The following is a 288358-nucleotide window of genomic DNA, read 5'->3' on the forward strand; positions in this document are numbered from 1 at the left end:
TTTTAAGCACGGGGCGTCAAGAATTCAACTTTGCTCAATGCCTTATAAACAGCATTTTTTCCCCCCTGGATTTCCAAAGGATGGACTCCTCCCAAATTCTGCCACTTCTGGTTATTTAGAAGACAGCTTTGAAAAAGGAACATCATCTGCAAAGTGAGCAGGGGCTGCACAAACAGCAGGTAGAGTTTAAAGACACATTTGGCCCTAGCTATGATGACCACTACACAACAATTACTCAAAACACAGTCCACACAGTGCAGTCAAATTGAAGGTTAATTTAGAAAAAAATATGGAAAGGGATGTGCAGAAATTCACGTTCTTTTCCCCCTGTTTTTCCAGGACAAACAGTCTGACAGTGTCAAAGTAGTGTTGCTACAGTTTGATGAAGAAGTGTTTTCCAATTTTGAAATTTTGTTGTTTGAACAAACTGACACAGATGAATTTTGTATTTCTGAGGCTGAAAGTGAACTGTGATGAAATCAGAAAAATATGCAGATTTTTTAAAATCCATGAGCAAGTCTTCCTCTTTGATGTACTACTTATGATATCAGTAAACCGTAAAATTACCCATGTGCACCACTCAAGAAAAATATTAGTAAGTATAGCGTGTTTCATCACATGGCAGTAAGATGCTCTAGCAATGATAGCAAAATTAATTGTAACAAAATAAGACTTCCTGTTGTTTATTAGATATTGTAAGAATGAAATGTACAGTATACAAAATTAATATCAAAAATGTTTACATGATTGATTTTAACAATGCATTTTTCTTTGGATTTACTGCAGACAAGCAGCTTCCAAAGAGGGGTGCTGAGATCTGTTTACTCTTATAGACCTCAAGTGTATCACTGCATGCTATCTACAATTTTAATCTACAAAGCACAAGCTACTGAATTTTTGCTTAATCTCAGTGGCATTTGTTAAAGAAGAACAGAATAGTAAGATCAGCTTAGAGAAGAAAAAAAAATCAGTTCATTATAAAAAATTTAATTTTTCAAGTTCATAAAAAAATTGTTTTTGAAATTTCAAACCTTACAATTGTACATTTTGAATTTCAAGCACTTACCTTAAGAAGTTGCATCTACTATACAGGTGACAAAGATTTTCAGTTTTGTTTTTCTTTGAGGCAGATACATATAATCCTCATTTTATTTTTCCTAATGAACTTTCACATCTTTAAAATTAGTGTTAAACAATGTTCATTCTCCTAAAGAGACAATTTAAGTATGGTTCATTTCATAAGATGAAAATTTTCATTTAAGTTATATCTATAAAAAGGAATATAAAATGGTTTTCCTTTTTAAAATCTGTGTATTTTCAGTTTATGCCATATTGTTTAGCAGAAAGATAATGTGACTAAAGGTTAATCTAGATAGCCTAAAGACAGCAGATCTGTTCCATAAACACATGCTTGCCATAATGCTTTTCACTACAATACAAAACACACTAGAAAAACTGAAATGATTCACAGGGAACGTTACATACAATTATCAGTATGAATAATGTTTCCCTGACTAAAAAAAAAAAAAAAGAATCCTACATTGAATCCTACATTTCTTATACATGCTCTACTTAGCAACAGGAATATGATTTAAACTGAAAATTGTTCTCATGTTGTCCAAAGACTTTTTCTTAATAGACACTAAACATACTTGCACAATTACAATGCTTTCAAAACAGTGACCTACTGCCAGGTAAGTCAGGCAATGATGTAAAACTGGAATGAGGGCTTGACAAAGAGGGGATCAGCCTTCCAGAACAAAACAGATGGTGCTCTTTCTCTTTAGATGTCACTAATGTAAATCACCTTTTATGTTGGCACATATCACAAGAACCCTTAAAACAATCCCTGTGAGTGAAAATGAAGACATATCACAATACAAATGATGCAAAGCCGCTTTTTCAGAAACTTAGGAAAGTCCAAATGTATTTGTGGTCTTTTGCAGTATACTGGTGAAATTCAATTATATTTTAATAGATAAACTACTATAAAATTACGTTGTGAACAGCTGGGCTTGTTGCTTTCTCTTTTTTTAAGACCATTGGCAAGAGCAATCTGTGGGCTCTTGGATGGAGTAGCTGACCCAGGTTGAGTTGCTGGTGCAGTACAACTGCACGGTCCTCCTCTGCAGCCCCAGCTCCCTGCAGCACTTGCAGAACCTGGCGTAGGTGTTGATGTTGTAGTTGTAAATGCTGGCAGAGGGGCACTTCCCATCACACGAAACGATGTTCACCTGGCAACACACCGGGCAGGCATTAACAAATGGGAGCAGGGAGGAGAGTCAGGGGTTCTCAAGGGATTATGAAGACATCAAGCACCCAAACCCAATAGCAAAGCAGTGAGAAATGTGGATGTATTTCCTCTACTCCCTTATGAAATCCCACTACATTTGGAAATAACCTCTGAAGTGCGCTGCCCAGACAGGTCTCAATGTCAATATTACTGATGTTAATGATGACTTTTCTGTCAATTTCAGTAACAGATTTGCACTATTTTAACAAAGAAGCAATTTCAGTTTTGAATTTTAAAGTGTTCATAACAACCTTGGCTTGAACATGGCACCAAATGTTCTTTCCACAACTCCCTACAGTATTCATTTCAGTGATACACTGAAAAGTATCTATACCGGGTATATATGCAATGTTGCTATACTGGGTATCAGCAAGAAGGAATAAAAGAACCAATCCTTTAGAAAGCCAAGGGGAATTACTTCTAACAATACCAAATGTGTAATACAGACTGTAAGACAAATAGGATTAAGAATCTGATAATTTTTTTTTTTTTAAACTTTATAGTCAGGATTTGTGTTTCTTTTCAGTGAAACACTGAGAATAAATTTCCTGGCTGCTCAACAGCTTACTCTACACTAAATGTACTCTTGGAGTCATTTTAGAGGCTACAGCTGTTTCCCTACTCTCTTTTATTACAGCTTTTCCAGGCGCTCTTACACATCTCACACGAGACATTTGTCTGCACCCTTGCTGCCGCTCTCAGCCTCACTGCTCAGCAGGACATGGTTGGTGTCCTCCAACACTAAATCCTTTGATAGACACACAGATAGTGCCTCATTCTTCCTTCACATTTCACAGTGTGCTCATGCTGCTGCCTAAAAAAAGCTTTCAGGACCCAGGATTCCTTTCTTCATGAAGCTGGCATTTAAACACCGTCCCTGGGCAGATGAAAAATTACACACATCTGCAGTTGTTTTAGCTGTAGAATATCAGGGCAAAGTTCAGTTTTAATAGTTAATTTGCACAGAATAATTGCAGTACAGGGTGAAATAAAATTAAATCAGCATGCACCTAAATGAACACAAAAAAAAAGTAACAGTCTCCTTTTTTATTATTGAGAAGATGACTGCTGAGAATGTAGGGAAGCATTAAAACAGCCCTGTGAAACACAGAAACCTCTGCCTCTGCAACAGAGATGGAGACAATGGCCTTGTGGAACCTGAGTTCCGTTTCTTTCTTCTTTTTAATAGCTCAAAATTTTTCTCCTCTGCTGAGAGAAGTCACAATGGCTATCTACTTACTGGTGTGTTACTCCTGCAGTCATTCTTGCGGATGGTCATCCTAACAGTCACCTTCTTACAGAATTTACCATCTTCCTTACCTGCAAAATGGGCACAGATTTAAAAATATCAGCTCAAATTTCTAACATCTCAGAGACAAGAACACTCGACCTTTTACTGGGTTCAAGAGACACAAAGAAGAAAATACCCAGTACATCACTGCACATACATAACTTTGGTTAAGTAACATTAGCTACACATTGAATCAATTTTAAGATTATTGCATTCATTAAAGTATCTCTTTTTATCTTTAGTAACAACTATAAAAGGTGTGTTCTTCACTCAGAAGCTTTTATGACTAAGTCTACTGTTTTCAAAAATTTTTGTAAAATTGATCAAACTCTGTGAGAAAACTTGTTAATTATTCTAACTTGTTAATGATACCAAATGGTATCATTATCAAATGGTACATTTGTTAATAAATTAAAGTATATTTTCTATGAAATAAATACAACAAAATTTAATAGCAGCACTTGTGTTCCAGTGGTATAAACAAAATTTAAAATAAATACGTAACAGAATACATAACAGAACATGATAAAGAACAGGGCTTCGGGGGGCTTTACATTTCTGTATATTTTTATTAAATAAAAGAACACCAGTGAAAAAATGAAACTTTTATTTTCATTAACATTATTTCCACAATTTTTCTTGTACAAGGCACATGCATCAAATAAAAGAGATCACAAGAGATCATGAAATTAAATGAGGAGTTAAATTAAATTAAACAAGGGAATGCTGAACATTGGAAGCAAAATAAAGATGTTCAGTGTGAAGTTCAGTTGCAAGAGAACAGGAAGAGCAGGCTCTTCTGAGAATGATTCTCTGTGCTGACAAACCCCATCACATTGCAGATCTGTAAGAGAATGAACAGCCCATTCCATCAGAGGAGTTTCCACTGTTTCACACCAGATTTTACACACCATGATGCAGCCCTCAATGACTCTCCCCTTACAGAGCTGCATTTTCTTTAAGCCAGGAAATCCAGAGATGTTGACAAAAGGGAAATACTATTAGCTCCAGAAAAGCATGGGCAATAAAGGATTTGTTGCTTTGAACAATATCCAGTATTGAATTGTGACACAATTTAATTACATCTTGATGCACAATGTCCAGTTCCTTGCTCTAATCACTGTCAAACTAGTAATATCACTTCTTAGAGAAACAAATTTTAAATGTCTGTCTGGAGATTTGACGTTTTTTGTTTGGGGCTTTTCTTGCCTTTTTTTTTTAATGATATAAGCCTGGTACCCTTTCTAGACATAGCAGAGTTTCCTACAACATGAGAGAAAGGAGAGCAATAAATCTTCTTGGAAACAAATAGAAACCTACAGACAAATGTCTGGCTACTGCTTGACTGTCACTGAATTATGTTTGCTTAGGGAAAAAGTAAATTGAGAAACAAAGTAAAAAATAAATTGTTTTTAAAAAACCCCAACTCACCATTATTTCATGTTTTTCACAGTTCCTTTCATGGTTCTTTCTTCTTTTACATTATACATGGTGTGTAGGGTGGAGAATTCAGTGCAGCTGTGACTATGACTTCATCCAGGCTATGGTGAAAGTACATCGTATCTCATACAAAATAAATATATAATGTATTTCCATGCATGTATTCTCATATCCAATGCTTTTTTAATGAGCTTTACAACATTTACATGAAGAACCTTACAAAACATGGAAGCATTTTATGTATGTCATAATATAATGAGATTCTTTTGCACCAAACTGTATGGTTGAAAATCCTTGCTTGGTTTTTGGGTTGACTCATAACACTGTGGTCACTTAAAATGACAGCAATATGAAAGAGAAATACCGATTTTGATTTAGTAGAGCTGGTGTAGTATAATGTAGGATGTATCACTCAGTGGTGTACAAAATTACAGTCAACATAATTTCTCTTACAGAAATTTGGAGGGTTGCTTTCATGAAACAATTGCCAAAACAAGCATGTTACAATTCAAAGAATTAACATGCTTTATGAAAAAGAACAAAGATAATCTCCAATTTTCATGGACTAAGCACAGGCTTGCTGTTTTCAGTACATTGTCCTAACTATGGGTGGGAAAACAATTACTTGCTTCTACGGTACATGGCACTGGAAGCAAAACTGTATGACACATCATCTGCAAAAATGTGGCTGACATAACAAGCTTTAACAAGCAAAGCAATTAGTCTCTATGTTCTAAGTGCACTGTAAACATGATGGAATTAGTTTACCCTTTTAAACACAGCAATTTTACACATGCAGCAAGCTAAAGACTATGCGAGTGCTTACTACCAACAGTACATTGTTGGCTGACAACAATGCACCGCCCACACAGTGCAAAGTACAAAACAAACCAGAATGGGAGCCACTCTGAACAACCATGAGCAGTTGTGCTACACTGCAGCTTTGGCAATAATTGGGTAACGACAGGTCTGGCGCTCCTATCAGGGAGTACATTGTTGGAAATCAACAATGATGCTGTTTGGGTTGGTCCTACTTATTTCAGGAAAAGGTACCTGTGTGACAGCCAACATAGGCTGTAGGAGTGACTGGGCTAACAGGGAATGGGAGGAGCACTGACACTGAAGAACCTGGTGAGAATATTACACATGGAACAGAGCACGTGTTACAGAGGATTTCTGTAGGTAGTATGAAAACATTTGGGAGTTACTAGATTTTGGAAAACAGAATTCAACTATAAATGTTTGTATACTACAGGATCACAGAATGGCTGAGGCTGGAAGAGACCTCTGGAGGACCCCTGGTCCTGCTTCTCTGCCCAGGCAGGGAAGTTCCAGCAGCTGAGTACCACATCCAGGCATTACTTGCATTGTTAACCCCATGTGCAAACCAGGAAGGATCTGGTCTACCTTGGTATAACCAAGCCAATCTGGTATCCTGAGTTCAGTATGTCCTTTGGGGCTACAACAGAGAAATAGTGTAATTTCCTCCCTAGGTTTTGATGGAGATCCTGGCTCTTCATTTTCAAGACCAATTAAAACTGAAATTGAAAATCACAATTGTTTCTAATGACAAAGTACTTCAAAAGAAAACAAAACACTGATAATCCTTCTCATAAAACATCTCCTACAATTACAACTGGCTGACAGCTCTCATGGCAGCTTGCTTGGAGTCAGAATGAACTACATGATTTACAGGGGTTCTGTGTTGTGCACAAACCAGTGTGAAATCAAAACTCTAGGAATGTACTTGTAAATGCATCTCAGAAGTCACTGGGTTCTTCAAGGGTTTAATTTTACCTTGTGAGGCATGCCCCAGGTTAATTTACTTTTGTCTTTAACAGTTAAGGAGCATTGTTATAATCTTTCTCTAAGCATAGCAGCAAGATGTTCTGCCCTGTTGAAAAGTAGCTCAATGCATGTTTAACTGTCTTACTAATTTGTTCAGAAGCTGGTTTATTTGGCTGCTAGGGCATTGAAGGGCAATGTCTGATACTCAAAAACTGATCTCAGTGTGCCTATGGAGAATTTGCCACAGAACTAGGTAGGACAAGTGTTTGAAACACAGGTCCACCACAGGGAAAAATTTTGGATATTATCATACCCTTATGGTGGGAGTGGAGAAAAAACCCAAGTCTTGCACAGTTTCAATAAATTTTTTACTACAAAATGTAACCCAAGCCAGTAACACCAAAAGGTACCTCCCAGCTGTCAGCACATAACCCACTGCAGTGACTGTGCACATGGTACCATGTCAGGTATCACAGCTGTGCAAGCTCCATCCCTCCCAGCAGGAAATATCTGCACTTTTCTCCAGCTCTCTCCCACACTTTCAGGTCACTCTTCCAGCCACTTACGCAAATTAAGTCAGATTTTTTTCAATTTTAAATAATATTATACTGCCCAGTGTAAAAATCTCCTTTTCAGTTGCTTCTAATAATATCAAACTTCAGCCTAAAGCCTTCATGAGATCAACCAAAATGTTTCAGCTGTGTACCAATGTGTTAAGAAAGAAAATAGTTTCTATTTTCTTGATTTGTATTAAGACATAAGATTTTTCAAACTTATTCTCTAGACAATTTTTATTCCAGTTTTTTTCCCCTCAGACAATCTTTATTAGCTCTCACAAATAATCAAGAAAAGGGGAAATTTAAAATTGTAGACTCTTTTAAAAGATACTGCCTTGAAGGTTTCTTAACTGTCTATTAATTACTATATTCATTAGTTACAAAATTAACTTACAAATGACATAAATCAATCTTCACTTCTACAAAATATGAAGATATTAATGTAGATGAAGCACTGTTTTAAGGTGCCTTCTAAAATACAGTACCTTTTATTTTACTTAATGCTGTACCTAAAATTTTGAGGAGTTTTACACAAGAACTACAAAAGAGTCGAGGTAGGAATTTCATGGAACTGACCAGCTACAATCACTATCAGTGGAGTAAATGTTTCCATATTGAAGTGTTTTCTTTTGATTTAACTCCACTATTTTCTGTGTTATTTACATGAGTAGACCTAGGAAAAGCACAGGCTTTCTGATGTGAATCAAGTTTTTATATGGGAAATAATCCACTTTATTCATAAGGTAACAGATCAGAGACTGGTGAGGCAGGAATTGTCAATAATCACTTACATGTTTTGCAGCAGCCTTCTAAGAATGGCACAACATAGCCTCCAACCTGACCAAGAGAGAAAATAAAGAGGAAAAATTTGATTTTTTTCAGGCATTCATTCCCAGGTATTTGCACTGTTAGAAACAGAAATATCTTTCAGATAAAGCTCTGCATCATTGTTCAGGCAAATGCAGCACTAGTGAATGGATGAAGGTTTGGCTACACAACTGAGACAGTTCTGAGGAACCAGCCCACTGCTATTTGTGAGGAAGAACTACAGCCCCTCAGTTCTTGCAGGACTGCTCCCTGCTTGTGTAACATCACCCACCCAGGAGAGGATCTTTCTATCAACACGTAAATGTGGAACTGCAGAGAGCAGCAAAGGAATTCTCCTTGCCTCCATTCCCTGGCACTTAGTATAATCTCATTTTGCATATTCAAATAGAACTTTTGTTCTTGCTCCAAAATTAGTTAATAAAACTTTATGTGCCACTGTAGAAAAGATGGTCCTGATTGTCAGATAATCTTGCCTTTTTTTCCATGTTTTTGATCATTATGCTGAATCACATTGTTATACATTGAAAATGTTAGAAAGGGGAGGTCCAGACCAGAAAAGCATCCAAGCTCAGACAGTTGTATGAAGACTAGTTTGATATCACATATCCCAATTTAAAAAAAAAATATTCTAAGAATCAGAAGAGGTGTGTCCAGCCCCATAACTCAGCACCTGGTGGCACAGAAGTCTGGTGAGTGGTTATACCTTTTACCTTTAAATATCTGGGAAAAAGATACAGGCACTACAAAAATTAATAATTTCTCCCTTCTTGAGGAAAAAGCATCTTTTGTCAGAGTTAAATCTTTTTATGCAAACATAAATCACAGATAGAATGCAAACAGTGTCTTGCACACTGACCTTCACACATTCAGTTTCATTAAAGGGTGGGCATCCAACTGCGGAGGACACCAGAACTGCTCCTATTGCTGTGTTGGTGCATTCATATCTGATGCAGTTGGAAATCCAAACAGCACCGGGCTGTCAAAAATTTTAAAACAGAAACTTTACTCAGCAAAAACAGTATTTTAAGTATTAATTTTTAAATTTCATTGAATTTTTTTTCATTGATCTTTCTGGAATCAACAGTAATACAGCAAAATATAATTTAGATGCATATTCTGTTTAAGTACTGCATTTGAAAGCCCAGTTAAAAATTACATAATGTTAGCAGGTTCTAAAATAGTCAAGTTGATGGTAATTCTCTCACATACATCATAATCCTTCAATTTTTGTAGACAGTTATATGGTTGACTTTCCAAGAAATTAATACTGTTTACATGCAAAACTATTCCTAGTATTTGGCCAAATAAAGCTCTTTTCTGCACAGTTTTTATGGCAAGATATGTACAATATTTTGTGATTTTTGCTTGCTTTTAAATATTATGAGATAATAAAATATGGAAACTCACCTTAAAACTGGTAACTGTGCCATTGCTGAAAGTGTGGAGACAAGACAAGTTCTTGCAGCTACCACAGCAAGCTGTTAAATCTTTTGGAGGCTGATAGACTTGGTTCTGCCAAAATCAAATAGATTACTCCTTGTGTGAAATCATCTTGCAGCTCAGTGTTTTACTAATGTAACAGGCAGATTTTTTTTCAGGTATTTGATTTTAGGGATATTTTTAAAATAACTTTCAAAACCACATAGCTTACATTGGCATTGCACACCCATGAGGCTTTTATAAAATACATTTAATCTTAATTGAAGTAAAAGGGAAGGGGTTCCAAATCTGAGAGAATTAGCTGGTCTTCCTACCATTTTCAAATACAACAGCTTACTTCAAGAACCACTGAAATCTTTTTACACATTAGCCATTAAGTAACTATAAAATCAGAAAAAAATTCTGTATAATATTGCCATGGTAATGCATTATATTTTATAAAAAGACAACATAACATTTGCTTATTTTATAAAGCTGTTTTCACTGCATTTAGAATTCTTCTTCTATTCATAATTATTCTCTTTCTGATTCTTATTCAGCTAATGTTTGCCAGGAATTTGTAGCAGTTTGCACATAATGCAGCTGCAGCTCTGCAGGGATACAAGGAGGCAGCATGCCATTAACCCAAGGATGCATTCACTATGTACTTGAATTTGTGTATGATTTATGCAGCAGAGAAAACAGTGGAGGGAAGGAGACTTTTCAAACTTCCATCAGAATTGTTGTAGCACATCATTAGAGGGAAATATCCTAATTACTCTTTCCCATTTGCTCTACGAGTCTCATCTGCTCAACAAAACCCATCACAAAGTAATTCAGGTCAGACACAATAGACAGGTCTAACTTTCTGAATTCCTTACAGCTTTGCACTTGACAGCGCAGTCTATGGAAGATGTGTTTATTCTGTAGTATTTAGTGGAGGGATCAACCACATTTGTACAATAGGAAATATGGCAAATGCCATCTGCACTGTGCTCCACGATCCTCTGCCCAGGAAGCAGCACACCTCTCTCATTACTCAGGCAAACTTTGTCTCTCACTGCAAGAAAACACAAACAGCATTCTCAGGACAATCAGCTTGGCATCAAAACTCCACTAAAAACATTTCAAACAGTAAAACAGGAATGGAAAAAGCTACTCTACCTCTTTTAGAATTAGGGGCCACATTTTCAAACAAACCATTAATAGTAATTTAGTCTTTTGCTGTAGACACCCAATCTTCTCAGATATAGCCATGCACGAAAACTAAATATATAATATTCTATTAGCTGCACCCAAGTGACAGTGCAGGCTTCTTCAACTGTTTTATTTTGTAAAACTACTTCAGGATAAGAAATGTACCTGAGAAATGTCTATTTATCCCCACTAATTACAAAGGACACAGAGGAAAATTAACACTATTTATGAATTAAGTAAATTAATCCTGTCCTCTTCAGTGCCATGTTCAAAGTAAATTCCTGATTTTTAATTCCTAATTTCCCTTAGCACTTGAAAGACTAATTCTTTGAATTAAATTATTTTCTGACTTACCACATTTGTACTTCACACAGTTACAGACATTTTCTGTACTGTTCTGAAACAGTTCATCTATCTGAAGTTTCTGCCCCTATGGGTATAAAAGCAGGAAAAAAAAATTATACATGAAGCAACAGTGGGTTTTCTTATTTATGTGATATTTTTCTTTTAAACAACTTTCTTGCAGAATTTGGGTAGCAGTATCTCTCTGTTTAGTCAGCACCCTGAGTTTATGATGTATGTTAACATATTCACCATAACAAGTAATATTAACTGTGATGCTTGAAAGCATTTAGTTCAACACTTTAAACCCAAAATTTTATCCTGACTTATCTGTTCTGTGTGCATGAAAGCAGTCCTACTCTACCAATATACTGGGGCAGAACATGGTAATAGAAAGCTTTGGAAATATCATGGCTGATAGTCATTTCAGAGCTTTATTCATATGGTAACAGATCAAATGAATAAAGTTCTGGAAATATCAGGTCTGTAGAGTCATTTTATTTTGCAAGGTATTTAGACTTAGGTGGCTTCTTAAAACTGTTACTGTTTAAAAATTACTCTAAAGTAATTATTTAAAAAATAGGTGATGCTATGCCATTTCATATTTCACAGATAAAACTATTATTCAGATACTGATAAAGAGATTTATTAAGAAATTATTAAAAGAATAGTGACAAGATACATTTCATACCAGTTTGCACTGTGGTTTGGGGATTGTTTCACACGCGCATTCTGAAACAAAATACAACATCAGAAACAGTAGGGTAGCAATTTATACGCCATTTGCTTACAACAGAGCAACAGAGAGAATAAAAATTCCAGGTATAAAAGTCAGCAAACCCAATACAGTAACTCTTACAACACTTTCAAGATAGTAAATAACCCAGTTTGGACAGAAAAATTCTACAGGATGCAAGAAAAGCAAAACAGGCAGATTAGGAAGTTCTGCAGCATGAAATGACTTTTCTGTATCATCTGCTCATGAGCAGCTCAGAATGGTGTAGCTGGCTGAAACCAAGGGGCCAAAGCTGCTGTCACCTCTCATTGTCTAAGGCAGGTTTAGTGAAAATCAGTGATTTTACCACATGTGCGGAAGGGGCAGCACTTCTCCGGGCTCCAAACCTCCACCAGAGACATGCCCAGCATGCATCTGAATTCAGGACAACGATGTGTTTCACAGACTGAAATCAAAGGAAAGAAAGAACAATCAATACAATGTTGTCATTTTTAGATGAGTGGAAATATTAATCAAGATACAGTAAATGACTTACAATAAACACATTTGGATAACATCTTAATTGACAAGGCTAATAGTAAAAATTTGACTGTTAGATATTGATAGATAACAGTATGGAGTACAAAATAGAATAGACAGTATTTAAATAATTTTAAATATCTACAGTTTAAGATCTGGAACTACTCACTTGTAGTTTCAGGCCTCCAATTTTGGAAATTTAAAATTATTAAAATCTGGATATTTCATGATACAGATATTAGAAAACGCTTTACACACATGAAGTTTTAAAAGTAAAGATTATTTGTTCAGGACTACAGATGATAACTTGCTTATACAGCAAGTGAAGCTGCATCTCTAATCCACCACTTTGACACTGAGCATCCACACCACAACATTTCCCATGTTCTGTTATTTAAAATATTAAAATCAGGTCAAACTTACTGCACTGGTATGTAGGACAACACCTGTCAGTAGTGTTGCCATCCACAATGAGAACTTCTCCTTCTTGACATTTGGGAATTTGATCCGAGCAAGTCCCACATGCTGGAGAAAACAATCATTTCAATCTAAAACATTGGAAGAAATTTTACTACCACCTAGAAAATTTCCTCTAAGTTTGTCCCAGAGTCATATCAAAGAGAGCAGAGGTGCTCTGCATTCACTGCTTATAGACCCTCTACAAAAGGCTAATTTTCAGTGCAGCTTGCCCCTCTCTCCTTTGTTCCCTGCTATAAAAAATTAATACATTTTTGTGAGCAAACATGATTTTCCCTGCTTCTCATGTTATGAAAAATTTTTCTGGGTCTTCTCTCCTGCTGTTGTTTTTTTTCAGGAATCTTCAACCTTCAATAAAACGCACCTCCCATGATCCCAGTGCTATCCTCCTACCTGAACACATATGACAACCACAACAGGAACTGTTCAATATGTACACTGCAAACACTCATTTTATCAAAAAAGAGTCAAAAGGGGACTCTGTGCACAGTGACAAGAGCCAAATGCTGCCCATTGCTAGCATGATCAAAGCATCTGATTACTCTAAATAACAGAATTGTAATTCACATTTCCAATTAACACTCATTTTTTTTGCATGTGGATATCTGTTCAAAAATAAAATAAACTCAACAGCACCTCATTATCAGATTATTATCAAGCAGAAAACAACTGCATGGTAAGACTAGAGCTTGCACACTAATGTCAAAAGTGCAATTTTATTATTGAATTAATTCATTAAAGGCTAAACCCCAAAAGTATAAATAAATAATAATAAATATGCATAATACTATAATATGGGATATTTGTCATCAATTAAGATGGGCCATAGCTGAGACAGTAAGGTACAGGGAATAAAAGCCTACACAACTTCAGTCTTCTTTCAGATAAAATATTTGTGTATCTAGTTCACACTGCATATGGACAATCTGAAAAGCTCTGAATTCCTTCATCCACCACAACTCCTTTACTTGACCAAGGAATACCACTCAGTTGCACAAAGCTGTTCTGTGACTCTTGATGGTTGTTGGCACTTTTAGAAAATTAATTTAATTAATTTTATGTTGTTGGCATATTTTAGAAAATTAATGCCATTTTTTTAACTGCATCAAGCCTTACTAAGTTGGGAGACCTAAACTACAAGGAATCTTAATTGGCAAGATAATAACAGACATAATTGCATATGCAAAACCACACTCAATCTCAACCAGTCAGGCTGCTGTACCACATATATAGGAAATGCAGCAGGTATTCTCCACCCGAGCAGCAATTAGTGTTTGATCATCTTGACAGCTTGGCATCTGCTCCAATGGCTCACATTTTTCTGGGTCACATTCTGAAAAAAAGGGCAACAGATATATTCCTTCAGATGAAGCTCAGCATTCCTCCTGTGTTATGCTATATCCCGAGGAAAGGCAGTGTGGAGTACAGAGGTACTACAAGCTGCTTTAGAAAAGCTTTTACCTTGTATCCCAAGACCTTGCCTGATCATTTAACACAAGACTGCTCAAACTGAGGCACAGACCAACCCCAAGCTATAGACAAAAGTGAATTTTGTAAATGGCCATACAAGCAATGGTATCTACACTACCCTTATCCTTCTGGGTCGATCTATTTAGTTCACTGAATGTCTTTTACAGAGTGCACTTCTTCACCTTTCAAAAGAAACCTACCACAAACGTAGCTGGGACAACAGGATTCTTCGCTGTAGTAGGTGACCAACTTCTCCAAGCTGCTACACTCAGGGATTAGGAGTTCACAGAGACTCTGATTACAAACTGTCACATAAAGGAAAAAAAAAGAGAACAAGCATCTTCTAAACTATGCATTTATAAATTGAGTGGAGCAGTGGCAAGCAGTATTTGAAGTTAAATACCCCAAAACTCCAAATTACAGGCATATGAAAAACACAGTGGAGCAACAAAAATTCCCATGAGACAGGATTCAGAAGTGCTCATCATTTGCAACACTCTCCATGGAGGCAATGTTAAACTAGAGCTAAGTCCTTGCAAGAATTAAAAAACCAAACCTCCTCTGGAAAACTCACTGCATCACTACCACAGATGGTCAAAACATGAAAATTGCTTGAAGTTTCTTTTTGAAACTTTCTAAGCCAAGCAAGAATTAAGTGAAAAAAAATACCATCAATTTTTACTGCTCACTTTATAAATTAGATAAACAATCATTGATTTCTTGTTCCTCAGAACTATCCAGATAATTTGTTTGTATTTGGATATTAAAAATAAAACAGTAATCTCTAAATTTGATGGAAACAGAATTCATATTCAAATAAACACAGCACTATTTCAGTCCTCCTATCCTCTACCTCTGCTCCAAAACCAACTGGATATTGAGCCAAATAGCTTCTACAGTTTTCTACATAATCTGTAAATTCAAACCAAAGTAGTTTCCATTTTCTTTGAAAGTGCAACAGGAAAGCAAACCTCAGAGAAAGGACATCTGCATATTCCAGTATATGCAGTATTCACAACCACGAAGAAATACTTACTACAGATCTTCTGAGGACAGCATGTCTGATCATCAGGAACAAGCAAGGCCACTTCTGCAAATCGCTGACACTCCAAATTGTGGATCTCTGAACAGCTGTGCTCCACTGGAATTATGGTCCCACTGTCAACACATGTTTGCATACAGCATCCGCTCAAAGAAGTTCTCCAGATCTCACCCATGGCATGAGGTGCTCCTGAGCTGTCTGTACAAGCTAGATCAGGACAACAGAAAACAGAGGAAATTCCTTTTAAATTCCAATTCTGATCACCATTTTTTCCATCGTGGATGTGGATCTATGAACCACAAAAATCCCACCGTTTTAAAGGCTTGATTTTGTCCATCACCCCACAAAAAAATGAATGAGGAGACAGTCTGTGTCTGAGTTTATATAGGAAAGCAAGACACTCAACACCTTCCAGAAGATCCAGGCCTCCAATTTGTTTTGTGTCTCCACTGCAAGTCACCTAAAATCCCAATCCCATCCTTCATTTTTAAAGTAACGATCCGAAAAGAAGTTACTTTTTTATTTCCCAAATGTCAAAACTATTATTAATTTACAGTGCTTTAGTAGCATGATTTATCATAAACTGAATCTTTAAGGTTCATGCTGTTAGGGGGAAAAATTGGTCCATTATTTGGTGTGGTGAGGCAGAATTGCAATGAAAATAAACATGAATGCTGGCAGGACACACATGTATTATTCAGAATGTGCAATTAACTGCTGCTGCATGTCATTTGAATGGGTATCAAAAGGTTGGACCCTTGGCAAAGGCCTTGGGTGAAAAGGAGGCCAAGACTAACATGATTACAATAACTGAATACATAAACTTAAGCAAAGACTTTGAAGAGCATCCTCCAGCTGAGAGAAAGTGAACAAAATTGTGCATCACAAGGACATCCCCGGCTTGCTCACTGCACAGTTAATGTTCACTGGATATCTAGAATTCTCAAATGAATGACATATTCAGAGCTCACACAACACCAAACCAGAACTCAACTTATGAATAAGGAAGTGTCTGACCACCAAGTTGCAGATAATAAAGAAGAAAATCACATCCAAATATACCACATTTTTCTTCAGGAATACAGACAGCGGTATGGGTCCGGTGAAGGAGGGTCCCTCCAGCACAGACGCAGCCTTCTGTCAGCACTGAGCAGGAGTCTGAGTCCCGAGGAGCCACCTCTTTATTCTCACAACTCTCTGGAACCTCACAGGCGGCTATGCAAGGCTGGTAGGAGAAGTTTTCAGAGCAGGGGAAGGCTAGGAAGGAAATAAATAAATCAGACATTGTTCAAGTTGTAATCCCATGAGGCAACACCTAAGAGAACACATTATTGTCTTCTTGTCAATTTCCTGTGCTCACTAATTGAGTTGGATCTCCCATCCTGAAGCACCAACACAGACCAGTTACCTACATAACAAATTAAAACATAAGGAATCTGCAAGCACTTCTACTTTTCTTCTTGTAATAACATTTTCATCAAGCTTCAGTTTGCATTCTGGCAGCAGACTTACAAACCATGCAACAGTGTTGACACAAAATAATTTAAACTTCAAAAACATTTACAAATACTACACAGATCAGTCATAGAGTGCTCTGAATGAGTAATCTGAATAACTTGCAGTGGCCAAAGAAAATGCATCACTGTGGTATAAAAACAAGTGTGAATGTGTCCCTTCACAATGGATCGAATACATATTAACAGCTATATTTTGTAAGAGCTCCTTTTAACAGTTATTGCTAATAAAATCCATACAAACTGAAGAATTAAAAAGAAGTTGGCTCAAAAACCACAGACCTTCTTATGTTATCACTGAAGGGGGCTTTTCCTAGGTGATCATGGACAGCATAAGGAGATGCTGTGATCCAGCTACAGATCCCATCTGGCCTTACATTTTAGTGTTGCTGTGGGAGAATTCTGCTGCCAGAATGCCCTAAGATCTCAGGTTTTACCCCTTACACTCCATCTAATCTCACAGGTGTTTCATTTCCCTAATCCCATCTCCAAAGGCACACTTTCTGCAGCAGCACCAAAGTACAGGAAGACTCAAGAAGCATTGGTATCTTCAATTTATAACAATTCCTAAATTAGTCAAATTTTGTGTAAAAACAGAGGTGTGCATACATGCAGAATACTTACGGCAATAATCAGAGCTCCTCCACTCTATGCAAATATTGAATTTGTTGCACATTGCCACATAGGCAGCTAGTGAAACACATGGATTTTGAATGTACTCAGTGTCTCGAGCCCATAAATCACAGAATTGCTCAGGTGGAATCTAACAAAGGAAAAAACAGAGATGGCACCTTCATAGAGGCTATGCTAGGTAGGAAAGCCTGACCTTAAAAAATATTCACTACAAAGAAGGCAAAAGTTCTTGGTTCATGGTAAATTTTCATTAGTGTACAAGCATAATCTAATAATATTTTAAAGTAAGACTTCCTGAACATTGACATGATTATACTCCTTAGTTTCATCTCTTATAAGTGCCAAGGTAAGAGGTAATACAGTTTTTCTAGTAGAAGGCACAATTACTTTGTTCCTTCTTACCTCTACATTTTTACCTACTTTTGGTCTCCTCTTCATCAAAATCAGCTATATACAAAAGGTCAAATGGTAAATGGACTCACATGACCACAAATAATTTATCTGCACACCAGGAGTTTGCTATTTGCTTTAGGCTTGCTTTCAAGGGTCTGTTCTGCCCTCTCACATCTCCAAGCTGGAACTCTGTCTCTCGAGCCTTTGAGAATGCAGGTTCTCAGATTACCTACTGCAATTCTGGACTTGTTAAATTACTTAAGGCTTAAGGATTAATTAAATCCTAAAACTATTTTCTCTTACATTTTTCTACATCTTATTGATACAGCTGAATTACCTGTGACTGGTTTATGAATTATGCTGTATTTCAAAACTAACAGAGGTGAAATTTTTAAAGTTGTTTATTGCAACTCTCCTACCAAGCTGCCATACTCTTCAATTACTTTTACCTTGCAACACTAAGCACACACAAAAATATACATCTCATTCAACAGATATGGTTACACGTAGCCTCACATTAGTGAAATTACCAAGTATACAAAATTATATCTGAACTGCAGCTCTCTCAAAATGTAAGCTTTGAAATAGTTAACATACATAAGGGTGACAGCTGCTGAAGGTCTGGTTCAACACCATTCTTAAGCACTCTGAGCAGTCCATGACTGAGCAATTAGTTTCCTGATGCCTGTCTTCTCCGACATACTTTAACGTGTCTGGCACTTGCCAGCTGTCTATAAAAGTCGAGGGTGAACTGCTTTGGCTTAAAACTGTCCTGTTGGGAAGCATCAAGTCATTTTCCAAGCTTCTATCACAAAACCCTATGAATTACCAGAAGGGGAAAAAAAAAAAAAAGGCAGGTTAACACATATGAAATATGTTTGCAGTGGTATATTCAAAAAAGTAAACATCTTTTCAAAATCTTATACAACATGACAGTATCACAACCTACAACAGATGTAAAAAATCTTCATTAGGATCAAAATACACAAAATTCAGAAAAATGAAGGAAAGCAAAAGTAAAGATGCATCTCTGAATGGAAATCTACTGCATATCAAAGAGCTGCTCAGAGAGCCCAGCTAAGAAACTGGAAGTTTGCTCCTAAGCTGCACAAACACTAAACAAAAATGCATTTTAAAAAAGGTTGCAAAGCACCTCCACGTATAGCAACAAGTTAAAATTGTAAATGTTATCAGAAAAGGGAACAACCATAAAACGTCAGGATGCTTATGTGATACCAGAAGGCAGCATCACATTTTTCTTTCTGTTTTAACTAAAATAGTAAGAAATTTTGAAACAAAAGGAGCAATGTCAGGATGTTTATGTGATCCCAGAAGGCAGCATCACATTTTTTTTCTGTTTTAACTAAAATAGTAAGAAATTTTGAAACAAAAGGAGCAATTTAACATGGACGGTGACTGTGGTCAGCAAAGAACATTCAAGTATTGCAGTAGTCTCCTCAGAATATCCTTTAAAAACCAGCAGATAGAAAAAAGAATGATGGATCAGACCCCCATTCTTTCTTCCCAATCAGTTTCTGAGACTTTTGTATCAGGCTTCTAGAGAGTTTTCTTCTGTTGTCTCCACAAAATTCTTTATCTGCTCAAAAAAGTATTTGTGGATTCTACCCCTTTCTAAAGAACTGGTCTGTTTTACCATTTTTAGCAGTTCCTGATGACAATCAGTGATACAGCAACGGACATTCAGAGAGTAAAACAGCTTTCCAAACTGTCTGATTGAACCTTTTGAGTCTGAATTTGCAACACAGACAGGAAGTACATGATGGCTCTGAAAGACTTCAAAGGATTGCTGTCATGTCAGGGACATCTTTTCTCACTTCTCTTACACATTGAAAAGGAGATTTAAAACAGTTTTAAAACTAAAACTCCACATTTTTCTTGGCAGGTTCCATTGCGACTAGAACTGACATGCTTTAAATTTTTTGCGCCAGTTTTGCTATAGAAATGTTCATGTTCCCCTCCCACGTCCCTCATCTCCCACCCCAGCTCTTCAACAACTGCCACACTTGCCCAATCCTTGCACTGTAAAAGACACCGCTGTTTCTGGATCCTTCCAAAGGATGCTTGTGCTACAAACCTGTAATGGTCTTTTCCGTTTTAGCATTTCCATGAAGGTGGGAAATTAAGACCTACCAATACTGCAGTTCAGCTAAAAGACGAAAGTACGCTGCTTCTATCTGCACTAACACAGAAAGCACAGAAAGGAGTTTAGGCTGGACTAATTCACCCTGAAAAGATGCAGTACAACGAGGTCACAGGCAGACATGCAGAGAACCTTCCAGTCAGAGGTGACACCAGAAATACACAGCACATTCCCTGAAGAAGTTGTACTTGCAACACCATCCACAGAAGTGTGTTGTCATCTAATCAAAATGCCTGGTAAACCAGGAACGTAATGTTCCCAATCCTCCCTACCACAGTAAACAAACAGGTAAAGGCAAAAGAGATTCTCTGGATAACTTGAATCAGGCTTATTATAAATATCCACTGTCTTTACTGTCTTTTTTTCTTTTTATCTAAATACAATACCAATTAGCCAAAAAGAGTAAGAACAATACTGAAAACAAAAGTTAGGGCAAATAAGAGCTAGCAATCAAATTTCAAAATGGCGTGAATTCAAAATCTCTTTGTGAGAAGCACATTTCTGTCAGCAGGACTGGAAACTGGACTGAGCTATTCCTGGTATTTGATACTGAGCTACAGGCATTTGCCCTTTCTGAAACTGGAAAGATATCCACTGTAATTATATGATCTCCTTAATCCTGATTTCCAGCTTCAATTTACAGCATAAATTTACAGATGCAGCTACCGAAGTGGGGATTTATATCAGCAAATACATGCTTGCAAAAGCTGTAACACCACCAGCTTATTCAAGGCTGTACTTTTTAGAAAAAAATAAAGCAGGAGAACCTAACTGTGCAGACCTAACAGAGCAGTGCACATAACAGACCTAACACAGTGCAACAGTATTAAGAAATTCCCTCTAAAGTATTTTCTCCTACAGGTTAAACTAATATTAGTTCTCTGAAGTTTACATTTAATGGGAATTCTGACCTTTAGAAACTGAAAATAGCACGTACCACTTCCTACCAGATGGCTATCAAACCCTAAATCTGTAAATGACCATATTTGAAATTGTGGACTTAGACCTGTCTTAATTATTTGGGTTTGGTAACTGCAATCATGCCTGTGGTTCAAACAGCTTACAGACAGAAGCAACACTGTGGGCAAAGAGTGATGAGAGGAATAAGCACAAATATAATTTCAACAATAAACAAAATTAGTCACAGATTAATTCTAACAGTATCTTAAAATTTGCAGTGATCTGCAATACATTTTTGGGACAGACCCTGCAATAAACAATTTATATAATTAGGAAAATGTGTCTCCCTAGCAAAGCATCTGAAAGCCTTTATTTCTTGCATTGCTCTATACTTACCACATAGTCCCAAAGCTCTTGGTTCTCTGGTACTGTTCAACTCAATAATCATCACACCTGTGTTGTGAAACCACTGAATTCTGATTTTTGTTGGGGTCTCAACTGCATACTTGAAGCCTGAATCTTCAACTTTGTATCCATATTTTCTAACAGTAGGCCAAGCAGATCTTGAATTTACTGTTATCTAAACAACACACAGAAGAGAGGTTAATGGTCTGGAAGAAGAACTAAGGCCAGATTTTTCACAGCTTAGGAATCTAAATCCTAAGTAGTTTCAGAAGCAGTCAGGCTTTCTTCCATAAAGATAATACAGGTACCAAAGGTACTAATGAGTCTTACCTCATTAACTGCCCTTGGATCACAGTCTGACTCTTTGAATTTACCAGGAGAAATTTATTTAATTACAAAACGGGAACATTGAATCATACGAACACCTGAGGTGATCTACTCTACTCCTCAGTATCCACGTGAGGAGGCAGCTGACTGCAGAAATAGGTGTTACCTAAAGGAACATAAAACCCCTCAAAATACTTACTTTTCTGCTTAAACGATTGATAATAATTTGATTTGATACGTAAGTTAGGTTCAACATTGCCAGGCACAAAGAAGTTGAATTTGAATTATTCTGTGGAGAAAACAAAAATACATCACCCATAGCCATGATGTGCAAAATCTAAATACATTGGTTGCTTACTGGTTTTAGGTACTAGGACATTAAGGATTTTGGGAGATTATACTATTGAGAGGAAAACCATTTGTGGTTGCAGTTTCAAGTCAAGACTACAGAGTTTCTCTGGATAAACAAACAAAATACTATGACATTGTTTCCAGCAACTGAGCTATATCATACAATCTTGGAACTAAAACAGAAACACACGTTTTCAGGGGAAAAAAAAATATGGTTGACTACATGTTTGGACAAAAAAATACAAACTACATATCTGAAGGTCTGCAAGGATGAGACTGGGAATGATGAATCTGTATGATATGTACACCACAGAGGTAGTGGATCAGGAATAAATGCATACTTCCTGAGCTACATTAGGGTGAATAAAACAGAAGATATTGAATAAAAGAGGAAAACAAATCTGAAAGTCACAAACACATTGTCTTCGCATCAGTCATATTGAGCTTCTGAAATTAACTTCCATTACATGAAACCTGAAACCAAACTTTGCAATGGACATTCATATAGACATCAAATACAGACATCGCCTTCACAGGAGAGATTGGAGTTAAGAGGAGTTTTGAAAAGTCTCACAAGAAATGAACTTTCCATGACAAAAGCCAACCCACACTACCCCATCAGAGAGGATCCCCATTAGGTCTCTCTCACTCCTGTGTCAGAAACTTGGAAAGCACAGGGTGGCATTCCTACAGTCTTTCATGGCTCTGAAGATGGGTGTTTCCAGCCCATGTTTGTCCATATGAACACAGATAAAAATCCTCCATTGAAAGAAACTGGTGGTGTACTGGTACAACTGTGGTGGTATTGGTAATAAGACAGCACTCACAGAAGTGACTAATTATGTAAATCCACTTAATCTCTCATCACCATATTACACATACCACAGGATAACATGGACCCACCTCTCATCTTCCAGCTGTTTCACTATGCATTTACAGCCAGGTGTTAGAGTGTTACAAAAGTCCTAAGTATTGTGAAATGCAAGCACAATTCATAGATATTGCACAGAAGTGAATAATAGCCACAATATAAAGTATTATTATGCTCTTGCCTTTCAGATACATCTTATTAGCAGTACCAAACACCTTTTGTTAGCTGATAAATGTTAGTTACCATTCTACAGTCAAGGACATGGATGGTTATAGTTTCATCTGGAGTTTGACTAACAATGTAGGATGCTTCTTTGAATAAAGCCAAATGATTTCCATCATAGGTTACAATGCTCAGATCAGAGAAAATGGTGCAACGACCTAAGGAAAAAAAAAGGGTTTTTTTTGACTTACTTTAGAATTCCAGTAAATCTTACAAAATATGAAGATAAGCCAATAAATTTTATAATATGAACTAGCCTACTAAGAGATTCCTATATGCAGCACATATTTTCACATATTTGATACTGGTGCATCTTTCTAAATGGACAGCAGAATCAAATCATGCATATTTTCAGAAAGGCAACCTGCAGACCTCTGCAATCAGCTATTTCCTTACCGTTCTTGCCAACAAAGGCTTGCAATTCTTAGAAACTCCAAACAAAGAATAATCATGTGTGACAGCAGATCATGCCAGATCCATAGTTCACCTGCAGTCTTATTCCTAAGGTGAAAAGTTTCATTCTTCCTCAGTCCTATTGCTAAAGCTTTTGTGTTTCAGTGGGCTTGGACCTCTACTCCAAGTAATTTCAAACTCCAAAGCCTAAGCAGAAGTGCTAATTGCTAATAGAGTCCCCAGACTGTTAACAGAAGTAGTCAACAGTCCAGGAAATCTTGTCATCCTGAAGTAGTTAAGCATAGAACCAAAAAAACCTGTATTGATTAGGTGTCCCCTGATAAGAGAGATAACAAGAGTTGTCTAAATCAGAGCTAAACATATCCACTGCAGATACCTAATGCTGAGTATGTTAAAGGAGCATTTTTATTTTATTTCCCTGAATATAGAACTACAATTATAAATTTCCTTCAACAATGAATTACCCAAAAAATGTGCATCTTCTACTTCTATACTATGTATAGAAGTGTCAGTTCTTACCCTCCTTACATATGCATTAAACTGTTACCCGAATGTACTTCAAAAGTACTGCAGAATTAAAACTTACATGCACATTCCCACTTTGGGCAGCATTTGTCACCATTTGTTTGAGTAGCAAATCCTAAAACTCCACAGCTGGGTTGAGTAGCATTGTATGGGCAGTTCTGTGACTTATTAACCTGGATCAGCTGTCCATCCAAACAAATGTGTTTTATGCACTCATTCTCTGTGATTGGCTAAGGCAGATTCAATAAAAGACAGAGGTTACTATTCATACCAACTTAGTATCACAATATTGAATCGTTTTTGTTGAAAAAGGGATTTACATTCTTCAGGCACAGAATACTTATTGATCCCCATGATACTGATGGAAGCTACAAGAAAAGAGCATCTTTGAAAACCTGACCATTCTGAGGATAGATTAACTGTTGTCCTATAGTAAAGTTGAGAACAGCACTACTGAGTTTTTAACTTTACAATGAAAAAAGTTGAGAAGGGAAAACATGGAAGGAAACAAGCAGGAATGGTAACAGGGATGTCTGGATGCCTTATGTGCTTTAAAGAGGAGAACGAGACAAAACACTGACACTGGACAGTATGAAACACCTTTTTTTTGTCAAAAACCCCATTCTTGTAACAGTCACACTCAGAAAAGTGAGGCCTGAAACCCAGTCTAGTACAACATTTTGAAAAAAATGTTATGCATAATGAAGTTACCCAAGGTCTGAGATATAATGGAGAACATAATCAGGCTCCTTTGCTTGATACAGATATTTTAAATCCTAAAGATCAAGGCATGGCTCACAATTTTATTTTTTAATCAGTGTGGAGAAATAAATAAGACATGTTCCAAAGCAGGCAGGTAATTATTTATATCTACTCACTGTACAAGTTTGAAGAGTTGCTGTTTCTTGAGGCAACATAAAAGGTGATGCTGCAGCTCCTGCCACAGCTTCAGCTATTGTCAGCCCATCAGAAAATGTTGTAGTCAAGCCATGAAGTGGTTTGGTAGATGAAGTAAATGAGGAAGCTGATGGAGCTGCTGTGTCATTTGGATGATCAGATATCATTAGCAGTGAACTCACAGAAGGTGTTTGCATCTCAGATGTTACTTCAAATTTTGAAGTTTGAGGAGTACTGACTGATGATGGAGCTATAGAAGAAAACACTTTTGATTCAGCAGGTGAATGTGCAATGGACAGAACTGAAGTTGTGTTTGTGAAATATGGAGGGTAAAATGTCTGAGGTGTAACAGTAACACCCTGAGTATGGACAGACTGGAATTCTGTCATTAATTCTGACTCTTCAGACTTCACTGTGTCGAGGGGCATGGCTCCTTTTTCTTCTGAAGTAACAGAAGGAGAGCTGGAGATGGGCTCTGTGACTGCTGCTGCTTTGTCTGAAGCTGCTGATGCAGTACTGAGGTTTTGCCCAGCACTGCTTATTGCTGGAGAGGCTGAAGCTGCGGGTGGTGAGCGGGGCTCAGTGGGCAAGGCTGTCCTTGGTAGGATCACGGAGCTGTGCATGGTGGCTGAAGGTGTGACCTGCTCAGGCAACACCATAGCTTTCTCCGTGCCACTTCCCCCTGATGTGGAGCCCAACATGACAGGAACTTCTGCTGTTCCTGGTGGCAAAACCATTGAAGAGGTTGACTCAGAATCCGATGAAGGTGATGCTTCAAGTGTTTGTCTTGAATCAAGGGATTTAGTAAATGAGGCCTGATGTGTAAATTTTAGATCTGTAGCTGTCTTCTGCGTGGAAAATGAAGGAAACAGTTCTTTTTCAATTGTTGCTGAAGAAGACGAAGTGGCAAGCACTTCTGGTGAGAAAGGGGGAAATTTGGTGCCAAAAATCAAGTCAGCTGTTGCTCTAGCTGGGACTGTAGGCTGCAAAACAGAAGTTCTTGATACAAGTGGCTGTGTGACTGCATCAGTTAAATGCAAATATTTTTGAGTTGGTAAAATAACTTTGGTAGGACCTGCTGAGGGAGGTAACACACTGGAATGAGTGCCTTCAGGTAGTGAGGTCTTCAAGGAAGTCAGTTCTGCTGCAGCTTCAGTTGTGCTAAAGACAGGCTGTGGCTGACCAGGGGATTGTGTTAGAGATTCTGCAGGATACTGGTGAACTTGGCTCGTCAGTGAAGGTTCAGAGGTCTGATGATCAAGTTCTGTAGTCTTCTGAGCCGAATAAGGCGGTGTAACAGTGGTCCTGGTGGTTGGTACCAAAGGTTTAGCTCCTGAAGATGTCTGCAAGGAGAAGGGGCCTGCTGAAGATGGAGGAAGGGATGGCAGAGCTGCAGCTGCTTGAATTTTCTCTGCTTCTGTTATACTCTGGACTGCAGGTTTTAAAGCTGTAGAAACCATTTTAGTTTCTACTGAATGTTTTGGTGTGGTTGTTACTTCTGGTAGCAGCTGTGTTAAAGGTGAATAAACTAATTTATCTCCTAGATACTGAGAGGTGGAGAAAGTGTAAGAAGGCTTTGTCACTGGAAGAGCAACAGAAGGGGACAGAGAGGATTTTTCTTTGCCTATTATTTTTTTGGTTGTTGTGAGCTGACTGCTGAATTCAGAGGCTGGGGAGAATGTGGCATCAGTGATATTCACTAGTGATTTTTCATCTGGTACTGTTGTTATTGAACTTGATTGTTCTAATATAGAAGATAAAATAGAGAAAATTGGGACTGGAGAGGTCTTTTCTGTTGTTAACATAGTTTTTTGTACAGTTGTTCTAGGATACAAAGAGGTTATTTCAGAGAATGTACTCATGGGACTGAGAGTTGTCAGCGATGTTTCTTTTCCATCTGAGAGTAGTGAAGGAAGAGAAATGTTTAAAGAAATCAGAGAACCTGATGGTGAAAAAGACAAAGCAGATGGCTTTCCAGCAGAGATGGTAGTAATACTTTCTACTTGTGATTTATCAGGCTGTGTTGTCAACAATGTGGTTTCAGTCCCACTAAGGAGAGCAAGTGGAGATCCAGTGATGGATGTTCTTTGAGGTGATTCTCTTTCTGTAGCTACAAAAGGAGCTGTAGTGGTTTCTTTGGTTTTCATTGCTGATGTTGTAACACTATCTGGATATGCTGGACTGCTTGTCTTCATTGTACTTGAAACCAGAGCCGACTCATATTCAGTAGATATTTTTCCAGAAAACAAAGTTGACTTTGTTGCTATTTCAAGAGGGGATGTTCTTTTGGATGTTACCTTAAGAGACAAAGGTGTCGCACTGCTCGTCTCAGCCATGACCGGATATTTGGTGTATAACGTAGTCAGGAACTCAGTTGTGTTTAGAACCATGTGTAAGGGATATCCTGTAGTTGAAACAGTTTTAAATGTTTTTTTTAATTCACCTGAAGCTGGAGAAGCAGGAGTAGGAGCAGACACTGCAGGTTTCTTTGTAGAAAGAATGAAAGATTTTTCAGTACTAGAACTAGGATGTGGTGAATAGGGAGGGAAATAGGAACTTGACGTACGCTCCACGTGAGATGTTATTTTTGGGATTTCCTTTTTATGAGTTGTAAATGATAACAAAGTTGTTTCTGATGATCTCTCTTGGGTTTGTAGAGTTGCCATCTTTGGACCTGAAGTTGTAGTGAAAAGAACCTCTGGAGTACCAGTCAGGTGTTGAACCATTCCAAGAGGAGGTTCTGTAGTTCTCTTTCCTGCTAAAAGAGGTGGTGTGGATGTTGGTGAAAATGTAGTCTTCGCACTCTGTTTGGTTAAAACAGCTGCTGTTCCTGTTGTTGCTGAAGACACTGGCTTTAATAAAGATAAAGTACTGAGTATAGGAGAAAATGATGTCACTGTAACATTAGCTACTGTGGTAAACGACTGTTCTACGCTTATTTTTGTCCCTTCAGAAGCTCCTGTTAAGTTTACTGGTGGTGTATATGAAGGCACTTCCAGAGATGATGTAGAAAGCTGTGGCACATAGGCAGTAGTTTTTTCTGTTATTGATTCAAATGAGCTGGGTGTAAATGTTGTAAGTCCTTCTGGTCTTAGTTGTGCTTCTTTCGTGGGAAGTGTTCTTGTGGCCACTTCTGATAACTCCATTATTGTAGTTTTGACTGGCACTTCTGTTGTTCTAAGTATAAGTGGTGCCCCAGTAAAAACAGAAGTAGCAATTGGTTTGCTCTCTGGCTCTGTTCTTGTGGTCACTGCATGTGTAGCAGTTGCTGCCTGAGGTTCTGTAGCCCTCAGCTGTTTAGTGGAGCCACTACTGATCAGCTGTATCCTTGTGGAAGTTTCTGAACTGACAGCAGAGGGAAACAAAGGAGAAATGTCAACAGAAGCAGACAAGCTTACATAAGATTTTGTTGTCCCAGTTATTGCTGTAGTGCTTTTCCCAGAAGTAATTTCTGTTAACTGTGAAGAAATAGTTGGAGGTAAAGTTTTGGCTGGAAGTGTTTTATTGGATGTAGTAGCCAAAAATTGCAGTTTCCCTGTAGTTGCTGTGAGTTGCAATTTTGTAGCAAGTGTTGTTTCCCTGTCCTTTGCTTCAGGTACAGGAAATGAAGTTGCCTCTCCACTGATCACTGCCAAACTTGCACTTGGTGTTATATGTGGAACTGCTGGGGTTTGAGTGCTGAGAAGCAAAGGTGGGCTGTCATCTGCAGGTTCAATGCCTGAAAACAGACACAAGAAAACAGCCTGAAATTCATTAATCATTATAGCAATGGAGCCACCAGAGTTCTAGGTTAACTCGTAAAACTGATCTTTTCAATAGCCTTTAAACTTCTAACACTCATAGACAAATTTAAAAATAAATTCAATAAATCATTTGCTTGACATCTAATATTACTGAAATCTTTTATGAAGAAAGACCATCTTTCTTAGTTTAAAATTTGTCTCATATTTTTGAGGAATTAAATTATTTTAACTAAAATCTATGTTTAGTGAGCTCAAGGTTCACATAACTAAGGTCACAGTTACACAAATGCAGGCACTGATATTTGAAATTTTGACTAAAGAACTAATTAATTATTAAGCTAAGTCTAATATATGATACAAGTAAGTTTTCAAACATACAGTCTTCAAAATACACGCATCTTTGAGTGATTTCATCCAGCAACATGTTGAGAGGACAGGCAGGGATGCATCCTTCCACTCTAAAAGAAAAACAATCAGTATTAACTGTTGAATAGTATCTTCTGGATCAAGCATTCATTTTCAGGAAAAGAATCTATATATAAAGTATGTTTAAGCAGACAACCTGGTACACCTCAGTGTACTCCTTCAAAATGTCATTGCCATGCTTCTACTCCCACTCAGATCTAAGGGAAAGCATGAACTCTGTGACACTCAGCTTTTGAAATGAGCAGTCACAGATTCAAGAGTGAATAAGAAACACACAATATTTTTACATGTCAAAATCTGAGTGTCACTTTTACCTGATTTAGTACAAATTTCACTTCACAGGAAAGAGCAAGGCCAGACATAGCTGTTGCAATGACATAATGGAAAAGCAAGGGCACAACTGTTTGAAACAAAGTTGTGATAACCTCTCTTCATTAATACCCTGTAATACTCCCAAAATGAAAGTTACAAATATAGCAGTCATTCCAGAACCTGACAGTACACTAAAGGCTGAAATGTCAAGTTTATGTGGCTACAGGAGCAGGTTTTATTCCATTGCTTTCATCTTTCGCTTACCTCCTTACCCAAGAATACAGTCTGGATATCTTAACTGTACATTTGGTCCCTCATACTCCTATTATCCTGCTTAAGTGTCTTGCCTAAATTACACACTTTTCTATAAAAATACACTTACTTTGGTACTGTCTGACAGTTTTTTCCCAAAGGGTCTCTGCATGTCTTGAAGCAAGGGCTTGTGCAGGCATCATAACGCCATTCACACGTAGAACGGGACAGAAGCTTAAATTTGACATCTGAAAAACAACAAAGATCTGTTACTCTTGTATTCCTTTAAGCACTCACAGATACATATCACTAAGAGGCATGCCTTACATTTGCGGTAGCATCTACACACAGTGTTTATTGAAAGACTTTCAAGCCACATAATAGAAACACAAATTTAAATGCACTCCATCCTTCTCCCACCTCCATGCAGAGCAGATCCCCAGCACAATGTTGGATTAGCCCAGTGGCTCTTCCAACACCTGCAAGATTTACATGACATATCTGGATATCAGTCCCTGCACTATGACAGCCCACCCCAGCTCTTCTAGCAGCAGCCAGGGCAGGGCAGTGACATTTACTGTACAATCATGCTTGCAGAAGACAACCACCATCATATAAGAATCCCCTCTAAACTCCTAAACCTGAGCTCAGAGCAATGTTGTTCACAGCCTACAAAGAGAAACTGCTCTTAAACAATGTTTACATTAAACACCAGAAAGAAAATGCTAACTACTTAGAAAGAATTTCCATTTTTGTGGTTTTGAAGTATTTTTTAAGTTTTCCTGATCTTTGCTTGACTGAGATACAAGGAGTAGCTCTTTTACATCTTCTTGAAGACAGTAAAATTTTCCATGAAGATACTGAGAAATTTTTAATCCTGTAATTTAGGGCATCTGCATTTATAATTAATTACCTCTGTCATTATTAACCATTAATGTCTTCTCTTAAAATACAAATAATTCTCTTAAAAATAGAAATCAAACTCAGACAAAAGGGTGTGCATGTTGCCATCTAGTGTTACCCCTTTTACATCTCATTTTATCCCGGAACGTAATTTGTCAGTGCTTTCAAAAATGCAATTCTTATGACAGTAGAATATGCATTTATTATGTTCTCATAAGAAGTTAAGTACATGTGACTGAATTCTTCTGTGACCCCTTCCAATGACACCAATATAAGTTACATAAATCCAATGGAGGAAGTGTATTTTTGCCATACATTTTGGTGACTGATGTATGAGGTCTTGTATGCATGGACTTGTTGAGTGGTAAGGTTTAAGGACAAAAGAAAACACATAGCAGAAATACAAGGTTTAAGGAAAAAAAGAAGATATATGGCAGAAAGACAAAACATATCAGAGACCTGCTGGCATGGGCAATCACCAAAAGCAGCGATAACAGTAAATAAATCCAAGGTAAACGCAGAAAATCTCATTTATTAGTCTACCCTAGATTAAGTAAGGAGACAAATCCATAACTTTTAACTCTGGCCACGGAACTCACCCTTAACCACAGAGTAAGTTTCAAACACAATAAAAGTACAAGCTTGCAGAAGACAGACTGTAACCTGATGAAGAATGACAGTTTCTCAATTTAGAAGAAGGGTGGCCATGAATTAACACTTCCAAGTGCTGGGATTAACATACCATCTCCCATTCTCCAAATGAACCTTGACTTTTATGAAATGATGGCCACATTTTCCTCAAGATTTCCTACAGCTTAAGTTCTCAGAGTTTGGTGGTGTTGCATACTTTGGTAGGACTTCGGGTGAATTTCTACATAAATGCATAGAATTTCTCGAGTGTTTCATAAATGCTGCTTTCAAGTCAAGAATGAAGTCGTGCTTGTTCACAAATTTTGTCTCTACTTCTACAAAAACAGCTATGTACAACAGAAGAATTTGTGAACCTGGTCATAAAAAATTACTTTCAGCAAGCTGTAGAACCAATGGACATGTAATTTTCCAGTCAAGAGATTTAGAGAATGGAGTATGCGAGGCCAAGCTATACTGGTGTTTTTTAGTATGCAAACTACATTAAAGAACACACCAAATAACCACAGCAAGAGTTGAGTATTGAGTATTTGTATGAATTGTTTTCCTTTTTCTCAGAAAGTTTTCAGGATGTCTCTGTAAACCCATAAGGTATGATGAAAAATCAAGTATTTGGATATCTGTACTTTTTTATGACTTGTGGGAAAATTCTTTAGAGTATTAAGAAAACATCAGTTCAATAATTCATCATATTTAGAGTTTTCACTATTGTCAACCTAACTTCTGGAATGCCTGAGCATCCCAAGGATCAGGCCACTGTAAAACAAAACAAAACAAAAAACAACACAAAAACACCTGCTCTGGTGCAGCCTCGCCTCAAGCCCTGTGTGCAGTTTTGGTCACCACAATATAAAAAAAGGGCATTCAGCTGCTAGAGAGTGCCCAAAGGAGCAATGAAGATGGTGAAGGGCCTTGAGCGGAAGCCCCATGAGGAGTGGCTGAGGTCACTTGGGTTGTTCAGCCACCTCCACCACATGCAAACTACATTAAAGAACACACCAAATAACCACAGCAAGAGTTGAGTATTGAGTATTTGTATGAATTGTTTTCCTTTTTCTCAGAAAGTTTTCAGGATGTCTCTGTAAACCCATAAGGTATGATGAAAAATCAAGTATTTGGATATCTGTACTTTTTTATGACTTGTGGGAAAATTCTTTAGAGTATTAAGAAAACATCAGTTCAATAATTCATCATATTTAGAGTTTTCACTATTGTCAACCTAACTTCTGGAATGCCTGAGCATCCCAAGGATCAGGCCACTGTAAAACAAAACAAAACAAAAAACAACACAAAAACACCTGCTCTGGTGCAGCCTCGCCTCAAGCCCTGTGTGCAGTTTTGGTCACCACAATATAAAAAAAGGGCATTCAGCTGCTAGAGAGTGCCCAAAGGAGCAATGAAGATGGTGAAGGGCCTTGAGCGGAAGCCCCATGAGGAGTGGCTGAGGTCACTTGGGTTGTTCAGCCACCTCCACCACATGCTTCCCATTTTTTTAATACTTAAATTCCCCTTCCAGCAAGCAGTAACACGAGCTTACAGCAGCCTGAGCAGCAGCAGAGCTCCCTCACCACAGAACAATGATTCGCAGTTTACAGACAATGAATCAAGCTTCTCGTTCCAGGCATGTGTTCCTCAAAAGGATTCGTCATGGCATCTGGAGATAGCCATGTGTCTCCTTGTCAAGTCTACCAGCATTTGTCTCCTGTTGGGTGACACAGCAAATCCTTCCCAAAATGGTGACTGATGTCCTGGGTGACAGTGGCTTTTAATAGATTAAAAGACATTTCCCAACTCCTCTGCTTTCACACCTTCTTCAACACCGGAGAAGCGTTTTCTTCCCGGTAATTTATGATTTTCTTCTTCACGGCTTTCAAAAATAAAACTGGGATGACAACAGAAGTAGCTACCATTTAATGAAGATTTTTGCTATTTTATCACTGACAGACTGAGGTTCTGCTGAGCCACAACCACCTTTCTTAGTGACTTGGCCACTTCTTTTTGTCAGCTGGCAATTCTTACTGTTCACAAGTTCCTGACCTTAGTTTTCTATGCTGACTTTTATGTCACAGGGTCAAAATCTTCCATTGTTAGAATCTCAGCAATATGAATAATTCCAAGTTATGCTCAAAAAATGGCTATTTACTTAAAAATAAACCCTAAAATTTGAAACATTCCAGTGTTAATAAAAGGTTGTATTTAAAATAAACATCTAAAAATAATTTTAAAAAATCAAATATTTGGGTTTTCATTCTTACCTGACACTTTTTCCTTTTTTGCTACTTTAGCCCAAAATTTTTTTTAAAATCCAGTAGGCACAAAAACTGCTTTAGAATTAGTTCTATTTATAATGGAGGCAAAACTCTGCTTGGTAACTTAGATTGCCTGTCTCCTCAGTTACAAGTTTAGAAACATGAAATCCTATCTACTCACTTAACACACACAAACGAGTAACAAACCCTGCTCATGACTTCTAAGTTTCTGCAATGAGAAATGTAAGCAAATATCACTGGAAAAACTAAACTTTGTGCCCAGCCAAAACATCACTGGAAGCAAAGTGCAATTACCTACCTCTCATCTACGTACGGCTCAGTTTACTATTACAATGTTAACACAACCCTTTAATCTCCTCCTATTTATTCAGCCAAAAATGGTAGGGCAAATGTTTGTGGAAAAACAGGGAAAAGAAAAGATGGAAAGATGGAAAAAAGGAAAGATGTTATTGTACAGAAACCTCAGTCCGACTGCAGGAGCTACCAGGCAGATGTGTTCAGTGGCACACATGGGATTTGCAGGTACAGCAGCAGTTGCTCAGCATTTTCCAGCCCCAAGTCAAGATATTTTGGGCCAACAAAGCACACGAGCTCAAATCAAACTCAACAGCAACTCATTATGAGTGAAGCAAGACACTCCAGAAAATTAGTTCTGCTAATGGAAGTGGATAAGAGTAAACTGATGTTAAAACAGCCGGTGTAAAACTGACTTAAGGTAAAAAGATAGTTTTGTAAAAAACTTTTTCATTGAAGTGAATTTAATTTTCAGTTTTGCACCATATTTCTGAATGTGACTGAGTTAATTAAAATATCAAGATTAGAAGTGCTCTGTATCAAACTTAAACATTGAAAAATGCCTCTGTGCAGTGTGCCTATACTCAGTGCATCTTGATATTTTAATTTTAGCTGAAAATTCTCTCTAAAACAGGCTTTGTATTTACAGCAAGTTAGCTATTGCAGCATGTAACCAGCATTGTTAAATACTTTGTTGCAGAATTTATACAGGGCAAGTCACATTTTCGTAACAGACAAAAATAACTCATAGTGATCCTAAATGGGGGACAATTATATGAATGATGAAAGGTGACTAGTTTGAGCATATTATTTTTAAAAGGTATAAGAAAATAGCAGCTATATCCATAAAAAGGTCATAAATTTCCTACATGAAGTTATTTCCCAGCAATCTCAAATGGGAATGGATGGCTCTTACATTACACCTTTGTGTTTGTCCATCTGGTAAGTGTAAGGGTATTCTTTCTTTTGACTGAATGTATACCAATTTGTTTGCCAGCAAAGCAATTCCTGAATAGAATGCAAAAATACATTTCCTTGCGATACACATCAAAATTCAGTTTTCTACTCAATTTCCTTAAATGTTTGTGGGAACAGGAACAGCAAAAAAGCAAAGTATAATGAAAATAACCTAATTTTAAAGCTGAAGTGACTTCTCGTGGCAAACACCTCCCAGCCTTGGTGTATCCCAACGTGACAATATTTATTGCGATAAAACTGGAAAAAGTGACTCGTCAGCTGACTCGAAACAGACATGTGTCTACTGCTGTGGTGAGCAGGTCACTTAAAATTCTTCCTTTTGAATGTGCGTCACAGAGCACCCAGAAGTCTCATGAGGAACTTTCTGGCCAAGGGGATTTACTGGGCCTATTATTCTGCTCCTGATATTTATCCTCTGATTCCGCAGGAATAGCTGCTCCCAGTTCAAGAGTTTCTGATCTAATATGCAAAGCATTTACAATAGTCAGCAGGAAACCCAATATGCCTTTGCCTGCGCACTCTGGAGCTGGTGTAACTTTTCCATTAACTTAAACAAATGCTGCTGTATTTTTAGACCATGTAATTACCCTACATCAGCAGGCTGGCCCTTGTGAAAGTACACTGGAGAAAGATTGGAGCCCTATGCTCCTCTGCTTATAAAACTCTGAAACCCAAGCCCTCGGATGTGGTGATTAATGAAATACCTCTTGATCATTTGATCTGATCCCACTTGCTGAGGTAAATTGTTTTAGTTTTCCATTGGCATAAATAGGATTTTTCGGTATAATGACTGGAGGGTAAAGACTTCACACTTGAAAAGACATACCATTCTGTGTTAATGGATGACCACTGAGAATTGGAACATGCTTTAACCTTCTTCATTCCTCCCTCAAAGATAAAAGACTAAGGAGATATTTTTGTTATGTCCCAAAAAAGTGCCTTGCTTGAAATGCTGTATGAACATCCCGGTAATAGCATTAGCCCTCTAATTCTGCCGCTCAAAAACCTCAACAGCTCTGTGATTACAAGCATTTGTCAAGAGGCAACAGGCATTTGGCAATGACAAAATCTGTCGTTTTTCTGGAGTTGGAGTGTGCCAGTCAACAGCTGCATTAGGCTGTCAGCGTAATGTACTGCAAAACATCGGCAGATTCACAATGACACCATTAACACTTTAATTCAGTGTTTTGATAACAAGAAGCTCCACGAGGCATACAGTTGGCCTCTTCTGTCACAGAAATCAAAGGTTGCTTCAGGTTTGTCTGTGCCACCATTCAAGACGGTCACTGTAAAACATGGCCAGGCCATGCTCTACTTGATACAATATTTCTTTTTTTTAATCTTTGCTTGTAAAACACATTTCAGTTTCAGAGAATGAACAACTGATTTTAAAACATGGTATAGCCAGGAACACTTATTAAAATACTTCTGCCAAAAAATAAATAAATAAATAGTTAATGCATTTAAAACTTCAGTACAATAAAAAAGTTTTAGAACATAATCACTTGAAGTGATTTTGGAATTATATATACTATACTTGATTTCAGCAAGTAATTGTTGTCACTGAACTTCATAAATGAATAGGTTTGATGTATCTAATGTGTTAAGGCAAGTAAAAGCCAAAGCAAAGAGTAGTTACATGAATGATCTGCTTTTCTTTATTTTATATGCCAATATAACTTCTTTCATGTTTTTCCTGACCTCCAAGGCTACTTTCATTTCAGTGCATGGTTCCACTTGTAATATGTAAAAACTGTAATACTTATTATTTCTTTTCCCTACTGATATTAAAAAAAAAAAATAAAAACAACAACAACAACAAAAAAAAAAACCCAAACAAAAATGGTTTTGCACAGAAATATAAATATCTTGAATGACTTTTTGTGTGTGTGTGTGTGTGGTTTTGTCATCAGCTCTTGTGGGAGCAACATCTGCAGCCAGCTCCTATGAAAGGACCCTCAGACTAATATCTTCATTTCTGATCCTAGCGTCTCAGTGGAACGTAACTATTATGGGAATGGGAGTCTCACAGGTAGGTAGAAACACCCTCACAGCAGCCTGTTTTGTACTCAAAAGCTGTATCTGTTCAAGAAACATTAGGGAAATTAACATCTGTATCCCCAGGAAGGGGTGAATACCCCCAACTAGATGATGAGTGACAGTGGTTAACATCCCAACAGACACAGCATCTCTGAGTGGGTAGTGGATAAAAGCCAAGGTATTTTTCAGGAGAAAATGAGCTTTGAAAGGTGTAGCCTACACGCCGTGTCCTTAGCACTGGATGGCATTACTCCTGAGGAGGCCACAAGGTTAAAAATGAGAATCCACTGTACAGAAATCTTTCTCTTGGCAGCAGGCAAAGGAGAGAAAATGTTGTCCACACACTTTAAATTTTAGAGATCTGTTTTTTTCTATTCCCTTTGTGAATACATAATTTGTGAGTATGAATGTTCCTCTCCTAAAGAATTTTCTTACCACCTCCACAGCAAGTATTGCCCAGAAAATATCCATTAGGATATGTATTTCCAAATCCATTTGGCAAATTAAAAAGAAAAAAACAAATTGTGTATTAAGCTATTTTATGGCTTTTCACAAGAAAACAGAATCTCATCTTCCCTACAATGCTCAGGGAAAAATATTTTGAGCCTGGATATCCCAGAGTTCCCACAGCTCCTGGTAATGTAGGGGAGAGGTAAGCAATCTCATCACCTCTGAAAATAACAACACCATTTCGCCTGGATTTGCACAGGGAGAAAACTGCTGCTCATAACACTCAAGTATAATTACCTACCTACTAGTTTAAAAAGGGTTGACAGTCTAAACTCCTCTGAATGGTGGTATTTCAAAAGCTCAACTGAAGAGGCTGAAATATGGATGAAGAATCCTGGTTTTGCAAATGACTCAAAGGAACTGTATCCCGACAGCCACGTATTCTTGTGGATGACAAACGTAGACCTATTGTGAAAATCTTCCGATTTTTTCCATTTAGAAACAACAAGAGTATTATTGGAGACAAGCTGAAGAAAATAATTCGGTCTCTCAGCTGTTTCAAATGAAATCAAGCTGGAATCTGAAAAAACAAAACAGGAGAGCACACAGAACTTACTTGTTGATACCTGCATAATAAACCAAGTTCATTCTGATGTACCACTACTGATACTAGTAGCATGAGGAACGAAGATTGACTTTGGCCTTACCAGTGAAAACAGCCTGAATCTTGTAAGAAAATACACTATGTATGGATCGCAGAGTGCTAGATTGTGATGATTGAGTTTTCTAAATACTCTACAGATTCCAACAGGAATACAAAGAGACTGAGACATTTGCCCACAACAGGATAAAGGAATACAGCCCTGCAGTCAAGCAAAACTTAATTCACAGTCTTTACTAAGCCAGTTGTTTAATAAAAACTTCAACTCCATCTAACTAGGTTTTAAATTAACATTTGCCATCAGAAATTGATAGCTTAAAAGCTTAGCCTTTCATTAAAAATAAATTTAAAAACTGTATTTTGCATTCAGCTCTCCCTCCAAGAATGTTACAGCAAAGTCTTCTTTCTGGCTAATGTTCCCTCATGATACCTTACCCTGAAGTACTTCTGATTTCAAGCAGCCTCTGCACAGCCAATTGCAGGGCATCAGATCTTGAGCCTGTTACAGGCATCTGTTGCTCACAGAATTATTTCATTCTATTTTGTTGTAAACTCTGCTAGTCTCTTGAAAACAGCCATTAATCTACTGTAAAATCAACTAACCCTCCAGGACTGGGTAGCATTTCTTAAAAAAATGCTTAGAAAACAAATGATCTCTATTAAAAGGATATATTATCGCATTCTGGCATAACACTTCTGGAAGACCACCTTGTTTTCTGAGCATAAAAGCTTCAGATAATCTGAAAAATCTAGCAGTACTAGTGAATGCCTTTTTATGAATTGTCTGTAGCAAGCAGCTCTTTGATAAGTAACAAAGGACAGTCAGTGTGATTTTTAACACCTGCTGTATAGCCAATCAGTGCATTAATGGCCCAAACTCTCCATTATCCAGGAATGTCTGAAACTGGGAAGACATGCATTTTGATGAGGTACCAAAGAGTCATGAATGGCCTGTAATGATACATCATATTGATTGTACAGATTCCTCATGACCAAATGATGAAATGCCATTTGCACAAACTGGGCCACAAGGCATAAATTCTATTTGCCAGGTTAAATTCTGAGCAAGAGATTTTTATAGAGGAACAGAACAGTAGGAATGACCTCCCCTTTCCAAACATAAATTGAACACAATGTTCAAGTGCTTCAAAACTATGACTAATAAAAGAAATCTATCCCCAGCTATTCTGTTACATGAGCTCTTGTGTCAGTTCTACAGACAGCAGTATCAGTAATCAAAGACTTATAATTTTTTAAGTGACACAAAGCCACCTTCTGGCTATCCAAGGTCAGTAAAACCATAGACACCCAAGTCTCTGTGGGCATTGAAGCTGTGTATGCAGACAACTTCAGCATTTAATTAATGTCACAAATGCTGGATACACTCTTGTAGGCTTTCTGCACATGTCTGAAGGTGTGCAACACATCTTTCTTCTAAAGAAGAAGGAAGTTTCCTTCAGGGAAAACTTAAATTGGGAACCAAAGGAGACAGATTTGCAGCATTCACCCTCAGCCAGTGCCAAAGGGCATCTCTGTGTGTGTGGGCAGACAATGAGTGATGATGGCAGAGCAAGGCAAGTGGGGAGCACTTTCCTTGCAACATTTCTCTCCCATTCTTTCCCAGTTCCACCAGAAGAGAGGCAAAAGGGAGCAACACACAGGTTACTGGGCTGCAATACCAGTTTGGTGCTTCTGAAGGCTGGGGTGTGGGGAGGCAGCTGCTTTTCAACTGCTTACAAAGATACAATCTAAAACCCACCAAAGAAAATTTTGGCAGGCATTAAAGTACACATTCAACCGACTGATAATGCAAGGATTTTTTTTCACCCAGGTTTATTCTTAAAAACAAGGGCAGAGTTTGCTCTGTCTTATTTAAGATGCTAGATTATTACGACTTTACCATGTGCTTTGGGTTTATAAAGTCCTGAAGTCAGCATAAAGCTCACTACGTGCCCAGGAACAACATCATCTTCTTTCATGGGGAAAACAATGCCATCCACCAATTTTGCTGCTATTACAAATTTTCCATCCAAATAGCTGACCAGTTTGTATGGGCCTTTTCCCAGAGCTGTGGGGGAAAAAAACCAATTATTTTTCATGTCAAGTGTCACAAATGCTTGAGCTCTAAGCATTACGGAAGAGCACATGAAGAAAAACACATCTCACCACTCTGCAAATAGATCTAGGTGTCATGTGCCATGCACTAAACTTGAAAGAAAACTAAAACAAACCTTTTTTAGAAAATACATATTCTGAAAACTATCAAGAGTATCTACTTCCAATTTTCAAGATTCATTATCAGCTTCTGCTTTTTGCCCCTCTCATCTGCTGTGGTTTCATAATCATTTTATTGAAGTTAGCTGGCCCCTTGGTTACTTGATTTAGGATCCTTCTAAACTATTTATTTGTATGGTTGAACTGATTATACACTTCTTACTACTTTTTAACATCTATTTTATTAATGTCCAAAGCATGAGGCATATTGCAGAGAATAAAATTTTGTTGTCAACAAGCATCAAGAAACTCCTTGAACAGTGAGGATACAAACATAACCACTGAGAAGTAAGACAGGAAGAAATCAGCATCATAAGCAAAGAATGGTCATAATTTTACCTATAAGTAAAAAAAGCCAATAATATACAGATTCATTTTATAAACCTTAAAATGCCACATCTTCTCATTTAGATCAAACTTTACTGCAGAAAAAATAATTTAGAGATTATTTTTAAATGTTTGAAACTATTTTTGTTAATTTCCCTGTTAAAATTAGGCCTTTTATGCCTCACCTGAGCAGTTCAGCTCATTACCATTTACCCACAAGCCAGGACATGGCAAGCATACACCTGAGATAACTGCAGCTATCAGCTGGCAACTTAATAGCATTGATTCTTACAATCTGTTCCAACAGGTTACAATTTTGGACTACGATTTGCAACTTGCCTTCATACTCTGGTTCTCCAAAACCTTAACACTTATTAAGAGTTTTGAAATCCTAAGGATGCTACATTATAAGTAGAGCTTTAGATTCTAATGGCATGAAAAAGTAGCCAGTTAGGACACAAGTCCACGCTCACCTAAACACGTACAAAATACCTCCTTACCTTCAGTACAGGAAGTTGAAAAAAAACCTGTTTTAAATTACTACTTAAAACATCTACTGCTCTGGAAATATCCTTATATGTTTAAGTATCCCATCTCAGGCCCATCCAAAATTTGAGAGACCACAGCCACCAGCTGAGGATTTCCCTTGATCAAAGACAAAAGGCCTCTGCTTCTTCTAAGACTAGAACTATTTCACTCTAGATTCATAAAAGAATACATAGAGAAAACTTCTTTCTGGTCTAAGACAATTTCTTAACATTCCCATCTCTGAAACAAAGTAATTCTGGGTCATCCTACTCTAAGTTATGTAGACTAGAAAATCTTCAGCATGGAGATGATTTTTTTTTTTTTTTGCCCACTGACAGCTCTGAAACATTATATGTTGAATACTGATGAGCTGGATTAGAGTACAAAAGAGTACAAAGAGTACAAAAATACAAAGAAAGAAGTATAAAATAACCATGTTTATTTCAAGGCTGCTCACATGCACAAATCTCCACTATTTCCACTAATTTCTGTCAGTGAGAATTCTCTAATAAATAAAAGTAATAACACACCTTAAAAGTATGTGTGATCATTTAGCTTCACTATTACCACAAATGTTAGAGGCACTGCACTTGCAGTCTACCTGCACTAACATTGTCTGTTATCAGACTGTATTTCTTTCACAAAACAAAAAAACCGAAAACTAAAAACCTTCAATCACCTCTTATATTCAACTATCCTTTATTTAAATTTATTGAAAGTCTTAAATGGTGATTTAGATAAAATTTCCATGCATTAGTGATTTGACTCCACTCAAAATCTTTTCAGGAGTCAGTGTATGAAAAAAAAGCACATTTCTTGGCCATATTTTCTGGGCCTGGCACAGTGCATAAGTCTGTCCTAATTTAACTTTGTCCCTTTCTGAGACCTTTCCAGGAGTGAGCTGCTGCAATATTGATCAGAAGACCAAAATACTCCATGTCATGTGGGTAGACAGGCTTCTATATGAGCTTGATAAAGAGTTGCAGCACAAATAGCAGGAGCCCTGACCCTTCCTCACACCAGGCTGCCTTGTGTGCCACACCTGACTGTGCAGACACAGGCAGGGTGATTTGGAAATAGTCTGAATATGGGTTCCCGGGCTAACACAGCCCTAATGCACCCTGTGCAGGTTCAAGGTATGGTCCAGCACCTTGCCCAAGCTTTGCACCCCTCACTGACAGCCCCTCCAATGCAGCAGCAATGCTGGCTGCTCAGGAACTCCAGCCTAGGTCAGACAGAACTAAAAGGAGTGTTATTCCCCTCTGGGGACAAAAAGTTGTCATAGCTTAACAGCTACCTCCCTCTGGAGGCTGCTCAGGAGCCTGTCAGTGATTTAACAACCCGCTGGGCTCTGCTCAGCTTTGAACTGCACTGCACCTTAGCAAGTAGTGCCACTAGCACTTTTCAGTTGATATTCCATTAATTAATTAATTAATTAAATGTTTAAAAATCACCCATCACTGCAAAGAAAATTAGTTAGACATATGTTCGCAGAAGAGGTCCATGAATTATGAAATTAAAAGCCTTTAAAAAAGCAAAATAAAGCAGCAAAACAATCTTGACTATGTTAAACATAACACTCACAAATGTTTTCAGTAATACAATTGTTTTTATACTAAGATGCTAAAACTTAAATGAAAAAAAAAACAAGATTCCATTGATATTTTTTCACTTCCTCTAGAACTTACCTTTGTTGAAATATTCACAATCATAAGCTAAAAAAAAAAAAAAAAGAAAAAAATGCAGTTACAGGCATTCTATAGATAAACAGGTTTTCTATTCCCCTTAACGATTAAGATGTGAGCCAAATGCTTGGCCACATTACATTTTACACAAACATGTATTAAAAAGTTATTGCCAAATATTTACTGTACTTGAGATAAAACACTAATTTAAACTACGCAGATGTAAATGAAGCATTGCTTCCCAGCAGGAAATACTAAGCTTACATACCTACAGCTGTCTTTTTGTGACCTCTAGCGGCTATGACTGAGCTTCACATTACAACACACCTTTTCCATCAAAAGTTAAGAGTAACCCCCTCACTCTGAGGCCAGGTTGCTGTGAGACCCTGAGCAAGCTGCACACTCTCTCTGTACAACTGCAAAGTTAGAAAAATGCTTTCTTTCCATCTCCACTTCTTTTATGGCATCTTTGGGGAAAGGACAGCCTTCTGTTAGGCATTTCCACGAGGCGTTAGAGAAAAGGGTCTCAGATTTTTATTTTTTTTTTTTAAATTCTAAGGATTGTTGGAGAGGAATCCTAAGGTAATGACTCTGCCCAGCTTAAAAACTGATTTGTTTTTCTTCAGAAGACATTTATATTTCACACTTGCTCTGGGGGCTCTAATAAGGCAGGTATGTTTACTAGATCTTATTAGTAAGTGAAGGTCTCCTGAAGATGGAAATCCCTTGAGCTGTTAACTTTGCACCTTTGCTTTGAAGGATGCATGCTGTACCCTAATACAGACTTCCCATGACTTCTCCTTTCACATCACAGGACAAAGGGTTTAAAAGTACAAAAGTATCACTCACAACGCAGAAAAAGCTCATAAACCAGCTAAATCGGAATGAAATTGGAGTGAGAGGCACCAGTGAGGCTTAGATTCAATTCATGGCCCCAGGTCAGCTGGTGTGACTGATTTTTCAGGTCTGGCTGCCAGGAATGCAGGGCAGGGGCAGCCCTTGGCAGAGCTGGTTAAACAAACTTACGGCACACTCTGGGAGACCTCCAGTCCACAGCAACCCCGTGCTGGCAGCACTGATGGGCATAAGCTGAGACACTTGTACAGAAACACTCACAGTCACCACCTTGGGTACAGCCACAAGTGTCTGTCAAGCAGTTGGAGTAAAACCAGGTGACGTCGATCTGGAAATGAAAATATCACTTATCAGAAACATCCCTACAGGAACTGCCAGCCAGCACCTTGACACAAAGCTATAGCTCTTCCAAAAGGCAATATATCCAGCTTGGAAGAATGAAAGATTTCACTCTCAATGCTTCCTGAAACATGAGAAAAAAATTTTCATTGGGACACACCATAAAATCGTGTCCAGCACTTCGCAACACAATTAAATCAATGACCCATCAAGAACAGGCACATTAAGATATTGATGTGGACTTGTGTTTTATATTGTTTCATAATATTTAAGCCCTAAAAATCTGTGAAAAATTGTGAAATGAAAGACTAAACTGATCAGTAAAACTAAATCAGTTTTACGGATTTTCCTAAATCAGTAAAACTCAGAAATTTTAAGGAAGTCAGATACACATAAAATGTAAGAAATCAAAGTAGACAGAAAGCTCTTCTTTACATGTAAGTAGTTAATATTCTCTTCATATTATCAGACAATTTCACACAAGAATCTGTCATTTTTCCTTACAGTATCTTCGAGTCTTGTCTTAAGTGACAAAATTTCAAAGAAAACTGTCAATGTTAATTTTCTTATTGAAATGTTACACATTCTACATGGATTTACATTTGAGTAAGTTTTCTAGGAATCAGTTCTCTCCATCTGACACTGCCCATTCAATACATTTATTTATATCTTCATGAAAAATGGGCACGCCATGTAACACATTTCATTAAAAGCAAGTGGTTATGCTTACACAAACAATACTTGTGATTAAAAATAAAATATCCCAAATTAGGTGTATTTTTGTCTTCATTAATAACAAAAAGGTTCACGTTGAAGGATAACCTTTCTCTCTGGTGCTGTGTTCGCTGTCACTTGTTTATATACAGGACTACAACTCACCACTGGGTGGCAAGCTTCAAATGCTTCACTTAGCAGTATCCCACATTCCTTCTTGGCAAATGGCTCTCTAAGGGGGTTCAAACTGCATGGATTTCGAATGTCAGGGCTGTCAACACACTAAACAGGGAAGCAAAATGAAGGTGAGAAATCTTTTTCATAACCACGTTGTGTTTTGAACTTGCAAAGCATATTTTTGTGATTTTCATTTTTTTAGGGAGATGCAAAACATGAAACAAATGCATAATTTATGAAACTAAAGCAGGATTAAGATACATAATTAAAATCCAATGCTAATGAAGAAGAAATGGAAAATTACACTATCTGAAGAAACGTTCCACTGGTCTGAAATCAGCAGAAAAACGCACATACTTATGGGTCTAATCAGAGGCACCAGAGAGACACATAGAATTTTTTTTCTTTCCATTGCTATGGTTCTACAGTTAAATGTTTCCCAGCTATGACAAATCAGTTAAACTGTCAACACACTCTAAAGTGAACTCAACATTCTTCCCTTATACAGAAATCCCACTAGTTTACTGTTCAAATGTAATCAAAAATATTCAATATACTGTTACAGCATTTTTCTTTACTCTCTAAACACTCTGCAGCAAAAAAGGTGATTCTTTTCTTTAACAGATTATGGAATCTTTAAGAAGCACTGATATTGCCATTTGTATTGCTGCCTGACTGGTTCTTTCAGGAATGAACTTCTGATTTCATTCAAGATGAATTTTATGGTCTAACAGCAAAAAAAATCTACGAGTAAAATATACTAGTAAGCACATTGTCTTTTTGCCATGTACCTCTACAGCTGTCCAACTGTTTCCAAACTCTTGTGAGTTCGTTAATTCAAAATTATCTGGAGTCCTCAGTTCATTTACTGTCTTCAAATCAAAATTTCCACACAATCCAGTCAATTCTCCCTGAAAAAAAATTATATACACACACACACATATATATACATATATATATAAAGGTATTTTCTCAAGACAAAATGCTGTCAGTCATGGCCATTTTCAAAACTTGCCTCTTCAGCTGTTTAATTATAAATTTGTCACATTTTGATCATTTTTCAGCTAAATTTTAATCAAAAGAATTCAGCTTTTCAGTCAGAAGAATTCAGTAACAAAGCTACGGAGGATATTTTATTTTGGCAATGTCATTATTATGCCCTTTCAGTTATGTATCCCCAAGTCTTTGACAAATGAGATCACTTTGTTCAGAAAAGGGTGCTGTTAGCCAGTAATGTGTTTTTTCAAGCCTCAGCAAAATAACACCTGCTTCAGTCATGTAAGGAATGAGTACTGAAGGAAAACTTTGCCCCAAAGATATTTATTACAGAAGTTATACAGAAAACAGTAACTAAAAAAGATCAATGAGAATGAATATTTTCATTGACAATGTAGCTGAATGCTTCTTTAATTTATTTGTGACAGTCTATTCTCTGAATAATTATGTCTCATTTAACAAGACTTACATAAACACCTCAAATAAATGGGAATAAGAGTGCTGAGTTCCACCTACCTGCCACTGATGTCCCATCTGCACATGAACTGTTGTTCTCTGATCCCAAAGAATGGTGATATGTTCATCAGGAAAATGAACAACAGTGAAAAATCCAGCTTTCCATAACTGCACTTTTTGTAGGCCATCTATGTAACTAGATAAGCTCTGTTCAAAATAAAACAAGGGAGCTTATAATGGAAATAGTGTCTTCATAACATGTTCACTTGAGAAGAAATGAAACAACTAAATAAAATTAACAACATGGTTCTCAGACATGTCCAAAAACAGACAGAAGGCCACAGAGGAGAAAAATGCTTAAGCAAAAGGGGCCTGGATTTTGAATGTGAACTGTATTGTATTTTTATGATTTTCCAATTTTAAAAGTTGATTTTATATCAGATTTATAGAATGGGTAATGGACTGAAGACTAGAATGCTAATGATTCATCTGGGAGGTAGGTGAATAGTCTTAAGGCTCCTGATTATGATTTTCACTTACAGGCACATGCTTTTTTTGAATATGAATAGGTAAAAACTACGCATGAAGCAGTCTCTGGAAATAAGGAATTGTCCAAATATCTCCCTAGATCACAATCTTATTTACAGAAAGCATTTTCCTCTCAATCCACTAACAATCAGGCTGCAACTTATTTGTTGCATGGACTAAGATGCCTGGTTTAATTATACAAACTTCCTTTCTATAGTCAGTCTATAAACTGTAAATAGTACTATTTATACCACAGTTACTAATATACTAAAATACTAAACACTTACAGAATAGAGTTTGCAGTTTGGCCAAAACAAAAAATGAAATTCCAGCTGTGGAGGATATACTCCACAGGGCCTGTAATTTGTTGGGATGTTTTAACTGTATAGAAATATTTCTCCTATACATTCCAGACCTGACTAAGCTCTTAGGGGAATTAACAGCAAAACTCCCACTGACTTCAAAACACTTTTTTTTCTCCTAAGATACTAAACAGGAATTAAGTCTAAACAAAAGAGCTACAATTATCTCCTCTAACACTTTTGTCAAATACAGACAATATTTTGTTTAAGGTTTCCACAGAACAATCCAGATATAATCAGCTTTCACTGTAAAGATATTTACACCTCTGCTACTGAAGTGGCACAGTAAGTTTTTGGTTATGAAAGGAAGAAACACCCAGAGAAGCACACATGCTGCTTTTTGACCAGCAGTAAGAAACGAAACTTACTGGATTCCCAGTTTCATCGTCAAACACTAAAAGAGATTTTCCAACATTAATGAAAACATTTTTTCTGCAAATGATTCCAGTACTAAAGCAGTCAACATTCTCAATAATGACAGAAAGACTGGTTGAAGAAATACCCTGAAGAAAAAAAAAAAGTCAATTTTTAAATATACTAATATAAATATATGTATTGTTACATAGTTCAATTAGCAGAAACCTCAGACTGTGTTTGTGTTATGTATGATTCAAAGCCTCAACAATGCCAAAAATGAAAAAACAGAATGTAGGACTCAATAAAATGCACAGACAGGAAGTAAGTACAATGGTAGATTTTAACAAGCAGTTTTAAACCCAGTTTTAGGGAGGTTTTATATTGTATTTGCAGAGACCCTTGTGGCAGGAAGGAATGATGAATCTGAATCCATGTTCTCAGAGGGCTAATTTATTACTTTACGATAATATATTATATTAAAGAACACTATACTATACTAAACCAAAGAATACGTTAAACTATATTATACTAAAGAATACAGAAAGGATACTTACAGAATGCTAAAAAGATACTAATGAAAACTCGTGACTCTTTCCAGAGTCCTGACACAGCTTGGCACTGATTGGCCAAAGTGTGAAAAGAACTCACACCAGAATCCAATCAAACAGTCTCTAAACACATTCCACCCTTGAGCAGAACACAGGAGAAGCAAATGAGATAAGAATTGTTTTCCTTTTTCTCTGAGGCTTCTCAGCTTCCCAGGAGAAAAATCCTGGAAAAGGGTTTTTTTCAGAAAACGTGAATGCCACAGTTTTACACCAAAGTCTCACCTTAACCAGGTAAACCTTACAAGTTCCAACAAAGTCAAAGGTGAGTCCATCGAAGGTCCGGTAGTGCCGGTCCCCGTACGCCGTGCACATCGACGGGCAAGGCTGGAAGGTGCACTGGAACGATCCATGCTGGCAAATGCTGAAAAATGCACGACCAATTATGGGAATATCAGCTGCAAACCCAGACAAATTATTACAGCTATGGCACTGAGAAGCAAAGAAACAAAAGCTGAGCAAGTGTGAGGAGCGTGGACAGAAGCATTTTGAAATGTTGGCTAGAAGCAGGACTCATCAATTAATTCTCTCGGGGGAAAAAAAAAAAAAGTGCATATTGAACTCATACAGTCTAAGTTGCTTCTTCCATGAGAATTTAAAGGCTCCAGAATATATAGGCACCACAACAAGTCTCAAAAACCCCAAAAAATACAACCAACAAAAAACAAAACAAAAAACCCCACGCAACGTGATACAATTTATTCTCTAGTGCACACCAATGACATGCCACAAGGAGAAAGTCTTCTTTTTCAGCTTCTCACCAAGTATTTTTTTCTGTACAAGCTGAATCTTACAGTCAAAAAGTAGCATGTCCTGTTACTATAATCTCCATGCATTCTGTCCTTGAATAAGAATTTCACAGAATTACCAAGGAAATGTTACAGTAGCATTATTTTGGTGCTTAGGTTCCTTAAAAGAACCACATTGTTGGATTTACTCTTTTTCCAGATGCCATCACCCCCAAACACCAGCCTAAGAGTTCAGGAGCTTCTAGAACAGTTCATGTTATGTCTATGGCCACCTTAAACACCAAAGGGTTTTCACCACAACATCTACAGAACGACAGCTCAGACCCTGCTGAATTGCCTTTGCAGCATAGGAGAAGAAGTGGATTCCTTTTGCATAATAGGAGGCTTTGAAGCATTGGATATTACGCCTCTTTCTGAATCACCCTCTTACAATCTGAATAAAATTTTCAGAAATTATAGAAGTTTTACAAATAATGGATAGAATTTCATTTGCTGCATCCATAAGCAATCATTAAAATCTCATTTCTAGGTTCCCAAATGATCCAGACACTTAAATTTTCCTTGATAAACACAGCAAAGCTGGTGCCTTGGCATAGCTTTAGTATAGGTATCTTTATAAATGTAGGTTAAACTAAATACAGCATGTGATATAACTTTGGTACATGCCTAAGTTTACTTTTAAAAAAAACCCAATTTTTAATTTCCTTGTTAAATGAATGCTGAATATTTTACAGCTAAAGTCTTAATGTGACTTACAGAAATACTGGATAAATCTCTAACATTTGACATCTCTTATACTGAAGCAGCAGGAAGTATGAAGCTTTCTCTCAGTATAAATGTTTGTCAGTATAACTTCTGCTTCATATTTCTATTACAGTGCCAGTACACCACTTTTTTCAGAAGGGCAGCAAATATCTAGAAAATCTAGGCAGCTCCAGCTACTGGTAGCATCAGGTTTCCTCCAGTTCCCTTAGCAATTAAGTTGAACCTACATGGAACCACTGTCCAGGTTTTCCAAGACTCTGCTTATCCCACCACTGATTTGGTCCACTGCTTGCATTTTGCATCTCTGCATGTATCAACACACTAAGCAGATGGCTAAAATAAGTTAAAAATACATGTGAGAAGTGTTTGCTGCACCAAAACACAAGGAAATAGCAGCAGGACTTGCTAACTGCAGTCACCCCAGAGCAGCAAAGGAAGGAGCCTCATCAAGATGATGGAGAGAGAGGCAAAAAGAAGAAATTTGTTTGGACTGGAAGACTAAGTGCTGCTTCTCATGTTCTCCTGAGACATGAGGTTTTAGTTTCACTCATGGCCTATTCAAATCTCCATATGCTGATGCCTTAAGGGCCTGTGCAGAAACATGGCTTAGCATGTAAAGCCTAGAGAGATCCTTTTCTTTTTTTTCAGGAACACATTTATGGTCAGAAGGAAGGGATTAAGAGGTACACAATGTCTTTGAAGTTCTCCATACCATGCATGTTTCTTACTAAGTGTACTAACATTTAGTTATCAGAATCTAGAGAGCCCTAGTTGAAAAGCTGAGCTATCAGAACCTTCTAAACTTCAAGTAGTTTTTTATGCAGCATATTTCCAATAAGTATTTGTTAAATAATACAGGAGGCCCAATTCAGCAGCCCACAGAGAGTGACCAGGAGTTGCTCAATGGTCTCAGCATGATGACAGCAGACCAGCACATCTACTTGCACAAGCCCACCTTACCTGGCACAGCATCCCATCAAAATGTTGCTCTGGTAGCCTCAGCATTAGAATATTTTGTGTTTAATGTTGCCACTACATGCTAAATATTTCAGGTCCTTGCACTGAAAATGAAACTTGGGAAACCTAGAGCCACAGGTCACTCAGACCCCAGAGCTTGGGTTGAAAGTTCCTGTCAGTTCACAGGGAGTTTTGCCAACTTAAGAAGTTTTTTTTGTCACATCACTGTTCAATAGATAAATCATATCATCATTTATGCTGCTAACACTACACCAAGTATGACTAAGATGATATTTAATATTAGTACAAACAATTCAATGCACCCCATGATAGGATGACTTCTATAAGTGCCTCAGTGTGTGTGTTTGCACAGAAGCACTCTCATGCTTTGCACCTTTCCCTTATCACATCAGATACACCCCTGCATACCCACTCAGCAGACTCAGATTTCCTACACTTTGCATCATACAGAGCAGGCTCTCCTCTATTCGTGAACAACTGCCAAAAAGCCATTATCACTTAATCTGTCTCTGCTTCTGGACATGGAAGACTACAAAAGCCATGACAACATTATGGGTTTGTGCATGAAATAATGAGCCTGGCCTCAGGGGGAAAAAAATATATAAAATAGAAGGCTAAATATCCAGTGTCTTTCTGCCTCCATTGCTGCTGCCTTTGGTGAAGTCTCATACAGATTATATGGGATAAAGTGTCTCTGATGCAAGCAATCCCACACCAGGTCCAAATGGAGAGCCCTTTGGAAACAAGGGGGTGAACAACCCGGGTCGCTTTACCTGCCTGCCCAGTGGAGATGCCTTGTAAGTCGCTTCACCAGTCGACCAAAGGGCTACAAATCTCTTCTAGAGCAGCTACTGAGGACCTGACGAGAGGCAGAGGAAGGCAGTCAGCACAAGGCTGGAGGGGGCACGACATCCAGACAAGGCAGAGCCTGGTGCTGATGGGATGAGCCTTCCCTGGGCTGGGCTACTCTGAGCTGTGCTGGCCAGGAGCAGCAGCTCACCAGGGGACACCGGTTAAACACTCCTGGGAAGCTACAAGGAGGGCACAAAAAGGGAACTGCTCTGCTGGGAGCCTGGAGGCTACACCTCTGCCACAGCATCATGGTGCTCGGCAGTACAGCTGGTTTTCCTGAGGCTCTGGTAAAACAAACAGCCCTGCTTGGTGCCAGCCTGCAACATTCAGCCTTGGCCAGAGAGCAAAACAGGCAGAGATTGCCATGAAACGAGCTTGTTTCAGGATCAGGTAGGTGGGGGGCATTTTCACACTCCTGTGCAGCTTATTAAAGTGGCAGTAAAACACATCCTACTGAGAGTGCTCGAGGAAACCTGGCAGGGTACGTGCTGCATTTACAACACTGGATAGCAAAAGGGAAAAAGGGAAGAGGTGTCTGCATGTGTTTAAAGGAGCCTATCAACCCTTTCCTATTGGAATTCTCCCTTTGAACGCTGATTGATTCATCACTTATCCACACACACAAAATCAGTGACCAATCTGTCAGTTTCTTTGCTCAGTACATGATGTTGCTCAGTACTCCCCTTAATTTAACACAGTAGTGGATGCAGATTTAAGGACACAGGTCTAAGTTCTGGTCTCTAGACTGCTCAGATTCAGTGCTTAATGTGAAAATGAATAAGTAAAAAGCTTTCCAAAATGTCACTCAGGTGTAATATTTAAGGGACTTTACCTGTACTTTAGGAATACTAGCCATGACCTCAAAAATAATAATATATGAAAAAATCTAAATCAAGATTTTTTAAAACTAAAAAGATCCCAAATCACCATTATTTTGTTATGTAAAGTGCTTTGAAACAACAAAACCTGAAGCAATTTTAACAGCTCTCTGAAGAAATGTGAATACAAAGTCAAAGTAGATGATTTAGATAATCTGCTGTGAAATTTATGATTAAAACACATGAAGGAAAAATAATCAACCTACAAATACACAACTAAAATGAACTCATCACTTAAGTAGATCTCCACTTACCATGTATGACAGGAAGAAATTACTTTGTCACCTGGAAAATATTCCTTTCCTTTCCATGAGCATGGACATTCATCTGCATCCAAACACATATCCCCATGTTTCACAAGACTAGCAAATAAAAAGAACAAAAAACACTTATCTAGCAGCAGTATAGCTGGTATCCAGGCACAAAAATATTTTCCTAAACATTCAAGTTACTACCAGTTTTGTTAACTGAACATTTAAAGTCTTCTGAAACTGAAAAGGCACCATTTTGTTAAGAATTGTGTATGAGCAATTTGGTATCTTCCTTTCACAGGTGCCTGAACATTTTATCTTTATTAAGTGCCAGCACTTCGGGTACTAACCTTTTAATCACTAACCCTCTAAGACTGACTCATTAATATATAAATTTTAAGGTCAGGGAAACTAAGAATTTCTAGAAATTCTCTAAATTTCACCAAATTTCTTTTAACTCAGCCAATTAAATTGCATTTGACTCAAGCCAAGAGATAACCCATGAGATGTGGGAGCCATCACAGCCCTTTGTTCTAGCGGTATGTAAACTTACCCTCCAAAATTAGAGGTATATTCAGTCTAAGGATTTTTAAATGAGGATTTCTTCTTGTCCTGTTCTTTCCTTTCACTAATTGAGTTTTATTTTACTGTAGTTTTTCCATAGCTGTAGTTTCACCTCTAGCTCCATGAATAATTTAATCAATATCAAAAGAGCTATCCTGACTACATGAAATTATTGTATTAATTAATTAATTTTTATTTCTGCACCTTTATGCAATCAATTACAAATATAATCAATTTTAGTGGCAGAAGTATCCTCACAGTCTTCAGGGGATATTTGCATTATACCATACATAACCGTATGCATGGCTGTTTAGAGTTCAAGACTAACGCTGTGAATTTGTGTTTATACAGAACTTCTAGACAAGCAGATAAAAATGGAAAACTATTAAAGAAAAAAGTGAAAAAGATTGCTGCCATAGAGAAAGAACAGAGGAATTCTTGCCCAGAAAGACTAAATAGAGCAACCAGTCCTAATTTTAAAGTAAAATGTTCGTGTCTTTTTGATAATATTCAGAAAAACTGAAATTAGGTAAAGAGACAGAGATAAAGAGAACTCTCAAGCAGATTCTACAAATAAAGGTCATGAAATACACCAGAAGCCTTGATTTATTTTATTAATTAAGCTGTCATTTCACTGAGCCCAGGAAAGTTGCATTTCTTCCAAAAACCAATCCTTTCTATTACAAAAATCATAATGCTATTGGATAAGCAAAGCAATACCAATATGGGACCTAAGGGTCCCATAACAGAGAGAACAGCTGTGATGACAAATCCATCTCTTAAATGAAAGCTGTGAAACTTGAACTCTTGACAAGCTGCAGCAGTGTCCTTCACTCCCACTGCTGCAGCTCCCAGTTGTTTTGATCCCACCCCATTCCCTACAACACAAGAATCCAAAGCAGCTAATACACCAGTTCCATAGTGAAAAGAATCCTTACAGGCACCATACAGCCTAGGATTATCCTTGTTTCTAATGTTTGAAATGTATTTCTATTGAGAAATAAAACAGTCTCTTGAAATGGTACTTTTATGCAGAAAATTTATTTTTTTCTTTAGGGTAAGTTTGCTTAGAATCCCAGTACCTCTCTGTAGTAATACAAATTTTGTACAGGTTTTTCTGTACAAAAATCTGTTCCTAACAGATTCATTGCTCCTGGTGTTTAGCACTGTCATTTGGGCAAGATATGGCACTAGAGATAAGATGCGATAGGTGTGAGGCACATCCATGACAAACAGAGTAACAATAATGTTTTGTTTCCCTGCTATCCAAAAAGAAATATTTCATCCCTGAATTTATCACAGGGCATTTTATTAGCTCATATTAATGAGCTGGTAATTTGTATTTTACAAATTACATTGTAGAAATTTGTAATTTGTATTTGACTTAAACTCTTCTTCAGTGTGTTATGTATTAGACAGAAATTTACATCTCTGTAAAGGTTATGAATGGGAACATGCAGAACACCATAAACCCTCCTCCCCCATTAAACTGAAAAACTGCAATTTTCCTCCAGGGTAGGTGAAGTGTTCTTTGTAGTCCATACTTATTTCAAGCATTGTGTCACTTGGAGACAATCAACTGTGAGACTGAAATTCCCACTGGTTTAAAGCTGCTCCGAACTGAACAGGGCACATTCAGACACAAAGAGATCACACTGACAAGGTAACACTAAATGCAGTTTTTTCCTCATGTTATTACACTGGATTAAAAAAAAAAAAAAAAAAAAAAAAAAAAAAAAAAAAGTGATAACAGCTTTCTCTCTTGCAAAGCCAAGTAAATGGTCAGATTTCAATGATCTAAGAATTCACCACAAATACCCCACAGAGAGGCCTTGCACAGCTCCGCTTTGAAGTATCAGACATTTTTCTTGATGCTTATACTCGCTGTCCAGCCTACAATGAACTGCAAAGACACAAGGATGACTATCCCACTTCACCCTGCTGAACATTCATGTTCTTTATTATCTCATTATCTAGAGCTGTCTGCATTCACACACACAGAAATATGTAAATAATCTTGATAAAGGCACCATTAGAACTAACATCACATGAGACTCATCAAACACTACGTCTGCAAAGATCCCAAATCTGGACCAAAACAATTAAAAAAAAAAAAATCCCTCTCCCAGGGTCCAGCAGAGCCGTTTTCAACAGCCTGTGTCTTGCACAAGCTCCTTCCCCTCTCTCCTGCAACTGCCCATCCTCAACTGATCCATGCAGCCACAAGTACTTTTGCTGCAACATTAAATTTGCTCTCTGAAGGTCTCACAAATTGTCCTACAGAGGTCTGTAATAGAGTTTAAGGGAAGCAAAAAATATACAAAAGAAGCAGCAGGGAGCATTTGACTTGTCTAACCAGAAAACAAGGTAAATTTTGAGAGAAAATCCAACATTAGTAACATTACTACAGCACCTCATGCCTTTATTAGGGTCCACTCACCATCTAGACAAGGAGAGTTAATATATTCTGGCTGTTTTCTTTTTCATTTGGGGAGCTTCTTAAAGTCTCCTCTTCCTCTTTCCCCTGGTTTGTTATACCAAAAAATTAAGTAATTTTGTAGAATGCTTAGAAGGTTTTGATTATTCTCACTGTACCCTTCCATCTTTCTGTGTTAACACATGATTTTGATGCTTTAACTGAGATAGTAATTTTCTTTGGCAGCTTCACCCTGGACTGGAAACCTTCCTGCAGTCAGCTCTACCACCAGCACCAGAATTTCAGTAAGTAACTCTGAAGTCTTCCTTTGAACTAAGTGACAGAGTTGAATATTTCTCTTAAAAACAAGTCAGAAAGCAGAAGGTCTTATGAACAGGTGCCCCAGAGCCTAGAAGATACTGATGAAGTTTTACTCTCAATTAATACAAGTACAGAAAAAAAATATTTAGACATTTATTTGCAGCTGGCGTAAACTAGAAAGTAGGAGACCAACAGGGTTTATAAGTATTGCAAGAGGAAATAAGGAACTCAAGAATACATCAAGGAAATTTGCAAGTCTGCGAAGCAGAAAAGGATAGAAAAGAACTGGATTGTCTTGCAAGGGCACTGCAATATATGTTTTCTTTGGGAATGAGCTCCTGCACATTTAACAAGCTGTGTTTATTGCCAGCAGAAGTAGAAACCAGCAGAAAATCTGATGTGGATAAATACTGGTTCCTGGAATACTGATGCAGTCTTTGTAAGAGACTTGTATTTTCCTGAGGAAATAGTCAAGCACATAGCCATGATGGTACCCCCAATGGGATTAATCCTTATTTGCCTGGAAAACATTAAATCTCAACAGACCTCCCCAAAGCCCTGGCTAAACAAAAAGATTTATAATACTTAGCCTGATAGCAGCAGCAGGGCCATCCAGAAGAGTGAGGTTTGGACAGAAAACAGGTTTTATTTTCACACTGATAATAGTAAATTCTGAGTCTAAACTGAGGAGCAGTAGGTCTTCCGAAAAATTATGCTAAACACACACCAAAAGAACAGGATTTTTATTTAATCTAAGGAGACTTATTTTAAGACACAACATGGTCAATGTAATTACATTAATAAAGAGTAGTTTTCTAAAAATATTTGAAACTCATCTGTATTCTTCCCATCTTAATTCTTCATGAATAGAGTTGTTTGTCCATAGGCACACTTACAAGATGATAACATTAATTGTTTTCTTTATGAAAATTAGAAAGTGATGAGTTTACTTTTTTTTTAATAAAACCTCCCAAGAATGTGTTTCAGCTTGTTACGTGTCACTTGATACATTCCACAGAAAATACAGTGATAATTGCGAAAGTTTTAGAAGGAAAATCTGATATTATATTCCTTAGTTACAAACCTTCATTACAATTACAGTATATTACAGCTTTGAGATTACTAACTCTTCATCTATTTTATTGGAGCAATAAGTGATTAAAAAAAGAGAAAGCCATAAAAATTCTAATTATGTTAAATTCCCTCAAATTCAGTAAAGTTTTTAGCACAAAATATGCTCTTCTGTGTCATAAATAATTAGTTGTCTCCAGAGTGTAGGGGTGGGAGGATGATGGGTTTTGTTTTTCCTAAACATACACAAGAAAAGATTTGTCAGGCATTTTGCTTAAAAAGGTGGCCCACATAGTTTTAAACAATTAAACATATAGTGCAAGGAAAAAAGACAACTTGAACACAGTTGCCTTGTGTTCTTGAGATTTAAATACTCACAGGCCACAGAAATAAATACACAAACTTGAATTATGGAGCACACTGTGTTCTTACTTATTCTAATGTGGTGTTGCTTTCTTTAAGATCAGTCTGTTGACACTCAATAAAACATCAAGCTGGGTATTGGATGTTGCTGAACAGTGAGAAATTAAGTGACCTGGATGTACAGATAACCCCTGCTAGCAGCCAGCTGAGAATTAACTTTTTGCAGCTCTAACATTGAGGAAAACAAAAGTCACTGAAACAAGGAGAAAATTACAGCCAGTTCTAGAAGCATGATGAGGAAGAGAAGTTTGGCTATGATTCAGAGTTAAAAGAAAAAAAAAAGTCATGAAAATTTTGAAAATGAAGTTTCGAAATACTGCAAAGTTAGCAGAGACTGCTTGATAATTGTATAGTGGTTGGTTTAACATAGCTTTATAGAGGGAACAAAAACATGAGAGGGAAAAAATGATGAAGATCTAATAGAAGCAAAAACAGAAGCAAAAAAACATTACCAATTGCATTTGGGACAATATGTATTTCAAGCTATTGACATAACTCTCAGAATTTGTATTTATTATACATCTTTAGAGGCTGGTGGGCCTTGGTTTTTCCAGCAAGATGGAAATATTATGAAATAGGCATAGAACTTGCTAAATCATATTTAGAGGCTGGTGGGCCTTGGTTTTTAGCAAGATGGAAATATTATGAAATAGGCATAGAACTTGCTAAATATTTCAGCTAATGGAAAAAGGAATGGATAACATGATGTAAAATAAATACTGATGTATGTCATTAAACAATCAGTCAGTCCAAATGAAAGCAACTGTATTCAAAAATGTGACAGGGCTCTTGCTAGAATCACCATCATCAAGGCTGGAAAACACCTCTAAACTAATTAACCCCAACCATAATACCCCCAAAATGTTATATATATATATATTGCAAATATAGCACAAATTTTATGCCATTCACTCTATAAAGTACAGATCAGTTAAATCCAACCTATGCTGCAGTCAAAAGGTAAAATCCTGTCAATGAGGCAAGTGGGAAAACAAAAGTCATTCCTTCAGGAAAGTGACTGCTTTTCTTGACAGCAACACTAAGAGCAGGCTGTAAGCAACAATGAACAGAAACTGTTTTGGAGATCATTACTGGTCTGACTGGAAACCATGGAAAACCAATGGAATAGGACAGGCACAAAGCAACAGATGTCCATTTGGAGCAAACATGTCACACAGCATCCAGAAATTTAGGAAGATACTACTGTTTATTCCCCTCCTTTTCCTTTGCTCCGTCTTTTCTCCCTGTTTCTTCTGTAGTCTGATTAAGGATCCTGTCTCCATGTCAAATCATGCACATTTGGTGTCGTTGAGGAGGAAAAAATAATTTGATTCATTGAAATCCAGAAGCAGAAAATGTAATTCAAATATTGTACTTGAAAAAATATGCACTGAAAGTGTATCACTTATCTTTTTGAAATGCAACATGGAAATATAGAACATTTCCCTTTAAATGGTGACACATGAAAACCAGTAAGAAAAAAATATAAATAAAGTCTTAAAAATTACTCAATATGTCAGGCAAAGTAGGGTGAATCAATATTAGGAAGTGAGTTCCAGGAGAATTAATGTGTGATTTCAACAGCTTCTAAAAAGGTTGCAAAGTACATAATCAATTTTTGTACCATAAAAACTGTAACCCATAGAATGATCTCCTGTAAATTCAGATATTTACTTAAGCATGGTTACTTGCATCTGATTTACTCACTGCAGAGGCAAAATAATGAAGCACAGATGCACTATAAGCACAAAAAAAAGAAGGAGTGCTAGAAGCAGAGAAGCATTTGAAAGAACATTTCAGTTTTCAGATACTACAAAAATAGACTGCAAAACAAAAGTATTTCCCCCTTGAAATCTTAACATCACTTCTATGAAAAGAGGTTATTTCCTTTCCTTCTATGAAAAGAGGTTCCTTTTGTTAAGTACCTTTCAGGATATCACTGAGGAATAATCACCCCACAAAGCAGATCAGAAAGGTCCTTCTGCCTCAAAAAACTGTAGCTTCCTACATTCCCACCAACAGGTTTCTTAGGCACAATAGTCACTTTACAGCACTCACTTTTAAAATTATTTTACCTAAATCAACCAATCAAACCCATTTAAGTAGCAATGAAATGAGTTTAATCAGCTTAGCTCACATGTAATGAATCAAGATGAACTGCTGCAAGACCTCAAGCAGGAACAAAAGCATGAACAAAGGAATGAAACATATTATTTCAGGTAAAGGACTAATGTTAAGATCAAAGAAATTCCATGGCTGTTTTACCCTTTTAAAGTGCACAATGTCACCTCAGTTTTCTATTTCACCACTAAGAACTGATAGCCTAGAAAAGGGATTTCCAAGTTGCATAAATTCACAGTGCATTTGAATCCTGCACTGCGTGAAAGGACACGAACACAGGATGAGGTAGTGTATAAAGGTGATGGTATTTTACCCATTTTTCTCTTCCAAAAAATGAATTTAAAATTTTTCATTATTGTGCTATACTGGCTCTGACTCCAAGTTGTTCAATCTGCAGCATGAATCATTGTAGTGTGAATTCAGCTACTGACTTAAAGCATTAGGGCTCTTCATATCCAACTTCTATCAAATGCATCTCTTACTAAAATTCCTAAACAATTATGAGTCATTACCTAAATAAAAAACCTGCATAGTTAATAGACAGCATAAGTCTCTTGCTTTTCCAAAAGCACACCAGAAAACCACAAACCTTTAGGATCGTCTTAGTTTTTCCTAAAGCAACCTCAAATAAAAACAAATATATAATCAAGATAGGACTACTAGAGCTGAATATTTAAAAGACACCAGTTTTGACAAGTTCGTAAATGACTTAAGTTTCTACTTCATCAGTACAGACTGACATTCCTAATTCAAATCTTAGGCTTGCAACACTATTTCCTAGTTCTGCCTTAAGCAGCACCCAGGGTAAAGTCCTGAAAACACAAAAAAACCTCTCTTTGCACGTCCTCAAAAAAAAAAAAAAAAAAAAAAAAAAAAAAAAACACCCTCAAAACACCCCCAAACAAACGCAACAAAACAAACACAAATAATTTTGTATTAGTATCTCTACAGGAATATACTGTAGAAAAGAATACAGTTTTCTAAAGTTACAATTAAGACAAGTTATCTTAATTTTGTGGTTTTGTCCCTAGGAAATTATAACATTTTGCCTCTTACAACCACAAAACCGTATTATCAGAGTTTTGGGATCAGCAACACTTGACACTGAGTCTTCCAATACTAAAAAAAAAAAAAAAAAATAAAAAAAAGCCAAACTAATTGCTTACATTCTTGACCTAAATTCCATCAGGAAGCAGTAGAGATCACAAGCTCAGAGGTTATGCACAGCAAAATAGCAGAGAATAAAAAGTTTATATGATCTGAGTTGCCAGCCACATAGTGCTGCTGAAGGTAGCCTTGAAAGATGCCAGCCCGGTCCAAGAGGGTGAATTTTTGCAATTCTGACAATATCTGCCTCCAGTTAATTTCCAAGTCTACCTTAGCACTTTTCAATATGCTATCACAGTATGAGTGCCACTAATTACAGGTTCAATTTCATAAAAACCATTTCACATTTCATGTTTCTGAGTATTAAAGTAAAATCCCAAAATCCTGAGAAGGAATATTTTATCATGAGGTAGAAATATCCACATATCACTCAGTATGACTGCACCGACTTCAGCTGAGATATTTCAACAACTCAAATTATTTCAGAATTATAACACCAAGAAACTTCAGGCTATGTGCTTAAGAAATTAGATAATATCAAGACTAGCATAATTTAAACAGATTATTATTTTTGTAATCCAAATTATCTCAACAATACAGTGCTTGATTCCATGTACATTACCAGCATAAATCCCCAAGACTTAAGAGATCCTTTTGAGGGAAAAAGTACTGAAAATTCTGCCTATTAATACATAAACTTATCTCCCTCAGCCAAATATTGAAATAAGAGGTTAGATTTATGAAAAAAATGTAGATAAGCACGATTCTACTGTAACAACACAAATTGAATCAACTTATTTCAATGCCATTCTATATTCTTGGTTTTTGATCATATTATTATGAAGTATTTAACTCCACTTGTCTCTTGGTTTAGCATTTATTATGATTTTAACAGCCAGTATTGCAGGGTAAGCCTTCACAAGTTTGATGCTCAGCAATTGAGATCTCAAATTGTCCAAATTTTATTAACTACTCAGTCATGTTTGTGTACCAGAAAACGCAAATCTGTCTGTACTCACCCTGGTGGGCAGACACAGCCTGACACACAAGGGAGGTGTGCTGAGAAAGTGAGGTTTAGCAGCTGGTTCTCACAAGTCCTCTCTCTGCTGAGCTCGGGATCCACGTGTGGGTTACTGCAGTTAATATAAATCTGTCCAGCTGGGCAGCTGTGTGCTGGGGGACAATGGACAAATGCTTTAGTCTTCACACCTGAAATTTTGCATTCTGTAAATGTGCGCAATAAGGATTTGTAACAGAGATTATAACATCCAGCAGTACTAGTAACACTCAGTTGCCTCTCCTCACTATCTGGGGCAAAGCTAACCTTTGTTTGCCTTACTGGAGGTTTGCTGTTTATCATACAGCTAAGCTCATCTGCATCAGCAAGCAGAAAAAGTTTTTATTTTAAAATACTGGGGGAAAAAAAGTTGCTCAGATCTAACAGTATTTTGAACAGTAAGTTGGAACAAAGCAGGAGCATTACTTTCAAACACAGATAATTATGCATCCCCTCCCAGAAGTTAATTCTGGGTTAACACTGCACTATCTTTTAATTCAGACAAGGGGTTCCACCAAGACTGGAGGAAATTTATTCGTTGGCCTTGAAGTATCTTTTCTCTCTCCCTTCACTCACCTATTATGTTGTTATCACAGCTCATTACTCCATCCCTGCAATGGCTGCAATAGAAATAGACAAAGATGTACTGAGAGGCAGGAAGAACTAAAATATATTAATATCTTCTATTTAGTAATTCAGAATAAGTCAATAGAAAATAATTTTATAAATGTCTGCACTGAACATTGTAACTGTGAATAAGCTTTGCCTTAACTCATTAAGAGCGTTAGTTAAACTCCAAACTTTTGCTTTATGCAAAAAAGTTTGCATAAAGATGCATGAGCTGAAAAAAATATTTAAAGGAATATGCCCCCATATTACTCCCCAAAACACATTTCTCCTGCATGAAACAGTTCCAAGCTGCATAAAACTCAACCTACCAGGATACTGGATGCAGGGAAACACTGAGAAAACTAACACTGTCTGCTCCTTTCTAGTTTGAGCCAAAATAGTCCAGTACTTTTCTAAAATGGTAGCAGCTCCTATTGCAGCTCATTGTCAGGGAAAACTGTAACAGTGCTGGCTGAGATCCAGATCCTGGTCATCACTAAAGAACCTGAGGCCATGAAATCCAGCACTACTTTCCCATTCTTTTAGCTAAAGCATCACCAGGACTCCCTATGGCTGGTCAGCAGATTCAGAATCAAATTCTGTATGTGCTACAGCCTCCCTGTGAGCACATTTGGAGCTGTGTATGGACCCCAAAGCGCTGCAGGAAAAGCACTCATGGACTGCACAGAATCACTCAGGCAAGAGGACAAGGAGTACCAAAAGGAACAGAGAGGGAGGCAACTCAAAGGTTGATATAACATCAATGAAAATATTTTAAAGAACTTGTTGAAAGCAACAGAGCAGAAAAGCCATTCCATAGAGAAGAAATTCCAGTTTGAAAGTGGGAAGTTCCCAATAGGAAGCAATTGAGAGGAATAAAGGATGGGGAGAACATAATAAAGATCTTAATTGTTTCTAATAGAAAGTGACAGATAAAAAAAGACTTCATCACACAGCATTTTTTTCCAGTTCATCCACACATGTATTCCTACATGATTCCTAATGCATTACTTAGCACAAGGCAATTCACAGGAGCTGACAGTCTATACCTCTGCATTTGAAAGCCTTTCCCCCCAATAGATCTGTATATAGCCTTATTAAAAAACACCTCAAGCAAAAATTGTGACTAGATGCGAGACACTGATCTCTAATACCAGCTAACATCCTTATAGTTCTAAATTAGTAGATTTTAATTTTATTAACAAACAAGCTGCCAGATCCCAAGCAATTCCACTGAAATCAACACAAAGAGGATTTTTGTCTACAGCAATTTTTTACAAAAAACTACATTTGTGGATCATCACATGATGTGCATTCAACCATATATCCATCACATGGGTCAGCAAAAGCAGCTGAACTAGACCTCCAAGAAGGAGGAATAAAAAGATTTACCAGGAGAAGCCCCTTCTCTTGGCTGCCAGGGCTGTTTGGCACATTTTAAACAAAAACACCTTGGCAGGGCAGGCAACCGTGCACCCAGCCTTTGCAGGGCCTCATATGCATAGTGGGCTGCCTGGCACACTGCAGGGAATCTGCCCTAAGGTAAAAAAATAAGCTAACTTGATGAGTAAGATATTGATTTATAATAGTCAGTATTTATGGACTGCTGACAAGAGAGAAAGTGCAAGTGTATGTGCTTACTGAGTGCCCCATTGCAAAAGGAGTCTGACAGCACCAATCTCTAGTGTGGCCTTGGTAACAAACTGAAGTGCTACACTGATCTATCACAGACAATTCCGTCTGCTCTGCTTTTAATTAAGTGCTGTAACAACTGATACAGGCAGTCCAAGCTCAGATATTATTTCTGAAAGCTTGTTATTTACAGACCTTGCTGTCCACATTACTCAACCTTCTCCAGACAGAAATCAACTGTTGAAAAGGATGCAGCTGGCAGGAGCCAGGATCACCTAACAAGCTTTCTTCTTTAATGTCAGGACTGCAATGATGCAAATGGAAGACCAAGAGGACAAGAACTAATGCCAAATGTGAGGAACAAGAACAGAGATGCTTATTTACCATTGGCTGCAGCTGACAGTTTTTTGTGTTGTTTCTTAGTTGATAAAAGCCACATTGCTCTTTTACGATTATTCTATACTAGTGGAAGATAGATTCTTAATAATTCTTCATAAGTGGATTTAGAATCTGGTAAAGGGAAGGAGAATAGCAATGAAGATCTATGGATAGTCAGGAAATGTCTGTGCTATTCTGGAGCTCTCCACATAAGTATGGATATAAGAAATCATTGTGGCTTTTCTTTCTGTTTTGCACTTCGATATATTGCATTACAAAGCACAGCAGCCTGGAAAGCTTAAGTTCTAAAGGACTTTTGTCAAACACAGAAAACTGATGCAGGTTTATTCTGTAGGTTTCATTTAAAAATAACTAAAACAACAAAAAGAAAACCCAACAAACTAGCCAAAATTATTTGATAGAGCTCTTAAAAATGTGATACAATTTAGTTGTGTAAAAACACAATTTAGTATCTTACCATTTGCCTAAAGATGTCATGACATTTTCTCCAGGGGGATAGTCAATTCCTTGAAAATAACATGGGCATTCATTTCTACAACAGAAGAAAAACACGTAACTCATTAACCCAAAACGAAAAAAGATGACAAAATTCGCATTGATTTAATTGCTGTTCAAACTTCAGTTGCTTTGTTTGTTTTGGTGAGGGGTTTTTGGTTAGCCAATGGTTTTGCAGTTGCTACATGTTGGTTTTGTTTTGTTTTTTTGTTGGTTTTTTTTTTTTTAATGCAAGAAATTGATCTCAATACTGCCATGTAACTCAAGGACACTTCAAACTAAATCAGTAGGAAAATGGAAGCTTATGTTTTGTATCTCTCACACGCCAAAAATCAGACAAAGTAGCAATTAAGAAGCACTGATGATGTTGGATGAGTGTCCATGTCATAGAAAAGCTATTTTTTATCAACACAGACACTAGTTCTGCATAATTCTGAGACCCTGTCAAGTTTACAGATGCATATCATCTAGAAGGGCTCAAGGTAATTAGTTTTCCACTCTGACTTGCAAGTGTGGTGGTCTGAAACCACAGAGTGTGGCTATCAGAAGTGCAACTTTACCCACCTCGGCACACATCGCTCAGTCCTGGCATCCAAATACATTCCAGAGGGACAAGCACAGCCTTCAACGCAATCACTGCTGCATGTCTCTGGCACAGACAGTGCCTGGCAGGTTCTGCCACAGGTAGATACACAAGTACTGTACTCCTTTGTGTCTTGACATGAAAGAGCTGTCCAAACGAAACAAATCTCTCAAATTACGGAGCAAGAGACTCAAGGACCTCCCAACAGTTTTCTGATAAACATCTCCATTATTTTGTTCCCAATCACATTAAATTCTGCTAAAATTGCTATCTTGGCACTATGCTGTGTAAACTACACAGATGTAAATCCACAGTAATAACAAGTGCAGTGAGTCTGTGCAGTTAATCCAGATTTACACCGTGGAAAGCAAACAGCTGAAGCCTTTTTACCTCTAACTCTAAAAACACTTGGCATTTGTGCCTGGGCTTTTGGAAATGCACAGCACCTTAAAAGAAAATCTTAAAAGGTTTTAATAAAATGCTTAAAAGCTTTAAATAAAGCATCTACTTTGCAGATGTTGCACAATACCATATTAAATATTCTTTATATATATATACCTATATATCTGTCTCTTATAAACTTCTACTAAAAAAACCACGGAAGCTCTTGAAATACTAATAGATTAACATATTTCAATGCTTCAATGACTTTTTAAATATACTGTAAGAAAACTATATTTGTTTCCAAAAAAGTAAAATAAAATCAAATGGCTTGAGTGACTCATTCCATCATAAGTGGACACAGCCATTCATGCCCTAATAAATGCAAACAAGGCAGCCTTGTCAGATATACATACAGACACTCCAGTTTAAGATGGTTAAGCTGGACCAACTTAATCCTCTTTATCATGCATTAAAACACATAATTACATGACGTGATGACAACTGCTAAATGTTAAGTTCTTCAATGCTCCTTTGAAAAGATTCTCAGACTTGTTAACAGAGCCAGACCTACATCAGGGGTGTCAATTTCAGGTTGCTTGATAGGGTTTCCAATTCTATATTTTTTAAAATATATGTGAGGCCCCAACATGCCCTATCAATATCTTTTGCATCACTGAAATTTAATATAAACTAAGGAATTTAATATTATGCTTTGCTTGTGAGGATTTATGGTGTAGTTAATAGACATCACCTTTATCTATAAAAATACATACATTCTATAATCTTCTATTCATTTTAAACTAAATTACAACACCAAGTTTCAACACTTGCTTCAGCACTTTGTGTATTTCAGTGTCACTGACAGCAAGAGAATAAGCCAAGAGATTGTTAGACAGCAGAAGCAGACAATCCAACTAAAACTGCTTAATACTTAATTCTTCATCTTGTTCACTTAAAGAATTAGATAAACCTAGCATCTACAAGGCAAAGAAATCTACTTATGCAGTTCATGAATAATATCTATAGAGTGTGAAATATGCAATGCCATAAAATAAGGACTGACATATTTTGAATTCTGTATACATTTGAAGCCCTCTGACTACTTTCAAAATATTTATAATGTTTCATAAGTCAAAGAACTACAGAAAGGAAATTATAAAGGAAAAATCCCCTAAAAGCGCTGGTACAAATTCTGTCTTGACAGAACACTCTTTTAAAAAAAAGAACCTTGTCTTGTGTGCAAAAGGTTACACTTAATTAGAATTAATCCTTCTCTCATTTAAAGGATTGTATTGATTTAATTTTTATTTGCTGGTTGTCTACAAAGTCCTCAGGCACTAATTATTTAAGTCTAGAAGTGACAGGAAACTCACCACAATCTGGGACAGCTCCTCTGAAATCTATTACAACTCCAAACCTTCGGCAGTGATGAGCGTAATGGGCCAGAGCAGAGCAAAAACAAGTCTGTCCACATTTGCAAGTGTCTCTTCTGCACTGCTCAAAATAGGGAACAGGACTCAAATAGGGGTAGCATGGAGCAAAAAGATCTTTCGTAAGGATGCTACAAGCTTCCGCTGCATAAGAGGCTACACAAATAACAGATTAAAAACTGTTTCAGTGAGGGAGTTTAAAAAGACTTGGAACAAAAAGTGTCTTCTACACAATGCAACCAATCATGGTTATATATCACTGCCACATAAGTCTCTTTATCTTTGTTATCTATACAGCTGTACAGAAGGACTAACATTCATGTCCCAATCTGTTACCAAGAATGCAACTTTTTAACACAGCACATTGTGTAAATACTCAAAAGACAAGTGATGTTGTAGCAGGAGACTTGACCATTCCCTAGCACTGCTGAAAATCACGGGGAAAACTTTAATATTCTACCTCTGCAGTCTTTACAAGTGCTTAGTGTCAATACAAGAAGCGGTAGAAATTGTGAAATAGATATAACTGATGACTTAGTGACCATCTGTGGTCCTCACAGCATCAGCCACCTGCATGTTATCCCAGCTGGATGCTCTCTTTCAGCTAATTCTACAGGCTGGCAGAGCATAAGCATCTTTATCCTTCTCATTCTCTTCCACAGTAGACAACTAAACCAAGTATTTAGATTTTTTCAGCATTCTCAAAAATGAATACTGCAATAGTGTTGAGGCTCCATCTTAACTAGCAGCATCACCAACACAAGACATTGTATCAAACTTTAATGCATGTCTGACTTAACACAGTGTAACTGCAAACCAGAAATAAAAATTATCTATTTCAAACACCAGTGCAAGTATTACAAAATCCTCAAACAATACACAATGTGAATTTTTAAGGGGAGTGAACTGAGCAGCCTCTGTACTACTCCTAGGTACTAATTTCTTTAATGGATGGGACTGGTTATTACTGTACCTGATCCAACTAGGAAAATGGGCACAGCAGATGTACTAAGTAGAAATGCATTTGTCAGTAAGAATTTGCCTTCACTGCCCACCTGCCTGCAGATGAACATCACACGGATCCACCTGTGAGCTGTCGTGCACAAGAACGCACGCCGATGAAGTCTTCCACGTGTTTCCAAACAGCTCTGGAGTGCTTTCTGTTACTCCAACTGGAGATCTTTCACAAAACAGAAGTCAGTCAGACAAGGCATAGTGAATTTGCAGAATGGCCTCAGTTTTTACACCCTCTGATTCAAGCTCTTCTCTCACTATTCCATATTCTTGTTCACTCACCCATAGAACTATCATCATTAGTTTCAGGACTCCTTTATTTGTAGAGGCTCAGAAACAAAACAGAAGATGTCTCCTAGAGACTTTCAAGGAAGCAAAGTTCAAAATATACAAAATTCCTTTCTTATAAGAGAGCAGGGAGCATCACTGCCCTGATAGTTTGAACTCTCTTATTTGTCCTTTTGGTTCCTTAGTGGTATCCAATCCATTTTTAATCTCTCCTCTACCTATAGTTTCCTGTCTGCTGATTTCCCAGGCCCTTTATTCCTTGTAGGAAAGAGAAAAGAAACCCAAGCCTCCAGAAGTATAACTGCAAAAGCAATTGAACAGACGCCTGTGAGGCTTAGGAAACAGAAGCTGAACGATAAAGACTTCGATCAAAATAACCCTGGCACAGTAATGTTGTACAGAGAGAAGGATCAGAACCGTGCATTTAAATATGGAGCATTCTACTTGAGGGCAAAGATTGCATGAGGCACGCAAACAGGAGTATGGCCACTGCTAAAGCAGCTGGGAGTGAAGGTGCTGCAAGAGACACCTCTGCCCATGGCAGGTCTCCCAAATCTGCTGTGGATCAGGTTCTGTTTGTATCAAGATGCCTCGATACCACAGTCTGTGTTATGTCTGAGAACAATTTGTAAGACCCCAGGTTTAAGGTCTTTTTTAACAAATATTGTACAGCTTCACATCTGCATGAGAGCAATCCAAAGACTGTTGTCAAAAATAAACTACAAAACTATATGTCAAACAGAGAAATATTTTAGGTAGCTTTACATAAATAATATGTCTTCATTGAGATGCTGCCTATGTATTTCCTAGTCTCATTATAAATAATAAATAGCCTGATAATGCTTTTTAATCTATAACACAAACTCTTCAATATTCCACTGGTATATTTGTGTATTTGTCTTTTTAAATGGGAACGACAATGGAAAATTTTCCATTTTCCTATTAGTTTTGAGTTAGAAAATTCCAGCTGCTCTGAGAGCATATAATTCTTCTATTATTTCCTTTTTTTACCCTGTTGTGTCCTATATTGTGTTCTTCTCCCAGCTCCATTAGGCTACTCTAATCCGCAGGAAGCCAATTTGTTCTTTAGTGTCTGTGAGATACATGTTGCAAAAAAATTGGGCAAACAGCAGCTTTGACCGCGGTGCTCAGGCAGCTCTGAGCACTTCTCCCTGCATCAGAACGATGGGAAGCTCAGGCAGCAGCCAATTCCTGTTGCTGGTCTGCAGGCACTGAACAATGGAGGCTCTGTCACAGACAGATCAGGACTCACAGGAGAAAATAGGAGCTGGAAAGAGATGGAGTCTTGCAGAGAGGAAGAACATTCTGTATATAGGCTATATTTTGGACAACGTTTTTCTGGTAAAATAGCCCTTGTGCATCACATATATTTCACTAGAATTTTATATTAAAATATTTCTAGCAAAACAAGGCTTGATATCCTGTAGCTGAAGCTACAGATTTTCTGTTAGCAAACTGAACCCTACTATCTATCTCACTAATGAAAAACTTCAAAATAAATTATTCTTGGTATCTCTCTTTTCGGCTTCAGTACACACTCGATCCAACACTTCAACTACAGATATTCATATACTGGCAGATAGAAATCTTGCAGCTCTGCATACAGAAAATCATCCTCTGTGTTTCCATTGAAGGTTCCACAAAGGCCCACGGTGTCGTCCTTCCACCGTTCATCCACTTGAAGGTAAAGCCTCAGTCCTTCTCTGTCATAGAGGATCTGTAACCCAATCTGGGTCTTCACTTGCAGAAATACAGAGGACAGTTTCCGTATTTCAAAAAACTCTGGGGAGTAAAAACAGAGATTGTTGAAAGGCAAAGGAAACCTGCTTGAAATTTACATTTTGTTTCTTGTCATTTCACTGGTGTTGGTTTATATCACTTTTATGTAAGTTTTTTTTGCTATTAAGGCCCTATTTTCCTCTTAACATTGATTTCTTGTGAAAGAAGAAATCTTTGAAATTTTAGGAGCAAAACAAGACACTTGTGAGACTCATCACCCTTGTTTAAAATGCACTGAGAGTTCACTGAAATAGCCACAAAGGTAAACTAAACTAAATCCATGTAAAGATATGAACATTGCAGACCATTTTTTTGAAGACAAACTAATCCTAAAGCCCGGAACATAATTCCTACATTAAAATCTTTTTTGTGAAATTCCCAAAGAGCCAAGGCCTAGACATCACATGTACTAAATGTACTAATCAAATGTGCTAAACGTACTGATGATTTGCAAATAAAACTCTCATTAAAGATAACACTGAGTCTCATAGTCATATATACCTATGCAGAATGCCACACATATCCAGGACAGTGAGATTTAAAAACTCAAAGCAAAATAAAAAGTTTTTTGTCTGAAAATCTGTAGCTCATCTCTAAGGGGCAGTAGAGTTCTTCCTGCTTAAATTTATGTGAGTTACTTACAAAAATGGAAGAAATTATTCAATTCAAGAATCAGAGGAAAGAATTTCCCCTCAGGCAAGAACTAAAAAACCTTGCAAATGTGAGGGATGGCATTTGGACTTGTTAAAATAAACAAAATCTTAATGTAAGAAACAGCTATCCTAATGCAGCTACTGCACAACTTCTACCACTAGTGTAAAAAATACACCAAAAGTTAATTTGTGAAGCATTTCATAAGAAATAACAATGTTTACACTAAAATATGCCTTTTAACTTCAGTGTGTTAGCAATACTGACAGTACCACAACATGCACAAACGCCATTGAAATACTGGTCTAGTGTTTGATAAGAGTTATATGCTTATGTATTACTCCTTACCATCTGCATAAGGCAGGTTAATTTTGTACTGGTCATAGATCAAAACATCTCCTGAATGGGTCAGGGTCACTTGCCTCTTGGGGTCCTGCTTAAGAATAAGGCTGACAGATTGGATACATGATCCATCCTGGTTCTGCAAGTGAGAGCAAAGCAAGCAACAAAAATTATACTTAGTGGGCATTGAAAATTTTGATACACACTTAGGAAACATGCAGCCTTACAGCTAAGTAAGAAAAATCAGTATCCTGAATGATTTCCCATATGTGTTTAATAATGACATTAACATGCTATGCAAATACAGCACAGAAGCGGGATTTGGAACAAGAAATTTAAACAATTCCCACACAGCTCAGTACCAAGACACACACAATTCATGAGACACCTCGATTAAAGGCCCACTGAGGCTGAGTTGATGCTCACTAACAAGGCTGCACTATCTGCTGAGCAGTGCAGCAAACTCCAGATTTGTACTTTAACGTGTGCTGATACATCCAGGTTCTTCTAAAGCATATTTTAAGACATAACATTATTTTAAAGGCAAGCATTAATGAAAAAAACATCTTGTGCATCATTATTTAAAACAGAACTTAAGTTCGTTATTTCTGAGGGGAGTTGTAGAATGGAACATGTTCGTAAGCTCTGTAGTTGAATATTGATAATAAAGGCAGCATCATGCCAGCATATAATATCACAACATCCAACTGACCCAGCTTACTTATTGCTGCTACCATTGCTTATTCTTATTTGCATTTCACTTCTCCAAGTCAAAATGTCACATAGAAAAACACAAGAGTATAAATACTGCATTGCAGTGTGGATGAAATCTTCTTAAAAAATCCTAGATCAATCCTGATTACTTTTTTTACACCCAGACTCTTCAGTGAAACTTCATTTCAACAGTACCAAAAGCAGCTAATTAACTGAAATTCTACAACAAATATACCTCTATTAAGTAACATGGAAATGAGTCAGAGAGGTGATTAACAGAGAGGTGTAACAGAATTCAGTTACAATCAAAATTTTCAGGACAGGACTTCCACTTTCCAGAATAACTACAGGTTCTTCCAATTCCTATGTCAGTATGGAAAGAATGCTTATTAAAGTATGTACATTAATTACAGCAGATTAACATTTTTCTTTACAGGATGATTTTGATCAATATTTAGGTTTTTTTAAAAAAGAGAAATGTTCTATCAAAGACAATCAGGTGCAAAGGTGGATCAAGAGAAGACTCAAACTTCCCCATGTCAGCACTGACCTTGTCACATGCTGAAAGACACGAGAATCCCAGTCTACATTTTATTCTGTCATTGCTCCAGAAGGAAATTGGGTTTCTGACACTCCTACTACACTCAAATCTCTTTACCATAGCTTGAGACACCAAATTACTTCCACTGGCTTAGTGTGGCTGGATAAAGTTAAGAGACTGTCCATTCCCTGCCATCTGCAGACAAGAGGGGAAGCATCCAGCTCTTGTTTCTTCTGTTCAGCCTCCTTCACTGTAAGACCTTGTAACCATTTCACAGCTATTCCAGAGCAATGACAAAAATTGGGTCTGCTCTTGTCAGACTATTTGTTCATTTTCCTCTCATCTCGATTACAAATCTTCAATATCTCAGTGTTGCAACAAAAACATCTCTTACCAAATCCATTTTGAGCACAAATTTAAAACAGTCTTATATACCAGAACATATACAGACGTGTCTGAAATCACTTGGCCAAAGAACAGTCTAGGTCTCCCTCCAGAACATTCCACACTGATTGGATCTGGAACTGTGCTGCAGCCAAGGAATAACCTCCAGAGGTGTTGGAGGCTGCATTATTCAGCCCCTCTGCCTCCAGTGAAGGAACAACTAATGATGAAACAGTAAATCTTTAAGCATCTTCAGTGCTGAAAGTGGCAGTGATAAAGATATAGTCAAGATCTGGACAGTTGCACAAACATCAAAATTATACAGTGAATAGCACTGTTCATGGTGTAAAGAGATCAGAATGCTCAGCTCAAAGATTTACGCTTTTGTTCAACTCTGACCTTCACTGGGACTTGTCTAATCCAGGGCAAATGTTGTCCTGCTTGTTGAAAACCATTCCTAGTGCTGCAAGGATCTCAGGACAGAACCCTGTGGCTCTGACAGATGCTGAATTAGCAGCAGAGCAGATCACCTGACAGCTTTTCAAATACCATGGACACAGTGGTGTGTAAAGATAAAGAAACGAATGCAGAATTTCGCTGTCTCTAGATAATGCAACAGTGATCTCTCACCAGCAGATGAAATGATGAAATCAAACTTAAAAATGGGAAATGATAAAAATAACGAGATATTTTATCAGCTCAACCCGCTCTCCTGGAGTGACAGTGAAGACAGACATCTGCCTCGTGAAACCATGTACTTGTAGTTGATCTTGCTGCCTTGCCTCTTTACCAAGAAATTAGGTTTCTGTGCATTTCATTCAGCAACAATAGCTACAGACTGACAATACTGTTGGTCTTTTAAGAAGTTAAAGAATGGCAGGTGGCATGAAGAGCAGAGGAGAACCAAGAAAACAACCCTCCACAGTATATACATTACTACACAGTTTCGACAAAAGCTTCATTATTCCTTCAGCCTTAAACTGAAGGAGAAATTCTGCCTGACAATTGTTCTCTGTTCCAGTAGACTTTTTCTTTCACAGCACTGCCTCTGCCAGCTTTTGGCAAGTGTTTTCACAGGAATGGCCATTTCTCTCACTAGATACTTAAAAAAAAAAAAAGAAAAAAAAAAAGAAAAAAATCTATATTCAGAAGATATTCTCATCCTACAAACTACAAAGCCAGTGAGGCTGTCACCTGAAACTCAGATAAGGTTAAGCTGTGCTGATCACTTGACTGATTCTCCTTCCAGAAAGTGCTTAAACAAAATTTCACATCATTTTGAAATAACTTGTTGCCTGATGACTGTTTATGTCACCAACTCCAAGGCTCAGGATGACTGGATTCTTTGTGATTCAGAAAGCTAAAATCTCCCCAGGTATTTTCTTTCCACATTTTCTAGTCTGCTTGAATGAGATGGGAGTGATAAGGCTTTTTTAAAGAAGCATATAAAATCTCAAACCATCAAGAAATATGAGATTCCACATTGCAAATCTTTTAGCTTCCTATTTCAATTCATTAATTTTAATAAATGGGTGAAAAAGATAATGGAGGGTGCCTGGGGAACTGAAAGACAGCTCCTCTGCCAAGTGGTACCAGCTGGTTGATAATTAGACACTTGAATAGCTGCACTGAAGTCCCACATTATACTACAAAAACTTGCATTATACTACAAAACCTGTTCTCACTACCCTCTTACCACCTGTACACTGATAATTAAATCAGCAGCATGTAGCCCTGGGACATATCCCATAATCCGCTGATTACCTACCTGACTGTTAACATCCAGAATGCTTTACTCAGACCTCTGTGAAATCTATACCTGCTAGGACTGGTCAGGTTACCTTTGTTAAAGGCTAGGTAAAGTATGAAGCTGAACATGCAGTAAAAGCCAAGAAAATCTGGGGTTTTTTACCTACAAACCACCTGGTCACAGAGACACATTAAGCAAAGTCACTAAGTCAGGCTGAAGAAGGCAAGAGTTACTGCAAGGCACTGCACAATCTCAGCAGTGAGGCAGAAAGCCAACTAGTTTGGTTATGACTTTCCTCAACAAAAATTAACCACAAGTAAACCAAAAAGCACAATTCTGTCTGTTTTGTACAGAAAAGCATCAACTAAGCCAAAAAGCACAATTCTGTCTGTTTTGTACAGAAAAGCATTCCTAACACAAGGGAATGAGACACACGTACATACTCTGCCCACTGCCACAGGAGGTATTTGCTCTATTGAGGGGCTTTCCAATATAAACTTTGTCAACAAATAAAATTTGCTCTATTGATGGGCTTTCCAATGAAAACCTTGTCAGACTGCAAGGTACCTTGCTGTGAGCTTCAGCAAGAAGCCACTCTGGCCTCAACTCTCCTTTGATAAAAAAGCTGCCTAGACAGTTTCTCTGGGGATTTCCTTTGCTTCTCTTCCATGATATAGTACAGCTATAATACACAACCACCTTTCTCAAGCTTCTTGGACTCTGCAAAATTCTAAGGCTATGACACTGGATGTATGCCTATGCTTATATTTTGTTTCATAGCTATTCTTTTATTTTGGTTTTTTTTTTACTTGAGATGATATTAACTTAATCAGCTCCTCAGGATTCCAAGGTTAGCACAGAACGAAGCCAGTGCAACTTGCTAAAATGAAACCAAGCTAACTAAAATATGCACTTGAAGTGGGAAATTGTAACAACAAACAAATACATCTTGAAACAGCCTGTTCTTATAAACTGGAAATACTAGCAGGATCACAAGAATAATGCACACAGAGGTTAAAGCCTAGAAGTTTTTTTAAATGTCCTTACCAACATTTCATTTCGCAGCCCTCCCTGTAACACTTCTAGGTCACAGAGGAAAAGCTGCTAGAGTGTTATACAGCAATTTTATTTGCTACCCAGGAATCCACTTTTTCAATAGTGGTAACTTCTAGGCCCTATCACATATCTCACCTGGTATCCTCCTAGGAACCACAGAAGAGACATTTATTTCTGGATCATCAAATTGCTTAAATATATATTTGGTCTCTATCCAGTTAAACTATTTTTCTTACTCCCAACTTCTACCACCGAGATCAGGGGACTCCCCTGCACTCAGTCTCCTGTCTCTTACCTGGATTGACAATAAATAATTTCTATTAAAATGAACTTGTCACTGCAACTTCATTCTAACTTTCTACTTAAGTCTTTTCTATCCTCCAGAGAAGTAGGCTAAAATGCAGAAATAGAAAACGACTACTGAAATACACCTTTTGAAAGTGTAGCATGACAACTTATATAACCATTTCATTTCCCCAAGGAAATCTCAAGTGCATGAACAATGGAAACTGCAGAGAAGAGTGACTGTAATCATTAATGCAAAAGGACTTATAGAATCATACATTTACTTAGAACATAAAAAGAAATCTGATGTAGTTACCTCCACAGAAGTACAAAGCAATGGCTCTAAATCTGATTTTATGTGAATTATGTAATAATGTGGGCCTAATATATACAGATGGTCTAGAATTACAGCAAAGTCATATTTAAGGCTATATACTCTTCACATGCCTGCACAGTTGCTTCTAAATAAAAACTACTGCAGAAGGCCATTGGAGACAGAACATAAATCTGGCTGAGATACAAACTCTCTCCTACTGCAAGTCCAGCAGCTTGGTAATCATGACTTATATTATAAATGTGGGTCAAATCCTGCCCTTACATGCACATGTAGAACTCAGACAGCGAGAAAAGCCTGATTCCAGAAAACAGCTGAGCTCAGTCACCTGCACCTCCCATACCATGTATGTATTTTTAAGACCTGTTCTTGACATAACTTCCTGAAAATTATAAGCCCTATCAAGACCAAAAAAAAAAAAGAAACTTTGTAGTCAAAAACCTCACAAGTGTTCCACACCTCACACCTGGTTTTATAATACATGCTCAGAAATGCATACACAAAATAGAGGAAAGAATGGGTCTTGGACATAAGGCAGACAAAATATTTGGTGATGCCTGTACACAGCTTCAGAAACTGTCAAATATAAAATAAGACCACCCTAATTATTATCTTGAATAGCTCCCTTAGTATCAGCTATTCACATGCATAGGCTTGTAGCTTGCTTTTCTTCTTCAATGTTTTTTTTTCCCCTCAATTAACAGACCCTTCAGGACCAAGGTTACAAGGAGCATTCCTACCTGTCCACAAGGAGCATTCTGCAAGGATACGGTGAACGTTCCAGACGTGCGGCTCTTTGCCAGGATGTACTGGCAGGTGGCTTGGAAAGTGTATTTGCGCCCATCAAAGGTCATGAAGTGAGTGTCTCCTGAAACTGAGCATTCAGCTGAAAAACATCATAAGTAATGCACCTAAATCTGCAGTAAAGACAGCATTCTCTGTGGAGAATTATGTGGAGTAATTCTCCACAGTTATTACTGCTTAGAGTTCATACACTCTGATACATTCTATAGCTTACAAAATTGTATTTATATTACAGCCAGGTATTAGGAAACAAAACTTTCCCTTGTTTTTGTTATGGAGTTCCTACTGATGCCCAGCCAGGATACCTGAACAGCTCCTCCCCCAGAAGGAGGCAATAATATCTGTCATCTATATATTATGGGTATTTGATCTGTGGCTCTTAAAACTGATTTTCAGAAACATCAACACATTTAACTGATAAGCCAAGTTATTTTAATATTTAATCTACTGAGTGTGTGGATTGAAGTAAAAATGCAAATTACATAATGAAACATCATATTAACATCTAAAAGTAATATTTACTGAAGTAAGAATTGACTTATCAAACAGTATTTGAGATTTTCACATACCTGGACACGTAAAATTTGTACAGATCCACTTTCCTCCACTGCAGGTGCTGAAATAAAAACAAAAAGTTTTCATATTTTTATTCTGTGAATTATACACAACTGTCCCTGAGCTGTTCTTCCTGCATCCCTTCTCTATGGAATGAGCACCAAGTGTCTAGAGCCTTAGACAAGGGTACAACAGAGTTAGCACTGTCTTCATGGCTGGAAGCTTGTCATGAGGACATGATCACGTGAAATTTCATCCATGCACCCAGTGCCACTACCATTTCTTTTTAGCTCTTTAATAACCATTAGAAAAGTTAAGGATTAATAACACTGAGAAGAATAAACACAAGTAATTTGAATCTTATGACTTCTACAGATAAGAATTATTGGGGGGAAAAAAAAGCCACACATCTGTAAGCTCATCCATTTTCTTCACTTAAGGTGATCCAATAAAAGGCACTTTCTCTTCCTGTAATTTTTTATTTTCAATTCATAAAATTCACTTAAACTCCAAAACAGCAGCTTACTGTCACAATTACATTAGGCTCTTTATGTCCAATGAGACCATACAAACAGGAGAAAAACTCAGCATAGTTCTCCTGTTAAGATTTTGAATTCTAGATTCTTTTTATTTTTAAGGGAGAATCCAAAGTGAAAAACAGCACTAAATACTACAGTATTCTCTGCAATGTTTGCAATTTTCCCTTCTTCCACATGAACAGCTTAATAGTTTATCTTTTCCTTAATTGCAAAACACACACAGAATAGAATTTTTTTATGCAGAAACAGTGAGTACTTATCAAGTTTATCCAATTCCTAAGTGAAATAGGCCTTGAAGAATCTGTTTCATATGACCATTAAAAGATTTAGTTCACAATGTGGTAAGAAAAGTTACCAGTTATTACATTCTTCATAAACCACTGAACCCATTTCAAAGAAACTTCCATGGTAGTCACAAGGACAGTCCATAGGCTTGACACACAATTCATTTTCATAAATTAAGCCTAGAAGAAATAAAATAACAAGAAAAAAGTGAAATATCCATGACAATGGCTGACAGAGCACTAACAATTATATACAAAAACAACCCCAATGGTAATTTCAGTATGATAATAAATCTCGAGACTATTTGTTAGTCATTTTCACCAAAAGAAGTGCATTTGAATTATATTAAATAAATTATATTACAGGGATCAAGACACTAAATTTCTTGAGATACAGTAAACATAGTTAAAAAAACCCTAATATTTAATTACTGGGTGAGAAGGAGAGGAAACCACACATATACAAAATAACAAACCCAAACATACAGGCCATGCTGCTTTGAATACCTTTGGCTTATTTTCTAACACATCTACAAATCTTTGCCTCTATGGTCCTCATTTTACTGATTTTATTTTTGCCTTTTTTCCTTATTACTATAATTTTTTTTCTTACTAGAGGACCAGGAAAAAAAAAAGGCTTTACCATAAAAGACATAATTTATGACAAATATGATTAAACTTATAAATAATCAGGATACATATAAGAGGCAGGACTTGAAGACCCATGGCATAACTTTCTCTGTCCTCTTTTAGATGGAATTTGGTACTAAACAGAAGCCAATAACTAGGGGAAAACTGGATATCAAAATCTAATTTGGTGATGAGGGCAAAGTTTTGCTACAGACCACACTGCTAAAGACCTCACTTGCCAGAATGGTACAACAATCCAAAAGCCTCAATTTCAAAACCTGTTCCTGGCCACAGGAATCAGTTTTATTTATGCAATGGTTTTGAGCTTTTCTAAGCACCCTAACCAGGAAAAAGAATGTAAAACAAAAGAACCCAAGCCACCAAAATAATCCTCCCCCTAACCAACAAGAAACAAACAGCAACCACCACAAGCAGGAGGATGCCTGCCCTGTAATAACAGAGCAAATCCCATTTGTCACTGGAATTGTGTAGCTGTACAGCTAGAATGTGGACCTGAGCTGAAACCTATTCCTACTTTCTAGAGGGAGGAAAAGGCTCCTGTCAGTAAGGAAAACAAGGTCAGTTATCCACACTGTTGGCACTCAGTTTATAAAGAGCTCCTGCTTTCAATCTGGGTAGGTCAGAGAGGGATGCAAACCTGGGGAGGAACAACCTGAACGTTGTGTGGAAGCAGGTGTGTCCCTGAGGAGCAGAACTCACCATCTGGGCAGTAGCAGCCATCAACGCAGTGCAGCTCACTGCCAATGCACTGGGACTGCTGGTGACAGGAAACAGGGCAGCAGCTGATGCATTCACTGTAGGCCAAGGGCTCAGCACAGGCAATGACTGAAACACAGGAACAGACAGAGAAATGAAAAGGTCTAGAGCTACTGTCACAGGGCACCAATGGATTGCACATGCTCCTTTCAGGGACCTATCTTCTGGCATGTCAGTTGAGTATCTGTTCTCTAGATAAACACTAAACGATGTCTAAAACAATGGCTTTCCTAACACAGAGAGGACTGGCACATATTTACATATTCACATTCTCTCCATTAAAGGTGCATCAAGCAGGAATAATCTTAAACCATACTTTATCACAGCAGAGAGCTATTTAGATTCCCAGACCATCATCAGAAGCAGTCAGGACACTCATTAACAGAGATTTTTTGGAACCACAGTGGAAATCTTCCATCATGGATGACAAAGCAGTTTTGGTCCTGTGTTCCAGGCAGGCAACCAAGTCAGATAACATCTTTCAAACTTACATTATGTGACTTGTAAGATGAAGTCTTATGCAAGTGCAATTTAGATTTGATTTTAACACTCGTGACATACATTTTATATATCACAAAGCCATGAAAACTTTGGCAATATTTGAAAGAGTAGCTCCATGAAAATAAAAATGTTTAACCATCTTAAAGAATCACCTTGTAATAAAATTTTAAAAAGTTCAGTACAAATTGCACATATTAAAGAGAAAATCCATTGCATTTATGTAGCCTTGAAGTGAGTTTGACTCACTTAATCATTTCATTATGAATTATATGAGCCCAAAATTGGAGAAAGGCAAAGAACTGAAACTATGAAGGGCAGCCTTTTCAAAACAGAAGGACCAAGCAGCATTTCCAAGTAGAGGAGCAGGGGCATTACCACACTGCTGGAAGTGCAGACGCCATCCATGAAGTGGCTTTCCTGCTTGGGCACACGCTCTGGCGTACTCGGTGAGCGCTCGACACCAAGTTGCATCATCAGCTGCTGACCTTACACAAACAAAAGGTGACATATTTTATACCTCCGTTCAAACACACCATCATAACCTCATGAATGCTCCTGCACTGCATTCAGCCTTGCTGTTTGAATCTAATTTAACAATGTTCTAAGGTACTCTGCTGTTGGACTGGGTTAAAAGTCTTAAAATGGTAAAAACTGCCTGCCACCCTCGAAGAGAGGTCATCAATGTAAGTTTCAATACTTTTGAGACCTGACACTATTTCCCTGAATAACTCCACAAAAGCCTGAAATACAGCAGTATAGGGAGACTTCAGTAAAGCTCTTAATTTTTACAGGAGTAATATCTTGCAGAAAAGTCACAAGAAGGAAGTGTAAAATTTCTACCAGTGAGCCACCAGGGTACAAGAAATGGAAATTATCTTCTGACCTGCCTTATTTTTTTTTAATTTAACTAGTCAAAACTGCTCAGAACAGGAGTATAGCAGATTATGAAATGTTAGCATAAGTTCAAATGGTTATCAAATTCCTCTTTTCAATGGATGACCATACAGCATGCAGAAGCCAAACCTGCCCATTGACTCTGACTTTTCACTATAGTAAGAGGCTTTAGAACGGCAGAAAGCACCTAAGGATGTTGCACACTCAGAATCAAAACAGATGACATATTCAAAGGAGACAGACTAACACAACTGGAAAATATCTGGGCCTGAATTTGATCATTCTTATACCAAAGAAAACAGGAACAATTCCACAGCATTCCACAGTGGTAAAACCAGAACAAATGAGAAAAGTAAAATAACAGAACAATGTTAGATAAATGTCACAAATCAGCTCATTTAACATTTATAATTCATTCTTATGATAAAAGGACCATGTTTTTTTTTTTTATAAAAGCTTTGAATTACCAACTTACATGCAGAGAATGTCACAAATCAGTTCATTTAATATTTATAATTCATTCTTATGACAAAAGGACTGTGGTTTTTTTTTTTTTTTATAAAAGCTTTGAATTACCCAAAAACATTCACTTACATGCAGAGGTCATTTGTGCAGCTTGCCATAAAAGAAAGAGGACTCACATACTCATGACATTGTTTAAATGGGGGATGTAACAGGATATTACACAGAGCATATGCCCTCTGAAATGAAAGAGACAGCTGTTGTAATGAGGTTTGCAAAAATAAACATAAGCAGAATAAAATAGAATGCTCTGGAAAATCAGAATAGACATCTGTCTGTGTCTAGGAATCACTTTCCTCTCACCAAACAGAAGCAGAGTTTAGTAATACATTGCTCTCCATGTCAGAGTTTCCATAACATTGAATCTTTCATCCAAGGTCATAGCAGTGCCCAAAAAGGGCACAGATAATTTTGCAACTAAGCCAAGACAATCTGAAAAAGCCTTCATTTCAATTGAATTATACAGTAAAAGGCAAGAGAAATAAACCATAGCTGGCACCAGCTTTAGCTTCAAAGCACTTTAAGGGTTGTATCCTGAAAATACTAATTAAAAGGAAAAACTGCTTCAAAGTCATGGAAAAAAGCAACAATAATTCTCTTTTTAAACACTGGCAAATAATGACAGAGCAAATAATGCTCTGACTCTGGTTTTGCTTCCCTGCTTCTTTCTATCCTTCCTATGGATAAGTTCTAGAAGAATCCCACATTTTACAACTTGTGACTCATTCAGCTTCATAGTCAAGCAGTTCTTTTGGCTGCTATGCAGACAGCATAATATTGGAACATATCAAGAATTAAATACAAAAGAAAGGGAAGGGCAGTGCGTGATGAGAGGACAAGGGAAGACCTTTTGCAGCAAGCATTTTAATTAATCTCTCCCAAAAAAGATGCTAATATTTCCAGTCTCCTTCAAAGCTTTAAAAGTTGTCAATTTGAATTTTCAGTGAATAATTTAAGTCAAATTCTTGCTCCAATTAGAATCACCAGCTATGTCAATAACCCTTTTGTGTTGATCCAAACCTGCAGAGATTCGTGGCTTTGTGTCAGGCACGGTGGCTCACTGAGAAGAGATTTGTCCCAGTCAGGTGTTCCTTGTGGAGGATTTTCCTGCCAGCTCTCTACAAATTCTGTTACATCATCTGTCAGCTTTCCTACACAAGATACACACACAGAATCACACAGTCACTTCAAAGAACAACAGTGTTTCTATAGGATTTCCCAGGGAAACGTTTCAATAATCAAAGCACACCAAGAACAGAACACCTAACCCTTCCCAATACCAAGTGAATCAGCTGAAATCAATCTGGTCCTTTCAAGAAGCAAAAAAATACTTTTAAAAGGAACTAGAGAAGTGGGTTTTCAGGTGGCAGAAAACAGCTTAAGCAACTTGGCAAAGAAGGGATTTAAGGGAGAAGGACTACGCCTGCCTTAGTCCATCAATGGAATAAAGGAAGGAAAAGGTTTAATAAAAAATCTTAAATTAATAAATAATATATAGGTCAATGCTGCTACTTTATGATAGAATGCCCAACAGGGAGTCCAAACCCTAGAAAAGTGAGGCACTCCTGGGTCATTGCAATGGTACAAAATTATTGTCTGAATTAGCCAAATATGGGTGTGATTCTTATTTAAGTAGAAATGTCCACACTAGGGTTAAACCAATTAATCCATCATTATTATTATCCACCTTGTACAGGCGGTGGCATTGATTACTGCTTGGATTACCCAAAAATGCATATCTTGGCACATCTTTACTTCTACTGCTCCCCAAGCCAAGTGGATAAAGCTCATGCACAGTGAATTCACTCACTTGTGCTACAAATGCAGCTTTAAGTGCTGGAGACACTAAGAAAGGTGAGAGGAGAGAGAAAAGTCTCTGGGGAAATGACCCTTTGATCTTGGTGTTAGTATAAAAACCTTGATTTAGTGAGCAAAGTATCAGTGGGGGTAATGACTGTTAACTGGGCAGGGCTGGTGCTTTCTGAAACTGAGGGGAATGCACCAAAAACAGAGGAAACCACATCCACTCTGAGCTCTGAGGGACTGCTCTACAGAAATATCCTCACGTTAAACAGGAGCCAACAGTCAAACAGCCCAAAGCAGTATCTCCAGAAGTTTTTATGGCCTCACTTGGGATACTTTTCAAAGGACTGTTTTTTTCCCCCCGTTTTGGTTGGTTTTTTTTCCTTACTCATTATATAGATGTCTTCACTCACTATTTACTGAAAGCCAAGCCTTTTGGAAGTGTCTGAAGTTGACATTGAAAGATCACTGATTATTTCTGGAAGTGTTAGCACATATGAAATGCCAGATCAAACATGATTTGACAGTTTTCATTAATTTGATTTACTAGTTATTGATTTATTTCCAATAGCAATACCTCAGGCTTCCACAGGCCACAAAATTTCTAAAAGGGCAGTGAACATTTAAAAGCAGATTTTACCTTTCAGGTCCCAGGAAAATGAAATACAAATACCATTGTAGATAATTGAGTAAGACAGCTTTAAAATCTTCCTCCCAAGAGCCCCACCTACACTGAAACTGGTCCTCTTCAGTAAATATAATCTAGCAGAAGTACCTCCATAACCTATTTTCCATTTCAAAAGTCACCCATCTTAAATTCAATCAGCATTACAACTGAAAACTAAGAAGGTAATATTGCACAACTGGAAGTATCTTAAATACTCACCATAACTAGTTTCCAGATCATCCTGCAGAACAGCATTGTTGTTCCCACACAGTCCGTGGGTTTTGCCCAGGTACTCTGGTGCCATTTTGATGTACACTGCAGATGTACCATCCCAAGCCAGGGTAAAGGCATACTGGTGCCTGACCAGGAAGTATCCAGCTAGTTTCTGGATGTGTAGGTTTCCAATAACATAAGGTAATTTTACTCTGGAATGACAACACAGAACCAAAAATAATATTATGTTAGGAAATGTAACCATTAAAAAGAAATTACTTGCTGATGCCTTCCTCATACAACTGAAAATCCATGATGTAAATACTGAATAACTCCACTAAATGAAATAAATTTGCAAATAACAGCAAAGATCATGAATGCCAATGATTATATTTAATTCTATATACCACTAATTTAGCTATCACCTTTCTCGGACACAACTCTGTAAATGGAGAGTAATTATTGCAGCTGTGGTCTGGTTGCTTTTTCAGTCTACCAAAGAACATGTTTACATCTCTTATCAAAATGGTACCATGATATTAACTCCAGTGTAACCACAGCATGAGAAACATGACTGCAATTACCCAAATCCTTTGTAGGTGACTTCACTGCTCATCCTTATCTGTTCATCTCCAGAAAAGAATAAACTAATGGACCTTTTGCAGGAATAAGGAGAAGAATGGCATTCAGGATCATTATTCACCTGCCAAATAAAATCACAAAATCAACATTTTAACCAAATTCTTAATAATAAACACATAACAGAACTAATACCCCCAAATCTGCACTCTGCATGGGAACAAGAAGTTTGGTCCCCCTCTTGTGGAAAAAACTGAGCAGTTCATAGCCATGGTCATGGAGTTGTCTTTTCACAGCTCTGAGTGAACAAAGAAGGTTTTGGAAAGACACACATCAGTCTTATTCCTGACAATCCTGTGGGAAAGACATTTCGTGCTGCTCTTGTGAGCCAGCGAAGGCTTTCTGGAAATAAGGAAAGCCCCGGATCTCTCTCAAGGAACACACCAAGGCTATCACTATGACAACGTGATGGAAGAGAGCAAGTAGAAAGTTACAGACTTCAGCTGGCTCACAGAATGACGTGGCACCCTGTTCACCCATTGAGAACTTAGTCTTTTTCTTATGACCAATGGGCAATGTATGTTTCTGTTAAGTAAATGTAAATATCTTGAAAAACTATGAAAGCAACATGTTGCTGTAACAAATCTCTTGCACACCCTTCTGATGGAGTCTTGGTGCTTTGCTCCGTGTCGCGCTCTATAGCGACATATTCCAGCTGTTTACATCCTAGGCTATGGTAACACGTAGCCCATATCATGTTAAAATCACCTCTAGATTACATTTTACAACCCCCTATTACCATCTCAAGTTATTTTTAATCTCCTAAAAATAATACATTATTAGCATGTTCAACAACAATTCAAAAGAACATAGAAGTGCCATTCCCTACCTGTATGGAAAAGCTCTGTTCATCTAGTTCAGCGTGTCTCACAAGGGCATATGTGGATTTTCCAGAAAAGTAGTAATAGAGTCCATCAAAAGTTTCAAAGTTATACTGGCCCCATGTCCTGCATATATGATCTCTTTCAGCACCTGTGTTGTACACTAACAAAAGGAGAGTCACTTGAGACACAGCGCTGTTTTTTGGATACGGACAGGAGCCGAGGTGGAGCAGTGCATGCCACATGCTGTGAATATAATGACATAAAAGAAGGGAGGGAGAAAATGCTACAGCATGAAGGGAAGCTTTAGGCAGAGAGTAGTCATTGTAGCTGTGGGAACACGAGTGCAAGCCCAGGAACCCAGTCAGATTTCTCTCTTTGCACACCTGTCTGGCATCGCGGCCCCGTCGCGTTAAATCGACTGCAGTTGCACAGCTCTCGGTACACACACTCCCCTCCATTAAAACATGCAAGAGAATCTGAGAGGAAAAAGAAACAAGGCATGTCAAAAATAAAGTCTGATAGTTTTCTTTCTTAACACCCAGTTCTCTCACTGAATGTAACTCTGAGAATGACAGGAGTTGCTAATTTAGCAATAAGGTCATGGAGAACCTAACCGGGCCCACAAAAATGAAACAGTGTGAAGGCTTCAAGCTGAGTTATACAGTCAGATTCATTAATCTATTGCACCTTTAAAGAAGCCAAATTAAGATGTCTGTGACATCTGTTGGTCTGACATGTTTCCAGTCCTTTAAACAGCGACTAGAGGAAGTGAACAAGTACGCACCACAAAGAACACCAGAGCCTACATCCACACACAAGTAACACCCTATGGGCAAGCTCTGCCAGGAGGAGAGCAAGCTACCTTACAGATACATGTGTTCTGATCCCAGCTATGTATCCTTACCTGCCTGCCCTCCTTCCACCTCACAGCTTCCAAGTACACCATCCACAAACACTTTCCATAAAGACACAGATCTCTGACTTGCAATGACAGGTTTGGGTTTGGGTGAGGGAGGTGTTGTTCTGTTTTGGTTTTTTTATTTATATTTTCCCTATGAAGATCTCTATCAAAACATGGCAAAATTTTTCACAGTATAAAGAAAAACGTGCACAAGAAGAAATAAAGTTTCCTGTTACTAAATTTAAACTTAATGATTAAATCTTCTAAAAAATTGTGATCCATTTACTTATTTTGCTAGTATTTGCTAGTATGTTAGTATGCTAGTATGCTAGTATTTTGCTAGTATGTTTAGGAAAGGATTTTAATTTTAATAATTTGCTATTATGCAATCATAGAAGTTTTTGTACTTTAGAATACAGACTGCTTCTGTTGCAGAAAGCAGACAGGTTGCTCAGAAGAAACGGTTTCATGAAGATACAAACTGAAGGCTCAGCCTTCTTTTCTTTATCTTTACAAATACATCATTCTTGAAATAATCCTAAAATGGTTTGGGTTGGAAGGGACCTTAAAGACCATCTTGTTCCAACCCCACTGGACCAGGTCTGTCAAAGCCCCATCCCACTTGGCCTTGAACACTTCCAAGGATGGGGCATCCACATCTCTGAGCAAACCTATTCTAGTGTCTCATCACCCTTATAGTAATTAATTTCTCATTAATATCTTACCTAAACTTATTCCCTTTCAACTTCAAGCCATTACCATTTCCATTTGCAATCCCATTATAAATACTAAGTAATTATTTGAAGATTTTTAAAATGTCCAAACAATTAATTTTGACTCCCTTGCTTTCAACAAGCAGTCTCCCACCCTCCAACCAAAAAAAAAAAAGAAAAAAAAGAAAAGAAAAGAAAGAAAAAAGAGGAGGAAAAAAGGCCATGCTTAAAAGAACAAGCCAGGTAGATAAAGTAAAAGGTAATGCTTCTTTGCCTGCTAGCCCAATTATCCTGTTCCTTTCCCTGCCTGGCCAGTGTCAGGTCAATAAAAAATAATGCAAGCACCGTGCAGAAAGGTCCCTACTTACCCTGACTGAGCCATCTCATTTACATGCTCACAGTGACCAATCTTGTCAATAATGCAAAAGCCTATTCCTCTTGTCAAGAGAGGCAGACATTGATCTCTTTCATCTTGAGTGTCATGAGACCTGTGTAACCAGAGCTCTGGTCTCTGTTCTTTGCTTCTCTAAGATTAAGCCCTGTTGCCTGTCCAGTTACAATAATGTGCAATTAGGCTGCAAGTCATGTTCCTCTGAGCCGTAGAGGAAGTTAGCCCTCTTTTGATGTTTCAGGTTGAATGATTCCACTCTAAGCATGGCTCAGGTAACCTGCTCCAAGACATGTTTGTTCAGATTGTGCAAACAGTCAGCTGACCTGGGGACCCTTGCTGTCACTGTGAAGGATCTCCCTGGCTCTATTTTAGAGAGAAAGAGTGTTAGTCAAAACTGAATCAAAAAAAAAAATCAAATTACTCAATCCCAAGCATTTTTTTTCTTTAAGAAGATCTCTTCTGCCTGTGTGTGAACGATTCTAAGAAAATATTATTATCTCAGTTGTTGTATTTGCTTATATCCCTTTTTACATCACTGTTAAGTGTCTTTCCTTACACTGCATAGAACATCTGTGTGTGCAAACAGTAATAATTAAGCAGGTAATGAGGGAAGCAGCATTGTCGCAGATCACATTTAATGCTCCTATTACTCTAAGCATGGCCTCCTTTAATCATCCCATTCTGATCCATTAACACAGAAATACTTCCCAAAGTATTCAGAAAAAATATCCTGTAACAAGGGGTCCATTCTAATCTTTGACATTAAAGGAATATGAGCTCTCCAAATAAGCTAACCCATACGACCACATCAAAAGTTTCTCTCCACTAGAAATGCGAGAAACATTTTCATACTTGCAGAAAAGGAAAAGACATCAAGACTAACTGAAAGTTAAAATTAGGAAAACTTACAGAAGAATATTTTGTCCTCCATTAACCTGAAAGCAACACCTGTTAAAAACTCCTCAGCTCCTCTTTCCCCTTTGACATTATGCCAGTTGAGTGCACTGGGTTGGAATCTGAAACTGAAAACTGGTGAGAATTTTCGAGCAGAAAATAGTAGGCCTAAGTGGCATGATTTGACTCACATAAATAATAATGGCATTTCTAGAACCTGAAGATCACCATGATAATTCCACCATCGTTCTCATGAAGCAACCAGCCTCAAAGTCCTTTTTCAAATAGGATTAAGACTTGGGATCATTTTGTAACACAGGTCTGAATTCTACTCTGCTCTTCTCAGCTTAAACACTCCAACCCCCTGTAATTACTGACTAGGCTGCAGCCCCGTGTGTAGGGTTATTTTAGTCCCTTGAGCACATGGGCCTCCTTTTCAGTCCATCCCATTTTTAAACTCTTCTATAAGCAGTAGCAGAACCTTGACCCATTATTTATCAGAGCCTTTGAAAAAGTGTGACTCCAATCCAGCCTCCCTGCAAGGGGCTCTGCAGAGCAGTGTCCAAGCTCCACACAGAGACATTCCCTAGAAGCATCATGGTATCTGTTCAAACGCATCCTGCATCTTCACCAAAATACAAATTTATTTTTAATTATTATTATTGATGCAATGTATTTTGGGGCTTTGCATCTCTGATATGGCACACTTAGCTTTATCTGCTTTCTTACATTACTTCTTTCTCCAATGAATACTTAAAATCTCCTGAATTTATTTCAATTCCAGTTGAACTATGTCCTGACTTGTTCATCCATGATTTGGTCATCTGAGCCAACATGGTCATTAGGAATAAAATAAGTAATTTATATAATGTGGAGCCCTTGAGCATGAAGTGAGATAGAGTCACAAAAGAAATGCTCTCCTCTTGGACCACAAGGAAGTAACTGCAAAGAAACCTTCTCTACATATTCCACACAAAAGATAAGATACTAAATGAAAGAAACATCTAAAATAAAATTTTCTCACTTTCATTCAAGAAAACACCCATTTTGAAATACTTGATTTTTCCTTTAACTATCACATGAATACAAATGCTTGAGCTCAGGTCTGACCTCACAGTAATACACCATTATCACCAGTACACTACTAATACTTTAAAATTTGTACCTGATGTGTACTATTCCATGAGTATTTTTCTGTAAAACATTAAGTACTTCCTAGTATTACTATTTTTTTTACTATTTTAAACACAGCATGAAAAAAAAAATGCTTAATGCAAAATAGTAGACACAGATTTCCTTCCAGGGTATTCATTACTAGATTCACTTGGACAGAAAAGTTTAAGTATGAAAGATTAATGTAGAAATCTGAAGTGAAAGTTTTGCTAAACCAAGATAGATACAACATCCAGCCCATGCCTTCAGTTCTTATGATTCTGCCTAGGCATCAACTTTGACCCAAGCAGCTTTAGAAATTTGAGGTCGTTTACAGAAATAGACAGGAATTCTATTTTTCAGAATTCTTTAAAAATTATACATTTTTAAAGTAACTATGCAAGATTTGAAGAGTAGTTCAGTTGAAGAGTCTGAAGGTAATCGCAGTACTAAAATAACCAATTATTTAAAAATCAACAAATTTTATTCTTGAATGGAAAAGTGAAAAAGCAAAGCAGATCAGGATAAGAATTAACAAGAAATCTAAATCAGATCTAAAGCCACACATAAAAGAGTAGAATATATACTTAAAATGTAATATTTCAATTTTTGCAGTCAACTTCCCTGAAACTCTACGTTTTGTAACTTTGCATAATTTCCACTGCACGTTTCTCTAGGTGCAAGTATTCAGGTGCTCCTTCAGCTATGGCAGAATTAACACAACAAGCATTTCCTGCATTCTTTTTTACCCTTCAACTTCCTAGCCTTTGAGAGCACCTGCCTGCAGTGGCACAGGCTTTCCCTGGCACACAGGCTTCAGCAGGATGCCATTTTACAGGATGTAAAATTTTTCTCTCTGGGATTCTGAGGTGAATGAGATTTTAACCCTTCAGTTTTAAGAGCCTTCCAGTTAGTTGCATATTTTCTGTTCTGGTACAATTTTAACAATTCAGTTCCAAGAGCCTTCCAGTTAGTTGCATATTTTCTGTTCTGGTACAATTTTAACAATTCAGTTCCAAGAGCCTTCCAGTTAGTTGCATATTTTCTGTTCTGGTACACCTCCTGAAATCAGTTTTCAAGCAGACATTGAAAGGCATAAACATCTTCTGTGACTTCCATGACTTATGCCTGTTACAGCATTTCAACACAAGAAAATTTGTAGTGCTTACAATGTTAGAAATTCTCAGCAGGAGCCTGAATACTTCCAGAAATAATTTGGTTTGCCTGTTCCAGGTTCTTAATATGCTTTAGCTCAGGAGTTCCCTGTTTGGGCCTTTTTTTTTATTTAATTAATTGTTTGTTATTTTTTAAATTTTGCATGAGTAAGATTTTTGTGGAAGGAAGTTAAAAGTTGAACAGCTACATAAACTGCATGTTAACTTCAATTATTCTGATACACATTTCAAATCCTGTGTTCCCTGGCTACAAGAAACTACCACAGAACTTTTCTCATGGTCTTTGCTTGTGCTAATGCAAATTTTTCATTCCGTTGACAGATAAGACACTACATCACTTTCTGAAATGCTTTCATTTGACTAATACAACACAAAGGTAAAGAGATCTCTTGCAAAAGTGATGCACTCATTCCACAGAAAACACATTGGTTTATCTTTATAGAGTTACAGAATGCAAGAAAAACTGGTATTGCATGAAGAATTGACTGCAATATAATTTCATAATAATCACAGTTCTACAAGTATTTCAAAGAATAATTTTCTTGGAGACACTGCTAAAGTAGAGAAAGCAGATGACAGCTGCTGTTTTGGTTTGGGTTTTTTTGCCATTGATTTGGGTTTCTATTTGTTCAGGTTTGTAAACAAAGAAGGTTTATTATCTCATATATCCCCAGATGTTTGCAAATCCCACTCCATGGGCAGAGCTTTGGTCTCTCCAGTTTAGAGAGAGATGCATGAGCAGCTTGCATCTCTCTCTAAACTGGAGAGACCAAAAGGAAAAACTATTTTTCTAAGTATTAGGAGCACTGTACAATACAGATCAGGTTATTCTTTTGTTTTTTAACAAGTCTTTCACATACAGACAATAGACTCTATTTGCCACACACTTTACTGTGATTTAAAAAGTAAACTTTCAAGCCTATGCATTCCACTGTTTAAAAGACTTGAATAGTGCTGATTTTATTTGCCTTCAAGTATGGGCAATCATTGATAATTTTTAAGGTTTGTTTTCAACAGCATTGCCTTTCCAAAACAAATACATCAGAAATGGAAAACCCGCACTGAATAGTTCTGCCTCACAGAAAGAAAACAAAAACTTTATACTGTTACATCTACAGAGAGCAATAAAACCTAATTCTTGCCATCATTACTGCATGCTCCTCTAGAAGCTTAGCCATGTGATGAGTCAGCATGAGACATCTGTAAATACTTTATTTTCCCTAGCTCCACATTTATTCTTCCATTTCTTAAATATTAGGGCTATTTAAGAAGCAATAAACTTGCACATAAACCCTTGACAAAAGCTCTTTAATATAAGTTTTGCAAAGGGTTTATGTGCATAGTTTTTATTGTACACTTGAACAGTAACACACCTTAGAAGCTTTTTTCCAGATCTGAAGCAAAAAACGAAACCTACTAGTTCTAATTAAAGAAATTTTCACTAGGAAAAGACTAAACCCAGGGAAACAAACAAAATTATTATGACAAAAAATTTCTCAGCATGATCTGCATATCTTCTCTTTGTCAGCTGCCTTATTTAGTATATAAAAAAGGCAAAACAACTTCTTGGTCAATAAGATGGTGCAAGCCTCAAAAACAGAGGAAGTTTTATCAGTATAGCATGCTAGGTTTCTAAAGCAATTTTATCATACAGAAGCTATGATTTTTTCATAAACTGGAGAGCTATTAATAGGTAATAGTTTTTATTTGAGCAATATTATGCTTCCCTAAACTCTTGTAAATCATTCCTCCACATTCAGCTACACACTTCGCAAAACATTCTGAAAACAGTGTGTACTGAAGACATTAAAAGCTTCTGGAGATTACACAACCCTTGTCACAAATTATGAGCCCATTCCACATATCTTGCTCTTGGGGCTGTAAAGCTATGAGATGCAAACTGAGACTCTTCACTCTAAGGTAGGTCCCACATCCAATGCAATCAGGCTGACTAAAGAGAAATTAGAGAGTTTGCAAAACTAACTAAAATTACTCAGAATTATTTTGCCTCATTCTTCTGCTGTGTACAACACAAGCATGACACAGACCCTTCTCAGAGTTAACACAGAAAACCCTTACCCTTTACCAGAGGTATTTTAAGCCTGTCCACTTCTGAAAAGAAGATGAATCAAAAACTAAAGACGCACATTCCTCAAGGAAACGCCCACCACTGCAAGCTGGTGGCCAAAAGGGCCTTATCCTGCTAACCCATAGATGGCACACACAAAAAGCATCTGCAGGTTACCTCAGCAAAAACAAACAACCAACCTCCAAGCACAAAAAAGGATAGGCAATTTACTGGTGTCTAAATATCAATCCACATTTTTACGTATACCACTATAAGAGAAGGCTTCCTTTCCAAAAACCCTTTACTACAAAACCTGTGGTTAGGAATAGTCTTCCAAATTATCAAATTAGAACCAGGTGTAAACTTGAAGCTAGGTGAAGCTCCACAACAAATTTCCATACTCCTGGGTACCCTTGAAACCAAACAAGGTAAAACCTCATTATCATTAAGGCCTGTATTACCTATTTTAGAATTTTTTTCTTCCTAGGAATGATTAAACAATGCAGAAAATAAGGGACTGGAGATGTCACTTTATGTAGAAACATAAAAAACTTACTGGGTGGTTCACATTTCATACTGTGAATTCTCCTGTTCCGAGCCAAGGACATTGCTGTAGGTGAAGTGTTATAAACTGCCATTCCAGACTCCTTTCAGAAAGAACAAAGAAATCAGCAGCTATAAACAAGACACTTAAAAATCTCTTCTGTCTGTCAGTAAATTCACCATTTTTAGTAAGATCATTGGTTTGTATTGGCTTACTATAAAGTTCTCAAAAAACACCACTGTAAAGTAAAAAGTACACTCTACTCAAGACTTCAATATTTTTCTTCTTCCTTCCTCCTAAAACCACTTCTTACTGAAGATTCTGCTCAACAAGCTAACCCAGAAAGAAACAAAAAAGTTTATTACTACATCTTGAATTCTTGGTGGGAGAACCTTTATCCAGGAGCATTCACTATTATTGGTGGTTGATTTGGTTACCTGTTTGCAGTTATGTGACATTTTTTCTTTGCTGAGCTTTTCCCAGAAAGAGCAGGGAGAAAGCAAAGAGAAAGGTGACTCCCTCTGAGGAGCCACGAACAAGGACTACAAAGCAACCTTGCCTTTTCCCACCCTCGAACAAGGGAGCGGGAACCACACACCCTAATTACATTTCAGCAACGTGCCATGAGTGACACAGTTGAGTTGCCAAGACAAACCACATCCAAAAACCTGAGTGCTGAGCTGTAGTGACCCGATACTGCCAGCTCATTTACCTCTACCGAGAGGCAAGAAGGCTCCCACAAAGCAATTGTTGACCTCAGCTTTTCCTCGAGCAAGGATGCTTTGCACAGCACATAACTTCTTGAACAAGCTAAAGCTTTAGATACAATCACACAATCTTTTCTCGCTTTCTAGCACTAAAATGCAGACAGTATCCCAGCAATGTACAGGTATATTATTGAGGAGCACATCATGCCGACGACAACCAGAACACACAACCCTGTGTCCCGCACCGCCAGCCCCCTCACAGTGCTCTGCCCGGGCAGCGGCGCTGGGAGCTGGCACCTCCTGAACTCATCAGCCCCACGAGCCCGGGATGCAATGTGGTGGATGCTCTCTTTCCGGGGCCTGCCTGGTGGGAAGCTGCCCACCCCGGTGTCCCGGTGTCCCCAGCGAGGTGCCGCGCTGCCCAGCCCGGCCCGCATCCTCACCTGCGCCGCCGCGGCGAGGCCGCCCCCGCTCCGGGCTCCCGCGGCGCTGCCTGGGCTGAGGGGAGAAAAGAGCAGGGTTGGCTCGGCCCGGGCAGCGCAGGCACCCAGCCAGCCCGGAACGAGCCCGCTGCGCCCCGGCCGGCTCTTACCTGGGGAGCGGCAGGTCCAGGTCGGCCGGGAGCTCCGCCCGGGCACCCCACGGACACAGGGCTGGAAGGCGAGGGCGGCAGGTTAGTGATGGCCCGGGCTGCCCTGTCCACCCTCACATTCCCATGCCGTGCCGTGCGGTGCCCGGCCGGCGGGACACTCACCTGAGGACAGCCAGGCGCCCAGCAGCGCTCCGAGCAGGAGCCGGGTCTCCATGCGGGCGGCAGCACGTCCCGCGGAGCTGCGGCCGCTACCTGCGCCCCGAGCTCATCCCGCCCTCCCGGGCGGGGCGGCCGGGGGGTTTATCCGCCGCCCGCCCCCGGCCCGGCCCTGCCCGGACACCGCCCCTCGCCCGGCAGCGGGGTCCGGCCCCGCCATCGCCTCTGCCGCCCTGGCTGTGCCCGCTGCTGACCTCGCCGCCTCCACACGTTCACTTCCATTTGCCCGCTCTCCGCGGTTTTGGGAGGTTCGTGTGCCGCTGTCTCGGCAGCAGCAGCCGCGATCGCCGCTCCCAGCGCCCGCTCCAGCGGAGCCGGGGCTGCTCCCGCAGCTCCGGGGATGGGCACGGACCGAGCCCGGCCCGGAGCCGCCCGCTCCTGCCGGGAGCGGCAAATCCTGTCCGTGCTCAGCACGGAGCAGCGGCCCCACTGAAAGAGGTGTCAGGGCTTGAATAATTTCAGGCGTAAGTGAGACATACACTGGATGCAGCATGCAGCTAAGGTGTATGGATGGTTTCCATAGCTTCTGATAACTTTTTTTTTACTATAAATTCACACTCTGGAGCTCTCTTTGGAGCCTTTTCCATGTTTATTCCTCCTATTTTTTCTTTTTTTCACCCTTCATGATTAAATGTGCTTCCTCCCATTATGTTTTTTCCCTTTTCTCTCCTCCTATCACTGTTACCTTTCCTGTTATTTTCCCTTTCCCATCTGCTGCTGTCTCTCTCCCCATCATTCTTCAGGTTTGCATATCTTATGACAGAAGCTTTAGAAGCTGCCCATACCAGGTGAGAAACTGTCTCAGATAAAAAGGGGCCTTTTCTGACTGCTTTGGGAAGTCTGTTAACAGTAAGTCATTAAAAAGATCTCTTTTCTGCCTTTGTAATTTGTCCCTGTGGATTGTGTTTCTTGCGTTTCATTTCTAATGAAATGATGGAAAACTAGTGATGTTTTCACTGAGAATTCTGTTCCCTCCTGTAAGTGTTGGAGGGAGAATGTGCTTGAGAGAAAAAAAAAGTGAGAAATAAAAGATAGCCTTTAACTTTGACACAGCCTTTTCCAAATAACCCCAAACAAATTTTTAGAACTATGTGCTAGCCTCAGCCTATACCTGCTCTGAGTGCAGCATGTGCTTAGCTTTGGTGCACTTTCACTGATCCAAGTTACATTAATAGAAGTAGAGAAAGTAGATAAAAGCAGCAGGGATCAGGTTACACAACACACACTCTAATGTATTTCTTTGCCTACTAAATGAGCTGCTCACTTTGTTCATTTTCTCTTTGTACCACAAGTAGCAAACAAGAAATGAAGCTAATTTAGAACCAATTTAGATGCAATTTGATTTCTTCCTAGGAAAGATTTCATTATCTAAAAATACTAAACAGTCATAATTTTACCATCTTTTAATATACAGTGCATTTGAAGCAATGAAAACTTCAGAACCATCTCATAAATTTATTGATGATTATCGAACTTCCAGGTTTGGAGCAGGAGTTAGCTTTGTGGATTTGTTTGCTTTGTATTTAAGCACAGTAGAGCACAGGAATTCATGTAACAGCAGAATAACAGCCCACCAAGTCTGTCATCCTGCACTGTGTCCTTGATATGATGATTTGGAGCAGTTTTCACATCACCAAGAGAAGTTCCACAATTCTTTACTTCATGAAGGAGTTTCTGACTCCTGGAAAGTTTATCTGTGTCATAAAAACCAGTTACTTTCTTTCAAATGTACATAACTTTGAGCTTGGATAAGATCTATTCCTGTAAAGCCTTCTAGAAATGTTTGATAGATAATCAATGATTGTTCTAGATTATATGTAAATTTAGAGACAGAACATGGATGGATTCTAGTGCGTGCTTTAAATTTTTTGTGTTTCCTTCTTTCTCTTTTCAAATACAAGACAGTTTTGTTTTGCATGTGCATGGAAGAAAATCTGTAACCGTGTGGAGAGACTAGCTTTTTGTTATTGCGTGATACTGGAACTTAGGTAAAAGTGATTTATGAATTAATAGTTGCAATTATAAGAGAAAAACGTTTTCTGAAAACAACTGTATTAATTTGTATACAGGCTTAATATGCACTCCTCTCATATTCCTAACACCTGATATGAGAAATGGGTAGTGTAATGAGCCGATCTAGCTTACACAAGTTATCACACAGAAATAATAAAATAGAACACAGGGGCTTCCACAGAATGGATTTTTTTTTTTAAATCATGTTTTTATATGTATTCATATAAGTTTCCACTCGGTTGGAAGGAGGAGAGGTAAGTTACCTGTCCTTAAGCAAACCCTGCTCTCTCTGGAGTGATGTGGTTAAAGGTGATTCTGCGTGGAGACCGAGAGAGTTGGGTGAGCAGGTGTCCTCCAGTCACTACCCTCCTGATTGAGGAAATCTATGATCTTGAACCACAGTAGGGAAAGCCGGAGAAGAACCAGCTCAAGACAAATAGTATGAAAGAGATTAGTCCAAAATAGGTTTCTTTTCAAGTGCTCCGAGCTTGATTCTTCTGCAGTTACTCACAGCAGCCAGAGACTATTTGTAAGCAACAACATTGTGGGAAAGGCTGGGGGAATTTTGATTTCGACAATGATGCGTTAGCTTCACTCTGCTTTCCTAAAGAAGTTGAGATTATTTGCCGTACAACAGTTTATTGAAGCAATTTTTTTTCTGTTTGTTTGGGGTCAGATTGTTTTTTGTTTGGTTGTTTTGTTTTTAACCCGGGTGTTTTAAAGTTCACATCTTCGTGCTTTCCTTAAAACTATTAGTGTTACTGACAGGCATGCATACCTACAAAGACAGGAGGGAAATTGCTATGGGAGCTGAGTGCCGTGTGAGGAGAGCCAGTTGTACAAACCATCTCAGGGAGAAGCCCGGCTAGCACACCGCGGGGCAGGGCGCCGTGTATGGATGGATGTTATTTTCCTTTTCCTTTTCCTTTCTCGGCCGCTCCGGCCGCAAGCCCAGGGCGGGTAGCGCTGCCCGGCTGCTCGTCCCCGGCCATGCCGGGGCTGCCGGAGGCGGCGGCGGGCGCGCCTCTCACCGCCCCGGGGCGCGGCCTCACCGCATCCGCGCAGCGCCCGCACCCGCACCATGGAGCGCCGCGTCGCCCGAGAGTTCCGGCACAAGGTGAGGCGGCGGGGACGGCCGGGGCCGCCTCCCCGGCTGCAGCGGAGGCTGCGGGCGGCACAGCCCCCCTGGCCGGGCACGGCTGTGTCCCGCTGAGCCGCGGGGCAGGAAGGGAGAAGCTCGGGGACTTTGCACTGCCCTGCCACCGGCGCGGGTGGCAGCCTCCTGGGACGGGATGGGTGTTAAAGCCTTTAGAGAGGGAGAGAAGAGGAACGTTCCCCAGTGCACGAGCGTTTTCAGGGCTTGGAACAGTTAATTTTTTGTTGCGTGCCCCGCTGGAGCCGGTGCTGCTCGGGGCAGGTGCTGGAGCCCAGGCGCTGGCAGTGCCCGCTCAGCCCTGCGCGCACCCGGCGGGGCTCGGCCCGCTCGGGTTCCACCTTAACATTCCCGGCGCAGCTGTGCGCTCATGTGCAAACGCACTTGATACATGGAGCGGCTCGGGCTGCCTGGCTCCGTCGTTTTGTCATTTATCCGGTTAAATAAGTGCTCGGCAGAGCGCAAAATTGAATGAGCGAAGAACTCTCAAAAAGCTCTAATTATAAGGGAAGGAGGAGGAAAATAGTTTACATGTGTAAAAGATGTTTTTGCCAAGCCGTTTAGGACTCTCTCAGATTGAGGTTTTCTGCAGTGTTTTGTGGGGGGTTGTTTTGTTTTGTGAAGGAAGATGTGGTTGATTTGATTTGGGTTTTTGTTTGTTTTTTGGGGTTTTTTTATCTGCTAAGACATGCAATTTCCACAAAGTAATGTTTTATAGAAGTATCTGCCACCTGGTAATAAACACATTAACCAAGGGATTGTTAGGATGAATTAGAGGGACTTCAAGAACACTTCTGTATGTCAAATTGGAGTTCAGGAACATTAAGGACCTGGATATTCCATAATGATGACTGCAGCCATCTAGCACGTTGATTCTGCCTTGCTCCCTATTACTGTATAACTCAAGAGTGGGTTGTGCAACGTTTCTGTACAGACTCTGGTTTCTGGGTGGGTGGTTACTGTCTTGAACTTTAAACCTTCTCCCTTTCATTGCTGCTATAATTCATAAATCATTCAAGCCCCACCCCTGATAACATAACATATTGTCGGTGTTGCTGCAAACAGCTGGGATGCAAATATCAGTGATAGCTTTATCTGAGTTAGAAGACATTGAAACAGGTCTTTTTTTATTTTGTATCATCCTGCTTCTAGTGACCTCTGTGGCATCCACAGTCTTGGATGCTTACTTTTTCTGTGACATATCAGTGAAGGTGCTCACTACAAGATCTAAATTTCCTCAGTTAATGGCAGTTATCTTTCTTTACCTTTTTTCTTAGTTTCTTCTTTCTTAGCAATTTTAATCAGTTTCCTTATCAACCAAGCAACAATGTAAAATATGTTATATGTCCAAACCAGTTTTTTCCCTTTCCTTCAATAGTTTTCCAAAATCGTTGTAGCTTAAACAGGATTTTATACTCTTCTTTGAAATCTGGCAGATTGTGATAGTGCTAACATATTGCATTATTGTAATCTGAACTTTTTCCACACCAAAAAAGTGCTTTTTCCTCCCCACAGCTTCTATTCTACTGAATAAACTTAAGTAGACTTCTTGACAGACTTCATTTTTTTGTATGTATGTAGGTGCAGATTGTGTAATGACTTTTTATTAGTTTCTTTGAAAAGCAGTGCAATGTATATAGTGACAAATAGAGCATAAACAACTCTTTGTATTGTAGGATTATCAATGATACAACTACTATGAAGACTCTTTAAATAATCACTGAAGGCTTGAGGTTGAGGTTGAACCTGGAGGTTCTCTTCCCAATGCTCAGGGCCACCAAGAGCTGATTGTCCGGATGGATTTTCTTAAATATCCTTGGTTTAAAAGTTGTGAAATCACATATCCCATGACTCCACAGTAATTAGATACTAAAAAGTTACACCATGTCAGCACACTTTTTTTTTTTTAATAGCGGGGGATGATATTTTAGGATTTATGAAATTAGAGTCAGCTTTTAGAAGCTCATGATAAGTCCAGGTAAAGCATATGTTTTCAGTAAGACTTAACCCCAAGGAGTTAAAGAATTAGGAGAATTGCATGAGATGCAGGTGGCTATGATGCAGTGATAATTGATGGAAGAGAAGACAGCAGGAGGAGAATGACCCATTAGTAGGGGTGTCCCAGGATGATTAACCCAGCTGTAGCAGTCTGAATATATTAGAAATCACCTGGGGGCTGGGTTTTATCAGACGAGAAGGAAGTTGCTGGTTAGGATGAGAAGGGCAGGAGTCAAACAGAAAGACTGCATATTTTGTCAGAAGAAATAGCAGAATTTTGATGTGGCCCTGCATTTTCTGAGAGGAAAGGAGGATGTGTCTACCAGCAAGTATACCAGGAGAGAAATTGAATTGTTGATTTTTGCTTTCCCTCTTAGGAAAAAGAGATGATAGTTTTGTCCTTTGCTGTGTAGGGTTGAGGCACTTAAACTTTTAATGTTCTTTGTGGGACACTGCTCATACAGTATCTTAGCTGGGGATTGAGCTCTGTATTTTACCACTCAGGGAAGTAAAAAAATGGATGTGGGAATTAGTTTGACCTTGAGTTTTACCTTTACAATTAGCCTTGCCTCGAGTCTGTGCACAGTATTGCTGAAGTTTTGATTGCAAACATTTTATTTCCTTTTAAGACAGACTTTATGCTATGTGTTTTGAAATTCACTGTGAATAAATAGCATTCATTGGTATAACTGTAACACAATCTTGACCTGCATGTAGCTTTCTGGCCTTTAGGTGTTTTGAAAGTGTCTTTTTCCAGAGGAGACAAGTAACAGAAAACCACCTAAATGCGAAGTCTTGCTGGCTTTAGAGAGCCAGAAGGTACAAGTAATAGAAAACCACTGGTATGTGAAGTCTTGCTGGCTTTAGAGAGCCAAGTGGGACAAAAGGAATATGAAGCATGTATTTAGTTTAGAACATAATACAAACCATTGCAAACCTGGAAAGAAAGGGCCTTTCTTTAAGTATGCAAATTGCTTCTCAGTCTTCACGTCACAGTAATATTACCCTTTAGGTCAGATGTAAATTGTTTTCCTAAACATCAGGCTTGTCCAGATGTAAAACTGATGTGGTGTGGCCTCTCACTACAAGTAAGATTAGTGGGGGTCTCACTGTCACTGAATATAAATTGAACACCTCATGTAAGAATTTGGGTTTGGTTTTCTTTTGCTTTAATTTACTGTAATTATCCAAGAGCGGGCATAGTAATATGACACTGGTTTAAGTAAAGGTACTATTAGTGGGGGAGGAAAGAATAACTAGCAAGTTCTATCAGTTAAGAGCTGGAGCAAAGAGGAACAGAGGTGTAGCAGTTTGCATAATGCTATAAGTGAGCTCCTGAAATCGGTGGTTTGGACGACAGCACAGAGATTGTATCTCAGCTGGTGGTTTTATCTGTGACAGCATGTGCTACATTAACGAGTGGCCAAAAAGGTTTCTGAAGACATTTATTCAACAGTACAGTGATTATCAGGTAAGACAAATGATATTACTGTAACAATACTACTGATGAAGGGAAATCTAGCATACAGAATATATCAGGATTCACCACCTTGTCTAATTCTTGTCATAGTAATTTTAGAAAGTCTTGTTGTGTGACACTGTGAGGTATGCTCTTTTGCAAAAACATGTTTATCTTTAAAAAATTATTTTTTCTTGATGAAATTTTGCTCTACAGCTTAAGAATGTGTGAAAGTCTCTCATGTTCAGCATTTGTGGCTATGAAGTCAGAGATTAAGGATAATGTCTTTGGGTTTTCAGGTCAATCTATTAATTGACAATGAAGCGGAGAAGGATTACCTTTATGACGTGCTGCGGATGTACCACCAGTAAGATCTAGCTTTATATGTGTTGGTGTGGAATTTTACTAAAATTTTTATATACATTAATATTCACGATTTAAAATAGTCTTTCTATATGCTACTAGAAAAGTAATTGAAATAAGAGGGGTTTAGCCTGTTTAATGAAATCTTGTGGTTTCACAGCATAACCTGCAGGCAAAGAAGGAGCATGTCTGTAATCACTTATAAAGTTACTTTGGTTTTATGACTTGGCAGTTTTTGTAAAAAGTTTAGTGGATTCATATCTGGGGGGGTGTGGCAGGAGGCTCCTGCATGATAAAACTGTTCTTAGGAAACAGGAAGAGAGCATTAATAAAATTCATTCATATTTCCAAATAGTGCTTATTTGTTTGATACAAAGTTTTCTCTGACACTGCTTTTCAAAGATTTTTTGCTAACTTTTCAGATAAAAATTTTGCAACTGTCCTTCACAAAGCTGGAAAAATTTACTCTTGGAATCTGTTTGGTGTGTTTAGTGACTCTGGCTTATTATAACACAACAGTAAAAAATTGGAAAGGTGATAGGCCTATTACCAACCCTTTTGCTGAACTGATTTAAACCACAGTTTCCTCAGACTTGTTTCGTTGCAAATGACATCAGCCTATCATCCATTGTTTTCCAGAGAAGATGAGAATATATTTTCCAGTAATCATAGACAAGTGGCTCTCATAGACATTGTTTCCATTCATATTGTAATTAAAAGCTTCTCAGCTGAGTGAAATGTATATGTTTCCATCTGATGTTTGTAGTTATGGGGGTATTCAGCTGCATATCTTATTCAGTTTCACTCAGGTGTGTCTAATTGCTTTTCCATTCATAAAGACTGTTGTTTGGAAAGCCAGTTGGTTCAGCAGATCTGAATTATTTAAAATCTTCTTGCAGTTACAAAATTAACAATGCATATGGCAACTTTTCTTTAATTTCCACAATTGCAATGACTTGGGCAAAATTTTCTCTATCTCTTTGAATAGATAATGATGATGTATCACTTCCTGGGAATACATTATGAAATATCCCAGGGCAAAAATCTGTGCAATTGCTGTTGGAGTTAGCACTTAATTTCTGCTTCTTTAACAATATTTCCAGAAGTATCTGACCTCTAATCCCATACAGGTATTCCTGATCTGTATTTTCAATGCCCATGTCTCAGAAATATTGCATCCCAGGAAATGTAAATTTAAAGAAAGGGACCAGTAAATAATACAGAAAAAGTTTAACTGAATATTTTATAGGAATAGCTCCACTGAACCTTAGCTATTCCTCCACTCCTGCAGCTGTACAACAAAGCATATTTTGTAGACTATAACCATCTCAGTGCTGACAATTTCTGGGAGACCACTTTGCTGAGCTCTCATGTAAGAGATGTTCACAACAGTTTAACTTCTGTAGATTTTGTGGATTAGTTCATCACCCTTCAAATTTGATTTTGAGCAAAATTGGAACTTAAAGTCTTTGCTCTAGCTGCTGAATATTGTGATTTTTTTTTTTTCCCCCCTGGATTGAAACAATTTGTCAGTCCCCTAAGTTCAGGAAAGGAAGCAGCATGTAGCCTATGTTTACTTACAAGGATCCCTAACTAGTAAGGAAACAAAAATCCATTATGCAGGTATGTCTAATCTGGAAAGTTATTTTGAAATAGTTCCATAAATCTTGTGGGTACTTTGAGAATGAAATTGAAGATGTCATCTGTAAACGTGATGTGCATGATCTTAAAAGATCAAGTAAATGTATAGAAGACTTCACATGTTTGGAAGCAAGTATTCTTTATTTACAGAAGGTTTGCTTTCTCAGGGGCTATTTTGCTTTCATCAAACCAGTATCTACACAAGTATTTCTTTTGGTAGCTCAAAAGGACATGCAAATATTGAAGCCATGTACACAACAACTTATAAAAACGAAGCTTTTTGTTGGTGTGTTGTTTACCTGTGTTTGTTTTGTCACTGTGTTTTTGCAGGTCTATGAATCTCCCAGTGCTTGTGGGGGACCTAAAACTCGTGATTAATGAACCAAGCAGGTTGCCTCTGTTCGATGCAATCCGCCCACTCATCCCATTAAAACACCAGGTGGAATATGATCAGCTTACACCCAAACGATCACGGTAAGACAATGCAGAACAACAACAAAACAATGCAGCTAGCTTAAATAAAAACTTAAATAACCTAAATAAAAAATAGGACATACTCTTTTGAGGTAAATTCAGAGTACAATATTGTTCATCTGTGCAGAGTTGGGCATAGTTATTTTACTTCTGTTGTATTTGGTAGCAGTTCAGCACCTGTACTGTACTTAAATTGTTTGCCAGTTGGTTTAATCTAGTAAAAGCAGGGTAAAGGAGTCAAAACCAATATTTTCTCATTTTTCTGGAATTTAATAATAAAAAAAAATCTTATCACTCTAACACTCTAAAAGCAGTTTCAGTGATTTCAAATGTCTTTTCATGTGAATGATGATGAATTGATGGTTTTAGTTAACACACATCTATCCAAACTTCAGTAAACTTGCGTTTTTATGCCTAAATTATAAAAGAGAAAAATAATGTCTAACTTTCATATGAAACATTATTGAAACAAGGTGTTATGCTGCTGAACACTGAAGTGTTTTCCATTTTTGCAGAAAGCTGAAAGAGGTGAGATTAGATCGACTGAATCCTGAAGGGCTTGGATTAAGTGTAAGAGGTGGAGTGGAATTCAGCTGTGGCCTCTTCATCTCCCAGTTAGTTAAAGGAGGACAGGCAGACAATGCTGGACTTCAGGTAAGAAAATACATGTTAGGTGCTAAGGGTTGTTCTTTAACATTTAGACATTGATTTTGATAAGATGCTCTTTGTTGCTTCTAACAGAATTCCTAAGATATGTAAAGCAATGCCATGGTAAATACCATTATACCAGTGGTGAAACAAGTCATTAAAAATGTTAATTTTGCTGGTTTTAATGATATGTAAACCTTGGGGTTTTTTTCCTTGTTTGGGATATGCTAATTTTTGAAGGTTAAGTGTTTTTCTGGAATGCTTATACTTCATGAGTCCAGTTATATGTAAGCAGACAGAAAGAAAGATTTCTAGACTGTGGAAGAGTGCTTTAAGTTGCTAAGTTCTGATTAAATGTAGAACAGAACATATAAATGCTAAAAGTGTTAATTCCATCTTGCATAGATATCATTTCTGTAATGAAATGTTTACTTGAACTTCATGTATTAATTGTGGGGGTTTTGGTTTATGCAATAAAAGAAAGAACATATTTTTTACTATTCCCAGTGTCCTCTGCACCGCATAGAATTGCACTTTCTGTGGTTGAATTTTGGATACATGAACTTGCCAGTAAGGTTGACAAAAATAATTATGTGTATAAATTGAATTAATGAAGTTTTGGGTGTTTGGTTTCTTTTTGAATGTGGGGAATTCTTTTTGAATTGCTTAGGGAAGAGAGAAGTGAGAAATTGCTGTGCCAAATGTCTGCATCTTTCTATCAGACTTTGAATATGAGAAGGTATATTAAAGGTCTGAATTTCTGACTGGAAAGGATAATATGCCTGGCTACTTTTAATTTGTCCAGTCTGAATATTTGCTGTATCAATGGCTAAGGATTTGGAAAGGATAATATAATATATTTAATATGCCTGGCTACTTCTAATTTGTCCAGTCTGAATATTTGCTGTATCAATGGCTAAGGATTGTGTTTAACACTAGTCTAAAATATATTAGACTAGCATGATTCATTACAGTGTTTAATTAAGCTAGCATGTTTTTGTAGATATGCTTCAGTATTATCTCACAAATCTCTTAGATGAAAAAATAAAAATAAATATCTGTCAACAAGGTGGTTGAAGTTAGGTTTCTGTGTTTGTGTCACTCATGCTGAAAGCTTTCTAAAATTTAAACTGTTCCTCTTTCTGTTTGCATGCTTGTGCATTCCCTTCTGTTTGTGCATTCATACTTATATATCCCATCCAGAATCACCTTTGAATTAATTCCGTCTTCTGTCAGCCTGCTCTGCACAGGTGCAGGACTGGCATGCATGACAGGTGCATCCAGGGGGATGCTTTAGAAACTCCTTGGAACAAAACCACAAGTCCTGTGGTTAGAACTGAGAGGGTGTTATAGCTCAGCACAAATCTTGTGCTCCGTGTGTTGTCAGTCTAATTTTAGCATGGAATTTGCCAGTGGGCAAATGCAGAAAAGGACATTGATGCACCCTCTCAGTTTGCACTACAGAAGTTCATTTACCTCATCTTCTTCTGCGTTACACAGCAAGAATGGGAAGTGTAGACAAGGGAGTTGTTCCCGGGCTGTGGTGAGCTCAATAGGAGAGATTCCCTCTGCTTCCTTCCTCAAAGATCAAGACCAGTCACTTATATGGCTTTTGTAAACATCTTCTGGAAAATATTGAAAGGTGCTAATGATGCTGATCAGTAAAGAACTTACTAGCCACTGCCTTAAATTGCCATTCTAATACATTGATGTTAATGCTCTGTTGCAGCTCTGCTTCTCTGGTTGTTTCAGACTAATGTTTTGACACAATCGCTAGATAAGGAGTGATGTTCAGCTGTTGTGCTCTAACTAGGATGTTGGTTTTCCTGCTTTCTCTGTAGACAAAAAGGCCACATGGCTTTCTGTGACCAAGGTCATTGTTGGACATGTTGGTGACAGTGGGGGGGATTGTAAAGGATCTTTGGGCTGGAGCGTGCAAACTGTTGTAACTGAGAACATTGTTAGGGTTTAGCTGACAAAGTAGGAACAATAAGGGGAAAGAATGCTTGAGACTGATTCTGAATTTGTTAGGGTTAGATTATATGAATTCATATGGGCAGATGGTGTGTTGCAGCTCCTGTAACTGCCTGGCTTCTGGTTTTTGATATGTGGTATTAAAGCTCAGCCTAAAGTGCCTGAATAATAGGTGGCACTAGGCACTTTCTGAACCTCACTGAATAACAAGACCTGACAGGCAGCCCATTGTTCTAAATTGCTGTCTCTCAGTGGAGCCAAATGCTTCTGAAATTTCACCCACCTGATTTATTTAACAAAATCTCTACACATTTTCAATCCCCCAAAAATGCTGTCTGAGAAAGGTGTAATGATTTTCTATTATACCATCAGTTTTACGTCCTGCTGCTTTTAAAATTTCCAGTTCAAATTGTGTGTTTTCTCCTTGAGGTAGTTTCCAAATTACAGTAAAATAACGAAATAACAATGAAGGTTCTCTGTGGCACTTGTAGGTTTGACTACTTTGACCACGACTTCTCTAAAAGGCACAAGTGTTTTGTCCTTCCATTAAGAAATGGACTTCATCTCTCCCCCCCACACTGCTTTTTGATACTTGTGTGTGAGGATTCTGCTGAATACAAAGAGATTGGTGTGAATGATGAAAGTGGAAGCAGCATACAAAATGGGAAATTTGAAACAGTTGATGTTATTATATGAAGCCCTTCAATTTCCTAGAAGCACTAAATATTATATTTCTCATGTTAAAAGTCAGAAATAATAGGCATTTTACTTGAGAAAAGTTAGGTTTGCATCTTTTTTCTAAAAAGTCTGTCATCTCCCTGTTAGATAGGGAAAGGGGAAACTGTGATATAATACCAAAATAATTGTTCTACTCTGCTCAGTCCCGCAGACTTTTATCTCTACAGCTCTGATTCATTAGCTTGGTATACAGTGATACCTGTACAAAAGTAACAAAATACATGAAAACAGCTATTAGATACCATTCCAGTATTAGACACCATTGTTCAGGAAAAGCTGTTCAAATATCCTAAAGAGAAGCAGTTTGCTGTATGCCTATACATCTCCTTTACTTCAGCCTAGATTGGGTTATTTGTACAGCAGCCTCAGTCATTATCTGTCAGTGATACAAATGTCATTAGGCTGAGTGAAGAGTGTTGAGTTTCAGAAATAAGATGGCAGTCTAGTAAAGGAGAGTGTTAAATATATCTGTATGGGAAAAGCTCATTCCCATACTGGAGGGAAAATAAATATGCTCTTGTGTGCATTGACAATTTTGCAAGTGCCTCTTGGGGAGATGAGAACAGATTTGACTCAGTGAATGCTGACATCCTCAGAACAACGTGAATTCTGCTGGTACAGAAGCCCCAGGATGGCACTGTCATTTGCAGCCCTAAAACTGGAGATTTCTGTGTGTTAAGGCGTTGCAGCCCATAACAGCATGATAGGTTACTCTTTTAAAGAATCAGGTTTGTGCAAACCCAAGCTCCATGCTCTGTTACAGTCTGCATGATGTGGAAGATGTGAGTAAAGGGGGGATCTTGAACTAAAAGAAAACCAAACAAAGAGCCCACCCTCCCCCTTTGCCACATATGTAAAATCAACAGAAAATGAATAGGGTGGATGGACATGGGTTTGAATATTTGGCACAAGTTAGTGAGTGACAGCAAAAGCTATCAGGGGTGTAACTACAAAATGCAGACCTCATCTGCTCTTCTTGTCTGATTCTGTGTTTTTACCACAGGTTGTATGTCCAAAAGCCTTCGTTACTGACCTATTTCTGCTGTTACTAAAGATTATTTTAAAAATCTGACAGTCAAGCTCTTAGGAGTGCAGGCCATTGCCCTGGATGAGATTTTTTTAGATGCCCAGCAGAGGGAGTGGATGTCCCACTGGTCAGGGGCTAGGGACCACAGTCCTATTTTGCCTCTGCGAGTGTGCTCCCTTCTGCAGGACGGTTTTATTTGCTTTTGTTACCTTCTGGTGCTGTGTTGTGTCAGACAAAAATCCTCAGCTTCAGTGGAAAGTGTGACCATGAGCAATGCTGGTATAGTGCACAAGTTAATGTTTTGTGTAGCATTACAGAGCATGAGACACTTCCCAGAAGAATTAGAAAAGCTTGTGAAAGAAATAAAGAAGATACATTTATGGGGTTTTTTGCTTGTGCTTTTTTTTTTTTTTTTTTTTTGATTCACCAGATCACAGTAGGAAGATCATTCAAGGCATTATTGCAATATGAAAAAAGGCAGAACGTGATAGCATGCCTAATGTCCTGTCACCCAATGTCATGTCCCTGTGTGTGTTAAAGTCTGTAGAATACAGGCTATATTGAGGAATTTCTACTTCCAATTTCACTCAGTCCTCTCATGTAAAATGAAAGCACAGAGCCTCTCATAAAGTAATTGAAGATTTTTTTTTTTAAACGACCTTGATAATGCATTCCACCTAAATTTTGTTGAATAAAAGTATAGTTTCTTTAGCTTTGCTGAAACTTGAAATCAACCTAATGCAGATACCAACATGGAAACCTTTAAGCCTAAAGTGAAATTTGGAAGCTTGACACTTGAGTCTTTAAATGGAACATTTTAGGCAATCATTAACTAGGGATAATGCTGCCATGAAACCAGACACATTTAAGTTTCACTGACTGAGAACAAAACCCCATGCAGTTAGTGTTAATGAGAAGAGTTTCATCAAATATATTTTACATAACAAACATTTACAATAGTTCAGAGGAAATGCTACTAGAAAGGACCCAAAGTATTTGTCTTTGTCCATGTGGAGATCAGAGGTATAAGATGATACCGTTGATGGTTTGTTAAGGTAATTTCATGGTAATTGATTGTATATTTTACTGTGCAGTGGATTGATCTGCATTGATAATGGAAGGAATCATTCACTAATTTTCATACAGCCACATCATGTGGTTCACATCAAGTAAAAGTCTTTGCTTATGGTGCTTCAGCCAGGACCTGGCATTTTTCATTGTAATCTTGAGCTGATAATAAGGCACTGCCTTAAATGAAGTAGGCAGTGTCTTCATCACTGATTCCTTCTCAGCCTAGCTGGGTAGGAGGATCATTGGGCAGAGTTCATAAAAACTTGGAAAATTGTCTCTAATCATCATAGCATATCAAATTTGGATTTATATTAGAGGAAGAGAAACTTTTTGGTTGTACTTTGATAAATAAGATTTGAAATTTTGCAGAAGTGGCTGAAGCACCTTGTCTGTTCTACACTGCTGAATTGAATACTGACAGGGAATGTCCTTGGGATGCTGTCATTGGATTGCTAATAAATGTTAGCAGGGTCCCCAAACAAAGACAAAGAGGTAAAATCCCTTAAAATAATGCATTTTCTCAGTCTAAGATCAGGCACAATAAGACTAAGTATAGTTTCCTATTGATCAAATGTATTAAGGAAGCTATTTCAGAAAACATATGGCAAAAGCAAACTTTAACTTCTGAAGTATAGAAGAAGAAAATAATTCCAAAATTATTTGAATTAAAACAGACTCTTGTTTTTAAGGTAATCTGTGGAGTGCAAATCTGATGTATAGTGGACAGTATTTATAAAATTGTTATTTGGCCATTAATTTGCTCTTTTGGTGTTTGGTATTAATTCAAAGCAAATACAGGTAAGTCTGATCTGACGTTACCTGAGATTCAGAAAGTATTCATGAATCGACATTATCTAACCTTTGCAACAAAATGATTGCCAGATTGTATTCAATCTTAAAAACTTCTATAATTATTAATTCACAATTACATTTTTTTTCTCACTTCTGTTTGTGAGGTTGGGGATGAGATAGTGCGCATAAATGGATATTCCATTTCGTCATGCACACACGAAGAAGTCATCAACCTCATTCGTACAAAGAAAGTCGTGTCCATAAAAGTTAGACGTAAGTAACACAAAAAATCACCTCTATCACCAATGATTGCTATTAAGGGATGCTTGTGGTCTGCAGAAACCTAACAAAGTATTTTTCTTTTTCAGATATTGGCATGATACCTGTCAAAAGGTAATGGCTTTTCATTTGAAAATAGGTTATTAATTTTCACACAGCCTCTTCTATCCAAAGAATCTGTGTTTAATTATGAAAATGTGTGAATGCTGATTAAAATGTCACATCCTTTTTGATGAACAGGCAGATGTCTTGCTTGATGAATCTGATATTATACCAGTTGCCTACTTAAATGAACCAATTTCTATTTCCTCATTTGTCACAGATATCTCCTGGAAATTTAATTATCAATGCACCTAGTTTAGCAGAGAGCTCCACTGTTTCTTTGTGCATGTAGCATTTGATGATGGCTTCAGAGTTTAGAAAAATTTAAAATGGTTTTGGTTTTCTGATTTTTTTTGAAAAGCTGAATCTTTAGGTAGAATGTTTGAGAAGTGTTAATGACAGGAAGTGTTGGTCTGCATAGACATTTGTTAAGATGTTTGAGTGGTTACAGTTTGTTTTACAGTCTTCCTCTGAGTTTCCTGAAATTGTTCCACCTGGGAGGCCTTTATCAATTTTATATTCAACCTTTACTAGCCCAAATAATTGTACTCTTGTTTAATGTTCTGTTTAAATTGCTGGAAAATAAACCAAATGTGAATAGTATCCAAAGAAAGTTGTGGATGCAAAACAGAAGGCTTTGTTCCAAAGTAGCTTCTGGAACACATTGACATTTATTTTGTCTCATTATTTGAAATTATTTTTTCCTTTCAGTTCACCAGATGAACCCCTTAAATGGCAATATGTGGATCAGTTTGTGTCAGAGTCTGGGGTAAGAGATCAATATTTTGTTAAATGTCTTCTGGGCAATCTGTAATGGTTCTGAAACACTTTCTCCTCTGACCTTATCACAGAAGCTATTGTATGCATTACTATAATGCACTATCTTGTTGAAAGTATTCTGTGAGGAATATCTTTTGTGATATGAAATTATTCTAGAGCTATTAGGTAAGGAAAGGGCAGGAGACAAATGAAATAGCTTTTACTCATTAATTGCTTCTTCATTTTGCTTGAGCGTATTAACTTCCCAGGCTCTACTGTATAAATCTTTATCAGATTATTTGGCCTATTTTAGGTGTATTAGTGGAGGAATTACAACTTTGAATGCAAGTGACTTCTAAGGGTTGCAGAAGTGAAAAGAAACACCACAATTATATTAACTTCCCAGGCTTAGCTCTACTGTATAAATCTTTATCAGATTATTTGGCCTATTTTAGGTGTATTAGTGGAGGAATTACAACTTTGAATGCAAGTGACTTCTAAGGGTTGCAGAAGTGAAAAGAAACACCACAATTACTGTTCTTTTGCATTCAGGAAGAAAGACTTACTTAAATAGTGAGCCTTATGTATTTCTCCAGCCCTTTTTTCAGGGAACAATAATCTAAATTATTATTTTTCCGTATCACTTTCCTCTAATTTTCCTCCACTCTTTTCTGAAGACAAAATTTGACTATTTAAGTAATCTTCTGCAAACAGATAAGTTCAGTCTTTCACCTCAGCTATGCAGCTCCACTGAAATTACCTCACATTCATTTCCAGCAGGACCTTGGAGCCTTGAATAGGACCTTGAATCTTATCTTAATGCTGGCTGGGATTCATGCTGGCTACATGAAATTTTATAGTAGTCTTGATACAAATTCAAGACAGAATTAACATCTGCAGCATTGTTTAATCCCTCTACAGGAAGGAAAGGGCAGTGTTGCTGGACTTGCTTCTTCTGGAGGGAGAGACAGTAAAGAGAAGAAAGTCTTCATTAGCTTGATTGGTACAAAAGGTATGGGATGCAGGTGGGTATATGTTTTTTTTATTTAATGTCACTGATTTTTAAAGGAGACACTCAAGGCAGTTATGCCCATCCTTTTTGGATATGTTGTCAGGAAAATAAAGATCCATGCTGGATCAGGAAGGCAAACTGTAACAGCAGGATATCTGAGGCACATGTTACAGATTTTTAGGCAAAGCATAAGTACCTGTGTTAAAAGTTCTGTCATGAAGAAAAAAACTTTAAAATTTAAAAATAAGAGCAGACTGAAAGTGCCTTAATACAACTTGTCATGGAATTGGTTCTTTTAAATGCTTTTGCATTTTTAAATACTTAAAAGTGCTGCTCAGTGATATAGCAAATTCCAGCACTGTCCACCGCCAGGTTTGCCCTCTGCCTTCTCTGACCCTTTTCAGAACTAAAACACCATCACAAAGCTACATCCAGCTCCTAAAATTAATCTTGAATTTGCAAGGCTTTTTAGAAATATGATTCTGGGATTCTTGGACTCCTGTTGTTGCAATACTTATGGAGGTTTTCGAGTAGAAGGGATATCATAGGATTTATTATATATTTAGAAATATATAGTTCTAATTGTCAGGCCTTTATTCTCCTTTAATTTGGAGGATGTAAAGGGGTTTTTTTAATTATTTACAAACCTTGAGGAGCGGCTCAGCATCACTTGTTGAATATATAATCTACAAAAGTAGTTTCTGTATCTAGGCCCAGTTTAGATGGCAGCTTAAAGTTCCTGAGCTAGATTTTGGCCTCTGGATGAAACATCCTTCTTGCTCCTAATAAATAATCCTAACAAAATAACAGTATTTTATACATACAGGATCTTGCAGTTCAGTGAATAATTAGTAATTCTTCATTGTGTTAGTTGCTCACTTTCAAATATCATTGGTGCCCCAATCCTTTAGACAGTGTAGGTCAGCATACCTAAAAGTTTCAGCATGTAAGGCAAAATACAGAAGCTTGACTATTTTTCTTTTAAACCAGTTCTGTGGGGTAGAGAATAGGAAAATAGGATGATAAACCATTGTGTGAGTACTGGTAAGTTTTGGTGTTTGTTTCAGAATTGGCTAATACCATAAATATTCTTTAGGCAAAAAAAAAATTATGAAGAAACAACTAAAATTAATCACTCTATAACACTGTATTCCTCATAAATATTATTTTATAAATATTATCCAATTAATGTTTGGGATTTTTTACATTTCCAGTATTTCCAGTGGTCCAACACAAAAGCCAGGCATTTTTATCAGCAATGTTAAGCCAGGTTCTCTTTCAGCAGAGGTGGGCTTGGAGGTAAGTTTGTCACCTTCCAAGGTAGGTACCAGAAGGAATTCTTGTTTTGTATTGAAAACTCCAGGGATTCCTGGGAGTTTTTCTCCCCATGGGAAAGAAATATCTGGTGATTACATTTCAAACAAAGCTAGTTTTCTGAAATTTGAAGAACATGACTGACCTGAGTCAGACCAACACTCTTTCAAGCTGAGGATTTGATCCCAAGCAGTGGCAATAGCAGATCCCAGTGTAGGAGTATGTGCAAGCCAGACCAGTTTCCAGTCTGTTCCCCTTGCACAGTACCCATGATTGTTGTGTGAGGGGTGTTAGAGAGCACATCTCTTTCTGTTTTCATTGAATATATGTACTAACTTAGCATCTGTACTAAAATTTGCATTAATTCCTTTAGGTTGGTGATCAGATTGTTGAGGTGAATGGAGTGGACTTTTCTAACGTGGATCATAAAGAGGTAAAAGCAAGTCTTCTTAATTCCCTGGATTTGTAGTTGTCAGCTTATTAAACATCTGTCCTGTCCAAAAAAGTATGTTTTAATACTTGGCTACTGACTCAAGGCTTTGGGTATTGAACATGGCATTTTGGATATTTGCATACCTACCACTCTATTTAGTTCTGGAAATTCCAGCCTTGGTAACTAGCATTATGCTGGCCTTTTATCACTTCTTTCACACTGATTTTTGTTTTGTTTTAATTTGCAGGCTGTCAGAGTGCTCAAGAGTAGCCGTACTTTGACTATCTCTGTGGTAGCAGGCGCTGTAAGTAGTATATTTGTAAAAGCAGAACATTTGCAAGCAGAAAATTGCTGTGTAAGTAAATAAATGGTAAAAATAAATGGATAAAAACAAAACCTGTGTTTCTGTACAAGATCTATACCTCTGTCAAACCAGGACAGTTTTGAGTGGTGTGTTATTCTTTCATACCATACCAAGTATTGTCAAATAAACATGGTTGTGGGCCAATGCAAAATCATTTTCTTGACAAGGGATGGAAGTTAACTTCATTGTAATGGTCTCTCATGTTTGAGAGGTTCTGTTCTAATAGATATCTGCTTCTGCTGAAACCTGAGAGGTGAATTGGATTGGAAACAAATAATTTTTAATCCTGAATAGCTGATGCCTTAGTTTTATTCCAAATTACTTCCTTTTGTAACTGTTTATCTGATCCCATTAGTGTATTGACACACAGAAAATTGCTCAATTTTTCATTTCCACAGTTCTGTGCAACAGAACTATAAGCCTTTGGGGTCTAATCTAAAGCCAGCTGAAATTAATTAAATCCTCCCTCTGACTTCAGTGTGACTTAAAATAAATTTTTTAATGTTTTTATTGCTTTAATCCTTCTTATAGACAGTGTGTAGTTGTATACAAGAAGATAATCAAGTTCCATAGACTAATCAAAGACAGTGTTTTCTAATTGCCGTGCAACTAATTAAATAGGGGAAAAAAAGATTTAAGAAGTCACTTCAGCTACTTCCTAAGGGCTCATGTATGCTGTGTAGCTACATTAAGGAATTAGTAGTTTATTTGATCTACTCTTATGGTAACAAAAGATGAAGTGGTCCAAAGGCACTGTAGAGATTTTTTAAACAAATACTCTGGGCTAGCTGATTAAGGTCCAGGAATTCAACATCCTAAGGGCTTAGTTTCAACTCCCAGTTATGTTAACAACTTTAAAAATATGAGTTCTACCTCAGCATGCATCACTGGGGTGATATCCTTAAAATGGCAAATTGTTGCTATGGAACTCCTCGGTTCCTCACTCCTTCACCTTGCATCATCTCTCAATAGACATCTTTGACTGGAGAACAGATAGCATAAGAAAACAGTTTCCCTATTGTGGTGCAAAGACATTCCTCAATGCCTGGTTTTGTTCAAGATGTCTACTTGGGTCTTTAGAGATAGGAAAAATCCTACATTCCTAATTAACATGGGATTTTAATTTCGGAAATGAAAATTAGATTAATGTTATCAAAGTGTTCTACCTATAGGAGTATGGAAATATCTTTCTTGAACAGGAAATAGTGTCTTAATTGTAAAGCAAATGAAACAAGAACCAACTGAAGCATATAAACTGAACAAACTGAAATACATAAACTGTACAGTGTTTTGGGGATGTACATGTCCTGTATTTGGGTTCCTGAATGATAACACATTTCTGCAGCAGCCAGGCATAAGAGCATTAAAATAAAGTAACTATGTAGTTGTCTTCACATTGGGAATCATTCAGTGTTCTGTTCTCTGGCATTTCATTGCTCAGTGAGATTTCAAGCAAGTATAATGTGAATTTTTTTCTGGATGACACACTGAGCATGTGTTTGTGATCCCTGTGGTATTGTTGTTGACTTCAGTAGTTGCAAACCTTGTCTGAGGTGTTTGGTACATAGTAACTGAGAGGCTGAAACTAGAATAGCTCCTTGGAGTAAGCAGTCAGGTCTTTGAGGATCTTCCAGGGTGTGTTCCTCAGGAAGAGCAATGTGAGGAAATGGCAGATACGCTGTGGATGCTGACAGTCTGGTCAGAGAGGAAGTCAAATAAACTTCCTCAAGCTCCTCCAGAATAACACCTGGGAAAGTTTATTTGACTTTCTCTCTGTCCAGACTGTCAGCATCCACAGATGTGCTACTATGTAATTGGGTTTGAATTATCTCCTAGAAGAACTGCATTCATTAGATATTTTCCCAACTGATGGGGGTGGTGGTTCTGATTGCAGGGCAAGGAGCTGTTCATGACTGAAGAAGAAAGGCAAAGAGAAGCACGTCTCCGTGAGCAGGAACGCCAGGAGTTAATGCATCAGAAGCGGCTTGCACTGGAGACCAACAAAATCATCAAAGAGCAGCAAGAGAAAGAGAGATTGTGAGAACTCTCTATAGGACAGCCTGAAAAATTTAGCTTGGATTTGGACAGGACATGGCAGACAGGATCACATAAATATTTCTGTGATATTTCTCACAGAAGTGAGATGATTCTCAACTTGGATTAACTTTGTTTTGGTTTTGCAGAGGCTCTGTTCATAAAATGTTTGTCCTATGATGCTCTTGATATTCTGGGCTTTCAAAGCTCATATCATTCAAAGCCATCTTGAGCAGAAGGGTCACTCTGCTCCCTGACTGTCATACCCCAATGATTCAGTGTGATAGTCATTATTTTCCTGATGCTATTCACTCATGCTTTATTTTTAGCAAGACAGTTAGAAATTTTATACTCGTACAAAAACACAGTATAGTATTGCCTCAGAAGACTTAACTTAAAGAATTAAGTAGATTATATGCCCTTATTATCCAGATGGTCAGGAATGTTCTCAAGGTTCCTAGGAAACCATAGTGAACCTTTGGTGTCTTAAAGATGACTTTTAAAACAGGGTATTTTCCCCCAATACAAATGTATTATTTTTAACTTTAACTAACTATATGCTGATACACTTTGCTAAGGTTCTTACTCAGAAAATACTATTTTTATCATGTTGTCCTAATTCCACTTACTATAGAAGAAAGCTGGAGATTTCCCAGAAGGCTGCAGAGGAAGAAGAGAGATATCGAAGAGAAATAGAGCAGTGAGTAAAAACCTTACACAGGCAATGTGCCACCTGGAAAGGGATTCCTTGTGTATTAGATTAGATCTGCTGAAAACATTCTGCATAGTGCTTTCTAATAAAATTGTGTATTATTTCCATTTAGCTAAAGGTAGGATCCAGTACATATCAGTAAGTACACCACAGTTAAAGAATAGGAAACTGATCTGAAAATCAGCACCTGTAAACATTAGGATTATAAGTAAACATGAAGCAATAATAAATTCAGTGTAAAGTTGAAGTTGAGCACTTATTTTAGAAGTATTATTAATATATAGAGAAACTTAAGAAAATTCTATGTCCAGAACTTGTTTACTCTGTTGTCACTGAAACACTACATTTAATTCTAAGAGAAAAAAAAGCAGTACTGGTAAGAAACAGATCAGTACTATATTTTTAACTTAAGCATTCTTTTACATTTGGAAGTTTGAAATAAACCTGTTATCACAGTAATTAACTTCTAAATGATGCCAGGAAATTGCATGAAAATGCAAATTGCAGAGTAACATCTGTTTTGATTCAGCCTTTTAGGGCTAGAACTGACCCTCAAGGCTTTGGATTTGCCCCTTTGACATATTAAGGGGTTTTAATTAATTTAGTTCATTTAAGTCTCTTTTCATGTATCTGTATTAGCTAAAATTTTCTGATAGAAAAAGAGCAGGGATTTCTGAATTTATAAGGTGCATAAAGAAATATATTCCCCAGCTGTCACAAGAGAAAAATCTTCTGGCAGTCCTGCTGTGGGCTCTACAACAGCACATGGATGAATTCTTATGCATTTCCCTTTTCTGATCCCAGGGAGCTGGTAACATCCTGTTCTTTATTTGTGGCCTATATAGAAATTCCTGCAATTGCCAAAAGCTGCTATAAAAGCAGACCATCACAGGTGAAGGATGGTTCTGTTCTCCAAATCTAGATTGCCTGTCTGTTATAATGGATGTTGGATGTCTGCTGTGTTGTTCTGCACTAAGAGCATCTTTACTCACTCACGGAGGGCTCTCATGCCCTGAGGGCTGCTCATTGGAAAGTCTAGCACAGCTTTATACTTCCTTGTATAATTTTTAAGTGTTGCTCAGGCATTTTTAAGCTTTTCCATATCACAATCAAAACTGTTAAGTTGGTGTCGATCTGGTGGGTGAGGAAGAGGGAGAATGGTAGTAGAGGAACCTAGGTGAAGTCTAAAGCTGAGATTTGATGAGCAGGTGTGGCAGGCTAAAATATTATATTTTTCTGTATTAATTGTTTGTGAGTATCATGCCTTGCCTTCTTCTAAGAATCCTTCCTGCAGGAGTTCCTTGTATAAAGTCACTGTGCCCTTTTTTGGTATCTCACATATGAAAAAATTTTGTACGTGCCTAAATGGCAAATGTCCCTAACTATGTACTGCAAGTTACATTGTAACTCCAACTTTTTAAAACTAAAATTAAATGAAAAAAAATTTTGTCCATTGTTCCCTGACAATGCCTCTATATTTAAATAGTGAGCTCAGCTACAGATTTAAGAGTGTTTTGACTCCATGTGAATATTTTTTCAATTTACTTTAGCTAATTTAGAGATGCAAAAGATAATCCAAATATAAATAGCATCATATATATCTAAGACCTGGTAAATTTTGGCACCATATTACTAGTTCAAGGCAAGGTATAGTCAAGAATAGATCTTGGATCATTTAAGACAACATATATGAAGCTACATGTTGTTAGGTTATTCAGCACTTCTGCTGCGACATACTTGGTATTTGCTGAATTTTTGTTTGAAACGCCTTTTTTTTTCTCTGATCAAGGTTCCATACTAGGTAATTTACTTCTTTTGCATGCTCTTTTCCTGAGTTGTGACACTCTCTGCACCACCCACATTCTCTGTCTGTACCTGTCTATTTTTCTCCTCTCTTTTTTAATTTTTCCCTTTTTTTCCTAGAATGCAGAATTTCATATAGTTTCCATTTCAATGGTATTTTTACGGCAACCTAGAACTATGTGTTTAGGAGGCAATCATCAAAATAGATTTAAAGATAGAGGAGTCACATATTTTTTAGGTATAATTTGCCATTGTGACACCTGATTTAGGTGTATGATAGATATTCTGTCCCTCAGTGTTCCAAGTTTTTCTAATAAGTAATTCCCATCCTAAAATGAAAAATTGCTAAATGAGAGATTTTTTTTTTTTACTTGATTTAAGGCGAGTATCAGTACTATAGTGAGTGACTCATGGCTTAGTATCTGTGCAGGTATTTATATAATAGGCCTTAGAATTATAAATATTAAATGAGACTATCTTATGCTGTATTTTCAAAATTATCTTAGTAGCTTAGTAAGTGAAACAAATTGATGAAAGGAATTCAGTTATGAAGAAGAAGCAGTTTATTATGTTTTATATTCAGGAGAAAAAACAGATATGCAGAAAAATTATAATGGTAATGAATATATAGTGATGATGTTGGTTTTGTACTCAGAATGTCTAATTGCATTTGCTTCCTCTAGGATAACAGCAGAAGAAGAGAAATTTAAAAAGGAGTGGGAAGAAGATTGGGGTCCTAAAGAACCACCCAAGTCTCTAAAAACTGTAACTGCAGAAGTGCACTCTGCCCCTCGTTCCAAACACAAAAGTAAGTAATTGATGTCAAATTGCCTCCTTCTGTTTGTCTCAGACACATCACTGAGCTCTATGGAATATACCACTACTTTGTCTCCAAGTTAAGCTAGCTATGAATTGATTATTTTCAGAAGGCTGGAGACATATGATAAATCTATTAAATAACTCTTACTTAACAGGTACCTATCTTACAAAATTTACATCCATTCCAATAGTCACTGTTTTCAACAATCAGCAGCAGGAAAAATAAAAATAATAAGGTTTACTAAGAAATGGTATGAAGCATCAACCTTGGAAATTTGCTGCATTGTTTTGCATGTTGTTTCTGTTCAGTGTTTACCTGTCAACCTTTTCACAGTTTGACTTGGAAGGGATCTTAAAGATTACTTTGTTCCAACCCCCTGCCATGGGTAGGGACACCTTCCACTAGATCAGGCTGCTCAGAGCCCCATCCAACCTGGCCTTGAACACTGCCAGGCATAGGACATCCACCACCTACCCTGGGAAATCTGTTCCAGTGCCTTACAGTAAAGAATTTCTTCCTGGATCTATCCACTTTTAGTTTAAAGCCTTTCTCCTGTGTCCTGTCACTACATGCCCTTTTAAAAAGTTACTTTGCAGTTTTCTGGTGGTCCCTTTCACGTACAGAAAGACTGACCTAAGGTCTTCCAACAGCCTTCTCTTCTCCAGGCTGAGCAGCCTTAACTCCCTCAGCCTTTCTGCATAGCAGAGGTGCTCCAGCCCTCTGATAATCTTCATGACCCTCTGCTGGACCTATTCAACAGGTCCACATCCATCTTACATTAGGAGCCCCAGAGCTGGATGCAGCACTCCAGGAGGGGTCTCATGGAAGCAGAGCAGAGGGGCAGAACTGCCTCCCTTGCCCTGCTGCCCATGCTGCTCTTGATGCAGTCCAGAACGCTGCTGGCTTTCTGACTTACTTTCCAAAGGGAATTAAGAGAGTTGGAACTTAGCTGGTAGTTAAGAAGCTAAATTGGAAGCTGCAAATTGTATGTGGAGAGTGTACTAAAATTGTATTGTACAAAGAAAAATGTGGAAAGCTCTTGTTGCATAATTTATAGGAGACCTGGGCTGATTCCTAACCTGATATTATTTTATCATATTATTTTGTGTGTGACTGGGGAAGTCTGCTGATGGTTCTGTTACAGGAAAAGCCAACAAACTCCTCAGGCTTCCCTTCACCACATAGCAGACCAGTTGTCCACATGTAGATTCTAACAGCTCTTCAGGAGTGGAGGAGGTTGGAGATTGTTTTAAGTAGGGCCTTTTTTTTAACAATTCTTTAGAAAAACATCCCATCACTAACTACATTTTTTTTTTTTGTTTCACGGAAACTTCTAGTCACACATTACTGCTCTCTTTTTCACTTCATGGGAACCCCCAGTTACTGTCACTTCTGTCCCCTCACCCCTTTCCTCCTTTGTTTCTCTAGAAGATTTAAAGGGAGTTGAACATGACCCACTTGAAACAGATGACATGGATGAAGTGAACATGAAGCAGGACAAACAGGTTTGCCACTCAGCTCTGACTTCCTATCCTGATTCAGATTCTTCCTGTGTCTCACCTCCTCCTGACAGTCAGTCTTGACATTCAGCTGACCATTTAGTTTTCCTAGGGCAATATGCATGGTCCTTTAGTAAATGATGAAAGATTTTGACACTGCTGCTGTCACTGCATCTAAAGATACCTTGATATGAAATCTAACAACTCTACAGAAATGTGGACTATATTGAGCACTCTGTGTTAGCAGTGTTTCTTATATGAAGTTATGGTAATACACTCTTTTGTATGTTTTTACTTAGTGATATATTTTATAATATTATGCACTTGGCTTGAAATATTTTGTCCTGGGAAATGGAGCTTTTCATGTCTCCTCAAAAGCCATGTTCTGCCACAAGCTTGAATGAGTTTGCACACTTGTTTAATTTTCACAAGGCTTGCTAAAACTACTCTAAAATAGGGGTCTGACTATAGAAATCTTAGCAATGTACATGCCTGTGTTGTTCTGTATGAAGATTACTTGTTGCATTTTCTTTGTTTGGCATAAAATGTGTATCATTAAAATAAGGGATGCCTATGACTAAATGTTCTAGAACCACTTATCAATAATTTAGCCAAGAACTTTTAAGTAATATCAAACTTCTGGTGTTGCGCCTTCAAATAAATTTTAATCAGTTACATGTATCAGCGTTGATTGGTCTGAGTATGAGCCATGAGTATGGCTTTTCTTCAAAAAATAATTTTTCCTTTGCCTTTTGTAGCTTTTGGATGGTTTTATCGGTATGAAGGGAAATTTCCCACAATTCGTAAGGTACAAAGTTTGAAATGTGAATTTGTTTGCTGTGTGTGTTTGAATTGGAATTCCTCTTTTTTTTGTCTCTGTTACTAGTAAACATTCTTTATAGTCAAATGTTCCTTCTTTTAACATGTGCACAAATTAAGATGCCTTTGGGATGCATGTGTCTAGGACTTTGTCGTTTTGAGTCCTTCAGGCTCTGGGTTCTGCCATGTGCAGAAGGAATTGTACAACAATACTTCGCAGGTGTTCATTACAGGTGGGCAGTGCATGTCCTCATGTTCTCCAAAAGTCCTCAATCATGTGTATATAAAAACAGTAGAGACAAAAATTATCCGGTTATACCCTTCCAAATCTCCCTGTAAAAGGAGTGCTGAAGGCAAAAGGCTTTTAGGCATGCACATATGAACAAAAACAAAAAAAAAGTTAACAATATTTAAGCTGATAGAATATTTCTGTATAGAATACTGCTGAAGTATTGCAATTTCAATTTATGAGAGTTTCAAATAATATTTTATACTTGCTGTTGCTTCCTTCTCTTTATTTATTGCAATGTATATTAGCCATATTATAGGGGGATTGCTGTTGTGTTGTGTGCTTTAGTGGTGGGTTTTTGGTAATTAACTGTGGTAAAAGTGCCATGAAGATTTTGTGTGTGTATCTGGCAAGAACTCAAGGTTTCAGAGGAGGTCAGGATTGTTTCTGACAGATGAAGTATTTGTGACACTCTTTAGGACTATTGCTTTGACCTTCTGTGTGCCCAGGATATACCTGTTCCCCTTAAAAGAGATCAGGAGAAGATGGTGCATTCCAATAGCTTTTTGTACTGCTAGTGACTCTAAATCATCATGGATCTGTAACCTGTGTGAAAGCCAGGGCAGTTAGGATTTTTATCTGAAAATTATACATGCTTACTGTGGAAACTCTTCACACAAAGAGGGTAAATTTTGTGTTGCTGCTTACAACTATAGTTCAGAGAATGCCCAAATACCTCTTCATATACTAATGGTCTTAACACAATTCCTGTTGAACTTTACCACACTGTGTGCACTGGAAACTTGACAAGTTTTATTTTTAATCATTTGCTTTTGGTAGTAATGAATTTTTATCCTACTCCCCATTGTTAATGATTTTTTGTTTGTTTTAAAAACAAAATTTCACTCTGTACTAAAAATGTCTATAATAGGAAGTAAACTGAATCCATGGGGAAAATTGTAGGAAAGGATGAATCATCCTGTTGTATCTGGATGCTGGGAGTTCAGCTAAGACAGCCAGATATATGTTCATGTTCTAGAAGACTTGGGCTTTTGTACTGCTTAGAGTGCCTTTGAATTTGGTGGTTCTTCAAATGTTGATACCTAGCAAGTTGACCTGCCTGATGTTACATCTAGCAGACAGTATTAAATGTATCTTTGAATTTTTAAGAGGATGATATTGGCAATTGTTGTTAAGGTGAAAACTAATTAGCCCTGAATAAAGTAGACCACAGAATTAGGTTTATGTTAAAACATAAGTGTGAAAAGCTAGATTTTTTTAGTTAAGCTTTATCTCCAATGTTTTTGGGGTTCCTTTTCCCCCTGCTCCCCTCCCTAAAACACCACCACCATGTAACCATGAGGCAATAGACCACATCCCACTGAACTCAGCAGTAAAAGTTCCAGTTAACTGCTTGACTGGGGGAATTGGCTTCTGTAGCTGCCAGGGAAAATGTCTGTTCTCCAAGGCTTTGTTATCAATATTAGTGTGCAAAAGGTGAAAGGAAGACAAATAATGCTATTTAATGTGAAGCACTTTGTGGTGGTTTTGGGAATTCAAAGCAAGAAAAGTCAATAACTGATGATGATGATGAGAAGAACAAAATCAAACCTGAAGCACAGCCTTTCTGGCTGGGACAGTAATTGTCAATAAATGCCCACCTGTTCCTCTGTTTTACTTTTCATAAATGAAAGGAGAACATGGTATTTCCAAAATGAACAAAGTCCTACCTGTGCAAAGGTGAAAGGGTAGCAGAAAATGTGACATCACTAAGGAAGAAATAAGGAGCAGTGTGTGTTTTGAAGACAACAAGAACAGAGGCTTCCAAAAGACTATGTAGCTTTTCCCCTTGTTTGTATCCTACATCTAAAATCTTAGAGTCACTTTGTGCTGTATTATTTAACTCATCTGAGCAGATTCTACTCAGTGCTTGTAGGAGCTACATGGTCTTTGTGATGCAGTGTTCCTTCTTGGAAGCAACTCAGTTTCTGCACTGATCTAAACCTTTCCTTTATAATTCCTTATTTTAGTTTTATTAGAGGATGCAATGCTTATTTTAGGGCATATGCATGAAGCTGTTGTGTGCATGGACTACGAACATCTGCATGTACATGAGCATCTGTCACCTGAAAGTAATCATTCATATATTTGTACATAAATGCCAAAGCAGAGAGATGGAAAATCAAGACCCCATGAAAACTGTTTAAATATTCAGTTTTGTAATGGGCCTGTGTGCCCTAAAGTTGTAACTTTGCAGAGGAACAAAAAAGTTGAATTCTCTGATCTCATCCAGCTTATGTTAGGGGGGCACAAGACCTCCAAAGTTCGACTTTCCTGCAAATTGCTGGGTAAATGAACTTTGGATTTTCTTTTAAAAAACTGTCTCCATACTTGCATAGACTGTAATTAATTTTTCAAGGCAGACACTCATGTAACAAGATCAAAGTTTGTGGTGGTTTTACCTGATGTAAACATTTTTGTCACAAAACCTTCCCAGAAAGGGAAAGAACGAAAGAAATCAAAAAGTGATAGTTTTTGTGAACAGAAGAAGAATAAAAAGGAAATGGAGTTTGAGCAAAAACTTGCCAAGGAGAAAGAAGGAATGCTGGAGAGAGAAAAGCAATTAAAAATAAATCGTCTTGTACAAGAGGTATGTTGTGATTTATCAAGTGCAAAGCTATAGTGAAAGAAAATTAGATGGATTTTTAGTGGAATTATTTTAGCAGGACACTTGTTTAATTATTTCAGAGATAATGAAATTTTAAAAACTGTTTTACTGCAAAATTCTGTTGCCACATTTTCTTATTTCTAGTCAGCTTTTGTCTAAATGAGGATATCTCTGCAGTTGTGTCCATGTGTAATGATTAATTTACTGAAAAACAGCAAAATAGGGAATCCTTTAAAGTATTATTATTATTTTGAAAATTATCTTAGGTGACATTTCATACTTTTGAAATATATTTGTCTTATGACCATATGTATAACCTTTTCTAATGCACCAATATTATGATCAAGGTATCTGAGACAGAACGAGAAGACCTGGAAGAATCAGAAAAGGTGCAGCACTGGGTGGAAAGACTTTGTCAAACACGGTTAGAACAGATCTCCTCTGTGGAGAATGAGTCTCCTGAGGTAAAATTCTAGCTTTTCCATATATTGCATGATCTCTACATGAAGGAAAGTTGTCTCCTAAAAGCAACAGGTTTTACCAGTGAAAAAATCTGTCTTTGTCTTTCCCCCCACAGTCCTTTCTAAGAGGGGGGGGGAAATGTCAATAATTGATGACTTACAATCTATAGAATTTGCTTTTCCTATAGTTTATGAGAATTTAAACATTATTTTAATGAACTGATTGTATATTGTCCTTTATAACTCTATTATCACCACTAAATTAACAGGTTTTTTATTGCATCATGAAATATTTGGGCTAGGTGGGACATGCTGCCAGTAACAAAAGCTAGATCCAGCTATATTTATTAGTATCATGTGAACACAAGATCATTGATGATGAGCTCTTGCAATCTTCCTTGTATTGTGTGAAATAAAGGAACAGGGTAAGAAAATTACAAAAAGATACGAAACTCACAAGGAATAGGGTTTGGGCTTGTGCTTTAAGTAGTCCCCTTTAATCAGGGAGCTGCAGAAAGTGATTGTTCCTGAGAGCCTGATGGTTCTAGATGTGTGGTGAGGCTTTCCCACCATCCTGTTGCTCTGGCTGTCTTCCAAGGAAAGCCACTTCCAGGAGGAATGCTGCAATCTGCTGAGCTCCCATGGGATCCCCGAGAAACTGCAACCACAAAAGGGTCCTTGGGGAATGCTCTCACATGCTTTTCCGCCAGGTCAGCGTGGAGCAGCTCTGAAAAAAGCAGCTGATCTTTTGTTCCTCATGGCCCTAGGCTCAGATCCATGTGGTTTTTCAGTGCAGGTCTTTAGTGGAATGATTATGCAGAGGTTTTCTCTCACTATCCAAACTTGGCAGACTGTGTTTTGCTAGAACTTTGCCCCCCTTTGTAAAGTAAGAAGGAACATTACAAACACTGTTGTATTTTCAGAGCTCAACCTGGATTTAAGACCAGCACTCTGTTGTGTTTGTTCCATCAGTTTTTCCATTACGTTATATATAATTGCTCTACTACAATTTTTCTACAAACCTGCCCAAGCAGTTAAAACATGTAGAACACAAAATCTGAGTGCCCCTTAGGAGTAAATGCAGCTGAAGGATATTCGGGTGCTACAGGTTGGAACTGTTTCTTGGGAACAAGAGCAGTCAAGATCTCCTCTGTCAAAGAAATAGCAATTTTTCAGCACAAAGAGGTGAGCATGTTAGATAAGAAGAATGTGAGAAGTGTTATCCACTTGAGGGACATGTTGCCATGTTAGACTAAGATGAATGTGTCTGCCAGACAGCTTATCTATGTAAGGTTTCCTCAGCTGGGTCTACAAAATATCAAAATGAATTTTCTCAGATAGTCCAGTTGGACCACTGATAGAAGAAATGTTAGCAACTCCAACAGCATATGTAGACTCCAACCTCACAGACATCCTTATTTTTTTGGATGAGCTGCTCATTGCATTCTGAAGTTGTTTAGTACCCCAATAGATCTGGTGTGGATTAATATAAATTATAAGATCTCAAGCCCCTTGTGGATTAACATAAATTAAAAAATCTCAAGCCCCTTGAGGTTTTGAATTTAACAGCACACTAAATTTTTGTTTTGATAGCTGCTCAAGCTTAGTTTCCTTTCTTGTACTAATGTGTGGTTATGTTTACAAAACTTTAACCCCTTTTCCTTTTTTAACAGCAAAGAATCTCAAGGGCTGTCTTTGATTATTTTCCTTCAAATAATCACCTTTGTGAGGAGTAATTCTTGCTTTCTCCTCATAAGAGCCAGAGAAGCAAAAGTTGTGTTATCTTGGTTTGTCCTGTGATTTTGCCTTCTGAAAACTTCATGCCACTGGGGTTTTGTGGGGTTTCTTTTGTCGGCCCCCTTACGCAAGTAGCTGCTGTCACACCACTCCCGTTTTTCTTCTTTTCAAACTGGAATCCCAAGGAGTGCTTTTGAAAGGCTTTCAGAGATGAAAAGGTTTATGTATATCCTGTGTGGGAGAAGCGAAGATGTTCCTGTGGAGGAGCAGTTGGGTTGAGTGGTTTTCTAGGGCTGCCCATTCTTCGGAAGCGTTGAGGCAGGTTTCTGCTCTGTTACCCGTAGCCAGCGAGCGGACGTCCTTCTGCCTCTCCCCCCGTCGCCTCGATGCGGCGCTTTGCCGGGGGCCTGCAGCTGCACACCACAGATCTCGATGACATCAACTTAGATGAAGTTGACAAACCCAAACAGCGCGCGCCGCCGCCTCCGCCGCCACTGCCTCCCCCCACGGTTACCCCAGCACCACCAGCTCATCCACCTCCTGCCTCAAATGCTCCACGAGGTCCAGCCCTGTTGGTAACACCAGCTTCCCAGGTGACCTCGGGATCTGTTTGGATGCATGCTCCTTTATCATTCCCCTGCGTGCCTCCCTGCCCCGATCCATCACCATCTTTGTCCACTGGGCCTACCCTTCTGCCTCTTTCAATGTTAAAAGAGGGAATGGGGTGGATTCTTCATTTTTTTCAGTAGTGAATGCAGGCCAGAGGTAGTTTCATTTTCACATTTTTTAAATGTAAATCAGGAGAAGTTTGCTCTCCTGGTTGCATACCTTGTAACCCTATTACCTGCAGATGTACTAAGCAGAATGTATCAGTTAAAAGAAAAAGATTGTTTGGACTTGAGTGATTAAAGACTTTAAAAAAACAAAAAAAGGCAATCACAGGCAGCAGATTATTTCATTGTTAAATTTGAGAAAAGTATCCTTGCAGTGAAAATTACTTGTAGAAGTGCTTGAAATGTGGCATCAAATTGCTTTGCTAGGTGAGGAGTGGACAGAGGAGATTAGCTTAGAGTCAGAAGGTCAAACTTTTAAAAGGTAAAAACTGTGTAAAACAAAAAGGCAAGAGCTGGTAACTTGGTTTGACTTTTTGCTCTTTGAGAAAACACCGATTTTCTCCTTATTGCAATCTGATTTCAAAAGAGGATCAAATAAAAGAAATCTTGTGCCAAATCTTGCTTTAGGAAAGAAATGGCAGCTGACTCATCATAATTCCCTTTGCTAAGCACTGTAGTGAGAATTATGTACTTGTTCTTTTGGCAAAAGCTGCTTACTTGTTTCAAGCAGCAGAAGAGGATCCCATATGGTCACGTCTTTCTGCACAGTTTTCTGCATGGGTTGACTGACTGTACTGTTGGGTTTTGGGAGTTTTGCATGTTTACTAAATAGTCTTTGTATTTGCATGATTCTCTTTGGGTGGTGAAGGATATGCAAATTTATTCCTTTTTGGTGGAAACTGGCAGATTCTCTTTCTGTGAATAATTGCCCCAATGTGACCCATGAATCTCTTGTAAACTTACATGGACCTGATAGTGTTTGATCTATGTGGTTCATGGATCCACACATTTGGAGTGCCAAGAATGTGCTAGATCTACTGAAATGGAAATATCATATGTTGTTATGGATAGCAGGTTTCCCAAGTTATTTGCAAAATAAAAATGATGTGAAATGACAAAAGTGTACAAAATACTTGTGTTGAGAGGAGAAATACACTCTTCTACAGAGAACAGAGACTATTCAGCTAGAAGGAGTAATATGGGAACTGCCATACTTATCTGACCCCAAATCAATATAATCTAATACCTGTTTCTGGCAGTTTGTCACTGCTAGCTGTGTTAGGGAAAATAAATTAATAATTAAGAAAAATATGTTAGGTAACAATAATATACAATAAATAACCTAGTCTTTGAAATTAATGTCAGTTTTCACTGAATATAATTACTGTATATGAGGAAATAACTAGGCTCTTAGTAAAATTAATTGAACCAAAGCTGCTTTGTTTATAAACAGATAATTCAATATATCTCATGTCGTTTCAGAAATGGAAGAAAAATCCAAAGCTTGACAATTTATTCTTGTTACCTTTTACAAAGTCAGTTTTTAACCCCACACATAAGCAAAAGCAGGGCATTTGTGTGGCTATGGATTAAAGATCTCATGTCAATGCCTCCTAAAGCCAAAAAGTAAGACAACTGTAGTTGTCCCATAAGTTCATTTAATATTACTCAAGAATGTAAATCTTCTCTACATTGCTCCATTTTTGGTTTTAACTCAGATAAATTAAAATGTCCAATTCAGCTTGAACAAAACCTGACAAAAGGAATAAAATCCTGTCAGAAACAGTTCTGAGAACTAACTGTTAAAATATCTGGTATAAATTGTCTGTTTCTGAAAAAAATTATTATTAGCTTTACACTTTATATGAACCCAGTACTAAGTGTGTTGCTGTTTAGGTTGTAAGAAACGCCTCCCACGTTGGCAAAGCGTCCCCTGTGTCAAGCAATCCGCTGGTATGTCACAAGCTGTTTATCATGGCTGTGGTTTCATGAACTTCCCATGGAGTGCCAATGAAAAGGAATTGCCAGGGGTTTCACTCTGCAGAGATAATGTATTGAAAATTCAGCATATGGAATGATCTGTGTGGATACGTTGCTGTGCTGAAAGCACAAGTGGTGAAAGTGACTCCTAATGGTCCAAGGATTTTGTATTTCAAGAGTTTAGCAAAATGCAGTCAATATCTGCATGTTGTGAATGTCTGTGTGTCACAGCACATGTGCTTTGTTCTTCCATCAAAGCAAAAACTGCTAGGTTCAAACTACCTTTTAAATATAATGGGTGCTAATATGCAAGTTTCAGAACCACCATTTGTTTGGTATCTCTTTGCACTGATTTTGAGTCAGAATGATCAGACATCCATTCTGCACTCTAGAAAAATCTGTTGCTAAATTGTGCAACTCCAGGAGAAATCATCCAGTTCCAGTGCAGCTTAACAAGTTTGTATCTGTGAATCTGTTGATTCTGATTCTTCTGAGTTCAGAACGTTTAACGATACAATGTGTTTTGCAGAGTGGAACAACATTAGTTGAGTGATATCCACAGGGACTTGAAAATATCAGATTCAAACTTTTTTTTTTTTTTAATTATTGAAGAAAGGAAAGGATGGGAGGGAAATAAGCCCACAGGGGAAAAAACACACACATGCACAAAAAATAACAAACAAAAAACCAAATCCAAATCCAAAAAGTGCCTTTACCCATTTGTTGGAAGCAGATAAATAATTTCAGAGGTTACAGCTTGTACCGTAAGAATCTCTGGAATACATCAGATTTCCTATGAGAAACATTGAGAAAAGTGTCCCAAGAGTTGCTGGGGCTAAGTCAGAAACTGAACCCACAGGGCTCAGTTTTGAACTCTTTTCTTGAATAAAACTGTGCTTGATGTCAGTGGGAGTTTTGGCTGAGTGAGAAGTGTAGGATTGGACTAGGACATGCTGAATGATGAGTTCTCAGATGCCTCTGGGTATCTCTACTTTGTGGAGTCAAGGGCAGGGAATTAACCTAATAAATCCTTGCTGTTAAATCAAGATCTTTTAACTTGAAATTCCTTGCGGAAAGCTGTTTGCTGCAGCCCTGCTGAACTTCATCTTAAAAGATTTATTTAGCCATAACTAATCAGTTACATCTTATTTTGGGTTCACTGTGTTCTTACACTCAACCTTAGCAGTTTTGGTTTTTTTCCTCTAGCTTCTCATTCAGTTTGTTGCCTTTACAGGAAAAACACAAAAACAGGGCTGGGATTTTTTCCATAATCTTGCTGGTGAAGCCAGAATTTAGGTGAAAAGCTACTACTTGGATATAAGAGAAATTGTGTTTTGGTTTGTTGACTTTGTAAGCCTTAGTTAAAATAATTCTGTCAGCTCTGTTTTGTATTAAAATTCATTATGATAAACCACTTGAATTGAGGTGTCTTGGTGAAATGATGGATTTGCACAATTAGATTGTAAACTGTAATTTTCTTAAATTAACTCCATAGCAACTTGCTCCAAGTCCACCTACCCAGCGTCATCCAGGGGTACCTATAGTCTCTAAACCAGTTATGCTGCATCCTGACCCAAACTTCGTGGTCAGGCCAACAATCAAATCAGAGGCCCTGGTAAGCCTTTTAATATCCTTTTTCTGAGTGCTCCAGTACTGTGGGGGTTTGTTTTTGATTTTGTTCTTTGAGATGTCCTCAAAGAACCAACCTTTGTCCCATTTCTTGCTAACTAAAATTCCTGTATATTTTCAAGCAGTCACTAATGGTAAGTAAAAAACAGTGTTTTTCCTTTTTTTTTCCAAGGTGGAAAAGCCACATTTAATGACAATTTTTGTACAGAGGTGCATAATTTCAGAGGAGTGTAAAGCCCTAGAATTTGTACATCTTATTTCTCATATATTCAGATACTGGGTTTTATTTTTATAAATTCTGAATTGATCAGAAATGAAATAATAAAAAATAAGTCAATTACCTTTTTCCTTTGTAAACAATTCTGAACATACTTGAAAGATATATGCCTTATAATATAATGGATTATATATATATATAAAACTTAAATATATCTTTTAATTTCCAGGGGGGAAAAAAGTATGTCATTATATCAGACTCTAATACTAGTCATTCAGAGTTCCTCCAAAATTCACTCACAATCAGCTTATTTTTCTTAATTCTTTTTCATTTCTGTTTCAAATGCAAGTGAAGGGGAAAGTCAGAGGCTAAACATTTTAGGACCAACCATGTAGCATCCTTGGGAATCGTAGTTTATGAGAGAAGTGAGCCAAGGCTTACTGAGCAAAAAAAAAAGGAGAAATATTGCTCAGACAGGTGATAACTCCCAGCTGACAGTCCTTGAAATTCACCTAAAATAGCTGGTGAACTAGTTGGTAGTGTTTATTCTTGAGGGTCATCGTGACTTAAGCTGTTTGTGTCAGAGTTCTGTGTTTGTTCATGCATGTGTGTGGATATATGTATATATGCATTTGTAAGACAGTAAGTGATAGAAAACCCATCAAATTTGTGTTGTATTTATTTAATTAAAAGCTATTTCTGGCAGTAAGTTATGCGCACAATATTCCTAGCTATGATTCATTAAAACATGATGGATTTCTTTGTCATTTTTCGCTTTAATAATTTAGATACTCTTGCTTCTTTATTTTCCCCTGTTACACTTGGAACAAATTTAAGTGATACTTAGTAACCACTTTTCACACACAGCCAGAGTCATCTTGAAGCTTCTGCATTATAAATGAATTGAATAGTAATTGGAAGCAGTTTTAATAAGTTACTTAAAAAAAGGCAGGCACATGAGATAAAAATAAATTCAGATCCCTCCAGTAGAGATGTTTCCTTCAGTTGGAGCTCTCATTTTGATTGTGTTCAGTAATTTAACATCTCTAAGCAATACTAAATCCCTTTGGGCAGGAATGAACAAAGTCATAATCTGCAGTTAATATCATTTAGCTCTTGAAAAAGTGTATATATGTGAACTAATTTGCAAAATGAATAATACCTTTATGTGTGATCAAACAGTCTTGGTACAAATTTTAAAAGGCTGACTACATACAATTATTTTAAAAAACTGGCAACAAGATCCACCTCCATGGGAAATGTCTTATGATTTGTTATGCATGCATGCACATTTTCCAAATCACAAGTCTGGTAAAATCTTTCAGATTCAATCATCTTCCTTCCCAAACTGCTTTATATTAGTTGGAAGATGAAAATTTCCTTGGGAGCAATATTCTGGTAGGACTTTGAGAGAAATATCAGTCTATAAATTGGTTTGGTAGACCTTATACCTCTTACTTCCATTGATGACTTACTGCAGTAAAGGGTATTTATTCATTCTCACTGCAATGAAGCTAAAAGTGGTATGTGAAGTAAAACCAGCATGGATACCAAAGAGGGAGATTACTCCTATTAGTTAAAAAAACAAAAGGCCAGTGTATGACAAACCAAACAAGACAGTGCCTGCCTGTCTCCAGAGGTCTGTAAGAATTGTAATTAGATCTCATGCAAAAGGGGAGTGGGGTTTGATTGGTTGCTATGTGTGGGTTTGTGCCTGTGTGTAGAAGTTCATTGTTCAGATACAGGACTAGTTCCACTTCTCTTAGTGGAAGAGAGCATCACCAAAGACAACACACCATTTGCTGTCTGGTTTCTTATCTTCCTAGATGTCACACACCTCATGAAACTCCAGCTTTTGTGTCTTAATTTGACATAATGCACACCACTTTTTCCGCCTTGTTTTTACCTGACTTGAACTTTCTTGAGTCCCAAGCTCAAGAAACTGAGATTGATGGATTTATTTGATTCAAGCAGCTAATCCAGTTGGCCTATATTCAAGCAACTGGCTAGTAAGATGAAAAAAGTGTGTGCTTAAGAATAAAATAGGCATGCAAGAATGGGTAGAAGTCTCCTGTCACCTGGAAGGTAGTTAGACCATATGGTCTCTGTTGTGACTTAAGTAATTTTATTAATCAAATTTAGGTCAGAATTACCAGGTCTTTTAACAGTTGATGAAAATGAAATTGATTTTAACTTATAGATAGGGAAATGTGGCATTGAATGCTGAGGGCTGCTCTGAGTCAAAATCAGGGTGAGCTATACTAGAGTGAACTGGAATACACTCATGGCAAAGCCAATTAAATTTTGGCTCAGAGAACAGGAGGGGACTGTTACAATTTAGTGGTGAGATTGTCATGGATGCAAAACTGCCATGAACCTAAGTCTCTGTTCTCCCATCTATCAAAAACATCCTGTTGTGTGAGTTACAAGGCTCTGCTGCACTTGCTGCTATAAAAGATTTTTCCTCCCTTATTCGTTCGTAGCCAGAGGAAGAATTTCTGAAAATAAAAGATAACATTTAAGCTTTCATCCAATTTGCAAGATTTGAAGCCTGGTTCTGCAGGACTGAAGTCAAGACAGGTGCTTAGATACCTTGTGGCAAGATTGGGGAGGATTGGAAATTTCAGTTAGTATTGTTTATAGCCATACCAAAACAATCTGTGTTGAAAATATTTTTTTTTTAGAGAGGTTCTAAAGAGATTTGTGGAACATCTTTCCAAACTTGCCCATAAGTCCTCCAAGACAAAAACTTACAGTTTGTATTAATTAAACATAAATCGCATTTTATTAACTCTGGAATATATTTTTTCCAAGTAATGGTAGGACTACAGGACACTGAGAGGAGCATCAGTAAAACTGATATGTAGTAATTGGTTTCAAAGCAAATTGAATTTGAAAAGGTAAATGCTAGAATTTGGTCTGTACAAAGTTTTTATTGTTTCAGAAAACTCAAATACATTGTCTGATTTGCTACATTTGTTTTCAGCAGAGGCTGGGGAACTGTCAGTAGTGTTTTCTATAATAATATGGGGGTTAGCCCATTTCATTTTTGAAAATTTTTGTAGACTAAGAAGACATTCTGTATTTTAAGTGATTCCAAACTACTGCATACTATTTTGTCAGAATAGTGGAAGTGACAGAAAAACAATGAATGTGGAATTTAAGACCTTGAAGCCAAACACAATAAAATCATATCAATTTAATAATAGAATTTGCCTCTTCAGTATAGGAAATCCTTGGAAGGAAAGAAAACCTTAAATGCATAAACATATTTTTACCATGACTTTTCAATTCCTTGGAAATTATTGTCTACCATTTTGTCCATGTTTAGGGTTAGAGGTTTTTTTCAATTTTTTTTTCTCATCTATAGTGGATGAGAGACCCAAGCACTGTTCTGTAGAACTGAGTTGTAAAAGCAGTAATGGAAAATATTTTTAAGAAATCTTGTGGTATGGAAATGTGCATTATTTATGTAGTTTCTCTAGAATTCTTCCCACTTTGCATTCAGTACTATTTCACTCTGTGTGTTCTCTCATTTTGAAATTACACAGGGAACAAGCACTAACAAGTCCAAGTGTGATTCAGTCCCTAGGAGAGCAAAATAAGCAGTTAGATAAATTATGAGTAGGTGATACTTATTTACAGCAAAAAGTTAACACCTGGTTTGGCAATTTTCTTTCTTTTGCAGCCACAAGAGATGTTTAAAAGGATGGTGGTTTACAATTCATCATTTAGATCTAACAAAAAACAAGTAAAATAACATTTTCCATGTTTTGTGTGGTACTCCTTGTTTGACTGATCATAGATTTAAAACTTTCCTTTCTAATTCTGTTGCTCAGTTTCTAAAACAGAAGATGCAAGACAGCCCTAGTGCATGAGAACTGCTAGTCTTTGTAAGCTTTAAGTGTGTGCCTGTGGCTCCAGCAAGGCCAGGCAGAAGAATGAGAATAAACCTTTCAGGCTGAACCATCTGTAATTTTCTATATGGTCAAGTGCAACCTTTAAGATAGTTGAACACTAATAACTGATCTGATGCTGATATTCGTAAGATTTCCTTGTTTCTTTTAGTGTCCAGCTGCAATGCTTTCAGTGATAAAATACTTTATCAGATTGACAAATAGAGCTATCATCATAACATAGTTACTGGTAGGAAATTAGAGGAACTGGTGGTGGAAAGCCTTGTTCATTCAGCCTTCCTGTATTGTGTAGGATTTTCCTGCTGCATTTTTACTTTTGTTGCTTTCCTCTGTCATAATGATGAAGTTTTCATCTCTTCATCTTTGGTTAGCTGGTGGTTCAATAGATGGCTCCTTGAAGAAGTGAACTTTATGCTAAACTTCTCCACTGCTGTAAAATGTGCCAGTTTCTGTACAAAACCCCTTTGGTAGTGCAAGCTAAGTTAGATGCATTGACATTACCTGAAAAGTTGGCACACAGGAGTGAGCTCATTGTGTGAGATTTTGAGCAGTAAAACATTAAGATTCATAATAACTTTTTCTTCTTTTAATCAGTTTCAATCTGTATCTGGAAGGGATAACTGACTGAAAAAGATGAAGCTTTGAGATGATTTATTTGCCAGTAAATGCCATTATGCTCTGAATATAAAACAATTGTGTACTCAAAAGAGGTGATTTTTTGAAAAGTTTATTATTACTGGTCGTGAGTTTCTCTTTCAGTTATTTGTTGTTGTTGTTGCTTGGGTTTTGTTTGTTTGTTTGGGGTTTGTTGTTGTTATTTCTGGTCTCACGTTGTTGCTTGGGTTTTGTTTGTTCGTTTGGGGTTTGTTGTTGTTATTTCTGGTCTCAATTGCTCTTGACTATTGCTATTAGAAACCAGCGAAGCAGTATCATTAGTATAAGTGCTTGTGTTTTGGAGGTTGTTTTTTCTTCAGATAGTAACTTCAGCTTTCACCTGGAAGTCCAGACAGAGAGTTGTTTCAGTGCAATCAAATATTTTAGTGCTCCATTTTCAGCTTATGATCAGTCCTCTGAATGTTTTGTAAGTCAAGAAGGGATTTGAATGCTCTTAACTCTTTCACCTGAAATGTCCTGAGTGGTGGGAGGGTAGGCTTAGGACTGTGCTTTCCACTTGCTGTTCCTTGGTTCATTCATCCCTGCTTGGATATGGGGTGCACTCTCTGATCTCTGAATTTGTGGTGTCCATTTCAGGGAAGATTTACTACAGTTCAGTAATGTCTTCTTTCTGTCTTGGCAATATTTGTACATTATAGGATCCAGATCATATCTCTGATACATAGTGACATGAACCCAAGGGGAGAACAGTTTAGGCTGAATATTAGGAAATGTTTTTTCACCAACAGGGTGGTTGGGCACTGGAAGAGTCTCCCAGAGGCACCAACCTGACAGCTCAAGAAGTGTTTGGACACTGAATATTAGGAAATGTTTTTTCACCAACAGGGTGGTTGGGCACTGGAAGAGGCTTCCAGAGGCACCAGCCTGACAGCTCAAGAAGTGTTTGGACAGTGCCCTTAGGTGCATGGTGTCACTTTGTGCAGGGCAGGAGTTGGACTTGGTGATCCTTGTGGGTTCCTTCCAACTCAACGTATTCTATGTTTCTATGACTTTTGCTTGCAGATTGGGCTGTGCAGGCCAGGAGTTGGACTTGTTGATCCTTCCAACTCAACATATTCTATGTTTCTATGACTTTTGCTTGCAGACTGGGGGGTTGTTTTTTGTGATGTTTTTTAATGTGTGTGCTTGTTTTTGTGGAGCTTTTTGGGGTTTTTTTCCTGTTTAAAGATTATTTTCCCAGGGAAGCTTCCTTCAAGGGCAACATCTGTTTTTCATGAGGACAACCTGGGACAAAGAGTTCACTGACTTCCTTCAGATTACATAATGACTTAGTGACTTGGCTGAGATTGGAGTTCTTTTCTCTAAATTACTCTCTAAACCCATAGATACCTACTTTAGCCACGATTCCAAAAGGCAGTATTAATTCAATTATTCAAAGTATTAATTTTTTGGGTAGCTTTCATTGTAAAATGTTTCTCTTACAGTTTTAGTTAAATGGTTCATAATATTAATACACCTTGTAAAATAATGAATGATTGATTGAAGCTTTTCCCCCAGGACAAAATTCTGCCCTTGCCGATTTTTGTCATGAAATTCTCATTTATCTGGTTAACAAATGTAACGCAGTGTAACAAACTTAATGTAAGGCAGTTCTGTTATGGCTGAGATCAGAACCCAGAAGGTTCATAGTCACATCAAAATTAGACAACCAAAGGAGGTGATAAAGAGTATAGCAGAGGAGGCATTTGTACTTTCTGCTGCAACTTTGCCATTTAACAGCCAGCCCTGAAATACACCACAGGAATCTTAAGTTGTGTGTTTGGTTTACAAGTGGAAAAATACTTAGGTGACTCTGACAGTGGAATAGTCTTTGCTCTCAAACAGATCCAGTAGAAAAGAGGCAATAATGAATATATCAAGCTTGAACCACTGGTCTGTGTAAGGTATTGGCTTGCCTGCTGTGTCTGCAAAGGGTTGTGTGGTTCTGTGTTGCCCTGTCACCAGATTGTTGCAGCTTGAGGCCACAAGAGTGGGAGCTAGGTGCCTCAGTAAAGATTTTCTTAAGTTCTGAATGTTTCAGACATTCCCTGACTTTTAAGTCCTCCACAGAACCATGAAAACAAAAATCATATTGTTGTCCCCTGCAAATTGTCTAACAAACACTTTTAAGTCCTCCACAGAACCATATGAAAACAAAAATCATATTGTTGTCCTGCAAATTGTCTAAAAAATTTTTGTCCTGCATTTGCTTGTGGTATGGAGCCAACTCCCTGAAACTCCACATCAAGAGGGAGAGAAGGGGTCTGAAAAAGAATCCTAAAACCCAGACAGTGTGCGATAGTGCTGCTGACGGGTGAATTGGAGCCTGTCATTTTTACCTGTTACCATCCAACGTGTTGATAATCCCAAGAAATATTGCTCCAAACAGTGTGGCAGAACATATCTGCCTATGGTGCTTTCAAGATTTGTTTCTGTTCTGTCAGGTGTAGAGAGGAGCTATGGAGCTGACAGGTGGTAAACTCTTCCTCAGAAATGCTCCATTGTATGACCAACTCAAATTATTGATCTGTCATGAGGTTTTGAAATGTCTTCTGTCTGTCAGGATGGACTCTTTGCTGTCTCTCTGGGCTTTTCTTTAGTTTCTGTCTTCTTTCATAGCTTACAGAATTACATGTACTCTCACTAATAAATAAGATGGAATTTGTGTGTTAAAGTGTGTGAGTGAATTGCTGGTTTTGCAATTAAATATAATTTTATTCTCAGGGCTTCCAGAAGTATGTGGAAGATTTTGATCCATATTCAATGGTAAGGAGAGACTTTAAACATGCCTCATTGTTTAATATGAAAAACTTTTGAAAAAAGCTAAATCCTTGATTTTGAGGACTGGGACTAGGTAAGATTCTTGCTTGTTGCTTTTCTGGGTCTTGTGTATTTGTCTTTTCTGGTCATGTTGAACAGGAGTGTTCTTACAGGAAAATGTGATGTGGTGTTCTGGTCTCCCTCTTACACTATTTTAGAGGGGGGAAAGGTCCCTTTTCCCCAAAAAATTACATAGATCAGCCTAATTGTTTTGTGTTTTCAAAGTGGAAGTGATTAATGTTTATATCTTTTCAGTTTACCCCAGACCAGATTATAGGAAAAGACGTACGGCTATTACGAATAAAAAAGGTAATTACTTTGTTGGTTGATTGATATTTAAAACGTTCATGTAAGCATTTTATGTACTGGGAAGAAGGAAAGATAAAGCACCTGTTAATGGCAAAAATTAACAGATTTTTCTGATCTAGAACTGTTCTTTTCATAGGAAGGATCACTGGACCTTGCAGTCGAGGGAGGAATTGATTCTCCAATTGGAAAGATAGTTGTGTCTGCCATCTACGAGGATGGTGCTGCAGACAAACATGGTGAGCAACAATGGGGAATTTGAATGCTGTTGAAAAGTGTTTCCTTACACTGGCTGAGAATGGCTGGCTGACCTCATAGCCTGGTACTGAAAGGCTCACTTAGATTGCCCAAGGATCCAAGTTCTGTCTTAAGTTTAAGGGCAGCCCATATGTGCTGCTTAAATTAAATTAATAATTATGTAAAATTTATAAAACCAACACCTGATTCTCTGGTGTATTCTTTAGTCAAAGAATGTGTTCTCTATTATTTCACAATTTCCAAGCAATGACATTTGTAATACTTCCACATGCAAAGCAATTACCTGACCATAGCTACACTACACTGCTTAGTTTTGTTCTTTATGCTACTTTAAATAGTAATTTGTCCAGTTAAGCAGCTGGCTGTTAAAAACCCAACTAAAACCCAACTCCTAAAATGCAACTAATGGCCAGGGCCTCTGAAGCTTAGCTCTCGAAGGCACAAGAACATGCTCACCAACACATTTGGGCTTTGCACCTGGTGGGAAGTATCTGCCATCCTTTTCTTGAGAACTCTTGTGATGACCAGGTCAGCAGAGAGGGCAATATTCCCTTACACTGTCTGCGGTCCTTGTCCCAGCCTGCACCTAAGTTCAAGTGAAAACATTTCAGTTATTTGATCTCCTCAGCACTCTTTTTGGCCCTTCACTCTTTTTAGGATCTCTCATAACTAAGGCTGTCCTCTTACCATCCTCTTCAAATCCAGTTCCAGTTAACTGGTTGGGCTTCATTCCAGACCAGCAAGTCAAAATAAGTTCTAAGGAGCAAACACTGCACATATACTTGCAAAAAAATGACCGTCATGCAAACCCTTGAGAAATGGCACTTTATTCCTTCAGGAATTTAATTACTTTTGCCATTTTTATAGAATAATGGAATTTTTTGTGTTGGAAGAGACCTTACAGATCATCTCATTCCAAGCCCCTGACATGGGCCGGGACACCCTACCCTAGACCAGGTTGCTCAAAAGCCCCATCCCATCTGGCCTTTAACATTTCCCCAGGGGATGGGGCATAGTAGTAACATTCTATAGTCACTCACAGTTTTTAAGCTGTATAGCTGGATTATGCAAACAGGCAAACTGTAGAAAATCACATTGAACTAGTTTCTTACTGGTCATGATCAATAAGAAATTAGTTTGTCTTTGCCATGCTTAAAAATCCTGTAGCAAACTTCCTACCATTTTTAGTGCAGACCTTCACATCCAGTGAGAACACTTTTCATTTTAGTCAGTACTGCACAAATATGGCACAGAAAAGGCTCCTAGAATTTTGTTTTGCTTATGTGTATCTGACACATTTGTCTTTTCCCCAGGAGGCATAGTGAAAGGGGATGAAATACTGGCTGTAAATGGCAAGATATTAATTGACAGCAAGCTGGCAGAAGCACAGGCAACTCTAGCAAAAGCTTGGAACATGGGTGGGGTAAGTAACCTGGAATACTACTTCGTTCTACCTACAGAGCTCATATGAGAGCTCCTTCTCTACTTGACTTTGTCATGTCAACACAAACAAGGTTACAAACATCAAAAGTAGTGGGTACATCAGGTACACCCAAAGTAAGCTAAAATCTGCAGAAGATGCTGGTATGTACCATCTCTAAAAACCATGTGTGTAATTTATTGGGAAATTTCATGGCATTTAGCCACATGTCAAGATTGGTATTAAACACATTACATTCTGAGTACTTATAGTACATTTACATGTAGAATCACTCTTGGATATTGAAAATTACTTGCAAGCTGATTGGAATTTTCTGATAATAGCTTACCTTTGAGTTCTTGATGTACAAGCAACATTGCTCTTCAGCTACAGCGAGTGTTTGCACAGCAAGAACTGTTCTCATTGCTCAGAGGACCAGTACAGGATGACTCTTAGAATAACTTTTTTTTTTTTTAAATCTTGTTGCAACAGTAGATCTTTCTTTAATTTCAAACTATAAATCAAACAGCTCAATCATTAAATGGTCTTCCTATAGAAGTTTTTAATAGAGACCTTGCTCCTTCTCCCTGTGGTTTTCCAGGAATAGATTACCTCCCAGATTCTCCATCTGATATTCTGTGGTGGTCCACTGGCCACCTCTAAAAGCAGTATTTAGCAGCAGATGTTTGCCTCTGCTCTTCTTTTTCAGGATTGGATTGACTTAGTCATTGCAGCATCACCTCCAAAAGAATACGATGATGAAATGTAAGTGCATAAGCTTTTTTCTCTGGGGATTAAAAGCTGAGTAACAATAGCTAGTTTGCTTTTTTTGTCACACATTTTTCAAGTATCTTCTTCTTCTTATGGACTATATAACCTCCTGCATTACATGGTTGCTAATTTGATAGTTATAAGTAGCTGTCATGCATTACAGCAGTGGTTCCCAGAGTGCAAAATTGTGATTCTCAGAATTGGTTGTACGTGACTACACACTCATACTTTCAGTTTAAAGTTTGAGGATTTAGGGTTTGGGGTTTTTTTTAGAAGTTACACTTAACTTCAGTCTGAGTCATTTACTATATTCCCATAGATCATAATTTAGGGAAACAAATTCCTGTAAACATTCTGCATCACAACCAGACGTTTAATTCTATTGTTTGGTTTGGTGATTTTTTGTTTTGGTTTTTTGTTTTGTTTTTGGTTTTTGGTTTTTTTTGTTTTGTTTTTGTTTGTTTTTTTTTTTTTTAATTAGATTGCAGTTATTTTTCTTGTCTAAGCAAGCTATTTTCAAAACAGATTAAGGGATTTGGGTGTCTTGCCAATGTTCACAGCATCCTTGTTTTAAAGATAATCAGCACAGGTGTGAAACAGAAGAATCTACAGCTACAAGTACGATAGAGGTATCAAGTCATACAGCTTGTTTTACTTTGGACAAACAGTTTCAAGAGTGAGACCCATGCTTTCTAGTTTGATTGAAAGAGATTTTAATATATCCTTACTACCAAGTAAGATGGCAGAGCAAGGTTTTGTAGTCACTGTTAACCTGGGCTCTTGCTCTATGCAGAGTACTGGAGTATTACTTGCTGTGAATCAGTTTTACTGCCTAACACCAACTGTAGATTAATGTGAAATTTTGTTTAATGCCTGTGCATAAACTAATGGGCAAGGAAATAACTGTTACTTTTGTATTTATATTTTGTATATTTAGCCCTACCATTCCCTCATCAGCAGTCAGTCCCAACACACACAGAAAGGTTTTTGAAGGCAGTGCACCTGTGTACAGACAAGGATATCTCCTGCAGCTGTAACCACTGCAGTGTCCCTCATGGTGAATAGCACACCTGGCTTAACATGACTGGCCATTGTGAGGCTGTGTTATTTTTATAGCATGAGCCTGCCTGTGCATTGCTTGCCATCCTTGCTTTTGTTCCTGGCATGCTGGAGCTGGAGTGTTCTTTGGGCTTTTGCCATGCCTGTGCTATTAAAACATAAGTATTTAGTTTCTACTTCATAAAGTCCCTCAGAGATCCTCTGCAGAACTGGTTTACCACCTGCTAGACTATTAAATAAATAGGCCCTTTCTAAACAAGTAGGATTAACCTAAGGTTTTTTCCTTATCTGTGGACCACTGCTGCGGCTTTGTGAGTTCATCAGTATACAAGCAACTATAAATTATTTTCTTGTGAAGGCTTGTCCAAAGAACAAGTTTCCATTTGGATTATTCACAGTGTGCCTGTAAACAAGTATTCATGAGTGTTTGATTTCAGTGAAGTTTGTCTCTATTATTTTGTCATATATCTGTAGAATGGGTTTGTTCTGAAATTATCCTTGTCTCTGAGATTCAGTTTACTCTGTATGGTTTCTCTGTGGCTGTAATCACTGTAAGTACAGTCAAAGATCTCTAGAACTACCAAGGGAAGATTTCTTGCTGCATGTGGGTCTTCTCAATTATTACTTATAATACAAATCAAAACTACTTAAGATCCAGTTTAAATCTGTGCTCACTAGAAAGATTAAAAGTTGCATGAGAGCTAACAACATGTTTTTCACTATCTTTTTTTTTTTTCCCCCAGGACATTTTTTTAAGGAAGACTACAACTCTTGAAATGGAATCTCTTCTCAACAGAAACCTGCTGCTCAGTAAATTAACAGGAAATCAATAACTATGTGAAATGTACCTTTATTGACTGACCTGTAAATTGAACTAGAGACATCAGATTCTTCAGATAGTTTGAATAATTTATTATCATTCTACAGACATACAGCAAAACTTCTTTTGCACAATGATTGAAAAGAACTGCTGACCAGCATAGTTCAGACTGTGAGCGCTCGATCTCTTTTTGCTATTTTGAGGGGCCAAATTTTGCAAATAATCTTTCAGTTTTCCTGGAAATAGACTCTAAAATGACAAATGAAGATAGAACACGTCTGTTCCCACATGCAACACTTGTGAATACACGTTCACAGGCCAGTTTGGGTGTGAAAAGAATTATATTTTTACTTCCTAGATAGTGATTTTCATGGGAAAATGGGAAAGTACACAGGTAACTTCTGTTCTCATATTCTTGTAGCTCTCTCAATGTCCGTTTTTGTGTCTCAGTTGTAAGGGTTTTTTGACCATAAAAACCCTGCCGGTGAAAGAACTGGGAATACCAGAAATGCGTGCATTATAACGATATAATTTTGATTGTGTTGCTCATAGAGTATAGAGCATCTTCTGTACCAGCAGCGTAAATAACTAGCAAGTAGCTCATATAAAATCATTATGTGCAGTCACATCCCTATTCCCGAGTATTTGTATTGGCAAAAATTCCTCCCTCATATAGTCATGGGTGGGAAATTTGGGTGTGATTCACAGTCTGCTGTTTTGTACTTTGTTCTCAGTGAGCCTATATATGTGACTAAACTGTGCAGGAAGCCACCAAGTGTAACTTTCTGCTCTTGGTGACTCTGTGCCTTAGATTTGAGTAAATTCCTCAAGACCATAAAATTGATACTAGCTTGGTTTCAAGTATTATTGCAAGTTGTAGATTTAGTAATTATATTACAGAGATATCTCGTAAGAAATGTCATTGTCTTTTTCCTTTCTTGTACCTGCCAGTTTGTGTTCTGTTTTTCATGCTGTGTTTAGATTTTTCTCACCTGTTCTACTGAGAGACAGTTCATTGGAATATCAAATTCCCACGGAATTTGAAGTCTTGCCTTTTCAAGGTTTGGAAGCCCTCCTCTTTTCCAGCACGTAAAAATAACAATTACATTCCTGAGAACTTGGTACTTATATGCAGATGCTTACTTATGTTGACTTTATTTGTAGTATTCTTCCAGTATGCCAGTTAATGTGTGTGGCAGGTATATATGTTAGAATATTTAAAATGTTTAATTCTCACAACTAATCCAGAAATAAAATTGCATTTGCCAAATGGAAGAAGTCTAGTTTCCTATTTTTCTCTGGGTTTGTACATCATAGTAATAGTTAATCTGCTAAAGTACAGAGAGTTCTGAGTTTTTCTTCAATAACAGACCCACTTGGAAGAGATTGCCACCCTTGTGGAACTCATAATTCACTCTGCACAGGAGGGAATTTTCCCTTGGCTGAGCTGCAGTAACCTTTACAGAGTTTTTGGGGCAAAATCCGGTCATTTCATACTGGCAAGCTACAGTGTATTTTTTTGCTAGGTCTTAGGCCGCCCAGGCCTGTGGACTTCCTAACCACAAACTAATCTAAATCTGAATGCATCAAGATCAGCACCAGAAGGAAATTGCAGCAGGATGTACTCCTCCTGCTGCTTTGGTTCCCAGTTGCCTACATACTGCAGCCATCTGGACCATATGACAATGCATCAGAGAGATGAGTGGTGCTATCCAATGCTCTCCCAAGGGCTGTTTGGATGTTTGGTACCAGCAAACAGAGAGCCACACTAATGCACCAGTAAAAAAACTTCAGTGTTTGATTGTGCTAAACACTGTCTCAGCACACTAAGAAACATAACACAAAAAAAATGTAGAGGTTAGATATTAGAACTATTTCTATTGGTGTTATTTTTTCAGAGACAGAAGGAGCACAGAAGACTGAGCTGGGAAATCTGTGGGAGTACCAGCAGTTGAGTTGTAGCCTTGCTTCTTAGTCACAGAACTATGTTTCTTCTCCCCATCTACCGTGTTAACTTGATTTGCTTGGATACAGCTTAAAATGCATGAGAGGCAGTTGAGGAAATAGTTCGTGCTCAGTACTCCAGGTATATTAAGAAAGTGTTTCTTTGAGAGTTTAACCTGTGTTGCTTTAGGCAATGTAAGTAGGTAGTGTCAGGAGAAAGGAGCCTGTCACTTCTGAAATCTTAAAATTGTCTTAAGCTAGTTAGCCAGGTAGTTTTTTACTGTAATTCTGACTTCCAGTGCCCTAGAAATGCATCCCATCTTTCATTTGCCAGCTAGCTCAAGGGGTTAGAAAATGCTACAAGAAAATACATTTTTCAGGCAACTTTTCCTTCAGTTACTTTAATGTGTGTAAGCAGTGTCCCAGGTGTAAGTAATTTAAACAGGAGTGCCCATTTTGAGGTGCTACTGCATGGTTCTTTGGTGGCTGTCAGTTATTAAATGTGCTTGTGCCTCAGCCCTGTTCAACAAGGCCAGCTTTGAAAAGACAACAGTAAGAGTAAATGGGACTTTCTCTTGCTCAGCCAATGCTGTTTCCTTTGGGAGTATGGAAACTGTGACCTGATGCACAAAGCAGGAAGAAGCCCAAGTACTTCACTGACAGTATCACGAATGCTTCAAACCACTTTTAAGAGAGGATGGTTTTTTGTTTTTCATTTGCTGTAATCTCAGAGGGAGTATGTGTAGTTTCTCAGAGCTGTCTGTTTGCTTAAGACCGCCAAACCACACTATCTCTCTCTATGGGATAATAACCCAGAGGAAGACTTTCTCAGAACTGTTAACAACCATTCTTATTCTCTCAGGAATTTCTTGGCCACTTTGTCTTCAGCAAACCCCCCACAGCTGCTGAACTGGAGCATGAATTACACTAGGGACTTGTGACTTTCACATTGCTCTGTGAGCCTGTGCGTGCCTGTGTGCAGGCAAAAAAATGCGAGACCTATGGATCAGAACCACGGCATGCATTACGGGATAGGAAATACCATGGTTTATTCCTCATATGGATATTAGCACAGGGAGGTCTTTGATCTGTTTATTACTGCCATTCTGCTAATTTTTAATTTAGCTACTATTTATTATGTGGCCAGGGCATCTTTTAGAAATTGTGCATACATTTCAGAGAAACTAGGGTTTTTTAAAAAATGCTCTATTCGCAAACAAATGTGCAACATAAGGAGGGCTGTATGCATATACATACACTAGTAAGGGGGTTTTTTTAATCAACTTAATCTGAGGAGCACATATATACAAATAATCTCAGCACTTCACAAATATGAGACATAACTTCTGAATATATATAATTTCTTATAATCCCTCTCACCATAAAAAAAAAAAAGAGTGAAAAATCATGGCTTTGTATCAAAGGATGCCTATCTGATTGTAAGGAGCTTGATATGCAATAGTTGATAAACATCCTCCTGTTTGCTTCAGCTGTATGTTGACCCTGATAAAGTGTGGTTAGATTTTGGATAGCTGCTGTGGAATTCTTAGCCATCTTTCACCACAGAAATAACCCCCTGGGATCTCTGTTGATATGAACAGACACCTTTACACCATCTAAGGACCACGTCTAGTGTAGAAAAGCCAGTGTCTTAAATGTAAGGATGTGGCACTTAGGATTATAAATCAGATGGGTCTCTTGTAGTCAAGTGATGGTAAGCTAGTAAGTGCTTGATCCTCATACTGAGTTTGACCTTCAGTGTTTTTCTGCTGTCTGCCAATTTTATTTTTTTGCCATTGTCCTTGATGTCATAAGGTTTCTGCTTTTATGACTGATGGAAATTTCTGGAACAGATTTCAAAATTGTTTTTCTGCAGGCTTGAGCTCTGAGGTTGCTCCAGGTGGGCCGTTCACAAGTCATGCAAACTTTTTTAAGGACACTGACGAGGATGCTTGCTTTCCTTCTTCCTAGGGAAGGCATCCAAAGATTTTCCTCTGCTGGAATACTTCTTCCTCTATTACATCCACATTTGATGTGTTATTGAAGGTCACAGACAATAGCACAACACTTTGGTGAAATTCAGTGTCTACTTGTATTTACAACAAGGTGACTTGGGCTACTTTTGGTCTCTACTGAAATCATCTAGGATAAAAGAGGAAGTGGAGACAGACATAGGAAAAGCAATCTATAAAATTTCTGTTCTCTAGAAGAGAAGTTTTTGAAATGTGAAGTTCCAGGGGATCACGGCTTACAGTTCTCCAAATTGTGATGATGGATGCATATCATAATATAAAGGATTAGTATAAAAGCCACTGGAAGGAAGTTTTAAGGACTGAATTTTGAATAAATAAGTTGCAGACTGGCAGCTCTTGGATATGTGAGTCTGAATGGCTGTTGTTAAACTCAGAATGATTGTCTACATGGAAAAACATGGAGTCTGATGTCCTGCAGAGAGTTGCTTTGTGATTCACAAAACCTGCTGCATGATTTGCAATGGGTATCCCTTGCACACCTGCACTGTGCTTGATAGATGTTTGCCACTTAGAAAGCAATCATAGACTGGAACAAGCAAAGCACTTAAGTTCATGCTGAAATTTAAGCATATGAGCCAATCCCATTGACATAGGTTGAGTTCAATAATCCTACTCAGGCTGGATTTTGCTGGATGGAGGCCTGAAGTCAAAATCTGAAGGAAACTGATGACTTAGTCCTGGACATGCTTAGCACAGAAACTTGTTAATGCTAAAGTTCTAGTATTCATACTGAATTTTAGTTCCTCCTCATTTGCTCAAATAATCTTCAAAGCTTATTCCTCCCACCAGCTCCCACTGCCCATTTTCTTGACTTGTCCTCATCTTATCTTTTCTCACCATTTCTCTTCCAAACATCAGTAAAACTCATTAGTCCTCAATAGCTCTAACAGAGTTTGTTTATATGGTCCTTAGAGTAGAGTTTGGGAGAAGGAGACTGAGACTGTCCCAGCATAAACTGGGCAAGATAGAAATCAGACAGCCTTTTTGAGGACAAGGACTTTTCTAAACAGTAAGGATGCAAGAGGGAAAGTTGCTAATGGTTATTCTTTATACAAAGTCAAACACATGCACGTAAAATCAAGAGAGTTTCAAACTACTTCTGAAATGTTGTTCTCTTTTCTCTGCCTTTCCCTAAGCGGTTCTGGGTGCTTTAGCACTGAGACCCTATGTTCATGTTGGTAACAGCCTGAGGCTCTTGAGGATTAATGCCACTCAACAGAAAGCAAAGAACACTAGATATAAAACATTTTTAAAAACGCTCAAGAGAAAATTAAGCTTTAACAGAAATCTTGTAAAAATTATTTCCCTGACATGGTGAAACAGGTTTTAAGGGTTATGCTTTGAAACTAAGTAGATTATAAGTTTACCAATATCAGTATTTTTGTTATTCTCCCCCCACCCCCCATATAAAATGTGGAATTTCCGAGTGGAGACACCAATTAACACGTTTAATTAGCAGCAATTCCAACCTCAAGGAAGGGTAGAGGGAATAAGGAGAAATGCACGTTCCCGTTTCAGTTATTCACAAAGAATTGTGGTGAAGCAGATCTCTGAATGTTATTATATTGCTAGGAGAGAAGAAATTACATACTCTTCCTCAGTATAAATCAAGCTGCTCCATCTAAATGCAGAGGAGTGACATGCATAGCAAGAATCCAGACTGAGAGAACACACAAGTCTTTTCTCCAACTAATGTATAAATTTCTCATCAGTCATTTCAGAATTTACAGGTGGGTGCCAACATTATTTATAATGTTTTTCTTCTTGGAGAATTTGATTGCAACAAACTTCTGTTAACACTCGTAGGGCTGATTGAAACAGAGGTGGTGGGCATATTTTGTGGTTGGATGATTCACAGGGGAAAGTTAATTGTGTGTATTAAGTTGCCATTAAGTTGCAATGATTTGTCCCATATTGCATTGCTGCAGGAAAACTGTGTTTGTTTGTTGTCAGCTGTGACAATATTCACACTAACAAACAGATGCAGAGATGTCTGGTTTTTTTTCTATTATGCCATTGAAATACATCAGGAATAGTATAACTTCCCAAGGATAAAGTTACCTGGTATTGCCTTTTCTAATGGTGTCTTTAAACCCATGTGCACTTGTTTAAACAGATGTTTAAAATACCATACTAAATAGATGGGGGAAAGTGGCTAGATTTATAAATTACACAAAGGGACAAAATACTTACTCTTCTTTGGACTAGGATAATGCAAGTGACATGACAATTTTCCTAAGTAGATAACACCTGAGTATGAAATCTCAAGTATTCTTTCTACTGCCCTGTCTCTTAACCACAGGGTAATATTCACTATAGCCAGCTGTGGAAGAGAGAGGAGCTTTTATCTACTTGCAGCATGGCCCTTTCCTTATCTTATCCTTTATATCTTGAGCCTTCACTGCCCAAACTACAAGCAAGCAAACGGGGAAATGGCAAGTGCTTTTCTACGATGTGCTGAAAAGAACAGTCAATTCAGAACTTCAGTTTGTTAAAGAAGCCATGGCCAGTTCCAGGACTGGAAATGGAACAAGCAATCTTACTTTTTCTGCCCAGTTACTGCAAGCATGTCCTGAGGATTTGTCCCTGGCACACGGGAGAATCATCCCTTGTCAGTGCTCTACAGCTGGATGTGGTTGCTCTTTTCTCCACTGCGTTGCTGTTACACTGCAGATGAAAAGCAGTCAGCTGAGAGCTGCACGTGAGAAACCTCCATGGCTGAGCCTCAGCACTTGACATCGCCCTGCACATTTGGGCTGCCAAAATGCAGACGTGCAGAACGTTTCCACTGGCTCATATTGCTGCCTTATCACAGGATACAAATATAGCCTGGGGAAAGCATGCTGAGAAAGGCTACCTACAGCCGTGAGAGAAAGAGAGAATTGGGAATAATTCCATGTGGGAGGGAAGATCAGAGTGTGGGAATTATGCCCTACATAGATGGTTGTGACACATTCCCTTGTAATGTCAGGTGGGCAGCCAAGGGTGCTTGTGCCAGCACGTGGCTGCCCAGGTACCTACTGGGACCCATGACTTAGGCTGAGAAGTACCTGAGGCTATTTTAGGATGAGCCTCTACCCAAAGAGACTCTGCAAACTCTCCACAAACTAATTCCTGTAAAGAAAAGCATTTCTATTTACTGTGTTTTACAAACTGGTCTCAAACGGGGATATTTATTCAAAAAACTATATAACCTGACACAGTGTTCATTCATGTTACTGGTCAATTCTCATTATATCCTCAGCAGGATTTCAGCTCTATCAATCAGTTGTGTTTACAGTTTTTGCACCCTACAAATTGACTGCTGCACCCCCTAGTCAGCATTGTTTTCATATCTAATGCTACAGACTCAGACAGTGCAACATATGCTGTTATGAAAACATTCAGCTTTGAGAATTTTTTTTTTTAATCTACAACAAAAGAATATGGCTTCTCTTTTCAGAGGAGATTTACAATATAAAACATTATCTTCAGCCTTGTGGTATTGCCAGTCAGGAAAAATTAATACATGCGCTGAGGGGAAAACTACTTCTGAAGGAAACAGGAATTATCCTCTTTATAATCATTATCAGGAACACAAGGAACTTTTCCAACTTGTTTTTTGTTACCACAACAGTGTAGATTTTTTTTCTTTAATTATATGATTTTTCATAGTAGGTACACATTCCTACCAATAGCTCATACTTTCTTCAGAGCAGTTCTTATATAGAGATCTGCAGCTGCTTTACATCCTGCACTGATGTGGGTACCTAGAATGTTTTGCTACCACTTGTATCATAATAGTGCATGTAAGTGCCACTCAGCATCAGATTCCTGGTATATCTTGCTCTACTTCTAAATATTCTTGTTTTCAGAAAGAGAATAATCCCACACAGGAATAAAAGCAAAATCACAGAATCACTAGTTTGGAAAAGATCTCTCAGGTCATCAAGTCCAATCCTTAACCCAGCACTGCCAAGTCCACCACTAAACCATGTCCTTAAGTGCCACATCTAAATGGCTTTTAAATAACTCTAGGAATGCAGACTCAACCACTTCCCTGGACAGCCAGTTCCAGGGCCTGAAAATCCTTTGGGTGAAGAAATGTTTCCTAATGTCCAGTCTAAACTTTCCCTGGCACAACTTTTGGCCTTTTTCTATCATCCTATTACTTGTTAGTGGGAGATCAACCCCCACCTGGCTACAGCCTCCTTTCAGGCAGTTGCAGAGTGGTGAGGTCTCCCCTGAGCCTCCTTTTCTCCAGGCCAAACACCCCCAGCTCCCTCAGAAGACAGTTTCTTACCCAGTGAAGAGTACACCTTCCCTCTCCATGGGAAGCGAGTTTCTCCAGGAAAATGCTGTAGGAAATGGTGTCAAAATCCTTCCTAAAGTCCAGATAGGAAACATCGACAGCCTTTCCCTCATCTACTAAGCATGTCATTTTGTCTTAAAATGAGATGAGGTTGGTCAAGCAGGACCCACCTTTCATGAACCCCTGTCTAATCCCCTGGTTGTCCCATTTGTGCCCTATCATGGCACAAAGCTCTCATTTCTATTATTTTCTCTTTTAAAAGGCAACTTGTTAATGCACACATGAAAGCTAATCTGAATATCCGCTACTCCTACTCACCCACTACTTCAACCACTTAAGGAATTCAAGTCGTAAGAGTGGACTATGTTCAAAATACCAGGGCACGATCAGCCCGTGAGGTGACTCCTCTGTGAGGCACAGTGTGAAGGACCTGTGGCATTTGCATGAACAGCTGAGACACTCTGCGACCCTGAATCCTAAGGACAACATATTTGCTGTCCAGAGGCTGGAAGCCTGGCCTGTCTCAGCAAAGTCTTTTTCCTGTGTGCTAACGTGACTGCCATGGTGTTATTTTCTGTTATTTGCATTTGCTTCTTTAGAGGAGGAGTTTGGAATTTTCTCCCTTTTCTTTGGCTAAAAACACTAATTAAATGTGATCCAAACTTGCAAATTGTTTTAGCTCCCTTGACTTTGCGTTATTTTGCCCAGCTTAGGGGGATTTTTGAAGGTTTGGTACTCAGTTAGTCTTATTTATTGTTACAAATTTTTTACTTTCCTATGCAAATATATAGACTATGTTAAGAAAATACTTTTTTCTTGCTACAGAGAGTGAAAAATAATGCCAAATTTCAATACTGGAGGGAGTTGTACAGCTATCTCTTAATTTTTGCCTTTTTACAAAAGCTACTTGATTCCTCCTAAATACTGACAGTATAAAGAATAGTTATCCAGAGCAGAGCATCTCTGGCTGGTTTGAGGGCTGAGGCTGTGGATATCTGCCCTAAGTAAGGATATTCAGGAATTACTGCTGCTAGGTAAAAGCGTCATAGACAATTTAATCTACTGCAGTGCTTCACTCCTAAAAACCCAGGTTCAGAACTTTACTGTACAAAAAACAGCACTGTACTACTTCAAGAGCTTCAGGTTCAAATCATTGTGAAAATAGGAAAAAGATAGGAGAAAATACCACTGGCTGTAACTTCAATTACTAATCTATTAAATTAATTTTCTTTATATTTTTTATGGGTATTGATTGTTTTAACTCCCTTGAGCCTCTGAAAATCCCAAATGTAGTCTGCACGTGGGCTGAACTCAAGAGAAATGTCTCCTGAAATAGGCCTTATAAAATTAATTAGGTATGTGATAAATTGCAACAGGGAATTAGCAGTATTTGCTATAGAGGAACAAACCCTTTGGGCATACTCACATTTTGCATTTTTTTATGAATCCATAATATGATTTTTTTGTTATTATTTTAAGAGCTAGAAAAAATGCTACATTGCAACCTATTAAAAAGAAATAGAAGAAAATTCTGAAGTGTAAAACTTCATTAAAGTACAGCACCCTTTTTGTTAATTCTCTGCATAATTTGTCAAATAGTGGCACTAGATAAACCTATTCCAAAGCTAAGTCTGAACTGATAGCTTTGTTTCTCTCTAATTGTTGTGTCAATTTTACCCAATGGAGAAATTGAGGGTAGCCTGGAACAATCCCTGGAGGTCAATAAACAAATCTAAAAGCTCTCTATGCCTAAGCAGAAAACTGTTTTATATTCTGAGAAGGAAAGATTATATCTTTGGTTTGTTTCTAATAATCTTCAAAAAACAATTCAAATCTTAGTTTTCAGTCTAATTTGTGGTTTTTGAAAGGGTTCCAAGAAAGGCCAGTGACTTTTAGCCCTGTTACCTTTTGGAAATTAATTCTGGGTATTTGTTATGGTTATTTGTTAGTGCGTGTAATTTTTTTAGTATAAACAGGCAGAATAGTCTTTTATATACAAAAACCCATATATTTGCTGAAGAATACCACACTGGAGCCAGCACGCGAGTTGTTTATTGGCACAAGTTAGTTCACAGCACTCAGCTCATTCCCCTGAGGAAAACACAACACTTGTACTACAAGTACTACACAGGGAGTACTCAACACATTAACCATTTAGATACTGGAGATGAAACTAAGGTGTGAGGTGATCAGTGAGATCATGCACAGATTGTAAAAGTTCATCTGTGCACAAGGATAGTCAGGAAAGTTGTTTAGCGTTGTTGTCGCTGTTGTGGAGAATCCTGGTAACTGAGGAGGGCAGGGGAGCACCAGGAATATCCTTAGGTCAGGCTGGTACGGCAAACAGCCTGCAGCCCTTCAGGTGATTTGCCCTGAGTTGTGCCAGGTAGCCCCAAATGCTTTGTGTTTGTTTAACACCGCAAAGGAGAGTGAATGAACAGAAAAGTGAGATTTTTGCCTGGTTTCAGGTGCCAAGTCAGCACTGCTCTGGCTTTATTGAACCAGGAAGCTACTGTTAAACTGAGGAGCTAGTTCAAGGCGAGATTAATTGGCTGAATGCTATAGTGGATGTTGGACAATGTGCTTCATAAAATGATTTAATTATAGAGGTCACTGATGTGGCTGAAGCCACAAGATGTCTGAACACACTTAAAGATAAGCTGCTCCAATCTAAAACACTTGTCTGAGTGTTTGCTTGAAGATGATTGCCCAACAAAGAGTTCCACTCAGAGATAGATCTGCTTACTCATAAGTCCTTTCTTCATTTTTAATGAGGGACAGTAGTTAAAAATTAATAAGGTTTATTTAGAGAAAAACAGCTATTTCTGTGAATCTCTGCACTATTATTAAACTGAAAGAGGGAAGGTTTAGTTTAGCTATCAAGAAGAAATTCTTCACTATGAGGATGGTGAGGCACTGGCACAGGTTTCCCAGAGAAGCTGTGAATGCCCCATCTCTGGCAGTGTTCAAGGCCAGACCAGCTGTGGATGGACCTTTGGACAACCTGGTCTGGTGAAAGGTGTCCCTGCTCATAGCAAGGGAGCTAGAATTGGATGATCTCTTCCCTTCCATTCTAGGATTCTATGATTATGCCTATTGTATGAATTTTAATATCAACACCTTAGACTATTTTTCAAAGTTTTTTTTGTTGTTGTTGTTTTTTTTGGTTTTTTGTTGTTGTTGTTGTTGGGGGGTTTTTTTGTTTGTTTGGGGTTTTTTTGGTTTTTTTTTTTTTTTTTGGTTTTTTTTTTTTTTTTTTTTTTTTTTTTTTTTTTTTTGTTAAAAGATGTCTTCTATGAAATGATAGAATGGAGTTCTTTGTTCCACAAGAATAAAATAACACTTCTCTCTGGAGGTGATTTTCTCCCAATTTTTTCCTCAGCCTTTCCCAACATGCTTTAGAAAGGGATTAGTGGCTTCCTCCCACACATGTATATTGCTTTTCCTCTCTTCTTCCAAGAGCAGAATTAAATAGGAACCAGAAGTCATAGTTTAGTGCATATTGTTTAGCTAATTCTAAATCACAATAAAAATTTCCTTTGTTAGCATTTTTTCCTAAGATTTCCTATTTATAATTGGTCTCATTATTGATTTTAAAAGACATAGGAAAGGGAAATTTTCCTGCGTGATGCCTAAATTTATATACCTAACTGTCACAACTTTGAACATGGGCTGTGGCTGTTCAGAACTTTCAAAACTTTGGGGTTTTTTCTATCTGCATTTCTAGATGCAAACAAAAGCACAAAGCTGCAGAGTGATCTACAGAAGCAAATCATGACTTTCAGGAAGAGAGCACTTCATTGATGAAAAAGAGAGGTCAGTGTGAAGCAGCTGAATAAGAGGAGCGATACAAATGACAAAGGTAAGAAAGAAAAAAATGAAAGCTCCCACATAAATTAATATCTGTTGAAAACAACTGAATTCTGATCTGTCAGTGTCTTGTATTTGTGGGGTGCCCTGATGTTGGAAGGAAATGATGAATCTGACTCCACGTTCTTAGAAGGCTAATTTATTTTATGATCTATATTATATTAAAGAATACTACACTAAACTATACTAAAGAACTAAAGAATACAGAAAGGATACAGACAGAAAGCTAAAAGATACTAAAGAAGAACTCGTTACTTTCTCTCCAGAGTCCAACACAGCTTCGCCCTTAACCGCCCAATTAGTCAAAAACAATTCACATGAAACCAATGAACAATCACCTGTGGATAAGCAATGTTCAAACCACATTCCAAAGCAGCAAAACACAGGAGAAGCAAATGAGATAATATTGTTTTCCTTTTTCTCTGAGGCTTCTCATCTTCCCAAGAGAGAAATCCTGGCGAAGGGATTTTTCCAGAAAATATGACAGTGACATCAGTGCTTTTCTATAAAACCAAAACTTGTAGACAAAGACAAATTCCAAGGCAAGCATAAAAAGTACTTTCTCCTTGAGTTAAAAATATTGCCCTTGTCTCTCTGGGAATCAATTTTACATAATCAAAATGCTTTCAAAATATTTCCAGTTACCTACTGAATATGCTAGTGGCTGCCAGCATCTAACTTGATGTCTCATTTCTAATAGATACACTGAAATAATAAAGTAGGAAACTGACTTCTTGCGAAATGGAAAAGTCAGGAGTAAGAGAAATCAGATGTAAAGAGACTTTAGTGAAAAATCAGGTTGCATTTGCAACATGCAGATAAACATGGCTGTCTACCTGTTGGTTTCATATTTTCTTTGCCTTTTCTGTACTTTGAAAAGGAATTTTGCTTTCACAAAGCTTCATGAAATTACAGTGTTGAGAGAGAAACTATTCCTCTGTGACCTGCTCCAAAGCCCATAGGACCAGCAGACATAATCTGGGTAAGGAAGTTTTTTCCTTTGACACTACAGTCACATCTAAGCCTTTTCTAAGAAAAGGATCAAACTATGTCTTAGCATTATTTTGTGAAGGCACAGAATGGCTGTTTTACCATTTGTGAGTGAAAAAGAGATTGTTATTTAATGCTTTAGTAAGCAAGACCAGTATTTGTCCACATTACTCACCTGATTTCGTTGTAACAGTAGGGACAAAACCGGAACCTTGTTATTGGAAGTGTAAGTCATTTAAAGAGTTTGGATGTCTCTGTGTGTCCCTGTTTATTGCTGTGAATGCTCACCTTACCAATTTCAATTTACCAACTGTTTTGATTTCTGTCACTCTGGGTTTTTTTCTGTATTTCATTAAGTCATTAATTCCTCATTTAATCCACCATCTCTCTGTTCAGGGTGCCAACACATTTCTGACTCAGCTTTAGCTCTGTGACAGATCTGTTGTAGGAGAACAATGAACTGAGATCATTAATCTTAAAGCACCACATTCACTATGCAATCTAGGCTGTGTCTGAAAATCACTGGAAAGAAAAATTTCAAATTCAAAACTATGGAGTTTCCTGACCTTTCTTGTTGGAGATAGACATTTTTTTAAAAGTTGTGATTGGCACCATGTAGGTTCAGAAAACATGCAGAGATTGGGCATGTGAGGTCACTTCTTGGATTTCTTCAGAGATGTTAGCAAACTTTAATTTCTGTGTTAAATTCTCTGGCCATGGTTATTTCTTTCTCAGATCTTAACCATGATTTCAGCCTCCAGAGTGTAAACTGCCAAGAGTTCATTGTTGCTCTTTGTTCATGGGTAACACAGAAATCTTGTGTCACTTGGGGACTCAGGAAATGCTAAAATATAAATGACTTTTAAATTATCTGCATGTAAACTGCTCATACTGTTTATTAAATAATGATTAGGGTAACAGAGCTGAGCTTGACCAGAAGCTCAAATGAATGTTGGATTCTTTCCAAAACTTAAAATAATTATAGTCTTTCCAGCGTGGGTGTAACTTACACATTTGAGAATACATATACACAGGATTTGGCTTGGGGTTTGTCTTTTAATTTTTATTCTTAACCACACTGCTGTAGCTCCAAAAGGCCATATATAGGAAATAACGTTCCATGTAGAGAATTGCTTTTTCTTTGCTCCTGTCCAACAGCAAGATCAATAAAAGTAGCATGACAAAAGTAATTTTCAGGTCTATTAGTGAAGCTCTCTGTCCTAGAAATTGAATGTTATGTTGAAGGAAGAAGGAAATATTTCATTTATGGGTTCATTTCCCTTAGAGGCATTTAGCCAACTTTTGGCTTTTGCATTTTGAAGCGTGAAGCCTGGATATATGGACTCTTTTTGTTGAGTATTTCATGGCTACACACCAGAGATATTTGAATCTTGGACATGGATTCAGCCTGTGCTAGGAAGTGTGTGCCAGGTGCAGATTTCTGATGCACATCACATTTTACTTTCCAGTGCCATCCCCCAGAAGAGAAGTATTTGATCAGAGATTTTGTTTGGCTTTGGCTCAGCTGAGCCTAAATTCTACTCAAGAAAAAAAGGGGTTGGAAAGTTTGATTTGTACATTATTTTGGTGTACATAAAAATGCTTAGGGAGTGATTTGGAGTCCACTCAAATTAATTATCTGATTCTCAGAGACTGAGGCAGTCTTGGTGGAGGGGAAAAAAGTTAGGGTTTAACTCATTTTAGGGGTAAAAAAAGGTAAGGCACAAACACAACAGCTGTTCAGGATATAATGTTGAAGTCTCCTTTGGGAGGAGGGTACGGCTGAATACGTGACTTAATCTAATAATATCTTTATCATAGTCGAGAAAAAAGCAAAAACTGACAAGGTTGAAAGAACACACTTTCCGTAATCTGTAATTCCTGTCATCACTAATTTAGTGTTGGATATTTAATGTTCTGTCATATTAACGATGCATTAAGCACTCAATACCGAGCCCCGAGAGCCCTGGAACACGGCTCTGGTGCTCTGGGGTACCGAGCGCTGTCACGGCGAGTTCGCATCGGTTCCAGCTGCGTCAGGGGAGGGACAGCCCGTCCCCGCCGAGCGCTCCCGCAGCGCCCCGCTCGGGGCTGCTCGGGGGCGGTGCCGGGGCGGGGCAGCGCCGGCCGCGGCCGCGCCGGCCCCGCCTGATGTGCGCGGAGGCGGAGGCGGCGCCCGGCTGCGCGCAGGGTCCCGCCATGGCCCTGGCGTTCTGCGGCGACGAGGGCAACTCCACCGCCTACAACGTGGACCACGGCGTGCTCAACAACGGCTGCTTCGTGGATGCGCTCAACGTGGTGCCGCACGTCTTCTTGCTCTTCATCACCTTCCCCATCCTCTTCATCGGTGGGTGCCCGCGGCTTTCCCTTCCCCTGTCCTCCTGTGCCTCTCCTGTTCACCCCCCATTTCCTTCTGCCTCTCTACCCCCGGTGTTGCTTTGCCGTGTCCCCCGCCCGGCTTTGTCTGGCCGTGGGTTTCCTCCCCCGCGCGTGTGCCGCGTTTCCCCCCGCCCGCCTGGCCTCCCCTTGCCGTGTCCCCCGGCCTGGCCCTGCCCCCGTGCCGCGCGGAGAGGCTGCGCGCTCTTGGGATGCGGTGCGAGCTGCGGGATGCTCCGGCGGCCGCCTCTCCCCGGGCAGCCCCCGCACCGCCGCTGTCCGCCCGGGCCCGTCTCCGTGTGTCGGGGCAGCCCCCGGGGCTCCCCGCAGGTGAAACCCCTTGCGTAGGCAGGGCAGGAACGGGTGATGCTGGAAGAGACCGCGGGCTTTGCCCTGCCGGTGCAGGGCAAGGAGCAGAAATAAATGTGCTATTAAAGCCCAGGAAACCTGACAAGTGAGTGTTGCGTTATGAAATATTACTCCCAGCAATTACTGCGGGGTCACAGCCGCCTGGCAGCCCCCCCGCCCCCCATTACAGGTCCTGCCCCGCGGAGGTGGCTCCTGCGGTACCTGAGCGGCTGCGGTTTGATGTCACAAGCCCGGCGGGGCCGGTAGGTGGCCCGGTGGTTCAGCACACGGGGCTGTCACTGCTCCGGATACCCTCGTCCAAAGCCTGGACCGGCCCGCCGAGAGCCACGGCACGGGCTGGAATAACACTCGCTCCTAGGGATGGGAAAAGGTCCGGTGGGGAAATAGCAGCAAGCACGAATGTGGAAACGGGGTCAGCTGCTTAGGGTTCTCTGCGTTTATCTGGAATCTCTCGGTATTGCTGATTTTTAGCAAGATAAAGCTTCACACCTTATCCATTTTATTTTTTTAACTTTTTTAAAGAATTAAAGGGAAAAGAAGCAGTGCATTTATTAGAGTGTTTATTAGAGTGTTTGTGTGTATTTGTCAGAACGTTAATTTGTTGTTCATTTAAGCTGCAAATAGATTTGAAAAATGTTTAGTGCATGTAATTACTTGATACTAAGTTGCTAGAAGTATAGGAATTTAAGGCTGTGTCCTGTCTAAATTATTGATTTTATTCTATATGAAGTAAGATAGTGAGAGCACAGTTCTGATAATATTCAAATGCATGTGCGTTTAACAGCTGTGTCAGTGTTGGTGTGCAAGGTTGTTACATATATGGTTTGGGGTTTTTTTTGTAAGCAGGAAGTTTGTGTGTCTTGTTAAGAAAGCTCTCTATAATTCTCTTTTCTCTTTTAGGATGGGGAAGTCAGAGTTCCAAAGTACATATACATCATAGCACATGGCTCCATTTTCCTGGCCACAATTTACGCTGGATACTGACTTTTATCCTCTTGTTTGTGCTGGTGTGTGAAATTGCAGAGGGCATAGTGTCTGATGGGTAAGTGTTTGTCTGCCTTCTCCTGCTAGCATTGAGCAGTTTAAAGGTTTCAGGGCAGATATTTCCTGCCTGTCTAAGTTCTCATCTGAACCATATTCCTTGTGGTTATGAGCATAATAATCTGTTTTCTTAGTGATTAACCTACCAACCTTGTATCAGAAATTCCACAGACCTTGCCAAGTGATGTACACAGGCACAACTGACCTTAATAATTTTTAGTTCAGCTTAATGACACTATCTTTCCAAAGAGTAATCATAGATAAATCCTAATGATTCAAGCAGATGGTGACATTTTCATGATATGTTTTATGTCCAAGAACCCAATCCCACAGCTCTTACTTAGGAGGAACTCCCATGTGCACAGTAGGTCATACCATTCACCTCCAAACTGAGTTCTTTTCATCTAAATAAGAGGAGGTAATCTGCTGGGCCTTAAGTCACACTCCACAGAGTTTCTTCTGATGATTTTGCATATATCTCCTATGTTACCTGGAACAGTGCAGCTCGTGAGCATGAGCCATCATCTATTATGCAGATTAGAATGTCACTAAACCGAAATCTGAAAATTATTCCAAGTGAAAAAAGTGATACAGGAGAGTGATTTATTATGAAAAAAGCTAATTATATAACAATGAATATGATCTCTTCCTATGAAAAGAGGCATGATTTTTCATAAAGATAATCAATTTGAGCCCAAGGATTATGAAATGGAAGCTCCTCATTAAATAGAAAAAAACCTTCCTGATTAGCCATCTGTATAACAAGTATCCACCAACCAGTGTGAAATGCACTGCAGACTTCTGGTGTAGAAAATGATATCATCATTATTATTTTAACTTCTCTTAAACATATATAAATAGGATGTTTCTTTCTGCCAGTTTTTTTTTTTTTTAAAGGAATTTTTCTCTTGCTTATTCAGAGTTATCAGGGTGTGGGATGCTCAGAGCAAAATCTCCTGCTTTGAGTTTTCTCCTTTATTTTTCTCGTTAGCAGTGCCTCTGATTATGTTTATTTGCTATTTAACTTGACTCAGAACACTGCTGTTAAGTAATAGGTGTCACCTGATGAGAATCAAAGCTCGGAGCTCTGCTGGGGGAGTGCCAACCCACAGTCGTGCTTCCCGAGCACTCAGCAGGCTGGCGAGGGCTCCAGTGAATAGAAGAGAGTTTTGAGACTCATCAGCTTTCTAAGAACCAAAATGGATCATGCTGGTGAGTCCTTTTGGCAGCAACTGGGTGCTAAAGGCTTTGGCATCTCAGCAATAGAAGCAGCCTATTGGAGGTACAGTTATATAGGGGAATTCCAGCAACTGTGAAATAAATAGATTTTAAAAAGCCTCCCACTGCTGCAGTGTTACCTACTGAAGCTTAGGCTGTCTGAAGAAATCTGTTCTTGTTGGGTTTTTTTTGTCCTTGCTGAGAATTTAGTCCTGGTGTACAAAACCTCCTGGCATTACTAGGAATTTCAGAGGATCCTTTCTCATTTTGCTGTATTGACATCCAGCTACTGTCAGCAAGAGGAATTTAGTGTTCATGACCGGCTGTGAGCATGGCTCCAGCCATCTCTGCAGAGTTTACCCCAATCTTCATTGAGGGAAGGCTCTCCTTTCTAGAGCAGAGATGCAGGAAATGGTTGTCCTGAGCTCCTATGGTTCTGCTAGACATTTGGAATGTTCTGCTCTCTGAGCTGTGGTGTCCTGTGATGATCTTTCATCTCCCTCCCAGCACAGCTCTTCTTGTCTCTCCAAACTCCACAAAAGTAGTGTTTGATGCAGCAATAAGAAATCCATTCAGAGAACGTGGTGTGAATTTCCCTAAATGTTTGTCCTGAAGTCATCTTGGTTCCTTCTTCTGGTGAAGCTGGCTGGGAGACAGAGGAAATTGTAGCCCTTGATAGCATAGGGCATTAAATTCTTTTTGTGAAAGAAAGAAAAGGGGAGCGGGAAGGAAGAGAAAATGAGTAGGGATAAAACATATTTCTGTTGAACACTGCACAAATCAACAACATTGCCCAACAATTCCAGTATTCCCAAAAGGCTGGGAAGGAAGAGAAAATGAGTAGGAAGAAAGAGGGGGAGAAAACATATTTCTGTTGAACACTGCACAAATCAACAACATTGCCCAACAATTCCAGTATTCCCAAAAGGCTGTATTTGGCAGGACCCCTTCTGCTGCTACCTGAAGCAAAGTGTCAGCAGTTTTGCTTTATAGAACAAAACATAAGAGTGTATGATTCTGTTATAGGGGTTTGTTTTGTTGGCTTGCAGTCACTGAAGACAGACCTCACTGTAACTAAATCCTGTGCTTTGGTGCTGTTTCTTCTTTTAAACTGAAAAAAAAATGAAACACTTTCACAAAATGCTTCTGTAGAAAATCTTGAACTGTGCTGTCAGTTTGGTCTTATCTGCATATTTTGATGGACAGCTCCCAAACTAGTTCCGCTTAAATTAACTTTTCTCATTTTGGAGATGAGCTGCCTGTCCTAATTTAAACAATGTTCCAATTGATTTCAGTAGGGAATAGGAGTACACACCTTTCATTTTCAGCACAGGGGAGGAATTTGAAATCCAACTGTGTGATTTAGGAGCAAAAATTCAATTAAAACTTGGACAGGTTTGCATCCATAACCATTCTAGAAAATCTTACGTCAGAGTAAGGTACTGTTCATGAATTAAAAGGGAAACATTTAATTAGCTGAGAGGTTTGACTTTAACAGATTTTCTTTGTTTTGAAGGGTTTCTGAATCCCGCCACTTACACCTGTACATGCCAGCTGGAATGGCATTCCTGGCAGCCATCACATCGGTTGTCTATTACCACAATATTGAAACATCCAATTTCCCCAAACTCTTAATAGGTATGTCTCAAAATCTATGCATCTGGAAGTGTGGTTGGTGATGCTCTGTGTCTTTTTCCTTGGTGACAGGTCACTGCAGTCTTCTGTGACCAAAGCTACCCCTCTATGTATGCTCAAATATTTCATTATTTTTAATGTTTTTAACTTCTAATAATAGTCTGTGTAATGTTCTCAGGGATTCAATGAGTTACTCTAGGAAAAACTGTTTTTGTGGGAAAAGCAGCATGGGAAATTGTTAACTCTAAATCCAAACCCCCTTGTCAGCCTGTTGTGTGGAAGCGTGATGCAAGAGTGAAGAAATCTTCATGTGCATGGTCTGTTGAAATATGCAAGGAGCTAAGGAATGACATGCCTGACTTTTAGTCATTAATATATTACTCTGCCTGCTTGCTCTTGCTTCATGTTCCTAAAACTCCCTTTGAAAACTGCTTTAGGCCTTTTGAATGGAAAATGCTATGAATGAGTACTACCTAGTCTACTCTGTATTTTGTAAGATTGTGAATAAACTGTAGCTATAGAAAATCCACTGCTGCTGGTGGTCATGCAGTTGTTCTGTGCTCTCATCTGTTTAAGTAGACTGCAGGCTGGGGATGTCTACACGCTTAGTCACATCCTGTTACCTGTTATTTCTTTGGTTCTGGCTCATCACATTTTGTTTGAGCTGGATTTCTGTATCAATAGACCCTGCTAAAGTTTTTCTTGTGCTATTGTAGTTCTGTGTATCAAAGTTTTGTTCTAGTTTTTGTCAGGTGGGGAAAAGTCAGTGATAACTAGATTTGAGAAAGCTTTTAAATATTGAAGATTATTTTGATCTACATGTTGGTGTAAGTGAGAGTCCTGTTCTGCAGAAATAGGCTGTAACTCCTGAAAAAAAAAATCCTCTCCAAAGACTTAGATTTCTATTCAGGCTTAGCAACCTTTATGTCTTCTCATTTGGGACTGCTCTTCTTCCTGTACCTTTCTTTTAAGTAGGATCTTTTTTATCCTTTAAGAACAGGCAAGGTCATTTAGTTGCTTTTTAAATAAGTCAACAGAGTATTTTTAATGCTTTCTCACAGGAAGGCATTATGCCTCAGGAAGCATTGCAAGACTGTTACAGTTGCCTGTAAAGCAACCAGTGATTTTTGTGGTTTTGTTTTTAGGTTGTTTTGTTGTTTGGGCTTTTTGTTGTTATTTCAGATGTATAATGCAATGTTAAATAATTTAGTGTCACAGCCACATTCCTGCTGTTAAGTCTTTGAGAAGGGCAGCAATGTTACAGCTGGTAGTTGATTACCCATTTTTGCATAATTCCTCCTCAGTAGAGATTTCTTTTTTATGATAATGTGTTTCAGTGTTTAGAGTGCTGATGCTGGATAAACTCTGGACAATACTTGAATACTAAAAAGTTGAACCAACAAAGACCAACACTTACTTAAGTATTATGGATGAATTTTAATTTTGCAAGAATTTCCAAGGATTGTACTCCCTCAGAAAATCTGGTCTCTAACAGCTCTTGGACAATAAAGAAAATGAGACTATCACAGCCTTTCCCACTTAGTTTGCCTGATTTGAATTTTAGTCTAAAATCTTCCCAAGCTGATTGTCTTTGATTTTTATTTTTTCTTTTTGGTTTTCTTTTATTTGTCCTAAGACAGACATTTCTGGAAGTCTCTATCCTTTGTTCTTAACTGCACAAACTATGCAGTTTGTTAGTCATCTTTCGATCTTAATCACAACTACTCTGTATTGACATCTGGGACGAGGCAATGAGCACTTCATGCAAAGAAGCCCAGTATGGATAATTAAATTATACCTTTACTCACCTGTCAACCCACTAGAGTGCAGTGTGGCCATGAAGCAGCTTTGCTTTAGAGCCTCATTTTAGGAGGTAAATGAGAACCAGGAGGGAAAGCTAAAGTTGGTGATAAGCTTTTTGCTGGGTGTGTGGGAAACGGGGCTTGTGTAGAAGGGATCTAATGTTGCAAAGCAAAGTAGAAGAGCTGATGTGACATCTTGCTGCTTCTGAGCATCCGTGAATTTCCAGCAAACTGCAGGGCATCATCTGCCTCAGCTGCAGGATGAATGCTCACAGCTGCAAAGACTTGGTAGCTGTTTAAAACAAAGACTAACAGAGCCTTATCCAAAAACTCTTAAACCCAGCAACTCTCACTGATGCAGTGCAGTGGAGCCTTAAAGGTCTGATTATTAATTCTGAACAGGGTGAAATTTTCCAATCCCATGAAATTCTGAGATGTGTTGTTTCTTAAAGATGCTTTTCACTCTGTACCTTAAAGAAACCAAATCCATTTGTAGCTCTTCATAAACAAGTAAGAGGCAGATACCATGACAGGTGTGGGGATTAGTGTGTTTCCTTGGGTACGCAAAAGGAGGACTCAAAGTTCCTCTGCTGATCCTGACCCTGCCTTTCAGCTTTAGCCCAGGCACTTGGCTATTTTGAAGTATTACTTCTTAGTATTTCTTATCAAAGAAACGTTGACAAGGTTTGGAATATTTATTCACTGAAGCTAATGATTGACTTCATGAATGCAGTTGAGCGACACAACTATTGGAACACCTTGATCTGGTCTGAATGTGTTCTTTTTCTGTATTATTTTGGTCTGTAATTATATTTCAACAAATGTAGCTGTTCCCATGTAGTGCTGTTTACCAGGGCACTCTCATAATAATGCTAATTTTGACGCTATTTGCACCACATGGTTGCGTGACATTTGTACAGTTAAGCAGGACTCATTTTAGAATAGTTTTTGTACTGAATTGGAAAATCTGCTGCTTTCTCGATGTTTAAAATACACAATGGTAGCATCTCATTCCACTATTTTTAAGTTAGTTTCTTTGTTTTAAAGATAAATTTTAAACCTCAAAAATAATAGCAGTAGAAAACTATTAAATAACAACAGGACTCTGAAGTTTTAATTGAAATGGGTAGTAGTGTGGGAACACATGAATTTTTTCATTTTAGAAAACTGTCTATTTTTTAAACTAATTTTAATTATATGAATGCTTTACTATTGCAGTATATGCCACAGCATATGTCACAGTTGAGATGGCCACAATACAGTGTCACCATAGAATTTCAGAAAGCTTCAACCCATGCAGAGTCACATCACTTCAGAAGGCTTCAAGCATCTGTTCTTTCATGTTCTTTAGCCCAACCTTTTATACCCCTCATGTTCATGCACTGCACCTGTGTGCCCTCTCTACCTTTTTGTGATTGGTCAGTGCACCTGGGCACTCCATGGCTCATTACCTTCAATATTATCCACCTGCCCTGCACAGCTGTAGCCCACTGGGGATGAGGCTGGGCCACAGCCCCACTCCCAATTACCACAAACTGTGTGCCTACACCTTTCTGCTACTAGACAGGGTTCTATTTTTCTGATTAAAATTTTTTGTCCCTTTGCATTGTAGTTGTTTCCCTTGGAATTGGTTTATTCTCTAAAATGGAACTTCTTGCATAAAAATATTGCTTATTTCTTAATACAAGAAAAATTCTCTCCAAACAGGCACAGGTTAATTAATAAATCACATCCAGTTAAATGTGTGGCTTTTTGGATTGGGCTTAATTCAATAAAAGTATAGAAGAATTTGAGTTGCACATTGCCTTATTTTTCAGAGGTGTGGCCCAGGTGAGAATCTACACCCTGGTGGTGTGGGTTGAGGTATCTTACATGGCCCAGGAAAAAGCAAGGTCATTTAGGCATGTACAATACATCTAAAGCAATACAGTAAATGCCTCTGTGGTCTGATCACTTTGCACTTCAGACCAATTTAAGTTCTCAGAGATAATTTCTAAAAACTCTCAGCCAAAATGTACTTACCAGCCAAATTATAAAAACATCATCTATAAAGAACAGAGCCACAATTGTATTTTCCAAGGAGCCTTGAGTGGCCTGTGAGCATTCTCCAGATCAGATTAGATATACTTGTATTCAAAAGTGACAAGCTAAGTAAATTCAAATGCTTCTAAGGAAATATGACCTGAGAATGTTGTGTTTGGCACTTTATAGTACTTCTTAGATAAAAGATAAATGAACATTATAACAATAATAATAATAAAAGGTCCTACAGACCCTTATTTAAACCCTAAATAGGAGAATGGCTCTGCTAGTTCTTATTTATATTTCCAAGACATACATAAACGCCTGTTGGCTTGGTTTTTTTTTTTTGGAAGTCCTCCACTGGTGGATATTTTCAGTGTACAGTGTTTAAGTCCCTTTTATTCCAAGAGGGATGTGTTCTCAGCCTATTGGTGGAAGAATGAAACAAAACAAGGTTTAACGGGTAAGGGTGGTTAAGAGTAGAACAGCATGGAATGTAATTCTTGGATGAAGTAAGATGTTATAGTCAGAAGTAGTGAGAATAGGGAGGGATAGTGCCTCAAAGGAAGGAAGCAGTCTGAAACAGGATGAGAAGCAGTCTAAGTTGGGAAGATGGTAGGAAGCCTTACATAAAAAAGTTAAAGTTTTACAAGAGAAATTTGGTAAGTGTATCTTTTAAACCCTCTCTGCAATCACATTGGCCACTGAAGTGCAATGTGCAAATACCTGACCATTCAGTGTTTTCCTCTTATGAACTGGCCTCTTAATTTTAGAGGAAGAGAGACTCCCTTGGCAAATGTCCTAATGCACAGTGTTCCTGTACTGTTCTATTCTCTGCCTTCATTAAAAGGAGAGGTTTTAACTTGATTTCTGTAGAAGCAGGGCTGGCAGTCCCAAATCTCACTTGGATTCTCTGCATTGAATTTAGCTTTGCTTGGAAGGATAGCCCCAGAGTGCATCTCCAGAGAGCTTTCTGGTGCCTCAGTGTAGCTGGAGCACCACCAATTCTTTGAAATTTATGCAACTTCCTGATGATTGTCCATATTTAAGCTAGACTTAGAGTTGCTAATGCCTTGGTTGAAGTCTTTCTGTGGTGTTCCGGCAAGACACTTGGAAAGCACATCCAAGCTTTTCTTGGCAGTTAGAGCTCATTCCATCTGTTGCACCATGGCAGATACAGCAGCACTGAAAGGTTTATTTAAAAGAATATGACCCTGGGAGGCATTTCCTTAAGAATAGGGAACAGGAGCTGACTTATGGTGTGATTAATGGTATGGAGAGTGCTTCCAAGCCACCAGAGTTTATTCCATGGATTATTTTGCTGTAGCTGATGGCAGCATGAGCACCTTGAGACGAGTGGTTTCCTGGAACACTAAAAAGTGGAAGTTGTATTCCATGAGTGCCAGAATGTCCTTCCTTGATGTGATTGTTTTATCTACATTGTGAATTACATATATGGAATTTGTGTTGAACGACAGTGCAGCAGCAGTTTGGACCACATCTTTTAATATCTGTTCCTGAAATATCCCAGAGATTTGTAGGGAATTTTCCTTCAAGCCACATTCATAGCAGTCTTGTAGCATTAACCAAATCTGAAGAACATTATTCACAGGCACCTTCACTTTTGGAGCAACACCCTCCCTTGAGCTGATGATGTGGATACAGGTATACAGCAGATGAAATTTCCTTCAGCGGACTTCACTTTGTGAAACTTTTGAGATATCACTAAATCTAATGGAAAAGGCATTTAGAACTAACATTATTTTAATGTTTTTGGAATTAAATTAGGGTTCTGTTTGACATGAGAAAGGCCACTATCTGGTTTTATATATTTTGTTGAATTCTTCCTTAATTATATTTTATAATGCCATTGTATATTTTTGCAACTATGGAGCTGGTTAATTTGTTTGGTTTTTATTTTTTTTCTCTACAGCATTGCTGTTCTACTGGACTTTAGCTTTCATAACTAAAACCATCAAATTTGTGAAGTTCTGTGATAATGGGGTTGGATTTTCTCAGCTTCGATTTTGCCTCACAGGACTCTTGGTTGTTCTTTATGGAATGCTACTAGCTGTAGAAATCAATGTCATCAGGGTCAGGGTAAGTAACTATGCTAGCAGTCTCCTTCTGTGGTTTTTATTGGTTGTTTTTTGGGTTATTGGTATTTTTTTTAATCCCTTTTCTAGGTACTTGGTGTGAAATGCATTACTAAAGGAGAAAGAAAAATCCAGTTAGAAATAGAAATCTATTTGACTACCAAGGGTTAATACTATTTTCTAGGCCAGATGAATGTGTAATTTCAAAAAATGCCAGACTCTGTTGTTGATAATTTAAGATCAATTTCATCTGTTTGAGTTTGCTGTCAATTTTAAAATTATTCTGTTTCAGTCATGAGAGCCAAGTATTTCTGATGCAAGAGAAGACTGATAGAAAGAAATTGTCTGCTCTATCAGAGAATATCTTAGACACACAAATAGCATCTCTCATTTTCCAGGAGACAATCACAATAAGTGATTTATTTGGGCTACTAGGGTTCCTCCCAGCTATATATTTTTTTTTTCCTCTGCAGTGTCTGCAGTCATAATCTAAACTGAGGCTTTGGAAACTGCTGGATACATAAATTCCAAAGTTCCCTTTAGCTGGCACTCACCGACTGTGCTCACAAATTAAATTTAGGAGGGAAAGAAATATTCCTATGTAATTTTTTTTGCTGCAGCAGCAGTAGCTCCATGTTCTGAGCTAACAAACCTGAAGTAGTGTGGTGTGGGAGATAAATCCTAGTCATAACCTCAGGGCTCTGCCGTAGCTCCTGCATCCCATGTTGTGCTCATTTGTTTGTGGAACTCAAAGCGATGCTGGGTCTGTCCTGCTTAAATACTTAAGGGGGTCAGTCTCTTCTGACATGTCTCAAGGGAAAAGACAAGAGGAGATAGTCTTAAGTTGCACCATGGAGGTTCAGACTAGTTGTTAGAAAAACTTTTTACTGAAACAAGTTGCCCAGGAAGGTGGTGGAGTCAGCACATCTGGATGTGTTCCAGAGGTGTCTGGAGATATGGTGTAGGGGTGATTAGGGAGGTTCTGGCTTGGTGGTTGTACTGGATGATTTGAAGGTCTCCCAGCCATAATGATGTTGATTCTGTAAGGTGGTTTGGTTTTTTTTCCCCTGCAAGTATGCAATTTTTGCACCATAAGCAGAGTCATAGTGAATGATAAGAATTACTTATTTCTAGATTGGATGCCTCTGATTATCCTCAGTACCTGAGGAAACTGGATTGCTGTAGAATGTCTTTTAAGAAACCAATACTGATTCACTGATTATCTGCAATGTCCTTATCTATTCTTTGTGAGCTTGTATTTTCTACGTATTCCCTGTGATTCTGCTGGCATTTTTCTGGATTTCAGAGGTATGTTTTCTTCAAAACTCCAAAAGAAGTTAAACCTCCTGAGGATCTCCAGGATCTTGGCGTGCGATTCTTGCAGCCCTTTGTGAATCTGTTATCCAAGGGAACATACTGGTGGATGAACACATTCATCAAGACTGCCCATAAAAAACCAATAGACTTGAAAACCATAGGCAAGCTTCCCATTGCTATGAGAGCTCTGACCAATTACATTCGCCTTAATGAGGCTTTTGAAGCACAGAAGGTATGCAAAGCATGGAATTATGTCTGTCTGCTTACTCAGAGCTTGTGTTTTTCATTACTTTTTATCATACAAGCTTGGCACAAAGAGATATAAACAGATACGATGCAAATGAAGTATTCATTGGCATAGCAGTCCATATACCAAGAGAACACATTCTCAGTTGTACCTCATACAAATAGTGACGTTTCTCCAATCAAAAATACATGTCAAACACATTACTGGTTAAATGTGTGTAAAATGTGTACAGCCTCTATTTTGTTGTGGAAAGTAATCATGGAGTGTGTTCTCTACACCATTATTCCTTCTAATAAGACCCTGGAAACATTCAATTACACAGTCTGTATTAATTAGGCCTTGTAGGGCTATTTTTTTTCCATGTTATTTCAGTTACAGTTTGCCCGTAGAAGAGTTCAAGGCTGAAACTACCTCAGCTCAAATTAATTTTCACTTTTCAGTGGGAGCTGAGTGTGTACGGGATTCTAAAAGAACTTGTTTGCATCCTGCCTAAAAAGTGTATGCTTCCAGTCTCCGTGTTCACCAGAGAACAAAAACCTGTCACTTCCCTCCCTCTTTTTTTCCTTCCTTAGAAGGCCACAAACAACATACTTACTTGATCACTATTAAAGGTAGGAAAGAAATCATGGTTCCCTTTGTGGAGGGATGTTCAAATTATTGCTTTGTTCTGACTCTACAAAAAGAAACAATAGTTGTATTTCCTCTGCTTTCTGCCTGAGAGATTACAAATGATTGTCAATGAATTAAAGCAGTGATAAAATATCAATGATTTATCAGACCTGAGGTTAATGTATAGCATAATTCTTACTAATTTTAATTTAATTCTGAGCAGAACAAAAGATCATCATCTCCCCAAGGATCCAGATCCATTTGGCGTGCTCTCTGCTGTGCTTTTGGAAGACCCTTACTTCTGAGCAGCACATTCCGTATTCTGGCTGACTTGCTTGGATTTGCCGGGCCGCTCTGCATTTCTGGGATTGTTCACAATGTTGGAAAAGGAAATAACACCATCCGCCCACAGGTACTGTCAAAATGTCACCAAAAGAGAGGAGTCAAAAAGGGATGCTGTGTGACTCTGTATTGTTTGTCCTCAGTAAGGAAAGCGACTCTGTTCTGTGTTTGTGAGTGCTGACAGTGCCAGTGTGAATGTAGTGACTGATACCCACTCTTGTGCTGGGATGGAGGGCGTCCAGTGCAGGGCAACAAAGGTGATTGAGGGACTGGAGCATCCCTTTTAAGGACACACTGAGGGAGCTGGACTTGTTCAGCCTTGAGAAGAAGTGACTGGGAGGGGACCTCATCAATTTTTACAAATATCCAAAGGGAGGGTCTCAAGAGGATGGAGCCAGCCTCTGCTTGATGCTGCCAAGCAATAGGACAAGAGGCCATGGGCAGGAAATGATGCACAGGAAGTTCCACCTGAACATGAGGAAAAACTTCTTTACAGTGTGGGTGACTGAGCACTGGAACAGGTTGCCCAGAGAGGTTGTGCAGTCTCCCTCCCTGGAGATATTCAAGACCAGTTGGGATGCAATCCTGTGCCATGTGCTCAGGGATGACTCTACTTGAGCTGGGAGGTGGGACTAGGTGACCTTCAGTGGTCCCTTCCAACCTGATCCATTCTGTAATTCTTGGGGGGCAAAGTATGTGAGCCATGCATCTTGTCAGCCTTGCATTCTGGAAAATAACCTAATTCAAGAGACCAGTGAAGCATATCCAGAATCCCATCAATATCATAAGGAATTTAGGTGGTCTTGAGTAGAGATTCAATCAAGTATGTGACCAAGTGCTTTGCAGAAAGGAAAAGTGTTTTTTTTAATAGGCTTGGCTTTTCATTTCTAAAAATGAGGGATATCTAAGAGGATTAAAGCAAAGTTTTGTCATCATCATAAAATGCCAAGTAATTTAACTGTGGCCAAGCATTCCCTCTAGTGCCTTTGGGGAGGTTAGTTTTGAAAGATCAACTGAAACGTATTTTTAAAGGATGCTATTTAAATGAATGTTCTCCGAGAGGAAGCAGACATATTTCTTGATTAACTAAAAATAAAAATGTAACTCAGGAAGCATCTTTTCATTACAAGGTGAGGTCACTCAGGCTGGATTTCTACAGGATAGATCAGTTTATTTCTGCAGCTCACTTAGTGTCTGATATAAGACTATTTCTAAAGTATTTTGACACTAATGGAAATATACCCATCTGTTTAAGTACACTTTGGATTAGGTCCACTGTAAATATTGAAGTCCATCAGCTGCAGTGCAGAAAACTTAACAAAGGCCTCAGGCTAAAATTAACTGTTTGTCCATTTTGCGACCCTTATCCTAATATTTGGAAACTTTATTACAGTGAGTGGTTTCAAAGGAAGCCAGTCAAAGCAGGAAATGAGAAAATATTAATTTAATACTATAGTACTATATTCCAGCAAAGTACTGTGGAAGCTCTTGAGCTCTGCTTTTCAATAATTTGTTTGGGACACTGTTTCAGCTGAAATTGTGATTTGATATAATTTGCGGGTTGTCCTATTTAATTTTTTTCTAAAATTGTCAGCTACTGCTTCTCTGTGAAAAAGAAAAAGTTCAGGTCTGGTCCTGATAGGCCCTAAGCAGCTTCACCAGCCAAGAGTCCTCACTCGCTAGCTGAGCAGTAACCTCACTGTTGCCATTGACACCAATTTGGGATCACCTAACAGCAATATTCACTGACGGTCTGTAGTCCACAAGTGACAACTAAGGGTGTATTTTAGCTTTGCTTATGTTTTCCTTGTTTTGACATTGTTTGGGGTGTTTTTTTATGGTAAAGGTCTAACAACATTTAAGTTTGAAAATTGCTTTTGCTGGATGAGATGAAATATCTTTCTAATGAACGTTTTCTATTCAAACTATCTGGAAGCAGACTGGGCTGTTCAGGAGGGCTCCCATGTATGTTCAGATACCTAGCCAACATGGTCTGTTTTGGAAAGAAATACAGCAGCTCTACTAGTAGGAATGCTATATCCCTGCTTGTAATGAGTCAAAAGAGGAAAACCTTGCCTTATAATTTGCCCCTGTGAGCCTCACAGGTGTGAGTAACAAGCTTGCTAAAATGATGTCATATGGAGGTGATGATAAGTGTGGGGAAACAGTGTTTGTGTTTGATGTGCTGCTGAGTTTGAGGGCACTGGAAAGAGTTGTCACCCAGTGGGACAGAATCAGATAAGCTATATAAATTGTGAGTACAATGGAGAGTGTCTTCTACCCATCTCTTACTCAGCTACATCTTAAATATTTCGATTGAGATGTTGTAATGAGTCAACTCTATCTTTCAAAGAGAAATTGTCTTTGTGAAACTGAAGGTTAAGAGATAGAATAATTGTTCTGTTCCTCAGATCCTTTGTGCCAGATATAATCCACCCTGGAGCTGTAACTCAGATCACATGGGTGTCACAGGCAGTATTAGCTGCTCGAGTTAGTGCTGCAGTTAGTCAGAGCACGACAGTGTCTTAAATTCTGTCATGCTCTTCATGTTTATTTATAACTCCAGTATCAATATTTATGGCCACCCCAGAACATTCCTGTGACACGAATTTCTCTGAGTGTTAATCATTTCACACTGAAGAAGAGACTGACAGAATGATAACCTTTATCATTTGCTGGTAGCATCTTCCATGTTGCAACGTTAGGATTAGCAGTTCCAGTAAGAGTAGCTGCTGACATAACACATTCAGAGATGCAGCAAACTCATTATTTTAAAAGTTCTAGAAGTCATAGGACCCAGTGTAGCAAAAAGCCCAGTATTGACATTAAGATTGTGTGAGTCTACAGTCTTTATGAATTTAAATAGCAGCTTTTTGCTCAGCCTTTTGCTGGTTAGAGCAACTTTTAAGAACTGGTGTTACCCTGAAGTTGTCAGGAAGGTGGGACACTGAATATTTCCAAAGCCTTTTCTGAAAATAACACATCTAATTATTTCTGTCAACTTCTCAAACAAGGTTATTTGCCTTATGTGTGAAAAGTTCAGGAAGTGTCCAGTTTATTTCTGTGTTTCCTGCAGGATGACAAGTGTGTGTAGAACCTATTGTAGCTTAAATACAGGTATGCTCAGTAAGCCATAATGGCCTGATAATGCATCTGAGGCTTGGCAAACATCTTGCTATCAGCAAGTGTGTGATGTTTATGTATGTATGTTTGTCCTCTTTTTCTCTCAAGGGAGTATTAGAAGGAAGGATGAGAATATTCATCTCACTTTCCCTCCTTGTCTATTATATAATGTTTTGATGAGAATAAATGCTGCACCAGAATCTCATTGCTAGGCAAGGATGGTTTGTCAAACATAGTTCTAGGGAAAAAAGTGTTCTTTTACATACAGTAAAAAGTGGTATTAGCTGCAGAGATTAGCAGTACTGGCCAGATGTGTGTAGAGGACAGCACTGAAAGCCTGAACTTGTAAGACTGTAAATAATCTTTAAGAGAAACTCATTTTTAGTGTACTATAGACTATTTGTAGTATAAAATACTGCTATAGCCTATTGGAATTGCTATTGCAATAAGTAATAAATTCGGGCTTTAAAATCCCTTCAGGGTGCAAATAGGTAAAATAGCAGTTAAATGTCTCTTTATCTGAACTGCACATGCTTTGTGCTGACATGTACTGTAATTGCTGATGTGTACTATAGTGGTTCAGAGTTTTGCACATACAGATTTTAAAATCTTCCTCCTTTTGCATTCCTTGTCACCTATGCTCCTCTTTTCTTCTTCGCTTTATATTTCTGGCACTGACTGGGGATTTGGTTCATTTGGCCTATTATTTTTTTCCTGGGCTGATTTTCTTATCTCAATGATTTGAATTGGCTCAGGAAGAAATCCAGTTAGCTCCCCAGCTAGTGCACAGTAAGCAATGGAAGCGTGCAGGTTGGAGCAACCAGGGTGTAAATAAGAGTAGGGAGAAGTTTGTTCCTTTTCCAGCTGGCTCAGCCAAAAGAACCGCTTAAAAACCCAAATTTTGCCTCTGTATGAACTTGCCATATGGGGTTTTTATGAAGTTAACTGTGAAGTGCAGATCAGATCTAATAAAATGTACAGACACTGAGAGTTTGTGAAATGTAGCTGGTTAAGTGTTAGAGCAGTTGTGAAAACTTCAACAGCAAAGAGGCTATGTAGGCAAGAAAAAATGTGCTGAGCAAGGGATATACAGCAGGAGTGTAAATGGTAAGAAACCCTCTGAAAGGAAATAGAAGGAGTCATCTTCTTAATTTTGCATTTAATGGAAGCCAAATCCAGCAATCAATGTTTTGAAGGAGAAAGAGGAAGATGGAGACATCTTAGTTACGGAAGGCTTTTCATGGTGAGCCAGCCTCTCAAGTTGTTGTGGCACCAAAGATGTCAGCTTGTTAAATATAATCTGAAAAAAATGCACTGTTTTCCCATTGAGCTGTAGACGTGATTCAGAATGCACTTTGGTGATCTCATGAGCTTGCTAGAAGGTAATGACTGTATATAAAAGTGAACAAGTTGCTGCAGGCCAAAATAATTTGCATGGTTCCAAAAGTTTTGAGTTTTTTACAAGTTCTGAAGGTCATTTTTAGTGTTCAGTAACCTGAGGTGTTAAATAATGAGAGTAATTTTTCCCAAAGGATGTTAACTGTTCCTTTCTGATGATGGGCAGTGCACATTTTTTAATAAATGACCATATGGAGTAACTCAGTGTCCTAGAGTCTTGGAAGGATATCAGAAATCCTATAAACATCATTTTGCATTTAAATGAAGCTTACTGAGTTGGCATGTTATGAGACTGTTTCTTTGAAGTGATAAACTGTGAGATTTCAGACAGGGTTGGGAGCACTTTCAAAGTAATAAACTGTGATTATCTCTGCTTATTAATTATGCAAATTACCATTGCACCTGATTTCTAACTTTTTCTTTTTACAGACTAAAATTCTTGGTGTTTTCTTTATTTCATCGCAAGAGTTCCTGTCCAATGCTTATGTTTTGGCTGTACTCTTATTTTTTGCCCTTCTGTTGCAAAGGACATTTCTGCAAGCATCTTACTATGTTGCTATTGAAACAGGAATCAACTTGAGAGGTGCAATACAGGTACCCAATAAATTACTAATTAACCTTTTCACACCCTCATAAACATGTAGTTGTAAATATAAATTATATAATTGTTAAATTCTAAAATGCTTCTCTCCTGAAATATATTGTATGTACCATTGCTGTTAGAAATTGTGTTAGCCCTGAGTTATTTACTTTGCATCTTATTTTGATGGCTTTATATAAATATTTATTTTTAATATCCAGTGCTGTATTTCTTCTTACCTTCAAGCAAAAATTTGCTGGCAGTAAAATTGAATGTAACTTTTGAAGTAGTTTAGGTGTGAACTGCACCTCTCCCATCTCAAAGGCATTTTTTGGTAATATCACATCACTTGCAAATAAAGCATCTTTAAAATGTCTTTGTAAATATATTTTGGATATAGAAGGATAGGCTGTATTCCCAATGCATGAGTAGTGTTCTGTTCTATGGATTATGCCACAAAATCTGCCAGGCACAGTGGAGTCTGTAAGCACTGAACATAAGTCAGATTGCAAAAATGGGGTCTGTATAGCTGACAACTATAGTTCAAAGTTTGATGTAGCATACAAAGCTCTGTGCCTGGAAATGAGAGAATTTGGTGTAAGATTACAGTGTGGGATTGCCAGAGGCACTGACTGAAACATACCCTGTGACAGCATGAAATCCAGGCTTAGTGTAACTTATAAGTTACACTATTTATCCACTGAGCTGCACGGATCCTGTGGGGAGTCTCCATGATGGATAGATGCTTTCAATAGCAGCCTAATTGTTTAATTATCTTTTGATCTTACACTTGGAAGCACTTGTCAGCTGACAGACTTCTGGTTTCCATCCATTGGTTTTGCCTGACTAGAGCGAAGTAGAAAAATTCTACAGGAATAAAAATTTGACCCAAAAGCACAAAAAAAAAAAAAAAAAAACCAAAAAAAAAACCCCAAAAACCTGACCTGCAAGGGATTGAAAAAATACAAGGACCAAAGCAAGTGCAGTAGGGGAATAGTTGGAAAAGAGTGCTAAATAAATTATGTTTAAGAAAAGATTTGTATTCACTGTTCTGGATAATAGAGGTCCAGATAATGCCAGTTGGACTATTCAAATTGGAAAATTTTTAGTCAGCACTCTAAGGAGCAGATCAGTGTTAATGGCAGTATTTTTATACTTCTTTTCCTTTTTTTTTTTCTTTAAATCTTTTCTCTCTTCCTGTCCTGTGTGTAAATCTACCACTGTTCAGTGTGTTCTATTTGATTTTTATGAGATTAGCTGGTAAAAGTGTGCTTTCATTATTCTGTACTATGTTATTTTTATACCTGGTGCCTGATTCTGCACTGAGGCAACTGTTTAAGTCTGTACAGAATTGTACCTGAGACATTCACTGTCTGTGAATTAATCTGTGTAATGGAACTGAGTTCTCTAAACAAAATATCACCATGTTCTCAGCCAGGAACATTGTGCTGAGATTGGATGGGGCTTGAGTCAATTGCCAGAAAAAATAACAAGGATTATAATACATTAAGGATTATATATTGAATATAATAATATCTTAGTGTTAGTTTTAAGAAGGGCACTCTGTGGAGAGTGTAAATCAATAAGACAGGCATAAATCAATAAGACAGTGAAACCTTCACTAACCAAAAATGCCCAAAAACCACATTAGTTTGATTAACTATGAAGTTGCTAATGTGGTTATTGGGCATTTTTGGGTAGTAAAGGTTTCATTCTCTTATTGATGCACAGGGATGAAAAACGGGAGTACTTAGACAACCACAATGCAGGTAACAGCACTTTGCTTTGTGTTAGGGAAGAATAGTAGCTTTAAATTTTAAGAAATAATGTACAAGGCCAAACTTTATTCTCTTCACTCAAATTACTGGAAATATTGTCTGCCCTCGATATGCTGGGCCTGAAGTTTAGATGGAGCTAGAAGTCTCATTTTATTTCTATATGCTAGTACCTTTTGATCTCTCTTCCAGACAAAAATATACAATAAAATTATGCAGCTTTCAACTTCTAACATGTCTATGGGGGAGATGACAGCAGGCCAGATCTGTAACCTCGTTGCCATAGACACAAATCAGCTGATGTGGTTCTTCTTCCTCTGCCCTAACCTTTGGGCTATGCCAGTACAGGTAAGGTGATTAAATGTGCTTTTGTTCTTAATGCACATCAGTCTGTAGTGGTTCATTGCATGCGAGTTTTATGATATTAAAGAAGTTAAAGAATAACTTGAAATAAAATTTCAAGCCAAATGTGCTTTTGTTCTTAATGCACGTCAGTCTGTAGTGGTTCATTGCATGTGAGTTTTATGAAAGTGGGGATATTAAAGAAGTTAAAGAATAACTTGAAATAAAATTTCAAGCTATTCATATCTAGAAATATTGTCTGTAAAAAATTCCACATCTGTGACTGGACTTTAGGTATTTATGATTGTATTAGGATCTTGGCTGCTGCCAAAAATGCTTTGCATTTGTAACAAGAATTTATAGGGGGCAGCAGGTTGCAGTGTCTTCATTTATTACATCAGGCAAGTTAACTGGAAGATATTGCAATCGTTTGTCTTCTGAATCCCAGCAGAAGCAAGAAAAGTAGCATAAATATGATTACATAGAGATGATCTTTTGAACATGCCTTGAAACTATTTCTGCTTTTTGGATGACAAACTTCACAATTTGTCACTGTTTTGGAGGCTATTTTTTTGTTATAACATATTTGTTATGCAAAATGGTTTTGCTGCTTTATCCTCTGGTGGTTTTGGCCTCCTGTATCTAAATAGCAGTCTGATCCCTTCAGTCTCCTTCCCACTTGGCTTCTATTCCCACTATACTTCTATTTAAGAATTTCATGAAAAAGCTGACAGTAAAGCATGGAGTTTCATCTGATACTCAGTGCCCTGCAAGTCTTCCTGCTTTCTTCCAGCTACTTGGTGCACTTTTGTTGGGTGTGCTTTTTGTTGTTCAGTGCTAGCAGTAAATACAAACAGAAGAGGCAGTAGAGTTTAGATTCACTTATTGGCAAAATTGGTATTTTCTGTAAGTATAATTTCATTTCAAAAGCATGATAAAAAACTTCATTCTGTTCATGTCACAAAGGCAGTCTGGTTCCAGCACCACACAGAGGCTGATTTTGCTGGTGTGTAAGTCAGAAACCTGCAAGTCATCTATCCAGCAGCTTTGCATTTTGGATTGCTTTCCCTTGCCCAAATATTAAATGGTTTTCATGAGACTGTATATAGACACCAACTGTCAGATTTTGTTTCCAGGAAGTTTATAATGTGGTTTTAGGGTTGTTCCTTACGAGTTCGTGTCCATCAGCATCTTATACAAGTGATTTTCTTCTGTAAGATGGTAAGCATAGAAGAAAATGACCTAGAAAAGCTGGGAGTGGGGAAGCAAAGCCAGCCATTCAGGTAATTGGGTAAATTGTATGAATGTCTTTCAAAGAGTGAGGTGTTAACCTGCTGGCCATCAGCACTTTTTCTGACAATAAAGATATTTACTAAATTGAGTGGATTTTGTAATTGTTCCTGTTGAATACAGGAGGTTTTTGTCAAGCTGCTACAGATCAGATGAGCAACTCCCTTAAAATTAGGTCTTCAAATAATCTAATTATGTGATAAACCCAATTAACTTCCTAACCTGGGGTAAAAAAAAGCGCCTGATTTAGCTATTTGCCCTGAATTTTTTTCCCCTCACTGAGGAAAATACCTGGGGGTGGGGGCAGTGGAGATCCTTTTTTATTGTCAGTTACAATGAATCTTTGAATTCGTCTTGTATCCTCTTGTGTAGTCTCAATCTTGGGGAGTATTCATTCTCTGAAAAACCAGTAAGTGTTCTCCTGAAATACCCTGAATCTTCACACTTTGGCCACGTGTTTGAAACCTGCTGTGTTACCACAGATAGTATCTCTGGTAGTGGGGGTAAATTACTTCTGAGACTGCAGTAGGATGTGGAGGAAGAAGTAATCTGTCTGAATCTCTGACAAAACTCTTCTTGCTCTTGTGCAAAACCTCAAATCAGGATAATGAGCATATTAAAATGTAAACAATCAGCAGTTTACTGACTGATGGCTTCTTTTAACTGTTTCTACATGTGTGAGATGTATAAAATAATGCCTGTTAAATATTGAGATTTAAGGTGATTGTGGCCATATTATGTCACAGTGTGGTTGCATTCACACAGTATAAATGCATTTTTTTCTTCCAACACAGTTACTCCTGCACAAGAGGTATGGACTAGTTTTTCTGATCTACTTTGGAGGAACTTATATGGCAGTTTAAAACATTTTGCTTTCTAGAATTAAGGGAGGGTGATGCATATAGCAGTTATCATCTGGAATTTTTCAGAAAGCAGCTTGACTTATTTTATGGCATGGTTTCCCTGAAATTATGGGTGGAGGAGGAAAAATGGGAACCAGATTATTTTAAAGTGAGGAAGAAAAAAATTATCAAGGAATATGTCCTAATATTGATGTCTAATTGCAAAAGAGAGGATAATTGTAATGAAAATAAATTGAGGGGAAATATTATATTAGATATGGTTACATACTGGCAGTTTGTTGATAATAATTTGGATGTTAGGGTATTTTCATTCCTTTTATGGGAAGCACAGTAAGAAGCCAGTGGTTGTAGTTTGCTACAATGATATTGCTGAAAAAGCTGCGGAGAGTTAAGTGAGTCCATCCCCTTAATGATAATGTCTAGGGTATCAATTATTATAGACAAACGAAGTACATACTATCAATTTCATGTACACTTATTTTCCAAGACTTTCTGGCAGCTCAGTGTAGAGAGTGCTTTAGTGCAACTGAGAATTAATCCAATTCCATTGCATATTCTGTAACAACATTTTGCTCTAATGGGCCAGAAGTCACAGACTCAGAGACTTCCTGACAGTCTGCAGAAAATAAAATTATGTTTGCAGTAGAATTCCTGCTGTGATGCTCCTCCTCTCCAGATGAGGACGATCAGTGCTGGAGCGTGTTCCTATTTGCTGGGTGGTGCACTCATTGCCAAAATCAGTGGGTCACGTTGGCCACAAAGGCTTCTTCAGAAGGTCTTTCCATAGCATTCATTTAGTACCTTGTTTTATGAGGCAGTGAAAACAATTACTGGCTGCTTGAAACATGGCTAATACTACATTGCACAAACTCTGTTATTATTGAAAACAGGTTTTTAATTGTTTTGTAGCTCTTAGTCTAGCAATTAACATTTCAGCATCTGCTGTAGATTTTATAATAGCCATTCATGACAAGTTAGGTTTTCTATAGAGTCCATTTAATTTGAGCCCCATTTTTGCTCTGACTGGAGTCAATGGGAGCTTTATCATTGCCTTAAGTTACTGTTTGAATGCTATTGGAATCCATGAGAAGAGGCCCAGGGATGCCAGTCAGTTGAAAGATGCCCTCAGTAGGTTTGGCTCAAGCCCTGGGAACAAAATGAGGCCTTATAAAGGCCTTCCCCCCTTGCCTCCATTTGATAAACACCCTTGTTTCATTTCATTGGGATTATTAAAAAATCCTGTATCCTCATATCTCTGGCTCCTATCATTGGTAGGGACAGCTTACACTTGTAATGAAAGGACATTTTTCTCTTTCAGAACTGCCCACAAAGCAGTTTCTGGCTGTGTTTGCCATCCTTCAATAAATAATCAAGACAAAATAACCAGAGCTATTGGCAAGCTTTTCACTCCTGATATTTATCTCTGGCAGAGAAGAGCTTTGGGATTTTGTTGAAAGAGAAGCAATGTTTCATTACATAGAGTTTGGGTTTTTTTTAAATATGACTTTTGCCTTCTCAGGAATATTGATGAGAGCCCTCTCATCTGCCAGATACTGTCCCCCAGAGCTCAGATGTTATCTGTGTATTCTTTATTCTTGACTCTGTACTTTGTGATATGATATAGAATTATTTTTCAATAAGATTTCGGCTCTTTTCAGATACAATTCTTCACTTTTTTTTTTTCCATACGTGCTGAACATATTTCAAATGTTTGTGTTATCACATTATAAAATACGAAAATGGGATAATTTTTAACCTATTGGAAACATGGGATTTTTATTGCAAAGACTGACCCTCTCAGTAGCTAGAATAAGAGTTGGAAAAGCAGCTGTGAGCTAGCAACTCCCTCAGGATCTGGCTGGGATAGCTTTCTCCTTGTCTATGGGAGCTGATATTCTCTTTTCAGAGCCAGGCGGTCCCATAATGTCCTTGACAATCAACCAGTAGTGAGGGAAACTGGGAGTCAGTGTTCTGCAGTGCCTTCTCACTGTTCAGTGCTTTCCTGTATTTTGAGTACCACAGCATCTGCCCATGATGAAGCAGTTGGGAGTGAAAATCTTGGTCTGTAAAGACCAAGACAATTTTGTGTTATAGAGGAGAGCTCTGACAGGGGTATCTGGCAGAGGCCTTGTGTGTTTTGTTTGACTTCAGACACTCATTAATGTCCTGACTTCAGGTGGAAGCAGATTGCTCACTTACTCATCACTGAAAGATGTTTTTAATTTGCAATTTAACCTTGCCTCTTACTAGATTTGTGGTGCATGTACAGTGGGATTTTACTTTCATGTCGGTGCATATTTTCTTAGTCAATACTGTGGCTCATTTTGAGAGTCATGATTTAGTTTAGTTCAGCTGTACAGAGGCATTAGAGGGTTCCTAAGGAAAAAAAAAGGGTTTTTTTCTCTCTGTGCTTTAAATTGATGGAAATGTAGAAACTACAAACTCCTTTTTTTCATGTAAACAGCCAATTCCTATAAATGTGTGGAAATAGGCGTATGACTATTGAGCTTTGAAATGATAGACTGTTTCTGTGGAGGTTCTGAGAGTGTACAAACATAGAAAGAGTAGTAATAACACATTAAGGAAACTTCCAGTTATTGGGTTTTTTAATTAAGGGAAATGATGTATGAAATTGACTTTCTATCCCTGTGTCTTCTGATTGATTTATCAGTTTACACTTTTAAATACTTAGAGTTTCAATGTTGCAGATTGTTCAGGAGTGGTGATAATTAACTTTGGTAGCTTGTATATATTGTTTGTGTTTATTGAGCTGCTTACAGTAAACCCTCTCCATCCAGACTGTGGCTTCCTTCTAGATTCTTATTTATCCAAAGACAAAGCTGGGGTTTTTTTACACTGTTTCTCTAACTCTTTTTCAAAAGTAATTGTCTGTCTGGGCACTGTAGATCCTTAGTTTATGTCAGAGATTATCAGAGGTGAGTGTTCTCAGTGGTATAGTGTGTTATTTGGAAGTATTTTTAAATTAAAATTTATTTCAAGGCGTTTTTCTAAAATCTATTTATTTTTAAATAATGTTATTTTAAATAGTTTTGAGAGTTAAATTATGGAAGATACACAAACCTGTAAAACTTTCTTTTACTGTGCGCAATGGGGAGAAATACAGAAACAGAAATACAGAGAATGCCCAGGCTGGGGAGAGGAGCACTGGGTGGGTGTCTGTGTCCCTGAGAGAAGCCCTGACTGATGACACTGGCTGTGCCAGCAGTGCTGAACTTGTGACATTTGGGGTGGCTCTGACTGCAGCTGCTGTTGGTTGAACATTGTTCCTTACCCTGAAATCCGTCTTTGTGGTGCGTACTCCAAGTGAAGCCAAGATCTTTCCCTCACCTTCTTTTATCCCAACAGATAATTGTAGGAATTCTTCTGCTCTACTACCTTCTTGGAATCAGTGCCTTAATTGGAGCAGCAGTAATCATAGTCCTTGCACCTGTTCAGTACTTTGTAGCAACAAAACTCTCACAGGCCCAGCGAAGCACATTGGTGAGTGTCTTCAAACTAATTTGTGATCTAAATATTGTGTCTGGCAATTATGCACTGGTCTGTACTTGTAATGACAAAGATAACCATGGATGTTGACCCAGAATTGCTTCTCAAACATTTCATAGTGTTCAAGAATACCACGTTCAAGAGTGTGAGATTGTAAGTGTAAGCAGTAAATACATACTTTTTTGGGTTTATATTTTTTCAGCAAGTATGGTTCTCCTAAGAGCAAAAAAACCTTTAAAACAGTCTAACTTAAAAACACAAATGATCAGTAGTCATTGACTGAAGTAGCTCTGGGCAGTGCACAAATAAATGAGTTGTGCAGGGCAAGCTGTCCAAGGGGAAAGGAAGTAGGAATGCTGTGTCCAAACTCAGACCCCAGATGTGGAAATCTATCAAACAGATTATTTAAACAAGCTCCACACAGTCCTAACTCCCACAGTATGTGGCTCAGCTGGGGAGCTTAGAGGTCTGCTAAGTCACAAGCTGTTCCTTGATCCCTCATTTGGCTTGTCCATAATTTGAATCACCTGCATCACTGCTGAAAATGTTACCTTGCTTCATTGGCATTCCCATGCCCAGCTGCTCTGAACCTTATTCCCCCTTTCAGCAACTGTTGCACTGCCAAGGAAGCCACAGGAACTTGTAATGGAGCCAGAGCTTGCTGAAATCTCTTCCACCACAGATCATGGGTAGTGATGAGAGTTATTTGTGCATCTTCCTGTGTGTAGAGGAATTCCTTCCCATCAACAGTATCCACCCTTCCAGAAACGTGGACAGCATTCATTCTTGCAGCATCCAATCATACAGTCAGTGTCACCTAGAAATTCCTGCAGATGGGAGCAGTGCTGTTTGTGATGGAAATGTCTGCACTGTGCAAGGGGGCTGCTTGCAATTTTTGTGTCATCCTTATGCTTAGGGAAGCAGTGTTTTTATTGTACTCTTCAGGTAAAGGTGTGTGTAAATGTTGCAGGAGTACTCCAATGAGAGACTGAAGAAGACAAATGAGATGCTGCGGGGCATTAAGCTCCTGAAACTCTATGCTTGGGAGCACATATTTCACAGCAGCGTGGAGGAAACCAGACAAAAAGAAATGACTAGCCTCAAGTCTTTTGCCCTTTACACCTCCATATCCAGTAAGTCTGTTCCTTCACAGTAATCCACTGCTCAGCTAAGTGCTACTGAATTATAAGCTACTAATGACTTTACCATTTCTCTGTCGAGATTATTTCAGTTGCTTTAGGCTCTGATCTGTACTTCTCACTTTCCATCTAGTCAGAACCCGCATTTAATTCAGTAGAACTTTGCTTGTATGGGAAATATGCCTAAAAGAAAAAATGAGTGCTGCAAAGAATTTACTTTTTCTGGACGAAAGCTTTGAAGGGACTAATGTTTCACAGACTGTATTTAGCCAGCAGTATTCTCTTCTAAAACACAGCATCAAGAGGAAGCTGATGTTGAAATTTATTTGATGAGGGTTTTTTTCTGCATTTTGCGCAATTCAGAGCGTACAAATAATATGTGACCGCCATTGTCTTTGCACTGAAGCTCCAGGAGACAATATTCACATGTTCTTACTCAAAACTTGGATTTCTTGTTAAAATAAGTGATTCTTAAAACCATTTCTATATCCTGGAAAGAAAAATATGAGCATTCTGGCAATTTCATCATTCTTTATCCAGATTCTTTCCTCTCCTGTTATTTTTCAAGCTGCTTTAAAACTTTGTTGCTTTAAAAGACCAACAGCAAATTGAACTCTGTGTTTGAGGAGATTATATACAATACCTATATAATTTCTGTGGTAATATTTTAGAAACAATTAGTAAAGTCACACTGAAGAATACAAAATCTGTGAGATATCAATGAAATGGAAAATTTTACCAAGAAGTTTTTGAACATACTAGGTACCTGTGCAAATATCTCCTGGGATAATAAGGAGGCCTAGTTCTTATGATCACATAGGTAATGTACTCTAAGAGAAAGATCATGATCCCACTGAATTTAACTGACATTAAATTGAGATATTCCTTGTCTTCTGAGATCAGAATTTCTCTCTGGCAATCCTAAGCACTATGTGCTTGGAGAGGAGTTTCTGCTTTGACATAAAACAGAATTTAGCTGCAGGCTGTGAGACCAGAAACTCTGTCTTACTCCCAGATCAACATAGATGGGTTCCCTTTGCCTGCAGAGTTTCATGTGGCATTAAAATCTATTTATAGTCAGGGCCAAGGGTTCAGCTGTAGGGCTGTGAAGGCTTACTGGGTTTTAAATCCTCACAGAGTCATTTGCAACAGCTAGTAAAAGGTGTATTCATCCCAGGGGTACTGATTGTTCTGTGAAGCAATGATATAAGGATCTGTATTATTAGAAAAACTTTAAATATTTACTGATGATTCTTGAAACATTCCAAGTTTGCAGTTGTATTTTTATTTTGTATTAAATGTGATATTTAGGTATGGGCAAGACACAAGAAATAACTTCTCAGTTGGGTAAAGCAGTGCAGTTTTATGTTGATGATGATTATAATTTTGGCTTATAAAGGTTCTTACAGTTTCAGCCTAGGAGTTCCTTACACCTTCAGACTTCAGCAGAAATTGCACTTGTCTTTGCAAACTAGCGCTTTTGCAGACTAAAAAGGGAATAAAAATACAGGGAAATTTGCTCTTTTACCTTAAGTATAATTAGAATGAGAGGCATAATCAGCCCAAAACACATTGGCTAATATTGTAGTGAACACATTATTTAATTTCTTTGGGAAAAAAATTAAAAGGCATTTGAGGACCACAATTTTTTGTATTTGTGATCTAGAGAAAGGCAGACAGAACACTAAGGCTAGAGCACTAAGCAGAAAAGAGATTTTTATATATAGTTCTTTTAACAGAGTGTTGAATAGACTCTGGAACACTAAGTGCACATAGCTATTAACGGAAATAAAGAATGTGGTTGGAGCTATTTTATTCATAAGGAATAGAATTACAAAAAATATACCTACGAGTTTCAGGGCAGTGTTGGCTAGACTACAAGAAAATTCCATTTCAAGACCACATGGAAATTGGATCTGGTGTGTCTCACCCCTGTGCCAGGATCCAGGCTATATGTATATGGAATTGTTTGTGTGTACTAAAAGAGCTACTACAGAAATTACTTCTTCCTGTATTTTAATGAAAGGCCCCCACCAGAATCAAAGTTGGGTGACATCTTTACAGGATTTAATGTACATTGAAATTCAGGAAAGACAGAGAAAAAAAGGAGTCGTTTTCCTACCTCTATGATTTTTTGCCTAATCTGTCAGAAGCAAAATAACTCCAAGCTTTCTCACAGGAAAATAAAAGAGGTTACTGTTACTAAAATATCCAGACCAACTGAACATTTTTCTTGGTTTTCAATCCACTTTTTTCCAGTAACAAAGTCCTTTTGACTAAAACTAATTAAACATAAAGTCTTAGCTGCAAAAGAGCTATTTTAGAAAATATTTTATTTTTCTGGATGCTCACATAGTTGGAAAAAAAAAAGGTTTAAAAAAAGTAACACAACCCCCAAATTCCAATGGTTCATATTTGTTTGGTTGAAAGAAGTTTGAAGTCCTTGTATGTACTGGTGATCTTATATAATAGCAAAATTCAGTTCAGCTTCTTGGGAGCCACCAAGTAGTTTAGATGTCTGAACTGCAGCAAGCTTTGCCAGCCCTACAGGATATTTATTCCATCCGGCTTCCTATGATCTTGTACTGGGGACAGGAGTAGAGCAGGATCCATCTCTGAGAAGCTGATCAGCTTTGCTAGATTCTCTCACCACAATCATCCCTAAAAGCAAACTGTACTGCAGCAGTCTCAAAGGAACATTGCAAAGGCAAGGATTTAATGGCATTCAGGAGGACAGAGATGCAGGCAGCAAGCTTCCCTTCTTTACAACTTCTGTGCTTGTAACTACCTTGAGTTGATACAAAGTGTGAAAACTGGTCAGGAAGTAGAACCATTAAAGAGACATGAGAGGCTGCTTTGTGTTCCAACACAGAAAGAACATTTTAATCAGAAAAATACGTTGGGGTTTTTTTTGGTTTTTTTTTTTTTTTCTGGAGTAATCATGTAAACTATGCATTTCTAGACTTTAATACATGCTAGTCTTTCAAAGCTGAAGTTTTTACTTTGTGATTACATACTCTAACATACTTATATTTTTAAATTCTCCTCTCTGACAATGGATTAGAGATATGTGCAATAACTCAACTATTTTATATAAGCATGAGTACAGAATTTAGGAATATGTTAGAGGATTCATTAAAGCTCATCTAAACGTAGGTAAGAGAAATATCTGACGCTGTATAGAGTCCTTCAGGGGTTTATGCCAAGAAAAGAATGACCAACCAGTCAACCAGAGGAGTCAATGACACTTCATTTCAGATTAAGTAATTGGTGAGAGCTTTTACTGTTTGAACATGGCTATATCTGAAAGAAGAAAAGGACAGGCACATTTTAAACACAAAAGAAGTGTCCAGCCTTTTTCTGTTACATCTGTACTGATACCTGAGATCTATTTTAGTCTAGAGTCTATATTCTTTCTCTGTGTAGTTTACTTATATGAAATGAAGTTGATTGAAGGTCAAAATGAAAAGGTGGTGATTAAATAATATCCTCAGGTTGTGATAGAGGCAACAGACATACAGGATAAGAGCATAGAAAACACCATTGCAAAGCAGTGCTAGTAGCATTTTAGCCTTTAGCATGTCTGAATGAAAATTGTTTCTAAATGTTCCTATGTGTTTTCCTTCACAGTCTTTATGAATGCAGCAATACCAATTGCAGCTGTGCTTATAGTAAGTATGGACTTTGTAAATAGTGTTAATTATGACTGCATTTTCAAGTGTAAGTGATGTGGAATTGGGGAAGGAGGAGAACAGGATGCAAACCTGCTGCACATTTGCACTTCCTCTGGGAGGGAATGGAAAATGCTCACTTGCCTTCTGGGACTAGAAGCAGCCAGAGTGTGCAGCACTCCCCCAAACTGTTAAGAGAGTATGAATTCAGATTCTGTAAATGAAATGCTTGTGAAATATGAAGTCTGTTTCCTTCTTCATGGCAAAGCACTGACAGTGATGTTTGTCTCTTTGTAGACATTTGTTGTCCATGCTCATCTGACAAGAAAGGCTGACTTCTCCCCATCAGTGGCATTTGCCTCCCTCTCCCTGTTTCATATCCTTGTGTCTCCGTTGTTCCTGCTCTCAAGTGTGGTTAGATCCACTGTCAAAGCATTAGTGAGGTGAGAACTGTAAAATTAATATCTACCACCTACCCTGTTTCTGAGAATGTGTCCATTGCTCATTTTACAATTTCAAGTTTAGAAATTGCATGGTGATTATTTATCTGTTCCTGTAAACTGCTTCCCAACTTGTTTTCCCCTCCAAGCATGTAGAAGGTAATCACAGAAGGACATGTGTTACAGCATGTATCTCTTGTTTTTGCCTGTTGAGGTAGAGTTAGACTGAAACAAGCAAACAAAAAACCTTAAAAATCACTTCTAAGAGTCACAGTAATGACTAGATGTCTAATCCAGCCTTGATGAATTTTTACTTTCTGATGAACATGTTAGTTTGAGTGTTCAGAAGCTGACCAAATAACAACGAGTAGAATTGCTGTGTCGCTGGAGATTTTGAGTATCAACAGGTTAGTGTAAAAACCTCCTAATGCTTTTTCATATGCAGTGTAACTCTACCTGACTGATAGGGGAGACAGAGTTTGGGCTTCCTTCTTTATTAGGACAACTTTGACCTCCTCCAATGAAGCTGTCTGACAAGCTAATTTGAGCTATGGGACTGATACTGGCTACCAGCCCTTGCTTAATTGCCTTTGTGTTGCTTTGGAGATGGGAGACTGCAGCATGAGGCTGAGATTGCCTTCAGTGTTTCAAAATTCCCTGACAGTGCAAAGTCACATCTGTGTCCTCTCTCCTAAGAAGTGTGAAATCTGAGAGCATCAGCAGCTGGCAGGAAATGTTTTGCAGCCACTATGGTAGTCCCTAGTGCCATGGCAAATTGTCATGCAAAGATTACAGCCAGCAAAGTGCCTGGGAGCCCACACTGACTTTGACCAGCAGGCATTTATTTTGGCTTGTCTAAGGATTTATTTGCAAATTAATTGTGCCTGCTAATGCCACAGGAACAACTTGAGAGCTATTAGTATCAGCCAAGTATTAATTGTTGCTAGCTGGGAGTTCTTCATGGTTATTCTGGAGATATCTTCTTGTTGGCAGGCTGTTGCCATTTGTGGTGCAGACAAGAATCAAGCTCTGTAACAAAGCTGACCTCATCCTTGCTGGCTGTCTGTATCACCCAGGTAGTGTTCCAGAGTGCATTGCTCCATAGTGCTGGTGATGCTGCCCTCTCTAGAGTGCCTCGCCCTTCAGAGGAATATTTTGGAAGCATGTGCCAGATATTTTCAAGCCATACAAAGATGTGGTTGTTGAAATACTTTAGTAAATGTTAAAAAGCAGACAGTTGAGTTTGCACCAATTGAGCACAGCTATTGTTTGCTTGCTGCAGCTGTGTCCTGCAGTTACACCTTCCTGCTTATAAGTAGCTGCTCAGGCAAAGGTGACCTAACTTGGCAAATTATATTTCAGATCTTTTAGGCTGAGATAGTCTAACTGATTTTAGCATGTGTGCAAAGACAGCTTCTCCTGGAGTGACAGAAAGGGACTAAGTGGTGCAGAAGATGATCCAGCAGTGAAACCAGCATGTAAAGGACAGTAAGAGAGTGTTACTGGCTTTGCTTCCCAGGCACTCCACAAACCTTGCTCTGTTAGTGTTGGCTACAGTCTTTGATGCCTAATGCTATCAAGGACAATAATATTGATCAATAACCTTGTCAGTATCTTTAATTGTTACACATTGCCCAATTGCAAAGCATCCCCATAGACAGACACACTCAGAACCACTGTGTGACTGACAGATTTAAATCTTCTGTTCCATGTAGGACCCCTGAAAATGTTCCAAGTTATGGGCTTGGGTGTCTGCTTCTGAGAAAGACACTGTTCAAAGTCTTTAGGAAGGTGACAAATCTGATACCTCTTTGTACAGTGGTGGTGCTTTGGAGTTCTTTTTTAATGTGTAGAGTATTTCTGCCACTGAAAACTAAAACTGAGGAGTCAATGGATGCATTTCTTCCATGTGAGTCTTCAGGGACAAAAAGTGCAGTGTACTGTTTTCAGTCAGCAAAGGTTAAGCAGCAAGAGTGGTATTATGTCTCCTGCTGGGTTTAATATCAAACCATCTTTCCAGTCAGCTGTGCAAATAACCATGTTTTAATCAATATGTCCTTTCTGTGGCTTAAAAATAAGTTCCCCTCTGGAGACATTAGAATACTTAAATTGTGCTGTCAGCAAGCGCTCTGCAAAGGACGTCCTTTTTCTATTCTTTAAGAGTTCAGGACAGTCTGGCATCCTAAGTAAGAGCTATTGCCTCTAACACAAGATTTTCTCACAGCTCTACTGTGTTTCTTCAATAATTGCCTCAGGAGGAGTAATTCCAGAATTATGCAGAGCATTGGGCAGGAGTTTGCAGAGAGTACGAACACCTGGATACACAACTAGAGAATAAAATCAAATTGTTGGATGGCTTAATAGAGACTCTTGTCTCAAACAAGATACTCTTGTTTGGATATGCATGGTCTGAGAATGTTTGCTGTCTTCTCTTCCTACCCCTCTAGACCCTGGAGCAGTTACATGGGGGAGCTTCTCTGTCTGTTCCTTCTATCTTCACAGCAATTTCTCAAGTATCAGTGTAATTTTCATGCAGATAATATAGGTGCAGCTGCGTATCAAATCCATATAGGCAGCATCTAAACCATCATTTAGTCCATTGAAAGACATTTGAAATTTTCTTTTAAAAAGAAGTCACTATTTTAAATGTTTGGCTCACTGAACAAAAAGGGTAAGATTCCTAGCCCTGTTTCCCAGTGCTTTGTGTAAATAGATATTAATATCTCTAGCAATGGAGCTTCTAATCACTTCCTTTGAGCAAAAAGACCTTCCCACAGCCCTGTTTCCCAGTGCTTTGTGTATCTCTAGCAATGGAGCTTCTAATCACTTCCTTTGAGCAAAAAGACCTTCCCATTAAGGGACCAAAAATTGATCCTGAATGAATTATTATTCTTCTTGTCACTTCCCAAATAGTTATTCTCCCCCTTTTTGTTGTTTAGATTGTAGTACCTGCTCTAGCTAAATTCTCTCCACTGAATCCTCTAAGAGATCCACTGATGTCAGTCCCCAGCTGCCATTGGCAATCAGGCAGGTTGACAGAAAAACTCTAGAACCAGTTCTCTCCTAGGGAGTCCCAGGGGGACTTTGATCTCTGCTTGCAGGCCAAGTGTTAGCTGTGCAGGGAGTCTGCCTCAGGCAGTGCTGCAATGCCTGGATCCAACAATGTTTTGGCATCAGTGGGGGAATCTCACAAGGTTCTTAGAAGAAACTAAGTCTCTGTCTAAAGAAGAAATCCTTGGTAGTGAAATGCAAAATAAAACTTGGCAGGTGAATTCTTATTTTATAAGATTGGCATCTTAACATATTACCACGTATCACAATGCTTCAGTGGCATTGTTTTTCCTCTATCTCCCCAGTAAGCCTAAGGCTAAACATTGACATCAATTTTTTTCTGCTCTTGTCCATAAATTTATTTTTAGGCCTTCTGGCACTTTATAATTTTGAAGACTTATTTCCAGCTAATTGAGCTCCTTTGATGTTGAGTTCATGATTCAATCCAATTCTTTCACAAATTTCATTTGCTGTTCCTGTGAGTAGATTAGACATACATTTTATAAAGTCAGGTACAGAGATAAAATTGATGCCCTGATCTGTTAAATGTCTTAATAAAGGCACATTATCTCTTAGCTAATTAAATCTTGAAGCATCTAGTGAAAATTTTATGTCTTCATCTTTGTTGCTGGTTGTCAGGATTCCTTTTATATCTCATCTGTTGAATACTATTCTGTTATGGTATATTCCTTTATCTAGTTACCTTATGCACATCATATTTCACCATAGCTGGTTGAATTTGGCTCACAGTGTGCAGCTTTTATAAGACTGTTCAGTACAACTGGGCCAAGCCTGATCAGCATAAATGACAACAATTCTACTTGGGTGGGTGGCTTCAAAACAAGCCCCTGTTGTAGCCCTTCTGTGTCCCACCAAATGCCTGAAAAAACCTTTGTGTGAGATCTCTCTGGTCGTGTCAGGAGAGACACCACTTGAGGAACATCTGCACAAGCTGTTAAAATATCACTGTTAATGGGCAATTGGACAGGTTTTGAAAGCTTCCTTGAGTAACTTCCCATTGCATGTTTTCATACACCTGTAACCAAACAAGAGCAAACAAACTGTGCAGCAGACAGCGGCTGAAGTACAAGAAGGGATGCTCTGTAATAAACACTGCACTGAACAAAGGTTTTGCTTCCAAGGTTGGGGTGTCATTGTGGTTTTTTTCCCTTTCAGTGTGCAGAAATTGAGTGAATTCCTGTCAAGTGAAGAAATTGGAGAAGAGCATGATAAATCTTCAGAGCTGAGAAGTGCAGATAATCAGAGCAAGTACCAAGCAGTGGTGAGTAAAGCTGGTGAAGTGGCTGCAGTCGTTTGTACCCAGAATAAATTTTTCACTTCTCCATTTCCTACTGATTATTTCTTGCAATTGCAAAACCTCTCTTTTAATACCCTGAACTGTGTCATTCACACTGTGGTTGCTAGAGTTTGGGACATTTTGCTGATGCTGCCACCCATTAGTGCTTATTTCTGTCTCTCTGATTTTGCACAGCCACTCAAGGTTGTGAACCGCAAGAGGCCTGCCAGGGAGGACTGGAACAATTACAGCTCTCACATGAGAAGACCCATTAACATCACAGAAGCAGATGATTTTTGTGTAAAGGTGATATGAAGGTCACTCTAATAACACTTATATTAGCTCATTAATAGTAATTTTTGTACTCTGATGGCAGTTTCAAGTTTAAAACCCAGCGTTTGGTGTGAACTGTCAGGCACTTGTGCACTAGTCAGAGATTAACCTCCACTTTTCTTGTATCTGTCTTCCTTTTTAAGAATTAACTACTAGTACCTAGCTTGTGATTACTTGCAATTATTCCTCTAGACTTCACCCATCCATTTACTATTTCAAGTGTTTAGGTCATTAGCTCTGTTCTCAGGTCTAGAATTTTTAACTCAGAACAGCCAAGGTTGGAAGAAACCTCAAAAGATCATCTGACCCAACCTTTTATTCCAGACTCTTTCTTCCAGTTCCAGGGTCTGTATAGAATAATAGGATGAAGAAATTCAAAAAGAATTTGTTCTAGATATTCCCAAAATAATGTCATCATGGGTCTTGTTCCTCCCTATTTTGGAATTCCTAGTAGCCTTTCCCCAGATGAAATTAAAAACTCCCAAAGGCCTACCTTGTCTGAAGAAAAAAAATTACAATTACCCACTTGGAAGACTGATGCTCTTGATTTGTTGTGGAGATGGCCAGAAGTAATAAAAATCCTGATGGTTGTTATAGTGATGAAGCTGTTTATTTAGGAAGCCTGCTAATACATTTGCATTTCCAGCAAAAGAGGATGAATAATTCAGTTTCATGGGATTAAGTAGGACAATTGGTAATGCTTCCAGGGTTTTTTTACACATGCTGAATTGGTGCAGGATCCTTCTTGAACAGACTTCCAGGAAAATAAGAGGAATATTTAAAAGAGGGTTTTGGGGGCAATGTTGGGTCAAAAGACTGCCTGGAGTGACGACAGTGTCACAAAGGAGAGGCCAGTGCAGTAACCTCTGTAAGGTATTAATGGAAAGCCAAGCCCAGGGATATTATTTTTGGCTCCATCTATTGACACTACTGTCACCAGCAGCCCTAGGTCAGGGAATTTGTGCAGGTACTGTCTGTCTGCAGCTCATCGTCCAGGAAGAGAAATTAGCTGAGAGAGGATCCTCTGGCTGCCTTTGGTAATCCAGAGGGAGGAACACCACACTTGCTTTTGCTCAAGGTAGTAGTATCAACTTTTCTCAAGGGTGTGATAAAGGTGTCCCCTTCCATGCTTCTTAGATGAAAAATTGTTGTACCTTGCATAGCTGAAAGGCTTGGGAGGCTTTAGTGGCTCTGAAGAAGTGAGAGAAGAGGATCCTGTATAAATGTAGGCCTTTTAAAATTGTCTCCCTTTCCTTGTTTCTTGTAGTATCCATGGAAATCTCCATGGAAAGTCTGAACAGGCTTTGTTTCCTGGTTTTAGTCTTTTTCAATGAAATTATTTCTGTATCTAGCAAAACCTAGATTGTCTGAGAATCATGTCAGAAATACAAAGGAAAATGCTGTAATGGGCAGCAACATCTGATTTCATGGAAGGTTCTGCAGGTCTGCTTGGAATTTGGGTGGTGTAATTGCTGTGTAAGCTGTGCTGTGTCTCAAGTGACATTCAGGGCTCTGCAGAGAGCAAACTGGGCATGGATGTAATTTAATTGTGTTTTAATCATTTCACTTATTACATGTACCCACCTTACAGACAACAGAGCAAGAGAAACTGTAAATGGCAATTTTTTTGCCCTTCTGAATTCTGAATAATTTTCTAATAGTCTAATAGTGCTTGTTTGAGTTCAGAGGTTTCTACCCATCAAAGTACAGTCCTTTACAAAGTCAGTCACTTAAAGATCCATTTCCTGTGTTGGGCAAAGGCTAACTCTGTTCCTGTGCTCAATGTAATGAAAAAAGAAGTGTCTCTGATGGTGCGGGGGTGGGAAGTGAGCTCTAAATCTGGGCTTCTGTTTATCTTATTTCTCCGTATTTTTATAGATCACAAATGGATTTTTCACTTGGACACCTGAAGGTCCTCCAGCATTGTCCAATATTGATATCCGAATCCCTCAAGGTATAAAATAACATCAGATAAACAGAATAAGACATTTTTCCATAGTTATTTGGTGAGTCATAACCTTATGTATCTTCCATCCTCACAGGACAGCTAACAATGATTGTAGGACAGGTGGGCTGTGGTAAGTCATCTCTCTTGCTGGCCATACTTGGTGAGATGCAGAAGATCTCTGGGAACATATCCTGGACCAGGTAGGGGCATTTAATGTAAGATTCTAATTTAATTTAAAAATTCAGCTTGACTAGAGTGGTAATGCAGAAAAAGCCTAAGATCTCTCCAGAGCTTGTGGAGTTGGGGATTTTCTAGATACCCAGTCAAGATAAAAACCTTACCATAAGATCAGAAAGAATCCCCAGCCAGGGTGAAACAAGCTGCCTATTCCATTAATAGGAAAGCACAGCTATTCTTGGGCATGCTGCACTCCAGGAGCATAACCTGAGTGAAACTGTAACTAATTTGGAATTAGAATTAATGAGCTTGAGGTGTTGTGCAGCTACAGAATGGTTCTTGCACTTTCAGGCCTGAGCTGGTGTCTTTGCATGGAGTTCTGAAGAGGTTCTGGCTCACTGGGAGCAGTGTCTGGCTCAGATGTGTGCTCCATCCCAGCACCAGGCTAATGCCTGAGAATTTGAAGAGTGTTTTTCAAGTGGCAATGACCTCAGAGTCATCCCCAGTGCATCCTGCCTGCTCTGACAGGAGTGAGTCAGCCATGTCCTTCCCTCCTTCCCCAAGGGCACACAGCACCTGGCCTCTGATAGCCACTTAGAGATTCCACTCATGTCTAACTTGGGTATTGGCCTTGAAGGGAGGGGAAAAATTGTTCTGAACTCCAACAGCTTCTGTTGGGACTTTTTCTCTTGACCTTCAGGTGAGGTGACAGATGGTAAAATATATTGCAGCTCCTGTATATGGTTTCCAGTAAATTCCTGCCATCTCTAATACACAGTTTGATCAATGTGTATGAACATTTTTGGCCTGTTTATTTCACAGTGCAAGACTTTCTACCCCTACAGTCTGTACTTTGTCTTTGGGGCTGTGATTATTTGTAGGTAAAGCTCAACAAATTGCAGAAGTACCTAGTGAAACAATTAATTTTATTTCCAATTGATTGGGAATGAAGGAAAACCAGGCTACCTATAAATCAAATCCACACACTCTGATGGACAGAGGGTCATTGTTGTGCAGTGAATTCTGCAGCGATTTTGTGGAAGAGTTCTCTAAATTCCTTGAGTGTTTGTCAAGAGATATGATTTATATCCAGCCTTCATGTGTAAGCCAGTCACACTACTGAGAATTGCACGTGCTTTAATAGCAACAGTATGAGGAAGGAAGGTTGTCTACTTTACAGGTTGGGAAAATGAAACATAAGAAGATGACCCTTTCAGCTAGTGAGAGAAACAAGCACAGCAGCCAAAGTTCCAGAATGTGGTGATCTATCCACGAGGATATACTTCCATAAGCAGAAAATCAGGCTGTAGTGAGGAGCCATACAGAATCCCTGCAGCCTTATTAGGTGAACTAATTTCATTTCAGCAAGGCTGTAATTTTTTACAGATGGCATAACATGATTAAGAAGTGTAATTTGAATGTCTGATGCTAAAGTAAAACAGATGAGATGATATTTCTGATCAGAAACTGTGCTGTGTTTTTAAATAGCACTTGTTTAGAAGTATGTTCTTCACAACAGTGGAAAGGTCAAAACGTTTTCATGTCTTCTGTATGTGCCAAAGTATCACAAGGTGCAATTCAGTTGTTATCATATTTGCTGTGCTATCTGTCAGATATGTAGAAAGGGAGTTGTGGCTGAAACAATCTGAGCACTGTAAGTGCTGGCTGCACTGGGACAGATTAGGTGCTGTCTCATCTTTCAGAGCTGCTGCCATGTGCACTGGTCTATTCAGATGGGTGCAGCCAGTGTGGGCTGCACACCTGTGTTGTAAAGCTATCAGATGAAAGCTCTCTTAATTTGATAAGAAAATACTAATGCCTGACTGGGAACATGCAACCTTATCCCAGGTTCAAGGAGAGTAGTCTTATCAAGTAATCATCAGGGCTCATAGCCCCAGCTCAGGCAATCAAAAGTGTCACCAAAATCACTTCAGTTCCTTGTTAGAGCTCTTTCTTTGGGAATGCTTGGCTTCAGTCATTCATGTTACAGAATAGACCTGAATGAGTTCATCCAAATTTCCTGCCCCTTCCCTTCCTCCAAGATCACAGCTATGCAGATGAAGGATGTATCCTGCTGACATGTCACTCAGTGCTCAGGAAATCTGGATGCTGTTCCTGGCCCTTCCCTTGATCTAATGGATAGCAAGTTATTTCCCTACTCTTTGCCTCCATGCTTTATGAATAAAACAGGACTAACTGCGTATCATTTTTCTTTTTTCTTACAAAAATTCTTGCAAACCCTTAAAAAGTAATGTAGTTTATTCCCGGGCTAGGAGGGAGATAATCAGAAGTGAGCCATGGCTCATTTGTGATATTTTTGTTGTGTTACAGTGTGTGTCCAGAAGATTCAGCTCAGATTAATGCCTCTTATCCAAAGCAGCCTGAGGGCATCTCAGTATAAATATTTTCTAATATGGTTAGAGATTTAACAAAAATAGAGGAATCATTATTTACCTTCTGTACAGGTGGTAAATGGTAATGATTTGACCTGTTATTGAGTAAATAATTACAGAATATGCCATACTAATTTCTTCTGGGCAGTATCTCACTTTTAATAGTCCCAATTCAAGTCTTGTTGGAGTAAATAATACCAGAAAACTGACCTAATGTTTCTCAAAAAAATGTGTTGCTCAAACATAATTATGTAATTTGTTTTAAACAGGACATACATTCTTGCATGTGAATCTTGAGTCCTTATAATGTAAAGGAAGATAGAAATTTAAGGTTGTTAACAGTAGGTTTTCATCTTAGAGTGGAGTTGATTGGTTTCATCTAATTTTAAAAAATTAAAGTTGTTTTTGTGCATACAAAGTTAAATTGGTTTTTGAAAATACATGTTTACTGGAGTTTTCATAAACATGCAATTACTTAATTTTATTTAAGTGGGAAATCAAAATCTGAAGGCTTGAAAATCTCAGTAGGCTCATCTTTGCATCATTAGACATCTAAAACACCTTGACAAATTAGATCTAGACCTCATTATCAAACGTATGGTACTTTGGCATTTCAGCATCCTTAATTGCCAAGAGCATGCAGGAAAAGGGGGAAGGAAGGGATAGGACAAGTGTGGAAAAGTTGGTTGAGAAATTTGAGCTAAAACTCCAAATGGAGAATAATTGTTTCGCTGCTACAGAGCAAAACAGAGATCAGGGAATTGACTACAATTGGTTCAGGGTCTTTGTGTTGTGCAGGGAAGGGCTGGAAAAGGTATTTTTCTATTTCAACCTCTCACTAGTTACTGTAAATAATGTGTTTCTAGTTAATGATATGCAACAGGCTCCTGTGTTTTTGGAGACTGGACCACTGAGTTCACATGGTCACTGAAGACCAATGGAGTGTGAGTTTACTGTGGAAAAGCTTTGTTCCGTACACAGACCTTTGGGGTAAAGGTACTGGTGGCTGGCTGGTGCTTTCAAATTGTACAGTCATTTGATTTAGATATGGTCATTGCTTATTATGCATAAATTTAATGGAAGTGTCTCAAACCAACTTTTTAATCTGCAGGTATAGTTTTCTCTCCTGGATATTTATAAGCATATTGTGTTGGCACAAAGTTAATGAGACTGTCCTCTTTAAAGCATCAAAGACTTTGTTCCTCCTTGATTTTGTTTACATCATTTAACACACAGATTTTTTTTTCACTCTTTTGAATGGAACTGAATTTAGCATCAGTAATAAGTATGCCCAGTCATCCTGTCAAAACAACTCTGAACATCTTTGTGTACATTCAAAAATAGCAAAACCAAAACCTGTCTGTCCTTTGGACCTGCCTACATTTACACAATCACCCCAAGGATAGGGCTGGCACAGGACACAGTATGTGGCAACTGAAGATGGCATTTGGGGTTCACAGTAACCTGTTATATGCTGTAAAGGTGCAGTTACTCTCATGAGAAAGAAAAAAAAAAAAAAAAAAACCTGTATCACAAATTAGAATTTTGTTTTCCCAGAAAATGAACTTTTTATAATGGAACCGCATTCTTGTCACAGCAGGACTTCTCAGATCTCCTAGCACCTCCAGGACAGAGGTGATTTTATTTGAGTCAAATTAATGTTCATAAGGTAAAAAAAGGGTCACCAGATCTTTTCACCTGATGAAATCAAGTCAGTTTGTGTAGAAGGAACAGATGCTGCACTGCAGCCCTGTGATAAGTAATGTTTGCAGCCTGTGCACTAAGTGGAATTTAATAGTTTTACTTTCTGGGGCAGATTGCTTGTGCTCACTTAAGTAAACAGTCTTTGCTTTCTATTTGTGATGCAGCTGCACTTCTGACAGTGAGACGGGGGAAGATTTCAGGTATGATATTATATGCAGTTATTGGTTTTCCTGCTAAATTGATTGCAGAAGAAAAAACCAAAGGTTTCTAAAAGCTGTGCTTAAGATATACAGTCGGAGTTCTGAAAATCAGTGAAATTTTTACTGTATTATCTCAAGATACAATTTTTGAAAGCACTTATGCAAGTTATTAAAATGAGAGTTGGATTTCTGTTGTGAAAGCATTGCCATTTGGAGATTTTGAATATTGAATCCTGTTATGTCTTTGAAAATCTTTCTCTAAAGATCTGGACCAGATTATGCTACACTTTGAAAAATTGTATTATGTCTTTAATGGTCTCATTTATTAAAGCAAATTCTCCCCATTATCCTTCTCTTCATTTTTTTCACATCCTGTCATAAGTTTGTTTTCTCACCTACCATTCTTCAGGCACACACAGAGAAGTGTGGAGAGTAAGAGATTAGTCCATCTGTTGGTACAGAAATTATTTTTACCTGATTCACACAGCTCCCAGATTTTAGGAAGATTTAACAAATCAACTAAGAACAAAGCTTTCTGTCTTTGGGGCACAAATCTCCAGAATGGTAAACCTTGTAAAAGTGATGATCCTCTTCCTGCTGGACTCAGTGAGAAATTTGTTGTTGAAATCAGCAATGTCATATGGCCTCCCTTACCTTGACTTAGGCTAAATTGTGTGGCTTTTACTGACCAGAATATTTTCTAGTTCCTGTGATTCTCCAACTATTCCCCTGCCTTTTCTTTAGATTTGCCAGCTTCTTCTCTCCCATGTACTTTATTTCTCAGACATGTTGCCTGGTTGTCAGGCTGAGCAGCAAAACTGCTGCTCCCATCTGTGTGTAGTATAAGAGGAACTTACATGAACCTCATGTCTAAGCCTCATGGTAAAGGGTACTTTGAAATCTTACAGTCCTTTCTGTGTTCAGAGACTGAAGTTTCTGGGCCAAGTTGAAGGGAAACCATTTGAACCCATTAAGATAAAAGAGAGGTATTATCAGAATCAGTCTCATGTTTGAATCATACCAGTCTGAAACTGGTATGGAAATGGATGGGGAAGAGTGAGATAACATGCACAACAGTATGGCAAGAGTATTAAAATGTAGGAAAGACTGTTAGACTGGATGAAACAGTTAACTACATTATCATATGTTCTGGGAATCCTGGTTGGTTAAGTGCTGTACAAATGCCTCTGATGGTTTTGTTGCACTAACATCCTGTAGGACATTTTTGGTATTCTCAGAAAAGTATTTTGGGTCAAAGTCTTTTGAGGTCTTGAGTTTTGCTCATAAGTGTTAAAGGTTGTAGAAGCGCTAGGTTGTTTAGCACTTCTCCAAACTGAAGCTTTAACTCTGCGCTTTTTAGGTCAATATCACATAGCACAGAATTTTAGCAGAAAAAGAGCTTTATTTCTGTTATGCAGTCATTTTGCTGTATTTTTAATTATAGCATAGTTATATTACTTTGTGCTGTTATTTGCATTGTCTGAATAATTTTTTTTATTAAAACCCTTGTGTTTGTTTTCTACAGCCCAGAGAAAGAACCTCCTGTTGACATGGAAGTCAGGTACAGCATTTTAAAAACTAATGGGAAGCTCCAGAGGTCCCTTCCGACTTCAGCCATTCTGTGACTCGGTGAACATTGTTCAGCAGTTTCTGCACTTAATGAGTTTAATATTCCCCCTTAGAAGACAAACAGGATGTCTCTGTATGCAGCTACTGCAAGATCTAAAACAAAAACAAACAGGTGACCCTTGAAGTTTAATAATGGCAGAAAGATTTCTTCCCGAATGCTCAGGACTGGCAATACCAGAATGCTCCAATACTTTCCATCAAGCTGAAAATACAAGAAGCATATTTTTTGCATTTGAAATTATAATGCAGAGCAGTACACGTTTCTCTCATATCTGAAGAACATTTGAATTTGAGTTGACTGTAGTAGAAGTTAATGAACTGTGCAAATAATCAAGACAAAACTGGAGTCAGCAATCCCAAAACACACAGGAAAGGCTTTGCCATATATTATTACCTCCATCATCATAATCCTAACTCCATTGCATTTTAAGTGCATCTATTTACTTTTAAAAACTGCCAGCATCTGACTTTGTAGTTTTATTAGGGCGCTGAGATTCATATATGAGTCCCTTAACTAGTTGTGTTTGATCTTGAAGATCTACTGCACCTCCTGTACTTAACAAAATTAAATGTGAAAGTAGAGATAAATTAATACGTTGAAGCAAACAATCTTCACAACAGAATGACTGAAAGAGTAAGTTGGACCACAGGGTCCAACCTCCCTGCTCAAGCAGGGCCATCCCAGAGCACATGGTGCAGGATTGTGTCCAGATGGTTCTGGAGTATCTCCAGGGAGGGAGACTCCACACCCTCTCTGGACAATCTGTTCCAGTGCTCAGTCACCCACACTGTAAAGAAGTGAATGTTGTTCCTTTTGACAGTGTTGTTTCTGAAGAATTAATCTGATTCATAATTAGTAAACGGGCTTGATTCTATGTTAGACAAAGTTCATAGTCTCCAGGGAGCTCAGGGAACATTTTCCCTATTTATTGCAAGGCTGAATTTTTCTGTCTGCACCTCTGTGATAATTAAGAGGCTATGGTTAGCCTGCTGTGTTATCAGAGGGGAAAAAACACACTCCATTGCTGAGACATACAGTTATTTATGCAGTCTGGGGACAGAAAGCAATCAGTTCCACCCACAGAATAATCCCTGAAAGGCCTGTGTGTCCTAAACCATTGGTTTGCATTCAGTTCTAAAACTGTGAAACCTTATGGGTATTCAAGGCAGACTTTCAGAGCAAGTCTTTCACACTCCATGGCAGAATATTTTGTTCTCTGGATTTTCAGCCACGTGTTTCTCACCTTTCAGTAATAATTGTTTGATTGTCTCTATGGTAAGCAGCACTGTGGACCTGCAATAGATTTCATATATGTGAAAAAGAAGCTTGCAAGTACTTGCAGGCTTTTTGTTTATGTCAAAGTATGATCAGTTCTGATTTGCCATCCTAGTGTCAGTTTGCAATTAGGATTAATTTCGAGGAATTTACTAAATCTTCAGTCCATAATCAGTTTTGGCCTGTTGCCAAGTTCTTGCAGTAATGAATTCTCACTGATGTCCTAAAAGCAGAATGTAATCCAAATGTGAGTGGTATTCCCAGACATTGTGCTCGTTATCAGCATGGAGTGCATCACCCTGGCAGGACCCATATCTTCACTCAACCAAAGAACGCTTTCTGCAAAAGTTGTAAAAGTTTTTTCCTCAAAACTTTGCTGATATTTTTCAAAAACTAGCAGTAACTTTTTGATCACACTGAGAATTATGAGCTGCAAAGTCACAGTTTAAGCAATGAAAAGGAAGGGAAGGGAATACCTTTTCATCTTGGAATGCTCAGAGCAATTTTTTCTCAATTATTGAGATGAAAATTTCATACAGATTGAAAAAGTGCTGCTTTCTTGAGGTAGACCTGAATGCTCTTTGAATTAGATTTTGGGGCTGCAGGCTGGGCTGCCTAGGGGATATTTTCTGTCTTTTATTTTTTCTTTTGTTTAGCTATTTCTGTTTCATTTTCCAGTAAATAAAATGCATAAAGCATAATGAAATTCTAGTGAACCATCATAAATTTCAGCTTGGAATCATGCTAGCAGAATAGTGGAATTGTGTGTTCTTTCAAGTCATCAACAAAAATTGGATCCTATCTTGGTTTCTAAACAAGCTTGATAAAAGCCTGAAAAAAAAATGAGAAGGGCAAGTGACCTTAACGTATAAAGAGAAATAAAATGTGCTTTTTCAAGGCATGCTTTGAATTGCTTTTGGGTCTAACTAGAAATAGGCTGCCATAATGGCTGTCTAACAGACAAAGGCCACATTTGGGTGAGAGGTCCTGTCTTTTTATTGGATTAGCTGATAGAGCTAGGAAGAAAAGAAATATGCTTTTAGGCATATGATCCCTCTCTCTGCCTTTTCTGTAGAAAGGATGATATGCCAATGAGTTTTCCAAAAGTATCAGTTCTTCTGATAAAAGATGTTGTCTTTCTCCCAGCTCTGCCTTACTGGGATCCTTAACGCACAACAGACAACAAAAGCACAAATTCTCTAGCAGGCACTTTCCAATAATAATAATAACAATAATAATAATTTCTGTTAAATAATGTGTTCACTGTGAGTAAGATCCTGTTGACTGTACCTGGTAAATTGTCCCTTCTGATGATCCATTATGAGGGCCATTTCACTGGGGGAAATTCAGCAAATATTTTTTGTCTGTGTTCTCTTTTCTTGCCTTTACAGGCATAGAAATTACTTATTCATTTACTTTCTAGCTCTAGTTCTCTTCTAAGAATGGGGAAAATAATGGCAGAGGGAACTGCCTTTGTGCATGTGTGGAGTTGTTTGGATCTTTTTGAAACACTTTATCTTGCTAGAATATCCCTCCTGAAATTTATTTAATTTTTTTATATTAATATTTAATTTTTTATTAATCTATCCAAACAGAGCTGGGATTCAGTCTTTGGTAATTTTCCTACTGCCATCCACTCTGCTCAAGAGGCAGCTTTATTGAGCTGGACTCCCCAAATCCCACCTCATAGTAGGAGAAGAGGGAGCAAAGTGAAATTCAGCTGGGAAAACCATTCCAGTATTCTGTTGGACATTTATGTATTTCCTTGATGGAAAAGCTATTGATTGTCCTAAATAAAGAAAGGAAAACATTTTTGAAGACGAATTACTAGTTTCATCATTTACAAGAAAATGGTTTCCAAAAGCAGCAATTGCACTGGTAAGCTGGGAACTCCTGTGTTTGTTTTTTTTTTTTTCCCCAGGAAAAGAGGTGCAGTAGCTTATGCATCCCAGAAGCCTTGGCTGCTCAATGCCACAGTGGAAGAGAATATCACATTTGAAAGCTCTTTTAACAAGCAGAGGTAACAGGTTCCAGCACTGTTGTGTTTTTCTTCCCTTTTCCATAAATATTGGGGTCATGTGGGTCACACATGGGGACCCATCTCCCTGTAGGAACAAAACTTCTGCACCTGCCTGAAGGTGACAATCTCCTCCTTTGACCACGCTTTTCCTGGGTGACACAAGGGACAGGGTTTGTCTCACTTGAACTCAGGTGTACAAATGTTTCCATTTCCAAGGACCATGTTTGTTTAACATGCAGTGTTCTCTCACATGATTGACTAGTTTGCCTCTCCTGGAAGGACATCACCTGCTTGGGAGTGGGAATGTTGTTTGTAAAGATTTGGTGGGCTGCCTTTTTATTCAGTACAAATGCCCACCAGACGTTGTAATCAGTTGCTGGTATTCCATTCCCCCATCCTTAAAAGAAGTGGTTGATTATGTGTTTGCATCCTACGCTCATTTATTTTCTGTCATCCTTGGATATTGAAACAAGAAACAAAGGCCCTGGGTGTGAAAAACAACTGCTAAAAATAGCAATATACCTTGAAAGAAGTTATATTTGTTTTTCCTAGGTTTAACTGTTTAACATTTTTATTTGGGAAACTGACATAAGATCCTTTTTCTGAGCTGAAACATTACTTACTTGCCTGTGACTGAAAGAGATCCCATTAGAACAATTAGTGACTAACAAATATGTTTTCCACTGTGTGATTTTTTCCAGCTGGTTAATTTTTGTTCCTCTGCAGGTGGGAAATGTGCTTCTCCAGCAGTATCTGTGTGGATTTTGTTGCCTTTTTGTTTCCACAGGTACAAAGCAGTAATTGATGCTTGTTCCCTCCAGCCTGATATTGACATTCTGCCTCACGGAGACCAAACCCAGATTGGAGAGAGGGTCAGTAAACGGCTACAGGCTTCTATTTTTGGTTTAAATATATAGAGGGGGGTTTATTATTTTGTTGGTTCTTGAAATCTTACAGGTTATTTGGCAACAAAGGTAATCTTTTAGTTAAGTGTATGTTTGGGTCATTAGTCTGAAAGCTCATTGCTCAGTGAACATGGAAACACTGTCATTTATGTGAGGTGCAATGATTTAAATGTGCTGCTATCAGAATGTTTGACTGTTCTGCAGCTGCTATTGCAGGTATCCTGACTTAACAGGATATTTTTTGGTTTCTTTAGATGTAACAGAAAAATAAATAATAATACATAGATATATTTTTAGAGCCCTTTGATTTACAGAAGGGCAGGTATTTAATCAATGGCTTTATCATATCAGGGAAGATTAGGGAGTGATGAAAAAGGAAGCAGAAGCCAGAGATTTGCAAACAATTTACTGTAGCATATACTGGCACTGGTACAAACAAAAGAACCCCAAAAATGCCCCCTAAAACACTACAAGGATGCATTACAGGCCCACACATGGGAAAAATTTCTCATGTTTCTCTGCCCAGAAAAGTCTTCTATGGATAATCCAGTGAGAATAAGGAATATGAATATTCAGTTGATGTTTTCTTTAACTGTCTGATTGTTTCTCTCCCGCTTATCTCCAGGGTATTAATCTGTCTGGAGGGCAGCGCCAGCGGATCAGCGTGGCACGAGCGCTTTACCAGCAGACAAATGTTGTGTTTCTGGTGAGTAGTGTCCTTCTGTTTATGCTCCATGCAGAAGGAGGAGCTGCTTTTTTCATTTAGAGTATTTCATGGGTCACATGCTGAACATTGTGTTTCGCTGAGCCCAGACAAATGTGCACTGTGTGTTTTATATCTCTTGTCAGCTAGCCTGCAGGTAGGAAGCATTTTGTAAAGGCTGCAGACAGACAGGTAGGTATTGCACATTGAAATGCTGATGCTTCTCCTCTCACTATGTTGAAAGTTCAATTTGACCCTTGATTCTGTTTTTGGGTCTCAGAAATGGAATAGTTTCAACTGTGTTAATGAAATTCCTAAGTTGTCTCAGGCCTAAAATTAATGTTGCCTCATGTCTGGGGTGTTTCTTTTCTGCAACAAACTAAGCTGCTTTTGCACCCTGAATTGCCTGTTGTATATCCTGTCCCAGCTTCAGCTATGGAAAGAGAGTGACAGCAGGTTCTAACGCCTTCCCAGGTGGGAAAACAGATGCATCTTACACACTCACTCGTAGTGAGCTGGCTGGCTTTCCCATTTAGCATTTCCTTCTTGAGCTCAGTTTTCTAGAAGGTTTGAATCCACCTGGGATGACAGTGAGATATAAATCATGTAGAATTAGAAAAGCTGTGCACATTAGATGTCATCCCTAAAAGAAAGGGAAGCTATTTAGACCTTTCCCTGTAATTAGGCTGATCAATCTGTGCTTGCTTCATGTGTAGGGCATTTCCAGGCAAAGATCAGAGTGCAGGACAGTAGGGAGCAGTTGGGTCAGGTGCTCCAAATCAGCTGATCCACTACTGGTCTGTAACTTGGTTTTGCCCTTTTTGTCCTTCTGTGAAGCACACTCAGTAACCTCCTAATAACAGCAGGTTCTCTTATGGTTTGACAATGGAAAAACACCTACAAATAAACTTTATTTCCAGTATTAATATTTAGAAAATAGCCAGGAACCCTATATGTTAGTATTAGCAAACACTCAATTATTTTAAGGCTGGTTTTGTAAAGAAATACCTGTGAAACTTCACTCTCACAAGTACAAATGTCATGTGGCTGATGTTTAGGTCTGTGCCAGGTCAGAAGAGTGCAGCAGCAGAGCTGACAACATCCTTGCTCAGCAAGCACAGTGCACACACAGTTGCACACACAGTTTTGAGAGAAAATTTTGGATCATGAAGTTACTGTGTTTCAAAAGCACTTCCCTAGGTGCTTTATGTTGTGATGCTCTAGTTTATTAGAATCTAAGTGGCCATCTTTATCCTACTGCTAATTTCAGATATTTTTGATTTCTAATGAAGCCTGGGTTTAGTGTAATATTATAGTGTGAAATAGTAACAGTAGGTAAATCCTACAGCCAGTATCACTATTGCAAGCAGAAATATCAAATCAAAAGGTTTCTGATTCCATATAAATAAGATTAGGTAAACAAGTTTTCCAAAAGATGGTACAGATTAATTTATGCCTAAATTAATTGCATATAATTGATTGATTCAATAAGATAATGTACGTCTCAAATCAAACATCTGAGCTGAGTCAACAAGATGATCAATATTGCTTCTTTTGTGATTTTTTGGTGATTCTTTGTTAATAGAGTATTGATTTATGAAAAGAAAAAAAAAAAGTAAGTGAAGGCAGTGATATTCAATGGAGACAGATATATGCTCATTGTCTCTGTCCCTGGAGCAGTAATGCAATATCTGCCACAGACCCACACTGGGAGACTGACAGAAGCCATGCTCTCCAGCTGTGTGGGCCATAAACACATCTTTAGAAAGGGGCATGTCCCAGAATACCCTACAGAATTGTAGAATTGACACAGCTGGTTTTACTCAGTGCTCTCTGCAAAAACACAGTTTGAGTTTTGGTGTTCTGTAAATTAAGGAAACCATTCCTCAGCACAATTTTGATCTGATGGCCTCATTTATGTGCCTGTGTTGATCTATCTGGCTTTACTGGTATTAAAACCTCTCAGTTTCCTTGGATCCCACAAGTTCTGGATCCAAAAGCTGACCCCTTATCCTCATGACAGGATGATCCTTTTTCTGCCCTGGATATCCACCTGAGTGACCATCTCATGCAAGAAGGGATCCTGAAGATGCTGCGGGAGGACAAGCGGACCATTGTGCTGGTGACTCACAAGCTGCAGTACTTGCCCCATGCTGACTGGGTAAGGAACTTCTTCTCAATTTTTCTGTGCAGGAAAAAACATAGCAGGAACATGTCTTGCTGCAAACAGTGCTTTCCCTTCATGTCCCCACCAAGTAATAGTTCAGTGAGAAGATATATAATAAAGGTCTTTTGAAAATCTGCCTATTAGGGGAGCCATAATTTTGAGATTCTCATCTTGGAACACCTAAATACGTTGGATTTTCGTAGAGCTGCTACTTAATACTCTTATGAAAGCAGGTTACATTTGAAATATAATGATAACACAAAACATTAGTTATATTGGATGTTTTGGCTAATTTTTTGACCTCAAAAAAGTGAAATGTTTGAGTAACACCTTTGCCTCTGCTGGGATGTTACTAGGAATTTGTGCCATCACAGGAAAAGGTTCATTTATGCAAGGTGGGTATTGAGAGGTACGGAAATATAAGGAAAAAACACAGTGTTTCCCTGTGGTTAGTACGAGCATATTAAGTATATACTAGTATATTAAGAACATCTTTGCCCTTTGTATGTGGGCAAGATTTTAAGAAATGGTGTAGCATTTGTTTGTTAGGTTTCTTTTTTATATCTTCTACTTTAAAGGAAAAAAAAATGGAGGTATGCTTTCTATACCAGTTTTTAATTGGAAATGTCAAAGATGAAGAAGGAATTTTTGGGGGTTTGGATTTATTTTTTTTATTCATTAGCTCCCATTGGCCTTGCACTTATTTCTGCAGTTTTCCAGCCTCCCAGGTCTCCTGGTCCATGATGATTGATGACTGCAGTTATACCTCCTAGCAGGACTTCTCTCTTTCACATCTTGCACAGGCTGTAGCAGCAGTTTCCTGGTCTCAAGAAATAATCATATTGCAGCTGCTTCCTGAGCTTCATGCTGTCTTGGTATAAAGTTGCAGATAGACATTCATCTTGTTCTGATCAGGTTTTTGTGGGCAGCAATTGTTATTTATGGTCTCTGCTTTGACCTTGTCCCTCAGTTGTTTGTTTACCTTTAGAGTTACCACTGTTCTCAATACGGTCCTGGTTTTCAAATTAGTCTCTCTTGGGATACTGGAATTTTTTGCCTCCTTCCCCTCCCTATGAGTCCCTCTCAACTTCTTCTTTTTTTATTGTTGTATATCTGCAATTTTTTAAAGGCAAGGAAGGCTATGGCTGTTCATCAGCGTAATTGTTTTAATTTTCTTTGTGAATAGAAGACCTATTTCTAGATGTTGCTGTTTCAGGAGATGTACGAAAATTGCTCTATTTTTATCTTCTAGATGTGTAATATTTTTATGAAATACACTTTTTCAAACAGTAGCACAGAAAGGATTTGTATGAACTTCATAATAAAAAATATTTATTACAAAATAGTTCATGTTTTTCCCTAAGTATAGGCTTCATTAATCCTTAGCAATTCTTACCCAATGGAGTAAAGAGGAAATATTTATTTTGTTGAGAAATTTTAAATAAAAATATAGTTTGAAGTTTATGTCATGGTCTCCCTAAATCTTTTCAACAAAATCCTCAGAAGAATTCAAGGTCCAGCCCAGTTGCAGGTTTGCTGAATAAATTGTTCACAAAAAGATCCTTGTTTTCTTTACTTTTACCTTCTCTCTGGTGCAAATTCATAGCAATAATTGAAAGTAAATTCTTTGCAGTAAATGAAATTGTTTATTTCCCCACTCCCTGCCTGTGGAAATTTCTGAGTTTCCAAGGAGAGAGAAAAATAAATAGTGCATTAACTCTTTTGTAATTATGGGGGTTTGCAGTCTGCATGCCTCGTGTTCCAGTTGTCCCTGTCAGACCCAGAGTGGTGGTAGTTCCATTGTGTGTATAACATAGTTACGCTGACACAAACTGGAAACTGCTCCCTGCAGACTTTGTCTTGCATAGATATTTTTCTTTTCCAAACTGTGCCCACTATTTTATGCTTTTAAGGCTTTAGGGATTCAAATTGCCTAGCTCTTCCTTATCAGTCCATGGTATCAGAGAAGGAGCCAGCATGCTCATATCTAATTGCCTGAATGAGGGCAAAACCTCCTGCACTCAATGTCTTGCTAAAAGCTTTTTCCTTTTAGGAGGTAAGAGAACTCTAAAATCTGATCTTGCTAATGACTTGTATTTAGGCACAGATCTGCCAACAGGGATCCCATTCTTCTTTCTTAAAGGCAGCCTTTTCTGAAAACATGGAGTGCAGGAAGTTTCTGAGTTTTCAGCATCTTGAATGAAGGGGATGGAGCCAAGAGATAATGTCACTGTCTTCTTGGAGACAGATTTGTTTGTGGAAATATTATTTATTTAAGAAAAGAGAAAATCCTGTCAAAGCACAGCAACATAGCTTTAAAATAAATAGTCATACCTGGCTATTTATCTCAGCACTTGTGTTTCTGACTTTTTAGATAATTGCGATGAAAGATGGTAACATCCAGAGAGAAGGAACACTCAAGGACATTCAGAAATCAGAGACTGAGCTCTTTGAACACTGGAAGACATTAATGAATCGACAAGACCAAGAGCTGGAGAAGGTTTTTGATGGGCAGGGCAATCAATATGTGCAAGAAAATCTTGTCTTTTTTTTTTTTTTTTTTTTTTTTTTTTCTTTTTTTTGGGCCTTAGTTTGCAAGGTTTAACAAGAATTGACATGCTGTGTGTGATGTCTAACTTAATATGACTGTAGTACTGGTGTTACCATTATTATTTATCTCTTAAGATAAATTCCTTCATCTGGACATTCTCATATTTCTTTGATTCTGTTCTATTCCATTCTTGGTAGGAAGCCCTAGCCAATATTGTCACGTAAGGATTACAAATATGGCCATTTTAGGAAAAGCTTTGCTAATATTGACAGCTGGTTTTATAGATATGCCTGAATTTACTCATTGCCTTGGGTGGAAGCTTTTCAGATATGCCTATATCAAGTTCCCCAAATTATGAAGATATTTTGTCTTTCATACTTATAACACAAGAAGAATGAGATATTAATCTTAGTTCCTACTAATTTGGGATAACTGTCCAAGTTAGGATTCCAGGAGGGCTGGGACTGACAAGCTGAAATGAATGTTAGATATTTAATTTATGTCCTTTCGTTTTACACAGACCTAGAAAATCAATCACTTAGGGCTGCCTACTGTGAGATTCCCACTTCTATTTTTCATTAAGTGGAAACAGTTTTATACAAGTAGCAATTTTTGGTATTAATTCTCTGGTTGAAAACACATGAGCTGTGTCCCTTTTTCAGGAAACAGCTATTGAGGAAAACCCTGTTTTGGAAAGAACAAACCTCCGGAGGACAATGTATTCCCGGGAAGCATTGCTGCAAGATGATGAAGAGGATGAAGGTAAAGGGCACCCTTTGAGCCCACTGCCAGTACATAACCGTTTCACACTTAAATTATATTAGAATGATTAACACATTCAAATTGGCAAGAGAACAAAACGTTTTTCATGTGGGTTGTGATTTATAGGAGTGCTTGTGTCCATTGCTTTGACCTCTGGACCAGAGTGATTGCAAGCGTCCACAAGTCATCACTTCCTCCAGACTTCCGAGGTTTTTTCTTATATGCAAATATGATTTAATAATGAATGAAGAATAGTATTAAACAATATGCTGGGAAACTTCACCTGTCAACAGCTAAACATATTTGCTTAAAGTTTTACAAAGGAAAGAGATTGCAATTTATTTTTATCCAGCCAGTGCTTTCACATTGCAAAAACATGGTTGAAGAAATTGATCACCAAGTGCTGAGGGATTTTTGATCTTTTTTGTGTGCATTACTATTAAGTTTAGCAGTTTAATGCATGCAGTTCTGAGCAGGTGCTTTGACCTTAAAGCCACCCTTTATACTGGATGGAAAGACCTGGTTTGTAGTTACCACTTGCCAGTCCCTTGGATATGTATGTCAGCACGGCTGTCCTTTTTCTTGCACCTTGCAGAAGAAGTAACAGAGAGTGACGACGAAGACAACCTGTCTTCAGTACTGCATCAGAGAGCCAAGATGCCCTGGAGAGCCTGTGGCAAGTACCTGAGTGCAGCAGGGATCCTCCTGTTGCCCCTGCTGCTCCTGTCCCAGCTGCTGAAGCACACGGTGATGGTGGCCATTGACTACTGCCTGGCACTCTGGACCGAGCATGCCATTTCTATCAAGATGGAGCCCGAGACAAAAAACTGCTCCCAGTGCATGGTAGGCACTGCCTTGTTCACCTTCCTCTTATGACTTCACTGGGGGTGTTCTCCTGCTGTCAACCTCTGCTCTGAGATTTGTATGCAATGTGCTATTTTTCTATAAAAGGACCATCCAGAGTACTTTGAAGCTCAATGCATTTTTGCATACACAGCACAGTAAAATGAAGTTAAGTTTGGTGTGGTCTTCTCCTTTTGCTAGATTTATTGTATATTGATATATAGTGTATTGATGTATTGTACTTTCAAACCTGGGTTTCTAAAGTAATTTTGATATCAGAGTTCTTTTTTGGTTTTCCTGCACTGTTGCATTCTCACAGAAGCCTGGGCTTTTTATGGTGTTCCTTGATTTTAAATTTCTGATTTATCGCTCATTTTCATACAAACACTTCCCTGTCCAAAAGAAAATAAATTGTGATTTAAGATGGGCAAAAATCATGGACAGTTTAATTTAGGGAACAAAAAGGATATTCTCTAATATTTTTTCGCTTTCATGCTTCTGCATTTACAATAATATTTTAAACGTAATTTAAAATGAATATTTGTGTTGCTCTTTGTTTCTTAGGAATTTGACCATTCTCCATATTCAAAAGGTTTCAGCATTCTTTGCTGCCTTGGCATCGTATTATGCCTTGTCACATCAATAGCAGTGGAGTGGACTGGCTTGAAAGTCACCAAAAAGCTACACTCTTCTTTACTAAATAAAATTATTTTGGCTCCAATGAGGTATTTCTTTGATTGTAATAGAAGTTTTATTATAGTAATTTTGTCTTCTTTACTTCAAGACAGTCTCCTAAGTGCAGTTTTTACTAAGAAATGATTGTACATTGCATATTTTTTAAGATACCAGTGAAAAATCACCAGGTGTCAAGTTTCTGAGTAGTTTTTGAAAATGGTACCCAGGCTACTTGAGTTCCTAGACACAAGTCAAATGCCTCCTGCCTGACTGTGACTTCAGAGATTTGCTTCCTTGCATGTTTAATTTCTCTTGGCAGATTTTAATTAGGGAGAAAACACAATTATTGATCAATATGTGGTACAGATAATTCATAGCATGCTTCATCATCTTAATCACTGGAAATATTTACTGTCAGGCAGTGATTGTGCAAGTCTGGGTAAGGTAATGAGCTTAGACAAGTGTCATTACAGGCATCATTAGAGTATACTGGAGTGTACTTTGTTCCAGCAGAAGCCTTGGTTGTCCTCCATAAGGTTTTTTTCCTGTGTATGAAAGTAAAGGTGTAGCTTGATTCAAATTGCAGCTCTAGAGAAAAAAAACCCTCTTATTTTTAAGCTAACTATATTTGACCCAAACAACATGGAAAAATCACATACATGAAAAACCTCAGACTTTTTTAGATTTTTTTCCAGGATAAAATTAGACTTCAGGTTCCACATGAGTTCTGGAACAGCTAATAGCTGCAGAACAATAATAAAGTGTGTGTTTTTCATATCCAAATGTCTTTTAATATACTGTTCCAACAGTAGTTGTTTTTGTTACAATTTTCTGTTCCCAGAAAGACGCAAGACTTTGCAATTCAACTTCTTTTGAATTTTTTCTGAATTGAAGTGGCTTCAAATTAAAATCTGAAAGGATTTTTTTCGAGTATAATCATGTGATGTCCATGTCTTAGGCAGTAGAGGGAGCTGAGGACATGCTTGCAGTTGTAGGGTTCTAAGTGGTTGTAGGCTCATGCTTGTGATTGTAAATTCAAGACATGTCCATTGATTTGGAAAGCCATAGGTACTGGGAAAAATGAGAAATTTTACTATGGCTGTCAATTTATTTGTTTGTTTCTGTGATACAGTAACTATATTAGGTAAGACAAAATAACACAAATCAGTTCTAATATCAGTATTGTAAACTTTGCCATTCCTTGTGGCACTTTAGGTTTTTTGAAACAACCCCTCTGGGAAGTATTTTGAACAGATTTTCAGCTGACTGCAATACCATCGACCAGGTACTGATTAAATATTTTCAAGCTCTCAAGTTATCCTATCTTAATCTAAAAAAGTGGGGTTTTATTTATTACAGACTTGTCTAGATGAAGCTTACAGATGAACTATAATTTTGACTGTATCAGTTTGCATCATGATTTTCTTGGTTCTGTATGAGTTCTTCATCTTACATGAACATTGAAAAAACATCTGTTTTGCTAAGATGTCCTGTATAGAAAAGGGAAGCAAAATAAGATCAAGAGTAATATCCCCAAATTAAAGAGTATCCACTTTTTTTGTAAGTGGGTAAACACATTCATTTGAGGAAATGAAATGAGAAAACAGCAAATGCTATTGCCCAGAATAGAAATGACTGAAATTCAAATTACTATTACTTACCCCAGACTGCGCTACCAGGATTTATGCAGATGCTAAAATCTACTGCATCCCATCTGTAATCCTCTGACATGAGGATTGTGCTCCACAATGCAGATGTGAAGCAGCCTCACAGAAATCCCTTCAGGTGTCCCCAAAACCCAGTAGTAAATTCAAGAACAGAATTTAAGTGTATGCTTAAAATGCTTAAAATACACAAGGGATAAAATTTTGGAGGAAGCAGGAGAAAGGAAAAGCAAGTAGTGTTTTAAGCTTGTTATGTAAGATTCTGTGTGCTTTTTTCTTCTCTGCACAGCACATTCCAGCTACCCTGGAGTGCCTGAGCCGCTCCACCCTGCTGTGTGTGTCTGCCCTTGCTGTGATCTCCTACGTCACACCCATGTTCCTCATCGCCCTGGTGCCCCTGGCCATCATGTGCTACTTCATCCAGAAGTACTTCCGAGTCGCCTCCCGGTAAGGGCACCACCATCACCACCCTGGCAGTGGGCATGGATCCTGCAGTGCAGGGGAGCTTCGTGTTTAAATTTGGCAAGGCTGTGGCACTGTCTGCAAGTGGGACAAATCCACTGTGTCATTTCACAAGCGCCTTTGTCAGCAGCTCTTCGAGCAGAACTTCTGCGAGGAAGCAGACTCTGCATGAGCAGGGTCTTTGTGCATGATCAAAGGTTTTTGGAGTTCACAGAACCCAAAAAAAAAAAAAAACCTAACTGGATTCTGTCCTTTCCCAAGGACTGGGGAAGGACATGCAAGAAAATGTGGACAGGGAAACTGACGTCTGCCTATGCAGATGAAAGTGGAAATGTGGTACTGCCTAGCCATTAAGGATCCAGTGTGCATGAGCCTCCTCTCCTGTTCTGGGTGCCTTCTAGTTTTTAAAAATATAAAAATTTTTATTGTATCTGAGACCTTACTCTTTCTAAGATGATAGTTTCCCTCTTGTGAAGTGTTTGCAGCAATGCAAAAATATGCACATCCCCTCATATATGCACAGATTGAGAGGGAGTCTGCAACCAATTTACTTCCTGCTGGATGAAACTGAGACTAAATAGATTTCACCCTACATGTGCTTTTACTGATATGAGGAATAAATATGACATTGAGAAATGCACCTTAATAATGAGTGCAGACTCTCATTTGCTGAGTTTGAGATACTGTTGGTTCAGTAGTTGTGCTGCTATCTGGGGGTGCACTTTGTCTTCTGCTTAACTTGAGCTCCTATTTGCAGCATTCCATTAAATTGATATTCAGTACAGAGACAGAATAGTGTTTAAATCAATAAAAAATTGAGTACAAGAAAAAGGAATGTAGGAGAAAGGAGGGAAGTCAGTGAAGGGAAAAGACCCATTCAGAACTCCAGCTAGTTAAAAGTTGAAAGAAAAATCCTGCTGGGGAATTCATTCCCCTGCAGCAATGCTTTGCAATCTGTCTGAACCTTATGTATATGACTATGATGATGCTATTCCTTTTCACTCCCTGGGCCTGATTCAAGAGAGTAGCTGCACAACAAACCTGCTTTTTTACAAAATTCTTTTCATAACCCTCTCCAGGGACCTGCAGCAGCTGGATGACAGCACTCAGCTACCATTACTGTCCCATTTTTCAGAGACTGTTGAAGGTCTTACCACCATCCGAGCCTTCAGGTATAGTTTGTTTTTTTTAAGAAACATAGGTATTTGAAAGGAAGGTAATGTTATGTCTTAAACTGTTCTGCCTGGAAAATCCAGAGCCCCCACAACATGGACAAGGGGGGATGTCAAACTTTGAAGAATTTTAAGCATTTTGTATGTAGAGGAGTCACTGTAAAAAGAACAGACACATGTGGGTCATCTGCCTTGTGGTTGCTGTCCAGACACTTGCATGCAGCCTGAAAAAAGAGCTTGAGGGCAAATGTGATTTAAGAAGCTAAATTAGCCTGCAATTACCACAGCCTGTGGTGTGGCAGATGATGGGCTTGGACAGTTTCCATGGGAGAACTAATATGCACCAACTTGGTACAGACTAATCTGTGTCCATGTCCTGGGCAGATAAGCTGTGCATGCTGCTGGCTTTGGAGGCTACAGTAGCACCCTGCATGGTCTTTCAGGTTACTAGCTGAAAGTGTGGGTGTTTACACTGATTTTGGAAGTATACAAGGTAGACACAAAGTATTTCCTTGCCTGTTTTGGTTTGTCTTTGCATCCACATAAGCTCCCAGGGAGCCCAGGAATACCTGATAACCAGCCTGGGTTCTGTATGTGTGTTAGAAAACTGGCAGTCATGCTGATACCTCAGAGGTACCAATAAAAAACCACTGCTGAGCTTACCAGCTGCTTTCCCTGAACCAGGGCTATTCTTGTCTTTTCCCAGTTGACTCAAACACGATCAACTTTTCCACTAGATCCTCATCTAGATGATGTCTATGTATTTTGTCAGTTAATTATTACTGTTACCCTTCTATCCTTGAAACAGTAGGGTTTATTTGTTCTTGCTAACCTATAATTGTAATTTTGTAATAGAAGTAATGCACAAAGGTAACTTAAACTATTTTAAATTGGTTATAAATAGATCAAAGAAAGAATAACCAATTTAAGAGTTTGTTTCTCTTGGACTGAAGGCAGCTTACCCAAGAGTGGTAGAGCAGTTTAATGTTTTCTATTAATTACTGTTATTGGATATGTAATTCATTAAGTGCCAACAATGTTCTATGGTTTGTAGCTATGCCCATGTTCAATTTGCAGAAAAATCAATTTTTCATTTAATTTCTGCTTTTCTCATTCCTGTATCCTTTTACTTGACCAAGAGTATCTTTGAAGCATTATGGCTGTATATTTTCTGGTGTTGATACAGAAAGCAATATTCAATGTCATCCAGCTAATATTTTCAGTCTGTCGGAGCATTCCCTCTTGATTCTTCCTGTCCCCTTGGAATTAATTCCTCTGTCAAAGAATTGTGTTTGGTGCCTCCTTTTTCTTAAATCCTGCAGTATTTCTTAAATCCTGGTGTCTCTGACCCAGCCAGCCATGTGTGTTCAGTGAGATCTGTTCCATCTGTCTGCCAGCCTCCTGCCTCAGCTGCTAACCTAGTTATTTTTAGGCCTGTGTAGCTTTTCAGCTGCCTAACATATTAGCAGGAGTGGAGTTTAGACTTGCTAGCGTGAGCATCCCTAAAAATAACACTAACTCAGGAATTCATTCTGTTAGGAGGTGCCAGTTGTTCCTGAAGCGTCCTTACCCTTGGTTACTCTGCATTCTGGATTTATTCAGAATGCGTATGGAAAGAAATGTACAAAACAAACCTAGGGGAGTTCAAAAAAACAGCTACTGCTGCACCTACAAAAATGCCTTCAGCAGATGCCCTGGTCTGATTTATAGTTTATTTTGATACTTCAGATAGCATTTGTGTTAAACAATCACCAAAATGTAAATGTGAAGGATTCTGCAAAGGCATGTCTGTATTCTTAAAAACCTGGTAATCTGGAGACACTTTCTGAAGAGAAACTGATATTTTTGCATCAATCCAGCAACTGTGGTAACTTTGCTTCGCTGTTCCATGTGCATGACTGACTCATGATACATACCTCACATTCTCTGAGGCTATCTGCCTCACACAGTTCCTCATGGTATGGAGATAGGGATGTGAAATGTGGCTGAATTGGTTGCAGAAGCAGCACGGCCATGTCTGTGTGGTGAGGGCTGAGGGCAGTGAGCCCTGAGGAGAGGAAGGGGTCCCTAGCCCTGACATGGTGACACTAACGCCTGATTTAGAAAAAAAACATTCTGCTGTGCAACATGCTCACAGCCTGGGCTGCACCCAGAGCCCCGTGGGCAGCAGGGCAGGGAGGGGATTCTGCCCCCCTGCTCTGCTCTGCTCAGAGCCCACCTGCAGCTGCATCAGCTCTGGGTCCCAGCACAGGAAGAACAGGGACCTGCTGGGTGAGTCCAGAGGAGGCCATCAGACTGATTAGAGATGAAACACCTCTCCTTTGAGCAAAGGCTGAGAGCTGCATTTGTTCAGCCTGGAAAAGAGAAGGCTTTGGGGTGACCTAATTGTGGCCTTCCAGTAGCTGAAGAGAACGTGTAAGAAAGATGAGAGAGACTATTTACAAGGGCATGTAATGACAGGACAAGGGGAACGGCTTCAGACTGAAAGAGAGCAGGATTAGATTAGATGTTAGGAAAAAATCCTTTATTGTGAGGGTGGTGAGGCATTGGCACAGGTTGCCCAGAGAAGATGTGCATGCCCCATCCCAGGAAGTGTGTGAGGCCAGGTTGGATGGGGCTCTGAGCAAGCTGGTCTGGTGACAGGTGTCCTTGCCCATGGCAGGGAGCTGGAATGAGATGATCTGTAAGGTCCCTTCCAATCCAAGCCTTTCCATTATTCCCCACTGCACACATCAGACATGTCTCTTGTGTCTTAGCACGTGGCTAGGTTGTGGGCAGCTGAATTATTTCTTTTCCTCAAAATCATAAAATTTTTATGTAGAGTCATTACTGTGCTCAGAAGAAGGATTAAGGTACTCTGCAGTGAATGAATTTGAAAGATTCTGTAAGCCATGTACTTCATACATAGGCATTCTTCTATATGAGTATTAGGAGAGGTGAGTTTATAAATAATCAGTGCTTGTCACAGCCATAATAGCAAAAGCATAAAGTAAAGTTTCAAAGGGGGAAATCGAGTGTATTAAACTTCATCATGTAATAAAAGGGGGGAAAATGCAAGATTTGGGTGCTTAAACTAAATCTTTGTGCTTTATATCACTATCCTGGAAAATACTTTTGTGGCAGGCTTGTGCATTATTAGCTGTAATTGTTGATGCACTTGATTATTGACATCACTTTAATTGATAGCTATGTAATTAAATATTCCCAGCTAAAAGGGTGACTGGCTGACTTGCACACTTGTTAAGACCCAGCAGGGAATCAGATCCCATACCTGCTGAATTCATGGCAGATTTCATTGGCGCAGCTATTCACGTGAGTGGGTGCAAATTCACTATAACAAACTCTAAACAGGCTTATTTGTGATCAGTCCTGTACTGTGTAGGAATTTCCCTAATTCCTTGAGGGAAGGGAAACAGTTCTTTCCAAGCGAATACTTTTTGTTGTGCCATGTTCTTGGACTTGCATTTTACCAAGTGCCCCATTTGTTTAATGGTAAGGACAAATAATTTGTTTAATATGGGTGCTACTATAATGGAAAGTTCTTTGAGTTTATGCTTTTGAAACTGTTACCATTTCTAGATGCTATGGTAATATAAGTTTAAAACCTGAGCTTATATGATTGAGAAAAACTGAATTCTGCAGCATTAATGCTTCTTTTCACAAGTACATGCATGCATTATTTTTCTCATACATATTTTAAATAGTTTTAGATTTCTTTCTCTCTGTCAGTTATCATGTCTAAAATACATTTATAAAATGCCCAGTGGGATCTGGGAGCCCCACAAAATTTCAATACAATAATCAATGCAATAATACCCATAAATTACTTCTCAAGATACTGCACAAATACACTTTCCCTGTGTCTAATACAAAACTACAAATTATGTCACTCTGAACTATTGATAGGCTGATTTATACCCTGCACCAAGCTGTCCATAAGCACATACCCCAGAAATTAAATTTTACATTATATTTTTCTGTGACCCCAATGCCTGACTCCTTTTTTTTCTCCTTTCCTCTTGCTTTCCTGTTTCCTTCCTTTCTTTGTTTTTGTTTCCTTTTTTTAGGTATGAAGCCAAATTCCGACAAAAACTTCTTGAATACACAGATTCCAACAACATTGCCTCCCTTTTCCTCACAGCAGCCAATCGCTGGCTGGAAGTTCGCATGGCAAGTACATTGTTATTGTTGTTATTATTTATACACAAGGAATTTTTGGCTTTTGTTCCAAGTAATCTGATGAGGCATGCAATGGTTTTCCAGCCTCATCTCAAAGCTCTACCTTTGCCCTCTATGTCTCTCTGGCTGTAATGAGCATATGCCCAACCCATCCTGGACACTGAATGGGGTATGAATTTTCCCTGTAGTCTGCAGCTGTTTTTCCAAGACAGGAATAGTTTTCATGGGTCACATTGGCTCCTCTGTGTGTGAAGAGTGATCAGAGCTAGTTGAGCTGTGCCACCAGCCAGCATGTCATTGTGGGACCATGTCAGTCTGTGCCAGCAGCTTCTGCCTCGTGCCTTCCTAGGAACATTTCAATATCTTGGAAGCTCTTATAATGAGCAGAAGGATGTAGATAAGTTTGAGTCTGTTTTGGGGTCATCTGAAGAACCAAAGATATTCATTGGCCTGGCATGAAAAATGGTTTATTAAAAATAATTCTCTAAGAAGCAAGTCAGGGAATTTTATGTTGCGGAAGGTTATATCGCAATTTTAAATGCAGGTGTACTAATGCTGTTCTGGTAACATGGGTTGCTTTCAGATGTGCTAAATGTATGTTAATTCATTTTTCATGTCACACTCTATGGCTTCATTTTGGACTCCTTCTTAATTGGTAATTTAGTTCAGGTACTGGGTATGACTTGAATACAATATTATTATGCTATTATATATTCAGGGCTAAACTACCTGAAGTCCCTAATTCTGATCAATGCCTATATCACTAAACAGTTCAAACACAGACAAATTATAGTTATCCTCCCACAGAGTTTGTTTTCTAGTCTGTTACACAATTTTACTCAAAGAATTGTCTGTGGGAAGTCAAATCAAATTATTTAAAGTAAAGCAGAAAAAGGCCCTTAAGGTAATAGTTGTGTGCTGTGCAAGGATTGCTTGAACAGTTATGGATGGTAGGAACTCGGCAGCAACAGCAGAGCCTCCCGTCAGCCACAGAGATGGGATGCATGAGCACTTCCCTCCTATCCCAGGTAACATAGCTGCATGATTTCAGCCACCTCCATTATATGCTTGAGGTATCTGTGTTGACATCCCCAGCACAGCCCTGCTGAAAGCAGTGAGAATGGGTTCCTGGTAGAGTCTGGATGGAGTTCCATGGGGTTTCTGCCTGTGTTTCAAAGTTGTGCAATGGGTTTGTTATTTGGTGGGCAAAGTTATGAGAACGTTTTAATCCTTTGTAGACTTATAATGATGGAGCTTATTCATATTCCTTCAGGAGTACATTGGAGCATGTGTGGTACTCATAGCAGCTGTCACTTCTATTACCAGTTGCCTGTATAATAAAATCACTTCAGGACTTGTAGGCTTGGGACTAACCTATGCTCTTATGGTAAGAATCTCGGGATCCTTTCTGTCTCTCCCAAACATTTTTTTGTAATTCCTCAGGGCACAAAGATGAACAGGAAGATTGAAGGTGTCTGTACATCTATAGTGGGTACTGTAACATCACAGAAACCATGTGTTTACTTCAGTTCACATGTGGTGGTTGACATATTTGAGTGTATGCTTTCTTCAGCTTTGAGATCAAATCTCATGGAGGTATTAGTTCAAATATGTCAACAAGACATGGACAAGTTGCATCATAATTTTTTATATTGTCTTGCATTGTGAAGAATACATTTTCAGTGCATCAGTTGTAATTATGCCCTGGTATGTGATTCTAGATTGTCCAAAGTTGAGTTACCAAAATTATGTCTTTTCACCTGTCTTAAATGTTCTCCCACCCTCTTTTCTGTTGGTGTAGATCAGATCTCCACAGTACCAAAGTATCTGTGCACTGCAGTTAGGAAATGTAACCTTTAGTCATTGTTGCCTCCCTGTTGGTGTTGTACCATCCAGTGTGTTCACAACTTCCACTTACTGAGGTGTTCCTGTGTAGGAAAATAAACTGCATGCTGGTCAAACGATGCAAACTACTAAAAATCTGGGATTCAGTCATGTATTTGCTTTACATCAGGTGTCTAACTATCTGAATTGGATGGTTCGTAACCTGGCTGACATGGAGATCCAGCTGGGGGCAGTGAAAAGAATCAATGGCCTTCTCAAAACAGAAGCTGAAAATTACGAAGGGCTCCTTTGTAAGTGCAGTTTTGTGCAGCTTGCAGAAAGAGCTTGCTGAAATTTTAATGACTTTGCAGGGTACTGCCATGAAAAATGTAGTAAATCACCTAATGAACCAACTAATTTGTTACAAGAAGTTTGATGTTGGGTTTTTTTCCCCCCTGTGCCTGTGGTACAGCTTCATCACAGATTCCCCAGAACTGGCCAGACAGAGGGGAGATCCAAATCCAGAACCTCAGTGTCCGATATGACAGCAACCTGAAGCCAGTGCTAAAACATGTCAATGCCCACATCTCACCAGGACAAAAGGTAAAAAACTGCAGTGGATCTCAGGAGCTCTTCAGACTAGCACATCACATAAATCAGAGTTAAAACATAGCACAGAATGCTTTGGTGACTGAATTACAGATGATTTTTTTTCTCTCAAAGAGTGTAGTGTACTGGAAAGGAGTCTGAGGGATTCTTAGCTTGGTGTATTGAGGCAAACAAACCCCCCCCCCACCCCAGTATCCCAGTGCCCTCCTGTCAGCACACAGTACCAGAAGTGACAGAGAGCCCTTACAGTGCTAGACCTACTTTTCATCCTTCTCACATGACTGTCTTGTCTTTATTACCATCATTACCATTCTCCTATTTTACCTGTTACAGGGCTGACTTAATTTATCCTTAAATGCTCAGACCCCTAAAAGACAAAAAGTGAACACAGCAATTCTGTAATGGCTGGTTCAGTTTGACTGATCTGTCAGGCGGAGAAGAGGATCCTGTGAATCAGAACAGCTCCTCCACCCTCTCATCTGAAGTGTCAAGTACAGATGTTATCCATTTCCTGTATTTTCATTGCCTGATGTTCATGTGCTTTCTGTGTCACAGATTGGGATCTGCGGCCGAACAGGCAGTGGGAAATCCTCCTTCTCTCTTGCATTTTTCAGGATGGTTGACACCTTTGAGGGTAAGATAACACTTTTGTGTGTCACTCAAGCTTAGCTCCTGAAGGTTCTTTGGTAGTCTTTTCCTTAACAGCAGCAGCTCTAAAGTGTGATTTTCAGGACACACTCTCTGGCCCTGTTTAAAGCTGATATCATCTGTCACCTAACAGCTGTGCCATTTGTAAGCCAGATCAATAAAAATTCTGCTTGATAGAAGCTAAAGTCCAAGAGTGACAGATGACAGCCTTTTGTGCAGTTAAATCACAACAGTAGGAGCAAAGCATAAAAGGGCAAGGTGTTCAAGGGTAATCTGTGCTCAAGGCACAGATGGGATTCACTAGGCCCAAAAAACTCAGCACTTGGGGGTTGCAGCTTGGCCTGCTGCCCTGGAATTTCCTGCCATGTTTCCTGCTCTGTGTGCCGTGTCCATACGCCTCACAGGGTGCATCTCAAAAAGATGTCAGCCAGTTTCCCAGCCACATCACCCACAGAGCCCTGTGCAGAGACAGACAGTCGTACTCAGAGATAAGATTTCATAGTGCTCAACAGTAATTTGGCTTTCTGAAAGGCTTGTTACCCCTGGTAATTAATCCCTGATTGAAGTCATGTCTGACCCTGTTGTTTGAGAGATCTATACTGTTCAAGCAGTTAAGCAGTGTATCTAATCATTCAGAAGGTCCTTCAGGTCCACTCAGTATGCCTTCCAGCTGAGCTTAGTCTCAAGAAGGCTGTGCTGGCTTTTTAGTCAAAGCATGTTTCTTTAGTAAAGAAGGGGCTATGTGATCCTAGGCCTGTTCCTGCTGTATTGCCTTTCAGCCTGGAAGAGAGCCATCTCTTTGCCAGCAGCTGTGTGGCACAATAAACACACTGTCCCCTTTCTTTTGAATAGGGAGGATTATCATTGATGGTATAGATATTGCAAAGCTGCCCTTGCAGACACTGAGATCCAGGCTGTCAATCATTCTCCAAGATCCTATTTTATTCAGCGGAACAATCCGGTAAGTATTGAGCACCAGCAATCAATAAAAACCATGTAATTGCTTCTATGTCATGCAATATGAATTATGTGTTATAATTGTACTATATCATGACTTTTATACCAAGCTGCTCGATTCCAGTCTCCTCAGCTGAAATAGGGAGGATCACTGCCTTCTGTCTGTGCTTGTAGCTCACCCCTGCCAGGCCAACCTTGCCCTGTGCCTGAGCCTGGACAGGACACTGTTGGCAGAAGACATCCCATGCCTGGGAAGCAGGGAAAGCCAATATTTATTCCTCCAGGATCCAGTAATCAGTTTAGCTCACTGATCAAATACCCATAACCCCCCAGCATTTCTTGGAACAACCTTCTTTCTCCTACATCTCTTTACGTCTGTCTGCCTTAAAATATGAGATGTAAAAAATGCAGACTAAAAAACTGCTGTAGACAGGGGAAAAGCAAAAGAGCAACATAAGAAGTACTGTGAGAGTAGGCTGTTTTATCCTGGAGCCTCTATCTGTGTTTCTTCTGAGCCATTTCATCTGTGGCACCAAATAGGTTAGCTCTTGCTTTTTTTTTGTTTTTGTTTTTTGTGTTCTCCTCCTACGTCTCTGAGCAGATGATGCAGTGGCCAAAAGTTCCAGTTTCCAACAAATTCCATTCCCTGTGTCTGTGCCATTTACCTTAGGAAGAATCACTTGCAGATTTAGTTTCTATGTAAGTGACTAGAGTTCACTGAAAAGGATACAAACTTCAGGACATGCCTGAATAGACCATGATTCATTCACATCAGAAGATTATGTGATTGCATGCCTTTGTTTTATAAATTAATCTATTAAAAATGCTTTTAGGCCAGCATCAATCCTTCACAACTCATACAGCAGGAGTAAAACATAAAAAAAGTGTCATGCACCATTAAATCTTTTATTGTCATTCTACATGCTAATGTAATATGATGTGAGATTCACATTTGTTGCTGTCACTTCTGGGCCACAGCAAGCTAAAATAACATTCATCTGTTCATAAATCCAAGATTTTTTGAATTGCAGTGAAGACTTCAATTTCATAATGCAGCATGAAGCTTGATTATTCTGTTAACATTTCTGCAGCCGTGAAGAACAAAGAGACGTTGTATTTAAAAGGAGGCAGGGTAAAATTTTGGCCTTTGTTAAAATTGGATGTTAATTTAGGCTGAATATAGTCACAGATTTTTCTAGTAAAACATGAGATTTATTTATTTTATGCAGAACAAAATAAATCCCCAAACCATAAAGATAGCCACAAAATAGGAAGCTTTTCCCTTTCTGCTCAAGTGACAGTCAAATTTTCATCTTAATCACATTGGCATAAACATTGATCAAGTCTGGGAAATTCAGTGGATTTATACCAATGATAGATTAGAATCAGGCCCAGACCTTCAGTGTATGATTCTGATTATTTGCAGGTTTGTTCCTAAGCACACTAAAAGAAGAAATCCATTGCAGCAGTTTCTGTTGACTGATGTTCTTGAATTACCCATGCTGCAGGTTTAACTTGGACCCTGAGAAGAAGTGCACTGACAGCATGCTCTGGGAAGCACTGGAAATAGCACAGCTCAAGCATGTGGTGAAGGCACTGCCTGGGGGCCTGGGTAATGAGACTTCTTTTTGAGAATATTATTTCCAGCATTCATGATTTTCCTTCCTGTTTCACACTTATTTATTAGAAGGGCAGTTGATGAAGAAGGAGCTTTTAAAGTTTGTGGAAGGTGACAAAAAGTGCCTGCATGCAAATGTCCTATATCTGTATAACTCCTTTATCAACTGTACCTGGGGGCAGAATCCTCTTTCTTTTCAAATCAGTGGTAAAATTGTTTTATTGCAGTATGTCTTTGTTATGAAGCACTGAGATTTATGGGTCTTGTTAAATTAAATAAGCTGCCAACAAGACAGGTGTTACCTAGAACATGTTCTTTTGTATTTTCCAATTGTTGTGTCCAAGGAGGAAGATTTCTAAAGCTTCAGGCTGTGAATCATTCGGCCATGCAGAAAAAAAAAAAAAAAAAAAAAAAAAAAAAAAAAACCATCAAACACCTAACAAAAAACAAAAACCACCAATAAACCCCCTTAAAATGGTAAGTTTTACAGCCCTAGGGTAAAGAAATGATGGATGCTGGTTTGACTGGGGTGCAGTGTCCTAGACTGCACATGTTTCAGAGAAACTCACTCTTGAACATGCTCAGCTGCTTTGATGTCTAACAGATACAGAGAATATAGTGAGACAAAAGTACTGATTGTGTTGAACACTGGAAATAAGCAGGCAGAAATGTGTCACCAGCAGCTGTAAGCCTAGGAAATATAATTTTACACTAGAAGTGAGATTCTGTTCTCCAGGCATATGCTCTATTCTGATCTGACCTTACTGATTTTGTTGTATCACTTCCAGATGCAATAGTCACAGAAGGGGGTGAAAACTTCAGCCAGGGCCAAAGGCAGCTGTTCTGTCTGGCAAGGGCTTTTGTGAGGAAGACCAGCATCTTCATCATGGATGAAGCCACAGCATCTATTGACATGGCAACAGTGAGTTTGAAGTGCTTCTGATTTCTTTTACTTGATATGTGAAGTAAAAGGTGGAAAGCAATTCTGTCTATTCTGTTACGTGCTTACACCATATTTAGGTGCAGACATATTTACAAGCCCAGGTAGTTGTGAGTCACTGCTAACAAATCTAAAGAGCTTTCAAACCATTTTACTAGAGATTGAATAGTTATTCCAAGACTGATTGCATTAGGAAAATGAAGCATGTTATTTTAATTGGCAGTGGGGTTTCACTGTAACAAAGTAAACAAAGCTGGGGAAGGTCAGCTGGGATGGTCAGTGAAGGGTGAATTGGCAAGTTTTCCCAGCATGGTTGACAGGACAAGTTAGAAAGTTAGAAGGCTTGAAAGTAGGGGCAAGGAAATAAACACAGACACAGAAAAGGCGTACTGGATTATTGCATTAATTGCCTGGAATTTCTAGGGAGATGCTGAAGCACTCAGTAATAGTGCAGTGACTGGGTTTTAGCCAGATAGAATAGTACATTTTTTTCATCTGTTGTGTTGTTACAGGAAATATTTCAGTTTTCTTTCTGCTGTAAGTAAAGAACATAATTGGAGGGGTTTGTTGGAAAAGCTACAATTTTTAGTTCAGTAAAATGTTAGTGTTTGAGCTTCAGCAAGGGAATCATAGTGCACACAGCCCAGTTAAAACACATTTTGAATTTTGATGCATTGAGGATAAAGTTCCTCCTTTGAAATACCTCTCTGAAGAGCAGCTAATAACAAATGAAGGTCTCTGTGCTCGTGACACTTCCCAGCAGTTTGGAACGCAAAGACAGTCTCCTAAATAGCAAAGGATGAGTACTTGTTGAGTGAGAGCTATGTATGTTAAGGCCATCTTAAATATCATCTCCACTGTTAAATATGCCAGGTACAGCACAGTCCCTTGCTTGTCCCTGCCACCCCTTGGTGTTAGATGTCCCCATTGTGCTGGAACATTCCTGGCCTTGCAGTGGGGTGAAGGACGCGCCACAGAGGCGCCGCATGGGCAGCCTGGCAGCACCCAAAATTCACCTTGGATTTCCTCAGTGTCAAACCGAGGCCAGGACAGCAGGAATTTGGGGCCAGAGCACAGCTCTTGTGTCTGCTGAACCCCGGAGGCAATGGCAGGAGAGACCAGGCTCTGGCTTAGTTTGGACATGTAGCTCATTTTTCATATCCGCAATGGATGATAAATACAGCACGGAATAGTCAGTGGTTACTTACTGAAGCCTTCTTATTCTTTATCTTCTCTGTGTCTATTATGCAAGTTCTGTTGTTTGAAAAGCACCAAATGTTCTTCCTTCCCTAGGAGAACATTCTCCAGAAGGTGGTAATGACTGCATTTGCTGACCGGACTGTGGTTACAATAGCAGTAAGTACAGTCCCTGCTGCCATCCTAATGCTAACCAGGATCTGAAATGTCCCATTAGTCACTTCTTGTCACTCTTAGTAAATGTGTTAATTAGGCCAGTCATCTTTTTCTTTTTTTAAATGGTGTTTAAATGTAAGCTTTCTTTTCCATTTTAAATTTCTTACTTAAATTCATAAGAGGGGCTTGTTAAATGTGTTGCATGATGCTAAGTCAAATTACCTGCAAAGGCACATAATTAGAGTATGCTATCTTCTGTTTCCCATTTTAAGCTAATTTAAAATGCCATATACTTTGCTGCAAAATATAAATTTCATCAAGCTAAAATAATCTTTTAACTAATGACAAGTAAATGCACATTTCAGGGAGGTGAAACAAAGTCAGTATGCTTCTTAACATTTAAAAATTCAACACAAGAAATCTGTGCTCAGGAATCTGAGTATCAATTATTTTCACCTAGCAAATGTATACTAAAAGACCAGATTTATCTTATGGTATCCATCCAGTGTGTCGTTACAAAAAAGCAAAGGAATCATAACCATGACATTTCCTGATTTCTCTGCATGAAAATTCAGATTTGCACTGTATTCTGCATCTGTATCTTTTTCAGTTTGTTTGGGGACAGGCTGAAAAAACTTCATTTTTCTTTTTCACTCTTGGTGAGTTTTAAACTGCACAGTTCAAACAAACAACATCTTGGAATAAACTTAGTTTGAATATTTTTGCTTACTTCCAATTGTAAATGTGGTTTACAGCACATGTGGGTTTGTATTCAAAACATTCTGTAGTAGAAACATAACACAGGGGGTTTGTGGGATAGGTAGTGGTTTTGGGGTGTGGGGGTTTTTTTTGGGTTTTTGGGATTTTTTGGGGTTTTGGGTTTTGTTTTGGTTTGGTTTTTTGGGTTTTTTTGTTTGTTTGTTTTGGTTTGTTTTTTTGTGTTGTTGATTTTCAGGTGTGGTTTTGTTCTGTCTTGGTTTTGGTGGGTTTTTTCCCAGAAAAAGCCATATATTCCTAATTTCTGTTTAGGAAGAATAGGAATAGCAGGAGTTATAGTACTGGCTCTCTGTTATCTTCTATGTTACTCACAATTACCAGGGTGGCAGCACTGATTGTGTTACACTGAAAGAGATCAGACAAGGGCAGCAAATTTAGCTGGAATGTGATATTTCAGTCCCCTGTCTGTGGACTGGATAAATGGCATAGAAACTGCAGAAGTTATGAGATTTGTAGATGCCATCAGTGATTATTTTAAGGAAAATCTGGCTAGGAAAGCCAGAGAAGGAAATACAAGAGTTGTTTTGATACTGAGGATGCCCAAGACTTGATTAGGAACCTTATGGGTGAAGAGCAACTGTGTAACAGCAACCATAATATTCTGAGATTAAATATCCCTGTGGGAGTGATGCAGATCCAAAAAAAATCCCATGCAGTTACAGTTAACATGAAAAAGTGGAGTTCTGTCAATATGAAGAGGCTTTCAAAAAATCAAACCAAAAATAAATGGTAGGGGGAAAAAAGCTAAAAGCAGCAGCAAAGGAAATTAAATCTGCCAGGGGTTATGGAAATTACTGAAGCATTTTATTTAAAAAGATGGAAACAATGCATTTAGGTAATGCTTGTGTTATGATAGAAAAATGTGGTATGGATAAAGAAATAAAAAAGATGGTTAGAAACAAGAATGCTGAACTCAAAATCCATAATTCACACATACCTTGAATATTGTGTGCAGTTCCAGTCTCCTTATGCCCAGAACAACACATTACAAGTGAAAAATGCTGAGAAGCACAGGATGAGTTTGGAAGTGTTGGATTTGCTCCTGGAAGGGAGCAGCTGAGCAGGCTGGGGCTCTTCTGTGCGGAAGAAGGAAAATGTAATGACCTTGAGAGAGGTCTGCAAAGTCACAGGCAAGGAGCACCAGGTGAAACTCTGAGCACACAGAAGAGGGAGTACTTGTTCATGTAGTGGGGAGGAAGCATGGAAAAGTCTTTTCCAAAGGATATGGATGCAAAATGATTGAGAAAGCTCAGAAGACATGGCCCAAGTCTTGTAAAACTGACTAGATCAGATTTCTAAAGACAAACCACACCAAGCCCAGGAACCTCCCCAGACCCAGATACAATCCAGGAGTGGAGTCTTGTAAAGCTGACTAGATCAGATTTCTAAACAGACAAACCACACCAAGCCCAGGAACCTCCCCAGACCCAGATACAATCCAGGAGTGGGAGAATTCCCAGCTTCCCACGGGCAGCTCCACACTCTGTTGCCCAGTTCCTCCTCTGTCTGGCTGCCTTCTTTTGGCTGCACTTGGGAGCAGGACTCTGGGCTGGGGACATTCTAAAGGGAACTTGCAGGACTCCTCATACTCATGTACCTGTGTGTTTTTTGGGTACTTGAGTATCCACCTGGCTCTTGGTCTGTATATTTATCTGCAGTATTTACATAAAAATGAGGAGGAAAAAGTAGGATAAGTAGCCTTAATCAAACTTGAACTTCATAGGAAAATTAATTTGCAGAAGCCTATCTTATCCTGGAATATATTGAATAGAGAGATACACTGACCTGGCAGTTTGTTTGTTTGTTTTTCAGCACCGCGTGCACACGATCCTCAATTCAGATTTGGTTATTGTCATGAAGAGAGGGGTTATTTTGGAATATGACAAGCCTGAGGTTCTGCTAGAACAAGAAGACAGTGTCTTTGCTTCTTTTGTACAAGCAGATAAGTAATAAAAATAAATAAAGCATTTTAGAATACAATTTTATTCTTTTCTAAAAATGTAAAATATCTGTAAATAAATATTATTTCATAATAAATTGAGCTATTCCTTTTTTAATAAAATGAGCCATTTTTTCCATCTGAAGTATTAATGAATTATCTGTGTATTTTACTTTTGGTATACTACTACTTTTCTTTTTATCTGCTGATAAAGAATCACAAAATACAGTTGAAAAAAACCACATGGGTGAACTACAACAGTATACACATCAAACATACCCAACATGGAGTTTTTATGTCACTCTCAACCCCCCCATCATTTATTAACATGTTATTTTTATGTGTCATAGCCCTACTGTACATAATGTTCATGACTGACTAAATGCAGAAGGAAAAATTATATACCAAAGGTATCTCTCAGAAGCTTGTATCTCTTTCAATCAAATGACTCTGTAAAGCTTTAATATCTAAATACAAAATCTATAAAGCATTTTTTATACTGTGGTTTATTGATAGTGCCCGAGTTGTGCCTTAGACTCTCCTTTAATACAGTCTGGAAATAAATTACAATCTGATTCCATCTTTCTGCCCACTGAATACTATTACACTGATTCCAAGCAGGGTGGAGGCTGACTCCCTCCCAAACTGTCAAGAAGCTGAGAGGAGGCAGGCTCTGATAAAGCATCAGTGTTTAATGTACACTGTTTCCAGACCAGTGCAGATGTACCAATTCATCTGGAAATGATCCCTCCAAGTCTGGTAAATAAACAGCATTAAACCTTTCAGTGCAGCTCAGGGCCATGAGAGCTTGACTCATCTCCCAGTTTCACATATTTCACCCAGTGTTATGCTGTCTCTAGATTTACTGTGACCCTTACCAATAAATTCTGTACACTTCAGATAACTTTTAACCACTGAAATTATCCTAATTCAGCCAGACAGTTACTTATCCGTGCCCTGTGACAGTCATTCCAGGACTCTTTCATTAATGGAGGGTTAGAATGTCAATAAAGGCTACAATAAGTTTTTCACTTATTCTTTTTACAGCAAGTTTACCTTTTACATCCATTTTTTGTTTCATTACTTCCCCTATTTGAAGGATTTCTAGTGCTTAGGAGAGCTCTTTATCTTTTTTTTGGTTTGTTTTTTTTTTTTTTTTTTTTTTTCCCTCTCTTTAGCCTGCTCAATTAGTTTGGAACCTGTTTTTAAAAGCTTTATTTTCTAGAAGACACCTCAGTGTTCTCATGGGATATGTGATATTTTAAGGCATTACTTCTGGCACTGCAGCAGAGAGCCAGGGAAAATGAAGAACTGTTGTTGCTGTTTGTGTCACCAGTTCCAGAGCAGAGTATTTGCAGCACATCCCTGCTGTCACTTGGGCAGCAATGGAGGGCAGGTAAGTGGCACCAGAGGAGAGTGTAGAATGAGCAGTGGTAAAAGTCAGGAGGTAGGATGTGGTGATGCAGATGAAAGGCATGAGCTCTGTCATTGCCTACCACCTTTCAAGAGAGGAAAAGGCCATTTGGGAGCTTTCTCCTCCTCCAGGGAGTTGTTTGCTGGGCAGTGTCCAGGAAAGAATGGCTGCAGAATAATTGGTGAGTTTTCACCCTGCAATACCAGGCTTCCATTAGGGCTAAGAGAGGAAAAGTGGAAGCAGAAGGGCACAGAGCAGCTTTGTGCCACAGCCCCTGGGCGTGCTGTCTCCTGCCTTCCCATTACTGGTCTAAGGCAGGATCTCATCCTGTACAGGCTTAGGAAAGCACCACTCTGCAGGACTCCTCAAACTCACACTGCAGAGGCTCTGCAGCCCTCTGTGGAAGCTCTTAGAGATTCTAATGGCAAGGGGGGAGATGCAGGGAAGTGAGGTTTCATGTGCTTTTAATGAAGTGCCAGGGATTTGGCACTGCAATTTGGGCTTGCTCCTATTCCACAAGCTTCTGACAGCCTCACTCAGAAGGGAATGCAGGGAGGAAAGGACAGGAGGCTGTGCTTTAACCTGCAGCATTAAGAAATTAGAACTCAAAAGTGCAAGTGACACACTTCCATTTTAAATGGGACTTGTAATTCCCAAAGTAGCGTAGCAGGAGAGTAGGGAGAGCTCATTCATGTCCAACAATTACCAATTTTTAATGGCACCACACTGCTGAATCAATATCTGTGAACAGGGGGGCTCTTGGCTGCCACTGGGCGAGGACATTTCCTCAGCACATTTAAACTGGTCTTGTTTGTTTGGGGCCAGGGAGTTCCTGCCCCTAACTGCAAAGGATTAAGAGTCTCACCAGTGACCAGAAGTGGTTCCCAAGAACATTATTCTGTGGTGTAAGGCTCACTGACATTACCCAGGTCAACAGACCTCGTTGCCACGAGATGGGCAGCCCAGCAGTCACTGTCAACCAGGCTCACAAATGTGTTTGTAGGGCACTGAGGCATCACTAAGCAAAGGGCTGTACTGCAGTGGCTGCAAGACAGTGCAAGCCAAGCCAGGCTTTCAGTTTTCCTGAGGGATGGGACTTGTCTCAGTCCCAAAGGTGTTAGGGGATAGGCTGCCCATGGAGCTGCAACCAGAGGTTTTCTTGTTGCTTTGTATAAGTGATTCCACTATACAAAACTTTATAGGGTTTATTCCCTTGTCTTCATGTGGCCAGGAAACACAGCATGGCTGCTTCATCAGTGCTCTTCCCAGCTCTGCTCATGCCTCCCCTTGGGGCTTTGCATAACCAACTCTGATCTCTTTTCTTCTGCCCACCTACTCGTACTGCAAGGTGATTTATGAGGCTTCCTTTCTGTCAGACTAACACTGTGTAGCCTCTGAAGCTTTACTCAGCTTCTAAAGGCAGAGTAATAACATGGCAACAACTAAATTTTAATTTGACAGTTATCATAAGATCTTGTTTGATAGCCATTAAAATTAGAGTAAATGGAGGGGGGAGTTTTGAAGTGTAAAACCTATTTTGTGGGTGGAAGAACTTACCCCTCATGATTCACTACTACAGAGTGGGATTGTTCATTCCTGTGAGCCCAATTGTTTTCAGCAGCTGTTAACACAAATATGTTGGCTCACTCAGAAGATCTGTCACTTTCTTCTTTTAAGTATCTGTCACTTGATCCATAAAGACAGCTCTAGAAATTCTTCAGCAGAAGCCACTGGCTTTGCTATCCCATCTCAGCCCCTAAGTGCTCAGAGATGAAGAAAAAGAGGTGGCAAATGACAGTCCCATTGCAGAATTGGAAACAAGGAAGCACTGCTCTGAGAGTTCAGGATTCCTAAAAGCAACGTGGTGAGTTTGCCCATAAATCACCCCTCCCTGGGTCGTTCCTAGCACCAGGCCATGCAGAAATTAACTCTTCCACTAAAACCCTCTCCCCCGACACAGGCTTTTATCCATTCCACGTTTATGGAGGTACCGCCCTCTGGAGGAAAAGGTACAGAATAAAGACCACGCTTAGAAAAGAGTCAGGAAAAACGGCACAAAAGTCAGGACTGGCTCTGGAATCCCTGTGTCCATGTCTGCAAGAGTGTAAAATGCTGCCCATGAGTTGCCTGGTGTTGTACAGCCTGTTAATGCTCACTGCAAAATTCTGGAAGTAAGACCTGCCATCAGCTGCAGAACTACACATCTGACAAGTAAAACTTCAATCTACTTCATCCTTTTGGGTTATGGGTTTTCTTTTTCATGTTTAGAAAGTATGCTCACTGCAAAATTCTGCAAGGCCTGCCATCGGCTACAGAACTACACATCTGACAAGTAAAATTTCAATCTACTTCATCCTTTTGGGTTATGGGTTTTCTTTTTCATGTTTAGAAAGAAAAATGGGCTTTAAAAAAAAAACCCAAACTTTTTAAAAAATTAAATTGTCATATAAATAATGTAGTTAACAAACTAAAAGTGTAGGTGCGGGTGACATGCACACCAAGGGCACAAAAAGAGTCTAGGAGGTGACTAGATGAAGGCATGTAGAAGAGAAAGGGCTAGAGAAAGGGCTTAGCTACCTTTGGCTAACTCAGTGGCCTGGCAGCCACGTGCTAGGGCACCTTCTTGCTATTCTAGCTTTATTTATCAAAGCAGCAAGAATGATGAACCAGACTGGGGAACTGACCCCTCCAAAAGGAATTGATGTGTGCAAGGACATGCCACTAGTCATACATAAAAAGTACAAGTAGTGCAAAGTAATAGTAAACAATTAATTACAAGACCTCTAACAACTGCTCAGAGAGCTCAGGGTGATTGCTTCAAACTTCTATTCCAAAATCCCTAGGTGGGCTGCTTTAAGCAGCTGTAGGTGGTGGAAGTTACTTTCAACCCCAACTGGCTGATTCCCAGACACCAACTGGACAATTGCCTTGCCCAGGGAATCAGTGCCAAGAGCTGTTTACAGTGTGTACCGAAGCACTTAGAGCCAAAACTAAAGGGAAAGTCCATGGACACATGTCGTGCAACTAAAAAATAAATAATCACAAATCCATTGGTACTAAAGAAAAAACTCTTATCCAGAATATCCTGGGATGCTGTAAAAACTCCACAATGTTGGTGTCTAAACTGAAATAGAAACAAAATATTGAAACCAGAGGAAATAAACACATCAATGAGAATATTGCTGTTTATACAGCAGCAAAGCCACATCAGACTGTTTTTACATAATGCATCTTGTCAGGAGGACACATCCTCACAGGCATGCCCATGTATGTATTTATACCCACAGAGACATCCCAGTGTCCCAAACAGGTTCTAGCTTCCTGCCTCCCTATGTTGCCTCTTCTAGGATTTTGATGCCTGTCTGGAAGTTCATGTCACTGGGTGTTAACCCTTTCTGGCCTTTTTTTTTTTTTTTTTTTTTTGCAAGATTCACTGCTGTTTGTACTGTAGACATTTTCCTGAGAAGCGACAGCTGACATCATTTCACGGTCTCCTCTCTGCAGTAAGAAAAAAAAAAAAAACAACCTTGTTTATTCTAAATAACTGGCAAAACTTTCAGAGGGATTGAGCCCCTTTAGTTCCAGGTGTCTGTTTAGCCATTACATCCTTGGATTCAGCTTATTCAAATTTCCTACCACTGCCTGGCGATTTATCAGACTAATGCTTTCCTCCTACTTACCAAAAGACATGTAGGTGAATTTCAGTATATACATATATATTTTTAAGATTATTATTATTGTTGTTGTTGTTTTTGTCATTTTACTGTTATGCTATTGTTGTTGTTTTGTTATTGTTATTATCATCAATGCCATCACTACTGTTATTACAAATTCCTTTTTTAAAATTGGCCAGTACCTTTTTTCCCCCCGCCTCCATCTCACGGAATAATCACCCGACATGAGGCCACGGCATCCCACAAAGGAGCCCCTCTTAATGGCAGGCGGCAATTCCGTCCTGTATCAAATGTTTACATACAAACCGCGGGCCGAAACCCTCCCTCCGGAGGGAAATTAAAAAAAAAAAAAAAAAAAAAAAAAAAAAAAAAAAAAGGAAAGGAAAGGAAAGGAGGGTGAAAAGGTACAGAAACGCCCCCAGCTGCGGCGGGGAGCGCTGCCGGGCCGGCTGCGGCGGCGGGGGCTNCCCGCAGCGCCGCTCGGCCCCTCCGCCCGCCCCCGCTGCCCGGGGCGGCGCGCGGCGGAGCCATGCTCTCGAGGAAGGGGATCATCCCCGAGGAGTACGTGCTGACCCGGCTGGCCGAGGATGTGCCGGATCACGCCCGGTACCGCGCGCGGGAGAGGCGGGCGCGCTTCGTGGGCAAGAACGGCGCCTGCAACGTGGCCCATAAGAACATCCGCGAGCAGGGGCGCTTCCTGCAGGATGTCTTCACCACCCTGGTGGACCTCAAGTGGCCGCACACGCTGCTCATCTTCACCATGTCCTTCCTGTGCAGCTGGCTGCTCTTCGGCATGGTGTGGTGGCTGATCGCCTTCGCGCACGGCGACCTGGACCACAGCACCCGGCTGCAGCGGGACCCCGCCGAGGGGGCGGCGGGGCCCGCGGCCGCCTTCGTGCCCTGCGTGACCAGCATCCACTCCTTCACCTCCGCCTTCCTCTTCTCCATCGAGGTGCAGGTGACCATCGGCTTCGGGGGGCGCATGGTGACGGAGGAGTGCCCGGCCGCCATCCTGGTGCTGATCGTGCAGAACATCGTGGGGCTGGTGATCAACGCCATCATGCTGGGCTGCATCTTCATGAAGACGTCGCAGGCCCACCGCCGGGCCGAGACCCTCATCTTCAGCAAGCACGCGGTCATCGCGCTGCGGGAGGGCCGGCTCTGCTTCATGCTGCGCGTGGGCGACCTCCGCAAGAGCATGATCATCAGTGCCACCATCCGCATGCAGGTGGTGAAGAAGACCGCCAGCCTGGAGGGCGAGGTGGTGCCCCTCAACCAGATCGACATCCAGATGGAGAACCCCGTGGGGGGCAACAGCATCTTCCTCGTCTCCCCGCTCATCATCTACCACGTGATAGACAAGAACAGCCCCCTCTACGACATCTCCCCCATGAACCTTCACCACCACGAGGACCTGGAGATCATCGTCATCTTGGAAGGGGTGGTGGAGACCACCGGCATCACCACCCAGGCCAGGACCTCCTACCTGGCGGACGAAATCCTCTGGGGCCAAAGGTTTGTGCCCATCGTGGCAGAGGAAGACGGGCGATACTCGGTGGACTACTCCAAATTTGGCAACACGGTGAAAGTGCCCACCCCCTCGTGCACCGCCAGGCAGCTGGAGGAGGACAAGAGCATTATGGACACCATGCCACTGTCCCCGAAAGGCACAATGAGGAGGAGGTCTGTCAAGCTAAAGCCCAAGTTTGCCATAAGCGAAGAGCCTTCCTGATGCCTTCTGACCGGGAAACTCTGTTAGGGCTTTGTGTCTCAAAGATCTCATGAACTCAAAACACTGAGGTGGCCTCTTACTTTTTTTTAAAATTCAGGTTGGTAGCACAAGGTATGTTCTGGTGTTATTTATTGCGGGGAAATCTAAAGCTAATTATATTTTTTTAAAGGTGTGAGAGATTTTGAGCAGAACTGGGAGTAGGGAGAATCATGGTCTGCAGCTTTAAATTTCAATTCAGACTTATTTAATCGCACGATCATTCTGCGTTGATTCAACTGCAGGTAATGACACATTTTCTCAAAAAATAAATGTATATTTATCCTCAGAGATTGCAGTTTTTTTAGGGTCTTGCAGTGTTCGCAAGTCAGTAGTTTTTAACTGGTGTTTTTTTTCCTAACTTGAACAATCAATATAGCAAAATAAAACATTAATAATTAATAAAGTAGGCTGGATTTAAATGATAAAAAAAGGGTCAGGCAATGACACAAGACCAGATCTGGAAGTGTCTCTATATTATACTGTATGTTTCAAAGAAATTAACTGCTGGATTTGCATCATCCATATTGTGTTGTATGGAGCCACTCCTACCACATGCAGTATGAAATGTATTTGAATATTTACTTTTGTTTATTTTAAAAGCCTTTACACTTCCAAAATAAAACATTCAGGAATACCTTTTTGTACTGTACATTTCTGAGAGTAAGCAATACTTTGCCTTTAAAAGGAGCAGCAGATAATATACAGTTGAAATCAATTAGAAATAAGAAAATTCTGCATTTTAATTTCAAAATGAAGAGAAGCAACATTCCCTTTCTCCAAGCCACATGGCACTAGGATATTCAGTACAAGAATTAACCTCTCCCTTGGGTCACGGTGAATTCTGCTAGATAATCAGGGAATAAAAATAGAATTACATATTTTGAATGAAAGGACAGTGCTGAATGCTGAAAATATATCTGCATGCAGTAGGGAAAACCTTTTACTCCTTTCCCTTTCGTAAAAGAAACAAAGGTTTTTTGTGCTTAGGGGAAGGAAGGGTGCATAAGGGAGCGAGTTCACTTCTGGGATGCTGTGTCAAAAACATTACTGCTGCTGAGGAAGCAATTCCCATTCCCATCTCATCCTGACCTCCCTGTGCAGCTGGTGCCTGCCTTGGTTTTTAGCTGGATCCAAGATCTGTTATTGCCAGCAATCATGAAGGAGCAGTCTTCACTCTCTCGGTCCCACAGTGACAACGGGAGCAATTCCCCTTCTCCCACTCCTGCAAATCCACTCTGGAGCTCCTGGTAACAGCAGCAAGTTTATTTCTACACAGGGTTATTAGGACATGGCACCAGCATTAGCTGCAGGGCAAACTGCCACCCAGGTAAAAAAACATATAATGTCTAAATAAAACCTAAAGAAACGTCACAGAACGGATCCCACACCTGGCTGCACAGGCTGTGCAGAGAGAACCAACTTACTTTAAACATAATTATTCAAGGAGGATCTAGTATCAGGACTTGCGTGTTCTGTAGTTCACAGCAGATACCTGAAATGATTTGTGTTGGCAATAATATGGCAAATTTCTGATGCCTTGGCAGCGTAACTGTATGACAAACTCATTCAGAAGGGTAAGAAAACTTCCACAGTGACTGTGGAATATTTTCAGGCATCTATAATAGAACAATCAACGTTTGGGTGAAATCAGGTATTGGGTTAAAATGAAAAACCTTTTATTATGTTTTTGGTGTTTATGTATTTTGCTTTTATGAAGCATTACCAGACTGCCAGTTACAGGAATAAATGCCAGCTCAGTTTCCAAATCCCCAATGCACCTATATTATTCTGTGAACAGCTCTGAAAATGTGAAATGAATTTCACAACAAAATGACAGTAAAATTAGCATTAGCAAGTAGTCAGCAAAGAGAATTTGGAAGGGCACATTTTATATTATAATCATACCATCCCCCTGTTTTGTTTTTTTTAAATAGGGCATGATTAAATGCCTTACATGATTAAATTTCTTCTGTAAGACTGAGTTGATTTGTCACATTATTTTCTGGCTTTCTTTTTTATACCGCCCCTGTCTCCCACTGCCTGTCACAGGGCACTTACAGTAGAGCTCCCTGCCCTTCCCAGGCACCTTGGTTCCTTTGAAAGTTCATTGCTCTTTATCACTTGCCACAAAATCACTGCTCTGCTCTCACAAGAGTCGTACACAAAATATTAGTTGGCTTTCCAGTGACTTGAACTCTTTGGCCTGTCCATAAGTCTCCCTAGTGCCTTGTTTCAGTGTGTAAGAGGCACCTCAAGGTTCTCTCATAAAACCATTTCTGCTCTGGCTGCAAATCTCCTCAAGATCTGACCTAGATGTGAGGCAGTTTCAGCAGCAATACCATGCAGCTATTTTCAGGAACGGATGCAGGCTTCTTTTTGCCCCGGGGAAATCTGTGAAACTGGGAGGTGGAAAATTCTCTTTGTTCCCTGTGAGATGGGAGGGGAAGGATGGGAAGAAACAGCTTCTGTTCATTGGGCTGCTGTCAGGAGCATCTTTTATGTCACTTCTTTTTAAAAAATGTGCCTGATTTTTCTGAAGTCTTGCAAACCAAAAAGGATCATAATTTTATGAGGAAGGCAGGATTTGTGCTGTTGAAATCACCATAGTGAATTATTTGAATCAAAGTGCTGGTGATTTTGATTGTTGTGATATAAAACCCTTCTGTTCCTTCACCATTTCAAATATTCAGAAGCATTTTAGGGGCAGAGCAAGGAAGGATGAGTGTATTTATTTTGCACTAGGGATATTACTTCTTTTCGGGAATCCTTTCAATTAGTCATTTATGAAGTATTTGGGAGCACAGGTGTCTGAAATTGTGCTTAGAGTTCTGCTGCTGCTGCCCACCCCCGTTCTCCGTGGGAAGGCTCTGAGGAAGGCGTCAGTGCCATCATTTTTACACAGAAAAGTCCTCGTTCTTAGCAGTGAGCAAGCACTGTGTTTTCCATAGTTGAACTCAGAAGCGAGTGGGCTTCTGAACTTTCTTTCTCAGCCTACGCCTCTTGTCGGGAGGTGGTGTCACAGTTTGGATCCTGCTGAGCAGCCGGGAGAGCTGTGGCTCCCTCCTGTCCTCGGCACAGGTGAGGGAAGCTGGAGGCTTGCCCTGGCTCAGGTGTGGACGTGGATACAAGCAGGAAGCCCAGTGAGGAGTTTTGGCCGTAGCAGAACCAGCTGAGTGAGTGGAATTGCCTTCTGTGTGCTTCAGGAGACCATTGTCTGTTTGTGCTCCCAGGGTCGCTGTTCCCTTCTTTCAGTTTGTGGAGCTGCTTGGATGGGGAGCAGGATCACAGAGCTGCTTAATCAGAAAAGGAGACTGCAGAACACTTGGATGTCACAGCTTTAAAATACTTGTAGTGACTGCTGGTGAGCCCCTGGGCATCTCAGTTCCTATGTTGCATTTCCTAATGAAATCCAAACATATATATACAAAATTAGGTGTACTTCGGTGGGACATGTCCCTGTAAAATAGATACAAGCCAGCATTGAACTGAAGAGATGGCATTATAAGGGAAAAGAGAGTCAGGGATACAAAATAAGTACATTTAAAATCCAAAAGTTACACAGTGTGAAGACAATGGCAAGCAGTAATAGACAATTTTATTTTGAAGCACCAGCAAAGGTGTGACGATGCTGAGATGAGACATTAGAGCCCTAAAAGGCAGATACCTCCCTAAAAGGGAGGCTGGAATGAGAGTCTTTAACAAGGCCAAGGTCTCCATGCTAGCACAGATTAGCAGCAGGGGCAGTGTCAAAATTCAGGCTGCCCTGAAAAGGAGACTGGGGCTGGGCATGACCAGCATTGCTCAACCCCGTGGGTAAATATTGCTGCTTGTTGAGCAAGGTAGGAGCCACAGCAGAGCCCTGCTGGCAGCAGTGCTAGGAGGGCTTGTGGGGGTCTGAGCCCTCTGGTTAGCTATGTATTAATAGTTAATAATATCAAACTAATGAGTAATTAACAGCTCTTGGAAAGCTGAATTTGTTTCTCTGTGTTTTCCTTCCTTTTCTACTCTTTGTACCTCAGTCATCCCTGAAGGTAGTTGTTGCAGGTGTGCTAGCACAGATTGTTTTGATTTGGGGCAAAGCACAAACATGTTTTGAAGACTAAAATAGAAACTCAAAATAGACAGTAAAAACCCAAAAACTTCTGTGAAATTGCCCAGCTTGCAATTTTCACAGCGATTACTTGTACAAAGCATGGAAATATCTATTCTTAGGATCGGGATATTGGTGAACCACTATGGGTTTATGCTCCCTGTTGTTCATTTTGCAGGTCTGAGTGGAAGGGGAAGTGTTTTAGCTCTTCAGAACAGGGTTCAGGAGAAGAGATTAAGGTTCAAAATCACTGCATTTAAGGCTCCCTGGTTACACCTTTTCCCTCTCCCTGTGCTCAGTGTCATACTGGCATTCCCACTAAAAATGGGCAGGATTAGTGCTCTTTGCAGGGCATGTTCCATGTGGAACTTCATTCACCCAGGGCCGGCTGCCCCGTTCCAAGGTGGACATCTCCAACCCGACAGCCCTGATCCAAGCATCCTGGAAGGCAGCAGAAAACTTCCCACCCGTTTCAGTGTATTTTTGGATCCACAGACATCATCTGCCGAGCTGCTGGAAGCACGTGCTGTGGCAGAGAGAGGGATTTTCTCCTCCCTGCAGCCCTTCCTGGAGCAGGAGTGCTGCTGGAGGTGAGGAGGAGGCCTGGGGGAGCTGGGGGACACGTGCTCAGCGTGGCCAGGGACTGCCTGTCACCAGTGACTCAGTGCACTATTTTTGATTCAGCCAGGGGAGAAAGATACGTGATACAAACCTCCACACCCCACTGAGGAGAACTATTAAAAGAGCAGAAGACATTCTTGAGAGGCTGCAGATGCTGCTCTGTCCTGCTCTGAGCACTGCGGGGTGCCCGCAGAATATGCTGCACGTTCTTCTGGCTTACACTCCTGTTTTAATTTATAGCACGACTTTAGTGAGTTACCACAGGGCAATGACTCTGTGAAGTTCTCTTCTGTTTGAACAGAATTTTCAAAAATCAGAACCTGCAGCCCCTCTCTGCCACTTGCCCCTGCTGACCTTCATGCCTGCCTCACTCAGGAGCTGAAATGCAGCTGACAGCACCCCATGAGGTTTCCTAACCAGCCCCCTCCCTGCAGGGCTGAGCAGCATTAAAAGGCAATCCCATCAAAACTGGGGTATCTAGCAGTGCCTCGTGGTAGTTGCTTCCCACAGAAACTTGTCCCCTCGTCCCTTGCCTCACTGGGAGTAGGGCTGCCTCCCTTTTCCTCCCCTAGCTGTTGATTCAAGTGGCCCAATACTTGCCTATAAGTTTTGCCTTTGCTCTCTGCCCAAGAGAGGGGAGGCACAGGATGTAAATACCATTATTGTTGTTATATTCACCATAATGTTATTCCTGAGTGGAGCTGAAGCACTGAAATTGACAGTGAGCATCAGTGCCAGTAACAGGAACCCTTAACTTCAATGAACTTCAACTCCCACTTTAAATCCTGGCCCTTCAAATCCAAGAAAGATTGCCAGGGAGTTCATTAGCACCAGGATTTCCCTCTTAGGGCTGGGCACTATTAGGTTAATGGGGTGGGCAGCTGATTCAAATAGCCTCTGAGGGGGCCTTTGTTGCAACAGTGACGTTGTTTCTCAGCTGCAGCATCCCTGGGAACTTGTTCTTCTGCCTTGTGAGTAAAGATCTTGCTTTATTTCCTTTTCTCAAGCTTGAAAGAATATGGCCCTCCTGCATATTTTATAACCTTTTTGCTAAGGCATTTGACTTTGTTGAATATTTATGTCATGTTCTTCCATGTGCATGGAAGGTGGTTGTAGTGGGGTGATGGTGTTGGTCTTTTCCCAAGTAGCAAGGAACAGGACAAGAGCAAATGGGCTCAAGTTGTGCAAGGGGTGGTTTAGGTTGGATATTAGGGAAGATTTCTTCCCTGACAGGGTGCTCAGGCATTTGAAAAGGCTGCCCAGGGAAGTATTTAAGAGCTGTGTGGATGTGTTGCTGACTGACCTGGTTTGGAGTTGGAGTTGCCAGTGCTGGACTAACAACTGGACTTGCTGATCTTGAGGGTCTTTTCCAGCCTGAGCTCTTCTTTGATCATAAATTCTCACTGTCTTCTGGTGAGTGTCTGCTTACAGCAATGGGCTCAATAAAGTTGTTAGTTCCACTTTGGCTTTACAACCTGAGGAATAAAAATTAGCAAGGTGAAGTTTCTTTCTTGGCATAGGTGGAGAAAAGAAGCATTGAGATGAGCAGGAAGATCCGAGTGATGCTCTCAAAGTTGTATGGATTTTGGTGGGGCAGAGTGCACAGAGAGCAGCTTCTTTGTGTGAAATGATGGCAAATTCTTATCTAAATAATAAACAGTAAACAAATATTTTTCCAAAGTCAGTGTCTGTCTTTAGAAGTGAATTTGTAGGAAGTAGCTGTTAATTTCTCACAGATTTTTTTCTATCAAGTGTTGCCTGGATATTCTACATTTAGAAGCCACCTGCTTTACTAAATGGATGCTTTTGATAATAATATTTGATTATTTGCTTTGAAAGGTTGTTCTTTCATGTTTCCTTTTTTAAATTGCACCAAAGTTGTTATTAATTTGACTCTTTTTTCCTGCTGTCTTTGCTCATTATTATATGGAGCCTGAAAAGTGTGTCATATTCTGTTGTGCTCTTGTTTAAGGAGAAAAATAGAATAAAAATAAAAGTTCCCCAGCATAGCCCTGTGACACATGGTCAGAACTCTTGAATTCCAATACTACCACTCAAGGTATTTCAATGGTATCACAAGTGTTTCTGCTCTGTGGAGCTCTGTGTTCCTGAAGCATCTGTTTTCTCTTCTAAGTGGAGCTAAGTCAAATTCTAAAATTTGTGTTTCCTCCAAAGTCTCATCTTCAGTAGAAACATCTGAACCTACATTCTTCACTCTATTTTCTTTTTGCAAGTTATATAGGAGATTACACCAGACCTATCCCTATCCAGTTCTTATTTTCTGTCTTTTTTTTCTCAAATGGGAATAGTCCCTTAAACCAGATATTTAAACTCAGCCATTTTCTATTGTTTCCACACACGCAGAACTGGAGTGTCACACCACAGTAGCCTTTGGATGTGCAGCAGTGCACTTTTATCTCCAAAGTGGGAACTGCTTCTTGGCTGGAGAGACCAGGATTGTTTACTTTCTTTTTTCTGAGGGAAGTGAATAAATGTTTTGGCAGCAAAGCCACTCCATAAATGTGTCACATTATGGCTGAGTGGTTTGTGTTTTACTATTAAAACTGTAATTTCTACCTTTCACTGGTGTTCTGTAATGTTAAATAGTTACTTAGAGACAACTCTAAATATAAGACTCTCTGCTACCTTGTTCCCATTGTTTGGACTTGGCCTTGAGCAGGCTCAGTGTGAAACTTGTGTGCTCAGAACCCTTCTCTTTATCTCTGCACCTCTCTGGACTGCCAGAGATCCCTTGCCTTCAGCTGAATTTCATATGGGGAAAAAAAGCTTGGTTTAAAAACTCTTATATTAACCTGGAGACAGCTTGTGGTGGTGATGGATAATCTAGATTCTGCCTCTTTCTTCCCATTCCACGTGCATGTTGCTGGTCCCAGACCTGGAATTCTGTAGCCAATGCAGGGCCAAGCAACTGCTGAATCCTCTCACTTCTCTTATCTTCCAGATGTTTGCCTGCTGAGGTGAGGATCATGCTCAGGGGTGATATTATCAGAATGACCTTTACAGTTTTGTTCTGTTCTAAAATTATAAAGACTTTATGTGCCCTTGATTTGCTGTTTAGTAGGTGCAGTTTATTAGCAGCCCTGTTAGCTGCTTCTGCAAAGCAGGCAGGGACTAAGTTAATTGCCACAGCAATGCTCCTATACTGACCTGCTGTAAAGGGAGCTAGTATATCCATAGAAAAATCCTCAGTCTCACATTTTAAATATTTCCCAATTTACACCAGTCCACAAACGTTTTTAGTAATATTGCTCTCATTACTGAGTATCCAGTGCTCACTGCTTTTCACATTGCCTCTCAGGGAAGCTGCTCCAAAGTGAGCTGAATTCAACAGATGTCATCTCACTGGCTTAAACAAGGCTGGATGTGGCTCAGAGAGTGCCTGGCTAAAATGGTGTGCTGGCACTCACATTTCATTCATTTTCCTGAAACAGTTTAAATGAATGAAAAAACACTGAGCAGCAATTGTTGGGAGGTTTCTCTTGATCCTTAGTGAGTTGGTGCAAAGTTTTGTTAGTTTGATTTTGGAGTTTACTTTGTAGCTACAGCTCATTCATTGCTGCAGGGGAGTGGAATATTTTCAAAATTTCCACAATTTTCTGACAGAATTACTTTAAAGACATGATGTCTTTTAGGTAAGACTCCAATACTTTTAATAACTTGACTAGAGCAGGCTGTTTTCAGCTCAATCACCATCATCCACCAACTAAAACTTTCTGTTACTTTGCTGCAGAAAAAGGAGAAGATTTATAGTTTGAGGACAAACTAGTTAAGAAGTAAAGGGTTTGTTTTTTTTTTGTTAAAAAACCCAGGCAAAGATTTGATGCCAACGGTCCCCAAGTATGAAATGCAAAATCTATACTGCTTCCTAGCCTCTAGGATTTTACAGCAGGGTAAATATGAAATTACATCTTGTGGTTGAGAGGGGAAAAGGGAAGAGAAATTGTTCCTGTCAGATGTGATCTTATGGAAACCAAATTGGTGGTGGAATGGCTGGATTAAAGATAACAGAACCTCAATTTATGGCTTTTATTTTTTTCCCCCAACCACTTTCAGCATTTCGTAGTGGGGAATATACCATGCTTCAGTCACTTGAAATAAAACAATTCAAGCAAAGCAAAATAACATCCCAGGTGAATACATCTTGAGGAGGGCTGCATGGAATAATTTGATATAAAGCAGCAGCCAAGGTCTCCTGGGCTGAACTGTGCTTGCACAGTGACTCATGACTTGCACCTTGCTGGCCCAAATGACTCTGTACAACTGAAATAAAATTACTGTCCCTTACAAATTGCATCAGACAGTGCTCTGTGCTGCCCTTCCAGTGAGAGATAAACAGATTTATTTTATGTGCCTGAGAACCTTAGAAATGTCTTTTTTTATTTTTTTAAATAGGTTTCTCCAGGCTTTGTATATTACTTTGAAAACAGCTTTATTTTTTGACAAATATGAAAGCTCTAGTGTCGTCTGAAGCACAGGATAAGGGTAGAAGCAGTTGCCTGAGTGGCTCAGTATCTCTTATCTGACATTGATTATATCCTCCTCCAGTAACCACTGAATTTTAATCTCTTTAGGTCAGAAACCACTTATTCTCTGCACACAGAGAGACTACAGAGTGTTTCCTACTGCTAGATAAGCAGATAAAGATGTGAAAAGGAGGTTAAAGAAACTTGATTATTTATCTCTTGTTATTTATGCATTTGATTATTTATAAAGGAAGCAAGAGGAATCCAGTTTCAGGAAGAAATATGAAAAATAATGTTCTTTTGACAGCTTAAGCACAGCTCACCTCTAGTCCTCAGGCTATGAAAATGAATTTATTTATACTAATTTAGTATTCATCCAACTACAAGGCTTCTGTAGCAAATGTACCATGTAATTACATATTTTATTTCCCCTGGTTTATGAAGTTCCCAGCTTCTCCTTGCTAGTCCTTCTCCTGTCCCTAAAACAGCCATGCTAGCACAATTTAAAAACTTAGGAATTACAAAGAACAAGTGGCTTCCCTGCTGCAGGAGGAATAATCTATTTATTTTCCCTTAGAGAAAATCAAGGGTCAATGTTATCCTGTTAAAGTATGCTTCCTCAGGAAAACTCTTCGCAAACTCCAAGAGCTATTTCTTGAAACCTTCAAAGGAAAGTAGACCATTGCTCAGTGGATAAGGCTCTCTGATTTTCAGTAGGGTAGACAGGAATACACTTGCCATGGACAATTGAAATTCTCAGGTTAGCTCTGTTTTTTAAGCTTAATCTAATCTTCAGGTCACGTTTAGATCTGCATCTACATTTTTCTTCTTTTTTATGCATTGGTTTGCAAGTGCAGTGCTCTGTAGATGTCTCACAGCTGGACAGTCGGGTCTGCGTGCCATTCTATTTGGTTTCTTCCTGAATACTTTATTAAGACAGTTTGTGACAAGCCCTGTGGAGTCTTGTCAGGAGCAGTACCTGTGTTGCTCCTTGGGTGCAGCCCTGTGGAAGCTCTGTTCCTGGGGTGTCAGTGCTTGTACAGCTGCCCTGCAGGGCGCAGCTGCCCTGACCTCCCCCAGGCACTGCAGCCGCTCTGACCCACGGCAGAGCCAGCAGTCTGAAGTTTGCCAAGGCTTTGAAGGCACTCTGTCCTCTCCAGCTGTTTTCAAGAGGACCAAGGAGAAAAGCAGAAGCACAGACTGTGAGGATTTCCTTGCAGAGCCCTTTGGGTGTGCAGCACCAGCAGTGAGCTGTCGGTGGTCTTGTGAAAATGGGATTTGGTTGTCTTTGCAATGCAGTTTTGTCTCCAGCAGCAAGTAAAAGATCTTTGTCTTTAACTTCAGGATCTGCAGAGGATCCTTCTGAGAGCTACTCAAAAATATGAACTCTTTAGGCAAAAAGATGATTTTTGCTTAAAGAGTTCAGTTCCTTCAGGAAAAAAGGAATGGGCTGTGCAAGTTGAGGAGCTTTCACAGCAGCTGACCTGTCCTTTAAGCACTGAACTGCATCCAGCTCTGGTGGGGCTAAAAAATCAAATCACCAGATCTACAGAAAGTTTTATCAAGAGAAGAGAGCACAGCAAGGTGCTGATTGAGGGTGTCCCCCTCTCCCAGCCACTGAGCACCACAGCCCCCAGAAAACCCATGCTGGAAGCCCAGAGCACAGGCAAAAAGAAGGGGATTGGGGAAGGATGGGCTTCATGACTGCACCCAGTGCAGATGTTAAATTCCTCTGGGGAAATACTCAAGATGTGTTTGCTTTTCCTGGTTTGGCAGTGACCAACAGTGCACAAAAGTCTCATTGTCCTCTATGTGTGCCTGAAATTGAAAAGCTTTCAGTTCCCCCTGGTTCTTTAGCAGAATAACTTTGTCTTCTCCCACAGCACTGCTTTGCATGTCAGAGGAAAATGTGTACCTTCCTTTCTTGTGGATACCTCAAATAAAAAGTTGTAGTAGTAATGGTTTGGGATGAAAGCCCACAAACTCGTGATTCAGAGCAGCTCATTCCAAATGCTTCTTTTCTGTGCTTGCTTTGAACAATGCTACTTTTTGAGGAGCTGTGAGTTAAAAAGGGAGCTGCCCTTGTCTGTGGGTGCACACTTCTCCCAAGAGTGGGACAGCCAGCTCACTTCTGGGCAGCCTTGGGGGGCTATGTGGGAAGTGAGCTGCATTTACACAGTGCAAGTGCCTGCCTAAAATAAGCTGGAGTTTGCACTTTTTTCCCCCCAGCTGATAAATGTGAGTGGGTTCTTCACTTTACAAAGGTTTAGATACTGGACTGTGATCATGCATTAAGGTATTTTATTGCTTTATTGCTTTAAAATGTGCAATTGCAATCTCTCAGTTGAAAAGCTGCAATTATTTAAATAGCCTTTAGTCCACCAGTGTTGCCAGATGTGTGACTGAGAGCTACAGCCAGGCAGCCTCCAAAGTTTGTTCTCTGTGAATATGTTTGTGAAAGGGTTGTTTAGATGCATAAGTTTGCCACAGTTTAGTAATAAAGAAACCGTGTCATCAAGCAGTTGGGAGTTATCACTTTGAAGTTCTGCTGATGACACCTGTGCAGCAGGCATGAGCAGGAGGATGTGCATTAGCTGGATTTTGGGTCAGACTGCATCTATTCAGCCAGTCAGCTTTGGCAGGATGTGAACGTACTGCCTCTAGTCCCAGCACAATTTTTAACATGTTTCATAACTACTATATTGCAATACATTTTTGAGGGGCTTTGTTTTGTTTTTAAATTTTAAAAAATGCTCTGTGCACACTTGATGCCACCCTGGCTTTGTGCTGAGGAGCCCAGGAGACATCTGAAACATTTAGGACCTGTCTAGACTGAAAGCTGAGCTGTGATGAAACATGCAGGAGCTGGCAGGACCCAGATCTGCAGTGCCACGTCAGGCACAGATGGTTTAGCAATCTCCAGCCCAACTGCAGCTGCCAGGGGACCAAAAGAAAACTTTTTGCTTTTAAGCAAATGGGAGCAAAGGCATGTGAGTGTTGCTTTTGGGAGCTGGGGTAAAATCCCAGTAATATTCCAGTGCTGGCTGCAGCTGTTCATCCTTCCCATTAGCCTCAGAATAAAATCATCTGCAGGAACAGTTTCTAGTGTAGAAATTGTAATAGAGTCAGAATTGAAATTCAGACTCTGGCAGCCAGTGATGTGGTTGATAGTGCTTAATGTACAGGAAAGCTCAACCCAAGAGGAAGACAAGCAGCTGTTAATCCAAGACTGAGCTAGCTGAAGTGCAGCTTGGGACCTGTAAATAATTAATAGGTAAATTAATAAAGACTATTGTGGTGATGCTGTCATTACCTGTGGATTGAACTAAATACTAATCAGGGTGGATAACTAGCTGGTTATTTTTCTCATCTGAAAACAGAGTAGAAAATCAAAATACAGATAGTTAGACTAAGAAATCACATTGTTATTCATAAGTTTCTTCATATTTTGTAACACTCAGTGAACACAAATAAATGAATGTCTACAGCACTTAACTTTCCTCCTGTTAAAAAGAAAAATGCATAGAAAGAGGGGTTTTAGGTCAAGAATTATAAAGCTATTGTAGTTGAAATTGAGTCGTGGTTTTATATGCAGTGAGCAACATGACACTGAACATGGAAATTAAACTAGGGATGAAGGGAAACTGCTCATAAATTTAAGGTGTGCCTGGATGACAACTCCTTATTCTTTGATCTGAGTTCTCATATTTACCAGGATGATTTTTTTGAGTTTTCTTGGCTGTCGTTGGTGATCACACTCCCCTGGGAGCATCAGAGACCAAGTGAAGCAGCATCCCTAAGCTGGCTTCAATATATACAAATTTTACCTTTAGAACTCCTAAAGGGGAAAAAAATAACTTGCACATGCCTCCAGAGAAGCTGTATTTTGAGCGCAAATTTTACCTTTAGAACTCCTGAGGGGAAAAAAAAAATAACTTGCACATGCCTCCAGAGAAGCTGTATTTTGAGCAGCCTCAGGAGTGACCATGAGCTGGTGCCTGTACAATCTTGTTTCCTCCAGAAAAATACAGGTGTTGCCTTTCTTGTTTCGCTAATATGTAGGATCCTACTCTAGGACAATGGTTTAAAGCTGTAAACAGTAGCTTTTAATGGTCAGTATCTTGGGGTTTTAAATACCAACTAATCCTCACATTGTTCCAGTTGTGGTGTACTGCACTCAGAGATGAAGCCTGGTACAGAGCCTGGTACAGAGGTGTCTATTCCGGAAGAACATCATTAGCTTAGTGCTCATTTGCACTTTCAGGGTCTGTTTCAGAAGGAAACAGCATAATGTAAGCAGTGCCTTCTGTAGAAAGAAAAAACATAAGCCCTTTTGAAACACGGCAGCTGCTGTTGTTTGACTTTTGAGGGATCATTCCCTTTCCAGCATCCTACTTTACTGTGCCACCACTGCTTCTTAATCAGCCCCGGAGAGGGCTCAGCAATGCTTGTCTTGAGACTCCCTCTAGCGAGGGAATGGTGTGCAGCTCTGAGCTGAGAAATCCTAGCAGAAATCCAGCATGTAGCAGATGCTGGACGGAACAGAAAGCCCTGGCACGGTCTGCACGGCCCGTGGGGCTGCCGGAGCTCGGGAGCTGCGCTCGGGGCTCACACAGTGAGCGCTGCCGTTCCTGGGAATGGGAATTCCGGGCACAGGAGTTTCCTGAGGGCTCTGGTAAAAACGAGAGCACGATCCCGATACTAAAGTGATTTCGGCATTTATTATAAGGAAAAGAAGGGGTCCCGCGGGCAAGCAGGAGCGCTCCCGTCGGGATGCTGCAGCGCCGGGGCTGGCTCTGCTCGTCAGCAGCGATGTCCCAGATGGAGCGGCACAGATTCAGTGGGTCAGAAACCCCCTTTTATCCTGTTTTTTGTCCCTTTGGACTGGTTTCTTTTTGGATCCTTCATCTGCATGAAGGTTTAAGGCTCTGATTGGCCCATTGCAGTTCTGTCCAGGCTGGCTCGTTTCACCTGGGGTGGTGCACTTTGCTTAGGTGCGGTATGGTACGCTGAGTGCTGTATTCCTTATGACTGCCCTTTTACCCCTTTTACAGTACAATAACCAAACGAACAGCACATGCTTAAGGATCTATCTACTATTTTACAACAGTTCCTAACCTATTTTTAACAGCTCGGCTCCATGGCTGAGCAGCTCATCCTCTCCTACCAGGTGGGCCCTGCATTTGTGGATTGGGATAGCTGGAAGGAGCACAGAGGAGCTGGAGGGCTGTGCCTCCATCCCGCTCTCTGCCATGCCCCTGGTGACAGGGAGCACAGAAATGGAAGCCCTTTTCTCAGTGCACTATTAACAGCAATGATAAGATGGTGAGAGAGGGTGTGAAATGAGATCTTGGAGGGGAAGCTGCGTGTTGTATGCCCTGGCACCTTCTCTTAACACAGAAATGGCTCTGGTTTCTCGGGAGAGACCAGCTGTGAGCTGTTATGTGTTTAAGGAAATACATGTTTGAGTAAATAGAAATTGTTTGCACAGGGACTGCTTTGCAGTCACTCAGACTAACAGCTGCTTGAATTGATGGAAAAGGGGCAAAGAATGGAAAGGTCAGTTCTGGTGTGCTGCTCTATCCCTGCCTTTGTCACTGAAAAATACACCAGGTTTAGAAACTAAATTATCTCTGAAAAATTATTTTCCCTCATTGATACTGTACTTTACCAGCAAGTAGGTAGGGTGTTATTTAGCACAGTTTTTTGATAGTATAATTCTAAAAACTGTTACTATTGGATGTAACTTGATTCTGGCAAGTGTAGCTTTTAAGGCATTAGGTAACATTAGGGTAACTGTAGATGGTTTTGGTATTTGCTGTCTGTGGATGCATAAATAACAGGACTCAAACTCACTCCCTCCTTTCTCATTATGTAAAAATAATTCATTTTTAGAAATGTAACTCAGCTACAGTCAGTGCTGCTGTTTTCAGATGGAACTCTCATTTCAGAGCCGTGATACAACTGGGACCAACCTTAGGGACAGCTCTCGGCATCTGCTGCCTACTTTTGCATAAATCACCAAAGGACAAGCCCTAGTTCAAAGCTCCTTTTATTTACAAAACCCTACCACACATCCTATTTTTCCTAATCCAGATAAATCCATGAGATGGAAAATTCTAATGTGGCTGCATATGGCACCACATCCTGTGGATGTAAGAGACACCTTGTCCCAGCCATTCTCACATCCTGAAGTGGCCAACACCTGACTAGGAATGCAAAATCTAGGTGCAGAATGCAAGCTATAGAAGGATGTGTACTAAGCCATGGGTGCTTCACCTTCTCTGGAACCTCTGTTTTGAATGTGAACAAGTCAGGGAAGTGTGGGGTGGTGTTAAGACACAGTGGCACAGTAGGCGATTTTAATTAGTTTGGTTTGTTTTTATGAATATAGAAAACGGAGCATTTGAGTACCTAATTAATGAATAGCTACTGCAGTGAGGCAGCTGGTGCCAGGGAAGAACACATCTCTTACATCTTATTTTAAATTCAAATCTTTCCAGAAAGCAAGAAGTGCAGGGGAAACAGGAAGGACTCCTAAGGAGGCTTCAGGGTGACCTAATTGTGGCCTTTCACTGCCTGAAGGGAGCCTGTGAGAAAGACGGAGAGAGACTTTTACAAGGACAAGTAGTGACAGGGCAAGGGGGAAATAGCTTCAAACTAAAGAGGGCAGGATTTGATTAGATATTAGGTTAGATATTAGAAAGAAATTCTTTACTGTGAGGGTGGTGAGGCACTGCCACAGGTTGCCCAGAAAAGGAAGTTGTGGATGCCCCATCCCTGGCAGTGTCCAAGGCCAGGTTGGATGGGGCTCTGAGCAGCCTGAGATGGTGGAAGGTGTCCCTGCCCATGGCAGGGGTTTGGAACAAGATGAACTTTAAGGTCCCTTCCAACCCAGGCCACTCTGATTCTATGAATACAAACCCAGTTCTTGCCCACCCAATAAAAATAAAACACTAAACCTCTGTCACTGTGCTGAGTTTCAGTTTAATCCAGTTAAAAACTAATCTATACAAAGTACAGAGTGGGGCTTTTTTTTTTTTTTTTTACATATATTGCACCAGAGATATGAATTTGTACAACATTAACCAAATTTTACCCCTTCATCCTCCTACTGAAATCCCAGCCAAGTACAAAACTGAATCTCTGCATCTTTGTGGTGGAACTGGTATCTGTACAAAGTTAGATACAGTTTTGTTGTAATCACCTCCCAAATGAAAAGCAGAATACAGGCGTAAGCACTTGTGCCCATGATATTCCAGTCCCTTATTTCTCTGTGGTTATAACTTCCCACTTCCCAAGTTACAACAATTCTTTACAAAGCTCTGGATGTTTGCAAGTAAATGGGATAAGGGGGACAATTGCCAACAGCAGAGTCAGGACCTCACAATCAGATGTAAGAGGCTGCACTGAAACTTAAGCTTGAGCATTACATTACCAAGTCATTGTGACATTTAATGGCATCTTAGAAGGCAGAAGTAGCCTGAAGGAATGGTTTGTATGGTAGAAATGCCTTCACACCAAAGGTTTCAGTCCTTGAATCTCTACTAACATCTGTGGCTGTATCACTTGTCCTCTGTAAAGCTTCATGTGGGATGGGGAAAACAGTAAGATTTCCCCTTGCCTTTACCATGACATTTGAATAATTCCCTCTTTGTTTCCCTCCTCACCCTGTTACCCATTATCAGGCTTCAACCCCAAAGCCAGGGCTGTGCCCAGAGAAAGTTCATGGAGCTGTAACTGTGTCTGGGCCTCTCTGCAGACAGCTGAGGCTGTTGAAAGATATTTTAGTCTCCAGACAAAGACAAAATCAAACTGGCATAGAAATGACAAACAGTGGAGACATTGGTTTTGGAAACTAAAAACGTCATCTACTTGCATAAGGAATAAAAAGAAAATGAGAAATAAGTCAAATTGAGTGGTATAAATGAACGAAATGCAACATGACAACAGGATAAAATAGATAAGGAAGCCTGATCTGTTCCAGCACTGAGTTCTGCTGCATTGTGTGGAGAACAGGAATATACCCAGGTCAGATGAAAGAAGCCTAGAGCATGGAAGGAATGTGCCTGGCTTCCATCAACCAAAGTTCTTCAAAGTGAGAAATTTCCCAAATGTCAATACAAAATGTTAGCAATTGCCCTCTGTTTTGAGTTTGCCTAAAATAGTCAAGTCTTATTCTGAAAGGAACATCTTTCTTTAACAGAGACGTGCTTCTGTTTCTTTGCTCAAGCCCCAGAATATCTCTTTTAATGCCACTGTCAGCAGTTAGCCACAGAACAGGAAGGAAATGTAAAGGATGCAGGCAGAGGTGTGTGTATCCGTTCAAAGCCAGCATTATACAATCAGAACAATCCGTGTTTAAAAAACAAAACAAACAAAAAAACAACGACAAAAAGCCAAGCAAACAACGAAATCCACACAGGGTTTACACTTTAGGATAGTTTCAGTTTGAAATGAATGAGAAGCAGGGACACTGGCACAACTTTTCAGCATTATAGTAAAACTGACATGAAAATCAACTTACTCTTATAAAATCTTGGCTTGCAATACGAGGGACCTATCCTGCTTCAATACCAAAATAATACAGTCAAGTAGCACCCCTGGCTTAGGACACTTCTTAACCTTAGACCAACTGCTGAAAGACTCATAAGAGTCAACAGTGAGACCCTTAACAAATCCCAGATTCATGTCTGAGAAGAGCTCTCTGAAGCACATGGTGCACTTTGAAAAATCTGGTTTTATTGTAGGAGGTAGGACAATTGCACAGAAAAAGACAGTGAGTCTTGTTCTGTTTTGCACAATATTTCCATCAACATAAAAAGCTTACTTAATAACATGCAAAATTTTGAGATCAGCTGGCATCTGATGAAAGAAATGGGGACAAAAGTGCTGTCCCAAGGGCCAGTTGAGCTTTCAACTGCTACACAGAATTCATCTCAACAAGGAGGACGGTTCAGATCAGTACACAAGCACAGTATTCCTTTTGAAGGCTTTCAGTGAAATTCTTAGGTTTCTGTAAACATGAAAAATATTCACTGTTCCACATAATTCTTTGCTGTGTTTAAATTTTAGAAAGTGCAAATTTTCTGTGATTAAGAAATTTCACTTTTATTTGGTCTCAAAGAAGAAAGGGTTTAGTAGTGCTGGAAATAGGCCTTTATCTATGGTCTTTGTTTCCCCATCTTTTGCTTTTCAGCATTTCTGGAAAGAGTTTCTACATCAAAGTAGACCTAACTTAACATCCAGGCCTGCTCCCTGTTTCCTCTCTGAGAAGATCCTGATTCATGCCTAAACACAGAATGGCAGACATCTCCCCCTTCTTTGTGAGGGGAGAATTCAACAGCTCAGTCCCCCGGCCATAAAAACCTTTAGCATTAATGGTTTCCTTAATTCCCTTCTCCATTATAGCCTCTACATGACCCCCTTGTGTTTCCTACCAATGCATTTGAGAGAAAATTAATTTAACTTAAAAATCAAATCTGACTGATACTTCATCTCTAACATTCCCAGTGATTTTACAGTCTGAGGGAGAAAGTTCATGTTTCACTCTGATTTCCTGTCCCCCCACCCCTCCCTCCCCAAATAATAAAGATGCTATAAAGTTGAGGCACGAGTGGTTAAGGGTGAACTGGATCAGTTCTGACAGCTGGTTCCTGGATGTGTCCTGGTGGTAAAGGCTGATCTCCTCCTGCTGGGTGCTGTGGTGCATCTGCAGCTTTGTGTTCAGCAGCTGGAAAACAAGAGGAGAACCCTTGGTAACATCTCAGTAAACTGGCCCCAAATGTGAAAATTCTCTAAATGAAAGTTTCTAGCATAGAGACACTCAAACAAAACCTCCTATTTTCTGGTTTACAAGTGGAATCAAGAGTTTTCTGTGTGCCTAACAATGACTTGGGATCGAGACCCAACAGTCTGCACTATTAGTCAGTGTCACCTCTTAGATTACAAGTTGTTTCTACTTTCTGTGAAATATTCTCACATAACACATTGTTCTTTCTGAAATAAATCATGTTTTTATGAGACCTTTAATTCCAATACGGGAAGCTTGAAAAAGAAATAACAGCTTGCTCCTGTATGTTACTCCTCACTGCATTGGTTCTCACCATGTTATCTCTTTTGCCTGTGTTTGAGTAATACTAATGTTCATACTTTGATGAAGATTTCAGAACATGCAGCTCCCTTTCTGGATTTTTTTTTCCCCTCAAATTACTCTTAGTAGATCCAGTGGCCTACAGATTTAAAGTAGTGTCTACTTGGACATGCTTGATTCAGTGAATGAGTAGTGACCAGTTCTGGCTAATATAAAGAATTCTCATGACACCTAATTAAATGACTTTACAGAACGATTTTACATTAAAAAATGCATGTGTTAAGAACAGTATCTGCTACAATATTGCCAGTATTGAAAGATGTATCATCTGCAATCACACACACTGGTTTTACAGAAGGTGAGGGGAATTTAGGCTCTTGGAATGAAGGATCATAAAATGAAGTTACCTACAGGGAGTTTCAAAGCAAATAAAAGGCAGAATTAAATAGGTTCTGAAATCTCATCACTTCCCTTCACAGAAGTGAGTGGGCAGAGTTTCAGGGTACCCAACGAGGTAAGCTGCAGTCACTGAACACAGCTCCTGAGGTCTGAAATCCCACTGCTGGCCCTGCAGGAGCAGTTAAGAGCTCCTAGTACTCAAAAGGCTGCCTAGATAGACCTGAAGCTTGTATTTGAGATCAATGTCAAGAAGTTCTGGAGCTTCACTGATGATGTCAGCACATGAACATGGGAGCTAATAAAGCCAGCATAGTTTCAGCCTTTCTAGAGACAAGAAAAGGCTGATTTGGGATGCATGGGGCAGCAGAGCTCAAAGGAAAAAAAAAAAAAACCACAAAGGAAACCTGGGCAATGTGCTATGGATAAGAAGTGCTAATATACACCTGACTTGTGCTGCCACCAGTGATGAAATGCAGTGATTTATTAGGCCATTGCCTTCTCCTGAGGGTGTTGAAGCAATTGGTCATTCATAGTGCCCAAGGCTAACTTCTTGTGTCCTGCTACATCCAGTTGCTGGTAAATTGGCCACTGAGGATTTTAAATGCTTTGATTTGTTCTGCAGCCTCAGACTGCAATGCAGCCATAGATCACAGGACCTTGTCTTTTGTATGTTCTTCCCTGCATGCTCTAGATCTCAGTATTTCAGACTAATACAACACAATCCTCCTTTCTGCCAACTGGATCCTTTGTGCTAGGACTCTTGTTTGTTATTATGGACTTAAAAGCAGTGAGATTTCAGGAGTACTTAGTACTTATTTCCCTCTCAAAAACAGGTTAGTGAACCTCTCTCCAGAGGTCATTAAAGCTGTATTAAGTTAATAATTCAAATAGCAAATATGGAGGTAATGACTTTTACATTGCAAATCTGATTTTCAAGTTTGTGCATCTATACAGAAAGACACATACGGGGCTGGATTTTCAGTTCTCCACCTGGTCCTGCAGGAGGACTTCCTTGCTGTAGTTTCTTTTGTTCCATCTGTTTTACAACCTGGTGAAAAATAAAATACAGCAGTTGAAAAACTTGAATTTGCCAGCTTTCTCTGATGTGACATAAATTAATACATCTAAACCAAATTTTGCAGTTATGTAAGGTCCTTCTTAGCGGGTTCACTAACTAATAGTGCTGAGTTGCTTTAATTCAGAACACCAGACTATGTTTTGCTGTGGAACCATTAGTTTAGAATTCAGCTGGGACTCATATGAGAAACCAAGGTCAATCTCCAGAGCTGGGAACTGTGGAGAGCCATTACACGTACAAGGACAGAGAAGAGATGAAAACAGATATATGCTGTCCTCACACTATACCTGCTGAAGCTCTTGTTTCTGAGCCTGAAGCTGATCGTGCTGCCTCTGTAGCTCTTCCTTCTGTTTCTGAAGTTCTTCTGCCTTCTTTCTAAGTTCATCTTCCTGCTGGGAAATGTGATTTTCGAATTCCTTCAGCTCGTCCTCGGTGAAGAGCTGCTGTTGATCTAGTGTCTGCAAGAAAATACATACAAGCATTAATACTTTGCCAGGAAAGCACGGGTATTTTTTTATTATTTCCTTACTGAAATTCTTGCACGGTTCACTAAAAACCCTAAGAACAAAATAGTGAGACATGACACTTTGTACATTCAATGAAAGCAGCAAAATAGCCATTTCTCAGCTATTTTCTCAACAAAGCTCTACTAGGGATTTAGATGTAGGAGAAAAAATATCCTCTTTCTTCCAGCTAAACTCTTATCATCCCTTTGAAGTGATTCATAAACAAAATGTCCATTTCCATTTGAAAAGCACGTGTGAAAAGCTCTTCCCGAATCCCCGGGGTGGCGCCAGACCTTTTCCGTTTGTGGAATTCACATCTGCATTACATTTAGGCAGCTGAATGCTACCTTCAGCTGAGGGGTTTAACGACACGCATACCAAAGCAGAGCTGAAAAAAACCAAAGGTCACAGACATGCCGTTTGGTTTCCTGCTCCAAGTGCTGGTAATGGTGCTGCATGTTGTACTTGGAACACATTTTCATTACCTCCCAGCTATCTGGCTCCAAAAATTCCTTTTTCTCTGTAGCTCGCAGGAACTCTTCCAAAGTCACTAGCCGGTCCTTGTTGATGTCAACCTATTTGAGGCAAAAAATTAAGCTCAAGATGAAGGACAGGTTTTGGAGGAGCTAATGTTTTAATTTCATCAATCAAATATAACGATTTTCAATTTTTTGTATGTCCCATTTTCAAGGGAGTGCCCACAACGTTTTCTGAAAACTCCTTTCACAAGCTTAATTATCTTAACAAAAATAGAACTACAAAGTAAATCCTGACATTTTACTTCAAAATTCACTGGCTTTATTGGAAACACTTGTGCTCACAGTCCAAACACTAATAGTGGAATGTATGAATTTTATTTTTTTTTTTTTTTGTGAAGATGTTTTGTAGCTTTCTGGTAACTATTCTGACTCACAGTTACAAAATCATCTCCACCGCTGGAGGGGGAGGTTTTGAAAAACAACAATCCCACCCAACTGAATTGTGATGGAATCCTTTAAGGGGAAGGGAGGAAATGCTTCCCTTTATGACTAATAGATGACCAGGCTTGCTCTGTTCCTCAAGTTTAAGAAATACAGTTGAATACAGAAATATTATGGGTGGAAAACACAGTGGTTCAAAACACCCCCGGTTCCACTCCTGTGTTTCCTGAGCTGAAAACCCATCAGACCCAGCGAAGGTTTTCACTGTCACAGGTGATGGCTTGAGCTCTGAGCCCCCTTTTAAAGGGACAAGGCTGAGCTATATGAAATAAGACATTGCTCTACTCCCTCTTCTCACACCTGAATCTTACCCATCTGCCAAGTGCCAAAGCATATTTAGAGTCTTACTTTTTTGGCATAAAACTCACAAGGAATTGCTGTTGAATCTCAGTATCTGCAAACAACCAAGGCTGTAAAACCTTGTTCTTTCTCTGGAACTCCTTAAATGAAAACTAGTCAGCAGGCATTACATCAGAATACAGGGACAGGGTTTGAGAACTGTAACTTGGCAAAATCCCAGCACAAGCAGCTCCCAGTGTGACAGGCCATCCCTTTCTGCTGCACTTGGACAACACTTCATGGTAGAACTGTATTTTTTGAACACAGAAGGGAATCAGCCCCCACCTCATTCATTACATGTTCTCTCATTCTCAGCCTTTCTTCTTCCATTTCAACCATGTCATCCTCTTCATTCTTGGGATCATAAACTTTTTCTAACTGAAATTTAAAATTAGTACATGTTAGTTTGAAGAAAAGGCTGCTCATTCAAATGGCAGAGCATATCTGGAAAAGTGGTGTGAGATGTTCTCTGTGTGTGCAATTTTCCTCTTTCAGCACAGTATTTAAGCAACAAGTGAGCCTTTCTTTCCTAAGAATGAAGTTTTCAGTTAAGTCATGTGGTCTGTTACAATTCAGTGCTGTGGATGTCACAGTCAAGTTGACCTCAGTGTGCAAAGTCTGATCCTACATTTCATTCAAAGCAGGCAGAGGTTCCAAGTGGTTTCTGGAATGGGAGAGAGTGGCTTTTTCACCAGGGCATGCAGCTGACCCTGTAAGCATTCAGGGTATCACAAGACAAATTCAGTGCCAAATTTAATGGCTCACTTCTCTCCTTGCACAATGTCTTTCTGGAGAGTTCATGCTTATGTGCTTCTACTTGGCTTTCTCAGGCATTTCTCTGACTTGACTTGCCCAGCCACAGGTAATTTTAAGGTCTCAGACTATTAGTTTTTATACTACAAAACTATAAAACAGTGAGACACCTGTCAAAAGGGACTGCACTGTATCTTCATTGTAGTGAAGGAGATTGTGGCAAATTATTGTACCAGAGTTAAATTTTCAGACAACAAAAGTAAGAGCCTGTCTACTTTATCAGATGTACATGTGCTTCAAACTAGCCAGACATAAAATAGATTAAACTTCCATAGCCACTTCCACAGTGCTGTCCCTGAGCCAAGGCACACAAGTGTGACCCTTTTTCTCATCAGGCTTGTTGATGAACACTGATTGAGCACAGGTGCCCAGCTTCAGAACCTTTATCAGGCTGCATCTAGGGAGAGCAATTCTCTGCACTGCAATTTACACAGGTAATACCTATCCTGCAGATTAGTTATAGAATCTCCAGCAAGCCTGGGGCAGAAAAATACATGAGCACTAGATTTCTGATGTCTGACTCCTATTCTTCAACTACTTTATTTTGCCTGCTTTTTGCACTTTTGTAGAAATATTAAGGATGCATGAAACTTGGCATGAATATTCTATTTTGTAGTCCAAAGCCCCTAGATATACTTGGGAAAAACAGACGTCCCTGTAACCATTTACTGATAGAAGATAAGATTCTGAGTAATTTTTTTACCTCTTTAGTAAATAGAGCTTCTAATTCTTGCTCATCCAGGAAACCATCATTATTGACATCTACAAAAAGAAGTTTCAAAAATACAAATAGAAAGTCATACATGTAATAGATCTCCAAGAGTTAAGTAAGGATCAGTGTACACATTTAACAAGAAGCTGGTTACAAAGGTTGTTTCTGCTGCTTAGGTTTTTAGCAGGCATTGGCTGGAGAGTCACTTTTGGTTGGTTTGGACAAGTCTGGAGCAATCTCTCTACTTCTTAGATTAGCAAACTGAAATAGGTCACCGCAGGATTGCGCAGACTGCAACTGCCAAAAAATATTGCTGAGAACAAGTTGTCCCCAGTTAACCACTAAATTTGTAATTAGTCTCAGGAGCAAGCACCAAGATTCCGCAGAGAAACTTTAACTGACAATATGACTCCTTAAAAACTTAAAGAACTACATGAACATCTATATAAACATGCAGTATTTGAGATACATGTAAAATGAATTTTCATGACAAATGTAGAGAGAATACTTGATAATTAATGATCCATCTTTTATCCTACATTGTGCTCTGAATACTGTTACACTACCTCTGAAATTAAAAGAAAATATCCACTTCAAATTATTACCCAGTATTTTTGTGTCATTGCTTCAAAGTTTTCTATATACTAAGCTCTAAGGTAACAGGGGATTTCAACTATTTCTGTTTTGGTAGGTTTTGCACAAAGAAGCTACCAAAAAATTTCAGAAAGCTATCTTTCAAAATCTCCTTCTAGAAAGAGATAAGATTTAGGAACTATAACTAGGTGATCATTAAGGTCCTGTTAGGATGATGATTAAGGACCCAAACCATTCTATCATTCTGTAATAATACATGCTTACTATAAGTTATAAACTGAGATAAACATTTAGACCCAAACTAGAACACTTTTCTTTATCTAAATCATCATCTTTGAGATTCGTCACATTCTGTGTTCTGTTCAACGCTTTGCAGCCTAGTGCCAGGCAGGATCTACTCAGGGGCACTTCATGAGGAAGCATTTAACAATATCAGAACATAAATGTCCTTGGTGACATCATCAGATGTAAAGCAAGGTGTTCATTGAGATGCATCCTTATCTCTGCTACTGCTTGCTGCTTCTAGCTGCCCATTCCTCAGAAATCTAGAGGCAGGATTAGAGGGTTTTTGTTTTATCAAGGGAATATTGCAATTTCTGAATAGCCTTGGCCCTTCTATGAGCACTCCAAAGATTAGGAGCATCTGGTAGTTAACTGCAGAGATGATGAGAAAGCAAGTTTTGCCCCTACACAAATCTCTGAGGATTTATTCCCAGTACCTACTGTGCAAGCAAAGTTATAGATATGGACAGCCCTCTAAGTACCCACACTTCCCTAGGGAATCACTACTGGGTTTTGCCTGTATTATTTTAGGAGTAGTTCAACAAATCTCTGAATGTTTTCAAACTCCATTTAAAACATTGCACAAAATTTACAAATAGTAACAAATATTTTCTCCTCTGTACTATTCAGATTCATCCAAGTTGCTTGAGGTGTAAGACTTCATCCTATGACAAACTTTTCCTCAGCAGAATGTAACAAAGTCACTTCAATTGTTCATTAGATTAAAACTAAACCTCTTACCGTGCAACTTGAAAAATGTTTTGGGATCAAATTCATTAGGATCTAGTCCATCTGCTTCTTCCCACACCTCTTTCAGTTGATCTTTGCTTCCCTATAGATTGGTTACAAAGAAAAACTATTCAAAAGACAATTTAGTGTAATTTCCCTGCATTACCTTTGCATTATGGTTTCTCTGAAAGGCTTGCTTTATTTGCTGACTAGTCATGTGGCAAATGGAATCAGTGGCATTTTCTTTCCTTCCCTTTTGGTCAAGTCTAATACTTTCATTAGACAGAAAGGCCCAGGGAAAGAGGGAGTGTAAAGGAAATGCACATTCTGTGGAAAGGAGCACCTGTAATAATAATCAGTCATGGCCACACAGCCCCATCCAGAAACAACAGCTGAAGGGAGCTGAATTATTTTGCCTTTCCTAGAGCAAATGGTACTGTGATGCAGCTCCTTGCAGGCCAGGCATACCACACAGGCATCCCTACAGTTTTGAATACTGTTCTGGCTTCTTCCTTATGAATTTCAGTGTCTATGTAACAATTCTGGCAGCAAATAGCACATCTGTACAGAAAGAATGGGAGTGTATACAGTGGGGTTTGTCATGCTCTCAGCACTGTGCCCATGTCAGTAAGAGGAGGAAAATGATGAGAACAAACAAAATACACCCTTCTGTGTATTAGCTTTTTCACTCTGGAAAGGAAAGCTCACACACAGTCTAGTAAAACAGGCTGTGGCCTTACAGGATGGTGAACTTTAGGGTGATCTCCATGTTTTTTCTTCATCTCCTCAAATTTGGATTCTTCTCTCTTCCTCTTTTCTTCATCCAGTGTTTTTAAATACTCTCTCCTCTCGTGTTCTTTCATCATCTCGTATTTCTTAAACTCCTCATGGCGAGTCTTATCATAGTTTTCCAGGTCACTTGTAGCCTAAAAATAGGGATATATGCAGACAGATGATTATGTAACATAATCTGACATTAAAACCACAGTATTGTTCAGATCCATGGGCAAGGCTGGCCATGTTGCCATTCACGGCAGACTGGCTGGGGGCTCCTTTCACGTGACAGTGATGCAGAAATGTCCCTCCTCCCTTGGTCATTTTCACAGAAGTTAATTTGTAATGGTTCATCTGTTGGACAATTTTTGCAATTACATGGTGCTGTAAGAAGGCTTCAAGGTGTCCTTTCTCATCAGTGAGTAATAAATGATCTCAAGTTAATCAAGTCCTACACTAAGAGTACCATTAACTCCTTGATCATTTCAGAATAAGAACATTTGTAGCTTATCCTACAGTTTAATGACAAAAGTGCCTTCATTAATAATTTGATTTAGTTTGCAGCAGCTTAACACAGATTAAATTAAAAAGCCCCAACAATTAAACTGAGAGAAAGGGTATGAGAGGAGAATTTCTGACAAGTTCTTGTATAGAGTTTAAAGGTGTGTCATTTTCATACAGGCCAAAGCATTAAAGGATGTTTTGGTAGTGCTTTTCAAAGTAACATGTTTACATCTGATACTGTCTCTCCACTATTTGCATTTTACTTTTCAGATTCACTGTATGTTTTAAAAATAATTCCAAAGCTAAGACCCCCTTAAGTATCCATTACACCCTGTCAGTATCTTGGTTGAGAAATGAGAAGACAAAACAATAAAATATGTAATAAAAAAAGAACTGTCCTGTTAAGGGTATGCTTCTCCAAGCCAACCAGAATTTTCCCAGAAGAGATGTTCAGAAATGTTTAGAAAAATTAAAATATCTCTATAAAAATAATTCTACAGAAAATGGAGATAATTTCTGTGTCATTTTTTTACCCTTGGAAGATTTTATCTTTCAATTTGTTTTGAAAGTATTAAAAATTGCTCAAATTCTCATGTCAGACATGCAGTGCTCTCTAAATTATATTTAAGACACTTTTCCCCCTGGGAAGTTTATTTTTCTGTAGCAGTTGAAAAAAAGCCACGTCCTGCTTAGCTTAACTGCATCCCCTGAACAATCCCCACACACCTGTGACTGATACTGAATCTGCTGAACAGACACTGAATGCCATGCCCAGTATAAGCAACTTCTAATATTGCTATCTCAAATTCTATTCTGCTGTGGTTTTGCATCTTGATGTATATATAGGAGATCCCAAAATTCATATGGCTGGGCTAGGGATGATTATTTACATCATTCTGTGAGAGTCCTATATCATTTAGAAACAGAAATCAGAAAAAACACTTGGGAAAAAGGCACCCCTATCTCACCTGTATTTAATTTAAAGGCTCTCAGAAAGGTGTGGTTTATTCCCAAAGTTGCTTGTACTGGCATGTGAATGTTAAGTCTTGTTAAGGTGACATCCCAAAATTTATGGAGTCTTTTGCATCATAAACACTGGGCAACAGTTTTCAAGTGTGCATGGAGGCAACTGACTTTTTTCTGAAAATGAAAACTGCATGTCATTTATAAAATGTGCTATATAGGAAAGGACTTCCCTTTACAGAGGTAAAAAGCATAAAAATTAAAACCCGAACTCCCACAGCAGTTCAAATCTGGCACTCACTGCTTTGATCAGCATATCCAAGTCTTTAGGTTCAAAGGTGTCAGGATTCTGATGGTTCAGGTGCTCAAACTGCTTAAGGAGAGCCTGATGGTCTATACCAGTGTCTGCAAGAACAAGGTATACATGTAAAACATTAAAATAAATTTGAAATCCAGAAAAATCACAAAGTCTTTCATATGGGAGCTTATGCCGTGTAATACCTGAGGTTCCCTGAGGACTGAGTAATTTTTTCATTGCTGGAGGAAACTACATTTCTAAAGCTGCTTTTCCTAGAGCAGGTTGACAAACTTTATAGCAGTTTACACTACATTCCTTCTGATGGGTCAGTGCTGCATTGCACCCAGTCATTTTACATGCACAAATTACAGGTCTGTTTCAGCAAGAGAAAGTATGATCAATTTGAGCTTTACAAAATAAAAAAAAAAATATTCTCTATTATATAAATTGGATAGTTGACATTGTGCTAACAACCTGCATATTTTTCCTGAATGGGGACTGTCCTGGATGTTTTGCAAATGACACATCTGGCCAAAGATTTATGTATGATATGGTGTAAAATTGTATCCAATCAAATAAGCAGATAGTTAAACTTCATTTGTAGAAAAAAGAGAAGTTCAAGACAGTGGAGAGTAAGGTCTTGTGTCTAAAAGTTGGAAACATTTTCTCTTCCTTGTGACAGGAGTGATACCCACCAGCATCAACACACAATGCACTAAAACTAAACACATTTCTACCACAGCTTCTCTAGCTGTTACCATGGTCTCTGAACACTAATGCTACTCTCTTATGCTTATGTTAAGTACAGCAGTTGTGACAACCTTTTACTAGATGACTTAGCAAAGAATATTTTATTTGTTTGAAAAAATAGAAAATACATTTTTGAATATACTGATCTTTCACAAACTATCTGCTTTACAGTCAAAGCTGTGTTTGTATTAACACAAAACAGCAAACACTGGCCAGGGCAGATTTCAGGCATCATTCCCCCCTGGTGAGATCATATTTTCTGTTTAAATATATGTGCCTTTGTCTGTGTTTGAAACATTTTCAGAAGTGTATTAACAGACTTAAAAAAAACCAACAAACACTAAAAAAAAACAGCCCCAAAACCATTTTTCTCCATTTCTTACATTTAGGGGAAAAGATTAATTCTATTTGACACTATTTACTTGCCAGATTACTGTATGATCTGAGATTCAACTCCTAACATTCTTCTGGCCTACTGATCAGTCAAGTAGGATCTTGGTGAAAATGTTTAAAAACACAACTGGATGAGGATTGAATATATGCTGAACAGAACCTCAGATCTAGTTGTCTGGAGTTTTTTAAACCTGATCCAGCTAAGAGGAAAGAAAAGAGCAGGGGTTTGTGTGCCTTTTTTTCCTTTTTTGTAGATCAGACAGATGACTAAGATACTAAATGGTGTTATAGGGAAAGGATTACAAGAGCAAATATAAGGAAATCAAACCACTCTGCCTGCTGCTATTTTAATGCTCTTTGTGCATATTCCAAGATGCTGTCTAGGTGTGTAGATGCAGCTGTATTTTATAGTTAATCTGGCCATACTTGTATATGATGTGAAGCAGTCATGGGCAAAGCTGACTATAAACTTTGCCAAGTATTTTTACATCTTAGTACTCATCTGAATATTCTGAACTGCAATAATCTGTTCCCAAATGTAAGATCTCACATTTACACTGTAAGATCTGAGGTGTTGGGGGGAATCTTTTTCTAAAGCACACTCTGTTAGTTACTATTGATTTATGAAAGCAGAGAAGGGTGGAAGTAATCAGTCCATTAAACTTCACAATACCTAAAACAACTATGTACACACCCAGGTATCATTAGCTGCTGTCACCTAGCTGTGAATGTCACCATGATGTCAGTGGACTGCTTATCTGCAACAGGAACAACACCCCCATAAACACTTTTTTGCCACATCTAAATTAGCTTAGCCTGCAAGACAGACCCTTATTCTGGGAGTATTTTATTTGATGCATTATGTATTCAATTTCTTGGGATCCCCCTTGAAAACTTGCAAACATCTTTGCAACAATAAAATACTGACAAAAAAATTCATTTTCTACCCCCTAAGGATATGAAATACTGTGTCATGGTTTTTATCTTAAACACAGTCCTACTGTTACTGATTCTCTGTGAGTAATCTATGAACTGATGCATTACAAAAATAAGACGTTAAAAACAAGAGGTAGAAGTATCTGAAAAACCCAGTGACAAACAAGTTCAGTTATTTATAAAACAGAGACGTCTTTTCTCTTCTCCCCAGTTTCCTATAAAGACAGGTCTTTAATGGCTCCAGGCCAGCTCAGAAAGGACACTCACTCTGTTTAGTCATTACTGGTGACAACAAACAATGCACAACTGCTGGACTTTGACATTTCTCTAACATAATTCCATCTGTTAACTCACCTAAATAAATTCTCTACTCTTACCTTGAACAGAATCCATTTTAGCTTTAATTAACATTCTTAATCTTGCTACCTCTTGCCTTTTTAGTTCATCCAGCCGTGTTCTCACATGGTGGCTTACTAAATCAAGCTCTCTGCTTAGCTTTCCACTCTGTCAAAAAACAAAAAAGTCATGCATAAACACTGGAAGAAAGAAGCCTTTAGGATTCCCATTAGACATAAACTACAAGACAGCAGGCTAATGGCAGTCTCTGGCAATACTGTAGCCCACACTCTAAGAATCTAAACATTTTTTCAAAGAGCAGATTCAAAATTTTTATGCCTATGGTTATGGAAACAGAGAGGAATCCTAAAAGCTTTCAGAAAAGAGAATTTCTAAGCATCTTGCTCCTCCAAAGAGCAAGACCACAACCTTGAGGGAGCAATGCCTAATAGCATTTGTGACAAATTTCTTGATCAAATACTCTCAACTGAGTTCAGAAGAACTATGAGAAGCCCACAAAGTGCCTCATCCTCTCAAGGAGGGCTGTTAGGCTTGAGGGAAGGTAAAGAACTATGAGAAGCCCACAAAGTGTCTCTCAAGGAGGGCTGTTAGGCTTGAGGGAAGGTAGGAGGCAGCAGCAGCCCCGATGTGTATTGCAAGAACCTGGAAATGGAGAGGAATCTCCAAGGCTGACCAGATACAGCACAGAAGGAAAAGATACCTCAAGCTGCCAACAGCAACAGGAGGGATTTAAGGAAACACAAAAAGCAGGATCTCCTCCTTCAGTCTGTCACTTTAGACTGTTTCCTACTTGTCCCTTCCCACATTTCTAGCTCCTGAAGGGGCACTGCACAACAGCCACAGGAAGAAAGAATACAACATACATGGCTCATGATTATAGATTTAATTAACCTCAATTTAACTCTTTTTTTCAAACCTACCTTTATTTCTTCTATGTCAGCAGTCTGGAGTTTCTCCCTGAAATGCTTATCAGTTTCCAAGACATCTATTACTTGCCTGAGATATTCATCATAATAAAGTCCTGTATCCTTTAGAAAAAAGAAAAAAAGGGAAATTGAGGAAAGACTACACTCACAAACAATTGTTTTGTTTAAATACAGTTATTAAACTGACACCCTAATCTTAGCAACATAGCACTATGCTGTCTTACATATGTTTGTGTTTTCAGATTTGCATCATTGCCCTATAGCAATTTATGATCCATTGTTTCAGCAACTGACAAGGAAGAAGAGAAAAATGATTAGGAATCCTTGTAATACACAAGCATCTGTCATGTTAATGTAGTGTGTAGCTTTTTTAAAAGAATGCAGTTCATCTGTTACTGTTCTATTTGAAACACTGAGCTGGGATCAGTGAGTGGAAATTCCTAAGGCACCACCCAATCACTCAAAGTTAGTCTCTGTGGGACAGTTATGTGCTTCCTCTTGTAATCTGGGAATTCCTTCCATGTGCCAGTTCACCTTTAGCAGTTCACTGAAGAAAATAAAGAGCAAATTTAAACAGAACATCCCCACAGTAGATGGCACACACACTGACAACACTGGGGAATATTAGTTTCCTTCTAAAGGAGTTTGCTATATCCAGATTACTAACAATTAGGATAAACACAATCTCACATCAGTTTCTTTATACTTACTGGATTTTCTACCTTCTCTCCTTCTACATGGCCTTCTGCTTTGACTTTTGTCTTATCTATGTCTATAGGTACAGCTTCCAAGGCCATTAGGAGACATGTCATCAGCAGAAGACACTGCTGGGGCAGGACAGATAATCTCTTCATCTGAAATGAGACCAGGTCACAAAAATTAACATAAATCATGTTAACCTGCTGTACTGAGGAAAAATTTTTTACATTCCTATATAGATACCTGTAATATCCCACTTTCCTCACAATGTCCTGCCCTCAAGGAACACAAAAACTCCAAGAAGTAATACAGCCTTAATTTCTGAAGGCCATTCTTAGGCAAACAGATTTCCTGAGATTTGGCTTTTGTGCCAAACCAAGCTGTAAATGGTGAGGGTTTGTAACCTGCTGAGGCATTAGGCTTCCACTTTTGTGCCAAACCTAAGCTGTAAATGGTGAGGGTTTGTAACCTGCTGAGGCATTATCAATAACAGATGTAACACCTATTTAGGATGTTCAGGTCTCACATAACTAATACGGACATTCCTACTTCGATCATGCCTTTGCTGAATTTATTGGATAACTCCTAAAGATCATTTAGGGACATTGAATCAGACCTTAGTATAGTAATGCCAGTGGATTTTTATGCTTCAACACTGCAATACTTTGCCTAATTTGGAGTCAAGATCCCCTCCAAAATTTATTTGCAGGAAGAATATTTTACAATCCATGTTATATCTGTATTTCAGGTGGGTAGAGATTCCTGAAAACTGGTATTCACATGACCTGACATTGTTGCTGAGGCTGGGGCTTTATTAAGATGCCTTTCTTTAGTGTCTGATACTGCAGAGGTCCTTCAGGATGATACAGCTCCAATTCCCCATCCCAAAGAAGGGCACAGCCTTTCTTTAGTGTCTTAAGTGGAGCTAACTCACACATAATTTGATGAGGACTGAGCAATCTGAGTTCTTGACCTTTGTCTCCTTCCCCTCTATTAAACTTGAAAATAATTCATTCAGAAGCTGGTAAGATGGAATAATTAGATAGAGTGAGTACAGGGAATCCAGCTAAAAAACGTAATGATAGTAATCCAGCATCTGACAGCAAGTCAGGCTCTTGAGATAATCTGGCCAGTTCAGACTGTGACACTCCACTATCTACGGATATTCTATAGGAAGTTTGAGCAAACTCCAGTGTTACATTGGTAATATAAATCACTTCCTAGGAGGTGAAAGTTGTCAGAAAAAGTCTGTATAAAATTAGCTTAGATATGCCAAAGAAAAAGACATAATATTGAAGAAACGTGCAGTCAAATAAATCAAAAGTACACCTGCTACAAGAGGAATTTCTGTACAAGTGCTTTAGCAAGTCATGCGAGGAATTCTGTCAAAAGTATTTATGTCCACCAAGAACAAATCTCTTTCTAGGGGGAGGGGAGAGAAGGACAAACTAATAATGGTGTCAGTGCCAGTTTTCCTGACTACATGATCTGGTACTTGACAGAAATGCATTGCTTCTGCTTGGGTTAAGCTGCCCTTTACTATGGCAATAAATGTTGATAATGGTACACACTTAATATTAAGCATTGTTGACACCCTTTATTCCCCCTTATTCAACGCTAGGAAAACAAAAGCACTCATATGCAAAAAAAAAAAAAAAAAAAAAAGGCATTCAAGACATCTAGAGATATTATTTCTTTTGTTGGGGATGAGGAAATAGCTGGAGACAAAATATATCCACCTATGTATCTATTGTTTTGTATGTCAAAGGCTCAAGAATTACAAAAAATTATGTGAATTCTTTAAAACTGTTTTTTCTTAATCACATCTTCAGCAAAAGGAGCCTAAATGGATTATGCTCTATGCTCAAATACCTGTTACTTGCATTTTTAAAAATAATTAATATCTGATCATTACCAGATGGGATAGCAGGAGCTATTGTTGCTGCCACATTGAGCATTTGAAATTGAATGTCAGCACTAGTGTCAGATTCACAAATCTGACTAGCCTTGCTGGAACTGATAAGTTAATTTCTACACCTCTACACAAACTGTTGGCTTGCAGGGACTTACAAAGCTAATGAGTGAAAGGGTTAGTTATTCACCACTGCTTTTAAAAATGCCAAAGTTCCAGTATGTTGGATGTTTTTAATTACAGAATATTGTCTTAAAAATGCTGTTCCTAGGTTTGTAATTTCAACAGGATTTAATCACAGGAGATGATGATAATACCTAACAAATACTAGGTCTTCAAGTCTCCTAATCTTGATGTAGATGTCAAGACTCAGAGTAGTTCTTGGTACTAGGAGTAAAACAAAAACCCATTTTGCTGAAGTTCTTGCAGAGTATGAATGGGCTGTCTAGTAATTTCTAAGTGAAAGGATTAAGCATATTTCAAGTCTAGGAAACGCATGTGAAACAAAACTAATAAACCCCAAAATACTTATCAAGTATATAATAATTATATATACATACACTCTTAGCATTTTGCAAAACATTTTTTAAAAGGTCATGTACGTTTGAAGTATTCACTTTAAAACAGTGTAGCCTCTGGAACCTGACAGATGAGTATTTTTCCAACCAAAATATTTTCATATATACAAATTATAGTAATAAAAATGATTTAACATTATTATACACTGCTCTAGTTATGTGTGTAAACAGTGTTTTAGAAAATCATTATGAGGCTTGGAAATGAGCATTGCTGAAGCCCATCAGGTGATGGCAGGGAAGCACAGAAAGCCAGAAACTCAGGTGCTTCCCACAGGTCTGGCATTGACTCGTTCTTTGCCTACGGCAGATGCTAAAGCCAACACTTTCAACAATGACACCTGGTCTTTGATCCATTTTAAAGACATCTCTTAAAGCTCCTGACCTACAACTCCTAGTAACGTGACCAATTGTGGAGACAAGGATTGCCAGTTTAGGTTGAAGAAGGGCACACTTAGATTTTTCAGACTTTTTCTTCTCCTGAGGAGCACTGATAGATGAAATGTCCATGCTGAGCTGAAACAACTGAGGTAACCATGCTGGTCTGCCAAACCCCATGCGAGGGAGCACTCATCACCTCCAGATCTGGGATGGGCAATTGGAGCTGTATCATCCTGAAGGATCTCTGCAGTATCAGCAGAGTTGATCTATCAAAAGGCCTAATCAAACTCAGTCCCACTGGCTCTGCTGACATTCTGTGGAATTTGTGCTCATGGGCAGTGGGGTTTTTTTAAGCTTTGTAATTACATGCTGTTATACTGGATGATATCACAGTATGTTCTTCATATCTGTTTGATGTAATAGGCTGCTCAGAAGACTTCACCAAGCAGTTCTGCTTCAGGTTGTGCAGTGGATGTTTTTATTGTAGCTTTTTTGATAAAACAAGCCAAAAAATTTCACACATAATGGGAAGAATTAAAAGCAGAGGAGTCTCCAAAATGGGTAAGTAAACAATATCTCTATCATCACAGCTGACTGTGCAGACAACTATGCCTAACACAGCATTCCCCACAGTATTTTGAGGAACCCAACTGTGATGTAACAAGTAAATTAGAAATACATTTATTAGAATAAAAAACAATTACCTAGTGAAGACAGAGTTACTGTATTTAGGTATCTACTACTCCAAGACTATACTCACCAAAATTTCCTTAAGAAAAGCAGGTGACTAAGGCATGAGTCAGCCTTTAGAGTGTGCCAGTGTCACCTGAGTCACTGGGCACCTTCTACTCTGACGTGTACTAAAAGAGAGAAACCAGCCCCATTGCAAAATCTAACATTAATCACCTGCCAGAAAAACTCAGCACAATTCTCAAATTCAGCAACTGTAGGGAAGAGTGAGAAAAGGCTGGATGAGAAGAAAAGTGGGGGTTCCCCTTTTTGTTCCACCAAGTGAGTTCATTCCACTCTCAGCCTGCTACCAGCTGCTTTTAAGAGTTCTGGATTTTTGAAAACCCAATCCTGGATGCCCATCCCTTCTCAGGCATTCAGAGTGCATCCATGTCAGGACTGTGGCTTTTTCTGCACTAGAGCCACCAAGTGAGCAATCACAGGGGGTGCTGCAGAAGAGGGGCAGTGTCACTTTGCTCACTGCCATCAGCAGTACGTAATGCACAGCCATGTGGCATATTATTATTGTTATTGTTACTATTACTACTTCTATAAGCTTTAATAGAAATATAAACTGTTATGGATCTGCCCAGCTGACCGCTTTCTCAAAGACAGATGGAGAGAGTTAATGTTACAATTGTCATCTGGAAATTAAGAGATTTTAGTCAAAGACAAGTAGCCCACCTAGATGTAAAGGTAGCATAACTGTAATCTGCTGGTATCAGACATCAATCTTATCTTTACAAGAGGGACAAACAAACATTCCCACTTGTACATAAAGACAACTAATCATAAAAGTAGTGCTCTAGAACTGACAAATACTGTAGTGTATAAGCAAAGCCAATAGCCTAAGCTTTCAGGGAAAAGGAAAAATAGCTTCTCCAAGTATTTCAAAACAGAGTGAGAGCTAAAAGAACGAGACAGCAGAAAACAGAGCCACCAATGTAATTGCATGAACAGAAAAATACAACTGGAAAAGAAAAGCTGCAGGCTGCCTGTCAGCAATCCTGATTATTTGTTAATCACAAATTCCTACCAACATCAGTCAAACAGGATTGAGCATTTAAATTATAAAGAGCTACAGGCTTTGAGAAGTAACTTCAAAATACTACTTCTAAAGTTTGTTCTAGCAACAGTAACACAAGCTGCTAAACACCTATACAAACCCCAGAATTACTTTTCATTAATTTAGCACCCACTGCCCAGAAAACAGCATCATGCAGGCACTGGTATCTCTATCACCTTCCCAGCAAAGCACAAGTATTTTTAAAGAAGTAATACCCAATGCCAAAGTTTCTAAAACTGAGATAGGCAAAACAACATAGTAAAATCAGGATGCAATGTCTGCACATGTAGAAGCTCAGTGGATGGTTATGATGCAAGACAGCACAACACTGTAAATGTCACGTCACACATTTGCACTTGCCAAACCCATGTGCACCATGATGAGCAATGAAAACATAAATCTGGACTCACATAATACACAATAAACCTACCCATTCACAGATTTCACATATGCCTGCTCTGATATGGAAGTAATTAAACCTGTGTGAGACACAGTGCAGATGTGCAGGATAACAGTAATGTTCTCTACAGTCATGACCAGAATGTGACTTTCTATTTTTATGCTTTGCACTGGAGAAATGAACAATCTTCACAGGCAATGCTGAATTAAAAAAAAAAAAAGGGCCAGGAAATAGATAAAATATATTGACTGATTTTTATTTTTCTAAGAATATTCCACCCTCAGTACTGGAATGAGATGTAAAGTATTCTCTCATCAGTCTGCTCCAGTCACCTAGCATCTTCAATCTGTTTTCACCTCTCTGAAACAGCAATATACCTGTCCAAGTATCACAGTTTAAACAGGAAATGTTTCATTCCATGGGCTTTTTCCTTTTTTTTTTTAAATTTGCAAATCTATAAATTGATCCACTTACAGAACCCTAAAAAAACTACATTAAATGTTTGAAATTAGGCAGAAACAGATTATTCTTCTGCCATATTCTGTTTGGAAACACCAGTGTTAGTTCCCCCCAGTCTTTTTCAGGAGCACTTGCTGCACAGACACCCTAAGCCATCATACCTTAAGGAGGGTATGGAAGTCCATGAACCAATACTTAATGCATCTTCTTCACACTGTTTGTCCAACGAGTTAATCTGGCATAAGCACAGCTGACATGTGGCAGCAATTTTGAGAAGCAAGTGGAAAAACCTGTTTGCACTCACACTGTTAAGCCATAAGCCTCTGGCTGTGGTGAGAGTGTCTCTTGGTCACCAGTCCCCCACACTGGCTTTGCCCCTTGAACACATGAGCAGCATGCCATGCAAAGGGAAATGGCTACAAGCTGCAATAGCTTTCCCCATACAAGTGAATGTTCCAAACACAAAAACACCTGCACCCTTCCCTTCCCAAGGGATCTGATCCTTTTAGAAGTTAATGTGTAAGCCATTAACTATTACAAGCCTGCTATCATTGTTATGTAATTATATATATATATATATATATATATATATGTTTCATTATCCTTCAAGTATTTTCCTTTTCTCTTCTGTCAATGCTGTTCACTAACTGTATGATTCAGATGTTGCTTTTTGTTCCTGGCCAATATCCAACAGGTTTCACACTGGCCATGCTGTCCTAATCTTTTGTTAGAGCACATCCCACTCAGTTCTCTGCACCAGGAGACCTTCCTTATTTTTTCAAGAAGCATTTTAATCTTGCATGGAAATAGTTCTTTATTAAACAGTATTATTTAAGTACATAAAGGCAGCAGAATCCTTTTTTCTCATCCTGTTTACTTGACTTAAATTATTTTGAGTTCTATTTGTTACCTTTTCACTGCACTCGAGTGCACTGCTTAATTGTCTTTACAACTAAAAGCTGGCTGATGGAAGAGCTGCTTTTTTCAGCTCCCCAGAAAACACAGCATGCCTCAACTGTGCCTCGTACAACATTTACTGAAAGAACCTCCTTTTAAAAAATGCACCTCAGCTGCTTTATTAAATGAGTCATCCAATAGTAACACAAACTATGAAAGCTCGAGTGGGAAAGAGCAATGTTATATTCAAACCACACACAGTATAGGATAATATCATGAAACAACACAACTGTGTCCAGAAAGAAAGATGGCACAGAAGCAAATTGTATGGCTGATGCCACACACGTGCTTAGCTCTGTCCTAAGGGAAGTCTGAAGACTTTTCTTCTTGTTGTAATGCTAATGGTTCATAATTTAAAAACCTGTGTGCACACATATATATTTATAATATTACCTGCCTCCAAGGAATTTCCCTCTCCTTACTTCAAAAAAATAAATACTTCTGTCTACAAAGCTACCTTAGTAACTGAAGAATGTTGAAATATTAGCCTTGTTTTTCAAAGCAACTTGCTTGGTTTTATTAACTCTTTCCAACAAGATTGCCTCAAAAAAAGATTTATGAAGCCAATAGTCAAGCAAAAACTTGTACTGAATTCAATGCATACTTTGTAAAAATCTTATCAGCTTCAAAAGGAAATTTTAAAAAAATTACTGCTACAACTATAGCTTCCTGCACTCTAATTTCAGTTCCCACACAGAATGTAATACAACAGTACACTTGGAGTCTCATAAATTCATTTTTCATAAATGCAAATGGCAATATTGTCAGTGCTGACGTCAAAAGCAACCTCAAGTGTGCTACTACATGCAAACAATGAATTAGCTTAAACTCTAACTCAAATCAAAAAGTATTTCAATTATTCTAACGATATGCATTTCGCTCTAGTCAACAACAACTGATGATGCTAAAGTAAGCCCTGAATGCCCCAGGAGTCCAAGGTACCTTTTCCCCCACTTTGAAAAAAAAGGGGGGAAAAAATAGTTACATTACAAATTACATAGTTACATTACTATACAAAATAGTTATCCAGAATAAATCTAAATCTAATGATGTGGAGCCAGATGTAAAAATATTTAGGTACTTAAGGAGATTTATGTTCACAATTTGTTAATTTCCATTGATTTCTACTTGCTTAGAAACAAAAACATCAACATCCCATTCTACTTTTATAAAGATTAGCAGGAGAAATGCAATCATTAAAAGGGTCTACACTTCTCTTGAATCACCTATGATGAAGAATATTTACAACTGAATATGATTAAAATAGTTCTAATGAAATGCAGTTTCTTTTGCTCTTCCAACTGTCAAATCACACACATATGGAAGAGCAAAAACTATTGAAAGGAACATGACTTTTGACTGATTTCATTTGGTTTGGCATTAGCACCTGGTCATGCCTTTATCTACATAAAAGCACACCCCTATGCAAAAGGCTGGTGTCTGCTACGTATCTGACAGCAACTTCAGAGGAATCTTTTCTGCTTGCTGAGCTATCAATGCTGGGAGCACAATGCCTCACTAGATCAAACACCTCCACACAGGAGTTCAAGTCATAGGAAGTCCTGATAGCGGCTTCAAACTTAACAATAAATGATTTTATCTTTCTTATGTAAAGTGCATTTGTTTAGTCAGCAAGGCTCTGAAACTACTGCGTCAATATTTCCACACCTCTGACAGTTAAGTCAATATATTCTACATTTTTTATTACCTGAGAGTAATTACTGCTCTCCACTTTCATGGCTGCAATTTCAGTTAGGTATGTCTGGTGGGAGGTGGGTAGTTTTTGACAGAAAATCTTTAATTTGGCTTATATGAACAGAAAGTTTATGTCAGCAGCACTACCAGTACTGCACAGCCAAGGTATGAAAACTTACATCACATGCCTTTGCATCCAATTGCTAATGTAAGTTTTAAGCAGACCCAACAGGCAATATAAATTTGTAATTTTATTTCCCTCTTTTCTTTGTTTGTCTTGATTAGAAGTTAATGAGATTCATATTGCTCTACATCAACACAATTTGTTTAAACTTATAGGTTTTTTTTTAGTACAATTATCTTTTTTATTCTGAAACAAAATACTGCTACCATCCTGGAGATTATGGAAGCAAGTAAAAGGGAAAATAGATGATGACAAGAGGCACTGTATGTAACCAGGCTAGTAATCTGTGGCCCACAGTGGACGTAGCACTGTGACTGTGCAAGATCATTGTGCAGTAAATGACAGTAAAAAACATAACAGGATCTTAAGTGCTCACAGAAATGTGGGCTTCTCCCATAAACTTTCTGTGAGTTTTAAGCACAAATGTTACAACAAAACCTGGTTTCAAAGTCTTTGAGTGGCTCCTATCCAGTCTCTACAGTATGAATCTTCCCTGTGCTGCTTTGTTTGGTCGACAGGGACAGTCACTTCAGAATTCAGAGTAGAGGTGCACTAATATTGAGTCAGCTACAGGACTTGTCTTACACTGAGAGAAAAGAAAGTGACAAAAAACCACAGAACTCCACACTGAACTTGATACCATGGGTGCACAGACACTTCACTGTTGATACTGTGATGGTTTCATGTTGAAACTACTGGATGTTATCTTTCCATAGCGAATACTTGTAAGTCAAACAATGAAGGCTTTTTTCTCCTACAGGCTTATTAAATAATGTTGCCAAACACAATCTCTTTTGAAAGCCTTAGCCATGTTCATTTCAGCAAAAAAGATTATCTCTCTACAGCCATATCCACTTTTGGAATATATCTGAGTACAGCAGGCAGCCTGGCACTGCAGTACCTTCCAGAGCTCCTCCAGGGGTACCACAGTAAGATGCGGTCAGCTCTGGGACCCCAGCACAGGGAGCAGTCAGTCCGGACAAGGCCACCAAGCTGATCAGAGGATGGAGCACCTCTCCTACAAGGAAAGGCTGAGAGAGTTGGGATTGCTCAGCAAGGAAAAGACAAGGCTTCAGGGTGACCTAATGGCAGCTTTTCACTACCTAAAAGCAGCCTTCAGGAAAGATGAAGAGCGACTATTTAAAAGAGCAAAGGGAATAGCTTCAAAATGAAAGAGAGTAGAATTAGATTATATTTAGGAAAAACTTCTTCCCTGTGAGGTTGGTGAGGCCCTGGCACAGGTTGCCTGTGGAGCTGTGGATGCCCCATCCCTGGCAGCGTTCAAGGCCACACTGGATGGGGATCTGAGCAGCCTGGGATAGTGAAAGGTGTCCCTGCTCGAGGCACGAAATGATCTTCAAGGTCCTCGCAACCCGAACCGTTCTTCGCCTGCAGACAGTACTGCTCGAGAGCTGTGCCCTTTCTAGTGAAACCCGCCGAGGCTCCTGCCCAAGTTTTCCCTGCGGTTGTGCAATTACGAGCCGCTCCACATTTCTGCCGCCGCTGCAGCCGCCGCCGCTGCCAGCTCAGCTTTCCTTTCTGCGGGCGCTGCGCTGCACAGCCCGCCGCCAGCTCCCGCACCGCCGCGGGCCGGACGGGGGGACGAGCGCCGGGGACACGGGCACACACAGCCCACACCCGGAGCCGCCTTCCCGGCGGCCGCCAGGGCGCTCCGGGAAAACTTCAGCTGCGCCCCGCTCCCGCCCGGCAGCCCCGAGCCCCGCGATTCCACCGCCACCCCCGCGTCCCAGCCCGGCCGCGACCCCCGCGTCCCGCCGCGACCCTGACAGCGGCTGCCCCGCCGCCAGGCCTCCGCCCGCGCCGCCGCCGGGGGCACTGGGACGGGCGGCGCTACCTTCGGGTCCCGCTGCGGCAGGAGAGGAGCCGCTGCTGCTCAAGGGCGAGGTGCGCGCCGACGGCGGCTACGAGCCGGGGGCTCCGGCGGGCGCGCTGCGGCCGCGGCTCCGGCTGAGCTCGGCGCGGCTCGGTGCGACAGCCCCGCGGCCCCGGTGTGAGGGCGGCCCTGGGGCTCCTCTGGGGTCCGTGCCCCGTGCCCCCTGTCCCCTGTCCCGTGTGTTTCGGTGACAGCTCGCTCCTTGTCCCCAGCTCGTCCTCTGCAAAGCTGTTCGCTGCGCCGGGCACTGCCCTGTGTCCGGTCGTGAGCTCCCTTGTTGGAATTTGAAAATGAGTTCCCAGGCGTCCTTTCCCAGGACTGCTCATTTGAGCTTTAGCTGTGTTCAAACCTGCTTTTCCCTTCCCCTCAGAGGACAAATGTCTTGACCCCCGTGCAGCCCCAGGACTGCTTCTTCCTGTTTCTAATTCTTTTCGCTCATTTGAGCTTTAGCTGTGTTCAAACCTGCTTTTCCCTTCCCCTCAGAGGACAAATGTCTTGACCCCCGTGCAGGTTTGACAGTTTAGGAAATCATATTCGACCTTTGCATTTGTTAATGCTTGGTGTAAGCTTGGGCTTTGATTTGCGGATTTCCATTCCCACCTTTCAAGGTTTCAAGGTGTGGTACCTGGTGGGTTTTTTGGCTGTTATTTTATATGTGCTTTAAGCATTTATTCAGCACTAAAGGGGTTCAAAAATGCTCACAATTTATTTTTATTGGATAGGTAAGTACCAGCTATTACAGCAAATGCACTGCGCTTCCTCTAAGATAGTGGTTTCTGGAATAAGTATAAATTCTACTTGTAACCTCTTAGGCTATCTCAAGTAAGCCTGTACTCCTATTTAAAGAGATGTACTAACATGTACAAATCATTGCAAAACTTTGTGCATTGTATTTCTGTTATTCTGATTTATGAGTATGTACAAGGTAAGGTTTGGGGTTTTGTTTTTTTTTTAAGAAACTCGCTATCTCAAGTAAGCCTGTACTATTTAAAAAGATGTACTAACATGTACAAATCATTGCAAAACTTTGTGCATTGTATTTCTGTTATTCCGATTTACGAGTATGTACAAGGTAAGGTTTGGGGTTTTGATTTTTTTTAAGAAACTATTGCAATAGTTTATACAAATCAGAGATTAAAATAAATTATTGAGTGATTTGCTCAGCCAAGGGAAGAAACTCAAAACTGCCACGGGGTTGAGGGTTAATTATAATGAGGGCAAAGCGGTGGTTGAAACTGTAATTTCTGCAGGTGAAAATAAAATGGGGATGTAAGCTGTCTATGGTGACATCTGTGGTTACAAAGCTGTTAAAGCAAAAGGGCTGACACTACCTGGAGCTTTCCCTTTCTCTCACAGAGATACTGCTCCAGTTTAGAAAATCCTTTTCCTACACTACAGTTCACTGTAGAAACAGAGTTTTGTGGTGACTTAGCATTCTTTTCTAACTTGTGCCCAGATGTGGGAGAAGGGGGAGGCCAGGGGGCTGAGGGCCCCTCTCCTGGGGCTCACTGTTTGCACAGAAGGCTGTCCCTTGGGCACAGGGACTGTCCCCCACCTCCCCTCAGGAGCCTCCTCATCCTGTGGGGTCCCCTCAACAGCACACCGAGTGTGCCCTCACTCTCTGCTGGTGTGAAGAACAAGGCTGCTCTCTGCTTCTGTGTCCTCCTGTTTATCCCTTCCTGCTCTGTAGGAAGAACCTGGGCAGCGCCTGTACCCAAGCCTTCCCACAAGTTTCCAGGGAGAAGCTGTCCTTCTCAGACAACTGCCAGAAGGTGGCTTGGAGGCACAGAAGGACAAGGTGACATCATCTACGAGGACAAGCTGTGGTGGGACCAACATGAGCCTTGCCTGGAGGAGTGGAGTATCCTCGTGGGACAAGGGAAGAGCAGTGAGAGCCATTTACTGTGACTTTAGCAAGGCCTGTGACACAGCCCCCCACGGTATCCAAGTGGGTTTGGCATGCACAGGAGAATGAGACTCCTGTGCAATGGGCCTTGTGCTCAGCAGCACAAATCCTTCGTTAGTATTCTATCCTCCACTGGGTATTGATTTCTCTCTGCTCATGCTAATTAGTCCATATATTTAGTATTTTTTTTCCTCCATTAGGGACTTTCCAACACACATATACACTGGGTCTTTGTTAGATTTTCTTTATGCTCTGATTTCTGCAAAGCATCTGTGTAGTCTACAAATTCAGTTCTTCTTGTCACAGGTGTGACTCCTGGGTTTGGTGCTGTGCAGGGCCAGCAGTTGGACTCCATGATCCTTGTGGGTCCCTTCCAGTCAGCTTACTTTGTGGTTCTGCGATTGTATCCAATTTAAACAATGCTTCACTCTCTCCCAGGCCTTGTTCAATGAAGCATATCAGGGTCACATGCTGGCTAAAAGTGATTTAAGACTACCATGCTGCTGATAATTAATATACTGATTATAATTGATTTTAAAAAATAATTAAAAACTGACTAGAAAATTTATGTCATTTTCAACGAGCACACATGGCCACTGCAGTGCAGGTGTGCAAAGGGTTGGTGTGGTGCACATGTGTTCATGTCTGAGCAGAGGGTGGGTGTGGTGAGGATCAGGGCAGCTGTGAGTTGGTTTTCCTGGAGCTGCAGCTGTTTTCCAGCTAGCTGTTGCCTCTAAAATGGCTGGGATTGCTCAGCCTGGAGAAGAGAAGGCTCCATGGAGATCTTAGACTATCTTCCAGTACCTAAATGGCCTAAGAATATGTAAGGATTTTTGTTTTTCTTTTTTATTTTATGATTTTGTAGCGTTAGAAACAAAAAGACAACAGCTGGAAGATGATAATTTCTGTTTTCTTCTCACAGGCCCCATGCTATTGTCAAGCCTGCTGCTTGGTCTGGAGAAGATTTCCATCACAGCTTTGACTGTTTCAGGGTTGTTTTCACCCTCTCTCAATCACAAGCTGGTAAGTACCATAGCCTAGTTAGTTGTGCTACTTATTTTTCTCTCTCCAAATACTTACGTAGTTATTTCATGTCAGGCTGGAAACAATTTTAACTGAAGGGTGGAAAACCTCTGGGTGCATCCCCACCTTTCTGTGGCTGTGTCAATGACCCCTCTGACAATGGGAATTCTTAAACTATACTAAGGCACATGGGAAATAAGAAGGTGATTGGTGATGGCCAAACCTGGCTTTGCCAGAGCAAATCATGCCTGAAAAATTTGCTGTAGAAACACAGAAGGACATGTGTTCAGAGAAACAGGCATGATGTTCCCTCCAAAATAAGAGGGAACGCTGATTTAGAGTTGGAACTGAGGACCCATAATATATTTGGAAGTAAAGAGTAAAGTTGAGGGACAACTGTCCTGAAGGTGTAGAAAAGTATTAATACTGGTACAGGACACAAGGATAATTTCATACTTGAAGCCACATGAAAAAGTCACAAAAAGAAGGCAGAAGAGCAGTGATACCTTGTGTAAGAAGGAGGTAAGACATCTAAGTTGTTATGATCAATTTTGGTAGTTTTAACTGAAGAGAGGGTGCATTGAAAATGAGATAACAGCAAGAAAAGCAGGAAGTAAAAGGTGCATTTCCTGCTGTGGTTGCAGCAGGAAGTGTATCACAACAATTTTTTGGCTTCTCATTTCCAGTAATGGTAATATTTTTTTTAGAAGTAGAACAAAAAGGCTTGTGGTAACAGGCATACAGTGCATCTCACAAATCTCACATGCAACAAGAAATATATAAGGGTCTCATTAAAGGAGAATGTAGCACTTAATTCCTGATGCAGCTTTCATTTGATTTCTCATGCAAGCCAATATTTTATTACTTTTTTTTTTCAACTTATCTACAGTTTATAAATGCCCCTCTCATCAAAAAGCAGACAAGTAGCATCTAAATATTTGGCAGAGGCTAAGCATCTACACATTTATGAGATCATGATAGTAATTTTTAAAAATGTCTGTCTTTTAAAATTATACCAACTTCTTTCTAGTCATATTTATCTGCACGTGATTATCACCCAGTTATTGATGGGCAAAAAGGGGCAGTCAGCATGGGGGACTTATTCTTGTGATGTTTAGGGGTTTGAGTGAGTTTATTTAGTATTATTTTTATAAACTTTGTACTAATGGCAGGAGGAGTCAGCAGTGGTATTTCCTAGGAATTTATACCTGGCCCCTGTGCTTCAATGTTATCATAAAAATCCCAAATGGGGGTACAAAATGATGGGAGAAAGTTTGCTGATAACTTAGAATTAAGGAATTACTTAGAGGAAAGTTAGAAGAAATTACTTACAGAAAGAAAACATTTTGCTTCATATCTGCAGAATATATCAGGATATTCAGTAGCTGAATGGTGAAGCAGTAAATGATATGTCAGTAACGTAAACTGACTTGCCTTGAGGAAAAGGCAGCCTTGACTTTTTTAATCTATTTCTCTTTTTGCTCAGATTGTGGATGTGTAATAAGAAGGTTCTGTGGTATTGTTAGTGCAATGCTTAGTGGAGATCAAAATAGCAAGTGCTAAGAATAATGGAATTGCTAGGAAAATAATAGAATGTCATGAAAGGAATTGTTGCATTGCAGCATAAATCCATTGTGCATCTGTATGGTAAGTATGACATGCATGTCTATTCCCATGAGGAGTGGCATGCTGGAAGAAAAGAGAAATGGTCACAATTTGTCATAACAAGAAAAAAACAATGAAATCCTGTGGCAGATTCAGTGGTACATGCTGAACAATGGTGCATGTCTTTCCTTGGTGTTGCATGTTGAAATTTCTCAACTCTCTTCTGCTCTGTGAAGAGTTATCCCCCCTTTTGGGCTGGATTGCAAGTCAGAGTTAAAGTATAAGCTTATTAACTGCTTTGTGGGGAAAGATGAGGTAGAATTTGATGTATCTTTAAGAGATTAAAGTTCAGGGCACTCTTTTCCCTTTCCTATGTGTGTTATGAAAGGTACAGTTCTGCTTTTTAAGCATTGTGGATGATAACTGCTATTGCCTTATGTTGTCGTGAATTGTACAAGCCAAAAGTCTGCCTTTCCCTTTAGGTTTTTAAACATACACCCTTTGTAAAATGAGAAAATGGAGGATTCAAGCCAGGATTCATGGCCTTTCATTTTTCTGCCCCACAGAGCTGTTTGAGGAGAAGTGGCTCTCACTCCCCAGTCCCCTCCCTGTCTGAGTCATTTTCCCCTGCTGTCCTTCCATGGGGAATGAAGTGCTGAAGGCTGAATCTTTGAGTCAGAGGGTAGTAAGAGTATTTAGGTCTGGAAGCCATTTCCCCAGCCTTTCTAGACTGTCCCCAGCATGAAGCACCCTTTTGTCCACTGTTTCATCCCATTGTGCTGAAATGAAACATGGGTATTTGTGGACATCTGTAGACCAGAGCTGACAATATTGACAGTTTTGGGAAATTGAAAACAAAACACCCAAAATATATCTGTGTGCTCATTGGAACAATGAGTTATAGACTGGATATGTTTTTCTTTCTCACACTGAAAAAAAGAGCAGTATTTAGTAAAAGGTATTGTTGGTGTCCCTGTTGGACCCT

The 288358-nt window shown here is 39.0% G+C and overlaps 5 protein-coding genes across 9 annotated transcripts; 3 read left to right on the plus strand and 2 right to left on the minus strand.

The window, feature by feature from the left end:
- Positions 1–719: 719 nt before the first annotated feature.
- Positions 720–95508, minus strand: OTOG (otogelin). Its single transcript, XM_041415095.1, has 57 exons — positions 95388–95508; positions 95226–95286; positions 95077–95131; positions 93939–94029; positions 86472–86564; positions 86094–86248; positions 85210–85328; positions 84632–84837; positions 82963–83093; positions 82015–82121; positions 80902–81011; positions 79969–80094; positions 78690–78798; positions 77810–77856; positions 77177–77322; positions 71379–71511; positions 70205–70382; positions 68333–68457; positions 67221–67433; positions 65445–65610; positions 64843–64917; positions 62322–62365; positions 61708–61861; positions 52669–52776; positions 48418–48556; positions 47599–47733; positions 46401–46547; positions 45680–45799; positions 44877–44993; positions 43830–43986; positions 42807–42833; positions 39890–40057; positions 37630–37908; positions 29876–29993; positions 29134–29213; positions 26865–28730; positions 24994–26612; positions 24177–24345; positions 23198–23334; positions 21932–22021; positions 21397–21580; positions 18537–18757; positions 17538–17676; positions 16462–16656; positions 15394–15606; positions 14558–14662; positions 14110–14220; positions 12834–12935; positions 12238–12336; positions 11847–11887; positions 11168–11243; positions 10498–10676; positions 9605–9709; positions 9054–9173; positions 8161–8206; positions 3534–3613; positions 720–2234 (listed from the first exon to the last, which is right to left on the minus strand). Exons 1-57 carry the CDS (start codon positions 95437–95439, stop codon positions 2034–2036), a joined length of 10389 nt encoding a protein of 3462 aa, XP_041271029.1. The 5' UTR covers positions 95440–95508; the 3' UTR covers positions 720–2033.
- Positions 95509–98512: 3004 nt separating this feature from the next.
- USH1C (USH1 protein network component harmonin) lies at positions 98513–145551 on the plus strand. Its single transcript, XM_041414969.1, has 24 exons — positions 98513–98571; positions 102364–102431; positions 104399–104542; positions 105058–105196; positions 110957–111065; positions 111161–111185; positions 111885–111942; positions 112854–112957; positions 114159–114243; positions 114632–114691; positions 114939–114995; positions 116950–117092; positions 117724–117789; positions 120288–120412; positions 122682–122731; positions 125469–125621; positions 125987–126103; positions 139573–139614; positions 139924–139977; positions 140114–140213; positions 141546–141655; positions 142362–142417; positions 143361–143480; positions 144226–145551. The coding sequence occupies exons 1-23, from the start codon at positions 98536–98538 to the stop codon at positions 143458–143460; spliced, it is 2001 nt and encodes a 666-aa protein (XP_041270903.1). The 5' UTR covers positions 98513–98535; the 3' UTR covers positions 143461–143480; positions 144226–145551.
- A 13981-nt stretch (positions 145552–159532) lies between these two features.
- Positions 159533–233898, plus strand: ABCC8 (ATP binding cassette subfamily C member 8). 2 transcript variants are annotated; one of them, XM_041414966.1, is made up of 39 exons: positions 159533–159777; positions 161076–161217; positions 163951–164072; positions 169827–169993; positions 171296–171538; positions 172386–172574; positions 177455–177619; positions 179573–179728; positions 185242–185376; positions 186353–186515; positions 190152–190192; positions 190490–190635; positions 194860–194965; positions 195176–195286; positions 197192–197267; positions 197356–197461; positions 201700–201735; positions 203261–203296; positions 206562–206660; positions 207448–207532; positions 208191–208271; positions 210292–210429; positions 212810–212935; positions 213649–213748; positions 214344–214591; positions 215156–215316; positions 216482–216551; positions 217220–217377; positions 218472–218564; positions 222632–222734; positions 224017–224130; positions 224758–224878; positions 225040–225170; positions 225732–225810; positions 226677–226785; positions 228290–228393; positions 229188–229321; positions 230633–230695; positions 233282–233898. In XM_041414966.1, the coding sequence occupies exons 1-39, from the start codon at positions 159582–159584 to the stop codon at positions 233417–233419; spliced, it is 4791 nt and encodes a 1596-aa protein (XP_041270900.1). In that variant the 5' UTR covers positions 159533–159581; the 3' UTR covers positions 233420–233898. The 2 variants fall into 2 exon arrangements, with proteins under 2 accessions (XP_041270900.1, XP_041270902.1); XM_041414968.1 differs by lacking the exon at positions 159533–159777 and adding an exon at positions 160521–160545.
- A 5055-nt stretch (positions 233899–238953) lies between these two features.
- Positions 238954–242244, plus strand: KCNJ11 (potassium inwardly rectifying channel subfamily J member 11). The gene has a single exon (XM_041415133.1). The coding sequence runs from the start codon at positions 239026–239028 to the stop codon at positions 240226–240228; it is 1203 nt and encodes a 400-aa protein (XP_041271067.1). The 5' UTR covers positions 238954–239025; the 3' UTR covers positions 240229–242244.
- A 14185-nt stretch (positions 242245–256429) lies between these two features.
- Positions 256430–282948, minus strand: NUCB2 (nucleobindin 2). Of its 4 annotated transcripts, none has more exons than XM_041415066.1 (14): positions 282801–282948; positions 281847–281963; positions 272599–272742; positions 271883–271990; positions 270983–271109; positions 268530–268633; positions 266728–266913; positions 266000–266090; positions 264374–264432; positions 263143–263235; positions 262024–262113; positions 261320–261490; positions 260921–261002; positions 256430–259195 (listed from the first exon to the last, which is right to left on the minus strand). In XM_041415066.1, the coding sequence occupies exons 3-14, from the start codon at positions 272740–272742 to the stop codon at positions 259083–259085; spliced, it is 1368 nt and encodes a 455-aa protein (XP_041271000.1). In that variant the 5' UTR covers positions 281847–281963; positions 282801–282948; the 3' UTR covers positions 256430–259082. The 4 variants fall into 4 exon arrangements, with proteins under 4 accessions (XP_041271000.1, XP_041270999.1, XP_041270998.1 ...); XM_041415065.1 differs by having other exon boundaries at positions 281847–281976; XM_041415064.1 differs by lacking the exon at positions 281847–281963.
- Positions 282949–288358: the final 5410 nt, after the last annotated feature.

The sequence above is a fragment of the Onychostruthus taczanowskii genome, unplaced genomic scaffold, assembly GCF_017590055.1.
Source record: "Onychostruthus taczanowskii isolate IOZ18803 unplaced genomic scaffold, ASM1759005v1 scaffold49, whole genome shotgun sequence".
Classification (NCBI taxonomy): domain Eukaryota; kingdom Metazoa; phylum Chordata; class Aves; order Passeriformes; family Passeridae; genus Onychostruthus; species Onychostruthus taczanowskii.

Bases quoted from the DNA above. Each gene is read 5' to 3' on its own strand.
- OTOG (XM_041415095.1), bottom strand. From the start codon at position 95,439: ATGGAGACCCGGCTCCTGCTCGGAGCGCTGCTGGGCGCCTGGCTGTCC. The intron at 80,095-80,901 runs GTAATGCCCCTG...CCTGTGTTTCAG, and splicing joins TCTGCACTTCCAGCAGTGTG to TCATTGCCTGTGCTGAGCCC. The intron at 42,834-43,829 runs GTAAGTTTGTTT...TTTTTTTTTTAG, and splicing joins GAGGTCTCCCAGAGTGTGCC to CTTATGATTGTGAATATTTC.
- USH1C (XM_041414969.1), top strand. From the start codon at position 98,536: ATGGAGCGCCGCGTCGCCCGAGAGTTCCGGCACAAG. The intron at 120,413-122,681 runs GTAAGTAATTGA...TGCCTTTTGTAG, and splicing joins CCCTCGTTCCAAACACAAAA to CTTTTGGATGGTTTTATCGG. The intron at 126,104-139,572 runs GTAAAATTCTAG...TTTTATTCTCAG, and splicing joins TGGAGAATGAGTCTCCTGAG to GGCTTCCAGAAGTATGTGGA.
- ABCC8 (XM_041414966.1), top strand. From the start codon at position 159,582: ATGTGCGCGGAGGCGGAGGCGGCGCCCGGCTGCGCGCAGGGTCCCGCC. The intron at 203,297-206,561 runs GTACAGCATTTT...TTTTTTCCCCAG, and splicing joins CCTGTTGACATGGAAGTCAG to GAAAAGAGGTGCAGTAGCTT. The intron at 213,749-214,343 runs GTAAAGGGCACC...TGCACCTTGCAG, and splicing joins AGATGATGAAGAGGATGAAG to AAGAAGTAACAGAGAGTGAC.
- KCNJ11 (XM_041415133.1), top strand. From the start codon at position 239,026: ATGCTCTCGAGGAAGGGGATCATCCCCGAGGAGTACGTGCTGACCCGG.
- NUCB2 (XM_041415063.1), bottom strand. From the start codon at position 272,781: ATGATTTATGTTAATTTTTGTGACCTGGTCTCATTTCAGATGAAGAGA. The intron at 271,110-271,882 runs GTAGGTTTGAAA...GTTTTTTGACAG, and splicing joins CTGACATAGAAGAAATAAAG to AGTGGAAAGCTAAGCAGAGA. The intron at 264,433-265,999 runs GTAAGAGGTTTA...TTCTTTTTGTAG, and splicing joins AACATTTTTCAAGTTGCACG to ATGTCAATAATGATGGTTTC.